Raw genomic sequence first — 288,358 nt, 5'->3', positions numbered from 1 at the left:
ACTGCCACACAACAAAGGGTTAACCCTTTCACTACCACACTACAGAAGGTTAACCCTTTCACTACCGAAGTGTGGGTAGTGAAAGGTTAACCTTCTGTAGTGTGGTAGTGAAAGGGTTAACATGACCACAGGACATTTAACATTGTTATAGCAGCATTTCTACAGACCAATATTCACCCCGTTATCTTCTCATTACATCTATGTGGAAGTGACTTCCGAATGATCTTCCTCTTTCTTTTACTGTCAGTCTAATTAGCGTCCTGAGGTTTTCTAACTGCTTCACAGTCAGTTTCGTTACAGAATTAATTTATTTCGCATTTTTATCATTGAAAAAAATCATATACATTTTTTTATTGAAGCAATATGCTACACTCTCTTTATGGGACCCTTAACTAAGGGAAGAACTAAACCAAAACCAGTGGGGCCAAGGGTCATATAGTTAATTGAATAATTGCGCTAATTAAGCAAATTGGATGAAACAAAACCACACTGGTCTGAATCAGGCCAGAGAGCGCTGCTAGTCAAGAGAGGGTGTTCTCAGCTTAAGCCTGAGCAAGAAAATGGTGCTCCTTACAACTACCCCCCGCCCCCCCCATATACTAATTTTCAGCTTTAATTTGAGAGTTCACATTTGACAGGCAAATTTACCAACACATGTCTCTCTTTCTCTCTCTTTCTAACACACACACACACACACACACACACACACACACACACACACACACACACACACACACACACACACACACACACACACACACACACACACACACACACACACACACACACACACACACACACACACACACACACACACACACACACACACACACACACACACACACACACACACACACACACACACACACACACACACACACACACACACACACACACACACACACACACACACACACACACACACACACACACACACACACACACAAACTTACACATGACCACTATGAATTATGCTGAGAAAGGACTCTACTGATCAACATTATTGGTAAGTATAGGAAATAGGTTCCAAAATTCATGACCTTTCCTGCTCTATAAGTTAAAGTACGGATAGCTAAGTACAATTTCAGTGACCCTTTCATGCCCAATTCTACTATGGAATACAATGGAGGAATCAGACAAGGAAAAATCACAGAAATTGCATCTATCTGTACTTTCACGTATAGAGACGGGAGGGTGATGATTTCTATTTTCTATAAACTCCCAGGTCAAAATAACACTTGGAAGTCAACTGCATATCTCATACTATGCTTGAGTATTCTGATGTAGTCCGCTGTACACCTGAAAGACCATTAGGTCCCATTCAAATGTATTGAGGAGCATATGCCTAAATAATTAAATAATTTCTTCAGGCTTCAACCTTTTTTCACCCTTTCCACAGGATCTGCAACCAAATATTAAATGTGATGGCTTTATTCAAGTGTATACTCATTTGTACAATTTGGTCCCCTAAAATGGGTAGACTATGTATGAAAATGTTTACAATTCCTACCCCCCCCCCATATGGATGTAAACACCCTCAAATTAAAGCTGAACGTCTGCACTTTAACCTCATAGTGTTTCATTTTAAATCCAATGTGCTGGAGTACAGAGCCAAAACAACAAAACCCTTTTACTGTACTCAAGACTTGTGGACTGCACTGTATATATAGTAGAATATCTTCCTAAATTCCTGTTAAATTACGGAAGAACGTTTGCCTGTTGGGTGGGGTGGGATTGGGTTCATTTGGAGGGCGTACAGTACGATAAAGAATGTAGAATTAGGTTTGGGGTCATCACCACACTGAATCAGTGATGGCTATTCAGTGTGGTTTATGATGGACAATGTAGCTTAGACCTGCAGTTTGAGTACACTAGTATACAATGTTGCTATAATTGCTGAAGCAACATTGCATTGTAATCCTCTAATTGATCAACAGGCCTGGTTACAATTCATTCGAATTGTACTTACAACTCTCACGACATAACCAAATCCACTTGCGTGACACTATTATGTAACTCCAAAGCTATTATGTAATAAGGCAGCTTTACCTCACATACGGTATCTACAGAATTGTCATCAACTAAGCTTTACCTCAAGTTATAACAAGTTGTACCAGAGAAACGACAACAAATGGAGAGAAGTGGGTTTGAAATGACTCAAAAGCACTTTGAAATAATAAAACAAAACAATGCGAGTGTGTATACATGTGTTTCTGTTTGTGTGTGTGTGTGTGTGTGTGTGTGTGTGTGTGTGGTTGGGTGGGTGTGAGGATGGCAGCTGGGAGGCAGAGGCGGTCCAGAAGAGCTGTCCCCTAGCAACTGACCTTTCCGGCAGATGGCAGCTCTGCAGTAGCAGCCACCCAGCATCACAATGGCCATGGCCTCCTAACATCTCCATCACTTCATCATCCACCACCCTGCCTAGCCATGTCACCCAGGAGAGGGAGAGAGGGAGAGAGAGAGAGAGAGAGAGAGAGAGAGAGAGAGAGAGGGGAGGGAGAGGAAGGTTACATCCATCATACCCCAATACACACACATTCATACACACATGAACACCAACACATACACGCATGAACACAAGCATGCACACACACAAATATGAACATGAGCACATAAATACATGACAACAAACATGAGCGTGCACACTCACACACAAGTACACACACGTTCGTTCGTTCTCTCTCTCTCTCTCACAAACACAAAGACACACACACACATTCCACACATTAGGTGGGACAACGTAAGTTCAAAATAAGTCAAAATTGGACCGTTTCCATGTTAGGAGAGACTGGGGTATGTGAATGGATGAGTGGAGGACACCAGACCCTGTCTCAACAAACAGACATTCTACAAGTACAAACCACTGCTTCCCGTATGGGGCGCCAAATAATTTCCCACCACATTTAGCTGCTAAATGCATCTTTAAATCTTTTTTGCAACTTTTACATATCACCTTTTCTCACATTCAGGGTAAATGTATGTTTGTTATATCATAATATGATGGCTAAATGTTAATGTTGTTAATGAAACATTTAGATTGTAAAGCTAAATATTTAGCTAAATGTTAAATGTTTAGTTTACCAAACTAAATATTTTATTAAATGTAAATCTAGACATTGCCAAACTAAATATTTAGTTAAATGTTAAATGTGAAGTTTGCAAACTAAATACAGTATTTAGCTAACATGCAAATAAGTGGGTGGCCCTAATAAAATGTTGAGCTGAGGCCGGCTTTAGCTATGGGCAGGGGTGGGCTCAGACCAACCAAACGTGCATCTTGCCCACCTAATCAAAAGTTAAGATTTTTTTTTGTTCAGCCAATGGAAAAATAGCACAGAAAATACCGGGAGCCTGGTGGTACTAAATCCAGATTTAACTCTGCCATTGGAAAGAGGAGATTCGGGCCGATCCATAGATGTATGACTTGGCCACAAGAAGGTCATTTATAGGCCTGATATTCTATATTCATATTTCATATTGAATGTGTCCGGATGGCAAAATTCAGTACTGTATCTACAAAAAACCCTGTAAAAATCATCATGCCCTTTGTTCATTTGATAACATTTTTAGTACACTTGACCTCAAGAAGGTGCTGAATGAGCAATTTCTTTCACTTTTGGTCAACGTTAACATGGTGTTATTCACCGTCAAGATGGAAAAAATTTACTAATAATAATAATTTATATTCTCCTTTGGTTCATTACAATTTACTCAAGCATAGTAACAGACACAATATCTCTGACACTGGGAATTATATTCCCTGAGGTCCATAGATGTCCCTAGATACCAAGAACATGCAAATGGACCTTGTAGAAGTGGAGCAATCTTCCATTTACTTGGGTATGTACTTTTAGGCGGATTTTCTGAAAATATGGCTAGGGCTTAACAGTTTAAATGCTGCTCTACTGTTAGCACTAAGTTAGCCTCCATTTCCACCAAGAAGGACCTTTCATTGGATTTAATCTTATGACCATGATATCGACCTTTATCCAACAAGAAAGGTACTTAAAGATTCTTTGTCTTGCCAGGCTAATGGAAGCTAATGGCTCTTTGCTTGCCATGTGATGTTGTTGCAGATAAGACTAAGTTGGTCATATTCAGTGGACTGGCTGAATGTCTTCTGTGTGTACAGTATGTGTGTGTAGTCCCAGCAGACTGGTTGGGATGTGCTGTTGAAACCTGTAATGTTAGAATCTTGTCATTTGTTCCCGTTTGGGAATAACGTTATGTTTATGAGTAGTCAACCTAGAGGAAACACACCCAAAAAATTCAACAGCCTGGCTGGATGTGTGTGTGTGTGTCATTTGTTCTCGTTTGGGGATAACGTTATGTTTATTATGAGCAGTAAACAACACACCCAAAACGATGAGCAGACTGGTTGAAATGTGCTGTAATGTTAGAATCTTGTCATTTATTCTCATTTGGGGATAACCTTGTGTTTATGTCAACCTGGGGCGGCCCTGTGTTGAGCTAAGATGCAAATATGTGGGTGGTGGGCTCCAGAGACCTTATCTTCCTATTGAAAAACACAGATACACCCCATAAATAAAAGTTTTGGTCATGACCATTATCTAATTCAGGGGTTCTCGAACCTTTTCATACTGTGACCCCATTTCATTTTACATTTTCTTTTTACTTTCTAATGCGCGACCCCACTGTCACCTACCCGCGACCCCAATTTGGGTCGCGACCCGTAGTTTGAAAACCACTGATCTAATTCATTCTATATAACCCTTTTGCTACCTTGTGGACAATTGGTACTCCCACAGAAGTTGCCTGGAGCACATAGACCTAACAATATCGCTATCTCACAATAAGATGGGCTCCTAACCTTAGATAGCTAAAAGCGGGAAGGGTACGTGAATTACGTTTTTTTTTTTTTTTTAAACAAACACATAAACATAAACATAACAACATAAAATTAGATATACAAGCATTAATTAACAGTGCACATCCAATGAAATGACCATTTATATAAATGTAATATACAAGGTATACACCTAATACCCTATACACATAATATGTGTATAGGGTATTAGGTGTATACCTTGTATATTACATCTATTATGCTCTCGCTCGCTTTTTTTGTGTATTTCCTCATAACTACAAAAACCCTGTTTGTTGAAAACATCTCCTAATGTGTGTATGCCCTGCTTTTCCCATCTAGGGAATCTTATAGGTCGTTTTCCAATCAGGAGTGCATTGTTATTGAATAAGGGAGTATGATTATGCCATTTTTGTGGGTTAGAATATTTTTTTTATGTTTCACGCCATATCCGGATCGCATGAGTAATAATGGGGCCAAATTCCAGTTCGCATTGCTTAATTGATAATTTGGTGTATACTATGTCCTGCAGTCTATGTGGTGCTACTATATTTACTTCTAAATTTCTCCAGGATACTGAAGCTTGGGGATCAAACCAGGTTGTCAGTGGTCTTAAAGTGTACGCCTTATAATAGTGGAAAAAATCTGGAAATGCCATACCTCCGTCGGCTTTGTTTCTCTGTGCGGTGGATCTTTTTATACGTGGTGGTTTGTTATTCCAAATAAATTTGTATGCGGAAGAGTGTAATTCTTTCCAGTAACCATCTGGAGGGGGTAACGGTAGCATTGAGCTGATGAAGTTGATTCTAGGTAAGACAGCCATCTTAACTATTGAAACCCGTGCCTGTACTGAGTTTTTAAGTTTTGACCACCTGTCAAAGTCGTATTTTATTTTATTTTGGATTTCTATGTAATTGTGCTTCACCGTTTGACTTATGGTAGGGAATACTTCAACTCCCAAACATCTAAAGTGTTTAACCATTGGTATTTCTACTGGAAGGAGTATATTTTTTGCAGGGGCGTTAAGTAGAAGGAAAGCCGAATTACGTTTTTTTAAGATATTTCTTTTGCGTTTTTCCAGCTTTATTGGTCAGACATGACCGACAGAGGAGAGGGAGAACGGGAGAAGATGTGGGGGAGGACATGCGGCAAGGTCCGCCCGGGAGGCGAACCCGGGTCGGCCGCGTAGGTCTGCTAGGCAGTATGCGGTGCGCCACTCGGGCGCCCCTCGTGAATTAAGTTAATAGAGCGTCTCTGTTTAGATGTTCAAATTGCCAACCTTCTCTGCTAAGACTACCACTGTGGTAGCTAACTAGCTAACTTAGCTAACATTACATTACACATGCCCCACATACCATTAAAGAGATGGTATCATATGAAACTACATTTTGAGATTGAATGTTGTGCTATCACCATGCCATGTTATCTTTATGAATGAATGAATGATTGAATGAATGGTCATTGCATTTATATATAGCTTTTCTAGACACAAAGCATTGGGTGGAAATTGCCTCCTTCATCACCACTGTGTAACACCCAACCTTGGGCTACATAGGCTCAATGGCTGCCATACACTGGCACCAGGCACACATCACACTACACAATGGCTGAAAGGCTCAGGAGGCAGGGATTGATATCAGTCAATTAAGGGGGAGGGATGATTATAATATAATATATAACCACTCCACAGAAACGGCCCTCATTGCGGTCACAGAGGCACTTCACTTAGCAAAAGCGAAAAGGCCTCTGTCCGGATTCTCCTAGACCTATCTGCAACCTTTGCAACAGTCAACCATCAGATCCTCCTCGTGTCCCTCGCAGGAATGGGAGTGGCTGGCTCTGCACTAACATCATACCTCAATCACCGCTCCTACCAAGTGTCATGGAGGGCTCGGTCCTTGGACCCCTTCTCTTCTCCCTCTACACTAAATCTCTGGGTAACATTATCACGTTGCATGCCTTCTCGTATCATTGCTATGCTGATGATACTCAACTCTTCCTCTCTTTCCCTCCCTCAGATATCCACGTCTCTGAGCGGACCTCGGCCTGTCTGTCTGACATCTCCGCCTGGATGACGACCAACAACCTCAAACTGAACCCAAGCAAAACAGAATTGCATGCCGGCCAAATCCTCCCCCCTGACCGACCTTTACATCACAGAATACAGCTGTGACCACGTCCCCGACCGCCAAGAACCTTGGTATTGTCCTCGACGACCAGTTGAACTTCTTCGCTCACATCGCAGCGACAACCAGAACCTGCAGATTCCTCCTGAGCAACGTCAGAAGGATCCACCCCTTCCTGACAAAAGAAGCCACCCAACTCCTCGTCCAATCAACAGTCATCTCCCGCCTCGACTACTGCAACGCACTGCTTGCTGGCCTTCCGGCCACTGCCACCAAGCCTCTTTAGCTCATTCAGAACGCAGCGGTCCGCCTGATCTCAAACCTACCAAAGTCAGCCCATGTCACCTCACTTCTTAGGGACCTGCACTGGCTCCCCATTGCCGCACGAAACCGCTTCAAGGCCCTCGACCTGGCATACTGTGCGGCAAAGGGAAACGCTCCCGCCTACCTCGGGTCAATGGTCTCTAACTACACACCCTCAAGACCCCTACCCTCTGCATCTTCTAGCCGCCTCAGACCCACTCCTATCCGAGCTCCGGGAGGGTCATCAAGGAGAAGCCACCTATTCTCAGTCCTTGCCCCACAATGGTGGAACGAACTGCCCACCACAGTTAGGACAGCCGAAACACGTCCAATCTTTCGCCGTCGACTAAAGATGCACTTCTTCAACCATTATCTGAAATGAGAGAAGAAAATAAATAAATAAATCAAAAATCAAACCCTAACTAACCTTACTGTCATGCAATTGTCCTAATATACTAACCTACACTGTAGCACTCAACACTTTGATGAACATTGTTACTCAGCTGATAGAGTTGTGCCCTTCCTGATGACTTGCCATACAGAACTTGTAAGTCGCTTTAGATAAAAGCGTCAGCTAAATGACTAAATGTCAAATATAAATGTAATGATTAGGTGGCTTTGATGTCCGACAGAATTTGTCCAGGAACGTTGGAGAACCCCCTACTCTTTTTTTTTAAATCTTTTTCCTCCGATTTTCTCCCATCCCAATGTTAGTTGTTATGCCAATTCCCAATCCCCTTCCTGGTCGCTGCGCACTTACCCCCCACAGTCGGTCTGGGAGAGTGGAGGCTATCACGTGCTTCCTCCGACACACGTCTAGCCAATCAACCGCTTTTTTTCACCTGGCAGCGCGGACTCTCACTGAGAGGGTGTAACGTGTGGAAGGATCACACTACCCCCCTTAGATCCTATCCGCGCTGAGCAGGCGCCCCAACCGAACTGTAGGAGTCGCTGTTTACAATGACCCGGACCCACCCCACCAGCTTTCCCACCCTCTAATACAGCCAATTGTATTAGTGTGAACGGCCAGCCAAGCTGGTGACAACGCCGGAGCTGTGAGCTGGATTCGAACAGGCGAATCAAACGTCTCTGGTGTTGGTGACGAACGCAATCTCAGCTACGCCACCCCCTACTCTTTGTAATAGGCGCCCCCTGGGTTATTTAACGATTTAATTCAGTCGAGACCCCAGTTTAACCTCTCATCCGAGGGACAGCAGCACTCACAACTGTAGTGTCACTATCACCGTAACTGTGAGGATAGGGGTTCTTGTGGAGCCCAATAGCGAACACAGAAGTAGAGAGAATGGAGCGGTTTAGGGTGTTTTAATTGTTTCCCCCAAGCAGACAAGAATCACATGCAGGAATGTACAACAGATGGGGATGAATGTTCTTGGGGGGGTAGCACAGGGGTACTCCTTGTGCAGTACGAGAGAATGGTCCTTGAGCAGGTGCACACTCCTCGTGCAGTATGAAAGAATGTTCCTTGGGCAGGTGCACTCCTAGTGCAGTGCGGGAGGAAGGTAGACACCGGCTGTGTCGGGGTTGAGAACACGAACTCCGTAGTCCAGCACCAGGGGTCCAGAAGGGCACGCTGGAATGGAGGTCCTTGGGCACAAGAGAGGGAGGTTAGAACAGGGAATAACAACAAGAGCGGGTAGCAGGGCTTCAGGTCGAGACGTCGTACCTGGGAAGGCAGTTTAACACTGCGACACCATCTGCCAGTTGATATAGGAGCCTCTTGATTAGGTAATCCCTTGCAGCCGCGCTGATTGCTCCTCATCTGGCAGGCTCGAGCCCTGATCGTGACAGGACCCCCCCCTCGACGGGCGCCTCCTGGCGGCCCTCCAGGCTTGTCCGGGTGACGTCGATAGAAGTCCCGGATGAGATCGGGGTCCAGGATCATCCCGCGGGAGACCCAGCTGCGCTCCTCCGGGCCGTAGCCCTCCCAGTCCACAAGATATTGGTGTCCACGGCCACGAGGACGCACGTCCAGCAGCTGCCGGACAATGTAGGCCGGGTGGTCATCGATGACCAGCGGAGGGGGAGGCTCTGGAGCAGGAGGAGACAGGGGACTGGAGAGTACCGGCTTCAGCTGTGAGACATGGAAGGAGGGGTGAATGCGCATGATGGCGGGGAGCTGGAGTTTAATGACCGAGGGGTTAATAATGGACAAGATCTTATACGGACCAACAAAACGGGGGGTGAGTTTGCGGGACAAAGACTTGAGTGGCAGGTCTCGGGACAAGAGCCAAACCATCTGACCTGGTTGGTAGTCGGGAGCCGGAGTCCGGTGGCGGTCGGTGAAGCGACGGTTCTGCTCAGCGGTGCGAAGCGCGGCCCTCGTGTCCTCCCATATCCTCCTGCAGCGGCGAAGGTGGTCCTGCACCGAAAGAACGGCGATCTCCTCTTCCTGTGCAGGGAACAGCGGGGGTTGGTAGCCCAGAGAGGACTCAAAGGGAGACTGACCTGTGGCCGCGGAGGACAGCGAGTTGTGGGCGTACTCAATCCACGGCAGGAACGTACTCCAGCCAGAGGGGTCCCGGGTCGTCACGCAGCGGAGGGCGGATCCCAGGTCCTGGTTGGCCCACCGTTGGTCTGCGGGTGGAACCCGGAGGAGAGACTGACGTGGCCCCCAGGGCCCGACAGAAGGCCTTCCAGACCTGCGAGATGAATTGCGGACCCCTGTCGGAGACGATGTCCACCGGGATCCCGTGGAGGCGGAAGACGTGGAGCACCATCAGGTCCGCGGTTTCTGAAGCAGAGGGGAGTTTGGGGAGAGCAACAAAGTGCACGGCTTTCGAGAAACGGTCCACGATAGTGAGAATGACTGTTACCGTGTGAGGGAGGCAGACCGGTGACGAAGTCCAGGGCGACGTGCGACCAGGGCCGACCGGGAACAGGGAGCGGCCGGAGGAGCCCGGCAGGTGGTTGGTGGCAATGTGGTAGTGGGACACTACCCCAGCGTCAATGAGGTTTTCGTCTGCGCCCGAGTCGACCAGCGCGGACAGAGGGAGTGATTGACCGTTGTGGTAAAGCGTGGCACTGAATTGCATATTTGGACCGGAGCTGGGAACAAATTTAAGGCTCGTGCATGCGCCCAGCGTCACTGTCGAGCCCCGTCGTTTGGGCGAACCGAACATGAAGCTATGGAGTGGCCTAGTTGCCCGCAGTACAGACATACCCCTGACCGAGTCTGTGACGGCGTTCGCGGAGAGGGAGGCGAGAGCGGTCGAGTTCCATAGGCTCCGAGTCGTCGGCTCTGCGGCGGCACACTGTTGACGGCGCTGGCTTTTTCACGGCGGCGCTCCCGAAGACGCGCGTCCAAATCTCTGGCCAAGTTAATCAAATTGTCAAGGGAAGTGGGCTTCTCTTTAGACGCCAATTCGTCTTTTAGGACGTCGCTGAGGCCCTGGCGGAAAGCCCCTAGTAATGGCTTGTCGTTCCACTGGGAACCAGCTGCCAGGATACGGAATTCAATAGCATACTCGCTCACTCTGCGGTGTCCTTGGCGGATGGTGAATAAAGTGGCCGTTCTATCTGAACCACCGGGGGGATGGTCAAAAACGTTTTGCATGTCGCCGATGTAATTGGAGTACGAATCGCAGAGGGAGGAATTACTGAAGTGGAGGGCGGTTGCCCACTCTAACGCAGGACCCGTGAGCAAACCAGACAGGTAGGAGATCTTGGATTTGTCGCTCTGGTAGGTTAGTGGTTGTTGCTCAAATACTAAAGAGCATTGGAAGAGAAAGGCACGACACTTGGCAACGTTTCCGTCGTAACGCTCTGGCGCGGGTACGTGGGGCTCCCTGTACTGGGATGCAACAGGTGGAGACACCACGGGTGGAGAGACAATGGGGGAAACGACTAGCTGGGATGCTACATATGCAGTGAATCGTTCAAATTGTTTGTCTCGCTCCGCGGAGCTGAGCGTGAGGGTGCCGAGCTGGGACATGGCTTCTTCCAGTAGTTGTGTGTGTTTATTTACCAGAATGGCGTGTCCGGTGACGGCGGCCTGGATGTTCCTGCTCCATTCCCCGGCGTCCTGTGGCGCTGGGTTCGACGTCATGGTCGCAGTGTTCTGCGAGGATAGGGGTTATTCTTTTTTTAAACTTACATTTTTATTTAACACTTATAGACATACAACACAACATTTACAATGACATCAATAACACAACAGTACAATAATATGGGCCCCTTGAATTCAGCTGTGTTCAGCCTCCCAGACCCCCGTAAGAGGAACCCCCCCCTCTCACCCTTCCCCCCTAGAAACCGGGCTCCCCCGCATCCCAGGTCCGTCCCACGCGGGGCCCAGCACTCAGGGACACGGGCATCTTGAATCTGATTGGGCCCGACCCAGTAGAGGGGCGAGGGGCAATACTCCCCCCCACCGAGCCAAGCCCGCTACCCCCCATGCCGCCAAGCCCCCCACCCCACGCACAACCAACCCACAACCCACAAGATCCCACTCTCCCGGATCAAACCGCGGAAACGCTGACCCCCCACCCCCGACACCCCCCCCCCCCTGAGTTGAGCCCATTGGCGCCCCCCATATCCCAGGCCGCTGCGCCCGTAGCTGGGCCCCCAGCGACACGGGTCCCTTGAATCGATTGGGCCAGGCCCAGTAGAGGAAAAGGATAGGGGACTCCCCCCCACCGAGCCAAGCCCGCTATTCCCCATGCCCCCGAGAGCCCCACCCCACGCCCCCAACACACAGGGCCCCGCCGGGCTAAGCCCAGCCTCTCTGATCCCCCTGAGAGAGACCCCTCCCTCCCGCCCTCCTCCCCGAGAGATAGAACACCCCCATATCCTGGTCCACCATGCACGGAGCCGAGCCCCCAGAGCCCCCACCCGCCCCCGCCCGACTGCCAGGCCCCCGGCCCACTAGAGCCCCAAGCCCAGGTCCGCAGAAGGTCTAAGCACCACGCCTCAATGGCCCACCGACCCCCCGCGACGCCAACCCCGGCCCAGATACCCGACCGCCCAGTCACGACGGCCGAGGACCCCAGGAAACCCCGCCCCCCCCACACCAATCCCACAACACGCAAGGTCCCCCCTCCCCCGGGTCGAACCGCCGGAACGATGGCCCCTCCCCCCGACCCCACTGAACCTTCCATGTCACCGACATCACCGCACTACAACACAATAAGCGCACTCTTTCCCCGGTTGGCGGTTTGGAGGGGGATCAGCCCTCCCACTGGAGAAGCCCCCCCCCCAGAGACGAAGATACCCCCCGCAGCAGGCTCTCCAAGCCTCTCTTCATGTCCAACATTTTGAATTTTTGTCCTTCATATTTGTCCATGTGCACATTTAAAACATATACACTTTACATAAAGCGCTCCCAAGGTGTAAGGGGGATCCATAAGTCCCCCCCTCTCCCCTGCTGGTAGGTGAAGAGTATTGGCTCTCTTGTTGAGAGGGCTCTCCCTAGTGGCGAGGGTGCCTGATGTCTTGGCCCCCTTCATCTCACTATAATCGTCCAGCATTCGTGTTACCCATTGCGCTAGAGCTCCTGGTCAAAGTTCTCGGTCTGCTTTTCCTCCTGTTCAGAGACCTCCACCTTCCAGTCCTCTTGTAATGCGAGTCACATGTTCCATTGTCTCTCTTTCATCCCAGTCCAATGTGTGTAAACCTCTGTGTGTTTATAGTTATCCATTCTCTGTGTGTAGCATGTTTACTCCTCCAATTATTCCCATTCATAGTGTCTGTAGCACCCCCACGTTTGTGTGAACTTTCTGGGACACTACCCGTAGGCCTTAGCTGGAGTGTCAGCTCCCTCTACTGGCCTCTATTGGTATGTCCGTGTTATTATCTCCCATCTCCCCCATGTATTCCCGCTCCCTTCCTCTCACTCCCCAGTGCATTGTCCTCTGTGCGCTTACATTTACATTTGCTCACTTTCTATGTGTTGTATATTTACATACAGGGCCATAGACTCCCTTTCCACTCCGTCCTCCAATCCCCATAACCGGGTATTATTTCTCCGCAATCTCCCTTTCATGTCCGACAGCTTTTCCTTAATTTTTTCTTGTTGCAGAATTGCGATTGTCAGTACTTCGTGTATCCCCGTTTTCCATTCCTCCGCCTCTGCCGTTCTCCTTCCAACGCCGCCACGCTCTCACTCTGTTCCATCTTTTCACTGACCGCTTCGAGTCCCGCATCCATTTCTCCCCCGATATCCTCCTGCTCCTTCTTCAATTCCTCCCCCAGCCTCCCGACATCGGTCCTTATCGTGTCAGTAATTGTCTGCATATTCGCCAATATTGCATCCGCAATTGTTTTCATATTCACCAATATCCCGGCCTGCATGCAGACCGCCCATCCTGGCATTTCCCTGTCGAGCGCGGCCGGCCCACCTCCTCCTTCCACCTGGTCCCTCTCTCCCTTGCGTCGGGGATTTTGTATCTTCAAATTCCCTTCCCAGAGACCTTTCATTTTCTCTCTTCTTCTCATTCCTTGTTTCCTCCTTGTTCCTTGATTGCATCTCCATTTTTTATTTCTTTTCGGGTCTTTATTCATCCGTTTTTTTACTTATTCGACCAGGAGCTCCAGTGCACGCGTGCTACCCGTTTCCTCTCGTACCGGAAACGAGGATAGGGGTTCTTGTGGAGCCCAATAGCGAACACAGGAGTAGAGAGAATGGAGTGGTTTAGGGTGTTTTAATTGTTTCCCCCAAGCAGACAAGAATCACATGCAGGAATGTACAACAGATGGAGATGAATGTTCTTGGGGGGGTAGCACAGGGGTACTCCTTGTGCAGTACGAGAGAATGGTCCTTGAGCAGGTGCACTCCTCGTGCAGTATGAGAGAATGTTCCTTGTGCAGGTGCACTCCTAGTGCAGTGCGGGAGGAAGGTAGACACCGGCTGTGTCAGGGTTGAGAACAGGAACTCCGTAGTCCAGCACCAGGGGTCCAGACGGGCACGCTGGAACGGAGGTCCTTGGGCACAAGAGAGGGAGGTTAGAACAGGGAATAACAACAAGAGCGGGTAGCAGGGCTTCAGGTCAAGACGTCGTACCTGGGAAGGCAGTTTAACACTGCGACACCGGATGACAGGATCTGCCAGTTGATATAGGAGCCTCTTGATTAGGTAATCCCTTGCAGCCGCGCTGATTGCTCCTCATCTGGCAGGCTCGAGCCCTGATCGTGACAGTAACAGGGGTACCGCTGATCTTTCGACCATGTGTTCGGAGCTCTACCCATGTAGCCACGCTGCCAGACAAGGACTACACCGGACGGTGAAAGGAGCTCGATTTTGTTCATAGTGATAGGAGAATACATTTGTTATATAACCAAACCATTATTATGAGATGTCACATTGGCACTCATAATAATTTGGGGGCTGTGGTCTTATCTGAATTAAAACAGCCTACTGAGTAAGAAACAATAGGCAATATAGATTCGTTTATGAGAGTTGTATCTTATTTATCAAACTATAGACTATAAAGATTTAGTTTATCAGTTGGTCCCACAACCTCATTCTCCACTGTTGTTTTGCAGGTCAATCACTCAAGCTTGGTGAGCCATTATCACATCCCTGGATAACTACAGGAGGATGGTACGTTACATTTGAATGACACCTTCCCTGTCAGTGTTGTACTGAAGCAGCAGGCTGAAGATGAGCCAACCATCACTGCTGGTTTAAAGTGCCATAGTCTTTGATGATCTTAGTGTAACACAGCATGAGGTACGAATGGGCCAAGCTGGTATGCCCAACCCTCTCGAAAACGAGATACTGTATCTCAATGTGGTTTTCCCAATAAAAGAATTTCAATATAACCTAGACTAATCCTCGACTGCAATAGGATGAGGTTTGGAGAAAATAACATGGACCAGGAATCTAATGATTCCTGGTCTAGTGAATACTGGCACAACTCAACATAGCGCCTTGAAAATTACTTTGTTTCTACCATACATTGGTAGGTGTGACACTGAAATATTCACTTGATCAGTCATAAAGGGCAAGGTTTGCAAGTGGCTTTATGACTGCATTTGTAGGTGACCTGTGTTTCCCTAAAATTGGCCATTTTAGTTTTAGTTTTTGAGGACTGCATACTTTTTTTGCAAACCAAAATACTATACTTTATACTTATACCACATGCGCTGTACTGTACCCATTCTGCAATCTGTTAATAACATTTTCAATCAATGCATGAGCCTGGTCTCTTTTGAAAGATGACATTCTGAAGTTTCAGATACAATAAGGAAAACTCACCTTTAGTGCTAATGAAATAGAGTAACATAGGTCTGAACTTGATTTGTAGAAAAACGTGTACGTTTTTCTGTAGTAGTTAGTAGTGAGTGAGTGATTAGGAGTGATTTTGGTAAACTGTGTACAAAAGAAAAGCTCAGTTTTCTCATAGACTTCAATTCATTCTGCGGTTTTTCTCTTCCTGTTTTCGCTCGTGACTTTTCACCTAGATCCCTGATTCATCCCTAGGTTGGGTATAATTGGAAAGCCACACTCATTGGCTACAACCCTGTCTAATCATTTTCGAGATCGGCAATTGATTGACGGAACTAGAGCCCCAAGAGTCGTGAGTAGTATTTGCGCAATACTGTGTACTTCGTGTGTACTTCCGTGTACTTGAGAACCGCTGAACGGATTTTGTCACCTGAAAGGGATATCGACAGGCAACAAATGGGGCTTTAATTCGATATATATATTGTATAAAGAAATATGCACACCCGAGCCACTAGAGGTCGCCAAAGTGTCGGTGGGCAAATTGTCCTCAAGAGGGCCCACATGCTAAGAGGTCATTACACTATATTTTATTATTCTTTTTTTTTTATCAAATTTTTTATTATTAATTACATGAAACAAGACAACACAATAACCACAGTAACAAAAAACATAACTTCACAGGAGAATAACAAACAATAATAATACAGAATAATAAATTATAAAGACAAAAAGAAAAAGAAACAGCGTCCAACCTATCAAATATAGATGGCTACTTCAATAACAAAAGGGTCTTCAAACATGGCAACCTTTCCCCACCTTTACAAAGTGGAGTGACTTAAAAGATTGTTTACGAGTGTTGCCGCAGATTAACTGTAGATAGCCTAGGTCCCTTACACATGTTCAAGACTGCCAAACTCGCAGAAGGTAAAGTGTAAGAAGAAAGAAAATCTTCCTCCAAGTTGGTTGACAGGTCAATCAGTCTGCCAATATTAGTCCCTTGGGGAGATGGCATGTGAATTGACATATAGCGCAGAATAGCTAAATATCAACCCCCCCTAAAATCCCCCCAGTCAAAGTTAAGAAGGACAAGACAAAAACCAAGACAGACAAGACATTTCCTCCTCCCCCTCCCCAGAGACCGCCGGACCCCCCCGATCAAGCGCCCCAACCCCGCTCAGCCGCACACGGCGGTCTTTACCTTCTCAGCTGCTGCGAACCACAGGTCAATTCCAGCCTGCCCTACCCCAATCACCCGAGCCGTGGATATCTCAAGATAAATCACATCCAATAGAGTTAGGGACCAGTTAATCACTGTAAGCTTCTCAGGCTCCTTCCATCTCATTGCTATTAGCTTCTTCGCTGCTGTGACGCCCGCTAGGACAACCCTTTTCAGTTGTACGGACGCGGGTAGTGTCGTTATATCGTTCAGGAGTAGCGTAACAGCTGTGAATGGGATAGTTAAGCCACACAGATCTGAAAGTTTGTCCGTTATTGACCTCCAGAAGCGGGCCACTGGTGGGCAATCCCAATACATATGCATATAAGTGCCAGTGGCCTTTTGAGAGCACAAAGTGCACCGAGAGTCGGTTATCAGTCCCATAGCAAATAGCTTCCTAGGTGTAAGATAGGTCCTATGAATATAATTAAAATTAATTTGCTGGTGATTGGGGTTGCGGGAAGATAATGCCACATTTGCCCAAACATCATCCCAGTCAAACTCGGGGTCCAACTCCGGGATATCCACACGCCAGATTGTATCCAATGATAAATTTTTATACGTGGAGGCCGTTCTTATCATAAATATCCTCCAGAGTATGCACTCCCCTCCTTTGCCATTGAGGAATATTAACCGGCTTGTGCCCAACAAGTAATTGCTGGTTATTAAAAATTGGAGAGTCCAGGTGCCATGGGCATTTAACCCCACACGACCTCTGTACATTACGCCACGTTTGGATCACGTGAGTTATGATCGGTCCATACCTCAGCCGGCATTTCGAAATAGAGACAGTGGAGTACACTACATCCTGCAATCTTAGTGGAGATACCGCCGCCGCTTCTAAGGAGCGCCACGATACAGCCTCTACAGGGTCTCTACAGGGTCTAGCCAGCACATCAGAGGTCTCAGTGAAAAGGACCAGAAATAAAGTTTAAAATCAGGGATTGCGAGGCCCCCATCTTGTTTTCTACGTTGAGTAGTAGCCCTTTTGATTCTCGGGCGTTTGTTATTCCAGATAAACTTAGATACCATCGATTGTACCTTGCGCCAGTGGTCTATTGGAGGGGACAGGGGGAGCATTGAGCTAATAAAATGTATCCTAGGCAGGATGTTCATTTTGATTATGGAAGCCCGGGCTTGTAAGGAGTTAGGAAGGGACGACCACCTGTCTAGATCCTGGCGTATTTGATCATAAGTACCCGTGAAGTTGTACTTAGTAGTTTGGTTCAGCGTGGGGAATATCTCTATGCCCAAGTATTTAAAATGTTCTACTATGGGGATATCAGCTGGTAGTCGTACCGCCTTGGCCAGCTCATTAAGAGGTAGGCAGGCTGATTTGTTCCAGTTAATCTTAAAGCCTGACAATTTACCAAAGTCGTCGATTATCCTCAATAATTTTGTGGCCGACCGGGAGGGGTCGTCCATGAAAATCAGCAGGTCATCCGCATAGAGAGCAATTTTGTGTGGAGTATTATTGACCATTATGGGGACGATGTCCTCCGATTGCCTAATAAATTGGGCCAAAGGTTCGAGGGAAAGCGCGAACAGTCCTGGGCTCAGAGGACAACCCTGTCTAGAAGATCTGGAGACTGGAAAGAGTGTGGAACAGTTTTTGCCTGTCAGTATCATCGCAGACGGCGAGGCATACAGGACTTTAATCATATGAATAAAACTCTTCCCAAGACCCATGACCTCAAGTACCTTCCACAGGTATGACCACTCAAGTCTGTCAAACGCCTTCATGGCATCCAAAGACAGAACTGTGGATGGAGTTGTATTGTCTTTACTGTTATCGATTACATGCAACAGCCTCCTAAGATTATCTGCAGCCAGACGCCCCGGGATAAAACCAGTTTGATCGCAGTGTACCAATACAGACATAAATCTCTGCAGGCGACGGGCCAGCACCTTGGCAAACACTTTTAAATCGGCCCCGAGAAGACTCAAGGGTCTATAGCTACCACAATCATTGGGATCTTTGTCCTTCTTGAGAAGTAAAGAAATCAACGCCATATTGACATCTCTTGAGAACTCCCCTTGTTCGATAGCGTAATTGATCATATCGAGCATCAATGGACCCAGTTGGTCCCAGAAAGCTAAATACACTTCGGGTGGAATACCATCCCAGCCTGGAGCCTTACCCCTCTGCATTTCAACAATCGTCTCCCTCAATTCCACGAGAGTAATCGGTCTCCCCAGTTCCTTGGCCTCTTCCTCAGAAATGTGGGGTATCTCAAGCCCGCCAATGAACGATTCAAATTTAGAGTCATCAAGATTACCCTCTGAGCTATATAACTGTGAGTAAAACTCTTTAAAAGTGTCATTGATCTTTTTCGAATCAGTAGTGACTGCACCCTGGCTCGTCCTGATCGAGGGGATATCCGAGAAATGATCATTTGAGCGTATTTTCATTGCCAATAGATGGCTAGGTCTGGAGCCGTGAAAGTAGTAATTTTGTCTTGTCCTATGTATCAAAAACTCAGACTGTTGTTTAAGTATGGAGTTTATTTCTTTTTTGACTATCTTACGTTGTGTGTTTAGTCGTTCACTATAGTTAGTTTGCAAGGATATAATGATTCCAGTCCTTCTAGCTTTTTTGACCGGGATTTTCGCAGATTGGAGGCAAATAGTGTGACATGACCCCTGATAAATCCTTTCAATGCGTTCCACAGGACCCTAGGGTCTTCTACTGTGCCAACGTTGATCTGCAAAAATTCAGCTAGTTTACTCCTGAACTCAGAACAGAAGTCATCGTTCTTTAGCAAGGTCGAATTAAAACGCCATCTGGGAGCTCTTGCGGAGAGCCTGCCAAAGGTTGCCGTAAGGAAACCTTTATAGTTTTAAGAGTTTTGTCTGTACCAACAGTAGGTGCATTTAATGTGTATGACCGTCAGTCACTTATAGACATTGGATTACGGGAAACTTACCGACTGGATTACTCTCTGGATCAGCTCTCTGAACCGCAACAATGGCCCGTTGAGATCTTGAGGACATCAGGACCGGATCTCGCCCCCAGGGACAAAGGACCCAGACGGCGAGGAAAGAGAGCTGGAGTCCGTAACAGGCTAAGAACCAGGCGGCACAGGACACCACTACCCAGTATATTGCTAGCCAATGTACAATCAATAGACAATAAACTAGACGACATCCGAGCAAGGATTCAATTCCAGAGAGACGTTAGGGACTGTAACGTTCTCTGCTTCATCGAGACGTGGCTGGCGCCAGAAGTCCCAGACCACGCCATCCAACCGGCCGATCATTTCTTCATTCACCGCAAGGATAGAACAGCAGAATCCGGTAAACAACGTGGAGGAGGTATTGCCTTCATGTTGAACAAAAATTGGAGTGACCCAACTAACGTGAAGGAATTATCCAACCACTGCTCCCCAGAACTGGAATATATAACCATCAAGTGTCGTCCTTTCTTCCTCCCGAGGGAGTTAACGGCGATCGTCCTGGTCGGAGTGTATATTCCACCACAAGCCAGCAACAAGGTTGCGCTCTCCAGACTACACGACGAGGTAAATAGAATCCAAGAGGCGAATGTTAACGCCGCCATTTTAGTTCTGGGAGATTTCAATAGCGCCAATCTGAGAAAGGTATTGCCCGACTTCTATCAGCATGTGACTTGCAACACCAGAGGCGGTAACATCCTAGATCACTGTTACACGCAATTTAAAGGTGGCTACAAGGCTCATTCTGATAGTGGCTTCGGTAAGTCAGATCACGCATCAATTTTTCTTACACCGAAGTACAGACAGAGAATTAAAAGTACTCCCGTAGTCTCGCGAGAGGTGCAGAAATGGGATGTGACGTCAGAGGATACGATCCGGTCAGTGTTTCACAACACAGACTGGAATGTGTTCCGCGACACAGATAACATTAATGCCTACACGGAGACAGTGCTGGACTATGTTTGTACTAGGGTGAAAGAAACAATCCCCACTACCAAAATGAAAGTTTACCCAAATCAAAAACCCTGGGTAGACAAATCCGTCCGTGAAGCTCTGAGAGAGCGCACCAAAGCATACAACGACGGCCTAGAGGCAGGCAACATGAATGACCACAAGGTGGCGCGATACAACGTAAGGAGGACTGTGTCAGAGGCCAAACGACGCTACAGGGATAAAATTGAACTCCAGTTTGAACAAGCTGACTCTAGAGCTATGTGGCAGGGGCTCAAAACGATGACAGACTACAAAGGCGCCTCCCTCAAACTGAACAGTGACATCTCCTTAGCAAATGACCTCAATACCTTCTATGCGAGGTTTGATGCTGGTAATAACAACACCAGCTCACAAGCCTCGGCAATGGGGGGGGGGGGGTCGGCTGCTGATGGAGGCGCAGTGTTCAGGGTAACAGAGCATGAGGTGAGGCGGACCTTTAAAAAAGTGAATATCAGGAAGGCAGCAGGTCCAGACGGCATCCCCGGCCGCGTCCTAAAAGTCTGTGCCGACCAACTGGCCCCAGTATTCACTGACATATTTAACCTGTCCTTAGAACAGGCTGTCATCCCCACCTGCCTGAAGAAGTCCACTATTATCCCTGTACCCAAAAAATCCAAGCCTGCTTGCCTCAACGACTACCGCCCTGTAGCTCTCACCTCCATAGCCATGAAGTGCTTCGAGAAGCTAGTAAAGGGCTACATCTGCTCCTCCCTCCCCATCAACATGGACCCCCTGCAATTTGCATACCGCCCCAACAGGTCCACGGAGGACGCCATATCCCATGTGCTGCACACAGCAGCATCACACCTGGACAAGAGGCAGGGGAACTATGTGAGAATGCTATTCATCGACTACAGCTCGGCATTCAATACCATAGTCCCCTCCATACTCATAGCCAAGCTCAGGGACCTGGGCTTGGGCTATGACCTCTGCCAGTGGGTCTTGGACTTCCTGACTGGCAGACCCCAGGTGGTGAGAGCAGGCAACTGCACCTCCTCATCCATCACCCTCAACATAGGGGCCCCCCAGGGCTGTGTTCTGAGTCCCCTCCTCTACTCCCTGTACACACACGACTGTGTGGCTCAGCGGAGTAGCAATACAATCGTCAAATTTGCTGACGACACAGTGGTGGTGGGCCTGATCTCTGCCAACGACGAGAGGGCCTACCTGGAAGAGGTCAAGGTCCTGGCGGGATGGTGCCAGGAAAACAGCCTCTCCCTGAACGTCAGCAAAACAAAGGAGATGATTGTGGACTTCAGGAGGTCGGGGGTCAAGGACTACAGCCCCCTCAGCATCGACGGGGCACCGGTTGAGAGAGTCAAAAGCTTTAAGTACCTCGGAGCCTACATATCCGAGGACTTGACATGGACCACACACATTAACAGTGTTGTGAAGAAGGCACGACAACGCCTCTACTTCCTCAGGCGCCTAAGGAAGTTCCAAGTCAGCCAGAAGATCCTTAAGAACTTCTACTCATGTACAATAGAGAGCATCTTGACCGGCAACATCACCTCCTGGTTTGGGAATAGCACTGCACAAGACCAAAGCAGACTACAAAGAGTGACACGTTCAGCCGAACGCACAATTGGAGGGGGGCTCCCCACCCTCCAGAACATTTACTACAAGCGTTGCAAGGGCAAGGCTAAGAGAATCATTAAAGACTCCAGTCACCCGAACAACTGCCTCTTTGAACTGCTGCGGTCAGGCAAGCGATACAGGAGTCTCAAGGCGAGCACAGAAAGACTCAGAAGAAGCTTCTATCCCCAGGCCATCAGGCTGCTAAACGAACAATGAATGAACACTACACAACAACAACCACCAAACGCACATAGCACACACATCCACACGCACACACTCACTTTAAACAAACACACTGTAGCACCCACTCCACACACTTATAGCACACACCCACTTTAAACAAACACACTGTAGCACCCACTCCCCACACTTTATATTTATGGATGAAGGATTGCACTACAACTCGTACACCTTACTGTAAATTGTACCTAAAATTGTACCTCATCCCATTTCTGCTTTGCACTAGATAGTACTGTACATTAGTACACTGCATAGTATTGTGTATTGTATATTATATGGTAACTCAGAACATTGTACATATGTCTATACCGAACACTGTGACCTCATTTTCTTCTTTCTTCTTCTAAATTCATGCTATATTATGTTATTATGTTATTTGATACTATCTTGTCTAGCACAGTCTCTGGAGCGTAACAGTAAGAAGCATTTTGTATGAAAGTATTCTGTACTTCTGTATGACAACTATTAAAGAACTTGAACTTGAACTTGAGGTCTGAGAGAGCCAAGGGAACCAATGAGACATCGAAACTATCAAACATATTAGGGGACGCGAATGCATAGTCAATTCAAGAGAAGCTTTTGTGTCTGGCTGACAGGTGAGAGTAATCTTTGAGGGTGGGGTTGGATAAGCGCCAAAGGTCTGTGAGCCCCGTGTCCTGGGCCCACATCCTGAGGGCCTTAGAGGCCCGTTTTTGGTCGCTCGTTTCAGAGGGCCCGGACCTATCCATCTCCGCATCCCAGCACGCATTAAAATCGCCACCCACAATGAGAGCGTATCCATTAAGTTCCAACATATTCTTCGTGATTGTATTATAGAACGCTGAATCAAATGTGTTAGGAGCATACAATGCTATTATTGCCATCTTCCTATGAGAGAACTCAACTTTTGCTATAGTAATCCTTCCCTCCGTGTCCGACCACACATCCAGGACTTTGATATCAAGGTTACGTCTTGTAACTATGACGACTCCTTTCGTCTTATCATCGGCTGAGGATGAGGAGATAACGTGATATTGTCGATTTGCTAGCCTTGACACATCACCCACCAATAAATGCGTCTCACTAAGGAGAGCAATGTCAATATTTCTTCTCTTCAATAACCAAAGGACACTGGCATGCTTGTGTGGGGCATTAAGACCTCCTGCGTTCCAAATTAAAATATTCAATTTAGCCATGGTCGAGTTTGTCTAAATGCGTAGAGAACATACAGCCAGGCTGAGTACAGAGGCGCTGATCCAGGCGGGCCCAGACGGTCAATCTCAGGAGTTCAGAGGAGGAACAATCACACACATATAAGACAACAGTACATAAAACACAGAACAATACCACCCCAGTTACAACCCCCCCTCCTTCTACTCTAAACACTAACCCACCCGTCCTATTATTAATACCCCTATACCCACTCTCCAATCCCCTCCCTATGCCCCATCCATTAAGGATGGTCATCTTCCTCTCATTACCCACTGGAGTCATGGATCCAATAAGACGTTCTCCACTCCGATCCCCCTCTAGATAAACCCCTAATTAAACCCCCACTAGTCCAATAAACACAAATTAAAATTAAATTCAATAAAGATATAGATATCGGTCGAAAACCACCTTGGTGAGCCTTGGCCCTAACATGAGGCAACTATAATGGAAGAAATAGCCACTATTATATAACAACTCAACATCAACCCTGTAACCATCCTCTTCCGAGTCTGTATCAATGTCGCAACGTTATAGCATAAAAATGGATAAAGGAAAATTCAAAACAAAATCAAAGCATATCAGCAGTTAGTCTAAGGTAGGATCGAATCACAGTTAAATTGCTCATTCAAATGCCATTAAAACAGCGACAATAATAGGAAAAGGAAAAAGAGGGTTATGGCTAAAGTGCAAGCAAAGCTAAACCTGACCCAGCCTGTTATCACATATTTTATGTATATTCGGTCGAGAGCCAACGTGAGCCTTGGCCCTAACATGACAGCTATAATGGAAAAATTAGCCATTATTATATAATTACTCAACATCAACCCTGTAACCATCTACCTCGTAGTCTGCATATTAATGTCGCAACGTTATAGCATAAATGGATCACGGAAAATTCAAAACAAAATTAAGGCATATCAGCAGTTAGTCCAAGGTAGAATCGGATCACATTTAAATCGCGCATACAGATGACATAAAAACAGCGACAATAAGAAAAAAAAGGAAAAGAGGTTCATGGCTAAAGTGCAAGCCATATAACCATATAGCCATAAAGTGCAAGCCATACCCGACCCAACCTGTTATCATATATTGTATATGCATATTCAACCGACCTTGGCTTCTACTATTGTATCCCAAAGCTCAAAACAACCTGGATATAAAAATAAAAGCATACAAGAAGTTAGTTAAGGACCCGATCACCCTTGAATTGTGCAAACCAATGTCACTTTGAACAGCAACAGCAACCAAAATACGTAACCATTAACGGGTCTCGAATGTCACGGCGCAGACGATAGACGCAGCCCGCTAGCCAGCCCGAGGCCAGCACGCAAGCTAGTGACGAATCCGGCTAGCACGCTAGAATCTGTCATGTACAATGTTCAGTTAGCTCGTTAGCCTCCATAGAGCTCGGATGGGCAGCTGGTAGTTAGCCTGTCTGGGCCTGATAACAAGCAATTGTGTGTAGTCCGCCCTAACAATGTATTTAGGTCCACAACGCTAAATTACTCACCCGACAGAGCTATCAGGTCACCGTCTCGGCCAACCCCCCGAGATATTCCTGCGCTTTGGCCAACGACCAAAATGAGCGACGGTCATCGCCCTTACAAAGCACAGACAATCTTGCGGGGGCGAATAGCGTAGGCCTCAAGCCCAGTTTCCAAAGCTTGGTCATGACCAGTTTGTATTCGCCCCTCTGTGCCTGAACCTCCGGCGTGAAGTCCTCGAAAATGGCCACTTTGTGATTGTCGAAACCCAGATCCCCCCTTCTGGCCCGGGCCGACCGCATGATGAGTTCTCTCTGTTGTAGCCTGTTTAGCTTGACAATGATGGGCCTCGGCTCCTTGCCCACACCAGGACTGGTCTTGCCCGCTCTGTAGGCCGACTCACACAAGGGCGGATCGGGAAGGACATCCTTCCCCAGTATCCTCTGCAGCAGCTCCGGCATGTTCTCCGAGAGACGTCCTCCCTCACCGCCCTCCGGTACACCGACAATCCTGATGTTGTATCGTCTCTCCCTGGACTGCAACTCCACAATTACCGACTGCAGTTTGGCGACGTCAGCTTGCGCAGCCAGCAGGGAGCTCTCCATACCCGCTACCCTCTCGCCTTGTTGAGAGGCCTCAGCCGTTAGCGAGGCTACTTCGTTAGCGTTAGCTGTGGTGGCAGCGTGCAGTGACTCCATCTTTTCTTTCAACAGGCCCACCGCCAGCCCGATCTCCTCCGACATTGCCCGACGAAAGGCATCAAAAAGCTCCACCTGCGCCTTCAACTGCGCCTCGGCGAAGCGTACCTCAAAGTCCGCATGGAGTTTGGTCACGACCGAGAGAATTTCGCTTGTCTCAGGCGAAAGCGAGGACGGGCCCGGTGCCATTTTGTCGGCTGAAGCGTTGTTGGCTCTGGTTCCCGGCTTCGACATCGCAAAAAGTCGAAAAAGGTCGATGAAAGTGGTAGATGTTCCACCACTCAACAAAAAGATCAATAAGAAATAAAAATAAAATAAAGACTAGTGGGGTGACAGTGTTTTTCGCACAATAATAGGGAGCTCCCGTGAAACACGTCTCACCCCATGAACGCCTGGCTCCGCCCTCTATATTTTATTATTCTATTCTATATTTTAATATTATTATTTATTCTTACACATTTGCACTACCTCTTCTACCTCTTTTTTGCATTTTGAAACTTGAAACAGAGTGTTTGAGGAAAAGCCAACACAGTGCTGGGATTATAAACATTGCCCTTCGCAAATGAGCATGACAATATTTAAACGTTGCACATGGTATTGTAGAGATAAAGATAAGAAAGTAATTTTCAACGCTCTACATTGAGTCGTGCCAGTTTGGCAATCATTCGATTATTTTCACCCAAACTCACGTATATTTTTTTATTCTATTTATTTTTCGGCTTTTTTCTGTATTATTTTTACCCATCCCAATGATTATTATCCCGTTATGCCAATTCCCTTCCTGGTCGTTGCGCGCATTGCCCTACTGTCGGCCTGGGGAGGGTGTAGAACTACCACATGCCTCCTCCGATACATGTGGAGTCGCCAGCCGCTTCTTTTCACCTGACAGCGAGGAGTTTCACTGGGGGAACGTAACGCGTGCAAAGGTTCACACTATCTCTCCAAAAGGCTTTCGACACTGTCAATCACTCCATTCTGATTGACAAGCTAAAAGCAATTGGTTTTGATAGTTCATCAGTGAGCTGGATGCAATCCTACCTGGAGGGGAGAGAACAGATGGTGGAGGTAAACGGTACACTATCCCCCCCTCCCAGTGAGCTGTGGTGTTCCACAAGAAAGCATACTAGGACTGTTACTGTTCCTAATTTATGCAAATTACATGTCATCAGCTTGTGACTGCAAATTGTTCCTGTTCACGGACGACTCAGCCCTGCTGGTCTCTGACAGGGACAAGTTGCAGGTTGAAAAAGCCCTCAGCTCTGAACTCGGCAGAATTTGCACCTGGCTCGCTGATAACAAACTATCATTAGACACCTGGGTAAAACAGAGTCCATTCTCTTTGGATCAAATAACAAACGCAGCAAGGCCAACGGCTTCTCTGTTACAGTGGGTGACAATATTGTCACACGGAAAGATGAAATTACATACCTGGGTGGGTTCCATCCTAGAGGCAAATCTTTCCTGTGACAAAATGGCAACCAATGTAATAAAAAAAGTCAGCCAACGAACAAGATTCTTGTACCGGATCTCCTCTCTGGTAAACAAGAATTCCATTGCATAGTACCTACTCGACTCTACCCTACTCTACTCTACTCGCTTTAGGTACCTGGTACTTCGTTCGTTTTCCACTGCAGGTAGTATTCCGTTTCATCTCCGTATAGGGAGGCGGGGCCGCTGGCGTACAGCATGAGAGCTCTGTGAGCATAGCTATGTCCGTGGGGGCTTGGAGCAAGCCAGAGTAAACACAGTTTCAATCAATCAATCAATAACAACATTAACCAGACTCTCGTTGCGTCTATTCTGCTAACGTTAACGTTACCTCTCGTGTCTATTCTACTAGCGTTAACGTTACCTCTCGTGTCTATTCTGCTAATGTTAACATTACCTCTCGTTGTGTCTATTCTACTAGCGTTAACATTACTGTTACGGATTGTGTTGGCAATGGACCCAAGCGCAAACAGAGACGAGGGAGAGGTAGATGTGAATTGTCAAAAGTGAGTACTGCTCCTTTAATTTGAACACTTCGAGCCAGGGGTGAAGTGTAACAAAAGTACTTCAAAGGCAGGAGTAAAATAAAACAAGGAATAGCTCAGCTTAAGACTGGCAGAGGGCAAAATACAAAACAAAGAATAATCTCATAAAGAGAGAGCAAGTCCAAAAATGTACAAAACAAAAAGACACATCACAAGACGGTGCAAAAACATTACCAGGTGAGAGAGCCAGGATACACAGGGAGACAAGACTAATCCGAAAACGACAGGAACAGACCAAGGGGAACAAGGCAGGAAACGCAATGACGCCACCGGGAGACAAGGGGTACACAGGCATAAATACACAGGCTGATTAACACAAGGGGGTAATTGGTAACAAGACACACCTGAGAGGGAAGGTAGAACTAACACACAGGGGTATAGGAAAACACAAAACCAAACACACTGGGGAATTAAACAGGAAAGCATACAAAACTAACCACACAAGAAAAGACTGAACACTAGACAGAGTAAACAACCACCATACAAGGAACTAATAAATAACAATTAACAAGGGAACAAGACTAAAGATAACACACAGCTAAAACACATTGGAGACAACACTAAAGCCAAGAATAAAAGTCTGTGCAAAGGTGGGGGCTGTTGAGGAGTAGAGGAAAGTCTGTGCAAGGGTGGGGGCTGTTGAGGAGGATGGAAAGGGGAGAAAGGTCCAGGGACAGGTGGACCCTCACAGTTACCTCTCATGTCTATTCTGCTAACGTTAACGTTACCTCTCGTGTCTATTCTACTAACGTTAGCATTAGGTAATAACCGGTTTAAAATGGATGATGATTACCTCACGTTGTGTCTATTCTACTAGCATTAACGTTACTAGTACAAACAATCAATAGCGAGTTATATTGATCACGCTATGTACCCTAGTAGCCACAAGGCTAACTCTTATTTTTTTTTTTTATTGATCTTTTTCCCCCTCCTTTTTCCTCTGATTTTCTCCCATCCCAATGTTAGTCGTTATGCCAATTCCCAATCCCCTTCCTGGTCGCTGCGCACTTACCCCCCACAGTCTGGGAGAGTGGAGGCTATCACGTGCTTCCTCCGACACACGTCTAGCCAATCAACCGCTTCTTTTCACCTGGCAGCGCGGACTCTCACTGAGAGGGTGTAACGTGTGGAAGGATCACACTACCCCCCTTAGATCCTATCCGCGCTGAGCAGGCGCCCCGACCGAACTGTAGGAGTCGCTGTTTACAACGACCCAGACCCACCCCGCCAGCTTTCCCACCCTCTAATACAGCCAATTGTATTAGTGTGAACGGCCAGCCAAGCTGGTGACAACGCCGGAGCTGTGAGCTGGATTCGAACAGGCGAATCCAGCGTCTCCGGTGTTGGTGACGAACGCAATCAAGGCTAACTCTTATAATGGTAAAACACAATCACATTAGCATGTAAGCTAACAACAAGCTTAACAAATCAGCTATCTTTTTGTGAGACTAAACTCTCCGCTCTTGGTGGTAAATTGTGTTGATGTTGGTTTTGTTTCATCAATAAATGAGGCAGAATACACAGTGAATGTATCCTTTTTTGGCCCATGGGGACATTAACGTGTGTTGTCGGGCCTTACAAATACATTTTATTTTATTTTTGTTTATTGCACTTGTTCCTGCTGCACACAAATAATGAAATCCTAGGCAAGACTAAATAAAGATGGCGGCGTTGTGTTTTGTACAGGACGCTCCAACATGTGACGCTTCTCTATTCTGACCAATCAGTGTCTGCAGTGTTTCACGTCACTTTTCTGGTATCGCTTCTACTCGCTTGGAACCTCGACAAAGCAGTACTAAAAAAGTACCCAAAACGTACCCGGTACCAGGTACTTTTGGCAATGGAAAACTGAAAAGGCAGAGTAGAGTAGGTACCATGCAGTGGTACTAAAAACAAGATTACAAACATCACAAAACAAACTGGTCAGACTACTGCTTGACCTTACTCCTGAAACCCACCTCACCCCTGCCCATTTTGACAACCTACGAATGGCTTAGAGTAGACGACAGAGTACAGCAACTTGCAATGGGCCTGGTCTACAAGATACACTACACCACTAAGATACCCATGTACTGATGTACATGTCGAAATACTTCCCAAAGGTCAGTGAATTCCACGACCACAACACCAGAGGGAGTTCCACAAATCATGTTCAACCCAGATTCGGCTCAAACAAGGGACTAAACACGTTTCGCAATTATACCACAACAATGTGGAACGCCCTACCCACAGCCGTAAAATAATGTGAATCCCTACCCACCTTCAAAACCGCTCTCAAAGAGCGAAACTGGCCGCGGTAAATGTCCAAACCACCCCCCTCCAATGTACAATTTCTTCCCCCTTGAATGTATATATTTTCTTTTAGGATCTCTGTCTCAGTACTGTATATTTGTATATCTTGTATGTCATAAATGTCTGGATTTAACAGTACTGTATATCTGTATGTCATAAATGTCATGATGAATTGAAAATGGGGGACCCTGATGTAAACAAGACGAAAGTCTTTCTCTGGTCTGCATCCCCTTAACAATTGTGTGTATTGAGCCGTACTGTATTGTACCATTCTGCAATCTGTAATAAAGTTTTCAATCAATCAATCAATCAATCCCCTCCCTGCTGAACAGGCGCCCCGACCGACCAGTAGGAGTCGCAGTTTACAATGACCAGAACACATAGCAGGTGGGAAGCCGGTGGGCTAACACTGCCAATTGTGTTCGTAGGGACGACTGACCAAGCCAGATGTACCGCTGACAGCTGGATTCTGCGGTGGTAGGCGAGTACTTAGTCCACTGCGCTACCCAGCCGCGCCCACCCAAACTCATCTTAATGCAGTCGAGCATTAGTACAGGTTGGGCATACCAGCTGGGATGTGCCTTGGAGACAGAGATACGATCAAGCTTTAGAAGGTATCCCAGTCAGTCAGGAAGGCGGTCAGAGTAGACAAACATTATTGGTCAAAGGAATTTGCTATCCTCTCAGGTATCATTTGCACTCTGGTTAGATACCAAACTTATTTTCGTTGTACTGTAATTGTGGTTCGTCGATGGACCGCACGGGTGGAAGAGGTAATCAACCAAGTTTTAATTCTGGTTCAGACCTTTTAGCATTGGTACAATAGGAAACCTCATTTTGGTCTAAGATATTACAAATACTGACTGAACTGTCCTGGGGCAATGGGTGGCATTCCCCCTTTACACACATTTAGGTAGCTGTCTCTTGCAGAATTGCTTATTCTATGTACAGGATAAATTGTAATTGAATGTAAATCAAGTTTTCAATACATTGCCAAAAAGCGGAAATAATACACTGCTACAAAAAATAAAGGGAACACTTAAACAACACATCCTAGATCTCGATGAATGAAATATTCCAGTTGAAAATCTTTATTCATTACATAGTGGAATGCGTTGAGAACAAAATAACATAAGAATGATCAATGGAAATCAAAATCATGGAGGTCTGGATCCAGAATCATACTCCAAAATAAAAGTGGAAAAATCTGATCACAGGCTGATCCAACTTCTGTGGAAATTCTTCAAGACAATTCAAAATGACGCTCAGTAGTGTGTGTGGGGCCTCCATGTGTCTGTATGCACTCCCTACAACATCTGGGCATGCTCCTGATGAGACAACGGATGTTCTCCTGAGGGATCTCCTCTCAGACATGGATCAGGGCAACTCTGGACAGTCTGTGGTGCGACGTGGCGTCAGTGGATGGAACGAGACATGATGTCCCAGAGGTGCTCGATTGGATTCAGGTCTGGGGAACGGGCAGGCCAGTCCATAGCATCAATGCTTTCGTCATGCAGAAACTGCTGACACACTCCAGCCACATGAGGCCGAGCATTGTCATGCATGAGAAGGAACCCAGGGCCCACTGCACCAGCATATGGTCTGACAATGGGTCTGAGGATCTCATCCCGGTACCTAATGGCAGTCATGGTACCTCTGGCCCTTCAAGGAGATGCCTCCCCAGACCATCACTGACCCGCCGCCAAACCGGTCATGCTGGAGGATGTTGCAGGCAGCAGAACGTTCTCCACGGCGTCTCCAGACTCTGTCACATGTGCTCAGTGTGAACCTGCTCTCATCCGTGAAGAGCACAGGGTGCCAAAGGCGAATCTGCCAATCCTGGTGTTCTCTGGCAAATGCCAATCGGGCTGCACGGTGTTGGGCTGTGAGCACAGGCCCCACTTGTGGACGTTGGGCCCTCATACCACCCTCATTGAGTCTGCTTCTCACAGTTTGAGCAGAAACATGCACATTAGTGGCCTGCTGGAGGTTGTTTTGTAGGGCTCTGGCAGTGCTCCTCCTGTTCCTCCTTGCACAAAGGACCAGATAGCGGTCCTGCTGCTGGGTTGTTGTCCTCCTACGGCCCCCTCCACATCTCCTGGTGTACTGGCCTGTCTCCTGGTATCTCCTCCAAGCTCTTGACACTGTGCTGGGAGACACAGCAAACCTTCTTGCCACAGCGCACATTGATGTGCCATCCTGGATGAGCTGCACTACCTGAGCAACTTATGTGGGTTGCAGACACCGCCTCATGCTACCTCTAGTGGTGAGGGCACTGGCAAAAGTAACCAAATATCTGCCAGAAAGGATGAGGACAGGGAAATGGTCTGTGGCCACCACCTACAGCACCATTTCTTTATAGGGGTTGTCTTGCAAATTGCCTCTCATTTCCACCTGTTATCTGTTCCATTTGCACAACAGCAGGTGAACTTGATTCACAATCAGTGTTGCTTCCTAACTGGACAGGTTGATATCCCAGAAGTGTGATTGACTTGGAGTTACATTGTAATAATTATGTGTTCCCTTTATTTTTTTGAGCAGTGTACATTATTTAAAATCATATAGCCATGGTACACAGGGCTGGTGTAGGTACCAGATATGTTCGGTCAGTTTGGGGTGCATTTTTCAGTTGAGTCGCATAGCAAACGTCGGACATTTATCACGCTGTATCAAAGATCATTGGCTGTACGTGGCCTCACAACGATAGCGTCAAATCTGTCATCGAGTGACTGAACTAGCTGACATTTCTACAACAAGATATGAGAAATAAACACTGTTTGTCTTTATCACTTGAGTTTGTGTTAAAATAGCACAAGTCCACAAGCACAAAGAAACCCCTAGATTTTGAGTCAATGGCCCCACTGTTGTGCTTTTCTGCTAGCTTGCTAACGTGAACTAATTGGCTAGCTTGCCCATGACAGCAAGCTATGTTTTGTGTCTGTGTATTATACGTAGCTTGTATAGTGGTGTTGCCTAATCTATTTCTGACTGACACTTTTGCTGTGAAGCCACGTACACTCAAAAACGGACCCAAAATGATCAGCCAGGCTGAACATATTCAGTACCTACACCGGCTATAGCTATGGGCAGGGGTGGGCTTTAGCCCAACCAAATGTGTGTCTTGCCCACCCAATCAAAAGTTAAGAAAAATAATTGTTCAGCCAATGGAATAATAGCACAGAAAAATAAAACTTACCATTTCTAACTTCTGATTGGGTGGGCAGCAGCCTACAGCCCGCCTCCAAAGTCTCTCCTCTGTTCTCTGTCTGTGTACAGTAGAGCTGCTGCAGGAGGGCACAACTTCCCCAAGCCTGCCACACAGATGCAATCATATAGTATTTTTATGATGGGATGTTTCTACTATAGGCTGTTTTTATTTCAGATAAGACCACAGCCCACATATTTTTGTTATGAGTGCCAATACGACATCTCAAAATAATGGTCTCACAGCTCACATCTTTGAACAAAATGTAGCATGACATGGTAATAGCATAACATTCATTGTGATCTCAAAGGTTAGTTTCATACGATACCATTAATATAATGAGACGGAATGGTGGAATACATGTTAATGTTAGCTAGGTAGCTACCAGTGGTAACCTTAGCAGAGAAGGCTGGCAATTCTAACATCCAACCACTACAACATTATCTTATTATAGGGTGGCTACGTGGCGTAGTGGGCAAGGCGCTCGCCACGAATGCGGAGACGCTGGGCTCGCTCCACATTGCTTTCAGTTTAGCTGGTCGTTCATACTAATACACATTGGCCGTATTAGGGGGTGGGAAACTGATGGGTGGGGATTGGGCGTTGTGGACAGCGACTCCTACAGGTCGGTTGGTGCGCCTGCGCAGTAGAATCAGGAAGTGTCGGGGGCAGCGTGAGCCTCCCACGCGTTACTCCTCGCCACTGAGAGATCAAGCTGCGCAGGTGAAAAGATGCGACTGCTGTTACCTCAAGTACCGGAGGGGACTTGTGCTATGTATGACTTAGTCCACATTGCAGCCGGCTTGTGGGAGGCAAGAAACAGCGTTCGTGACAGGGGAGGGTTGAATTGGATGAAAAAAACATTATCTTATTATAATTAGCTAGCTAACATCAGCAACATATTTTTCATCTCGTTAACCCATCTTACCGTGAGATAGGTCTCTGTGCTCCAGGCAACTTCAAGGAAGCAAAAGGGTGGAGCGGCTAGGTGGCGCAGTGGGCAAGGCGCTCGCCACCAACGCAGGACATGCTGGGTTCGGGCCCAGCTCTCGGCGTTGCTACCAGCTTGGCTGGTCGTTCATACTAATACAATTGGGGGGTGGGAAGCTGGTGGGTGGGGATTGGACGTTGTGGACAGCGACTCCTACAGGTCGGTTGGTGCGCCTGCGCAGTAGAATCAGGAAGCGACGGGGGCGGCGTGTCCCTCCCACGCAGACCCTCGCCGCTGAGAGATCGCGCTGTGCAGGTGAAAAGATGCGATGGCTGCCTCCTCGAGTACCGGAGGGGACACGTGATGCAAGGCTTCGTCCACATTGCAGCCGGCTTGTGGGAAGCATGGCCTAACAACGTTCGAGACAGGGGAGGGTAGAATTGGACGATACGAAATTGGGGAAGGGAGAAAAATAGAAAATGGGGAGAAAAAGTAGATAAAAAAAATAAAAAGGAAGCAAAAGGGTTACATAGCATGAATTAGATAGATAATGGTCAGGACCAAAACTGCATTGATTTATCTATAGAAAGATGATGGCATTTGCTATTGGTTCCTTTCCTATGAGGTCTCTGGAGCCCACCACCCACATATTTGCATGTTAGCTCAACGTTTAGTTAGCGCCACCCACTTATTTGCATGTTAGCTAAAAATGTATTCATCTAAATGTTTAGTTTGTTGACAAACTAAAGTTTGTTGACATTTAACTAAAGATTTAGCCTTGCAATCTCAACATTACATTTAGTTCAATATTTAGCTTGGCAATCTCAACATTTAAATTTAGTTTCAATATTTAGTTTGACAGGTTACACATTTAGCTAAATATTTTGTTAGGCATTGTCTAAATTAGGTGTCATTAGGAACATTAACATTTAGCCATCATATTATGATATAATAAATATATATAAAGTGTAAATTGTTATAACATAAATGTCACATTTACCGTAAATGTGAGGGAAAAGTTAAGTGGTGAAACTGCGCTGTTATTTTCGACACGTTACAATTTGTAAAATTTTACATCCGGCGCCCATTATTCCCATTTGATGGGTTGGCTGCGTGTCGTGAATCAGGGGTGGGGATGTGGACAGACCGCTGGACCACTCTGAGCAATCAGTGTGAAGTCTGTGGTGAGCCTCGGTGCCCCTGTGGAGTGAGACGAGGACCCAGCACGGCAGTTAAGGTGGGAGGGATAAGGCTCTTGTGGTGTATAGTGTGTGTGTGTGTGTGCGTGTGTACGTGTATGTGATTTAATGGGAGTATTTTTCATAATTGCAAATAGCAGTGTGTTGCTTGTGTGTGTATATGTGTGTGATAAAATGTTTATGTTCCTTTGCCTGTTTGTAATGTGTGTGGATATAGATAAATCATTCATGCATGCAGTGCATGTGTCTGTCTGCGTGTACGTGGTGAATGTTGCAATAATTTATGCTGCGTACCGACCCCCACACACATACACATTACAAACCATGACCCCTCGATTATGTCTAGCTTGACGGCCTGTTGGCCCAGTTTTCATTTGTGCTAAACGGTCTGTCTGCTCCACCGCACGTCTGTCGAGAATGAAGTCCTCAATGACGACGGCAACCCGTCCGCACGCCTCTCTCTCTCGCACGCCGGCCTCTCTCTCGCACCGCAGCCGGTAAAGTGGTGGAGTGGAGTCCACTGGGAACACGGCAGGTGGTCGACTTCCAAGGAAGTGTCGTTTAAGAGAGGAAGGTGACGTGGTGTAGTTAGTAGACCGTGGTGCAAGGAGGACAACGGCACATCCTGGCCCCTATTGACCTGACCAAGATCCAACAAGATTGAGATGTAAGAGCAGAGAAAGAAATGACGGTTTAATGCAGGTTCTCTCTTTTCTTCTTTTTTCAATCTTTACATGGCTTATGGATATCCATTATCCATCAAAAAGGGAGTATATTACCTTGATAAAATATTACAGAATCTATGTAATATTGAATCCGAGTCTGAGGCTGAGCCTATGTCTGTATGACAACATCTACATTCACAACATTCATTTGCACATTATAAGACAAGATAAGATATTCCTTTATTCATCCCCTTGGGGGAAATTCAGCGTCATAGCAGCATGGGGGGAGGGGCGGTACAGGTATGGGCATGGTAATATATACTATATTATACGAGTTGACTATATCCTTACTATTGATTTTAGATTGTACATTTTTATCCACTGTGAATTGTTACTGAGTTTTACTACAAATGTTATTATTAAGGAGTTTTACCGCTTTTATTGTTATTCTTCACCATGTCCTTTTTTTTCAACACAGTCTAGGGCGGTTGCACAGGGGAAGCGCTTCGCTGCACTGTACAAATGTACGTGTCGAATAAACCTTGGAACACACCAAACGTGACTCACTACTCATCTGCAGGAGTGATCCGTCTCATGGACCTACGAGGATCAACTGACCGTCGAGTGTAGCCTATATTTCGCCTAGCGAAACTTGGGCAAAACAATAACATTCCACTTCATATAAAAATGGGAATCGCTGGAATAAGACGCGTAGGTGGGGAAGTGTGCGTCAGTCTGTGACTGTAGACAACGCTGTGTATATAGACAAATGATTCGATGGCAAACATGGTCAGTGCTCCTGTAAACAGAATGGTAATGACAAGGCAAGACTTGGGGTTGGGGGGGGGGGGGGGGGGGGTCGCAACAGAACATGTTTACAGACATCTGACATGGTACGTGAACGGGTACGACTTGGCGACGGTTCGACCCCGAGTTCTTCGTGAAATACGAACGCCCGCTGTGGTGACACAACATAAGCATCCGCGTCATTTCACTTGTCGGCGGGGGCGAAGGGCCCCACTTGACCCTTTCACTACCACACTACCAAATGGTTAACCCTTTCACTGCGACAATACAGAAGGTTAACCCTTTCACTGCCACACGACAAAGGGGTAACCCTTTCACTACCACACCACAGAAGGTTAACCCTTTCACTACCACACCACAGAAGGTTAACCCTTTCACTACCACACTACAGACGGTTAACCGTCTGTAGTGTGGTAGTGAAAGGTTAACCTTCTGTAGTGTGGTAGTGAAAGGGTTAAGTAATCATCGAGAACGAAGAAGCAGACGAGTCAAGTAGAAATTATGGACGTGTTTGACGAACTGCAATGCATTTCAGCACATCTGTGACTCTGTATGCTAATCCAAATATGTCTATGTATGCAAATCTACCTACTGTTGAATATCTGTGTATAATTTTGTCTTTTATTTTGATTTAATAATAATAAACTTTATTTGTATAGCACCTTTCATACAAAAATGTCAGCTCAATGTGCTTCACAGCAGTAAAAGAAAAAAGACAGGCATAAAATGAGCACAGAATTGGCATAAAATTTTAAAAGAATTTACAATAAATGCAGACATAAAATAAGTATAAAATAGATAGCAGCAGCGGGCGGCTGGGTGGCGCAGCAGAGATTGCGCTCGTCACCAATGCAAGAGACTCCGGTCTCGAATCCGGGTGTCAGCATTGCCTCCGGCTTGGGCCGGCCGTCATACTGGCTCAATTGGCAGAGCCAGCGGGTGGAAGTCGATGGGTGGTAATCTGGACGTTGTGGACAGCGACTCCTACAGGTCGGTTGGGGGACGCCTGCACAGCAGAGACAGGAAATAGCGGGGATAGTGTGAGCCTCCCACACGTTACACCTCGCCAATGAGAGTCCGCGCTGGCAGGTGAAAAGATGTGACAGGCTGCCTCCTCGTGTACCGGAGGGGACGCCTGTTATTTTTCTACAACGGAGTTCGGCGATTTGCGAATCTGATTGGCCAGTGTCATTTCTGGTCATGTGACGCGTACGCCCAATCGTGGGACCGCAAGTTTCTACACTGGTTAGGCTTAGGCGCTCGTTCGAAGTCGGTTAAGGTTAGAGTTTGTCTTAGAGCATGGCGATAGAACGCCTGCCCTGATTCCGACGGTTAAGCTTAGGCACTCTTTCGAAGTTGGTTAAGGTTAGAGTTTGTGGCGATAGAACGCCAGGTGCTTTGCAGGCTGTTCGCCGCGGAAATGGGCAAAGACACAGCTCGTCACGCTATTGGGTGCACATGTCACATGACCAGAAACGTCAGTGGCCAATCAGATTCGCAAATCGCCGAACTCCGTTGTAGAAAAATAGGACGCGGAGGGGACACGTGATGCAAGGCTTCTATCCTCCCTACAACCGACCAGTGGGGGGCATAGTCGAGCAACGTTCAAGACAGGGGAGGGGAGAATTGGAAACACGAAATTGGGATGGGAGAAAAATAAGGAGAAAAAGTGGATTAAAAAAAATAGATAGCAGCAAAATAGACAGAGTCGAGGTAAGGCATAGAACATTAAATCACATCGTTTTTCATATTAGGATCTAACATCTTAACACTTTCTGCGCCAATAACATATATACTCGTTATTGCCCGCCAGCGGTTAAGTGCCAATAACAAATACACTCTCACGGCCCTCTGTGTTATCATTGGAACTCATTCTGAGACCCTGAGAGTGCAATGCCGGCCGAATCCTGCTAGGTGGCAGTATCGCCTACCCTTTGAAACCTTATTTCACACTGTGTGTTACACTTTATATGGTCCGGGCGGAGAATTTGGACCCAGGCAAGTGAAACACTTCATCCGAGCACCTTGGAATGCCTTCAGCACACTTGATGCATATTTTGTGCCATTTCATGTCAGGGACCCGATGGACATCAATACTGGAAATCGCGATCAGACAATTGGAATATTCTTTTTGCAATACCTCCTATCAATGGTAAGGACTGTATGACATCAATCCTACTTTGATCCAACAATGATTTCACATCGATCGCAACGATCAACGTATGTAGTATTCAAAACGTATGCCGCTGCTGACGATCAGAGCATCACAAAACGACCCCCCCCTTTGATGCCTTCATGATGAAACATAATACCTATTATATACCTTTGATTTTGAAATAATATCGTGTCCAGGCGAGAAACGCAAACGACTTTCGCAAAATGCACACAGCGCTCCATAACTCAGCTTCCAGGAATTAGCCCGGATCACTCTGAAACTATACAATATTCACCACGGGATAACATGCGAACGTATACATGAAAGAATTTACTCTTTTTTACATGTTGGACGAGAGATAGTGACTGTCAAATGACCCATAGTATTGTCTCCATAGCTATAATATAGAATATAGATATAGCTTTGCAAACATCGTGACGCACGGTTAAAATGCCTATCTTTTAGCGTGGCCCATTGCCTACAGGGATGAGGGTAATCGCTGGCGCTGAATGAGTTAATAGGCCTCTTTGTTTACGTTTGATTATGATACTAGGATAAATCTGACAATACATAATGACAAAAGGGTCAAATAGAATAGACAAGAGTAAAATAATGCAATAGTGCAATACACTTTTTATAAAAAAAGCCCTCATTTACAATACAATAATCACAGTGCTGATGTAATGAGTCTAGGCGGCACAGTGCATAAGAGGTTGTTGTAAGATAAAATTAGCATAGAACTGACACATGAATTTGACAGGAAGTGCATAACAATAGGCAGAATGAAATAGTGCAGCTGATTGTCTTCTATATTATCTTATAATGTTGCACGTATCAACGTATCAATTAATTCAGAAACATTCAAATTATCAAAAATATTAACTGCATTAAAATTATCCAAAATATTAACATTTAAAGAGTTGACCTCCCCAATATCTCATTTAAACGCCTGAGCAGGGGCACCAGGGTGGCGCACCACGTAACGCACTGTGGTGCAACGCGGCCGTCCCGAGTTCGACTCCCGGACCCGGCAACCTTTGCCGCATGTCTTCCCCCATATCTCCTCCCGTTCTTCCTCTCTACCGGACTTGTCCAATAAAGCCAATAAAAATCTACCAAAAACATAATCTTAAAGGAACACTCCAACATTTTGGGAAATTAGCTTATTTGCCATCTACCCTTGAGTTAGACAAGAAGATACATACCCTTTTCTTCTCTGTGCAATGTGCATGCATTAGGAGTAGGAAGACGTTGGGAACTAGGCTAATGGAGGAACCTACTGACTGACGCTAAGCTATGCTAACGGTGCACGTCTTCCTACTCCTATGCATGCACAGAGAAGAAAAAGGTATGTATCTTAACACTCCAACATTTTGGGAATCCGGAGTTAGACAAGAATATACATACCTTTTTCTTCTCTGTGCATGCAGTAGGAGTAGGAAGACATTGGGAACTAGGCTAATGGAGGAACCTACTTCCAGTGACTGACGCTAAGCTAGGCTAACGGTCCGCGTCTTCCTACTCCTACTGCATGCACAGAGAAGAAAAAGGTATGTATCTTCTTGTCTAACTCCAGGGTAGATGGCAAATAAGCTAATTTCCCAAAATGTTGGAGTGTTCCTTTAAATGCCTGAGCAAAGATATAAGAGATTTAAGCTGTCTTTTGAAGATATTTTAACGAGTTGGCTTCCCTGATGTTTTTGGGCAGTTTGTTCATTTACTAGGTCTGTATTACCGTGTTTTACTTGGCTTATATGGTATGTGTTTACATGTCCTGTGCTATATACAGTACTGTATGTAATGTATAATTTTGTGACTTGTTGACATGTGTCTCGGCACGAACCACAAGTCAAATCCCTTGTACACGCAATGAACGCAGGGAATTAATTACAATCTGATAGTACAGTATATCTGCCGACCCTCGACAGACTCACAATACATCACCCTTTAGTGAACACGCTGCGCTAGGAAAATCCCATATCAGTGGGACCATTGTCTATATAATTCAGTCAATTCTGGGTTTTTTTAGACAAAGGGGGAAAAGTTCTTGGTTTTTTGGTTTTAATTACAAGCTGTATTTTTACAGCGACAGTGGGCAAGGGCTCAACACTGACACAGCAGCACAGGAATGTTTATTTGCTGCAGTTTAGGAGCCGAGTGGCTTGCAGGAACTATGACACATTCCTGTGTCACTCTCACAGACACACTCGGCTACCCATGTTCACACAGACACACACGCACACCTTTTCCTCCTCACACATCCTACACACACACTTTAAATATGGCACCTAGGGAATTTGTAAGTGTCTCCAAACCTGATATTATCGACATTGTGAGGAGGAGTGTGATATGACTGTAGAGATTGCTACTTCCCTACAGTATATTTCATTTGGCCCTTTTCCACCGTCAGAACTTGCCATGTCAACCCACGCTGTCAAACCGAGCTCACTGGTTCCAAAATTGTTTCCATGGTAAACGGGGAGGTTCTATGTGAGGTTCTCAGAACTACATTTCAGGGACGCTCAGGAGGTGCTACTGAACCTGAGTTCCCGTCGGGGGCGGAGCTAGCAGTGCTCTCCGTTGTGAGAAACGTGTCGCCACATCCGTAAACAGGCAGCTAGCTGGGGGTTGAAAGTTCATCATTTAAATCCCAGCGCGAACAAAATATAATTTTTTTTTGCTTACTACGTTGTATGCCACATGACACAGGTGGTGCAACTGTTGCTTTATGTTGTTCATGGGTCTTGAAGTTTGGAAAAGGAACCAAGAACCCATCTCTGAACATTCATATAGTTTCCTCAAGTTCCTTTGACAATGAAAAGTGTCAATAGATGCTCATACAGCAGTGACTCTTATTCACTGCATAGGGGATCCCTGCCCACGAAGAATGTATGTGCATGCACATGTGCGTGTATAAGTGTGTCATGTGTGTATCTGTAAGCATGTGTGTGTCTGCATATGTATGTATCTGTGTGCGTACATGTGTGTGTGTGTGTGCATGTGATTGCATACAGTACCTCTCCATTACAGAGTCCTTCATCAGTCCTATCCATACATCAGACCGAGAATATGTCAATCGCACTGAATATTGATGGACACGCCTCTAATTTGGTCACACCACGCCCATTTTGGGGGAAAACACCTATGGGAATAAACAGGGATTAGATGTTGTTTGTTCATAGACTACAATTGTATGACAAAACACACTTTAGACAATAGTTGTCCATTAATAATCATTACCGCTTAGTTTTGGTCACTTGGAAATTCATAAGCAATTAATATGAAATGACCAGGTAGGGAACTGAGGAAATATCCTGCAGCTGACTGGGGAAATAGGCCTGAAAACAGATGAAACCTAACTCTTCATCTGTGTTTACCCTGCGATGACACGTCAAAATGGCCACTGTGAAATGGGTCTATTACCCTTGGCATCTGGCAGCCGAAGCCGGTAAAGAAGACATTTCCCTTGGCAACTGTGTTTTAAAGCAGTGACAGAGGGGACAGCAAACCACAGGAGCCACACATCTTCCAATCTGCATGCATACTCACCGCTTGCATAACAGAACCGCCCCAATCCTTCTCCCTTGACACACATGCTCACTCTCTCCCTAGACACACATGCCCTCTCTCTCCCTAGACGCACATGCTCTCTCTCAGCTCTCTCACACTCACACACACACACACACACACACACACAGTCCTGGCTTGTGCTCCCACCCACATCTCTTCTCTTCTGCAATACTCACCCAGTTTACTCTGTAGGCTAATCACTTCCAGAACCAGAGCTATCGTGGCATCTGTGCCAGCAGCCTTTCAATACCTTTTGCACGGTTGCACCCCAAACATCTTCTCCAGCCTTTGGCCCCTTGCAGGATATTATTGTGTGAGTGATACATCATGAGCCGCATGGAAGGAGTTGGCTATAGAGGAGAGTTAGCAAGGAACATTACGAACAAATCTGTCTAATGTATTAACATTAAACGCTGCATATTGTTGGCACGGGAAGCCAGTCCAAAGTGCCAAACTGAATTCATCAGGGTTAATGTTAATGCATATCGCATTGCATGTGATGCTGGCTGCACACTTACCAAGGGGCACACGGAGAACGCTGACATCATAGACGAGAAAATGTTGACATCTAGTGGACCGTTGGGCAAATTACAAACGTGACGTGGTATATATAGTAATTAACTAATTCGCTTTACTCTTATGGATACAATCTGTACAACATATAATCCAGTATATTGCACAAAATGGACAGATACAGAGATCTACCAGTGCCAACAACTGGACGTGTGACGCTCCTGCTCGCTCTTTTCAACCCTTCTATCCACGATGGTGAGTGTGAGTAGTTGAAAGAAAGTAGTTGAGCGAAAGTATCCTATACGTCCCATGTACGCAACTACCGGTGTCTGCTCATCACACTACAATACTTGAACATTTTCATTATCATTTATGTCATTGGGGGGCGTGGCTAACGTACCTAACACAAGCTTAAACTGGGTAAAGATGTGACTGAACAATGTCAAAGGCAGATTGCAAGAACTCCATCGTTTGCACAACACTGGGAGATGAGCAATAAATTACCGTGTCATCAGCATAGAAATGGTAAGCAGCATTAGACAGGTTGATACAAAGATCATTAACATATAGAGAACAGTAGAGGTCCCAGTACGGAACCTTGTGGTACACCCTTAACTTAAGTACAGGGAGGAAAGAGGATGAAAAACCAGCAGACTGTACACACTGTGATCTACCTGTCAGGTCATTTGAAAACCACTCTACAGCCTGTCTAGATAAACCAGTTTTATGTAGACAGTACACTTTGATAACATGGCATGGGTAGGTAGACAACATCGATTGATTGATTGATTGATTGATTGAAAACTTTATGAACAGATTGCAGAATGGGTACAATACAAATACAGTATGGATCAATAGACACAATTGTTAAGGGGATGCAGACCAGAGAAAGACTTTCGTCTTGTTTCGCAATTAATATCGGCAACGTTAGCACTTAACAGTTATGTTGTGTGATAAAAGTGACTTTAGTGCCCAGTAGGTGTGGTGGCCACAAAGAACACTAGGGACATTTGTCAGGTTAATGTGCAGTTAAATTACGGATTATTACAGAATACTAGGATAAGGTCTTCCCTATAGGTAATTGGTGTGACAGATTCAGATTCCTTTATTTTCACATATTTCAGTACCTACCTTACAGAAAGAGTGCAATTATATTGGTTGTGGTCCCTCGACTATAGCAGCTTCCAATAATATAAATATAATAAAAGATGACAGTTCTAAAAAGTGTGCAGTGCAGATAACAGGATGTAGATACTATACAAATGAAACAATATGGCTATGTACAGTTAAAACAAAAAAGTATGTTGTGTGATGTGCAATGAACAATGTGCAAATTTTTAGCAGTGTGTAATGTGCAATGTGCACATTGTAAATGCAATGTGCAATAAGTGTCCTCGCCCAATTTAGCTACATTGCGTTAACTGAGCCCTTCAAAAGTCCCATTAAATTTGTTTTGCAGCCCATGTATTTCATGTTTTAAAATCAATCCAAATAGCTTGGAGTGTGAATGTGGTACATCACCAGAAAGTACTCCTCTACTGTCTTCAACTATGAATAGACAATACCCTTATTAACTTACAATCTTTAGATAATAAAGTACGCCTCTGTCTTTAACTATGAATGGCCAACACTCTTCACCATCTTTAGATGATAAAGTTTGAAAACGTCAAACAGAACTTATATTGTTCTTCATCTGAGGTACAACATTTGTATCCATTGCCAACAGACTAAGAAGAGGAGGAATAACGGCCGTGCCAAGAAGGGACGTGGGCATGTCCAGCCTATCCGTTGCACACATGTGCGCGGTGTGTGCCCAAGGACAAGGCTATCAAGAAGTTTGTCATCAGGAACATCGTGGAGGCCGCAGCTGTGAGGGACATCACAGAGGCCAGTGTTTTTTATTGTGAGTTGCTGTAAGATATATTAGAAGCAATGTGATAAGAGTTGCGTGTGTGGTTTTAACAGGACTGTGTTTCCTCCTCCCCAGCATATGTGCTGCCCAAGATATATGTGAAGCTACACTACTGTGTGAACTGTGCCATCCACAGCAAGGTGGTGAGGAATCGCCCCACAGAGGCCAGGAAGGACCGCACACCACCACCCCGCTTCAGGCCCATTGTAAGTTGTTGTTCTAGTGGGGGCCTAGTGATGTTGCCGTCTTTTTACCTTGCTTCACAAGTCCCACCGAAACCCCCGCTCTACGCGCTTGCATTATAAATCGGTTTTGGACCAGCCACTTCAGAGGCAAATCAAATCAAATCAAATCAAATTTATTTATAAGGCCCGACAACACACGTTAATGTCCCCATGGGCCGTACAGGTCTTCTTTAAACAAGTCAAGAAGAAAACATAACAATAAGTCAAGAACAGAACAAGAACACCATAAGGTCCAAAAATGTTTAGATGAATGCAAATAAATTAAAGAATGCAAGCACTCCCAGACATACCCCACGCGAAGGTAAGGAAAAACTCACTAAAACCTAACTCATTCAAGGGGGGATCTCCCTTCTTAGATGTTGGTGATAGTAGTGTTGCAGACGGACAGTTGGTAAGCATGCACTCATGTGTGTAGTGAAACACAGATGAGTGCATGCAATAGCAACTGAACATTTTGAAAAATTAAAGATAGAGCTAATAGCGATAGCAACTGAACATTTTGAAAGATTAAAGATAGAGCTGATAGCGGATCTATTTGAGGCACAGGGGCGGCGCAAAGAGGGTCACGTCCTCCCCGTCTTAGTCACGGGACATGGCAACGTGGCATCTTCTGCAAGCGGTTAGGTTGTGGAGAATGGGGGTTACACTCGTGATGCACATTGTCACAAACAGGTCAATTGTGACAAAAAGGGAGTCCACACGTGAAAGCCAATTAATATAATTGTTTATTTTAACCTATATACGAGTAAATCAACAACAGAATAAACAATGCATATGTATATGTTAGAATCAGTGTATGGATGAGTGAATGGTGAAGTGTGGTGCAAGTAGGATAAAGTGAAATCAACGGGTGGTGGATAATCTGGTGCGAGGTGAGAGGAAATGGAGAAGAGACCAGGGCCCCGTTCCCCGTACCTGGATAACTGAGTTAGCCGGATAATTTCCAGTCAAGCCTGACTTAAGCCGGACCTTCTCATTCCCCGACGCTCGATTGTCTAAATCACCATGACAACAGATCAAAAAGTTTGAGCCTGGTCGGGAGCAGGGTTAACTTCAGTTAGCCGGATGAACCATGGCCACGCCCCCGCAAAGAAATGACAGCTCGCTTCCTGAAATGATTCTCACAGTCTAGGATCTGCATTATACCATTCTGAATTACGTTTCTGTGCTTCGTTTTCCTAGAGGGGGCTTTTGAAATGTATAATAATAGAACTAAATGCTGATAATAAATCATATTGAGCCTATAGATTTACTTTGTCCTAAATAAAATAATGCACGTCATATACGGCGCTCGGAGTCGCGATACACGCTGCATGTGGTTATTTTAATAACGGCGCATTGCAAATGTGAATCCCGCGGGGATATTTTTAATGAATGAAACCTATCGGCCGTTTGGCTCTGATTAGTTTCATATATTCTCCGCTGTAGATTTGCTTAACGGAGCGCCCGGATTGTGTTTCATTCAAGCATAAAATTGAAGTGTCTATGCGGGGATTGTGGTTTTTGTGTGATATTGTAACTGGGATTAAAATGTCTGATGAGATGCGCTGTTTGACGGATTTGAGAAATTGAATGAGCCGTTGACGTCACATTAATGCATTTGAGAATAAAGAGATAAAACTTCATTCAAAAGTAAAATATTCTAAACACGGGTCTCTCGTCCATTAATGGATAAACAATGAATTTATCCCGTCTGGCACAGTGGCGCAGCGGCTAGTGCTGAATCCTGGCAACCGGGCGACCGGTGTTCGAAACCGCGCGTTTCCAATATAATTTTTTTGGAATATAATATTAATGATTATACGCAAAAGTAGCCTAGTTTTAAGTTAAAATATTATAAATCTACATGCATTGAGGATGTCATTCTTTATATAGCTCTCAACGTGCACCAAATTGAATTATTCCTACATTGCAAAAAGAAGGAAAAGACTAGGATTCGAACCTGGGCCGTCTGCGTGAAAGTCAAAACCACAAACCGTTACACCACAGTGCAGATAAGTAAAAGATCCACCATACATCAATCAATGGGTAAGAGAGCCGTATCCTTATTCTGTATAACAGTTAAACTAATTATTTTCGCTAGCAAGATCTCATTTGATTATTCAATCCATAAACCTACTGCCAGCAGGCAAGTTTAAAGAAATATAATCTGATTGATTGGGGTAATGAGGGACTTAAAATTAGCCTATAGATCATGCATTTAACTTGTCGGCGAGGCTATTGAGCCGTACTGCAATCTGTTAATAAAGTTTTAAATCAATTAATCAATCAATGCTGTTAGAAAATCAGGATCTCTGCTATCGATACGTGCTGGCTTTTCAACTGAAGCGGCCGCGCGCACTTATCCTGGGTCTCAAGTCTGGTTCGAGTTAACAAGACTGAATCCACCTTCGAGGAACAGGAAAATCCCGGCTTCAAACATCGGGTTAACTGAATCTGGATAATGGGACTCTTGATCGACTTAGTTGAACCAGGTACGGGGAATAGGGCCCAGAATGTAGTTTGAGCCATGTTTATACTCAGGCAGCTCCCAATGCCCAGGTGAGTTGAGTTGGGCTGACGAGCCACACACTCTGCCACACTCCCAAGAGAGGCAGCAGACTAACCAATAAGTAGGCAGAGTGGGAGCTGTCACAACGTTAACTCAATCAGCGGCAGACCTGAGGATAGTCGGGTTATCTCGCCGACCGTTCAGAGCTAGACCCATGTATAGTCGGTGTAGCTAAGGGGCTACACAACCCGGATTGTATTAAAGATTGTTTAGATTAAACCACTACTAAAGAATATTAATAGCCAGACAGTATAGTTAGACAAAATGGCGGACACTCAATTGACTGCGCAGGGACAGGGATACCTGGTTAATAAGCATTTTAATAGTCATAGCAATATACATATCAGTTATCACGGTTCTCCTTTAATAATAGAATGTCAGTGGATCAAAGTCAGCGGTAATGAATAGTTCCTAGGTTACAGAGTGAGACGAAACGAGGCGATACTGGGAAAAGCAAATGGTAGCTGGAGACGATGGTTTCCCTCTGGAGCTCCAAGCTCCGGAGGAACTGTAGACCGGTCGGATAATCCTGTCGCCGCTGGAAGAAAGGGGTCTCGTACGGAACCGGTCCTTGTAATCCTAGCGCCCGATGGCAGGGTTAATAGCTATTAATCCAAAAGCCCGTTGGCATAGATGGTAGCTAGCTAGCTTCGTTTGTACTGGAAGCTAACCCGCAGACGGTCTCCAATGAGTAGTTATATCCAAACGGCGCTGGGTTTAACTATAAGTCTCTCCACTTTACTTCGCTTACACGAGTCACTATACTGTGCCAATAATGGCTCTACAATATTATAGTCGTATCTAAGTAGCCATTAGCTCTCTGTAACGATACACTGCTTGTAGGTCTGTGTACAACTGTACCGGACGTATCACACTCTCGCTCTACTACTTCTCCTGTTATGTTACTGCCGCACGCTGCTTGCACCGTCTACAATATATATTCAAACTGATCCCTATGGGGCTCAGCCGATTCACCTGTACAGAATCAATGCGCTTGCTCTGGGCTTGTCTGAACGTGTCTGAACATGTCTAGAAACCATGTCTAGGGGGCGCGTCTCTGGCGCCTACAACGTCAAGGATGGGACCCAATAAGGCGAGCGAAGAATACTATTATGCAAACAGATGGCTTAAAGATATATATCTTATATATATAAACAATATACAAGTTATACAAAATAATAAACGCAGACTTTCAGTGTTAATCTGGACCTTCAGAACAGCCGCCCCCTAATTAGTCCGCACCTAATTAGTAAATAAAATGTGGGGCACAGATTAATATTAAGGGTCAAGTCAACTTCTCCATAATGGGCTGTGGAGGGGTTGAAAGTGATCTACAAAGTCGGTGGGTTATCGTCGTCGTCAGGGGGGTCAGGGAACGCAGGAAGCTCTATCAACTTGGCTACTGGTCTGGTGTAAGTCCACCCTTGGACGATGACTTCTGCCGCTCTGACCTTCCCATCTGAACCAGTAATCACTCTGCTCACACGGCCGGCTGGCCACGTAGCTCGGGGTAGTGACTGGTCTATTATCATCACGACGGTACCCACGGTCAGGTTGTCGCTGTCTTTAACCCACTTCTGACGGGCTGGAAGGGAGGGTAGGTAGCGTAGGAGGAAGCGGGCCCAAGACTGGTCGGTCAGTACTTGGCTGTGTCTCCACATTCTCCGTCCGTTCATCCCGTCCTGTCCGCACACCGTCTGAGAAAGGGCAGGGTCTGGCCGCCCCATCAAGAGGTAGTTTGGGGTGATGGGTTCTATGTCAGCTACATCGCTTGGAGCGTAGCTGAGGGGCTTGGAGTTCAGAACTCCCTCTTCTTGAGCCCTCAGGTAGGCCACTGATCCGTACGCCACTTCTGAGGCGTCGCTGAAGACGTGCAGGTCTGTCTGACACTTCTCCAGTCGCACGGTAGGGGGGAAGTAACTCCGCGGGATGGCCACCTCGCGGAGTAAGACAAGTTCATCCTCCCATTCTCTCCATGTGGTAGCCAGGTGCTCGGGTATGGGGTCGTCCCAGCCCTGCTCCTTGTCCCACAGTTCTCTCACCAGCATCTTCGCCCGGGTGGTGTAGGGGAGGATACATCCCATTGGGTCGTACTGGCTGGCGAGTGTTCGGTACACACTCCGCCGAGTGGTCAGTCTAGTCGTGGACGTCTCTTGATCCGTCCTCAGAGGTGTATGTCAGTAGTGAAGCGAGTCTGTCTTGAAGCGCCAGACGAGGCCCAGGGTCATCTCTTGCGCTTCGCCTGGGGTGTGCGCCATCCAGGTCTCGCTGCTCGCGGCCTTGGTCTCTGGAGGGAGGTGCCGGAGAACTTGAGGGTCGCTATTGGCCCACTGTCGGAGGTCGAATCCACCGTTGGCTAACGAAGCCCGTAGCTTCATTAGGATGCTCTCTGCTTCTTCTGGCGTGGATACGCTCTGTAGGCAGTGGCGCGTCGCTCCCTTAGACACATGCCGAGTGGGCATCCCGTCCCGCCTCAAGAGTGGGGTTACGTATCTGAACACTCCGTCGACCTCGACTCTCGTAGTCTTTTGATCTAGTAGAGCGATGGCATACTTGTCCTCTTTGGACCGAACCATCTTGCGTTCGGTCTTGAATGGCAGCGCGTCTAGTGTCCATGGCCTCTCAACGTGCTGTAGGAGAGTGTTGTCTGTGTCGCTCACCTTGGTGTAAAGGCAGCGTGTGGACGTTGGTTGGCTGGCAGGTCCGTAGAGGGGGCCCTGGAGCGTCCACCCCAGTTGGGTCTTAACCGCGGCTGGGCATCCTTTGGGTCCGATGTGGGCCGCCTTGGTTGGGACAATGAGGTCCGCGTGGTCGGAGCCAATGAGTAGAGTCGGTGTAGCTCCGCTGATGAGCGGTATGGGCAGTTGGCGTAGGTGGTCGTACTTCTCCATCAGCTGTGGGATGGGGTAATCGTAGCATGACAAACCTATGTCGTAGCTCATGAGCGCCTTGCTGATGCTGTACCGCTTCTCAGGCTGGTCGATCGCTGCAATGGTGAACGAGACGTTTTCACCTTTGATTGTCTGTAAATCTTGACGAATGGTACGGAGGGTCATGGTCTCCTCTGGTCCCCGCAGATCCAACTGGGTCGTGGCGGAGGCGAGGAGGAGTGTCTTCTCCGACCCGTCGTCGAGGACGGCGTAGGTGTCGAGTACCTTGTCCCCGTGGCTGAGGAGTACTCGTACTACCTTGAGGAGCACTCTGGGGCTCCCACGATTCGCTGGGTCGATGTGGAGCACTTCTGTTCCCGGGTTGCTTTGTAGAGCTAATCTTCGCTTGTGGGCCTCGCGCAGTGATTCGCAGTAAGCGGCGTGGTCCTGCTTGTTAGCCTCACCCCACTGATTCCTTTCGGCGGGGGTCAGTTTCTTGTATGCGCTGCACCACGACAGCCAGTGTCCGCTGTGGCAGTAACTACATGTGATCTTGAATTCTGGAACCTCCATTTTCCATTCCTCTTTGGCGGGGGGGTTGTGACTCTTCTGTTGTGACACCGACTCGGCCTGGTACATCACTGTGATGGGCCTACTTTGGTCTTCTGGTGGGCGCTTGTTGCTCTCGTGCAGTGCTTCGAGGTGAGCGCCGTCACACTTGCCACACTTCTTCTTAAGGCGGCATTCTGCTGCCATGTGGCCACGCGCGCAGCGGAAGCAGCAGCGGTTATCTTTAATCCACTGACTTACTTCGGCGGTGGTCAGTTTCTTGAATGCGTCGCACTGTGACAGCCAGTGTTCACTGTCGCAGTATTGACAGGCAATTTTCCATTTCTCCTTGGGGTTGTGACTCGTCTGCCGTGACACCGCCTCGGCCTGGTGCATCACGGTGATGGGCCTGCTTTGGTCTTTAAACCTCCTCGGTCCCTCTTTAATGTTCGAGCCACCCCATGCGAAGGTGTCAATTATTAGGCTGCTAACCTCCCTGGCTAGGAAGTCAGCAAGGTCCAGGAGTGACTGTTCTGGGCCATTCGGGTCACGGTAGTTTCGTTGCCGCCGAAAGCATTCTTGGCGGAATGGGGGGAGCTTCTCCAATATGCGCTCCACGTTGGAGTTGGCGTACAACTCGTACATCTCCTGGTCTCGTTGGGACCCGAGCATCCCTACTAGGGACTGTACCTTGACGGATAGGTCGTCCAGGGCTCGGTTGTCTCTAGCCGGGGGGAGACGTTCAATCTCACGTATCTCCTGAATGACATAGTCCCATGTACGTCCGTAACGTGCGTCGAGGGAAACCAGGGCGTCAGAATAGGGAGTTTGTGAATTGGAGTATGCCAGCGCTATGTTGTGTGCTCTAGTTACCTTGAGGTGCTTAAGGAGAATGGCATACTTGTATGACTCGTCCTGTACTCCGGACATAATTGTCTCTAGGCACATACTGTTATGTACCAGGAGCCTGATCACTCCTGTGTCACTGTGCATGCAGGCCTGATCACTCCTGTGTCACGGGGCATGCATGTGAGGGCTGCCAATTAGCTAATTGGTGCTGTTGTGAAGGGCCAGATTAAACCGAATATATATATTTAATTATATATATATATTTAATTGTATTTGTATATTCTCTAATATTCCCTGATATCCCTTGTATATTCCTTGTACAATATGCATTGAATATCCATTCTAGCCTACTGAACATCCCATAATAGTCTCCATTCTACTATTGGTCGAGACCTTGGTGCCAGGCTGCCATACCCCTCAGACCCAGTTCAAACGTACCGCTCGACATGTACGAACAAGTCCTAGTTACGCGTAGGAATTTGGCTACCGCACCACTAATGGGACTATTTGTTCATAGTGCGTATATATACTGCGCTACTAAAGTAGGACTTTCTTTTCAGTCCAGTTTCTTACCCTCCAATAGAGTCACAGACGTAAAGCCTCCCCGCGACGCCACGTGTGGGAGTAAGGCCAAGTTCGCCTACCATCGGTATTGAGACATCGTGTATATTAATATTTGAATAGTCATATTTGGCACTATATCGTCGAGTTGGACGTAGTCTATTAAGCTAATAATAGTCTGTTAATATATAGTGCTTCGTGCGGTGAGAATACTACCGTAGTCAGTACCCCATCGTTTCGGGCAGAGAACTGGCTGCTTACCCAGGGTGGTTGACCCTATGTGAAGCTGCACCCGAGGAGCCCCAGAGCCGACGAGCGAGTGGACCTGTATACCGGATTATTCTACCGACGACAGCCCGCCTTCCCAGGCACGGATTATGCTTTGGATACTTTGATTATTCCATGGATAAAGACCCCCGACACTGCCGTGTGTTGGAACCCCCCCCCCTGGAGAGGACGCAAGGTGAGGAGACGCTCTGCAAGACGAGGTCTCTTCACGTCTCTCCCCCGTGGACCGGAGAGAGCCGGCCCACAAAGAGTCCACCTGCTTTCATCTGTGGTCCAAGGATCGCCGGCGCATTGAACGGCACTACAGTGGGTTCACCTGGGATACCCTTGGCCGGACGAGGCAGCTGGATTCTACCCCCCCCCCCCTCCTACTCCTGTCGGCTTACAAGCGACCGGATTACCCCCCTCTAGTGTATCCAGCCTATAATCATTAAAGTATCATTGCTGTTATTCCTTAACTATTCCAGGTCGTATATTTACCACCTGCGCCTTCAGAGATTGGACATTCTCTATTGATATACCGACGAATACTCCTTGCCATAAAAGTGCATACTATTTCAATTCATAAATGTAATTAAGTGATTAAGTGCTTATTCTACACACCATCGCTGTGTAGGAAATAAAGACCTGTTTCTAATTCGTACATTTGTGTTGGATCCGTTTCATCTACGTGAGAGTGTTCATGATAATATATTTATGCCGTGTACTGGGTGGCCGAATATTAAGTACAAAGGTAGTGGTAGTAAGTATCATATCTAGTAATACAGTCAGGGAATTGTACCCCTCAGTTACAATTGGTCCTTCGAGCCGGATGGTAATTAGTGTAATATTAATATAGTGTTATTAATATTGAAATGGCCTATGATGAACACTCCACGAAACGATCCTCCTAACCAACGCCCGCAGCGCGAACGACGGCTCCCTCAGTACTTAGAGGCTTACGCTGTCAGTCAACAACCTAGTCTTCTACTAACAGTAAACGCGGTAAAACTAGAAAGTAAAAGTATGTCTAACCCCAACGCCCAGACTACCCCGACCATAGAGGCCCCTACGGGCTCTAATGTAACTGACCAAGTTCACGGTGGGGACCAGTGGGAACCAGACATGACTTCACACCCCGCCAGTACTGAAGAAGTAGTCCCCGATGAGTCCCGGGAGGAATACAACGCTACCGAGAGAGAACTCGGCACGGAAGAAGACGGGGAGAGCACCGTGGAGATAGAGCTCCAAGGCTCCGCAAGGAGTACCCCGAGGGAAGGCTCCCCTATACAACCGCCTTCTCCCAGCGAGGCAGAGAGGACCCTACAGCAGGCATTCCTCGTCAGCCTGAAAGCCTCTACTGAACGCGATAGACTCCAGGGTGAACGCGATCGATTGCAGATACAGCAACGGAGCGAAGAAGAGCACATACGCCTGGAAATAAGACGCATTCAGATGGAAGAGAATGTGGCCCGAGACCGAGCAGACAGCCAGCGAGCAGCTGCTGGTGCTCTACGGGACGCAGAGCGCGACAGACAGCAGTCGCAACTAATAGAACAGCTGATCAGACGGACAACACCCTCTCCCTCCGCCAGAGGCTCCAGGAACTCGTCTAGACACACCTCCAGGGCGGCATCCCCTAGCCGAGTAAACAACCCTGAACTTGACCAACAGACGAGGTCTATACCCCCCACAGACCACCTCCCCCCACCGGTCCAAGCGAGACCTAGCAACCGGGAAGGAGCAGCATATCCTGTGGAGAGGCTAAACCAGAGACTACAAGCACTGGATGACCTAACTGAAGACGAAGAGGAAGAGGAGGAGAACCACGCCCGAAGACAGCACAGTACTCTACCGGACCAGGAGGTCCGGTACAGCCCAGGCTATACTCCCGCGGAGCTGCGCTACAGACCCCCGACTCTATACACGGGTGAGCACGACGCACGACCCGCACCGAGGAACAGCACCTGGACAAGCGGGCCATGGTACACTGCCGGTACCAGCCCATACCAAGGAGCGGGAGGAGACTCGCCTAGGAGGCCTCTCCCCCAACGCTCGCCGATGTATCCACAGTCAGCGTCATACATTGGCACGCCTATGGTACCCGACTTCACCCAAGAGAACCGGGCCCAGTATACAGAACTCCGCATGTGTCTGGAGACCATGTTGGTGGATGTATTGGATGAACGCCACAAATACGCCATCCTACTGCAGCACTTAAAGGTGCCCCGCGCACATAATATAGCGCTCGCCTACGCGACTTCCACCACCCCATACACAGCAGCGCTGGTAGCATTGGACCAGAGGTATGGGCGCATATGGGATTACGTGATCCAGGAGATCCGACACATCGACCGCTTACCCCCAGCAATAGACAATCGAGCACTGGACGACCTGTCCATCAGAGTGCAGTCCCTGGTAGGGATGTTGGGAGCGCAAAGAGAGAAGGGGAAGTATGAACTTTACGCCAACTCAAATGTGGAAAGGATTCTGGAGAAGCTGCCGCCCGCTCGTCAGGAGCGCTTTAGGCGGCAGAGGGACCACAGAAACCCGAATGGCCCCGAACCGAACCTCCTCGATCTAGCAGACTTCCTGGCGAGAGAAGTCAGCAGCCTACGGCTAGATACATTCGGACGGAGCACCCCTGGCTCCAGAGAAGGAACCAGACGACTAAATGATGGAAGAAGATCGGTGACTGTGATGCACCAATCGGAGTCAGTACCGAGCAGCAGGAGCCACAGTACCCCCTCCAGAACGGAGAAGTGGAAGATAGTGTGCCCCTACTGTGAGAAAGAACACTGGCTAGCGCAATGTGACTCCTTCCCCAAGCTGAACGCGGAGGAAGCAGGTCAATGGATAAAGTCCAACAAGCGTTGTTTTCGCTGTGCGCGCTCACACATGGCAGCCGAATGCCGCTTAAAGAAAAGGTGCACCAAGTGCGATGGAGCCCATCTGGACATACTTCACGACAGTAACAGACGGCGCCCTTCACCTGCACCATCCAGCCGCAAAGCGAGCGTCATGTACATCGATCCCGCCAGCAGCAGTGGAGCCCGAGTACTCCTAAAAGTAGTGCGTGTGACACTAAGCTACCAGAATAAAGTCCTGGACACTTACGCCGTCCTCGATGACGGGTCAGAGAAGACCCTGCTGCTCGCCTCCGCTGCGGCCCAGCTAGGGCTGCGGGGAAGCGAAACCCAAATGACAATTCGGACAATAAGACGAGATTTGAAGACGATAAAGGGCGAGAATGTCTCATTCTCTATCGCAGCAAGCGGCCAGCCTGAGCGACGGTACCAGATTGCAGACGCTTTCACCAGCCAAGAAATAGGACTGTCGCGGTACACATACCCCGTCGCCAAGCTGATGGAGAAATATGCACATCTGCGCAAGTTACCGATCCCGCTCATAGACAATGCTATGCCGACCCTGTTGATAGGCTCCGACCATGCAGACCTCATTGTCCCGATAGACCGGGTTCATACCGGACCCCGAGGCTGTCCTGCAGCAGTCGAGACCCGTTTGGGATGGACTCTCCAAGGCCCGCTCGCCAAATCTCTCAACCGAAGTACAGCCACTAGATGTCTCCACTCCCGAGTCACAGAGGGAGAAACCGCACTCCTGCAACACGTAGAGCGGCTATGGACCCTAGAACAAATGCCCTTTAAGAACGGAAAGAAAGACATTCGCTCTAAAGATGACATTTACGCAATTCACCTCCTCGAGACAGGGACCAAGAGAGTCCCGGTCAACGGCGTGTTGAGATACGCCACGCCACTCCTGCGGCGAGAAGGAATGCCTACTTTCCACGCCAAGACAGACGCCACAGAACGGTACCTGCTGAACACGGAGCGGCGCTTAGCCAAGAACCCCGCCCAAGAGAGTGTATACCGCGCTGAGATTGAGAAGCTCATCACAGCGGGACACGTCACAAAGATGGACATTAAAGAGGCTGACCAGACCACTGAATCGTGGTACGTGCCCCACCACAAGGTCCATCACAACGGTAAAGACCGCATAGTATTTAACTGCAGCTACCAGATCGGATCCCAAAATCTGAATAAAGAGTTACTGCCCGGTCCCACACTCGGCCCCTCCCTACTCGGCGTTCTACTCCGCTTCCGCCAGGAAAAGGTGGCCATCAGCGGGGACATTAAAGGAATGTTCCTGCAGGTGAGATTAGTAGAGGCGGACAAGCCCCTGTTACGGTTCCTATGGAGAGAGAAGCCAGGAGATGAGCACCCAGCCATCTACCAATGGGAAGTCCTCCCCTTCGGAACGACGTGCAGCCCCTGCTGTGCGACATTTGCACTACAGAAACATGTAGCAGAGGACCCAGCAGCGGACGAAGAGGTCCGACACAGCGTAAAGAACAGCTTCTACGTAGACAACTGTCTACAAAGCCTTTCAACCCAGGAAGAAGCCGAGGCTCTCCTGATTAAACTCCGCGCCTCATTGATCAAAGGCGGCTTTGATCTCAGGCAGTGGGCCAGCAGCGATCCGCAAGTACTGCGCAGCCTCTCCTCCGAGGATAAGGCAGCCAGCAGCGAGACCTGGATGGCTACAATCCCGGGAGAAGCCCAGGAGATGACCCTGGGATTGGTGTGGCGATTCAAAACAGATTCGCTTCACTACAGACACAAGCCCCTGACTACGGAGCAGGGAAGGCCGGCGGCGCGCCGACCACCAGACGGAGTGTGTACACAACACTCGCCCGACAATATGACCCGCTAGGATGTATTCTGCCGTACACCACCAGGGCAAAAATGATTGTACGAGCATTGTGGGACAAGGACCAGGGCTGGGACGACCCCATTCCCGCACACCTAGCATCCACCTGGAGAGAGTGGGAGATGGAGCTCCACTCACTCCCAGGCGTTAATATGCGCCGAAGCTACTTCCCACCCACGGTGAGGCCAGAGACATGTAAAATGGACTTACACGTCTTCAGTGACGCCTCAGAGGTCGCATACGGATCAGTAGCCTACTTGCGGGCCCAAGACCAGGGGGGAGAGATCTACACAGCATTTGTCCTCGCCCGCTCGAGAATAGCCCCACGCAAGCAACAATCTATCCCACGTCTAGAGCTCTGCGCAGCCCTAGCCGGAGCGCACCTAGCCACGCTCATCCAACGTGAGCTCACCATACCGGTGTCTAGAACAATCCTGTGGTCAGATTCCACGACGGTACTCGCCTGGATCAAATCGGACTCATGCAAGTACAAAGTCTTCGTGGGAGTCAGAGTCACCGAGATTCAAGACTTAACCGAAGAGTTAACCGGAGAAACAGAGTGGCGCTACGTTGATACAAAACAGAACCCAGCTGACGTCATCACCCGGGGGATGCCCCTGGATGACCTCACCCGTCGCAATGTCTACAGTGACGGCCCCGCATTCCTAAGACTCCCGGAAGGACAGTGGCCCATGCCTATCCCGAGGGAAGCAAGTCCAGAGGAGGTGGAAATTAAGAAGTCTGTGTTCTGTGGATTGAGCACCGTAGCCTCCACCGACCCTAACATAAACGATTGCACGTCCATAGAGAGTGCACAACAAAGAACATTCCTGCGGTACCACCCGGAGTGCAAGTCCCCCGCTGATATGTCAGCAGCTAACTACGAGGAAGCAGAATTGCTTCTACTGCAGCGAGCCCAGAGAGACTCGTTCCCCGATGAATTGGCCTGTCTACAGGGAGGAAAGCCCGTCCCATCCGACAGCAGATTAATTCATCTGGCCCCCGAGAGCGACGCTCATACCCTCATCAGAGTGGGTGGTCGCCTACGCAGAGCCCCCAATCTACCGGATGACATTAAATACCCGATCGTATTGAACAGCCGACACAAGGTCACAGAGCTGATTATAAAGAAATACGATGAGGATGTACATCACGCAGGAGCAGAAAGAGTCCTCACGGAGATTGAGGGAGTACTTAACTCGAAGCCCCTCGGATATGTCTCCAGTGATGTGGCGGATATCGACCCAGTTACCCCCAACACACTCCTGATGGGGCGGCTAGATCCCACATTACCCCAGACCATGTACCGGCCTGAAGAAGCGAACGGCCGACGAATGTGGAGGTACAGCCAAGTATTAGCCGACAAGTTTTGGAACAGTTTCCTACTGCACTACCTACCGTCTCTACAGACCCGCCAGAAGTGGGTAAAGGAGAGAGACAATTTGACAGAAGGAACAGTCGTCATGATTATTGATCAATCACTGCCCAGAGCTATGTGGCCGGCCGGCCGCGTAAGCAAAGTGATCACCGGTGCCGACGGCAAGGTCCGAGCAGCTGAAGTGCTCGTCCAGGGTCGCACTTACACCCGTCCCGTGGCGAGGCTCATAGAACTGCCTCGACTCCCAGACACAATCGATGATGACCATGACCCTACAACCCTATGACTTTGTGAAGTTGACTGACCCCTACAGCAAACCCTTATGTGTAAATAGACAACGCGATTAATCTGTCTCCGTTTAACTGATTAGGTCTGGGACCTATTCAGGGGGTGGCTGTTGTGAAGGGCCAGATTAAACCGAATATATATATTTAATTATATATATATATTTAATTGTATTTGTATATTCTCTAATATTCCCTGATATCCCTTGTATATTCCTTGTACAATATGCATTGAATATCCATTCTAGCCTACTGAACATCCCATAATAGTCTCCATTCTACTATTGGTCGAGACCTTGGTGCCAGGCTGCCATACCCCTCAGACCCAGTTCAAACGTACCGCTCGACATGTACGAACAAGTCCTAGTTACGCGTAGGAATTTGGCTACCGCACCACTAATGGGACTATTTGTTCATAGTGCGTATATATACTGCGCTACTAAAGTAGGACTTTCTTTTCAGTCCAGTTTCTTACCCTCCAATAGAGTCACAGACGTAAAGCCTCCCCGCGACGCCACGTGTGGGAGTAAGGCCAAGTTCGCCTACCATCGGTATTGAGACATCGTGTATATTAATATTTGAATAGTCATATTTGGCACTATATCGTCGAGTTGGACGTAGTCTATTAAGCTAATAATAGTCTGTTAATATATAGTGCTTCGTGCGGTGAGAATACTACCGTAGTCAGTACCCCATCGTTTCGGGCAGAGAACTGGCTGCTTACCCAGGGTGGTTGACCCTATGTGAAGCTGCACCCGAGGAGCCCCAGAGCCGACGAGCGAGTGGACCTGTATACCGGATTATTCTACCGACGACAGCCCGCCTTCCCAGGCACGGATTATGCTTTGGATACTTTGATTATTCCATGGATAAAGACCCCCGACACTGCCGTGTGTTGGAACCCCCCCCCCTGGAGAGGACGCAAGGTGAGGAGACGCTCTGCAAGACGAGGTCTCTTCACGTCTCTCCCCCGTGGACCGGAGAGAGCCGGCCCACAAAGAGTCCACCTGCTTTCATCTGTGGTCCAAGGATCGCCGGCGCATTGAACGGCACTACAGTGGGTTCACCTGGGATACCCTTGGCCGGACGAGGCAGCTGGATTCTACCCCCCCCCCCCTCCTACTCCTGTCGGCTTACAAGCGACCGGATTACCCCCCTCTAGTGTATCCAGCCTATAATCATTAAAGTATCATTGCTGTTATTCCTTAACTATTCCAGGTCGTATATTTACCACCTGCGCCTTCAGAGATTGGACATTCTCTATTGATATACCGACGAATACTCCTTGCCATAAAAGTGTATACTATTTCAATTCATAAATGTAATTAAGTGATTAAGTGCTTATTCTACACACCATCGCTGTGTAGGAAATAAAGACCTGTTTCTAATTCGTACATTTGTGTTGGATCCGTTTCATCTACGTGAGAGTGTTCATGATAATATATTTATGCCGTGTACTGGGTGGCCGAATATTAAGTACAAAGGTAGTGGTAGTAAGTATCATATCTAGTAATACAGTCAGGGAATTGTACCCCTCAGTTACAGGTGCTGATTGGTTACCTGCTGGCATGGTTAAAACCAGGCCTTCAGACACACATGCAGGGCTGTCTGTGGTTAGGGGGAGAGTTGTCACATTCTTCCAATCCTTGTACTTTAGTTATACCAGTAATTCCTTGTAGAGTAGCATTTTTGAGGTTAAGCACGGGTTTTGGTGTTGGTTTGCACATAGGTTGCGTGCCTTTGAGCCAGGGTCGTAACAGTTGGGCGCTCGTCCGGGATATTTACCCCTAGCAATTTGTTTGGTGTTTTTTTTTTGTGTTACACGGGGTGTCATGGTGTTATGGTTTGGGTGGTGTTCGTTACATATTATGTAACGTGGGGGCTTGAGCCGTTTCATCAAACAGGTGAGTATGCCTTATTTGTTTGTAATTTGATGCGACTACTTATGCTGTTAAAATATATAGTTTAGTGGACACCACATGTAGATAGGGACATTATTTTCTGGTTGTTGGTTAGCTTCCTGTGCACCACATACTCCTGGGGCAGTCAGGGAAGGGATTAGCACCATCTACTTGTCTGGTACCATACCATGTACTGGACGGGTGGATGGTCAAATATGATCTTTGGCTGGTAGCAGGTGTGGTTGAAGATGGTTAGGTCTACAGGGCATTAGCTTAAGGGTAGGTAGATTAGGGGGCCAGAAAACACAGGTAGTGTGGTAGGGCCTGATTTAGTGTTTCTTAGGGTAGACATGTGGTGGGCCGGTTGTGACTGCAGTTTAGATGTAGAAGCATAAGTAGTCATATCAGGTTAGAAGGGCCACCTGTTTGAATTTGTTTGTTGTATTTGTTTTGTTTGGTTTGAGTGTTTGGTTAGCATACCTGTTAGCACCTAACACCCTGCGTGTATGACACGTCTATTTATTTCAGGGTGGTTTTTTTTTTTTTTTTTTTTTGCAAATTAGAAAGGTGCGCTCAGTAGAGCACACATTTCCGCCGCGTCCCTTTATGGTTGTTATTATTGGCATTAGCATTCTTCAGTGGTTCTTCAGTGGTTCTTCAGTGGTTCTTCATGGTTCTTCAGTGGTTCTTTGTGGTTCTTCAGTGGTTCTTTAGTGGTTTTTCAGTGGTTCTTTAGTGGTTCTTCGCGGTTCGTTAGTGGTTCTTCGTGAAAGTGAGTAGCTTGTGGTGACTGGTACGGTAACGATGGCTTCCATCAAGGACTTTGTTGATCACCCGTCTCATGATATGTTGGGGAAGTTTTCCAAAGAACAACTTCTAGAACTTGCTGTGCACTACAGGGTAGAGCTTACTGCAAGTGAGAAACGTTTGAAGCCAACTGCCTTGAGTGCTTTAAGGGTGTTACTCATTAGAGAGCAGGTGCTTGAGGAGAGGGTGGAGGAGCCTTTGTCTGACGCGTCTCCGCTATTACCTGGTGCAGAGGGTGAGTGGAGGATTAGGGAGTTGGAGTTTAAGGAAAGGCAGCTAGAGCACGAGCGTGAGGAGAGGAGAGAGGAGCGTGAGCTTAAGGAGAGAGAGAGGAGAGAGGAGCGTGAGCTTAAAGAGAGGAAAGAGGAGCGGGAGCTTAAGGAGAGACAAATGTTGCTGGAGGAGAGACAAATGTTGCTGGTGCACGAGCGTGCGCAGAAGGAGCTTGAGTTTAAGCATGCTGCCTTACAGGCGGGTGCTCTGCATTCAGAGTCACGTTCCGGTTTTGATGTAGGCAGGAATATTAGGATGGTGCCTCCATTTTTTGAGAAAGACGTGGAAAGATATTTTCCCCTTTTTGAACGGGTGGCAACCACATTGAAGTGGCCTGATACCGCCTGGACACTGCTGCTGCAATGTGTTTTAGTTGGTAGGGCACAAGAAGCCTATACTGCTCTGTCCCTTGAACAAAGCGCTGATTATGAGCTTGTTAAAGCTTCCATATTGAGGGCTTATGAGTTGGTCCCCGAGGCCTACCGTCAGCGTTTTAGAGGTTATCGCAGGTCGGAAGGACAGTCTTATGTTGAATTTGGAAGAGAGAAGGAGAACCTGTTTGACAGGTGGTGCACTTCTCAGAAAGCAGAGTCAAGAGAGCAGCTTAGACAGTTGATTCACCTAGAGGAATTTAAAAGATGTGTTCCTGATACCGTTTCCACTCATCTAAACGAGCGTAAGGTATCGAAGATAGGCAACGCTGCTGTCTTCGCTGATGAGTTTGTGTTGACACACAAGTCCGTGTTTTTGGAGGACTACCGTGTTGAGTCCAGGGATAGGCGTCCTGTTCAGGGGGGCCGTTTCCCAAAACCTGTGTCTGCTGGTCAGTTAACTTCACCTCCTAGGCGGGGTGGTTCTGCTGGTGCATTCCCAGAAGGGGTTATCTGTTTCTACTGTAAAGAACCTGGTCATATCGTTGCTGGGTGCCCGGTGCTTGAGCAGAAAAATGTCAGAACCGTGGCTCTGGTAGAAGCCATATGCAGAACGCCTATGCCAACGTTAGATGGTGATGGGGGAAGTATCAAATGTGTGGACAAAGAGCTCGAGGGTTCCTCAAGGTTTATGATGGATGGATTTGTTTCCCTGACTAATGCACTAGAGTCCAAACAGGCTATAACAATTTGGAGAGATACCGGTGCTTTTCAGTCCCTCATTCTGGAGGGGGTTTTGCCGTTTTCAGAAAACTCTTCTTTGCATTCCGGTGTCGTTGTTCGGGGCTTTGGGGGTGGATTTGTGGATGCACCTTTGCATGAGGTCACGCTCAATTCTCCCTTAGTATCAGGCAATGTTGTTGTGGGGGTATGTTCTCACATTCCCATAAGGGGGGTGTCCTTCATTCTAGGGAATGATTTGGCTGGTGACAAAGTGTTGGCTACTCCAGTTGTAACTCCCATTCCTGTGGTTTCTGAGGTCCCTAATGAGCTGGCACAGAAACATCCAGGAGTGTTCCCTGTGTGTGCTGTGACACGGGAAATGTCAAAGGACAAAAGTGATGTTGTTGATACTTCGACTTGGGACATTACACTTAGTGACACATTCTTTGTTGAATTGAAAAGTGTACCTGTTGAGAATTTTGGAAAGCATGCTGTGGATGTACCTCTGCATAATGATTCTCTTTATTGTGCCTTTGTGTTAGGCCCGGTGGTGAAACCAGAGTTGACATGCGTGCCGGAGAAGCATGTGGCAGGAGATGATATGGCAGCGCAGTGTCTCAAGGTCTTCCCAGCCTGTACGGTGGCTGAGGCCACGAACGAATTGGAGGATGAGTGTGGGAAGGATGCTATGAGAGGTGCTGTTGATTCATGTGACACCGTTCTAGTTGGAGAGGCTACTAAGCCTGACTTAGGCTGCCAGCCTTCCCACAGTAGCTCTATTGTCCCTAATGTTTCACTTGTGGGCAGGGATGGTCCCAGTATGTCAGTTGATGATTCTGACATTGATCCACATGTCCACACTGATTCTCTGCCATGCACTAGGTGTGATGGTCAACCTAGTTACCTGTGTCCTGTGGAGCAGGAGCCGCCTTTGCGACCTGGTCTGTTGAGTGGCAGCCATTTTGATTTTGATCAGGACAATGTTATTTTGGGTGACGCCATTTTAGATGGTGTTCCAGACGTTTTTGGGACTGACGTACAGCCATGTTCCAGGGACGGTGGGGCTGTACCTGAGGCGGTACATCCTACTCTGGATGTTCACGGTTTGCAGTATCCTGAACTGCCAGTGCCAGGTGGGATGGATATGGGCGCGGTGGTGGTATCAGTGATCTATGGTTTTTGTTTTTCTGTGTTCTGTTCTGTTGAGCGCAGTGAGATTAGTTCTCAGATTGATTTTGGTTCGCAGTCTATTTTTGGCAGGTCGGTATCGGTGGAGGGGCCTGTTGAAAGGGAGCATACAACACGGTTGGTGGTCGTGTTCGACAGGGGCCGACCCGTTATCGCTGTTGTGGTAGTGGCCCTGACAACTAATGGGTCACAGTTGTTTTTTTGTTTTTGTTTATGGGTTGTTGTGTAGTGGTTGCCTCTGGGGCAACCAGTTTGGTGGGGGAGGTGTTATGTACCAGGAGCCTGATCACTCCTGTGTCACTGTGCATGCAGGCCTGATCACTCCTGTGTCACGGGGCATGCAGGTGAGGGCTGCCAATTAGCTAATTGGTGCTGATTGGTTACCTGCTGGCATGGTTAAAACCAGGCCTTCAGACACACATGCAGGGCTGTCTGTGGTTAGGGGGAGAGTTGTCACATTCTTCCAATCCTTGTACTTTAGTTATACCAGTAATTCCTTGTAGAGTAGCATTTTTGAGGTTAAGCACGGTTTTGGTGTTGGTTTGCACATAGGTTGCGTGCCTTTGAGCCAGGGTCGTAACACATACGCAGCTCGGTATACTGCGCTCGGTCTTCTCTTGTGAAGTCTGGGAATGTGGGTGTCCCAATGTATTGTGCCATGGAGGGCTGCGACACTGACGCACGTGGGGGAGAGGCATCCGTGGCGAGTCTCCCTGTACGTTGGGTCGTTGGTTCGTGCTGGGCGGGAACCAGGGGCTGGGTTTCCAGGCACTATTGCTTGGTGCCGTCGGGTGCTCGAACTCCCCACTGGGACATGTTGGGGGTTCATAACGCAGCGTGTCGGGACTGAGACCGGGGCTGCGCTGAGCCTCCTGGTCTGAGATGGGGTAGTGCGGGTGGGCTTTCTGTCCTCCCTCGTCCTCCGTCAGGCTTTGTAGTCGCTCGGCTAGCTGCTCTGCGACGTAAGCAGGTTCTTCCCGTAGGCGGGGTCCCGTGTAGCTTTGTCGGGGAGGGGAAGGTGCCCTCGACCCGTGTCGTGATGATCTCCGGGAGCTCCGGGTGGAAGAGTGGGGAGTCACCCTCTGGAGCGCTTGCTCCATCATTTGTGCTTGTAGACGGTCTCGCTCCGTCTCGCGCTGCGCATTGGCGCGGTCTCGCTCCATGGTTTCTTGAGCCTGGAGGCGCCTCTCTTCCAGTCTGAGATGTATCGCGGCGTCAGCCTGGAGGCGACTCTCTTCCAGTCTGAGATGTTCGCGCTCACTCTCTCGTTGGACCTGGAGGCGGTCACGCTCACCCTGGAGGCGGTCACGCTCACTCTGGTGGCGATCTCTTTCCGCTGAAGCGGTTAGCATGGCGATCAGGACTTGCGCTAGCCTCTGGTCGGCCTCGCTTGGGGATGACGCTGATGATGGTGATTTGGAGTTGGCAGGGCTTGGCGGTGACCTGGTCTCCTTACGCACTCCGAGGTCCATTTCGGGGGCGCTGTACTTTGTCTTCTCCCGCGCTCCGAGGTCCATCTCGGGGGCGCAGTGCTCTTTACTCTGGTGCGCTCCGAGGTCCATCTCGGGGGCGCATTCTTTACCTTCTTGCGCCCCGAGGTCCGCCTCGGGGGCGCGGTGTTCTATGGGTTCATGCGCTCCGAGGGCCACCTCGGGGGCGTGGTGTTCTATGGGCATAGTCAAGTCATGTCCCGCTTGTCCCCCCCGTGAGCTAAGTCAGTTTCACTTAAACTAGCTTGGGTCTCTACCCCTGGGGTTGACAGGTCGATAAGGTTGGGCATACTTGAGCTACTAATGTTATCCTTGCTTAACGTCCTCGTAGATAAGCTAGGAGGTAGATCTACAGCGTAGTTCTCCAAGTTGGGAGGGGGCTTACGCTGGCGCCTAAGGCGCTCTAATGGGGGAGAGCCGATTGGAGAGTGTCCGCCGCTGGCCATATTATTACTAATATGATTATTATTACTGATACCATCCGGCTCGAAGGACCAATTGTAGCTAAGGGGCTACACAACCCGGACTGTATTAAAGATTGTTTAGATTAAACCACTACTAAAGAATATTAATAGCCAGACAGTATAGTTAGACAAAATGGCGGACACTCAATTGACTGCGCGGGGACAGGGATACCTGGTTAATAAGCATTTTAATAGTCATAGCAATATACATATCAGTTATCACGGTTCTCCTTTAATAATAGAATGTCAGTGGATCAAAGTCAGCGGTAATGAATAGTTCCTAGGTTACGGATATTCGACCGGAGCTCTGCAGGGAGTGAGACGAAACGAGGCGATACTGGGAAAAGCAAATGGTAGGTGGAGACGATGGTTTCCCTCTGGAGCTCCAAGCTCCGGAGGAACTGTAGACCGGTCGGATAATCCTGTCGCCGCTGGAAGAAAGGGGTCTCGTACGGAACCGGTCCTTGTAATCCTAGCGCCCGATGGCAGGGTTAATAGCTATTAATCCAAAAGCCTGTTGGCATAGATGGTAGCTAGCTAGCTTCGTTTGTACTGGAAGCTAACCCGCAGACGGTCTCCAATGAGTAGTTATATCCAAAGGGCGCTGGGTTTAACTATAAGTCTCTCCACTTTACTTCGCTTACACGAGTCACTATACTGTGCCAATAATGGCTCTACAATATTATAGTCGTATCTAAGTAGCCATTAGCTCTCTGTAACGATACACTGCTTGTAGGTCTGTGTACAACTGTACCGGACGTATCACACTCTCGCTCTACTACTTCTCCTGTTATGTTACTGCCGCGCGCTGCTTGCACCGTCTACAATATATATTCAAACTGATCCCTATGGGGCTCAGCCGATTCACTTGTACAGAATCAATGCGCTTGCTCTGGGCTTGTCTGAACGTGTCTGAACATGTCTAGAAACCATGTCTAGGGGGCGCGTCTCTGGCGCCTACAACGTCAAGGATGGGACCCAATAAGGCGAGCGAAGAATACTATTATGCAAACAGATGGCGTAAAGATATATATCTTATATATATAAACAATATACAAGTTATACAAAATAATAAACGCAGACTTTCAGTGTTAATCTGGACCTTCAGAATAGTCTGGTTTTCATCGTTATTTCTTTTATTCAATATTTCTATTCATTACACATTACAAGCGTTGGTGTGGTAGGAACAATAGATGGTCAAGTCCGTGGCGTCCAAAGAGTTAAGATGGTAACATCACCAGTCCATGGGGCTAGGTCCTGCCCCGTTTAGGGTGCTTACACTCAAGTGCCCTGGAACAATTGTTTTGGCTATTTCTTTCCCCTTTTACTCTAGTCAACTTTAGTGTTGAATATACTGTTGTCACTCACTGACATGTAGACCGTTCAGTCCTCAAGTTATTTTTTGTGATGGGTGGGGATTTATAGTCCAACAAACAAAGGAAAAGGGCAATTTTGAGCAATTTGTCCATCTCAAACTTTATCCATTACGCAACCAGTAAACACCTGCACATAATTCATTTTTGCACAGGTGTCTCCATGGTTTGAACATGGATGAAGACATTTTGCAAAATACACGTGGTATCTAGGAGGGAGATGCAAAAATGTGTAAATCTACAAGGTAAATATTCTAAAAGAATAATCTCTTAACATTAAAAGTGTGACCCTGGGTGTTTCGATTGGTCATGAGAAAGAACATGGTCGAAAGTGGGCAAAATCCTGCAGAGGAAGTGTCTTGTTATTATTATTTTGTATCTGTGCCTGCTAGTGGTGATATTTATTTTTATTTTTATATCTACTTTTTCTCCCATCCCAATTTTAGTCGTTATGCTAATTCCCTTCCCTCCCTTCCTGGTTGTTGCGCGCATTTTCCCCCCACTTGTCGGTCTAGGGAGGGTTGAAGACTATCACATGTCTCCTCCGATACATGCAGAGTCAGCCAGCCGCTTCTTTTCACCTGACAGCGAGGACTCTCATTGGGTGAGTGTAACGCGTGGGAGGATCACACTACCTCACCCAGATCCCTTCCTCGCTGAGCAGGCGCCCCGACCGACCTGTAGGAGTCGCTGTTTACAATGACCAGGACCCAACCCCACCGGCTTGCCACCAGCTGACACTGTCAATTGTGTCAGTATGGACGACCGACCAAGCCGGAAGTCCCGCGCCAGCTGGATTCGATCCCACTATCTCTGCTGTGGTTGGCAGACGCTTAGTCCGCTGCGCTACCCGGCCGCCTTGCTAGTGGTGATCTTAAAAGTAATGCACTTCTAACAAATTACTCTTTCTATTTTGTAGGGTGGAACCCCAAGAGCCCCTCCCAAGCCTATGTAATCTATTTATTTATTTATAATTTATTGTGAAAATGTGAAATAAAAGTGGCGGAAAAAGTAATGTCTGGTTTGAATCTTGTATTATGACCAGGAGAGGGGACTGCTGTAGATCATGGTGGACCATGTGTAATGTCTGGTTTGAATCTTGTATTATGACCAGGAGAGGGGACTGCTGTAGATCATGGTGGACCATGATGGAAACCTTTCTAGAAGTAGACATGCACAGTATTTCCCACTGGTTCAACTATATACTGTATCTGGTATCCTTGGGGCATTTAATGCAAGAGGGAATGAATATCCAGTTGAGGGCCAACATATGGTTGGAGTGCAGGGCTGTGGGCCAAGAACGTGACTGGGAATTGATAATTTTATAAATGTAACGAGTTAATGAAAATGTCAGGTCTTATATTATATCAGTCCTGATAATTGCACTGCACATTAATACTCAATTCTTTTTTTTTCTTATCTTTTTCCTCCTTTTTTCCGTTTTTCTCCCATCCCAATGTTAGTCGTTATGCCAATTCCCAATCCCCTTCCTGGTCGTTGCGCACTCTACCCCCTACCGTCGGTCCGGGAGGGCGGAGACTATCACATGCTTCCTCCGACACATGTGTACCCAGCCCACCGCTTCTTTTCACCTGGCAGCGCGGACTCTCACTGGGAGAGTGTAACGTGTGGAAGGTCACACTACCTCCCAGATCCTTCCCTTGCTGTGCAGGCGCCCCGACCGAACTGTAGGAGTCGCTGTTTACAATGACCAGGACCCACCCTCGCCGGGTTTCCCATCCTCTAACACTGCCAATTGTGTTAGTATGGATGGTCGGCCAACCCAGAAGCACCACAGCTGGATTCGATCCCACTGTCTCTGTGATGGTAGACAGACGCTTAGTCCGCTGCACTACCCGGCCGCCCGACTCAATTATTTTTCACTATGGAATCATCATGGAGGGCAGAATTCGTGCCACAGACACTACTTCGGGTGGGCCTGACCTAGTGCCTCTAGTGTGCTTTTCTTAAACCATGAAGATGATTCTTTTGGAAGCGCATGAGCAGGGGACACAAGAAATATAAACTTGGATGTCAAATGTCAGATGAAAGAATAATTTTTACAATAAACTTGACTTTATTGACAGTAAAAAGTTTCTAGAATAATATCGGGTTGCAAGCTTTTGTAATTGCAGTTATGTCTTTGATGTCTGGAAACAATGAGGCAGTTGTACATCTTTAACTTTTGAGGTAAAGTGTTTTTGTCATGTTAGATTATTTCACAAACTATTGTAAAACACTTGACAGTCCACACGAGGAAAACAAAAACCCATGCCTCATCTTCACATCTCAAAATTACTTCACATTCATAAAAATGCACTATTTCGATAAAAGCTGAAAACGATAAGCACACATGCTATATTCCATTCACACGCATTTCTCTACTTACCAAACCATCAAGTGCATTTTTTTTAAACATTTTTTTCTTCTTAAAACAAAAAAAAAGGTTTCAAGTACATTATTTCTCGTCAGCAAGTAAAGGAAATAAATAGGGGTGTAACAATACAAATCTTCAGATTTGATAACGAATTTAGATTTTTGAGGTCATGATTCGATTTCATGCTGTGAGGGCCGGCGATCTTATATTAAAATATATTCATACTACAGAGCTGTAATTATAGATATTGTGTATATGTGTATATATATATATATACACTACAGAGCTTGGTTTGGCTCAGAAAAATACACATTTTATTTGAAAGTTGTAAACAATGAAAATGGCCCTTAAACATTATGCTAATAGCAGCCATACCAGTTAAACTGAGAGGAGAATCTTCAATCCATCTTAAAGTTTTTATCCACTGTACTGAATGTATGTTTATTTCTCGATTCTGTATTACGATTGTTACACCCTTAGAAATAAAGTGAATCTATGAAGCTGCAAACCCACAATAACATAATTTAGACACAGAATACTGAATTTGGTCTCATTTGTCTTCTCAACATTCACATTATCAGCAAACCCACCACATTGTAGCAATAAGGTTTTCAGGTGCTAGAAAGAAGCAGGAAGTACCATTTCATGGACTTGAGGAGTAAGCTGGACAAGATTTGGGATAATAGCTGACTAAATACACCAAGGCTGTAACAAACAACACTAAATAGATAATCACAAGTGATCTTAAATAATTAAAAATACTTCAAATTTTTTAGTTTTTTTTGGTCAATTATTCACTTAATTTACCATTATGCAAATTAATTCTTTAAAATCTCTGCCTGGACCACTAAGTGTAAAAAAACACAATAACTCTGGACTTAATAACAAATTATCTTTGAGCCACCTGTAGGTAATGGTGAGATTCCGTCAAAGGCCAGTTCCTTTACTTGGTTACCATTAGAAAACGCAGGTGTGCAAAAAAGATATTCTGTTATTCAGCAATTTATCAGTGCAGTAGAGCAATCAGAGGAGAAAAAAAAGCAAAAAATGTAAAGCCATCAAGTGTTTCAGCGAGGATACTCGTATATAAACGGAGAACCTAAAAAGTGCAATCTTCTACAGAGGTAGCACCCTGGCCCACCTCAGCCCAGCTCCTTCCTGTACACCACACGGGTCATGGTCTGATCTGCACCAGTCTGAGGCTGACATTAAAATCCAGCCATCTAACTCTACATCTCAACCTTAAAAACTGATTTCCACTTAAGGCAAATATTTTCCAAGTTCATCTTCTCCAAGATGTCACTATATGTACACAGGGGGTTTTTCCCCTGTGTTGTAACATGCAGTCTACTGAAGCGAGGGAACTTGTAGTCTTCTCACCAATCGCACGCACAGCAGCAAAGATTCTCACCTTTGAGAAGACTTCATGCACTTTAAAACCATGCTGTAAACAATATGTATTCCTGCAACAGGGTTACTGCTGTAGAAGTTAAGGCAATCCGTTTCTGTGCTTCATCTGTGACAAAAGCCCCTCCCCAAACAAGTGCAAAAACCTGCCTAAATCACAAAGTGCAAAGCTCTCTTTAGTACATACGCTTACCTAAAATAATGCTTTAAAATGCATGTGCCAAGCCGTTAAATCTGATTTCACAACCTCCTATTGACTTAAAATTTGGGAAATTCTCTTTCACCGGTGCACTTGACCTATCTCCAGCCATCAGTTAAGCAAAGATGGTTAGTGAAGATTTTTGAGCACCAAGTCCCCTCCACCCAGTTTGTCAGTGAGAGGAAATCCCCCAAGAAGGCACTTTTGTTGCAAAACCGCCGTTTTGCTCGATGATTTGAGAGTGCAATCAATCATAGAATGTAATTGGCCTCCCCTCGTGTTTGAATGACGCAGTGAAAACTCTGTTCACTCGGCCTGACTGTACTTCAGGCTCCCAATAATAAAACCTCCAGTCCACTCACTATAACACTAAAAAGACCCAAGCAACATATCTGGTGCAGAACAAACCTGAGCCCACAAACTCGCGAAAGTAGCGATCATCCCCACCTCATCCTACACTAGACCCTTTCATCCCCCCCCCCCCCCCCCCCCCCCCCCCAGACCCCGCATTCTCCCCCCCCACAACCTCAGCCCACCTGGTGTTCCCCGCGGCTGATGTGAGAAGAGAACTCGTAGTGGTCCTGGCTCTGGTGGCCACAGATGTTACACTCAAAGGGCTGGCGGAAGCCGTGACAACCCATGTGGATGGTGAACATGACGTGGTCCAGAAAGAAGATGCGACAGTGTGGGCAGTAGTAGGAGCGCACAGCCCGCCCCTCCCTGTTCACCAACTGCAGCCTCTCCCTGGAAGAAGGGGGCGACCCAGGGCTCCTTTTCACTGCGGCAGGGGGCACAGGACATGCCCTCTCCCACTCTGGATCCAAGTCTTTGGCCTGGCTGGGGCTGGAAGCGGGACGGCTGCGGGGCAGGGCTGGCATTGGGTAGTGGAGGCGGTGGTGGTTGGAGGTACTGGTGGGGGCAATAGCCCCGGAGCTCTGCTCCTCTGCTGTGCTCTCTGTGTCTGTGGAGTCGAGGCAGCCATTGGGAGAGGTGGTGTGGCTATAGGCTGAAGGGGGGTCATCCCGGCCCTCGCCTGCCTCCCGCCCAGCCAGGCCCACGGGCACAGCTGCCAGCCCACCTCTAACTAGAGCCCGGGGGCCCTGTGGGGCCACGTGGCTGTAAACAGAGCTCATGACTGGGGGGAGCTCAGACAGGAAGGCAGGGTGAGGCTGGGACTGTTTTGGAGGCTCATGATTCTCACCTTCACCGCTGCCCTCCAGGTGGTACCTGGCCCCCAACCCCACCAACCCAGCGGAATCCCCAGCAGGTTGAGAGCCGAGGAGGTCCCCCTCCTTCTCAGAACCAGAGGACAGTTCATAAGGTGCTTCAGGTAAGTTGAGACGCATGTGCTTTTCACCTGTGAAGAAGAAGTTAGTCAGTAAAGGATCAGGTGCATAAAGATGGCAGCCTCATTGAATTGGATGTATGTGGTCCTCTTGTGCCCACAGTGGAATTTATGTCATGCAGTGGTTGGACGAATATGACAATTCCTTTACATTTACATTTAGTCATTTAGCTGTCGCTTTTATCCAAAGCTCTGTACAAGTTCTGTACAACAGGTCAGCAGGAAGGGTACAACTCTGGCAGCTAAGCAACAATGTTCATCAAACAGTGCATAGTAGTAAAGACATATTAGCATAGTAGGTAGTAATAACCTTTACTTAAGGTCTACTTAATTGACCGTTACTTAATTAACCTTTACTTAATTGAAAGTAAGAAATACCCTGATATGATCATTTAAAAAGTAACAGCCCTCCAATCCACCCCTGATGCCTTCATTTTTAAACTGGCAAGAGTAATGTTGATGTTGTACGCGTTTCACTATGGGGCGGGCAATAATGAAGAGGCTCTTATGTCCCATCTTATCTTATCTTATGACCTATTATCAAGCTTTGGAGAGCTTGTCACAATCTAATGCCATATAGCTACATCCTATCTACATGAATCAACTATTTGTAATTACATATTACTACTAGGGCTGTCTATCCTCAACTAAAGAAATTCTTAGTCAAATAATAGTCATAAGGCTTCGTCGACTAATATTTTAGTTGATTTTCATCAACAAATCTGTAAAATTGTGTTTCCCGCATGCAATCATGCAGAAAGACCTTTTCAGGACATAGCTCATTCTTAATAAAAAAACAATGAATTGGTCGACTAACAAAACCGACCAATTAATAGGGGGCAGCCCGAATTACTATCTAGAATAGATGAATGTATTTTGCTTAATATGTAAAAAATTTATTAAAAAAAAAACTCACCCAAAAATTTCTGGGGGGTCGACCTCTTGCGCTTGGTGATGCTATTCACCAGCCTGTCGACAAATGTGAGTTTCTGGGCGGACGGCTGCAGCGTGGGCTGAGTCGTTGCCTCCAGGCTCGGAGACTCCTCTCCTGGAGACAGGAAAAACAAATATCTCAGCCAAGTAGCACCATCGATACACTGAACTCGCTCCATTCCCCCTATGGTCCATCCGTCACCTTGCACAAAGGTAGTCTAAGTATCTCTGTGTCCATCCCTACCCGGTGCAGTCTGCGTGCTGAGGGAAGTGTGGTGCTCCAGGGTCTGCAGGTAGCTGTGGCAGCGCTCCAGGTGCTCCTCAAGTGTGCTCTGTTGCTTGTAGCTTCGGCCACAGAAGCTGCACTTGAAAGGCTTCCCTACTGTCGGGGACGAGACTGCAGCACAGACACCAGGCTTTCAATAGGTGTCGAACAAATGGATGATTTTCACCACAGAATTTTGCCAATGTAAACGCGATGATCAGGGCACCTAGATCCAACGTCATGAAGATCATTTTCAGTGAATATATAGCATGAAAAGTATTATACGATGCAGGTGTTGCTTGTTTATGCATTGGAGGGACGGGATTTTTTTTTTTACTGTGTAACCACTTGATCGGTTAGAAAACGTATTTCTCAAGGCATGGCTGGGTAGCACAGCGGACTAAGCACTCGCCTACCACCGCAGAGACTCTGGGATCGAATCCAGCTGTCAGCGGTACCTCCAGCTTGGTCAGTCGTCCCTACTAACACAATTGGCAGTGTTAGCGGGTGGGAAGCCGGTGGGGTATGTGTCCTGGTCGTTGTAAACTGCGACTCCTACTGGTCGGTTGGGGCACCTGTTCAGCAGGGAGGGGATCTGGGTGAACCTCCGCACACGTTACGTTCCCCCAGTGAAACTCCTCGCTGTCAGGTGAAAAGAAGCGGCTGGCGACTCCACATGTATCGGAGGAGGCATGTGGTAGTTCTACACCCTCCCCAGGCCGACAGTGGGGTAATGCGCGCAATGACCAGGAAGGGAATTATGCATAACGACTAAATTGGGATGGGTGAAAAATACAGAAAGCCCAAAAATAACATATATAAATAAAATGTATTTCCCCATTCTCCACCAATTCCCGAAATTGGCCCTTCACCGCAATCTTTCACCTCGGCAAACTCCGAAGTATGAAAGATTCTTTTCATAGAAAATGAATATTTGAGAACGAGCGCAGACCCACACGCCTGTCTGTGTCCCTCAACACCTGTCAGAATTGAAAACACCAACAGGATTTCCTGTTTTTCAGAATCCTTTAAATGTCATATTTTGTCATGCTATGGTACATTCTGGTAAAGAATAGATATTTCCTTGAATTTTGCCGGTAGAGTGGAACCGGCCTGTATAGTATTGTAGAGGATTTTACCATGAGTAAGAATGAGTAGAACACAGGTTTATTTAGCTCAAACAGATTATAAAGTACAAATAGGTCGAGAGTTATTGCTGGATGACTCCAGGAGTGACAAGGCCTAGTATCCCTCCAAATAGCTCTAGAATCCAGTAAAACCTAGGTCTTTATAGTAGAGAGAACGTGATTCTGGGTAGGATGGCCCAGGTATTGGATTGGAGGGGGGCCAAGAGGGGGGAGGGGGGAGTTAGAATTGGTATTATCAGGTGAGACTGGGAGATTGTGGAGGGGATCATTATTCCACCGTATCAACTTCTAAGGAGAACGTTATTATGCTCATGTGCCTACTGAAGTCATCGTTCTAACAAGCTCAACATGTGCTGGTATGCAAAGCGAGCTTTATGAAACGTGTTATGCGCTGAACCCAGAGCGGAACCCAGAGCTGACGGCGTTACCTGTGTGCGTGCGCAGGTGTCCGGCGAGGGCGTCTCTCCGCCGGCACGCGTAGTTGCAGACGGGGCACTTGAAAGGCTTCTCTCCCGAGTGCAGCTTGATGTGGCGCAGCAGGTTGCCCTTCTGGGTGAAGGAGGCTCCACACTGGTTACACTGGAAGGGCCTCTCACCTGGCAACACAGGGGTTAACACTGAATCCCCATGACAACCCCTGTTCAATTCCATCCAGTGACCTTGCATGGGAAATGTGTACCGTAGTATGAACTGTTTTTGTCTTGTCGGGGAGTAACACTGAAATGAGCGCTGTATGTGTTTGCGGGATTGGAAAGTACCGTAAACAAAGTATTTTAATGCTGTACTTAGTGCTGTACTTAAATGGCATTGTGAGGTAATTGTACTGTACTTAAGTATTTCCATTTTGGGAAACTTATCCTAGTTTTTACTCCACAACATGTATCTGAACCCTCCAGTTATTTTTCGTATAGCTTTGCGCTCTGCTCTATTGGAACTGTCCCTTTAATCATATGCTATCATGAAAACTTTCAACCACATGCACGCTCCTCACCTGCCTGGCCACGCCCACATCCGCTCACACATAAGTGGGGCCATGGCCATACTACCAGCTCCTTCCCTACTTTCACCACGTGAAGTCCGTGTATAGCACCTCTTCAAGTTCACTGCTTTAAAGTAGTTAGTTTAGTTATAGGAGCTGTGTTGGCATCGTCTTTTGTTTCTCCCTCTCTCACTAATTTAAGGGAGAAAGAAAGGATAATGTCGTCACCACCGGAGAGTCTAGAAGATTATTCTGACCTCAACCGGCGCTTCACGTTTGGGCTTCCTCGGGGCGTAGTGGGGCTTGCCTGCTCCCGCAAGCGTTGCTCTCCGGCTGTGCAGCTGGATACTATTGCCGCGAGAGGCAGTCGGCTGGCCGATGGTCTCTCTAGGTGGGTGGTGTCTTGCGACGCTAGCTCTCCGCCTCTGTTCAATCACGTCAATTGGCGGTGAGCGGCGGGGGCGGACGGTCTAAACAGATGTGTCAGTTGTGCGGGGTCGGCTGCTCAAGCATACGGCCCCGCAGAACAGCCGGCTCCAAGCGAGAATTCCTCCGTTACCTCTCCATCACGTCCGAGATACAGGCCTGGCCATTAGCTTGTAGCTAGCCGTTAGCCGGTAACGTCCTATGGACAATTGGGATTGCGTGGAGGGGACGGGGGGTTCTTGTTTGACGCCCCACGAAGACGGAGGCTTTGTTTTCCTGGGAGCCCCGATTCCGAGTCCCAAGTCTCTGAGGAGGGATGCCCTCTGCCATCCGCACTGGACGTTGGCCCCCGCCTTTCAAAAAGAAAGTGGGTTGTGCTTCCCGGCGCGAGGGGTGCAAGCTTGCGTGTTTTTTAGCCCGAGCTCAAGGCGGCAGCAGCCCGCATAAAATGGGGCTTCGCTACCGACGCCACTGTATCTCTGGCAACACCGTCCTGTGAGGGAGGCGGGTGTTGTCTGCCCTTTTTTTCTTTGGGCTAAAGAAGAGGCAGTCGGCTGTCTGAAGTGATCAGGCCTGCATCGCTATTCTTCACATTACACAGCTTCAGTAGTAGCCGGTAGCTAACAGTGGGCCTGTGAGAGCTAGCCGCTAGCTTGCTGCTGTGTTAGCCGGTAGCTAATGGTGGGCCGGTAAGAGCTAGCCGTTAGCTGGTAGCTGGCCGTTGGTCGGTAGCTAACGGTGGGCCTGTGAAGGCTAGCCGTTAGCTTGGTGCTAACCGTCAGCCTGGAGTTAGCCGTTAGCTTGTTGCTAACCGTTGGCATTAGCCGTGGGGAGGTAGCGGGCCCTGAACACTCTGATTCGGCGTCATCTCTGGCAGAAGATGTCGTCAGCCTGCACCATGGCCGGCCGCAGGATGTGGGCGAAACGCCGGAGCGGGACTCCAGCCGTCGCCACTTCTGGCCCCGCCAGCAGGAGGCCTCGTCAACGAGGTGGACCAGCCATTGTTGCGGCCATTCGTCCTGCGTCCGGGGGTCAGGTAGGACACGTTACCGCTATACCCCCCCCCCCAAAATGTTTTTGGTTAATAACACAAAGGGTCATGGCGGCTGGGTGGCGCAGCGGACATTGCGCTCGTCACCAACGCAAGAGACACCGGTATCGAATCCGGCTGTCAGCGTTGCCTCCGGCTTGGGCCGGCCGTCATACTGACTCAATTGGCAGAGTTAGCGGGAGGGGAGTCGATGGGTGGTAATCTGGATGTTGTAAACAGCGACTCCTACAGGTCGGTCAGGGCGCCTGCACAGCAGAGACAGGAAAATGGCGGGGGCAGTGTGAGCCTCCTACACGTTACTCCTCGCCAATGAGAGTCCGCGCTGGCAGGTGAAAAGATGTGACTGGCTGCCTCCACATGTATCGGAGGGGACATGTGATGGGCTTCTATCCTCCCTACGACCGGACAGTGGGGGGCACATGCGAGCAACGATCAAGACAGGGGAGGGGAGAATTGGCACAGCTAAATTGGGATGGGAGAAAAAATAGAAAAATGGAGGAGAAAAAGTGGATTAAAAAAAATAACACAAAGGGTCCCTCCTAGGGGGGAATGTTTTTGTTTAACAAAACGTGTGTTTACGGCAAGAGTGAACTTGATGGCTTCATTGTATGATGAAGGTTGTGTGTGTTTCATGAAATACGTTTTTAGGTTAAAACGTAGCATTTGAGTCCACAACTGGTGTACTATTGTTAGCTTACAGAGTTATACGTATGCATGTGAACCAAGGACTTTTGGTCCCTCTCTTCAGTCTATTAATTTTTTCTTTGCTTAAGGGTAAAGGTAAAAAATAGCAGGTGGCAAGTTTTTTCGCACATAAGCCAGAGCCGTGGATAAAGCCAGTTTTTTACACAAACGAGGTTATTGGCTGAGGTTGGCGCGCATGATGTAAAGCTTTTACTCTACAGGTAAGTATGTGCTTTCATGTAGCGCGCTATGCAACTGGTGTCACGGCTCTGCTTTTTTATGGCGTCGTATCAGGGGTGAGGTGTTGAGGGGGGTGGACAGAATAAACCTCCCCCCCGGATATAGTTATATCCTTTACGAAACTGATTGGCCGGGAGGTTGTGCCTTTCTACCCATCAGTTTCCCTGACGAGGGTGTTCTCTCTCTCGTCACGGGGAGTGGGGGGGGATTTCCCTGTTTCCCACACCAAATTAGGATAGGTGGGACACGGGATTCCCCCGGCCATTTGAAGACATCACAGGCACGTTTTCTTATTGGCCAAGAGACATGTCCGTGAGTTACAGGGCCTGTGCTGCAGTCGAGACTATTAGTTCTTCTGCTCTGCTCCCTACCAGTAGTGTATATTGGGCCGTTTTGAAAGCCTCCTCCTTAGAGTTTCAGAGCCTCCTCCTCAGGGAGTTTCAGAGCCTCCTCAGAGAGTTTCAGAGCCTCCCTCTCAGTGAGAGAGCCTCCTCAGAGGAGCCTTCTCCTCAGAGAATCTTAGGGCTAGATCCACAAAGAATGGATTTGCACGGTGCTAATTGCACCCTTACTTACAATTCATTATGAATTGAAAATGGGGGACCCTGATGTAAACAAGACGAAAGTCTTTCTCTGGTCTGCATCCTCTTAACAATTGTGTGTATTGAGCCGTACTATATTGTACCCATTCTGCAATCTGTTAATACAATTTTCATTCAATCAATCTCCTGTGCGGTGAAAATGATCCATTTTCAAAGTTGAAGCCTGCCAACTTTTAAGAGAAAGCTGACCTCTTTAGCATAACCATAACCTTAAAGCATCAACAATTGAACATTTACTGAAATACAAGAACATAATGATAATAATAATAATAATAATAATAATAATAATAATAATAATAATAATAATAATAATAATAATAATAATAATAATAGTAATAATAATAATAATAATAATAATAATAATAATAATAATAATAATAATAATAATAATAATAATAATAATAATAATAATAATAATAATAATAATAATAAGTACTTATTCAATATCAAATCCTTTTTTTTCATCTCTGTCGAACAGGAACATATGTATTCTTGCCATATATATCTATCCACATCTGTGTGTACTTACCTGCATATAATCCTTTTACATATCTGTAGATACTATATGTATATCTGTACATATCCCTTACCTACTCTTACTAGTTATGCTGCTGGCGACAATAACACTATGTAACAAACCATCAAATACACTCACAGCACACACATCCACACACTCACTTTAAATAAACAACTCACTGTAGCACCCACTTTACCCACTTTAGACACTTTAACACACTTTATATTTATTGGTAAAGAGATTTGCACTACAACTCATACCTCATTGCACCTTACCCTAAGTTGTACCTCATCCCATTTCTGCATTGTACTGTATATTGTATTGTAACTCAGTTACTTTTTCTCTACTCTGCATTGTATATTGTATATGTATATTGAACACTTTTGTTTTGTTTACACTTGTCTACGTCCTTGACTTTCTATTTTATACTTATTTTATACTTATCAATTTTTATCTAGCACACTCTCAGGAGCAAAACAGAAAGAAGCATTTCATATAAAAGTATTCTGTATTTTTGTATGACAACTAATAAAGAAACTTGGCCAGTATGACTTACTACCATCGTATATTTATACCTGTATCACTGTACATATTAATACTACAACTCTGTACATACATCTGATTAGCACTATTACTCAGTAGTACTAATTCATATGTTTTATACCCAGTTTAATCACCTGTACATTGTATATTACTGTCACACTCTACTGTTACATTTGCACTCTGGTTGGACGCCAAACTTCTTTTCGTTGTGCTGTACTTGTGCTGTATAACGACAATACATTTGAATGTAATCTGATCTAATCTTTAACAGACTTACCAGAGTATTATTATAGTATTATCAGGGTATTTGGATACTACATTTGGAAAGACACCACTGTCTTGTCCGCTCGTTCTCACCTGTGTGGCTACGCTTGTGCACCATCAGAACGTTGGGTCCGATGCAGGTCATCCCACACACGTCACACTGTAGCTTCCCACCGGGCAGCCGGAGAGGGCCTGGAGAAACGGGCGCAGGACTAGCCGGCTTGCTGTCAACGCCCCCCCTCTCCCCTCCAACCTTGACGTGCTCGGGGCCCCTCTCCTCCTCCTCTGTGTCCCCCCTGCCCTCCTCGCTCACTCCTTCCCTCTGTGGAGCCCCCAGGGACTCATCCTCACTGCACAGCTCGACCTTGATGGAGTTTGCTAGGTAGAGAGAGAGAGGAGAAACAGAGGGAAGACACTCAAGTAGATGGTTTATAAGGCAAATGTATAGAGAGTCGTGCTCGTTAGCGCCACACGTTATCGTACCACAGATCAATAATAACTGACCGCTTAGGGAGCGGTGTGGAGAGGACAGCAGACTGTTGGGAGAACTCACTGAAGGACCCCGCAAACCACCGTAAAAGTCCTGCTCTGTTGCTGTCTCTCCTCCGCTGCCTGAAACAGACAATGCACAATTACTCAATACTTAGTTGTACCAGTTCAGGTAAATGTTGACTGGGGCTGATTGTACACAGACACACAAACACCTTGCATGGTTGCCTCCGCCGTCGGTGTGTGAATGTGTGAGTGAATGGGTGAATGTGAGGAACAAAATTGTAAAGCACTTTAGATAAAAGCGCTATATAGATGCACCATTTATCTTTTATTTACCATTTACACACACAAAGGAGCAGTTTTTGACAAGTGATTTGACTTTACCTGGCACATATGAGCGTCCATTACAGTCATCAGCATTCATTCTCTCACCAGATGCCTACAGAAAAGTGAGAACATTTATAAAATGTATATCACAACGATTAAAACCCAATAAAATGTTATTATTATTATAAAATGTTTTACATGAATTGTTGTCTTGGTTGGCCACCTCATTGTGGCATTTGAAATAAAGTAAGTAGCTCACCAGGTGAAACATGTCCATGGAAACAATTATCTTTAGTGGGTTTAAGTATGACTGTAAACCTGACGTTGATTGATTAGCTTTGCACTGCCTCAATGCAGAAGTCTACACTCAACTGTTTCACCCAATTATTTAATTCTCACTGCTTCTTTGATATCTGGTAGTCCCCTCCTCTCTCCTGTAGCCAGCAAATGCACATAAAATATTCCACATTTATAGTCAGCTAATAGCTGAGGGGGTTGAGGGAGGAGTTGAAACTATTCTGCATGCACCCAAGAAAGAAATCATAGCTAACAGGGAGGATTATTATGAGAAAGGACCGTGGAGTGGACCCATGGATGAAAACAATCATGTTGTTATAGTTGTATGACTAATTGAGGATACATTTGATGTAAAATACAGACTGTCAATCTTTACAGTTATATTTTCAATATTTGCAGATACATCTATTAACATTTTTGTACTGTATGCATTTTTTGTATATTGGGAGATAATTCTATTTTATGACGTATAAAGATGAAGATCTATGAACCAGATCTATAACGCTGCACCTTGTGTTGAAATGGATGACAGTGTGGAGTGGACGGAGGAGACAGTGGCGCAAACAGGGGGCGGAGACAGACGATCACAGGGGAGAGCCTTGGCACTAGCTGCGCCGGGAGCAGGCGAGCAACAGGCGCTGGTGCAGCCAGACGCGCGCCAGTCACAACATGGCAGAGCGATTAGGGGACGCGCATAAACACTGACCTTTGCCTGGCAATTTGTTCTACCTGGGCGATAGGGTTGTTGTACATATGTCTTCCATTCCTTTCCATGCGTATGAACGATTGACAGGCTACTTCTTTTGGCTGGCTGCAAAAACGATGATAGTCGTCATGATGACAGATTTCGCTGTCATTTTTCTCGCAGCGCACATCAGCTAATGGACGAACGCGTCAGAGCGCGATAAAGTATAACCGCCACTCTGCATACATACAGCCTGATACAGCTGTCATCCAACATTGAGCCTGTCTGGCCCAGGCTGAATGTTTCTTATGAGCCGTTGCTATGGCACCCGACCACCCGACAAATGGCATTCACCCCCACCAACTACTCAAAAAAACATACGGTACTTCCAAATGAATGCCACTGAATGGTCTTACCAAGTGCCGCGATAAAGTCTACTGCGCTCCTGCTTACCTGGCGACCGACAAATATTTCCCTTTTTTAATTGTCTGGATTGGTGTTTGTTTTCCCAGGCGACGACAGCATCTCCGGGATTTTTTTTTATTTTTTTTTTTACCTGGGAATCCCAAACAACTTCCGGGCCCATGCTGGGATACAGACAGAATAACTGTACAACAGAGCTCTTGATCCAGTGATTGTCGAATGCATCGATGCATGTGAGTTGCACGGATATGAGGCCGTCGTCATCGGAGGCTACAGGCTTTGCACTCATCTGGTTGACAAATAAATGTTGCTTGTAGGCTGCATCAGTTTGATGACAATCAATCAAAGCTGGTATTTCGTTTCCCACTGTACATTCATTATCTTACATGAAGTGGGTGAGCTCATTTGCATTTTCATGTTGGCTACTGTTAATATTATACTTTACCTAAATGTTATTCCTTTATTGGACTTGAATGACAGACAAAGACAAGCGGGTGTTTAATGATGGATTATTGTAAAAGATGCATGATACTGTGATACATACGTAACATACGATAATACAGCGGACGTTTAGTAGTTGAAGAGACACCTGACACGGGGTCTATAATATTCTAGAAAATACTTTGTGATAGTTTCCTATAGTACCACATGATGGCGGTAGACTGCAGCTTTCCCCCCATTCTGTGACAAGAAGTCCATGTTGTATCTGGTGACTAATATAATCCGATTTTCTATGTAGTCCTTGTGCAAACAAGTGGTCAGTCAAACACTACAAAAAGGTCATTTTAAAAAACACAACCATATATTATTGTATAGTACTCATTACCTTATTCTTAAAGCTTAGCATTGTATTGCATTTTATTCTTATTACTTTTAGCATGTCTATTTTATTATCTATTCTATTTTATTATTCTATTTTATTACTCTATTTTTGCACAATCAAGGCAGGCATGGCCACCTTCATTTCACTACATGTATGTATGTGTTATGTGTTATGTATGTGACGACTAAATCTCTTGAATCTTGAACAGATAAGAAAATCTTTCAAGTGTGTCACAACTTTGCAATCATTCAGACTAGCCAGCAGGAGCTGAAGAAAACTTGGGTTTATGTCTCTGCAGCAGGATCTGGTAAGCCTCGTGGATCTGTATGAACATCTCCTCTGCCTCCTTGGTGGGGTTGTGGTCGGGGTGCCACGTCTTGGCCAGTTCCCTGTAGCTGCGACTGATCTCTTCTAAAGACGCCTCCTTGTTCACTGATAATACCTATAGAACCAAAAGTAACACATCTTATAAACATCTCTGCCAGGCCCTGTCCTCCTTGAACATGTAGGCTACAGTCTGAAAGATGCACCGTTAAAGGAACATGGCAACATTATGGGAAATGCATTTACCGTCTTCTCCAGAGTCAGACAAGAAGATGGATACCAATTTCCTCTCTGTGCGTTCAGGAGAAACCTATCCGGCTGCAAACCTAGCTTAGCACAAATTAATGGAAGCAGATACGGACCAGCTAACTTAGCAATTAGACAAAAACACCTCTCCCGGAGTTTTAAGCTAGGCTAGTGGTCCATATCCGTTTCCATTCATTTGTGCTAAATTAGACTAGCTTTCTACTGAACGCACAGAGAGGACATTTATATATATATTTTTTTTTTTTTTTTTTTTTTATTATTGCAAAACAAAAATTATTAAAAGTCAGTACTCAACACACAATGCATAATGAAACTTTCAGTCAAGGTGGTTAAAATACATGCAAGTACAGAAACAAGATAAAACAAAAATAGTCTATAATAACATTTTAACCGTATACAGTGTATATCCCGCGAAATTACTATTATATAACTGTTAGTATAGAATATACCCCTAATACCTATTTTCTAAAACCCTACACACATATGCTCCAGCTCGAACCCCCCCCTCCCGGACCCCCTCTTGGATAGTACCTCCATTATCCCTCACTCCTAACCAGACACTACCACTATAAGCTAGCTTTTATTCTCTCCACCACTTCTACCCACATTGACATTTTGGATTCATTGAGACCCAGAATTCTTGCTGTAGATATTTCTTGATATATCACATCGAGATATGTAAGGAACCAAACTCTCCGGCACATTTTTTCCGGTTGAAACCAGCGTGATGCGATCAGTTTTTTAGCTACTGTGATACCCGATAAAACCAATCTCTTTAGCTGTGGATTCACTGCAAACTCAAAAACATCATTCAATAGTAATACCGAGGGGTGTACAGGTATATTCCAAGATACGAGTATTGATAATTGTTGGGACACATCTTTCCAGAATGCCTTAACTGGTGGGCAGTCCCAATACATGTGCATAAATGTTCCTTCGTCCCCATTTGTACATTGGGAGCATTTGGAGTCTTGTTTAAGCCCCATTTTGCACAGCCTTATAGGAGTCAAGTATGTCCTGTGAATATAGTTCAGATTGATTTGTTGATGATCCGGGTTCCTTGATGTAAGTCGGACATTTGCCCAGGCTCCTTGCCAATCAAAGTCATTTTCCAGGTCTGGTATATCCCTCCTCCAGACAGTGTCTAGTTGAAGGGTTTCATACGAGGACGTTAGTAATTGATAATAAAAACCTGATACAAAACCTCCCAATGTTTCTCTTTCATAGAAAAATTTGTGGTATCTGTGGTGTTCGATTGGTATGAGTAATGGAACACCGTGAGACCTCAGACATAGCTTTAACTGTATGTAAAAAAGCCATGTGGACTCGGTGAGGTTAAACTTTGTGCATATTTCGACATAACTGCAGAAGCCCTGGTTATTAAAAATATCCCCTAGTGAGTGTATGCCTTGCTCTTCCCATATAGGGAATCTTATAGGGCGTTTTCCCATTAAGAGTGCATTGTTATTGAATATGGGAGTGTGATTATGCCATTTTTGAGGGTTAGGATATTTCTTTTGTGTTTCCCGCCATGTTCTGATTGCATGGGTAATTATGGGGCCAAATTCCCGCTCACAATGCTTGATTGAAAGTTTAGTGTGTGCTATGTCTTTCAGTCTCTGTGGGGCTACTATGTTTTCTTCTAATTCTCTCCATGATACCAAAGCCTGGGGATCAAACCATATTTTCAATGGTCTTAATGTGAAAGCCTTAAAATATTGTAAAAAATCTGGAACTGCCATGCCACCGTCTGCTTTATTTCTCTGTGCGGTGGATCTTTTTATGCGAGGTGGTTTGTTATTCCAAATAAATTTGTATGTGGAGGATTGTAATCTTTTCCAATAGCCCTCTGGAGGAGGTAACGGTAGCATTGAGCTGATGAAATTGATTCTTGGTAATACATCCATCTTAACTATTGATACCCTTGCCTGTACTGAGTTTTTAAGTTTTGCCCACCTGTCCAGGTCGTCTTTGATTTTGTTCTGTATTTTTGTGTAATTGTGCTTCACCGTTTGTCTTATGGTGGGAAATATTTCCACACCCAAGCATCTAAAATGTTTAACCATGGGTATCGCACCTGGGAGGGTTGTGTCTTTTTTTGCACGGATGTTAAGAGGAAGAAAAGCCGACTTCGGCCAATTTATTTTAAATCCCGATAAATCACCAAAGTTCTCTATCAACTTGAGTAGATGCGGCAATGTGGTGTTGGGGTTTTGCATGAACAATATTACGTCGTCCGCATATAAACTAATTTTATGTTGTGTGCCCTTGATTACTATTGGTTCTATGTGTTGGGATTGTCTTATAAATTGTGCTAAAGGTTCTAATGATAGATCGAATAGTCCGGGACTAAGAGGGCAACCCTGTCTGGCTGAGCGTGATACCGGAAAGATTTCGGAGATGAATGTGCCTGTTGTAATCACGGCCGATGGGTCCTTGTATAGTACTTTAATCATATCAATGAATCCTTTTCCTAACCCCATCCTTTCTAATACTGCCCATAGAAACGACCATTCCAACCTGTCAAATGCTTTCATAGCATCCAGGGATAGCATCGCCTTAGGTGTGTTGTCCTCTTTGTCTGCATCTAGTACGTGCAGTATTCGCCTTATGTTATCATTGATCAGGCGACCTTTTATGAAGCCTGTTTGGTCCGGATGAACTAAAGACGTCATATGCTTTTGCAATCTGATGGCTAATATCTTAGAGTACAGTTTGACATCGGTTCCGAGGAGGCTTAAAGGTCGGTAACTAACTACCGCACTCAGTGGGGTCTTTGTCTTTTTTGAGAAGAACTGAAATGAGTGCGATATTGTGGTGTTTATGGAAGCTCCCCTCCTTGACTGAGTATAAGATCATATTTAGTAATAAGGGTCCAAATATGTCCCAGCAGGAAAGGTACATTTCTGATGGGATACCGTCCTTTCCCGGAGCCTTACCGTTTTTCATTCCGGATATGGCCTTCTTGAGTTATTCTAATGTGATCGGTGCTTCTAACTGTTTAGCGTCGTCCTCCGAAAGTTTAGGGAGAGTAATTTGATTAAGATATGTGTCTAATTTGTTTTGATCGAAGGTCGTTTCTGAATTATACAAGTCGGAGTAGAATTCTTTGAATGTATCATTTATTATTTTGGGGTCTGTTACAAGAACTTGTTGTTTTCTAATGGCAGTTATGTCTGCAAATTTTGCATTAATTCTTAATCGCATGGCTAATAGGTGACTAGGTTTAGAACCTTGGAAGTACTGCTGTTGTCTTGTGCTGCGTATTTGCATTTCCGATTTTTGTCTGTATATTGCTTTGATCTCTGTCTTTAGAATGTTAACTTGGTTTTCTAGTCTAGTAGAGTTGTTGTATTTTAAAGAATTAAAAAGCGTTGAGTAAAGCGTTTCCATTTCAGACAGTTTTGTGCATTGATTTTTGCGCAATATGGAGGAGAATCTATCCGTGAAATCCTTGATCATACCCTTTACCGACATCCATAATATTCTGGGGTCTTGCTCCGCGTTTGCATTATCCCGTAGGAATACTGTGAGTGCTTCTTTAATTTGTGTAATGAATTCCTTGTTGTTAAGCAGCATAGTATTAAAACGCCATCTTGGGGCCCGGGAAGATAGTGTACCAAATGTTGCTTTCAGGATTAAGTAACAGTGATCTGATAGCGCATTGGGTATCATTTCCACTTCATATTTATCAAATATTCTCGGGGATGCAAAGACGTAATCAATTCTGGATAATGTGTTGTGTCTCGTCGAACGACAGGAGTACTTACGGGTCATGGGATTAAGTGAACGCCATAAATCAATTACCCCTGTAGACTTTGACCAATCTTTTAATGCTTTAGAAGAATTTTTTTGTTCGCTGGAAAAGGCAAGGTAAGATTTGTCCATCCTTGGATTCCAAATGGCATTAAAATCCGCACCTATTATATATGAGTACTCGGGATGGTTTAACATTTCTCCGGTTAGTGAAGTGAAGAAACCCACTTCGTACAAATTTGGGGCATATACCGCTGCCAACGCAATTTTCCTGTTATTATGTACAATCCTAGCTATAGTTATACGCCCCTCAGCATCCGACCATACCCCTTTCAATTCGATATTTAATTTACGTCTGACGACTATGGCTACACCTCTAGTTCTCGTACCAAAAGAAGAGTGACTAATATTATGGTATATGTTATCCGCTAACGTATTTATGTCTGCCTCTAAAATGTGCGTTTCGCTTAAAAGAGCCACGTCCACATGTTCTTTTTTCATCAGTGTGAGCACGCTTTTGCGTTTGTGTTGTTTGTTTATCCCACCGGTGTTCCATACCATTATATTCAAACTAGCCATAATCTATGCATGTTATTGTGTAGTTTTTGGTAATGCTTCTGGAGTGTGAAGCTACAATAGATGTACATCCAATTAATGAGGTCCCGTTGAGAGCCGAGCTTAAAAACATATATATATACAAATAAAAATCCCCTATTTTCCCCTCGCCCAGAGAGTCGTACAGGCCTGTGTTCCAAAAACACATCCTCCGTGAATGACTCTCCCCCTTAGTCCACCGGATTGCCCAAACTGAGCATTGTAATCCTAATCTTCCTATGCTAATTGCCATAGGATCTAACATTTTCATTCTAATGCAATAGAATGTCGCTTTTGGTCTTGCACCTTCCCTTACTGTAAAGAAATATTGTGATAAATGACAAAAAATAAAAAAGAGAATAAACTTTCATCGACATATTCATTTGAACCCTCTACTAACATGTAGGAAAGTCAGGAAAAAGGAAAAGATTGTAGAGAAATATTGACACCTTAATGTGAAGAACAATGGAAAAGAACAATGTAAGTTAAAAGATAAAAATAAAAAATAGAATAATGAGAGAAAAAAGAAAAAAGAAAAAAGAAAAGAAAGATATAGATAAGGAATGAGAGATAGAATAATAATCAACGTGGAGAAGCCACTAGAACCGAATTAACTGATTAGATAAAATAGAAAATAAAATAGAAAAGCAGAGCCTTTTAGAGCTTCAATGAGCCAGTCACTTCAACAGTGGAGTGATTACTTAAATTGTTAGAATAACCTTGTAGTGTTCATGCGTTTAGATGTGGTTGATTTTTAAAGTATTATTAAGGACTGATTGAACTTCATTCAATTGATTATCTGCTATGTATATACACACCGGAAGTTTAATGCTAGAGTTGTAGGCCTTCGTTGTCATGGTGCATTATATTCTAGAAGGATGTGGAATATACTAGTGCCAATAGACTGTTGTTATGTTCCAGAATGATCTAAGAGACCCAGGGCATTCGAGCGATAAACCCAGAATATTCCAGATTGATCTTTTTGCAATGATATATATTTGTCTCCCCGGAGACCAGAGTCTGAAATTATATTGTATTACGGAACGTATTGTACACAGATCGCATTGGTATAGACGGACATTTATATCTATCTTATTGTCTGACTCTGGAGAAGATGGTAAGCACATTTCCCATGAAGTTGGCACGTTCCATTAACAAAATAATTCTGAGTCATCGTTTCACTTCTACTTTTGTGTTGACTCACTTGTAAAGCGTCTCTTTCTTTCTGAGTGTACTCTTTGAGCAGGATCTCCATCACCTTCTTCCAGGCCTCCTCATTGTGCCCGCCTCCAGTCAGGGCACACAAGACTCGGTATGGGATCAGTAGGACATACTCCACCACGCCTCTGAGCCAGGGCAAGAACCAAAAGACATCCAGCAACGCTGCCACACAGTCAGACAGGTAATATATAGTGGCGGTAGTGTTATGGAAAATGCAGTAGGCCAGCGGGGCAGAGAAAGCCAACCAGGCCAGAGCTAGTCGGTAAAGCCGAGGACCTGCACAAGACACAGAGAAACATTTTATGGAGAATGATTTAAAGGAACACGCACACCAACCTTATGGGAAATGTGCTTACCGTCTTCTCCAGAGTCAGACAAGAAGATAAATACGAATTGTATCTGTACATTTGGTAGAAAGCTATCCAGCTGCTAGCCTAGCTTAGCACAAATTAATGTAGCCTAGCTGTTGGCCAAAAACACCTCTCCCTGAGTTTTAAGCTAGGCTAGTGATCCATATCCGCTTCCATTAATTTGTGCTAAGATAGGCTAGCTTGCAGCCGGGTAGCTTTCTACTGAATACTGAAATTGGTATCTATCTTCTTGTCTGACTCCGGAAAAGACGGTAAGCGCATTTCCCATAATGTCGGCCTGTTCCTCTAAACCACATTGTGGCAGAAAAGTAGACATGCTGTAGAGTGCTACAGCTGTGGCATACGTCACACAGAGATTGTACAAAGTGACATCATACCTAGTTGCCGTCTACGCTCGGGGGGTTGCTGGGGTTTGAACCTGCGGTTCTGTGCCGCAGTAACAGTGGCGGCAAGGCTGATGGGTAGAGGTGACAGGGTGCTGCCATAGAATATAGGAGAGGTAATGAGGCAGGCTGTCAGCGTCTTGGGGAGGTTTGACGTCTGCTGGCCGATGCTGGACACCAGATGCACCCCGGCGCCCACACTTAAAGGCAGGACGAGCAGGTAGAAGAAACTGAGAGAGTTCAGTCCTATCAGAGCCACCGTGCCGAAGTATATCCCCACGCAGACCTGCCCTGCGAACCTGACGAGGCCTACGGAGGGACGGGCGGCAGTGGGGGGCTTTCTTCTCCCCCTCTCTTCCTCCCGATTGGCCTCGCCCACATATGCAGGGATGCGGAAGAACTCTCTGGCCCAGCCAAGGCCAAACCCTCCCAGGGTTAGCATCCACAGTAGAGCGTGGCTGTCTCTTCCTAAGTATAAGTGATGGAGGCCCAATGGGCCGCCCATCGCCCATAGAGCGTATGTGACTGTCACTCTCTTCACCATGCTGAGATCTCAGTGGATCGGTGTGTGCAGAATGGGGGAAAGCTCAGCCATCCTTGAGGAGGACCTGCAGTTCAGACCCAAAGAGAAAATATGACTGGAGTGACTCAACCTCACTCGCGGCTCTCATCTCATCTAGTTAGTTAGTTATGAACTATAATAGTTAGTCAAGATAAAATCTTTGAGTGAAGAATCCACAGACAGAAATATAGCTATGACATGGAAGGCTCTTGGCTTGTAGTGAATTATTCAGATGTCTATTTAATTCCTAACCCATTGTACAAACATGACAACATGCTCCAATAATCTTAGAATAGTGTTACTTTTGAACAGGAAATCATTTAGAGATAAACATTTAAAAAAATTCAAGAAAAGTCACACTACTATACAAGAAAATCAAAAGCTATCTCAAACAATCCAAAAAGACAGGGTCATCAATCATATTTTGATGACCTCACCAACCCACTATATTAGACAGGATTCTATGATAAGCACTAAATGAAAATGTGTTGGCAGCTTGTTCTCAAGCTGTGTTAGGTTTTTTTGATTGAACATACATCTTTTCATTGACTAAAACAGTGGTGATAGAATGACTTTTTCAGTGCAACCTATGCTAAGCATGGATAAGTGTAGAATTGTATTTAAAAGCTTACCCCACACACCTTTTCCAGTGACTTGTTCTGTAACTAAGCTAGATCATTATATTGCCTCAGTTGGACTTTGAAATATAATAATGAAATTGAGGCTGCCCTGCATGTTAGCATAAACTTAATCGACCCCTTGGTCATCTTGATAAGAAGAATATAAGCTAGAGTTCACAATAGTATGTGGGGGAAATCATGTTAGCAGAGTATATGTTTTTAAAGGCCTTAACACATAAGACAGAAAACGCCATTTTAAACCCCATAATGAAATTGACAAATTGACAATACAAAGAGTATTCCTATACAAGCGCGTTTTTAATGATTTGTATCTCAATCATTAAATCACTTGACACATTAGATGATTGATTGAATTGATTGATTGAAAACTTTATTAACAGATTGCAGAATGGGTACAGATAACAATTATAATAAATCCATTATAGGCTGTTAAAAGAAACAGTCACAAAGTAACCAAAACTTGATAATATTAGAGCAAAAATATTCTGGGTCGGTTCAATTGCAGTGGGTCACCTGTAGAGTCAAACCGCTGGCTCAATCCCCTATCCCACGCACTTCCCCCAAACACAACGACTAGAACCCACCTCACCCCTGCCCACTTTGACAACCTAGGATGGCTTAGAGTAGACGACAGAGTACAGCAACTTGCAATGGGCCTGGTCTACAAGATACACTACACGACCAAGGTACCCATGTACATGTCAAAATACTTCCCAAAGGTCAGTGAATACCACGATCACAACACCAGAGGGAGCTCCACAAATCATGTTAAACCCAGATTCGGCTCAAATAAGGGACTAAACACGTTTCGCAATTATGCCACATCAATGTGGAACGCCCTACCCAAAGCTGTAAAGGAATGTGGATCACTACCCACTTTCAAAACCTCTCTCAAGGGACACCTACGGGAGACTGCAATTCAACACTGGCCCCTGTAAATATCCTAACCCAACCCCCTCCAATGTACAGTCATTTACCTAGTATGGTTTTGTCAATAGTCCAATGTACAATTTTGTTTGTTTGTACAGTGTCTCCTCCCCCCCCCCCTCAATGTACAGTTTAACTTGTTTATACAGTGTGCCCCCCCCCCCCCCCCCAACCACCTCCAATGTAAATTACCCAGTATGGTTGTCAATATCCCAATGTACCCAACCCCCCCCCACCCAACCTCCTCCAATGTACAGTTTCTACGTCAAATGTATATACTCCCTTTTCTTGACTCCTTCTGTATCACAAACAGTACTGTATTTGCAAATCTGGTATGTCATAAATGTATAGATGTAGCAGTACTGACTATCTGTATGTCATGTATGTCATATATGTCCTGATGAATTGAAAATGGGGGACCCTGATGTAAACAAGACGAAAGTCTTTCTCTGGTCTGCATCCCCTTAACAATTGTGTGTATTGAGCTGTACTGTATTGTACCCATTCTGCAATCTGTTAATAAAGTTTTCAATCAATCAATCAATCAATCAATCAATCAATCAATCAATCAAGCAAGCAACTGCAGAGCCGCAGAGCCGCAGAGCCAGCGGCGTTCTCAGGTCCGGCAGTCTGAGGAGCGTCTCTACATTTCGTAGCTCCAGTTCTGCAGACCCCTCTCTGATTGGTTGAACTCCATTTCTGCAGACCCCTCTCTGATTGGTTGAGCGAAGCCCCTCTCTGATTGGTTTAGCTCGTCACGCGGTAAAAGGCAAAAGAAATGTACTACCAGATTCGCGTATAACGTTATTTCGCGTGACTTCGCGGTTTATTCATAACGTTATGCACATTTCACAACACAGCCAGCTGTCAGAAACTGTACATTGTAACGTTATAGGTTTATTCACATAACGTTATTCACAACACAGCCAGCTGTACTGTACATTGTAACGTTATAGGTTTATTCACATAACGTTATTCACAACACAGCCAGCTGTACTGTACATTGTAACGTTATAGGTTTATTCACATAACGTTATTCACAACACAGCCAGCTGTACTGTACATTGTAACGTTATAGGTTTATTCACATAACGTTATTTCACGTGACGCGTTCAACTTGTTTACACTCCCCACTTACTGTAACTGTACCATGACGCACTCCCCACTTAACCCAGTTAATGCCTTAACTAGACAGTTACAATGTAACATTTAGATTAACCCAGTTAATGCTTTAGACAGTTACAATGTAACATTTAGATTAACACAGTTAATGCCTAACTGTACTGTCTATCTGTATGTCATATATGTTACGATGAATTGAAAATGGGGGACCCTGATGTAAACAAGACGAAAGTCTTTCTCTGGGGTCTGCATCCCCTTAACAATTGTATGTATTGAGCTGTACTGTACTGTACCCATTCTGCAATCTGTTAATAAAGTTTTCAATCAATTCAATCAATCAATAACTAGACAGTTACAATATAACATTTAGATTAACACAGTTAATGCCTAACTAGACAGTTACAATATAACATTTAGATTAATTAACCCAGTTAATGCCTTAAGAGAGAGAGGCTGGTGGTCAAGTCAAGTCAAGAGTTTTATTTGTCACAAGTTGTTTATTTGCATACAAGTTTACAATGAAATGCGGGTGGTCTTGCCCGCAACGATGTGCATAATACAATAGTAATAACATATAATAGAATCCAATAGAACGACATTGTGCAATAAAACAAGTAAGAGTAGGGCATATCGGTATATATACATAAGTTATTTAGGTCCTGTCAATAGAACGACATTGTGCAATAAAACAAGTAAACAGAGTAGGGCATATCGGTATATGTACATAAGTTATTTAGGTCCTGTCAATAGTATTTTTTTAATGATTTGTTATGGCGTAATCAATACTTCCATGCGTATAAATTGCGTTCGCGACCTCCATGTTTTGGGGGTAGTCATCAGAAACCTCTGATCCGGGATTCGGTTCCCATCCGTCGGGCAAGAACTGTGGGTTTTCAGCCTCTCTCTCTGGAGCTTAACGGAGTTTCGATTGGTCTGCATCCCCCCAACAATTGTGTGTATTAAGCCGTACTGCAGATTTTGACAACAAATTAATAGATGCCGCAAGTTCTGTTATATTTCAATTGCCTTACTTATTTACATAAATCCGACGGCTTCTCAGTTACAGTGGGTGACAATATTGTCACAAGGAAAGAAGATATTACCTACCTGGGTTCCATCCTAGAGGCAAATCTTTCCTGTGACAAAATGGCATCCAATGTAATAAAAAATGTAATAAAAAAAGTCAACCAACGAACTCGATTCTTGTACCGGATCTCCTCACTGGTAAACAAGAATACCCTGAAGAATCTGGCAGGAGCACTCATTCATTCAAGGTGTGAGAGAATGAAACTCATCATCTCCTACCACCAACAAGAAGACAAAAGACGCCCCCACCCTCCATTGTATCCAAAGACCCCTCACCCTCACCTCACCTGTCCAACCACCCCTTCACCACCTCAAGCCTGAACCTGCTTTGGTATTAAACCCATGTTTGTTCACCTGACTGTCTACATTTGATTACTCCGGGAACAATTCTCCCACAAAGGGTACTATGATATGCTTGCACCTCATGGTACCAAAGCACCTCAAAGGCGCTAAAAACAAAATTACAAACATCTCAAAACACTGCTTGACCTAGGATGGCTTAGAGTAGACGACAGAGTACAGCAACTTGCAATGGGCCTGGTCTACAAGATACACTACACGACCAAGATACCCATGTACATGTCAAAATACTTCCCAAAGGTCAGTGAATACCACGATCACAACACCAGAGGGAGCTCCACAAATCATGTTAAACCCAGATTCGGGCAAACAAGGGACTAAACACGTTTCGCAATTATGCCATATCAATGTGGAACGCCCTACCCAAAGCTGTGGAATGTGAATCACTACCCACTTTCAAAAACACTCTGAAAAAACACCTACGGGAGACTGCAATTCGAAACTGGCCCCTGTAAATGTCCTAACTCAACCCCCTCCAATGTACAGTAAATTACTTGTCAATATTCCAATATTCCAATGTACAGTTTTGCTTGTAGTTGTACAGTGTCCCCCACTCTGCAGCTCTGCAGTTGCATGCTTCTCAACACAACCGCTGGCGTTATTTTTAAACCTAGCCGCATTTTTCGGAGACGCTCTCTGATTGGCCGACGCCTGTTTCTACACTGGTTAAGCTTAGACACTCTTTCGAAGTTGGTTAAGGTTAGAGTTTGTCTTAGAGCAGGGCGATAGAACACCAGCCCTGATTCCAAACTCTAACCTTAACCAACTTCGAAAGAAGCTTAACCAGTGATAAACTAGGTGTTTATCACCCCCCCCCCAACCACCTCCAATGTAAATTACCCAGTATGGTTGTCAATATCCCAGTGTACCCAACCCCCCCCACCCAACCTCCTCCAATGTACAGTTTCTACGTCAAATGTATATACTCCCTTTTCTTGACTCCTTTTGTATCACAAACAGTACTGTATTTGCAAATCTGGTATGTCATAAATGTATAGATGTAGCAGTACTGACTATCTGTATGTCATGTATGTCATATATGTCCTGATGAATTGAAAATGGGGGACCCTGGTGGAAACAAGACGAAAGTCTTTCTCTGGTCTGCATCCCCTTAACAATTGTGTGTATTGAGCTGTACTGTATTGTACCCATTCTGCAATCTGTTAATAAAGTTTTCAATCAATCAATCAATCAGGTAGTTTGCTGCTGTTAGACCCGGAAATGGGCAAAGACACAGCTCGTCACGCGATTGGGCAAACATGTCAGTGGCCAATCAGAGAGCGTCAGTCAGTGGCCAATCAGAGAGAGTCTCCGAAAAATACGGCTATGTTTAAAAATAACGCCAACCGCTGTCCCCCTCGGACCGCCCCTTCCTCCGCCCTCTTTAGTTTGTGATCAGCGGTTCGCAGCTGAGAGCGGCAGCAGCAGAGCAGAGCAGACCAGACCAGTATCGTATCTGCAGCTGTGGCAAATGTAGCTGGTCGACCCTGCTGACACATCCAGCGAGTGTCAAAAGAGATGCTCTCTCTTTTTACATTTCTTTCGCCCAGTTTTACCCACTGCCTTTAGTTTAGGCAAAGGGATACTGTTATGGTTGCGGAGAATGGAACTAGACGACGTGTCGGTGAGAGAGCAACTTTTCCACAACCGTGTCCGAGAGACGATAGTAAGTCATGTTAACTTTCAGTCTTTTGAAGGAAGTAGCTGCTAGTCTACAACTAAGCTACTTTTTCTTGCACGTGTCATGCTTTTAAATGGTCGTTGTAGCTTTGTGTTGTATGTGGGCAATTCAATGGCAATATATTTCAGTATAGCTAAAGTCATTGGCAGAGACTTACAGACTTAGTCAACGTTGTGCTAAGTAATAGAAAACACCACGACTACCAAGTCGCTGTGTGATGTATCTAGACTCCTTGTCAGAAGCTTATTATTGTGCGGATGCAGCTGGTCATTATGTCCCAATATATTGCTGAACCACAAAGGTCCAACCCACGGAGCACCTCTTATGGCCCCTGTTCAAATGCCTCATTTGTCTGTCATTGTATAACAAGGCCATGATTGCCACTCCACTGTGTATTATATTGCATACCTCTCTTATGTCTCCGCACTCCACGTCCTTATGTGTTTCCCTGATTGATTGATTGATTGATTGATTGAAAACTTTATAGATTGCATAATGGGTACAATACAGTACAGCTCAATACACACAATTGTTAAGGGGATGCAGACCAGAGAAAGACTTTCGTCTGGTTTACATCAGGGTCCCCCATTTTCAATTCATCAGGACATAATATGACATAGACTTAATAACCACTGAGCAGTTCTAACTTAAGACTTGACGATTAGGCTTATATAGGCTAGTCTACACTGATACTTTAACCCGACAAATGACAGTGGTTCTTTATGCACATCACTCCATGTTCTGTGCCAAGAGATCTGTCTGATAATGTACCGGGCAGGCAACAGTGACGCTTGTTGGTCCATATCTTCTTTTCCCTGTTGTGTGGCAGTCTGACATTGGCAGAATGACCCATTAGTAGGCGGCCGGCTACATTTATATAATGTTTATTGACATCAAACATCAGTATCAAAAGTGTTGGCCTACACACTGACTGACACATTTGGACTGAGAGGAGAGATGTCAAGCTAATGGGTGCAGCTTGACTTCGATGTGAGGGCCGTCTCTATGGACTCACTAGGGCCCTATCTTGGGTAAAGATGCTATATAGACCTTTTCTAACTTGACAACATTCAATATAGGCATCTTGTTTCCTGTTGCAATGTTTGCCAACAGGAAATGAACAGGGACTAAAGCTGTTCCCCTTACAATGGAATAGCAACAGAATTCTTCGTTCTGAAAGAAGAATCTACTGCAGCAGTTGGCTTCTCTGTGGGCTGTTTACAAGACCGGAGAGACACAATCAAGTGTTTGCTTGTCAAACATTGGCTTTCAAAGCCTTAAGTAATTGATTGAGTTTGTCTAATTTTTTATACTCTGAACACCACAAAGTGTTCCCTTCAGTCTGGTGTTCATTTTTAAACATTTTATAAGCAAGCACATTTATCCTTCACAAAAACAACCGGTGCTCTGTAGTATCTATATAGTAATAGATAATCTATAGTTTATATATAATTATGTATAGCCATAGGATTTGTAGACTAATTGAGATTAGTTGATTTTCATAGACATGTTTACTTTCCACATGCAGTAGTAATGCAAAAGGACCTCAAAACGTCTTTGGTGTGCTACAGTGGCTCAGAAGGTAGAGCAGTCGTCGGGTAAGTGGAAGGTTCCTGGTTCGATTCTGGCTCCTTCTGCAGTGTGACGACGTGTCCTTGAGCAAGACACTTAACCCCTAACTGCTCCCGATGAGCAGGTTGGCACCTTGTATGGTCGCTTCCGCCGTCAGTGAGTGGGTGAATGTGAGGCATAAGTTGTAAAGTGCTATATAAATGCAGTCCAATTACCAATTTTCAGCATGGAAAAAAATATGGAATAATGGAATTGACAGCCCTGGCCATCTGACTGACCCCTTTGCTAGCCAGATGATGGACAAGAAGCCAGAGGTAGACAGACTATTGTCTTTCTACGTATTTGATACCTCTCTTTACTGCTATAGTTACTAGCTTTCCAGTGATGATCATAAATGCCCTGTTCCTCTAGTGTCTTGTGACCCTTCCACTTAGACCTCATGGTTTTTAGCCCCAGTCCCGCTCCCTGCACTGGTCATCTTGGAAGTTGTCACCGTTGCACCTCTTCTCGGTTCACGGTGGTCACCTGACCCTTGAGTCTCTGGTCACTAAATGGCTTTAGGCCAGGCTTATCACTGACCCCCCCCCCCTCCTTTTGTCAACTTTCATTGTATTGTTAATGAGATGAAGCAGACTTTTGTGTCGTTGCTATTTCATTGAGCTGCTATTCTCTCTACATTCAGGGGCTGAAATACCTCAGGATGAAATGTTTAGCATGGCTGGTATCTCTCATTCCTTCAATGATCAAACATCGGGTGAAATAGACAAGCTGCAATGTTTAGGCCTAATTCCTAATGGCACAGTATACATGGTTTAGTGTGGATTGCGATTTAGGCTGCAATAATGTGCAACACTGACTTTTAGATTAGGTTAGATTCAAATGTATTGTCATTATACAGCACAAGTACAGTACGAGAAGAAGTTTGGCATCCAACCAGAGTGCAAATGTAACAGTAAAGTGCAATAGTAATATACAGGTGATTTAAACTGGGTACAAAATATACAAATTAGTGCTACTGAGTCTGAGTGTAGTGCTAATCAGATGTATATACAGAGTTGTAGTATAATATGTACAGTGAGTGATACAGGTATATCACTGTACACATATTATACTGTTCTCTGTACATGCATCTGATTAGCACTACACTCGGTAGTACTAATTTGTATTTCTTTTTTGGCTAGTATGAATGCATTTGGCTGAATCTATACTCTTAATTAATGACTTATGCACATTTGAATTATACACAGCTGTTTTGTCATGAAATAGTCATGTGCATCCACAAAGAGAGATTAAATTAAATGGATCATATAACAAACATTCACAACCTTTTTATGTTAGGCCACTCCCATTGCCAGGCCCCATTTTAACCAATTGACATGAACACTCACACACACATACTCACTTGACCTCCCTACCAAACTTCAGCCTCCTAGGGCGAAAACTGTGGCCGCTAAAGGGTGGGGATATTTTTGTGGACCAACCGACTGACAGAAGGAGTTATAGAGCTAAAAATACCTTAAAATAAACAGATGTTAGTTTTGGCCAATTTCATAATGAAGTCTGTACAACACCTTATCACATTGGTAATCTAAAATAAGTAATTGTAGGAGCCTATTATCGGTTTTAAAAACATGTCTGTCTTTATTCTGATTGTGAATGAAAAATCCTTTAATTTAAAACATGGATATATATATAGTTATTTTTTTTATCCACTTTTTCTCCATTTTCTATATTTTCTCCCATCCCAATTTCGTATCATCCAATTCAACCCTCCCCTGTCACGAACGCTGTTTCTTGCCTCCCACAAGCCGGCTGCAATGTGGACTAAGTCATACATTGCACGAGTCCCCTCCGGTACTTGAGGTAACAGCAGTCGCATCTTTTCACCTGCGCAGCTCGATCTCTCAGTGGCGAGGAGTAACGCGTGGGAGGCTCACGCTGCCCCCGACACTTCCTGATTCTACTGCGCAGGCGCACCAACCGACCTGTAGGAGTCGCTGTCCACAACGCCCGATCCCCACCCATCAGTTTCCCACCCCCTAATACGGCCAATGTGTATTAGTACGGACGACCAGCTAAACTGAAAGCAATGTGGAGCGCTGGGCTCGAACAGGCGAGCCCAGCGTCTCCAGTATTTGTGGCGAGCGCCTTGCCCACTACGCCACGTAGCCGCCCATATATATATATAGTTATATATATATATAGTTTTCATTCATATATATATATATACACACACAATATCCATGTTAAATGAAAGGATTTTCTCATTCGTTTCACTACCACACTACAGATGGTTAACCCTTTCACTACCACACTACAGGCTGTAAAACTTTTCACTACCACACTACAGACGGTTAAACTTCTAGAGTGTGGTAGTGAAAGGGTTAATTTCATATAAATTACCCTATCCTTGAAGGACGCATTATTAAATGTTTTACTTCAGTCATCACATTGTATTTCTTTGACACCGTGTGCAGCTCTCCCTATATTTTCTTCATTTGAATCTAATCTAATACTGGAAGACGGAGAACTACACAAACATTACTTTTTTTTTTAACTTAATTTTTTAGCGTTTATCGCTTTTCTGGTCAAGCATGACCGACAGAAACAGGTTGAATGGGATGTAGAGTAGGGGAAGACACTCTGAGAAAATACGGCGGGTCCGGGAATCGAACTCGTGTACCCCAGATCCGTGACGAGCACGGTTGTCCCTGACGCCGAAATAGCGCCGAGATACGCGGTGAGCAACGGGAGCTTCCCCACAAACATTACTTACTTGCGAGGCCTCTATTGTACCGAGACCCCTGATACGGCGTCCCTTTTTGTCTCCATGTACCTTTTCTGGAACCAGACATAATGATCTATGACACAAAAACATCATGCACTAAACCTGCGTCACCCACTCCCTTCTCAGTTTATTGTGTTCCTTGTCATTCAAACGGGTCTCCTGAAGTAATGCTACTGAGCAGTTCAGTCTTTTATTCAAACGGCTCTCCTGAAGTAGTTGTCTTTTTTTTTTTTCAATTTTTTTTTATTATTATTCACATGAAACAAAACACATTAAACACAATCACAATACATAGAACTTCACAAGAAAATAACAAACAATAATACAGAATAACAATTTATACAGACAAAGAGAAAAGAAAACAGAGTTCAACCTTCTAATTTCTAAATCCAAGGGGTACTATCTAATAAATGGTCTTTCCCAGTGTTCAGCCCCGATTCCCGGCCGTGTGACCTTATATTAATAAAACGTACATCTCCAATTCACCACAAGGACCACTTTTTGAGAACACGACCCGAAAACAGAGCAATGAACCTTCATGAAAAAACAAAAACCTGTAGAGGTGTTCCATAGACTCACAGAGACCGTGTAAAAGTGACCAAAACAGTGAAGAAATAGTTAAATAGCTGCCCCCCCATTAAATCCCCAGCTAAACTCAAGAGGACAAGACAAAAGACAAGACATTTCCTCCTCCCCCTCCCAAGAGACCGCCGGACCCCCCCGATCAAGCACCCCAACCCCGCTCAGCCGCACACGGCGGTCCTTACCTTCTCAGCTGCTGCGAACCACAGGTCAATGCCAGCCTGTCCTACCCCAATCACCCGTGCCGTGGATATCTCAAGATAAATCACATCCAATAGTGTTAGGGACCAGTTAATCACTGTAAGCTTCTCAGGCTCCTTCCATCTCATTGCTATTAGCTTCTTCGCTGCTGTGACACCTGCTAGGACAACCCTTTTTAGTTGAACGGACGCAGGTAGTGTCGTTATATCGTTCAGGAGTAGCGTAACAGCTGTGAATGGGATAGTTAAGCCACACAGGTCTGAAAGTTTGTCCGTTATTGACCTCCAGAACCGGGCCACTGGTGGGCAATCCCAATACATATGCATATAAGTGCCAGTGGCCTTTTGAGAGCACAAAGTGCACCGAGAGTCGGTTATCAGTCCCATAGCAAATAGCTTCCTAGGTGTAAGATAGGTCCTATGAATATAATTAAAATTAATTTGCTGGTGATTGGGGTTGCGGGAAGATAATGCCACATTTGCCCAAACATCATCCCAGTCAAACTCGGGGTCCAACTCCGGGATATCCACACGCCAGATTGTATCCAATGATACATTTTTATACGTGGATTGAATTAAGAGCGTATAAAAGTCTGAGACAAACCCTCTGGATGTCGTCCTGTCCACTATGAGCCTGAGGAAGGGGTGTGGGTGCAAAGCTTGAGCCCACGGCACGCCATGCGCCCTCAGTGCTGACCTTAGTTGAAGGTAAAGAAAGAAGGACTCGCCGGGTAGATCATAAAATTCTCTTAAGTCCTGAAACGCACGGAGGCCGTTCTTATCATAAATATCCTCCAGAGTATGCACTCCCCTCCTTTGCCATTGAGGAATATTAACCGGCTTGTGCCCAACAAGTAATTGCTGGTTATAAAAAATTGGAGAGTCCAGGTGCCATGGGCATTTAACCCCACACGACCACTGTACATTACGCCACGTTTGGATCACGTGAGTTATGATCGGTCCATACCTCAGCCGGCATTTCGAAATAGAGACAGTGGAGTACACTACATCCTGCAATCTTAGCGGTGAGACCGCCGCCGCTTCTAAGGAGCGCCACGATACAGCCTCTACAGGGTCTAGCCAGCACATCAGAGGTCTCAGTGAAAAGGACCAGAAATAAAGCTTAAAATCAGGGATTACGAGGCCCCCATCTTGTTTTCTACGTTGAGTAGTAGCCCTTTTGATTCTCGGGCGTTTGTTATTCCAGATAAACTTAGATACCATCGATTGTACCTTGCGCCAGTGGTCTATTGGAGGGGGCAGGGGGAGCATTGAGCTAACAAAATGTATCCTAGGCAGGACGTTCATTTTGATTATGGAAGCCCGGGCTTGTAAGGAGTTAGGAAGGGGCGACCACCTGTCTAGATCCTGGCGTATTTTATCATAAGTACCCATGAAGTTGTACTTAGTAGTTTGGTTCAGCGTGGGGAATATCTCTATGCCCAAGTATTTAAAATGTTCTATGGGGATATCAGCTGGTAGTCGTACCGCCTTGGCCAGCTCATTAAGAGGTAGGCAGGCTGATTTGTTCCAGTTAATCTTAAAGCCTGACATTTTACCAAAGTCGTCGATTATTCTCAATAATTTTGTGGCCGACCGGGAGGGGTCGTCCATGAAAATCAGCAGGTCATCCGCATAGAGAGCAATTTTGTGTAGCAATTATCTGTAGCCAGACGCCCCGGGATAAAACCAGTTTGATCGCAGTGTACCAATACCGTCATAAATCTCTGCAGGCGGTGGGCCAGCACCTTGGCAAACACTTTTAAATCGGCCCAGAGAAGACTCAAGGGCCTATAGCTACCACAATCATTGGGATCTTTGTCCTTCTTGAGAAGTAAGGAAATCAACGCCATGTTGACATCTCTTGAGAACTCCCCTTGCTCGATGGCATAATTGATCATATCGAGCATCAATGGACCCAGTTGGTCCCAAAAGGCTAAATACACCTCGGGTGGAATACCATCCCAGCCTGGTGCCTTGCCCCTCTGCATTTCAGCAATCGTCTCCCTCAACTCCATAAGAGTGATCGGTTTCCCCAGTTCCTTGGCCTCTTCCTCAGAAATGTGGGGTATCTCAAGCCCGCCAAAGAACGATTCAAATTTAGAGTCGTCGAGATTAACCTCTGAGCTATATAACTGTGAGTAAAACTCTTTAAAAGTGTCGTTGATCCTTTTCGAATCAGTAGTGATTGTACCCTGTCGCGTCTTGATCGAGGGGATATCCGAGAAATGATCATTCGAGCGTATTTTCATTGCCAATAGATGGCTAGGCCTGGAGCCGTGAAAGTAGTAATTTTGCCTTGTCCTATGTATCAAGAACTCAGACTGTTGTTTAAGTATGGAGTTTATTTCCTTCTTGACTATCTTACGTTGTGTGTTTAGTCGATCACTATAGTTAGTTTGCAAAGATGCGTATAGATCCGCATATAATGTTTCCAGTCCTTCTAGTTTTTTTGACCGGGATTTACGTAAGTTGGAGGCAAAGTGTGACATGACCCCTGATGAATCCTTTCAATGCGTTCCATAGGACCCTGGGGTCATCGACCGTGCCAACATTGATCTGCAAGAATTCAGCTAGTTTACTCCTGAACTCGGAGCAGAAATCATCGTTCTTTAATAAGGTTGAGTTAAAACGCCACCTGGGAGCTCTCGTGGAGAGCCTGCCAAAGGTTGCCACAAGGAAAATCCCCTTGTGGTCCGAGAGAGCCAGGGGAACCAATGAGACGTCGAAACTATCAAACAAATTAGGGGATGCGAATGCATAGTCTATTCGAGAGAAGGTTTTGTGTCTGGCAGACAGGTGAGAGTAATCCTTGAGGGTGGGATTGGATAAGCGCCATAGGTCTGCGAGCCCAGTGTCCTGGGCCCACATCCTGAGGGCCTTAGAGGACCGTTTTTGGTCGCTTGTTTCAGAGGATCCGGACCTATCCATCTCCGCATCCCAGCACGCATTAAAATCGCCACCCACAATGAGAGCGTATCCAGTAAGTTCCAACATATTCTTCGTGATTGTATTATAGAACGCTGAATCAAATGTGTTAGGGGCATACAATGCTATTATTGCCATCTTCCTATGAGAGAACTCAACTTTTGCTATAGTAATCCTTCCCTCCGTGTCCGACCACACATCCAGGACTTTGATATCAAGGTTACGTCTTGTAACTATGACGACTCCTTTCGTCTTATCATCGGCTGAGGATGAGGAGATAACGTGATATTGTCGATTTGCTAGCCTTGACACATCACCCACCAATAAATGCGTCTCACTAAGGAGAGCAATGTCAATATTTCTTTTCAATAACCAAAGGACACTGGCACGCTTGTGTGGGGCGTTAAGACCTCCTGCGTTCCAAATTAAGATATTCAGTTTAGCCATGGTCGAGTTTGTCTAAATGCGTAGAGAACATGCCAGTGCAGCCAGGCTGAGTACGGAGGCGCTGATCCAGGCGGGCCCAGACGGTCAATCCCAGGAGTTCAGAGGAGGAACAATTACACACATATAAGACAACAGCACATAAAACACATAAAAATACCACCCCAGTTACAACCCCCCCTCCTTCTACTCTAAACCCTAACCCACCCGTCCTATTATAAGCCCTCCTATACCCACTCTCCAATCCCCACCCTATGCCCCATCCACTAAGGATGGTCATCTTCCTATCATTTCCCACTAGAGTCATGGATCCAATAAGACGCTCCCCACTCCGACCCCCCTCTAGATAAACCCCTGATTAAACCCCCACTAGTCCAATAAACACAAATAATAATAAAAATAAAATTCAATAAAGATATCGGTCGAAAACCACCTGAGCCTTGGCCCTAACATGAGATAACTATAATGGAAAAAATAGCCATTATTATATAATAACTCAACATCACACCTGCAACCATCTATTTCCGAGTCTGCGCTTCAACGTCGCAATGTTATAGCACAAATGGATAAACGAAAATTCAAAACAAAATTAAATTAAAGCATACCAGCCGATAGTCTAAGGCAGGATCGGGTCACAGGTAAATTGTGCAAAATTGTGCAAACGGATGTCATTTAAACAACGACAATAATAAGAAAGGGAAAAAGGGGGTTATGGTCAAAGTGCACACCTGTAACAGTCCCTCTGATCAGGCACAACGGCTGAAATGACATAACCTATGTAAGAATAGAATTAAACACATTCATTAATCCGGGGATGGTAATAGGCAATACCTGACACAACCTGTTATCATATATTGTTCCAATAAAGATATCGGTCGAAAATCACCGTGAGCCTTGGCCCTAACATGAGATAACTATAATGGAAAAAAAAATAGTCATTATTATATAACAACTCAACATCAACCCTGCAACCATCTATTTCCGAGTCTGCGCATCAACGTCGCAATGTTATAGTACAAATGGATAAAGGAAAATTCAAAACAAAATTAAATTAGAGCATACCAGCATATAGTCTAAGGTAGGATCGGGTTCCAGTTAAATTGTGCAAACAAATGTCATTTAAACAACGATAATAAGAGGAAGGGGAAAAGGGGGTTATGGTCAAAGTGCACACCTGTAAGTTCCCCTCTGATCAGGCACCACGGCTGGAATGACATAACCTATGTAAGAATAGAATTAAACACATTCATTAACCCGGGGATGGTAAAAAGCAATACCTGACACAACCTGTTATCATATCTTGTTTATATATATATTCAACCGATCTTCTCCTACCGGAGCCCAAAGCTCAAAACAGCCTGGATATAAAAATAACAGCATACAAGAAGTTAGTTAAGGACCCGATCACCGTTGAATTGTGCGAGCCGATTACACTTAAACAGCAACAACAACCAAAGTGTGTAAATATTAACGGGTCTCGAATGTCTCAGCGCAGACGATAGACGCAGCCCGCTAGCTAGCCCGAGGCTAGCGCGTAAGCTAGTGATGAATCCGGATAGCACGTTAGTCTATTATGTACATTGTTCAGCTAGCTCGTTAGCTTCCAAAGAGGCGATACACAAGTACGACCATGAGGTCAGCTTTAGCAAGTAACAGAAGTCATTGGGAAGCCCCGCTAGTTGGATGGGCAGTGGGCAGTTAGCATGTCTGGGCATGACAGCAAGTGTTTGTGAATAGCCGGCCCTAACAATGTATTCAGGCCCACATCGCCACGTCACTCACCCGATATAGTTATCAAGCTACATTCTCGGGTATCCCCTCGAGATATTCCTTCGCTTTATCCAACGACCAAAATGAACGCCGACCATCGACCTTATCCAACACAGATAATTTCGCGGGAGCGAATAGCGTGGGCCTCAGGCCTAGTTTCCATAGCCTGGACAAGACGACTTTGTATTCGCCTCTCTGTGCTTGAACCTCCGGTGTAAAGTCTTCGAAAATGGCCACTTTGTGATCGCCAAGCCTCAGATTACCCCTTCTGGCACGAGCCGACCGCATGATGAGTTCCCTCTGCTGAAGCCTGTTAAGCTTGACGATGATGGGCCTCGGCTCTTCGTTCACACCAGGAGTGGACCTGCCCGCTCTGTAGGCCGACTCACAGACAGGAGGGGAGGAGAGGACGTCATTTCCCAGTATTTTTTGCAGCAATTCCGGCATGGTCTCAGAGAGACGGCCTTCCCCGCTGCCCTCCGGTACTCCAACAATCCTGATGTTGTAGCGTCTCTCCCGGGACTGTATTTCCTCAATTACAGACTGTAGTTTGGTAACTTCAGCCTGCCTAGCCAGCAGGGAGGACTCGAGATCCACCATCTTCTCGCCCTGTAATGATACCTCCGTCGTTAGCGCAGCTAGCTCGATAGCATTAGCCGAGGAGACAGCGTGCAGCGACTCCATCTGGTCTATCAGCGGGACGAGCGCCAGCCTTATTTCCTCTGATATCTCTCGATGAAGGTTGACACAAAAATCCGCCAGCACTTTCTTTTGTGCTTCAGCGGAGCGTGTCTCAGACTCTGCATGTAGCTTGGTCATGACCAAGAGCACAGCTTCGCTTATCTCACCGACACCGGGCGATGGTGCGGCCAGGCCCGGTGGTGGTTTGCTGGTTGGGGCGCTCATGGATCTGGTTTCCACCACCGACATTGCTGAAAGTAAAAAAAAAAGTCGACGACAGTATTTGAAACACGACAACTTAGCAAGCAGACAAAAAACAAATAAAAATAAAATAAAGACTAATGGAGTGAAACGTATATTCTGCACGGTAGAAGGGAGCTCATGTGAAACACGTCTACTCCATGATCGCTCAGCTCCGCCTACGTCAAGTAGTTGTCTTTTTAACTGATTAATAATTTTCTTCCTCTTTACGGGATGATTGATTTCCATATATTATAACCAATAACGTTCAATGTATTCATATATATATATATATATATATTTTTTTTAAACTTTGTTTTTATAAATTTTTTTTTTTTAGCGTTTATCGCTTTTCTGGTCAAGCATGACCGACAGATACAGGGTGAAACGGGATATAGAGCAGGGGAAGACATTCTGGCAAATGACGGCGGGTCCGGGTATCGAACTCGGAGTCCACCAGATCCGTGACTCAGCACGGTTTTCCCCGACGCAGAAATAGCGCCGAGATATGCGGTGAGCTACTGGAGCCCCCCCATATATATATTTTTTATCTACTTTTTCTCCCCATTTTCTATTTTTCTCCCATCCCAATTTCGTATTATCCAATTCTACCCTCCCCTGTCTCGAACGTTGTTAGACCATGCCTCCCACTGGTCGGCTGCAATGTGGACCAAGCCTTGCATCACGTGTCTCCTCCGGTACACGAGGAGGCAGCTATCGCATCTTTTCACCTGTACAGCGCGATCTCTCAGCGGCGAGGAGTAACGCGTGGAAGTAGGGCTGGGCGATATAACGATAACGATAAATATCGCAATATATTTTAATAATCGATATCGAATATCGAAATTAAAAAAAAATCGAAAAATCGTTTTTTTTTTTTTTTTTTTACTTGCAACAGGGCAGTTTTAAAACCAGAGACAGTGGACAGACTTGTCTTTCTTGCCTGCAACTTAAAGTAATGGCTTTGCTTGTCCAAATGACAATACTGACCAAATTCAGATTTCTTTTTCTCTTGTCCATTTATTTTGTTTGCTTTCTAATTTAAAATACATTTTGAAACCGTCTGTACACAGTAGGCTATGTGTGCTAGCAGAACTAGACTCCAGTCACGAGTCACAGTGCACATGTGCGGTGGTTTGTCCACCAAAAAAGCGCCAAAAGATCGAAAATAAACTAGCAGAGCCAGAACTGTTCAACTCCTCTGGAGCCACAGCCAGCAGAGAAGCCGGTTTACTTTAGCTTTTAAACCAGCTGCAGCCTGAGAACTGGAGTGTGAGGGGATGTAACACTAAAGATGGCGGCAATGACAAAGAATTGCTGCAAAATAAACATACATATGTTGTTTAAAAAAAAATGTTTTTTTTTTGTTTTTTTTATACTTATAACAATTCGATAATTATCGATATCGAGAAATAAAATAAAATTATCATATCGTTATCGCGATATGATTTTTTTCCATATCGCCCAGCCCTATGTGGAAGGCTCACGCTGCCCCCGTTGCTTCCTGATTCTGCTGTACAGGCGCACCAACCGACCTGTAGGAGTCGCTGTCCACACCGTCCGATCCCCACCCACCCCACGACCAGCCAAGCCGGAAGCAACGCAGAGAGCTGGGCTCGAACCCAGCATCTCCTGCGTTAGTGGCGAGCGCCTTGCCCACTGCGCCACTTAGCCACCCCAATGTATTCATATTTTGATACCATTACATTTAATTAACTATCAATCCTGCAATATTTCTTATGATATGGCTTATACCATACCTTATAGTTTTTCCATGTATACATTTTTTCAAAAGGGTTCACCTTTTTATAAACATATTTTCCGAAGAACGCTGAACATAAAGACCAAACAATTAAAACAATACATTTTATTAGACATTGCAGTAAACAATAGTAGGCAAAGAAATCGACCTTTTCCTTATACAAATTTCAAAAGCATTCCAGCCTTTTTTCAAAAGCATACAGCAGAGAGCTGTAACCCAAACTCACAAAGTGAAATTGCAGCGGTCAACCAGGTTGTCCTAGGTTGGAAATCTCGTCGCCTTGTCTGAAATACTCTCACCAGAGGCAATCGTATGCATCCCCCTCCCCACTAAGACCCCAAAATCAGACCTTCGAAGCTTTTTTGGCAATCGAAGCTTCGGGGCCGACCTTCGATTTTAATTCGAAGCTTCAAAAAATAAAAGATTATTAATTATAATTATAATAATTTTTTTTACTCTTATGTTGTGGGACTTGTACAGCACTTTGGTAAACTTTGTTGTTTTTAAATGTGCTCTATAAATAAAGTCGATTGGATTAATTAAGTAGCCCCTTTCGTCAGTGGTGCAGTGGCAAATTGACAGTAGGTCAAACGCTCCACGCGCGTGCGCGCGCATGCACAGTTTTTTTTGGCTGCTCTCGTCCTGCAGCTGGATACTATTGCCTCACAGCGCGGCCGTCAGCGCGCGGCCCAGGGAGCGCCGCTGGCTCTGCGGCTCTGCAGCTGCATGCTTCTCCGGGAGTCCGGTTGGATAATGCCATGTAAAAAGCGATTGCGCGTACTTCAGCCTCAGTGAGCGAGGTATAACGCCGTTATACAGAGTTATACCAGCACTGCAACACTGCCTTTCGTGACTGTGACGCAGCCAACAAGGTTTCACTCGGCTGCGCTGCCTGGGTGCAGTGGGGCTGCTCTCACAGCCAACGACATGACATTACATAATTATGTTACAACCTTCGTCTATCAAGCAAACAATTATATAAATATTTATATGTAGTTGATAGAGACAAAGGCAGAATTCGACTTAATTAAGCACGTTTTATTAAGACATATTTTTATATGTCATTTTTATATATACATACACTTTAAAAAAGCAGCACAATGAACACATCTGTCCGGCATAGTCTTAAATAACAGACGGCATTGCTTCGCTTCTTCGTCGACATGTCTGCTGCACATTTCCTTGTTGTTTTCACCACAGATAATCTCCACGTGCTTGTTGTAGAGAGGTGGAGTCGAGGCGCCGCTTACTTTCGTTTCATTGGAATGGAGGCTGGAAGGCGCCGCTTACTTTCGTTTCATTGGAATGGAGGCGTAAGATTTTAGATATATATATTTTTTTTTACTTTGATTTTTTTTTTATGTTCGAAGCTCATGCCATCGAACGAAGCTTCGAAGTATTTAAGACAGCCCTAAAGTCCTGCTCACTTGGCCTAACTGTAAGCTATTGCTCTAGTTGTACAAGCAATCGGAGATCAGACACTGTAGCATTGCATTACTGTGACATTTTGAAATGACACATTGTGCCACTGCAGCCTTCATTTGCATACAAGGAAGTGATAAGAACAGTTGGGTAGGATGTGATGAGAACAGTTGGGTAGGATCATGTGATGAGATCAGTTATGTAGGATGTGACGAGAACAGTTAGGTAGGATGTGATGAGAACAGTTAGGTAGGATGAGAACAGTTGGGTAGGATGTGATGAGAACAGTTAGGTAGGATGTGATGAGGTCAGTCAGGTAGGATGTGATGAGAACAGTTAGGTAGGATGTGATGACAACAGTTAGGTAGGATGTGATGAGAACAGTTAGGTAGGATGTGATGAGAACAGTTAGGTAGGATGAGAACAGTTAGGTAGGGTGTGATGAGAACAGTTAGGTAGGATGTGATGAGAACAGTTAGGTAGGATGAGAACAGTTAGGTAGGGTGTGATGAGAACAGTTAGGTAGGGTGTGATCAACAGTTAGGGCTTGTGTCCATAGCGGATGTTTTTTTTCAAGGCGGACCAATTTGAAAAAAAAAAAAAAAAAAGCTCAGAGCGTTTTCCTGGGTCTCGCGACTGCCGCGGCTCCGCCCCTTCCTCGATGTTGATTACCTTGATGAGCGCGCTCCTTTCCAAAAGTTTAACTAGTTTCAACTTTATGCGCTGGGAGCGCTCTGCCCAAAAACGCTGCCGCCGAGAGCTCATAAACGCGAGGCGCGGCGCTGGGAAGAGGAGCGTGCCTGTCGCGCCTGTAGCATAGAAATGAATGACGGGTAGGAGCTCATAAAACGTCCGCTATGGACACACAAGCCCTTAGGTAGGATGTGATGAGAACAGTTAGGTAGGATGTGATGAGAACAGTTAGGTAGGGTGTGATGAGAACAGTTAGGTAGGATGTGATGAACAGTTAGGTAGGGTGTGATGAGAACAGTTAGGTAGGGTGTGACAAACTGCTGTCGATTTAATTTGCACAACGGATGTTTAGGCTATTCGATGCATTTTAAAACACGTTGGCAAACTCATAGCCTTGGACAGCTGTCTTCAACACAAATATGTGACTTTGGATGTTCATAACCCTAAACTCCTTCTCAATGGCCTAATACAGCGGTTCTAACCTTTTTTCATATCAAGGAAATTGATTCACATTGATTAGGGCGTGGACCTGTGATCAGAGTAGAAGTCTTTATTTGTCATGCAGAAAACATGCATGTAAGAAGGGTGACGCACAGGAACACACATGCATTGGGTTGCCGATGAAATGCCTCTCTGCGCTTGACCCATCCCGTCCTCCCCCGCGCCCGGGGACCAATCCAAGCGCTCCTGTCCATCTTTGCGAGGGACGCGACAGTGTTGGCCATCTGTTCTGCGTGTTTTTCCATTGGGTCTATCTTTTTTTCTGGAGGGGAAACTAGGGGTGCACCGATATATCGGTCGGGTATCGGTATCGGCCGATAAGTGCCATGTTGACTGCCATCGGCGTATCGGCCGATAAGCTCAAATTTGCCGATGGCAGTGGCCGATAAATATCCGTCACTTTGTGTTGCGTCAATCTGGTCCACACCACGTTCAAACTTTGAAAAAAGTTTCAGTCAAGCGACCTGCACAACGCCGCCCCCACACACACGCTACTGCATCAAAGTTACTTATGATTAACAAAGGCATTCGTTTTGTGGCATTAACGTTATATAGTTACACGTTCAATAACATCAGCATATTTACCCGAACATAGCAAGCATTACTCATTCATCATATCTCTCACTTCCTTCCTTTGCTCAGAGAGCCCGTACTGAATTGTACCCATTCTGCAATCTGTTAATAAAGTTTTCAATCAGACAAATGTATAGAAAAGCTTTTATTATAACATTTGTTGCAGTAAAATCATTATGCCTCGTTTAGTACTCCTGCGGAGCGCTGGTAGTCTACTCGTGGGCCGCGGGGAGCTAACGTTATTAGCTTTGTTGTTGATCTCTTGTCAAAATCAATGGCAGACTTCCCGGAAGTAAAAAAAACTAAGCGCTTGCCGATTGGTGGTAAGAACAGCAGGAGGTGGATGCTAGCGGTGTGACCGTAATTGGCAGAATCGACTGTCAATCAAAATTGTACCTGACACGACACATGCATTGCAAACTCAGATTATGGAGATATTACTGGAGAACATGGAGCTTTGTTTAGAGAGAGATACAGTGAGTGCTGTCTCTTAACCTGTTAATCTGTAGACTGTTTTCGCCTAAAGGTACATGCCTAAGTAAATGGAAGATTGCTCCACTTCTGCAAGGCCAATTTGCATGTTCTTGGTATCTAGGAACATCTAGGGACCTGGGGGTATGTATTGTGTCTGTTACTAGTAATTATTCAATTGTAATGAATAAATTAATTATGATTAATTATGATTTATGATTTTGATGATTATGATCAAAAATTTATACGGGTAGGAGAAAATGCTCACTGAGCTCATTCACCACCTTATTGAGATCATGTGTACAAAAAATCTAAGCAAATAAACCGCGGGGAGATGACTAAACAGAAGGATTTGTATAAATTCATATTTGACCTTGAACTTGACCTTATTATGGCCAAATCATACATCTATGGATAGGGAAAATGCTCCTCTTTCCAATGGCAGGGTTGAATCAAGATTGTCATTTCTTGCGGTTTTTACGATAATTAGCACTTTCCGATACATTTTTATTTCCGATAAATCGTATAAAACATCGGTAAAATGAAAATATACACTTTGACTACTGTTTTTGATAGGGTATGGTCTTTACTCTTGGCTACAAAAAATAAATATTTACAAACATTGACTTCTTACCATCCAAGGGCCCACATGTGGACAATTCTTTGCCGACCTCTAGTGGCTCGGATGTGCATTTCTTTTAATACAATATATAGATAGAATTAAAGCTCTATTTGTTGCCTGTCGATTGCCCTTTCAGGTGACGAAATCCGTTCAGCCGGTTCTCGAGTTACATGCCGATATGTGAGGCGTGCCCCAAAGTACGCAAAAGTACACATTACCACTCCCGGGGGCTCTAGCTCTGTCAATCATTTGGCGATCTCGAAAATCTTTGCACAGGGTTGTAGCCAATGAGTGTGGCTTTCTTGGGGATCTAAAACGGTCTCTATTGATCGATTTATGATAAAGAAAAGCAGGGTCCCCCTATAGGGGGACCTTAAGGCTTAACTCATAAACTTTTTTGTCTTTTTAGTCAAGTTAGTCTGTTGAAGATGAAAGCCAGTGGGTATTGTATGACTCAGACTTCAGCAATAATCATGAGCATTATAAAATATATAAAAAACACACATGGCATGATGGAATACCATAAACATATTTCTTCCTTTTTTAAGTAAATAAAGAGGCCTATGTTCATATCGGTGAGCACAATTTGTAACACAAAAAGAGAGACGTGTAGCCTATTTATTTATTTAATATTTTATTTATTCATTTTATTATTTTATTTGTTGCCATGCCTAAAATAATAGTCAAGCATAGGGCTAACACATTTTCATAAACAATATCATTTTTTGTTATATGGTTATAATAAAAGCTTTTCTATACATTTGTCTGATTGATTGATTGAAAACTTTATTAACAGATTGCAGAATGGGTACAATACAGTACAGCTCACAGGGCTCTACGCTAACCTTTTTCACTAGGGGCACAGGTGCTCCTAAATGAAAAAATTTAGGAGCACACAAAGAAATTTAGGAGCACCCAAAAATATTTAGGAGCACAGTGAAAATATTTCAAGTAACAGAGTTTTTTTTTTTTTTTTTTAAATAAATGTATATTTGTACTGTGCATGCATGTGTGTAAATTAGCTCTTGCTACAACCCTGCATGTTTACATTTTGTATTTTGTACTTGTTGTTCATTAACATGTGCTGTCCCTATCAAATAAACTATCAAATCAAACTACTGCTACAAAAGGTTCAGTCACTTAACTTTAGCCCCTTTTATGCATACAATGCTTATGTTTTGGCTGTGTTGCTCTTTTAGAAAAATAATCCTTTCAGGGTTGCCTATTGAAATACTGTACACTTTCCTACTGTACACTTTCCTGATTAATTGAAATGGGGGACCCTGATGTAAACGAGACGAAATTCTTTCTCTAGTCTGCATCCCCTTAACAATTGTGTGTATTGAGCTGTACTGTATTGTACCCATTCTGCAATCTGTTAATAAAGTTTTCAATCAATCAATCAATCACACCTCCAGTACAGAAACATTGTTTGAGTTTGCGTGTCAGGTAGACCATTGATTGACAGTCGAGTCTGCCAATTACATCACATCGCTTGCACTCCGGCGCTGCAGCTGGACCCATTGCCCACCTCTGCTGTTGATAACGCTAGCCAAGTTATTATACACACAGATACACAGTGGGCCAGTGACTTTGGTGTAGGGGTGTAACAATGCATCGATCCTAAGGGGGAAATTCAACTGCATCGATTTGAAAATGTTAGAATAGATTATCGCAATTTTAATGTGTACACGTTATGTTATTGTCATGTCCGTTACAGCCAACACACCGACATACGCTACTGCATCAACGTTATGATTAACAAAGCAAGGCATTCGTTTTGTTGCATTAACGTTATATTACTATTGCTATCGATAAATCTAGGTGTTCTAAAATCTATTGCTATTGGTAAGAGAGAGACTATAATAAGTTGGTGTTTCGGAAAACGAGAGCCCTGATCGCGGAGTTTCAGGAAGTAAACAAGCAAAATGAGAGCTTCCGATTGGTCTAGGGCTGGGCGATATGGAAAAAAATCATATCGCGATAACGATATGATAATTTTATTTTATTTCTCGATATCGATAATTATCGAATTGTTATAAGTATAACATTTTTTTTTTTTTTTTTTTTTTTTAACACTTTGGTTGCCTAAGGTTAAATTAATGATATACCATAGATTGCCAGCGCTATTTGTCTATGGAGAAAGTCCCCTTCTTTGCAGGGCTATAACTTTTTTAATTCTATTGCTACATTGCCATTATTAGGGCCCATTCAAAGTCCTATATGTATTGTTCATTGTGTAGCAACGTTAAACTTTTTCATTCACATATTCATAGTAAAGTATGGTCTAATGTATAAGTATGTTTTCATCTCTTTCTGCAGCTTTCTCCAGAACGTGATATATAGCCCCAAATGCATTATATTGATGATGAAATACAGTTTGATGGCAATCAGCGCGATATAAAAAATTCCAACGTACTTCTAGAAGTTACTACACGTCATCTGATGTTGACCGGATGGGCGAGGGGGCGTTTATAATTCCGTGGGCAGCGTTATACCAATCATCTAATGTGGGTCAAATGTTGATAATATCAGTTATTATCGAAGACGGTAACGTTACACGCTGAAACTCACCCCAGTCTCCGCGCGCCGTTGGGCGATCATCGTCGAGTAGAAATTTTATCATTATGGGATATATTTTTACCCGGTCCATCTCCAGCTTGTATAATGGTATATACGTCCAAATCATGTTGTTTATCGAGTTATTGGCAATCGATCACCGTGTAGCGTGACGAGCCAGAGTCACATGAACTATAGCGAGCGCCCGGAAGTACTACGGTCGTCATGACAACCTCTATTCAACATCCTGTTTTGGCGATTGCGCCGATCGGCCACCAGATGGCGCTCCTGAACCGCCAGAGAGCTCAGTGGGTCCTGCTGGTGGATCTCAGGCCAGCGGAGGGACATTATGAATCCGATCGCAGATTTTTGAAATATTGATATAAGGACGCTGTACAGCGTCCCCCGGCAACTTTAGCATGGCCAGCAAAGACGTGAAAAGACGTGTCCCGGCACTCAAAGTGTTAACAACAGATGTATGTTTATTTTGCAGCAATTCTTTGTCATTGCCGCCATCTTTAGTGTTACATCCCCTCACACTCCAGTTCTCAGGCTGCAGCTGGTTTAAAAGCTAAAGTAAACCGGCTTCTCTGCTGGCTGTGGCTCCAGAGGAGTTGAACAGTTCTGGCTCTGCTAGTTTATTTTCGATCTTTTGGCGCTTTTTTGGTGGACAAACCACCGCACATGTGCACTGTGACTCGTGACTGGAGTCTAGTTCTGCTAGCACACATAGCCTACTGTGTACAGACGGTTTCAAAATGTATTTTAAATTAGAAAGCAAACAAAATAAATGGACAAGAGAAAAAGAAATCTGAATTTGGTCAGTATTGTCATTTGGACAAGCAAAGCCATTACTTTAAGTTGCAGGCAAGAAAGACAAGTCTGTCCACTGTCTCTGGTTTTAAAACTGCCCTGTTGCAGGTAAAAAAAAAAGTAAAAAAAAAAAAAAAAAAAACGATTTTTCGATTTTTTTTTAATTTCGATATTCTATATCGATTATTAAAATATATCGCGATATTTATCGTTATATCGCCCAGCCCTAGATTGGTCATTTGCTTTATTTCCCATGAAACCAGTCACTTCACTCTACTGTGATTGGACCGTTGGCTTGAGTGCAATGTGGGACTTGTAGTTTTTTAACGATCTCGCAGCGGAGGAAAAAAAAGACGAGAGGCTATAATCTGTATTCGCACAGCGTGCGCGTAATTGATTTTTACGGTTCGCATACAAATATTTTTAGGGGCATATGCGAGCAATTTGGTCGCACTGTAGAGCCCTGGCTCAATACAACAACAGTGCTAAGACTGAGGATGAAGACCAGAAAAAGACTTTCGGCTTTTTTACATAAGGGTCCTCCATTTTCAATTCATCAAATATCGGTATCGGTATCGGCCGATTGTGTTAGGTGAACAATCGGTATCTGTATCGGCCGCAAATTTTCATATCGGTGCATCCCTAGGGGAAACCCTTGTGAGCATGTGGAGAACATGCAAACTCCAGAAAGGCCTGAACGATACCCCACCTGGGTACCTGACAACCTGGTCCCCAAGCTGGAATCACCTTCCTGCTGTGAGCCGACAGTGTTTTAACCACTGCACCACCGTGCCGCCTATTCAGACCATGGTTACACTGGGGTTTTTGTTTTTGTTGCTGAATGATTACGTTTGCATGTCCAAGTTAAAAAGAAACGCCGTTTTGGCAGGAAAATGCTCAAAAGGTGTTTTCGTTTTGGAAACTCGCCGAAACTCTCCGACAATGGTGCCATGTGATCTGCGCAAACCGGATACGGAGCCGTTCTGCCCAATGCCCATGCGCAGTAGAGACCTGCACGGTTATTTCCAGTGTTTACAGCAGAGCTGTCCCAAGTAGCTGCGGCTACCATGTGTAGAGCCATATGAAATCCGTTTTATTATTTTCCAAATTCCATTTTATTTTTTCCCAAATTCCATTTTTTCCGTTTTAATATTTCAGAATTCTGTATTTTGCCTTTTATGCTCATTTTACCATCAGAAATAGTGTCTAATAAGTGGGAATGAATAAATGTCCACAATTGAATAAGATATAACTCAGTCCATTTAATGTTTTTTAAGTGCTGCAACTCAGAAATACAGTTCAATTTTACACAATATTTTTCAATTAATATTGTGACAAAATAAAAATACATATTTCAAGTGTAAACAATAGATACAGCTAGCTACTACTGACATTATCACAATGACAATGTCAGTAACCTAGCTATATCTATTATATTGTGATGAAATATAGTAATGCATAATTTAGGCACCTTTAGTTTAGTTTATTTCGTTTATAAAGGACTGTGTATAATGGCAATCGTTTGCATTAAACAAATGGATGGGTGCACTAGATTTAGCAAGAAGCTATCATTTCCATCTATAGTCCTATGTACTGTAACGTTTCATAGCTATTTAAGTTTATTTAGATTATAAAGGGCAGTGTATAATGACAATCGTTTGCATTAAACAAATGGATGGGTGCACCAGATTTAGCTAGAACTTCTAGAAGCTATCATTTCCATAGATAGTCCTATAACGTTACATAGCTATTTAAGTGTATTTAGTTTATAAAGGGCAGTGTATAATGACAATCGTTTGCATTAAACAAATGGATGGGTGCACTAGATTTAGCTAGAAGCTAAACGTCCTAACGTTATAGCTATTTAATCACAATAGTGTCGCAAGTGTTTTTGCTGGTCCAGTCCACGGAACGTTGACAGAATTAGCAAAACACCTTATCACCGGAGGCATAAAAGTCATTAGGATACTGTTCTGCTCTGAATTGAGGGCTTATTGTGGAATTGTTTAGCTTCTTGACGATGTTAACACTGAAGCAGCCAGACGCTTGAGCACCGCGGCTGTGTTGTGTGTAACACGCTGTAGAGTCCCCGCCTCCCCGGTCGCGTGTGCACCAAACGTTCCACCCAAAAACGAAATTTCAGTCCAGATTAGGCCAAATTCTGCAATATTCCACGCTTTGCAGTTGATTCCATTTGTATTGGTTAATTCCGCGATTCCGTCCGCGATTCCGTGAACGCGGATTTCATATGGCTCTAACCATGTGTTGTCAAGTTATTGTTATAAGGAGCCCAGTCCAAGCTACAACAGTCTGCATTCCCTTAACAATTGAGCCGTATTGTATTGTACCCATTCTGCAATCTGTTAAATAAAGTTTACATCCATTCATTCTGCTAGCATTAACGTTACCAAGCTGCTAGCCACAATGCTATACTGTTATAATGGCATATCCCAATCACGTTAGCATGTAAGCTAACAAACTTTGCTGCTAGCCACAATGCTATACTGTTATACTGGCATATCACGTTAGCACGTAAGCTAACAAAATCGGCGACGATCTTTTTATGAGACTAAACTCCGCTCTTGGTGGTCAATTGTGTTTATGTTAGTTTTGTTTCATCAACAAATCATAAACAAATGAGGCAGAACACACAGTGAATGTATCCGTTTTTGTTTATTGCACTTTATTTCTTGCTGAAAAATATGTGGCTAAATAGCTCATGCGAGGTATAAAGATGGTGGCTTTTGAGATTTTGAGCAGGATGTGGAGTGTCTCATTCAACCTTTCTGATTGGTTGAAAATGGCCTTCATGTTTGAACTACATCGCCGCCTACTGCTTTGGCATTGTACTACATGTATATAGTAGACAGACAAAACGACGTCTAACTTAACTCTTATTTGCCTGCCAATACGCAGCGTTCTGAAAAGCAAATGAAATGAAACTAAAATGGCCCTAGTGTAACCGTAGCCTGAGTCTACATTCTCTGAGTGAACTCAACCCCAGGTTGAGAAGCACCAGCCTAATGGCCCCTGGCAGGTCTCTGGGCATTGCCAGCCAAACACGTGTTAAGTACACACAACAGTTGGACCTTCTGTGGATGCATAATCCACCTTTTAGGGGTTTATTCTGCTTCCTCTCACCTCCTTTGTTCCTACTTTCTCTTTTGTTGGATTGACCATAGCAGGCTCCTTGCCAAACTCAGACTGCACGATTGAACAGTTTCACAGGCTGATCTGATTAGTTGTTATGCATAGCACAGATAAGCACACTGTTGTTTGCAAGTTGCAACATTTGCTACCATCTCTTGTGTCGCATTAACCAGTCCTTAGCCACACCGCTGTAATCCGTTGCATTACTCAACAGATAAAATCCCATGTTTAGTTTAAAATAAAGTAGCCTAGGCTATGACCCTGCACACGCATGATGCTAAAAGCCTTGTTGAGTCACATGTGGAAGGTTCAGGCTAAATTCAGACGACCGTAGTTGCATACTAAGGTTGTGTGTTGCTGTTAAAAAACACTGGGACTTGTCACTCACTCATCTTGAGACATTCCGTATGTCGTCCCATAAGTGAAGGCAGGTCGGGTTTTTAGGAAACTTCTGAGTGACGGCACAGTAACAAGCCACTTTGTTTTTCAAAAATCTCATTGTTGTCTTTTAAAGTGGGTCAGTCTCTTCAGCCTCTTCCAACCGTGAATGGAAAAGAAGGGGTGGGTCACCCCCTCTCTCTGTACCATATACCCACATGTTTCATTATAGAATGGTCTTTGTCCATGTGTGTCGGACTCGGAACAATAGAAACTGTAAAGGGACAGTGTCATTGTGTCTTATGAAGGCTTCTACTCTCCTGCCGCCTCATTTATTAAAAATATAAATAAAAAGTTTAAATGACAGTATTTGGGTAATGATAGGAATCTACCTAGTTAGATTTTGTATAGCACAAAATTGGATGAAAATCGTATCTGAACTGCTTTGAAATCAGAATATTTGAAAGCTGTGATAATAAAAAAAATTATATCTTTGGCTAGAATTTGGACGTACTCGTAAGCGCAAAATTTGTATGCAAGAAGAACCTTTTCTAAACGAAGCCCCAGTTTCTTCTGTAATTACACCTCTGTGAAGTAGGCTACTCTGTAACCTGATGCCTCACTACACAGATGATATTTCATCATCATCTTGGAATTCTATGGAAATGCAGTGGGTCTAGGTCACAGGCTGGCTGTGCTCGAGCAAAACGTTTCTTATTCAGTGTGTCTGCTGAGGTCACAGGCTCTGCTCTATCATAAGGTGTTTTATTCCTCCCAGAAGTACAGTAAGTGCTCGAGTTTGAGTCCTTTGTTGGGGAACCATATGCATGTTGTCACATCAATGCCATTGAGGTGGCTCTCTGACTTCTATTGTTTTCTGTTGTTATTCTCACTTCCTATTGTTTTCTGTTCTCACCTCGGTGGTGAATTCCTGCATCCTGCCACCCTGGACTCTCTTCCTCTTGAGCTACAGAGAGGATGTGTGAAATGGGGAGGTGTGTGTACTGTAGTACTTTGTTCTGTGTTTTAGGATTTTGATCTTCTAGTTTGCCTAGAATTCTCTCTAACCCCAAATGGTCTGGCAGAGAGTGAGAGTAGTTAAAATGACGTTTTCCTACAGTGTTTCCTGAAGCACGAGTCAAACATGGTGTAGAGATGTGACGTGTTACAAGATCTAATGTTTAAATTACATTTGAGCATGTGAATAAGTCGACCTGATGAGTCTTGTTTTTCCAACAGGTCCACATAATCCAGAGTCCAGACCCCTTTTGAGTAGGTGAACAGACGGGGGAATGTAATATAAAAAGGATATGATTAAAAATTTTAAATTTTTTGTATTAACACGGAGTTAAACAAAAGCCAAAAAATAAAATAAAAAAAAACATCATAACCATATCGTGTAGGAGACGTTTAGAAGCCTAGAGGCTTATATTTACTTACTTACTATCGAGAACTTCCCCTGTTTTGTAAAATCAAACGTACAAAAATATACCGGTACATTATTAAAAAAAATACCAGTAATGCATTCAAAAGATATGTGTTAATACAAACATACATACACACAGTACATGCATGCATACATAATAATACAACCACCTGCCTACAAACCTACCCACCCACATAACCAAATGCATACATGTATGACCTATTTATCTATCTACTACTTTTTAAATATGAGAATTTTTTTCTGTGCTAATTTCAACATGGCCTTCTTTAATGCTGTCAGAAGAACTGAGTTTTCTGTCTGTCTACTTGATAGGGTTTGGTTCCATGGAGTGCAGGGTAACTATAACCCAGGGTTTGATTTAGGGATGCCCCGATCGATTGGCCACCGATCGTTATCGGCCGATACTCAGTATAAATATGCAATCTGTGAATTCCGATAATTAGTCATATTCGCCGATAGCGGAAACCGATCAAGCGAAGCTCTCACTCGCTGTCTGTCTCAGACACACACGACCTGCAAACTGCCGCTGCTCCTCCCTAGCCCCGCCCGCCCCCGTGTAGAGTTTGTAAACAAAGAGGTGCGGCTCCTCTGCTCGAGTCTGTAGTGCACTGCATTCGACCTGCGCTAACGTTAGCTACCTAGCTATCGTTACTGTTTAAACAAAATTACCCAGTCAACTATTCACGTTTAGTAGGCATTGTCTAACGGTATTTAGCCGGCTAGCTACCGATAGCTCCTGATATCAACAAATGATCCAGAAAGTCTAGTAGTTCATGTTCATACCTCAGTTAGCTTGCGTTAGCTGACGTTCGTTTACTGTTCAAAACGAAATGTCCCATTGAACTAAAGTTCTGTCTTAACGTCATCTAGCCGGCTAGCAGTAGCTACAGATAGCTCTTGATATCAATGTCTTATAACATTGATTTAATGCGTATTCGAGCTGAGGGCTTGCTGAATGTGAAACGACCAAAGCATTTAACGTTACCAATGGGGTCCCGCTGCAGCGCCGGAGAATCCTTTTGAGCTGGGCTACTAGAGTACACACACAGTGGAGCTGTTTGCAGATAGTGAGCATTTTGACTTGTTGCGTGGTGGCGATGTCTCGCAGTCGCAGATAATACAAGTACAAGTCTAATTATATAATATATATATTTTATAAAAAAAAAAAAAAAAAAAAACTTTTTATATAAAATTAACTTTAATTTCTTTTTAATCAAAAACAATCGGTATCGGATCGGTATCGGCCGATATGGATCACGACGATCGGTGATCGGTATCGGTGGCAAAAAACGTGATCGGGGCATCCCTAGTTTGATTCCATGGAGGGCAGGGTAACTAACCCAGGGTTTGATTCCATGGAGGGCAGGGTAACTATAACCCAGGGTTTGATTCCATGGAGGGCAGGGTAACTATAACCCAGGGTTTGATTCCATGGAGGGCAGGGTAACTATAACCCAGGGTTTGATTCCATGGAGGGCAGGGTAACTATAACCCAGGGTTTGATTCCATGGAGGGCAGGCAGGGTAACTATAACCCAGGGTTTGATTCCATGGAGGGCAGGGTAACTATAACCCAGGGCCAGGGTTTGATTCCATGGAGGGCAAGCAGGGTAACTATAACCCAGGGTTTGATTCCATGGAGGGCAGGGTAACTATAACCCAGGGTTTGATTCCATGGAGGGCAGGGTAACTATAACCCAGGGTTTGATTCCATGGAGGGCAAGCAGGGTAACTATAACCCAGGGTTTGATTCCATGGAGGGCAGGGTAACTATAACCCAGGGCCAGGGTTTGATTCCATGGAGGGCAAGCAGGGTAACTATAACCCAGGGTTTGATTCCATGGAGGGCAGGCAGGGTAACTATAACCCAGGGCCAGGGTTTGATTCCATGGAGGGCAGGCAGGGTAACTATAACCCAGGGTTTGATTCCATGGAGGGCAGGGTAACTATAACCCAGGGTTTGATTCCATGGAGGGCAGGCAGGGTAACTATAACCCAGGGTTTGATTCCATGGAGGGCAGGGTAACTATAACCCATGGTTTGATTCCATGGAGGGCAGGCAGGGTAACTATAACCCAGGGTTTGATTCCATGGAGGGCAGGGTAACTATAACCCATGGTTTGATTCCATGGAGGGCAGGGTAACTATAACCCAACTTTGAATGGTTTGTCTAATCTGTAAAATATGACCCTTGTTGTTGAAGCTTAACTGTGTCTATTCTTTTCTTTTTCTTTTTTTTTTCTTTTTATCCTATGACCAGGTTTAGGGAAGGCTCAAAAGACATGGCATGTGATCTCACTATTGTTAGTCTGGCTCTACACCAGGCCTGCACAATCACCCTGTTGAGTAGAGCGAGCAACACAACACCAGACAACAGATGCCACGTGAATGAAGGCTTAGCCTAAATGTGTAAGATGGAGAGAGTGAATGTGTCTGGTAAAAGATGATCTCTCTGTGGTCAGTATAGGCCAGGGGTGGCCAACCCGCGGCTCGCGAGCCGCATGCGGCTCTTTGCCCGTCAATGTGCGGCTCTTCCATCCATTTTTTTTTTTTTTTTTACTTTTTTTTTTTTATGTCACTCATTCCATAAGGACGTAGAATAAACATTTACAATTTTTTTTTAAATGGTCCATTTGCATGTTCTTGGTATCTGAATCTAGGGACATATATGGATCAGTGTCAGAAATAGTGTGTCTGTTACTAGGCTTGAGTAAATTGTAATGAACCAAAGGAGAATATCAATTCTATTTAAAAAAAAAAATTATCTTTGACTGTAAATAACACCATGCTAAAATTGACCAGACCTGAAAAATCTAAGCAAATGAATAAAGGGAAGATGATTAAACAGAAGGTTTTGTAGATACAGTACTGAATTCTGCCATCTTTTTTATAATGTAAATTTCTCCACCATTTTTCATCATATTGCAACACCGTTTTTTGCAAGACGTTCACAGAAAGGTAGAGAAACTAACTGCGTTCTGTTTTATGGCAATAACGTTCAGGTTTGTGGGAGATAATCCCAAAAAATAAGAGAAATTAAAAAGTTAATCCAGAAGTCAGATGATTGACAGGGGCTGGTGTGAGCTGGGTAGGGTAGTTTTTCGAAATTTGAAAGCCCTGAGTCTCTTCCTTCAAAAGACTACACTCACTTTTGGCTGTGCCACTTCCTCCTGTCAATATGCGCCGGTTTCCGACTCAATGCCCTGAGATTTCTATAATCTTATATTTCACTAATAACAGTTAAAATAATTGGTAAACAAACATAATGCTGAAAATATACACTTTTACTGTATATCTCGGGCTTAAGAGGTTAACCCTGTGAGGCCCAAATTAAAAAGAAATTAGCAACTTCAGAGGCCAGAGGGTGGGACATATAAACACATTTACTATCAAATAGCATTGTGAGGCTGAACAACAGGACCAATTGACTATACATGTGCTTAAAGGGGAACTATCTTATAAATGGCTTTTTTCAGTGTTTACCATTGTTTCTTAGCTATGTGGACTTATATTAATAGGATATATGTCTCTAATTCTCATATTGGCGAATTCTTCCAATTCTCCTCTCACAATATTCACCCTCACTGAACTGAGTCATCTGAAAATGTGCATATCTGTGATGTCAGAGATTTCTCAGCTGCATAATAATGTGGCAGTTGATGTGGCAGTTGGCACCAGGCCACACAGTGGTTGGAGCCCAGCCTCAAAACGGCTTAAGATCTTGAGGTAGAAAAATGTGGTTTTTAGTACTTGATTAGAAATACAAAACAATGCATTTTTTTTGAAAAAAACCTAGGTGTTCCATAGACTCACAGGAATTGTGTAAAAGTGCCCAAATAGTGAAAGAAATAGTAAAATAGTTCCCCTTTAACATTTTTTAAATAAACATTATTTTTTTTAAATGGCTAAAAGTGATTTTGTAATTTTGCAACCGTGGGTCTCACAGGGTACTTTTAACCCTGTGAGGCCCAAATAAAAAAGACATTAGCAACTTCAGAGGCCAGAGGGTGAGACCTATAAACACATGAAGGGTGCCGTGACTGAAAAAAAAGGTTGAGAAACGCTGGTATATGGTGTGGCTCTTTGTGGTACCACAGTAATTTTTTTGTGGTTCTTAGTCTCTGACTGGTTGGCCACCCCTGGTATAGGCTATCTATCCAACAGTGAGGTTAACCCTCTATTCTTGCTCTCATCCTAATCCAGTTTACTTGATGACTCACCCATTTCCCTCTCTTTGGGATGAAGTGGTAATCTTCAGACTCCCATCTGTCTGTCACTTTGGCCTAGACTTCCCATGGCCATTACCATGCGGTCCGTCTTAAATGTCCCATATTTTAGTACTTTTCAACAAGTTAATTATTATAGGTCTAAACATGTTTTTTTTTGTGTGCAAAAAAACTACACTCAGTTTATGCATTCTAGCAGCCTCTACCCCTCTGTTTCAGTTGTTTTCTCAATGGGCTGTTTCTGTGTCTGTTACGAGCGAGCTGCCTTGATCGTAGAAATACATCTAGCTGTACGTACGGTCGAACAAAAATTAGAACACTAGACATTGCAGATCAAATATGACTCGAGGTGCACCAATAGCATATCAAACTTACCATTGGAAAAGAGAACGAGCATGCCACCATCTTGTATTCACCATTTTGCTGCGTCTATACAAATAGTAGCTCTAGTTCTGCATACCCCTCTCTGATTGGTTGAGCTCCATTTCTGCAGCCCCTCTGCTGGGAGCTGTCGCGCGGAAATAGGCTGTCTATTGCCATTCTGACAAACTCTAACCTTAACCAGCTCCTTAACAGCGCCTAAACTTAACCGTTCTAACCTTAACCAACTCCGAAACAATGCCTAACCTTAACCTTAACCTTAACCATGCCTAACCTTAACCATAGAAAGAATATTGCCATTCTCTAAGACAAACTCTAACCTTAACCAGCTCCTTAACAGTGCCTAAACTTAACCGTTCTAACCTTAACCAACTCCGAAACAATGCCTAACCTTAACCTTAACCATGCCTAACCTTAACCGGCGAAAGAATACACGTTAAAAAAAAATCACGTTAAAAAAAAAGATTTGATGGGATTCGAACTCGTCAACAACGGAGCGCAGGACCGCAGGACCGCTGCTCTGCCAGGTGAGCTGAAGCGCTGAATGAAAATCATGGCGGATTCCGCGATAAGCACCTCAAAGCACCTCGATAACCTTACGCGCGAGGGGCTTCGCTCAACCAATCAGAGAGGGGGCTGCAGAAATGGAGCTCAACCAATCAGAGAGGGGGCTGCAGAAATGGAGCTCAACCAATCAGAGAGGGGTCTGCAGAACTAGAGCTACTATTTGTATAGACGCCATTTTGCTTGTGGCTGCCATTCTGAATGGCTTGTTTCAATAGGAAACTGCACTATGTACTAGTGTTGTCACGATACTGGAATTTCGACTTCGATACGATACCTTGAAAAGTATCGATACTTCGATACCATTTCGATACCAAAAAAAAATATATATATATATATATATATATCTTTTTTTTTTTATTATTTTTTTTTTTTTAACAAATTTAGCTTTTGTTGCTGGTTGATTCTCCTCAGCTTCGAGTCTGGTACTATAAGAGAAGATAAATATAACACTTTTAAAACCCTTTGTTTATCTTTAGATCACACATTTAAAAATAACTGTTCATCTCACTTCAATCATTTTTATTGCAAATGCAGAACATGGTATTTTCTCAAGCAGACAGATGTAAACACTGTAATCTGTGTTGCATGTACCTCACAAACTGAACAGTTAGTAACAGTTTTTATTTAAAGATAACGAGAGCAAGCGAGAGAGAGAGGTATCGGTAGATAGAGAGAGAGAGAGGTAGCGGTAGATAGAGAGAGAGAGAGAGGTAGCGGTAGATGGAGAGAGACAGAGAGAGAGAGAGAGGCTATGCTCGGAGCATTTTATTAATGTTACATTTTCAACAAGATTGCTGCTATTTAAACACTTGGTGGAAACGGGGTAACGTTAACCTTATGTCGACTGTAGTATTGTATGACCTCGACATAACGTTTACACGTTAACGTTACTCCGTTTCCACCATGCAGTATTTATAACGGTGGCCAGCTAAGCTAAGGGGGCTAACTGCTAGCAGTAGCTAACGTTAGGTAGCTGTAACGTTACAACGAAGCAGCTGTTGATATTATGCGCCATCAGTAGACAACGTATCATGTATTAAACTAGAGTTAATGGTTTAATGCTTCAGTCACAGTGACGTTGAAAGAGCAGCTGTCACGAACCTCTTTCATTTCTTTATGGAGATCGGCGCTGGCCCTGCTATAACACCGCTTGCAAATAGCATTGGGGCATTTGTAGCTTGTCCTTCGTTGTTTACTTGAAACCCGAAGTACCTCCAAACAGCACTTCTGCTGCTTTCTTTATCCACAAGCACAAGTTGCGGAGGCTCTGCATTTACCATCTTCAGCTAAAATGTTTGTTTACTAACTGAAGAAGACGGCTCTCTGTGACTCTGTGAGGGGGAGGGCTGGACTCGGAGGAGCCGGGGGGGCAAGCACGCTGAGCGCTCTGAACAGCGCGTCAACAACTTGCGGTAGAACACTCGCCAGCAGTGGTACCGATACTGCAGAAAGTATCGGTACTTCGGGAAATGAGTATCGAAGCCTTTTTAAATATTCAGTATCGATATGTATCGATACTTCGATATTTTTGACAACACTACTATGTACATATTGTCAGTGTTGAATCAAACAACCCCTCGTTGTGTAGAAACAATGCAAAACACAGGAAAAGGCAATTTTTTACTGCCATATGTTATGCCATGTCACCCAGCTATATGGCTAACTTATCCTATTCTCTGTCAGTGTTGAGAGATCACCATTTGTGGGGCGATGTCATTTTGGATTTCCCTGTAAAATATAGCCTAGGTCAGTGGTTCTCAACCTGTGGTACGCGTACCACTAGTGGTACTTGGTGGTACTGCTGGTGGTACTTGAAAGAAAAAGAAAAAAATATATAATTTTTTTTGCATGTCAGGCCACTGAACTTAGAAGCAGGCCAGTGTTTCTAGTTGCGGGGGCGCGATTGTTAGATAACCTAAGTGGGGAACAACCAGGAGATCACTGTGACGGAGATTAATGCAGTCTAAACAGTCATACATCTTTTATTCAACTTCAGCCCTGATCATAACTATTTTTATTTTTTAGATTTTTTTTTGTAATGTCAGATAAAAAATGAAATACTCCCACTTTTCTGAAAAGAGTTGTTGTTAAATCTGACATTACAAAAAATCCATCAATCTGTGTTGTTGCTAATCATTGACCCATGCCTAGAAAATATTTTACTTTTTGTGTTTTTTTAACAATAATTTGTGATGCCATCACACAAACTGGCATTTAAAGGGTTACAATTCGGAAATGTATTGAATGTGTTTTTTTATTTAATTTTTTTACAATAATTTGTGATGCCCATCACAAACACTGGCATTTAAAGGGTAAACATTTAAAAATTCCTGCACCAGAATGCAGGAAATTAAGTCTTTGTAACAAAATAATTCCTGGTGGGGGACCCCCACTTAGAAAGTGGCCTGACTGGGGCTATATTTCACACTATATTTCCCAGCCTGAATTATTGTGTGTGTGCTGATCAGGAAATAAGAGAATAGATTTTTCAGCCCGCTTCTCTAGCGTGCATAAGTACACATATACTATCTAGCGTTTATTTGAAAACGATTCATAAATAGGCCGAAAAGACAACGTTTTTTGTGTATTCCAGTAAAGGGCGATTCCTGCAGAATCACCTTTTTTTTCTGGAAATTTGAATTTCCAAAAACGAACGTTTTTCAAAATGGTATCAAACGGAAATGTACCGTTAAAAAAATAAAATAATAATAATAATTAAAAAAAAATCCGTTTCGACAATGTTGACTGCAAGTCATTGATAAGCGACGGGTGTATTAGACACATAGCCATAATTTAAGATATAGTTTATGCGTTCGCAAATGTGCTCGCCCTCTCATTGAATAGAGCGTTGGCACTCAAGCGCTAAATCGTGCGCCCCCTGCTGGCACTCAAAGTGTTAACTCAGAAATATGATGTAAGCCAATATAAAGCTAGTGAATAATTTTACAAGTACCTTAGGAGCTCAACAGCGCAAATGTTTATAACCTGGGAATTATTATGCTAATTTGACCATGTTGATTCCAACAAAAGTCAGCCTCTTGGTATGTCGGTCATTCTATTTGCTTATTATACAACTCTCAGGGGTTTTCTCATTAGGAACCGTTGGTCCGCTCCGTCCTCGAGAGCGATACCCCCCCCCCCCCCCCTGTGGCCTGCTTTCACACTACAATCTCGTTTCGTTCCCAAGCACAAGAGGAGAGCAACACTCCAATACAGCAGGTGGCGTATGCACCTAGTTGGTTTGCTATAGCTGGCGTTTAAACCCTTCTTGCTCTCGGATAAAGCATTTCGGGATAAAATGAGAGTTTAGCGAGTTAATAATAGATGACGCAACAATAAGCGCGCCCTGATGTCTGTCTCTCTCTCTCTCTCTCTCTCTCTCTCACAGACACACACAGTTCATATTTCATTTTATTTTACTCCACCTCTTTATTGGATTATCTGTCTGATAATGTCTGTCTGTCCGCTCTTTTCTACATTCTTCCTCTAATGTCAGCAGCCTGGCCAATTTGTGTGTGCATATCTCTGTGTTTTCGTGTGTACGTGTGACCCGTGTGTGTGTGCTGACGCATCGTTCTGTGGGACTAATTAATTTCGCTGCAGGGGGCATAATCCCACGGGACAATGCATTGGTAACTTGTTTCGCATGACGAGATATACCCCTGTGAATATTATTGCGCGGATCGGAATACGGGCGCTCGCAATGATATTTTGCAGCAGGTTGATAGCGATATGCGAGTGCTCTCTTGACAGAGATAGAGAGAGACATAAGCGCTCGGCTGAATTGCAACACAGCTTCCCTCGTTGGAGCAGGATTTACACTACAATCCCAAACGGACCTAAATAATATTTTATAATTGAAGTATGAATACAAGTACAACTCTATTCTGGGCAAGCAGGTTAGCACCAACATAACCACTTGTTACAGCAAGCCTCTTCCATGTTTTGGTACAGTTTGTTTGCGCACCACGCTCTGTTCCGTTGTCGGGGACGCTGATTCGCACCCAAAACCACCTTTTCAAGTGAAGGTGAAGGCTCAAGTGAAGGCTCGGGGAGCGTTCTCATCACACTTATTTTGGGGCGATCGTGCTCTGATTCGACCCCGGATGGCTAGTGGGAAAGCCCCCTTACTTGCCCAATGCAAGTCTACTCTAACAGCTAGCCACAACTTCAGCGTATCCTTCCTTATCAATCACATACAAGGAATTGGCTTTGGTAGTTTTCAGTGTGACATTAGCGGACAGACATTAACAGATGAATACAATAAAGAGGTGGAGTAAAATAAACTGAAATATTAACTAAGTTGAGCACAATAGAATCAATAGAATTATGAAATAAAATATAGGCCAGGGCTGTACAACTGTAAAAAAGAGGTTGAATAAAATTATATGGGATATAAATTAAATATAGCACAATAGAATATGGTACAATTATAAGTAAAAAATTGAATAGGCCAGGGCTGTACAACTGGGCAAGATGTGGTAAAATATATACACTAATTAGAAACGGCTTCCAACGATCCTCTTTCTACTAATCACGGGAAATCTGGATCTATATTTGTACATGAAGCAAGCAAGAATATCCACATTGGAACAAATATTTCTCATCAAGCCACAAGCCAAAATATTTATACTCTGACTCAATGTTAGAACCGCTTATGGTAGATATACAGTATGTACTTCATCATAACATTTCTGGCTCTGGAGAACGTCATACATTTAGTTTTATTAGCATTGAGGTTTGATAAAAGCTTCCTGAAGAACATTAAAAGAAAGCTGCAAGTTCTCAGTGGCCAAATGAACAGTGTCAGCAATACAGTACACAATAGTATTGTCCGCACACAGATTGGCGCATGAGCCCATACCAAATGGGCATGAGCATGGGGGAGTCAAGAAGAAACAATATCATTAATATAAATAGTAAAAAGGACAGGTCCCAGCACTGAACCTTGCAGCACACCTTTAGTTATGGATAAGAATTCAGATTGAGCAGGGCCTGATTTCACACACTGACGTCTAGAACAGTGGTTCCCAAAGTCGGGGTCGCGACCCAAAGGTGGGCCGCGAGCAGCCACAGGAGGGTCGCGAGATGATTACAAAAAAAAATAATTGTCAGGCCACTGAACGTAGAAGCAGGCCAGGACAGTGTTTCTAGTTGTATTCTAAAATTCTATTCTATTGTATTCTAAAATGTGACTATATGGTTTTATATTAACTTAATAAATAAACAAAAACGAAAAATCTACATATTTCAACGAACATTTCAAACTAAATAACAGATTATGCACATAAAACGCTGAAAACAACCGAAGCAACAATAGTATTTTAATGAGGCTATTATTATTATTATCATTATTTTGCAACAAGTTAGCCCTCTCATAAATAGCACATATAAATGAATAACTAACTTGAACTAACTTAATAGGATTGAAGTGATATTTGGCTTAAAAAATCGGTCACCTGGCAAAAAAAAAAAAAAAAAAAGCCTGACGATGTGCATTGGGCCGCGGCTCTCTGACACCTTATTTTTTGGGCCCTGGCCTGAAAAGTTTGGGAACCCCTGAGGTAGACCATTGATTGACAGTCGAGTCTGCCAATTACGTCACACCGCTTGCACTCCAGCCGTCCGGCGCTGCAGCTGGACCCTAACCTCGTTCCCAGCTTTATCTCGAGAGATAAAAGCTGGACCCTATTGCCCACCTCTGCTGTTCATAACGCTAGCCAAGTTAGCTGTACACACATACATAGTGGGCCAGTTACTTTGGTTTAGGGGTGTAACAATGCATCGATCCTAAGGGGAAAATTCAACTGCATCGATTTGAAAATGTTGTTATTATGTCCGTTACAGTCAACACAACGGCATACGCTACTGCATCAACGTTATGATTAACAAAGCAAGGCATTCGTTTTGTTGCATTAACGGTATATTACTATTGCTATCGCTAAATCTAGGTGTTCTAAAAATATATTGCTATTGGTAAGACTAGAAGTTACATGTCTCGGGGAAACTCTCGCATATCGCAATGGTGGCGTTTCAGGAAGTAAACAAGCCAAATGAGAGCTTCCGATTGGTCATTTGCTTTCTTTCTCATGAAACCAGTCACGTCACTATACTGTGATTGGACCGTTGGCTTGAGTGCAATGTGGGACTTGTAGTTTTTTAACGATCTCGTAGCGGAGGGAAAAAAAGACAAGAGAGGCTATAATCTGTATTCGCACAGCGTGCGCGTAATTGTTTTTTACGGTTCGCACACAAATATTTTTAGGGGCATATGCGAGCAATTTGGTCGCACTGTAGAGCCCTGACACCACTGTGACAGATTCTCTACCTCTTCCAGGTAGGCCCTCTCGTCGTTGGCAGAGATCAGGCCCACCACTACTGTGTCATCAGCAAATTTGATGATTGTGTTGTTGTTCCGCTGTGCCACGCAGTCATGTGTGTACAGGGAGTAGAGGAGGGGGCTCAGAACTAGGCTTGGGCGGTATCCTTATTTTCAAACCGGCAAACCTTTATGTTATAATACCCCGGTGCACGGTATTTGACGGTATGACTTTCATTTTCATCGGTGGGGGGGGGGTTACGTGTTACCAAGTAAACAAATCATCGTCAGCTCTCAGAATGGTAGTCCCGCACCGGTAGAAGCCCGCACCGTTTTAGCGTTAGCATCTAGCCTATAGCCATGGCAGACTATTTGATTCCTTAAGGGCTAGAAATTGCCTGGGTTTTGGTCATATGCTCCCGAAATGCTCCCGTTGTTTGGCTACTTCTATGTGCAGTGAAAACTACTCGAATGCTTTATAACCTAGTCATTGATTTAGTTCAGGGTAATCTAAGATTAGCCGCAGAGCTAACGCTACTTAACGTGAGCTAACGCTAGTTATTCAAGCTCAGTAGCTCACAGAGAGATAAACAGTTGACAGCGGATAGTACAGGACGGTACAAATACAATAAAAAGGCGGGTGGGGGCTGTTGTGTAAACCTTGTACTCTTTAGTTCACATATAATAAGAGACGGATTGCTCCACAACAACACTGCTCTCGTCACAACGCTTTACGGTATTTTCACAGCACTGTCGCAACATTACCGTAAAACGTGAACACCGTTGTGACCCACTCACTCCACTAGAGCGGTCTCGCCCTCTCCTGGCGCGTGTGTGCACTACACTCAGTGTGTGCACTACACTCAAAACTCCGTTTCACTGTTATAGAAACTGAAGCGCATCTGTGATTTTGACGGTGACGGACGGTATTGAAAATCAATACCGTAGGTATTTCTAAATACCCTGCAGGGGAGGAAATTAGGCCACTTTACTCGCCAAATGCGAGTATTTTTTACGTTTGGCGAGTAATTCATGAAGAGCACTCGCCAGTCTGGCGAGTACTAGTAATTACAAAACAAAACAAAAAAATCATTCTGCAATCTGCTGATTCGCTCACTGGCACAAGCCGAACTCTGACTCCCCCCTTGATTCCTCCCATTTGCGCCTCATAATAATCCAACCATAACCAATGAACATCATCGTTGTACAGATGCGCTCTAAGCTCCTCCAATGAACACTCATTTTCTAGAAGATGCCGCCCATCTAGGGGAAGTGGACAGATCACTGCGCACGGACCTACAGACTCCTGCCACCGGCTTGACAACGTAGACAAACTTAGACAAAACACATCAGTGGATGAAAATAATTGCATGTAGAGTCGTCGCTTTCGGATATCAGTGCGGTCTGACATGGGGGCGAACAACAGCATGCGACGCGTCTCCTACCTAGCATGTAACAAGCTACCATAACGCGCGTTCAACATAGTGGACTATACTGAGCGGCTTTGCTTAAATGCAGCCGAGTGACATTTTATTATTACCGGGTTTCCCCCCATATCACCACTCGCCCATATGCCCTTCACAACGGTGATGTTGTCATACTTGGCATTCAGAATACACCTGCTGAACCCCTAGCGTTGTCGATTCGGTTCCAATGTATTGTCATCTTACAGCACAAGTACAGTACAACCAGAATACATTTGGCATACAACCAGAGTGCAAATGTAACAAGTCAAGTTGTTTTATTTAGCTATACATTTAGAGCTGCCGCGGTATCGGTATTACCGCGGTATCGCTGTTACATCATGCCCACCGCAGCGTTGGGCTGAATACCGGCATCACCGCTGTTTTTTATTATATTATTATTATTATTATTACGCTCTCGTTGGGCTTGCGGCTCTGCAGATATACCCTACTTCTCTGTCGAGATTCCAAGCGACCCTATTGGGTACCAGAAAAGTCACATGAAACACTGCAGACCACTGATTGGTCAGAAGAGATACGCGTCACATGCTTGGAGCATCTTGCAGTGCGTTTACTTCCTGAATCTCAGCCATCACAACACGGCTAATAGTACGTTAGCTCCCACCGGAGACCGGAGTGGATTACCGACGCCGTCGCTCCTCAGGGAACGAGGCATAATGATTTTACTGCAACGAAATGTTATAATAAAAGCCCTTCGTTCTATACACTTGTCTGATTGAAAACTTTATTAACAGACCGCAGAATGGGTACAACTCGGCACGCTCTGAGCAAAGAAAGGAACTTAGATATTAATTGAGTAACGCTTGCCTTGCTATGTGGTCCGGTAAATACGAACGTGTAACTATACTAACGTTAATGCCACAAATCGAATACCTTTGTAATCATAAGTAGTAACGTTATAATAATAAGAAGAAAGGGTCGGGGGGGTAACCGGCGGGCGCGACACCGAGGGGAGACTTCGAATCCGTGTTTCACTTTTAATAACGAATGCGTCCATGCCGAATCCCAAACAATATTCATGCTGCAAAGTCATCCTCTAAAGATAGACATTTAGACTAGAGGCAGGCTATATGCTATATAAAGAGTAGACTACAAAAAAAATTCATTCAAACTTTTTTTTTTTTGTGTGTGTGCGGTAATACCGCGGCGGTAGGAAATATTTTGCAAATGTGTGCGGTAAGGAAAACATCAATACCGCGGCAGCTCTAATTACATTACAGTGAAATGCTTGGTTCTTTCACTGCCCAACTCAGTCCAACCTAGTCCAGCCCAGCCCAGCATCTTTCACTGCCTAGTTCAGCCCAACCCAGTCCAGAATAGTTCCCTCTTTCATGTTAATATGTGATATCCTAATATTTTGAAGAGTAGAGACAGTGTGATTAATACATGTTGTATGCTAATATTGTGAAGAGTAGAGACTGTTATTAATGTTTTATGCTAATGAATATTTTAAAGAGTAGAGACACGGTGTGATTTTTACTATGATTGAAAATCAATTTAGACGAAGACATACAAAGAAGTAATTATCACAATTAGCGTTTTTTTTTGGCTGGTAAAAAATCAGTTTGTCTGGTAAAAAAAAATCAGATACTCGCCAGTTGGCTGGTAAGCCAAAAAGTTAGTTTCCTCCCCTGATACCCTGGTATACCTTAATACCGTCATACCGCCCAAGCCTACTCGGAACACAGCCCTGGGGGGCCCCTATGTTGAGCGTGATGGATGAGGAGGTGCAGTTGCCTGCTCTTACCACCCGTCAGGAAGTCCAAGACCCACTGGCAGAGGTCATAGTTCAAGCCCAGGTCCCTGAGCTTGGCTATGAGTTTGGAGGGGACTATGGTATTGAATGCTGAGCTGTAGTCGATGAACAGCATTCTCACATAGTTCCCCTGCCTCTTGTCCAGACCTGATGCTGCTGTGTGCAGCACATGGGCTATGGCGTCCTCCGTGGACCTGTTAGGGCGGTATGCAAATTGCAGGGGGTCCAGGTTGATGGGGAGGTTGATCGTTGAGGCAAGCGGGCGTAGATTTTTTGGGTACAGGGATGATTGTGGACTTCTTCAGACGGGTGGGGATGCCAGCCTGTTCTAAGGACAGGTTAAAGATGTCAGTGAATACCGGGGCCAGTTGGTCGGCACAGACTTTTAGGACGCGGCCGGGGATGCCGTCCGGTCCTGCTGCCTTCCTGATATTCACTTTTTTAAAGGTCCGCCTCACCTCATGCTCTGTTACCCTGAACACTGAGTCTCCATCAGCAGACCCCCCCCCCCCATTGCCGTGGCTTGTAGGCTGGTGTTGTTATTCACAGCCTCAAACCTCGCATAGAAGGTATTGAGATCATTTGCTAAGGAGATGTCACTGTTCAGTTTGAGGGAGGTGCCTTTGTAATCTGTCATTGTTCTGAGGCCCTGCCACATACCTCTAGAGTCAGCCTGTTCAAACTGAAGTTCAACTTTATCCCTGTAACGCCGTTTTGCCTCTATTACTGCTCTCCTGACGTTGTATCTTGCCGTCTTGTGTTCTTCCATGTTGCCTGTCACAAACCCGGTGTTGTAGGCTGAGGTGCGCACTTTCAGAGCCTCACGGACGGATTTATCTATCCAGGGCTTTTGATTTGGGTAGATTCTAATTGTGGTAGAGGGGATTGTTTCTTCTACCAGAGTACAGACAAAGTCAAGCACTGTTTCAGTGTATTCGTTAATATTGGCTGTGTTATCACGGAATACACTCCAGTCTGTGCATTCAAGTGCAGCCTGGAGTGGCTCCTCTGACGTCACAGTCCAACGCTTAACCTCTCGCGATACTACCAGCGTTCGCTTGAGACTCTGTTTATACTTTGGCAAAAGAAAGATGGCGGCGTGATCGGATTTACCGAATGGACTAAGAGCCTGTGACTTGTACCCATTCTTAAATTGCGAGTATACATGGTCTAATATGTTCTCGCCTCTGGTGGGACAGGTCACATGCTGATAGAAATTCGGCAACACCTTTTTAAGACGCGCGCTGTTGAAATCGCCCAGAACCAAAATGGCAGCGTCAACGTTGGCTATCTGTAGTTTATTTACCTCGTTGTGTAGCTTTGAAAGTGCGGCCCCAGTGTTCGCTTGTGGTGGGATATATACTCCGATCATGATGATGGACGTTAGCTCCCTCGGGAGAAAGAAGGGTCGGCATTTGATGGTGATATACTCCAGGTCTGGGGAGCAGTGGTTAGACAATTCCTTTGCGTTGCCTATGTCGCACCACTCCTTGTTTACCATGAAAGCAATGTCGCCTCCTTTCGTCTTTAGTGATTCTTCTGCCGTTCGGTCCTTGTGGAGAACGAATAAGTGATAATAAGAGACTTGGCACAGTCTTTCAAAATTTGGCCTAGAAGGTTCTGTAATTGTGCTAAATTGAGGCAACCACTAACCTCCTTAAAGGAACACGCCAACATTTTGGGAAATTAGCTTACCATCTTCTCCAGAGAGAGACGAGAAGATATACCAGTTTCCTCTCGCTATCTGGCTGCATGTTAGCCTAGCTTGGCACAATGAATGGAAGCGGACAGTGCCGGTTAGCCTTCGGGAGAGGTGTTAGTTGGACAATGCCTAGGCTAACCGGCACTGTCCGCTTCCATTCATTGTGCTAGGCTAACGTGCAGCCAGATAGCTTTCTACTGAATGCACAGAGAGGAAACTGGTATCTATCTTATTTTTTTTTAAACTTAAATTTTTATTTGCAGTTTTAGTTTTAGTTTACAAACATACATCAGACAATACATTCAAATAACAGAAATAATAAAGAAATATCCCCCCCCTCCCGCCATCCACCCCGAGAGATAGGGCTCCCCTATATCCCAGGACCTCTATACACGGAGCCGGGCCCCAGCGACACGGGTCCCTTGAATTGATTGGGCCTGGCCCAGTAGAGGCGAGTGCAGGGGGCTCCTCCCCACCAAGCCAAGTCCGTTACCTCCCATGTCCCAAAGAACCCCACCCCCGCACATCGACCCCACAACACACAAGACCCCACTCTCCGGGCCAGAACGATGGTCCCCCCCCCCCCCCCCCTGAGCTAAGCCCGCTGGGACTCTCCTATATCCCAGGTCCGCTACGCGCGGAGCCGAGCCCCCAGCGACACGGGTTCCTTGAATTGTTTGGGCCAGGCTCAATAGAAGAGAGGATAGGGGACTCCCCCCCCCACCGAGCCCAGCCCGTTACCTCCCATGTCCCCAAGAACCCCACCCCACGCACACCGATCCCACAACACACAAGGCCCCCCTGGGCAAAGTTCATCCGCTCTGACCCTCCCCAATAGGCCTCCCCAAGAATCAGAGCACCCCCATATCCCAGGCCCACTAGTAGGACTCTCCCATATCCCAGGACCTCTATACACGGAGCCGGGCACCTGCAACACGGGTCCCTTGAATTTGTTGGTCCAGGCCCAGTAGAGGAGAGTGCAGGGGGCTCCCCCCCACCGAGCCCAGCCTGTTACCTCCCATGTCACAGATAACCCCCCCCCCCCGCACATCGACTCCACAACACACAAGACCCCACCACTGAACACGCAAGGCCCCCCTCTCCCGGTTCGATCCGCCGATACTATGCCCCCCCCTCCCCCAAAAAATGAAATGAAGATAAAATAAGTCATATGATTAGCACTCTTTCCCCCGTTGGCGGTTTGGTGGGGAATCGGCTCTCCTATTGGAGAAGCCCCCCCCCCCCCCCTAGTGACGGAGATACCCCCCCCAAAGGAGATTCTCCAAGCCTCTCTTCATGTCCAACATTTTGAATTCTTGTCCTTCACAATGGACCTATCTCAAACCCTGCCCTCTTTTCTTGATCCTCCAATCACAGCTGTCGCTTACCTCGGACTTCCTTGTACAAACAAAGTTTGTCCGAGGTAAGCGACAGCTGTGATTGGAGGATCAAGAAAAGGGGCAGGGTTTGAGATAAGTCTATTGTCCATGTGCACATTTAAAGCAACTGCTATTCTAACATAACTAAAAAAAATTAAAAAAAAAAGACTAAAGACAATTGGCACTTCCCAGGTTTTTACCCCCGTTGGCGGGCTGGAGGGATAAGGCTCCTGGAGAGGGCCCTCCTATAACGACGGAGATATCCCCAATGGGGATTCTCTAATGACCCTATTATTGTCCAACATTTTATTTGAATTTTTTTCTTTCATATGATAGTACAGTTCCAGAGCTCCCGGTCAGGTCTCCGAATGTGTTTCCCCATGTTCCCCGTCCTCTTAGCTGTGTGTCATGTGTGTTAGTGTCTACAGTTTAGTCTAGTACATGTTATTTATATTATATGTCCCGAATCAAGACCCAATTTCCCCAACTAATGTGTTTACCATGTCTGTATTCCCAGTGGTCTGTGTGTTATCTGCAGCAGGGTTCGAAATTAACGGGGGCTTGGGGCAAAATGCCCTCGAAAATTGACCAAATGCCCTTGATAATTAGTTAAGCGGGGCAAAAAAAGCCCCCGACAGTTTACTAATTATATATATAATTATATATATGCTCTACAGTGCGTATTTGCCCCTAATAATATGTGTGTGTGCACACCGGAAAAATCATTTACTTGCAGTGCGAGACAGACGAGTGATTGTGAAGATTACAAAACAGCTCCGCTGTTAATAGTTCAGATTGAAACTGGACTGAAATTCAGTTTTTGGGTGGAATGTTTGTTCCAAGGAGGAGGGAGGCGGGGCCCGCTGCGTGTTACAGGGAGATGCTTCCAGGCACTTGAGAGGTGCGAACACAGAGAGAGCGCTCTGCTCTCATCAAGCATTACACTGCTATCTTAACGTTAGCAAGCTAAGCATCTGCATAGCGCGACCCGTGTAACGTTAAGTAACTTGTGTTCGGCGGGGAAAGACCGTTCCATTTGTAACACAACTACAAAGAATAACATCCAAATCCGATCCCGATGCGCATTTCCTTCATTCCACAGCGCTGAGCGCGCAACGTATTTCATTGATCGATCTGGCCAGAGCCTATACTCAGAAACGTTGCGTGTGTGGGGTTTTTCATCAATTTGAAACAAGCCTCTTGACTGTTGGAATTAGGGATGTTAAAAATAAAATATCTAATAATATTATTCAATATTAGACATTCATTGATCCAGAGGCAACCCGTTATTCGTCTGCTATTTGTAGATGTATCAAGAAAACAACACAACTTGCCCTCAGGGACAATAATATTTAATCTATTTAGATAGAGTATGTATGTATTATTTACAGATAATTGAAGGTACGTACCTCAAAACATGAAACCAAGCCATGATGTCACACATCGTGTGTGTGTGTTACTTGAACAATTGTCACTGTGCTCCTAAATTTCTGTGTGCTCCTAAATTTGTATTTAGATTTTATTTATTAACATTTTATTTAGGAGCACATGTGCTCCTTGGGAAAAAGGTTAGCGTAGAGCCCTATATATGGAGACATTAACATTACGTTATCAAACATAGGGATGAAGACTGTAAAAAAAAGTGTCAACAATGTTTTATAATCTTTATGTTAATTTTCATTATAAAAATATTGTGCCCCCGAAATACAAAAAAAAGCCCCCGAAAAGCAATTAAGGGGGGCAAAAAAAGCCCTTGAAAAAAAATGTTAATTTCTAAACCTGATCTGCAGTGTGTCTCGAATCATAACATCCATTCACTATCAAATAATATGCATATGTGGTATTGAATCTTGGTCGGTGTGTGTGTCCTCAGTGCTCGAGTCCTGTTTGGTGTGTAAGATCTCGTTATTTGAATCCTGGCTGGTCTGGTTGATCTCGGCGCTCGGCTCCCGGTTGGTGTGTGTGGCCTCAATGCTCGCATCCCGGACGGTCCGGGCCACCCCGGCGCCCGAGTCCTGGTTGGTCCGGTTGTATCCAGCGTCTCTTTGTCCCTCTTTTGGGGGTCGTCCGTTCCACTTCTCCCGAACTAGCCTCCATGCTCCTCTGAATATTCTGTATTGCATCGAGTCCAGTCTGCATGTTGGTTTGCACGTTAGCATCGTTAGCATTCTGTATGGCTTCTGGCCTGATCCGGATGCTAGCTTGCATATTCATCGTGTTAGCTTCCATGTTAGCTTGTAGCCTCGTCTCCAGCCTCGCTGTTGTGTTGTCTAACGTTTTTATTTCTTTTGAATTAGCCTCCATGTTCCTCTGAATATTCTGTATTGCATTGAGTCCAGCCTGCGTGTTGATTTGCATGTTAGCATCATTAGCATTCTGTATTGCTTCTAGCCTGATCCGAATGCTAGCTTGCATATTCATCGTGTTAGCTTCCATGTTAGCTTGTAGCTCCGTCTCCAGCCAGACCTCGCTGTGGTCTCACGTTATACTTGTTGCATCATCTCCTCGTGTTGTACCTCTCCCTTTGTCGTATTTTCTTTGTCGGGGTGGGGGTCACTCTTCTCTCACTTCTCCTCGAGTTTTGTGCACTGGATCTTGTCGTCTTTTTTTTTATCTTCGAGTTGTTACTTTTTATCGTGTTTTATAACTTTGTATTACCTTTCTTGAATTTTGGACCGGGAGCTCTGTTCTGCAGCTGCTCACCCGCTCTGTTCTGCAGCTGCTCACCCGACCTTAGAGGTCAGCGGTTCAAGGTTTACTTTTCCACCACTGCAATTGCTCCCGTTGAGCAGGTTGGCACCTTGCATGGTTGCCTCCGCCATTGGTGTGTGAATGTGTGAGTGTATGGGTGAATGTGAGGGAACATTAACACATTGAGTGCCAGCCACGAGAAATCTCGTGATTTCATGCCATGCGTTGAGTGCCAGGGATGAGAAATCTTATTTAATCGTTATTGAATCTAGCCTCACGTTATCATTGGGACTGTCTATGAGCTCGAATAGGGAAAATACCGCCCCCTATCGTCTCCCGGATGGTAATGCACCCATTGGATTGGACTCAATGGAAATTCATGGGGGAAAAACCCCCGGAATCCACATTTTACTTCTCAGGCATGTAACCGGAGACGATTGGATTCATTGTGGACCCTCAGAGCAGCATGGAATATGTGTTTCGAGTACCTAACGTTGGATCAATAAACGCGATCGATATTTGGAATGGCGATCAGGAATAGACCTATCTCAAACCCTGCCCTCTTTTCTTGATCCTCCAATCACAACTGTCGCTTACCTCGGACAAACTGTTTGTCCGAGGTAAGCGACAGTTGTGATTGGAGGATCAAGAAAAGAGGGCAGGGTTTGAGATAGGTCCATTGGAATAATCTTTTTGCAGAACATCTGATGTGAGGTAAGGAATCTAATACCAGTCTTGGGGTAATCGGATGTATTTTTCACATATCTCAACGTGTCTGTGTGTGTATGTGCGTGTATGACGTTAGCGCTGACCAGGTCATAAATAATAGATTTTTCAGCCCGCTTCTCTAGCGTGCATAAGTACACATATACTATCGTTAATCAAGCGTTTATTTGAAAACTATTCATAAATCAGCCGGAAAATGACAACGTGTTGTGTGTATTCCAGTAAAGAGCTATTATCACGGAATCTTTTTTTTTTCCTAGACATTTTCCAAAACTTCAGTTTTTCAAAACGGTATAAAACGGAAATGTACCAATGAAAAAAAACAATCCGTTTTGTACATGTTGACTGCAAGCAAGTCATTGATAAGCGACGGGCGTATTAGACACATAGCCATAATATAGAAATAGCTCCGTGAAAATCATGAAATATCGGAAAATCAGTCCAAAAAGGCTGGCATTCAAGCGATAAATCGTGTGCCCCCTGCTGGCACTCAAAGTGTTAAACGCACCACTAGTGTTAGCCTTTTCACACCGCCAGGGCTCTGGTTGACCTGTCGTACAGAACTTGTAAGTCGCTTTGGATAAAAGCATCAGCTAAATGACTAACTGTAAATTTAAATGGTTCAAGCTCTAGCTCCGTTCTGGACCCTCTGAACCTTGGTGCTCTCTGGCAAACCAGCCTGCGTTTACACCTATTTAAGCAGAACCAACATTCCACCGTCTCCGTCATCAACGGGGGGCGTTACTCAGGCGGAGATAACATAATGCGTGGAGAAAGGCTTAGCGAGCCTCAACGCGCATGCACGCACTGACACTGTATACGTTTGAAATTAATCGTTCCAGCAAAGTAGGCTTCTATTATTCGAATTACTTGTTTTAATGGGTATCATAGTAGTAAGTCCTACTGTAGAACATGACATATTAGCATGACATCTGATTTATTAATGCCAATACTGGACGACAAGCGCAATTGGCACTTGACAAGTGTAAATGATGGATTAGTCACTCACAGTTAACGTCGGACCGTTTAGCTCAAATGATTAGTGCGCTGCCTGTGGATCCTATGGTCCGAGGTTCAAACCTCTCGGTTACAAATTATTATTTCTTTTTTAACGTTAATTCATTTATCCACTCTGGTTGGATGGTGTATTGTACTTGTGCTGTATAATGACAATACATTTTAATCGAATCTCATTTTGAAATCGCTATCTGTTGAGTGGATCAGCATGGTGCAATGCCACACCTCCGAAGCTGTTTTGCACATTCTGCCACTGTCGTGTCCATAGGCAGCGTAGCCTACATTATACATGTATAATGTATTGTCATTATACAGCACAAGTACAATACACCATCCAACCATCCATCTGTCTTCTTGAGAAAATACCATGTTCTGCAATAAAAATTATTGAAGTGAGATGAACAGACTGAACTTTATTTTATTAGATAAAACATGTTGACAAAGTTTTACTTTGCAGTTGAAAAAGGGTAATAAATGGCAATATTAAATATCGCAATACTCAGCATATCGCAATATATTTAGTATCGCAATACTATTGTATCGTGACTAGGGATGGGTACCGAATTCGGTACTTTTGAGGTACCGAACCGAAACACGTCGGTACTACCGAGTATCGAATCAAGTGAGAAACCGAATTTTTTTTTTTTTTTTTTTTTTTTTCATGTCAACGTTCACACGCACAATATATGCTTACCTAGGATTTGACTTGATTCAACAACAAAGCAGTCGGAGCAATGACAAGCCGAAAACTGTCGAAATTGTAGTTATTTGAAGTTTGGATTTTTTTTTTACGACTGATGTAGGTAAATAAAATTTCTTGAGACTAAAGTACCGAAAAAAGGTACCGTTGGGTACCGGTATCGATTCACAGGTACCGGTATCGGTTCAAATGTGAAAGGTACCCATCCCTAATCGTGACTCAAGTATCGTGATAGTATCGTGAGGCCTCTGGTGATTCCCACCCCTATACAGTGTGCGTGTGTGCTTTTGTGTGTGCGCTCGTGCGTTGAGGCTCGCTAAGCCTTTCTCCACGCATTTCTGGAGCATTTCTTCATCCACTCTGGTTGAATGGTGTATTGTACTTGTGCTGTATCATAACAATACATTTGAATCTAATCTTGTTTTGAGATCAGTCGCAAATTGCTTCCTGTTGAATGGATCGGTTGAGTGCAATGCTGACTCTACTTTCCCCCGTTTACTCGTCTTCACAGCCTAGAATATGACACGCCCACTGATGATGTCACGGTTTGCGAGGAAAAAACAACAATTTTTCGGTGCCAGCTGAGCACTGATTTGTCACGTTCTGAACCAATTAATCCCGGTGTGAATGCGCCGGCCGGTGCGAGATTACGTTCGGGAACCGGCTCCAGCACGGAGCCAGGCCGGTGTGAAAGGCCTATGTGTGACAGGCTTAGGTTACTAGGATCTAGGTTGGATATCTCATCCAGTTGCATGCACAGATGGGGCTGAAGGGGAGCTTGACTGAGCCCCTGCCCCTTTTCCCCAAGTGCCCATCCCATTTAGTCAAATATGAACACTGGGTATTGGTGGGTTAAGTGCCCTTTTTGTAGCTTGAGCCCCTGCCCCCCAATCTGTCTGTGCACGCCCTTGATCGCATCTATCATAATTCTGAAACCGAGGGTATCGTTTCTGATGCTATGGGTGGCGTAGAACATCATGTACCCCAGCACAATCTACTCCCCTCCCTCCCTCTATCAGGGCCATATATCTACCTCCTTTTCTCAGATATAGTACACTTAAAGTCAAGAGATATGGAAGTACTTATGTAGTTGCTGATTATCAACTGTGTCAGACAGAACAGGACTTTGGTTATTATGAGTTTGTAGTTTCTTTGCTTTAAGAACAAGTCTTGTCCCAAATCAATGCATGTCCTGGAACATGGAATGCGCTGCAACTGCAAAAAGAAACAAACTAAAGTCTGTTGTTGTTGTTTTTTCTTTTCTACAGATCTGCGTCTTCCTGTTCACATGCCTCTACATTGTGTCTTACCTCATACTCACCCACTTCAAGAAGAATGCAGAGTTTGTCACTGGTGAGTATGAATGTTGAGGTGCACCTTAAAGCACACGGATGACATTCGCTTTTTGGAATTTTCGTAGGCCACACCTACATTGCAAGCACATCACAGTCATCGCTGTTTTTTTTTTATCCACTTTTTCTCCCATTTTCTATTTTTCTCCCATCCCCAATTTCGTATCATCCAATTCAACCCTCCCCTGTCTCGAACGCTGTTTCTTGCCTCCCACAAGCCGGCTGCAATGTGGACTAAGTCATACATAGCACGAGTCCCCTCCGATACTCGAGGTAACGGCAGTCGCATCTTTTCACCTGCGCGGCTCGATCTTTCAGCGTCAGGGGTCTGTGCTTTGGAGGGGCGCCGCCCCCATCGCTTCCTGATTCTACTGCACAGGCGCACCAACCGACCTGTAGGAGTTGCTGTCCACAACGCCCGATCCCCACCCATCAGTTTCCCACCCCCTAATACTGCCAATGTGTATTAGTACGGACGACCAGCTAAACTGAAAGCAATGTGGAGCGCTGGGCTCGAACAGGCGAACCCAGCGTCTCCAGTATTCGTGGTGAGCGCCTTGCCCACTGCACCACGTAGCCGCCCACCCTACTCTGTTTTTAGAGTAAACTAAGGCGGCGGTTACACCTTTCGTTTCATTTTCGTTTCATTGTAGATGAGTTTCGCCGCAACGTGGCAGCCTTGAGTCACACTTTTGTTTTTGTCACCTGGGAACAGTGATGTAGTACACTGCCAAAGCAGTAGGTGGCAGTAGGTGGCGAACATGAAGGCAATTTCAACCAATCAGAACTTGAATGTGCTGCCAATACACTTCCTGCAAAGAACATGTCAACAAAGCCGGGCTCCTATGGGCGCCACCATCTTTGTCTATTTTACCCAATGCAGCAATTCTTTTTCAGCAAAGTCTAATAAAAGTGCAATAAACAAAACGGATACATTCACTGTGTGTTCTGCCTGTCATTTGTTGATGAAACAAAACTAACATCAACACAAGTGACCACCAAGAGCGGATAGTTTAGTCTAAAAAAAGATCGGTAGCTACAGTTAGCTGCATGCTAACGTCAATGGAATATGCCATTATAACAATATAGCATTGTGGCTAGAAGCTAACGTTAGCTCACGCTAGTTAGCCAGCACCAAACTGATGATATCGGGAACTATCAGTAGTTAGATAACATTAGAGACAACGCTGTGTGTATTAAACAAAGGTGAATAGATGACTGGGCCATTTTGTTTAATGCTTGTTAAGTTGAAAGAGGAGCTTGAGCTAACAGGGTATGATAGCTAACGCTAGCTCATGTTAGCCAGCTGCAGTGCTCATGCAATCGGTAAGGCTAGCAGAATGAATGGATGTAAACTTTATTTAACATATTGCATAATGGGTACAATACAATACGGCTCAATACAAACAATTGTTAAGGGAATGCAGACTGTTGTAGCTTGGACTGGGGTCCTTATAACAATAACTTGACAACACATGGTAGCTGCAGCTATTTGGGACACGGAGACGGAGCTATGTCCCAAACACACACACACACACACACTGTTGTCACCGGAAGGGCACGCAGATGGTATCTACTGCGCATGGGCGTTTTCGCAACAACGGCTCCGTGCAGACTACACGGCTGTTGTTGGCTGGCGCGTTTTTTAGGGGTTCTCCAAAACGCAAACACAATTTAGCGTTTCAGCCGTATCCACCAAAAAACGCCAAAAAACGCATTTCTGTGTAAAAGGGACATGAAACGTTTTCAAAAACGTATAAAAACGAGCACAAAAACACTCTGTGTAACCCCTGCATAAGTGTTCATGGTGGAGGAAATTATAGGCTTTTGTTTTGGCTTTGATTGCAGGTTCAGTACATTAGCTACCCCCCGTAGGAAGCACTCGGAAGTAGGCAGTACACTGAACACGGGTTATAAACCTCACGTACTTGTTAGCAGACCATTCTGATTGCCATCTTATAACTTGCATTTGTTGCATAGATAATCTACACAGTATCAGTTTAAGTTGAACTCCTGGGTGCCTGTGTCTGCATGTAATGGGGGGGGGTTGTTCGTGTTTACCTTAACATACTGTACATGTATGTGCGCCTATCTCCTGGCTGTGGACTCTGGACTCTTAACCAGAACATAACCCGCCAAATAGTAAGAAGAGGCAGTTATGTAACGTGTAGCCATGACCTCAGACCGGCCGCTGTGGGTCAGGATGGCGGAGGAGGGGCAGTGGAGGAATGTTCCTGCAAAGATAAATACGCTCAAAGTCATACCTGGCCCAGGGCCCCTCTGCTCAGACAAAACCCTCTCAAAGATGTCTCCGTTTGCCTTTAATTCGCGGCTGAATGTCTGCTCAGAGCTCGTTTTTAGGGATGTTGTTGTTGACACTGGATGGCAGCGTAGTAGAACATCATGTAACCAACATCTTGTTTTTCTTTTGTGCTCCAGTTCATTTGAGGGTCTGCATCTCGTTAGCACTTCAAAGTCACACATGTGACTACTCTCTCACCGTATCCTATGTGTCTCTAGCAAACAAGTAAACCTAGTGTAGTTGCGAATATTCACTTATTTAAAATATGTGAACGCGTTCCTGCGCGATTTGGTTTTGAAAGTTATGTAATGAGTCATTATTGGAAGCAGCTGTAGCTCCTCCAACAAGCCGGTCTCTATGAGGACCTGGCTGTCTGGGGGAGAGCCAGTTGGTTTATTAGGCTCTCAAACAGGCGTTCGTTAGAAACCTGCTTTACATTAACGTTAGTCCTCTGGCGTTGATGTCCTCAGTTTATCACCCAAGAGCAGTGCCTCAGGGGTAAATAGAAATTGTGCAATACGACAACACTACTCTAGCTGTAGCTGATTGGTCATAAATCAACACTCTGTAACAGTGACATCAGTAACTGGTTCCTCTTCATTTGGAGCCTTTCTCAAGCAGTGTACCAACACGTTTATATACGTGTATAAAGCATACGCTCTGGGAAAACATCTCAAGACCCAAATGAGAACATACTGAATGTTCTTAAAAAAACATTTGGACATTTTGTTGACTGAAGAGGCCTCCCAGGGTGGTGCAGTGTGGGCACTGTTGCCTCACAGAAAGAAGGCTCTGGGTTCAAACCCCAGCAGGGGGGGGGAGTTTGCCTGTTTGCTCCGGGTACTCTAGTTTCCCCCACACTATTTGATATATAAAATAAATAAATAAAAAGACATGCATGCTAGGTACTCCTGCCATCGCCCTTGACCAAGGTACTGGCATTAGAACTGGAGTTGGTCCCCGGGTGCCGCACTGTGTGGCTGCCCACTGCTCCTAAATATAGTTAGGATGGGTCCGATGCAGAGGACGAATTTCCCCCAAGGGGATTAATAAAATTACTTCTTCTTTAGTTTTTCCCCAAATCCCGTTTTTTTAATACATTTCCTCTCCACAGTTTAAACCAGACACTAGCTGATTACATTGCTAGTCTTGGTTAGTTTCAGCTGGACACTGGAAGTGCAGTATGTGAACATTGTGTTCTGAACATACCTCCCCTCCCATCTCCCCCTTTCTGATATCAGCAATGCTTTTTCTGTTCCACCTCGTGTCGGGCTGCATTTTTTTCACTGCATTTCCCACATTTCTCAAGAACGGCGTATCCATCCACACGTTTCTTGTCTCTCCCTCTGACCTGAGGCGAAAACTGACACAGAAACCTGTCCTGTTCAGAGTCAGGGTCAGAGTGATCCACTCTTAATGGTTGGGTGGGTCAGAGTGATCCATTTTTTCAAAGGTCTTTACTCAATTCTTCAGATTCCCATGGCTGCTTTGTGGCAACACATACTAGCAAGATGCCTTTCTCTATAAACATAAGATGGTTTACAAAAGTGAACACCGCTGAATGATATGCTTGTGTAAACGGAAATGCTTGTAATCTCACCTTGTTTTCTCTGCTCTCTTTTCAGATGACATTGAAGATGCAACTGTCAATAAAATTGCGTAAGTTAAATTTACTCTAATGATTAACTAAAATCAGCTGACCCCCAGCCAGCACCCACGGCGATCAGAATGTCTGCCTGAGTGCTGGTACCTGAGATAACATGACAACATGAGGGGAGGTGGCTTGTGGCCATTTGGCTGGTGTTTTATTTGTCCTGTTCTGTGGGTGGGTGTGTTTGTATGCTACACCCTGACCTTTGTCCTTACACGCTGGCATTCTGTTGACGCCCCCCCCCCCCCCCCCCCTACTACGTCCCTAGCATGCTTCCCAGGCTGTATTGGTCAACTAAATGTTTAACAGTCAAACCCATACTAACGAATACAGTTACAGTACTAATACTCATAGGATTTGATCAACTAAATTGACAAATTAATTTAATTGACGTCTAAAACGGCTTCAAAGTCTTTATTTGTCACGCACACATCATACAAGTACGATGTCGGTGAACTGTTTCTTTTTTTTAAACTTTGACCAGTCAGCTGGTTCTTTTAGCGTTTATCGCTTTTTTCTGGTCAAGCATGACCGACAGAAACAGGTTGAATGGGGTATAGATCGGGGGAAAGACACTCTGAGAAAATACGGCGAGTCCGGGAGTCGAACTCGTGTACCCCAGATCCGTGATGCGCACGGTTGTCCCAGACGCCGAAATAGCGTCCGAGGTACGCGGTGAGCTACTGGAGCTCCCCCTCTGTGAACTGTTTCTTCTGTAACCCCCACCCCCCAGATAAAAGATGGAAATAAAGGGATAAAATCTAATGGAAACTCTTCAATAAAAGACTCAATAAGCCTCAATAGCAATAGAGAACTCAATAGACTCTGTAAACTTAAGAGAACGCAATAAAACTTAAAAGAAATCTTTGAAAACCCTCACCATAACTCTAAATTAAACAGCTTTGAGTAATGGTATGAGCAGCATGGAATTGACAATACGCAACGTGTCTCACATTGCCATTAAGGAATGCAGTCATTCTGAAGTCTGCCTTTTTAAAATCCAGTACTTTATTAAAAACCATATTACCGTGATGCTAGTGTGTGGCATGTGTTTCATTCTCCCCTCATCCACCTTTCCCTACGCTCTCACACCTGAGGGCCACCCTAGCACCTGCTAATCCACCTTTCCCTACGCTCTCACACCTGAGGGCCACCCTAGCACCTGCTAATCCACCTTTCCCTACGCTCTCACACCTGAGGGCCACCCTAGCACCTGCTAATCCACCTTTCCCTACGCTCTCACACCTGAGGGCACCCACGTCAAACTGCCAGTTTGTCCCATATCTTCTCTGCTCTCTTTCGCGATCTCGCTTCAATAAATATTGTAGACTTAATGATGTGTCTTGTGTTGTCGTTGGTGTAAGCCTGAACTTGTGAAACAACTATTTCAGCATGAAAAAAAACAAGACAAACCGTAACTAACAAATATCAACCCTGATGACCGATTAATTAACTAAGCAGCCCCACTCAGTCTCTCTCTCTCTCTCTCTCTCTCTCTCTCCAGGCTGTGGTTATGCACGTTCACCCTCTCCGTGGCCGTGTGCGCCGTGCTCCTGCTCCCCATGTCGATCCTGTCCAACGAGGTGCTGCTCACGTTCCCACAGAGCTACTACATGCAGTGGCTCAACGGATCACTCCTCCACGGTACTTGTTCCGCCAAATCCTGCACAGACCCAGGCCCTATATACCCCGTGTTCCCATAGGCCCTATATACCCCGTGTTCCCACAGGCCCTATATACCCCGTGTTCCCACAGGCCCTATATACCCCGTGTTTCCACAGGCCCTATATACCTTGTGTTCCCACAGGCCCTATATACCCCGTGTTCCCACAGGCCCTATATACCCCGTGTTCCCACAGGCCCTATATACCCTGTGTTCCAACAGGCCCTATATACCCTGTGTTCCCACATGCCCTATATACCCTGTGTTCCCACAGGCCCTATATACCCTGTGTTCCCACAGGCCCTATATACCCCGTGTTCCCACAGGCCCTATATACCCCGTGTTCCCACAGGCCCTATATACCCCGTGTTCCCACAGGCCCTATATACCCTGTGTTCCCACAGGCCCTATATACCCTGTGTTCCCACAGGCCCTATATACCCCGTGTTCCCACAGGCCCTATATACCCCGTGTTCCCACAGGCCCTATATATACCGTGTTCCCACAGGCCCTATATACCCCGTGTTCCCACAGGCCCTATATACCCTGTGTTCCAACAGGCCCTATATACCCTGTGTTCCCACAGGCCCTATATACCCCGTGTTCCCACAGGCCCTATATACCCTGTGTTCCCACAGACGCACTGCGTCCCAGAATGCACAGCAGTGTGGATTTACTCATCTACTGGAGTTGCAGGCAGTCGTATAATAATCTCCCAAGTCAATGCTACCCTTGTATGTAGTAGGGAGAGATGATTATTATGGATAGAGTACCCTGTGATGATGTTAACTGTGTGTGGTGTTGTGTGTTCGGAAAAAAGTGAGTCTCTTGTGCCGTTTACCCTCACGTAGGCCTTTTAGTGAAGGTCAAAAGGAAATGAATTCCACCAGGGAAACATCCTGAAAGCACACAGGCGGGTTTCCCCCGTCTCTTCCAGTGTGTTGACGTCTGCCCAGGTGTTACAGTGTAGCCGGATATCTGCTGTCGAGCTATATTGCACAGCAATGCTACGCCTCACTGTGGCCGAACAGTGGAACTGCTCTTAATAGTTCACCCCACATGCAAGGTTTGGACTGGAATGAACCCTTGGACTGAAATGTGATGTTTTTCTCCCCGTCAGGCTTGTGGAACCTAGTGTTTCTCTTCTCCAACTTATCCCTGGTCTTCCTCATGCCTTTCGCCTACTTCTTCACGGAGTCTGAGGGATTTGCAGGCTCCAAAAAGGTACTGTTTTTTATTTTATAATTTCTTTACTTTGCATACAACAAGTAAATATTTGTACCGTACCCTAGTATCTGCATATATGTGTTGGGAATATTTTCAAAAGAATGTGAACCCATCACAAGTTCCTTCCCTCAACATATCGCACACATCTGCTAATCTTGTGTGTTTGATCTTTATTTTGTGATATACTTGTTAATTTGTTGTATCCAAGGAAAGTAATCATGTCAGTGATTACTCCTCTTCTGTGGAGAAGGTCCATTTATGTGGCGTTACTGTATGTTGGAATGTCATTGCGAACATGAAGAGAGTAGTGGCAGTAGGGCGTAGCTTAGTACCAGTAAAGTACAGCCTCCACTGTAACCCACTGCATCTTGTAAATCATATTGAAAGTCCCACCTAAATGAACTACACTGCACAACGCAACTGGACTGCACACAATGCAAACGCACAGTGGGCACAAAGGTGCTTCATTTACACCTACGTGCTGTTGAAAATCCACTCTATCATAATCACCTTCAAACCCATTGGAATGTCATTATTCATCAGAGCATATATTTAGCATTTTTTGATTATATTTTAGATTATTAGATTATATATTGCATATATTTAGATTTTTATTTGGATTATATATTAGATTTAGATTATATATTGTAGGGCAATATAACTGAGAGGGCATACATATCCTCATCTCGCACCTTGTTGCCCATATGCGCATGTCCAGAGTTAATTATATTGACTACACTGCCTTTTTATTCTATTTTTATTTTTACTTCTCCACTGTACTATAATTCTGTGACCTGTACCTGTATATCTTCTACTACCTGTACCTCTCCTCCCCCATGCTGCTATGATGCCTGAATTTCCCCAAGGGGATCAATAAAGGAATATCTTATCTTATCTTATTCCTCATCCGCCGTGTCTTTCCACCATGCCCCGTCGGGACGATTGGACGCCGGTGCTTGTGTGTTCAGGGGGTGATGGCGCGGGTGTATGAGGCGGTGGTGCTGCTGGTGCTGCTGGCTCTGCTGGTGCTGGGCATGGTGTGGGTGGCTACAGCCGCCCTCCACCATAACATGGCCAGAGAGAGCCTCTATGGTGAGTTGACCGTGATGCCAGAGGGCACTTTTCATTCAGGATTAGTAGACTGAAGGGTTGAATTGTTTTGACACTCATCACGCTCTTTCTCTATCTCTCCATCTCTCTCCTCTCATTGGCAGATCTGTGGGAGTACTACCTGCCTTACCTGTACTCTGGCATCTCTCTGTTTGGAGTGCTGATGCTCTTGCGTAAGTACATCTCAACCCCTTGATGGCCGCAGAGAGAAGAGGTTCCCATCGTGGCCCACCTCTTCTTTTTGATTTGAAAAATAAGACTTGCCGTCTGTGTCGTCATGTTTTTCTCATGATGTGCTGTCCTCTCGCTTGTTTCCAGTATGCACCCCCTTCGGGTTGTCCCGCATGTTCAGTGTCACCGGCAGTCTATTGGTCAGACCACGGGTGAGTGACTCATCTGCCTTTTCGTTATTGTAGGAATTGACCCCATCTCCAACCCCGCCCTGTTATCCTCTGCTTACAAAATGACGACGGCGGGGTTTGAGATGGTGTCAATTGTCATCTCAAACAGCCTTCCCACATTAGGTTATTTCCATCAGCGTTGTTTCATGTGGTTCTAAAATGTATTCGTTAATGACTGTCCCTCATCCCTCACCTCCTCAGCTGTGGGAGAACGTGGAGGAGACTCTGAGCTGCACATCGTTCGAGGAGGCCTCACTGTCCAGGAAACTCAGACGTGAGTGGTTCCACTGAGGATTGATTGATTGAATTTATTTGATCATTCATAAAAGATGCATGTAAAACTGCCCAGCAGGAATACATACATAAATTTAAATGGTGGGCAGTTGGCTGGCAGAAACGGTATGGCTACTCTGAAGCCCAAATACAAAAACAAACTATACAATTTCACTACATTAAACGAGTAAAAGCCAAATACACAATCAAATTAAATTAATCTACAGCATTGCCTTTAGTCCGTCTAATTAATAATAAAATCAAAGATCCATCTGTAACCACACATTACACATCAGTTTAAACACTCATCCTATCCTTCCTCGCTTCTATGAGAATCCCATAGAGGCAGACGCCAACCACTTTTTAAAAGCGCTCTTAAGGACACACTTGACTTGTTGTTCTCTCATGCATTCGAGTAATTTTTAGCAGGGTTTTGTGTCTGCTGTTGTTAACCCCACGTTGCCTGCGCAGGTGGCGGTTCGTCATGCTGGGTCAATCTGAACATGGAGGTGATGAGTAAGGAGTTTGTAACGGTCCAGAACAACCGCATCGCCCTGGGTAAGACTGACTCGGTGCCACGGTCGCTTCCTCTCATTACAAATATCTAGTAGACCGACACAATCTCATCTCTCTCGATTATTTTGTTGTCGTTCCCCCCCCCCCCCCCCCATAGAGATGCGTAGGAAAGCGTCTCCATTGCAACGAAACCTGGGCTACCCACTGGCCATGCTGCTGCTCCTCGCTCTCACGGTACAGTTGGGCTTCTCCTTCCACATTGATGGAATCAGCATGTCTAGTTTGTGTTGTGACGGTGTAATGAGGCCATTTCACGTGTCCTTCAGGTGGTGTGTGTGCTGATGGTGTGTTTCAACGTGCTGGAGCTGCTGTTTGATGAGACCGCCATGCCTAGAGGAATGGAGGTGAGTGATGCACCAAGGTCTAGAAGATTAACCCTTCAGACCTATATAGATTAAAGGCCCGCCTGGTTCTGGACACATTTTGCCTAATGGTCTTTTACCATAGGGTTTTATCAAGTTCACATGGTTCCACTTATTCAATTGGTCTGACTGACGGGAGCAGAGTTGAGCGTAATTAAATGAGATCGGAGTTTTTACATTTGAGGAAAAACAAGGAAAAAAGTTATGGGTATAAAACTGTGCCTAATGCAAAACTACATATTTCCAGGAAAGGGTTAATTGCATTTCAAGCCCAGCATCTGGAGTGACGAAATCAAAACAACAGACTAGGGATGCCCCGATCGATCAGCGATCGGTATCGGCCGATATTCAGTATAAATATGAGATCGGTGAATTCCGATAATGCTTTATTTCCGCCGATCATGAAAACCGATCGAAAAACATGATCCAATTCTTAGCGGAGTTCTCACTCGCTGACTTCTCTCTCAGACACACAGCTGCTGCAGCGCACTCCCCCTCCTCCTCCCCCTCCCAGACCTGTGTCAACAGAGGCTCCAGCAATAGTCTGCTCTAGTGCATGCAACCTCTGTGAGCTAACGTTAGCTACCTAGCTAACGTTACTGTTTAAACAAAATGACCCAGTCAACTATTCACTTTTAGTTTAATACATGAGGCATTGTCTAACGTTATCTAGCTGGCTAGCTACTGATGGCTCCTGATATCAACAAATGCTCCAGCAATAGTCGAGTGCATGATACCTCCGTTAGCTAGGTAGCTAACGTTAGCTCACTGTTTAAATGAAATGTCCCAGTAAACTAAATAGTTCACTGAGGTGTTGTCTTAACGTTATCTAGCTGGCTAGCTACTGATATCAACAAATGCTCCAGCAATAGTCGAGTGCATGATACCTCCGTTAGCTAGGTAGCTCACGTTAGCTCACTGTTTAAATGAAATGTCCCAGTAAACTAAATAGTTCACTGAGGCGTTGTCTTAACGTTATCTAGCCGGCTAGCAGTAGCTACAGATAGCTCCTGATATCAATGTCTTGTTATAACATTGATTCAATGCGTATTCGAGCCCCTGGCTTGCATCGCAGTCACGAAAGGGGCTAGCTGAGGGCATGCTGAATGTGATTTGACCTAAGCAGAGTATACACACACAGACAGTGGAGCTGTTTGCAGATAGCGAGCAAAGTGTATATATATATATTTGTTTTTTATATAAAACCAAAATCTGTATTTGCCGATATGGCTCATAGACGATCGGTGATCGGTATCGGTGGCAAAAAACGTGATCGGGGCATCCCTACAACAGACATAATATACTATATTGGAATGATCTACTCATTACCTCACTTGTTTGTTTTAAACACCATAGTTGTGCTCTTGTGATTCGTCGAAGATTGGCGAGGCTTATCTTCACTCATGGGTAGACTAGTTACCATGGAAATTAGTAAAGATTACGATATAAAACATTTACCTTTTTTTATTGGTTGTAACGGTATAAGAGATCTATACCTCTGTCAAATATTATGAACCAACCTACACAATAAGGCAGGGTTTCCGTTAGCCGGTAATTACCGGTATTTGACCGGCAAAATCTGTTGAAGTCCGACATATTTAATCTCTCCGGTCTTAATGTCCGGTGAAAATAATTCCCTCTAAGCACAATTTGATTATTTGAATTGTATTAAAATAGGCTAAAATTAGAAGATGCAGCACATACCTGCTTGCAGGTAGATCGGTCTACATATAACGTATGTGCATCAGGGATATATATGCACAATGTATAGTAATTTTTTTTTTTTTTGTAAGTGCTTTTTTAATTTCCATGTCAGTTGTTAATGTGTTTGTATGAGTCTCTTACATGTTTTGTATGTTGTTACAAAAAAGAAAAAGACGAATCTTGGATGTTGCATATTATGCTGTGGAAAGATGTATTTTGAATATTGGAAAGATTTGTGCAAAAATATCAATAATATTTAAAAAATATTTATATTTATAAAAGAAATAGGCTAAAATGAAATAGCCTATGCGATGAACGAAACAATCATTACATTTGTTTCATCGTTGCTTCACCAAGCAGGTCTAATAATGACAACGATGTTGTCAGCGGGAGCTTGCTGCTAGATTTGCGACTGCATGCAGCTGCAGAGCCACAGAATCCACCATGATCCACCATCCGTGCCGGCACAGTGCAATACTCCAATTCAGCCATTGGCAATTCAGCTGTTGGGTGGGGGGCGCTGTTGAGCGGTCCCCAGATAGAGCCTGAAAACAGCTGAATCTGCTGCTCTGCAGCGCCATACTCTCGCAAATAAGTCGTTGGGAGGTGGAGAGAGTCATCACGCAAACCCACGATAATGTTGCCGTCTCTCTCTGCCAAATTTCTCAGTTCTTCGCTTGATATAATTAATACAAATGTCCAATATAACGGAATTCGTTAGCTCATAAAAATGTGATTATAATAGACTGCTGTTTATTAATGTCGGGCGACTGCCCACAGACACCTATTTGATTTAAAGTCGGCAGCAGCACGGAGTCTCAGGACTTATTTTATTTGGAATATAATGACTATACGCAAAAGTAGCCTAGTTTTAAGTTAAAATATTATAAATATACATGCCTTGAGGATGTCATTCTTTATATAGCCTGCCTATCAATTGTTTTTAAGCTCAATAAACTCTGACCGGAATTTCTCTCATTTGACCGGTAGATTTAAATCTACCGGACCCTGAGACCGGCAACAATTTTTTCTAACGGAAACCCTGCAATAAGGTAATACTTTATAAGTTTTGATCTTCAATGGGTGGCTACAGTGGAGGAACCTCATTCCCAGGTCTACATGGTTCTTCATCTGAAGAATTTAAATAACGAGCTAGAGTCACAATTGGTCCAGTAAACCAACGATGGGCCAACGGAACAGAACCAGAACCCACGTCCCCATGCAAGTCCCCTAGTCACCTTCCATGCTGTTGTAAAGGACACTTGGGCTACGTTTCATTAAGCATTTGCCAGGCCCTTCCTGACCAGCACTTGGTAATACGGAGCACTGCACACCACGCAAGTAGCCATTTGCCATTTGCTATCGAAATAGAATGCCCTTATGCAGACAACTAGGACATTTAAACCTTTAGGATGGAACAGTGAAGTAATGAGTCTGAAAATATCACTGATGGGTTGATCTTTGTCTAGGATTATTATAATTATCCTGATATTGTTTATTTACTTACACTTGTATATAGTTTGTTAAGTCATTGGTTCTCACACAGGAAAACGCAGAAGAACCGCAATGCATTCTGGTTTAAAAATGCCCCTCTCGAGTGTACGTCCATGTTGACTTGCTCCCTCTGTCCATGAAGGGTAAATCTTCACATGAGCTTTTCATAGTAATGTAGCGGTACTTAACACTATGGTTGCCAAAAACGCCTTACCACGTCATTCCCCGCCATGCTCATTCTGCCAAAGACGCCGTACCACGTCTTTGATATCAATATTTAAAAAATCTGTGATCGCAATCATATTTCTCCCCCGGAGACTTGAGATCTACTGTTGATCCCCTCTCAACTCTCCAACGGTTCAAGAGCGCCATCTGGTGGCCGATCGGCGGATCGCTCAAACCGGAAACAGGAAACGGAAGCTGGTGCTCATTCCAATTCGGTCCCATCACTCGCTAATAGTCCCAGGACTCGAGCTAGACACAATGGATAGCAATCCGTTACCAATAACTCGATAAACAACATGATTTGGACGTATATACTATTATACAACCTGGAGATGGATCGCATATTTCTACATCCCATAATAGGAATATTTCTGCTCCACGCTCATCGCCCAACGTTACGAGGAAGCTACGGTAAGATTCAGCGTTATTTTTTAACGTGTTCGATATAAACTGCTCTGATGATCATATCACCCACACTAGATGAATCATCTAACGTTGGCCACGGAATTATAAACGACCCCCCCCCCCCCCATCCGGTCAACATCAGATGATAAGTAGTAACTTCTAGAAGCACGTCCATTTGAATTTTTTTATCTTGCGCCGATTGCTATCAAACTGTATACAATCATCAATATAATGCATTTAGGGCTATAAATCACGTTCTGGAGAAAGCTGCAGAAAACGATAAAAACATACTTATACTTTAGACCGTATTTTAGTATGAATATGTGAATGAAAAAGTATAACGTTGCTACGCCCTGAACAATAGATACTTGATGTTGAATGGGCCATAGTAATGTCAATTTAGCAATACAATTTAAAAGGTTATAGCCCTGCAAAGAAGGGGAACTTCTCCATAGACAAATAGAGCTGGCGTGGGATGGTTTATTCTGAATATAAGCCTGGCGACCAAAGTGTTAAGATGGCAGCGGGGATTCCCCCCTGCAAACCACAGGTTCTACTAGGAAGTACGTTAGTCCAGTATGTCGAGTCACCGGTGGTCAGTCCTTGCTGAAGCTCGGCTGTTCTGTTCTCTGTTTCAGGACCCTCGTCTGGGGGCAGCGTCTTTCTCCATGTTTGGCTCACTGGGAGCAGCAGTACAGGTGGTCCTCATCTTGTATCCTTTTACCCCAATCATGCACACACAAGGTCGTTTTCTAACCGATTTGCATACATCGTGTAATTATGACTCATCCACTCACATTTCTTAAGTTCCTAAGTTGCTGCTGGTTTGCTTTGTTGAGTGTTCGCCTCTGCAGCCTCGCATTATCCTTAACTGCGATGTCAGCTACCTGATGGTGTCTTCATTAGTAGGTTTCTACAGCTCTCCCCTCTTCACCAGCCTGTTGCCTCGTGTTCAGGACACCAACCTCACACAGGTATATATATATACTGTGTGTATATATGTGTATCGCCGCTAGCCTCTCTGTATCTCTTTGTCATGTTAAGCCTTTCACTACCACACTACCAAAGGGTTAACCCTTTCACTGCGACAATACAGAATGTTAACCCTTTCACTACCACACTACAGAAGGGTAACCCTTTCACTACCACGGTTAACCGGCTGTAGTTGGTAGTGAAAGGGTTAAGCCTCAGTCTGAGCTGGTCGGACAGCAGCTGAATGAAGCAACATTGATCTATGTCCAGTCCTAAAGGTGAACTCCTCCTCCTCTCCTCAGATCATTGGGAACTGTGTCTCTCTGCTGGTCCTCAGCTCAGCATTGCCAGTCTTCTCACGCACCCTCGGTAAGCGCACGGTCACAGTGTAAAATTACTAATGTGTTGTTCAAACACAAAGTTAATTGTTGCTGAATGTGCATTGCTGATTGTAGTTTTAACAGTGGCCATGAGAGGGCGCGTGCGTGCACTTAAAAAGAGAACATCCATCCTAAAACAGAACCTACCTTGTGCTACTTCAGTGATCTTGAGAAGTTATAAGTCAATATCTATTATTAACATTGGGGGAAAATATGGTGCATTTATATAGCGCTTTTATGCAAAGCACTTTACAATTTCTACCCATTCTACCATGTAAGGTGCCAACCTGCTCATCGGGACAAATTAGGGGTAAAGTGTCTTGCTAAAGGACACTTCTACACGGGAGCGGGAATTGAACCGGTAACCTCCGGATTACCAGGCGACTGCTCTACCTCCTGAGCCACTGTCGCCCCCATTAAGACATTAACATTAAGACATTAACAATAAGACGACTGGCTCCCTAAGATGAAATCGGCAAAATATTTGATGTTACACTTTTTAGAGTTTGTCTATTACCAAAGGGATGTGATTTCTCCGTTTTTAACCGGATTTCCGTTTTTTTCGGACCTAAAATCATGACAAAAAAATATTTAAAAATTGTAAATATAAAAATGAATTTCTTTATAATATTGAGCTTTATGTATGTTTTGATTATTTTTCCACCTGGTCTAAGCGAAATGTCACCACCTTCATTCTCAAAATCGACCTGAGATCAAAAGAAAAGCAAGTCCATTAGTCCAACTGCAGCCCTTCGCAGTAGGAAATACTTCCAGAAGTGGCGGTTACAGGTGTTGCACAATCTGGTTGCAAAGAAGAAAAGATAAGGTCCTAACGTTAGTGTTTGAGCCAGGATGACTTGGGAGGGGTCAAGATGACTCCCTTAAAAATGTTTAGGGGGACACTGAGATATTTGATTCATTTTCTTTGTCCCTTTCCTCTCCCACCTTCCTCTTCCCTGTGAACAGTTCAATCTATACAAATAAAATGTGTTCATTCATTCAAATGGAGTGTTTATAAAAAAAAATTAAAAAGATCGTTTAGAAAATGTCCAGGTTTTTTTCTTAACACTATGGCGTCCGTCCACGTGTATATATACGTGTTTCGAAAAAGAGCGTTGTGGACCAGAGCCACGTATATACTCGTGGCAAGTTGTTATTGTTTTATTCCATATTTATAACGCTTCTTAGGTACCCGATCCACTAGCAGGATCTTTTCACATATTTGATTTTCGAAACATGCAGTACCGGCCAGACCCGCTTAGGGGCGCCATCGCTCCACTGCAGTATCATTATGTGGATTTAAAAAAAAAAATGCTTTTACAGTTCTGTGGGCGGATCATAGATCCTTGATTCCAAAAGAAGACCCTCCATCTTGGATCAGCTTGCCGAGCGTTTTTTTTCAGCGTGGAATAATGGGATTTATGATTAGCCAATGTGCATATCGATCTACCAGAATCCGATGACTGATGAGGAAATGCTGCCGGCGATCACATGGCCTGACGGTAGGATAATATTACCCCAAATTACAGCTGGATTTGACATTGTTTTATAACGTAACGTGATCGATCAATGAAAATGCTATATTGAACGCACAATGTATTGCTAATCAATAATAGTAATCGGCGTTCCCCGCCGCCCCCATTTCATCCATAGATGCTCTGTAATAGTCCGGATGCTACGCAGTTTGTTTTATTTCATTCGTATATATACAGCAGAAATGGCGTTTGATATAACGGTGCCAACGTTTAGCCTTTTTTGCAGCCTCCTGCAGAAAAGCCTAGACGAAAAGTTATGAAGGTACGGTTTATGCACTCAAGTGACAATGAGAATGGACAGATAGCAATACTATAAATGATATATAAAGCTCTTAGAAAGTACATCGGTTTGTTTACAAGCCTCTGTCCTCTGAGGCCTAAATCGCAGCGCCCCTCCGGTCGCCATAGTGTTAAGGCGCAATCACATCCCAATGTATTCGTAATGTGAATTTTATTTTAGATTTAGATTTTACTTTTTTAATGGCAGCTGATGTTGCGCCTGACTCGCATTGGAGCAGGTTGATTGCTAATTGTACTTTTTTGCAAAACTGATCTTGAATCTGTGTTTGTTTGTCTTCAGGGATCACTCGCTTTGATTTACTGGGAGATTTTGGCCGCTACAACTGGCTTGGGAACTTCTACATAGTTTTCCTGTACAACATGCTGTTCGCCGGCCTGACCTCCGCCTCGCTCATCACCACGGTCACCTGGGCCGTACAGAGAGAGCTCATCCGTGCCTTCGGTCAGTCTGCTCTGTTTGTTTTTAATACGAGTGGTGTGTGTGTGGGGGGGGGGTGTCTAGGGACTGTACTCCACTCTGCGTGCCACTGACTTTGAGCAAAGCGTTCCCACCTCCAGCCCATGTTCCCCTATGGGCTGGTCTCTCTTCCTCAGATAGAAATTCTCTCAGGAAAGACTGAGGGGGGACATGAGGCGAGTCGGGTCCCCTTGGAGACCTTCGGGCCTCCACCGCCCCAGCCCCCGTCCACAGGACACGCACCCTCCGCCCCAACACACACACACACACTCTCCTTCCTCGCTACACAGATAGCATCTCTGCTCCATAGCAGTTCTCCTGCTCATTTTTCCCTACTAGCTTTTGTTCTGTGATTGATCCTGGAACTTTCTTTTCACCCAAATCTACTTTTTTTGCCCCCTCTGCTTATGAAGCACTGTGCTCCATGTTGTGATCATGAGGAATGTTGTTCTGTTTTTATAACAACTACAGCATATGACGTGCAGTATATCATGCCAGTTGGGTACCTTGTGTATACTGCACCTGTGCATACTGTTTACTTTACTCATAGTATTCAGATTCTAATTCTTTATTGCCCATGTTTCTTGTAATGTTTCTTTATTAGTTGTCATACAGAAATACAGAATACTTTGCATGAAATGCTTCTTTCTGTTTTGCTCCTGAGTGTGCTAGATAATAACAAGATAGTGTAAAATAGGGGGCGGCTAGGTGGTGTAGTGGACAAGGCACTCGCTACCAGTGTGGAGACGCTAGGATTCGCGTGTTCGAATCCAGCTCTCCACATTGTTTTTCAGTTTGGCTGGTCGTCCGCAGTAATACACATTGGCCGTATTACGGGGAGGGAAAACTGAAGGGTGGGGATCGAACGTTGTGAACAAGCGACTCCTACAAGTCGGTTGGTGCGCCTGCGCAGTAGAATCAGGAAGTGTCTGGGGCAGCGTGAGCCTCCCACGCGTTACTCCTCGACACTGAGAGATCGAGCTGCGCAGGTGAAAAGATGCGACTGCTGTTACCTCAAGTACCGGAGGGGACTTGTGCTATGTATGACTTAGTCCACATTGCAGCCGGCTTGTGGGAGGCAAGAAACAGCGTTCGTGACAGGGGAGGGTTGAATTGGATGATACGAAATTGGGATGGGAGAAAATATGGAAAAATGGGAGAAAAAGTGGATAAAAAAAAAAAAAAAAAGATAGTGTAAAATAATTATAATATAAGTATAAAATAGAAAGTCAAGTATGTAAACAAGTTTAAACAACTAAATGTTTCAATATACCTATATACAGTATATACAGTGCAGGTACAGTACAGTGTAGAAATGGTGAGGTATAGCTTAGCTTGTGGTGCCACCTTGTGGTGCCACCTTGTGGTGGTGAGGTGCAATAAGGAATGAGATTGATGTGCAAATTTCCTTACCAATAAATATAAATATAAAGTGTGTTGGTGTCTAAAGTGGTAAAGTGGGTGCTACAGTGTGTTGTTTATTTAAAGTGAGTGTGCGTATGTGTGCTGTGGGTGTATTGATGGTTTGTTATTGTTCATCGAGCATCCGGATGGCCTGGGGATAGAAGCTCCTTCTGAGTCTCTGTGCTTGCCATGAGACTCCGATATCACTTGCCTGACCGCAGCAGTTCAAAGAGGCAGTTGTTTGGGTGGCTGGGGTCTTGGATTATTCTCTTAGCCTTACCCATGCAGCGCTTGTTGTAAATGTCTTGGAGTGGGAAGCCCACCTCTAATTGTGCGTTCGGCTGAACGTGTAGCATGTAGCTTTTCTCCAACGCGTCCGTGTTTCCGGGTTCCCGTTTTGCGCTCTGATTGGCCAGGTCATGTGACATGTGCGCCAATCGTGGGACGGCAAGTTCTGCGCCTATTTCCGGGTCGAACAGCCTGCAAACTACCTAACGCCTAGTTTATCACTGGTTAAGCTTAGGCGACTCTTTCGAAGTTGGTTAAGGTTAGAGTTTGGAATCAGGGCAGGCGTTCTATCGCCATGCTCTAAGACAAACTCTAACCTTAACCAACTTCGAAAGAGCGCCTAAGCTTAACCAGTGTAAAAACTTGCGGTCCCACGATTGGGCGTACATGTCACATGACCTGGCCAATCGGAGACGCGGAAACACGAACGCGTTGGAGAAAGGCTTCAAGCGAACGGGCCACTCTCTGTAGTCTGCTACGGTCTTGTGCAGTGCTATTCCAAAACCAGGAGGTGATATTTCCAGTCAGGATGCTCTCTATTGTGCATGAGTAGAAGTAATGTTACGTGGTTACGCTGCTGGCCAGTATGAGTAAAGTTTTCTTTTGTTTTCTCTCCGCAGGCCTCCACAAGCTGCCGCTGACTGTGTCCCGCTCGGCCGTGCCCTTCAGACTCCTCCTGGCCAGCGGACTGTCTAAGATCCAGTGACTCTCCCGTCTCCCCTCACTCGGGTCGCCTCACCTGAAGCGCCCGGACCTCCTGGAATATGTAGTGCCTGGATCAAAGGCATTCTGAACTTGGTCCTCTCCGGGCCAAATCGATCACCTGTGCGAATGGCTGGGAATGGAGGGATCTGTTTTGCAGTTTGTCCAGTGGGAGCCTACCACTCCCATGTCAAATACAAGTTGACACGGGGGAACCGTTGTTGTCTGATTATTTGACTACAAGTGTTGCCACTGCTATGCGCAGTGGTCCGGAGTCATAATGATGACTGAACAAAAAGGAAAAAGGGATCATGGTCATATTTTGGGTCTCGTCATAGTCTTCACCAAGCACCCCACACAAAAACATGCTAACTTTATGGGGGGAAAAACACGGCGATGGATGCAGCAGTTGGCTGTTACTCATTGAGGACCTATAATGAAAGTCATCAGGGTTATTTTGGAACATTACGCTGTGGCCGTGACGACATTTCCTCTTCCTGCTCTGGGCTGAGCAAGCGCTCCTTTCTCTGCTGCCTCCCCACGCTTTCCCCTCTCTTATGTTGTACCACTATTTCTGGCTTCACCCTGTGAATCTCACTTCCATGCGTTTTGTCGGTCTAGTCTGCACTGGTGTTGTGTTTAGTTAATGAGAGGATGTTTCTAATGGGATAATCTACTCTCCATTCTTTTGACACAGGTTGCGCAGGGCAGTACAATACTCTATTCGCATCTTGTTATAACAAGCCCAGGTTGACCCCACTCATAGATGTTATACAGGCCCAGATTGACCCCACTCATAGATGTTATACAGGCCCAGATTGACCCCACTCATAGATGTTATACAGGCCCAGATTGACTCCACTCATAGATGTTATACAGATTAACCCTACTCATAGATGTTATGCAGGCCCAGACTGACCCTACTCATAGATGTTATACAGGCCCAGACTGACCCTACTCATAGATGTTATACAGGCCCAGACTGACCCCACTCATAGATGTTATAGATTAGAATAGAAATACTTTATTCATCCCGAGGGAAATTTGGCAAGATTATAACAGGCCCAGATTAACCTCACTCATAGATGTTATACAGGCCCAGATTTACTCCACTCATAGATGTTATACAGATTAACCCTACTCATAGATGTTATACAGGCCCAGATTAACCTCACTCATAGATGTTATACAGGCCCAGATTTACTCCACTCATAGATGTTATACAGATTAACCCTACTCATAGATGTTATACAGGCCCAGATTAACCTCACTCAGATGTTATACAGGCCCAGATTGACTCCACTCATAGATGTTATACAGGCCCAGATTAACCTCACTCATAGATGTTATACAGGCCCAGATTGACTCCACTCATAGATGTTATACAGGCCCAGATTGACTCCACTCATAGATGTTATACAGGCCCAGATTGACTCCACTCAGATGTTATACAGGCCCAGATTAACCCCACTCATGGATGTTATACAGGCCCAGATTAACCCTACTCATAGATGTTATACAGACCCAGATTAACCCCACTCATAGATGTTATACAGGCCCAGATTAACCCTACTCATAGATGTTATACAGGCCCAGATTAACTCCACTCATAGATGTTATACAGGCCCACATTGACTCCACTCATAGATGTTATACAGATTAACCCCACTCATAGATGTTATACAGGCCCAGATTGACTCCACTCATAGATGTTATACAGGCCCAAATTGACCCCACTCATAAATTAAATGGCATTTTTTATTGAGAGTGCTCACCAAGCATGAGTTGATTATCGCTGACGTTGGGGCAAAAACCTTGTATCTCCAATTCTGGTCATTTTCATGTTTTTACTACTTGAATTGAACATTTACATGGTTCTCTATGTTTTGACCCCTGAACCCCATTAAAAACCCAATGTAGAACTAAATAGAGTAGATTTCCTTAAATATACATTGACCATATAGAGCTATTTTGCTCTTATGTCATGCTCAGGTTGGGATTCCGCCCTGGGAACAAAATAGCTGCTGTGTGAATATGGTCAATGGGTGTCAAAATAAAATAAAATCTGTTTCTATTAATTCAGGGAAAGTTGCACCTTTCAGAGATGCAAGGTTTCTCCCAGACAATAGCATTATGCAGATGATGCTATCCTGTCTGGGGAACCTCCATGATTTAGAGTGTTGGAATGCAGCCTATAACAAATTAAGATAAACTCTACAACTTGTCTCATGTCCTGTCCTCCCATCATTTTTCACAGACGGGGCTTCCTAATGCCATCTGACATTTATTAGGAGGGATTACAGCCTTAGACCAATCAAACTGTGAATTGTTTTTTGTCCTATGAATTTATGGGGGGGGAGTGCAATACCTTTTTTATTATACAGAATTCTACTTAAACGCACACTTTTACTTCAATTAAAGTAATTATTTTTTCTAAATTCATATCATGCATACAGGAAAAGGTAGTTGTGTTTAGTGGTTTTTGTTTTTCTGTTTTAGGTGAAGTTTGTTTGAAGTTTGTTGTGTGAACATTAGGTGAATGTTATAATTTCATATTTATTTCTCAAAGAGTGAATGTGACTATTCTTCTCTACAATCCATTCCAATGTGCATTTTTGATATATATATAATATGTAGCCTAGTCTCAAATCTACGACTGTATTTTTAAGTTTTTGTTTGTTGTGTCAATGATTCTCCTAGTTTACTAGTGATTCTGTGTCACTGTTGGCCTTTGCTGCATCAGCATTATATATTAGCTGGTATCTTGAACACCAGCAGGGGGCAGTATTTCCTAAAATCCAACATATTGGGTCTGCCAGCCTGAAGCTTCCTCTCATGTTCCTTTTTTTGGTTCGGAGCACAAAGTGTTTAAAAGAAAAAAGTTGAATGAATGATGGAAAGTTAAATTGGTACTGTGTTATTATTTTAAAGACATTTTTCGGGATGTAGGAGCCTTTATTCTCTCGTGTTGGTGTATTAGTCGCACAATTTGTTAAGTGTGACGACAGGGTTAAAATCTAAGGAGAGATCTTTAGAGTTGTTTTCAACGATGACAATCGTGTTTTTATGGTTTACTTTTTAAATGCTCTGATATTTCAGATTTTCTTAAAACTGGATTATCTGTTTTTATGAAAAAAGGCAATAAATGTATTGTTTTTCTTTGTAATTTCTCTGTCTCTAGATGGATGAGGGTGATTTCTACACTTAAAAAGTCCACTTCACTGCCATTTTCACGGTTATATAGATGTAACTGGACATTGGTCAGCCCGTCTTGGTTTCTGGTACGGATGTATTGATACTGGTATCAGGTTGATACCATGCTGTTAATCTGTATAGTGAGGATTACCCCCCAATACTAATGTGTAAGAACCATGTGTAACATGAAATCAAAGTAATGTGACTTCATCTTCTGCCTTTTACACAGACCTAAGAACCATGTGTAACATGACATCAAAGTAATGTGACTTCATCTTCTGCAACCATGTGTAACATGAAATCAAAGTAATTTGACTTTTCATCTTCAGCCTTTTACAAAGACGATCATCCTTCTGTGTGTGAAGAAAAGTCACATTGCTTTGATTTCATTGGGGTCACAGTGGCTCAGAAGGTAGAGCGGTAATCGGAAAGGTTTGATTCCTGCTCCTTGAGCAAGACACTTGACCCCTAACTGCTCCAGATGAACGGGTTGGCAGCTTGCATGGTTGCCTCCGCCGTCGGTGTGTGCATGTGAGGCATAAATTGTAAAGCGCTTTGGATAAATGCAGTCTATTCATGTTAACAGAAATTATTGCGATATATTACAAATATAGATTAAATTCCAATCATCCTTCTGTGTGTGATGAAAAGGCAGAAGCTGAAGTCACATTACTTTGATTTCAGGTTACAGAAATTATTGCGATGTAAATCTAGTTTCTCAATTACAAAAAGACCCATCATCCTTCCGTGTGTGTGAAGAAATTGAGAAAATGGATTATATCGCAATCCTTTCTGTCCAACTGTAATATTAAAGTTCAGTAGGTCTGCTCGGAATCTGGATCAACCTTGGGAGGAAAGTGTCCAGTTCATCTCTAGTCTAGTGGGTCAAATAGATGTAACAAGATGTGTGTGTGGGGGTGTGTGTGTGACTGGTGAGTGTGCATGTCTGTCCTCTCTGTCCCTCCACCCTTGTGTTGCGTTGCTTTAATCAGTAGCAGAAGAAAGCTCTGTTTTGTCCCGTCTGTCAGCAGCATACAGCCAGGACGCCGCTACAACTGCTGCCCACGCTTCCCCCACCTTGGATGCCACCATTAGATAACACCCCCCCCCCCCCCCTTCTCTCTCTCTCTCTCTCTCCCCCAAATCCGGAGAGGCGACGTTCTCTCGCTTTCTCCTCCTTTACCTCCCCTCCGCCCCCCACCTCCCTTTCTTCCATCCGTCTTCCTCGCCTATTGTTCATTTCCTCCCTGTTTTTCTGAAGTCAGAAACAAGAAAGAAAATCCCGGACTCTGATTAATTTCTCCCTCTTGATTTTTTGTTTGCATTTCTCGTTCTTGTTTTCTTTTGCTGGATGTTTTAATTGGGTCTCATTTGGAATTCTGGCTTTGTTTTGTGTTTTGCTTCCCCCCCCCCCCCCCCGCTGAAAGGGAGTGATCCTAAATGTTCCCGGAACACCACTTACACCATAAGACCGGGTTGCTCTCTGGATGATGTGACAGTCTTCAGCTATGGGTTGTTAATGATAGACTGTGTGTGTGTGTGTGCCTTGAAAGAAAGCGAGGGAGCCAAGTGCATCCCCTTGTCTGTTTATAGCTACTGATAAATGCTATCTCTGACGATGCGTGTGTGTCATTGGAGATGGTGCCTATCATTAGAATAAATAGTTTTATGATGGCATTTGCATAATCATGTATTTACCTACTTTTCTAACATTGCTGACGTGATGTGTGGAGATGACCAAGAGGGAAGTTAAAGGGTTAAGTTCAGAATTGTGGACACTGAGCCCCTGAAACTGGCATTTGCTATTATGCCTATAGCTGAAGTCTCTGGCGTGAGAGTCATATCCATAATAATGCTCACAGCATTGTTGACTGATGTCCAGTGAACAGACGCACTTATTTTATAAAGGGAACTCCAGTGGACAGACACAATCCTTTTATCAAGGGAAATAGAGGAGTGTTTCCTCTCCTATGAGTTACCTTTGTGTTTCCAGTGCACTGAACCCTGTGCCCTGCGCAGTGGCTTTCCCTGAACTTAAAAACTCTCCTTTTAATGTAAATAAACACCGCCAGAACCGTGCTCTCTGGAGGTCTATATCTGGACGACCCTATTTCTTTTGTTGAAATACTATCTGGTGTTTATTATGCTACGTCTTTTTTTTTATGTTTTGGATTGTGAGTGAACAAATGCAGCCTACAGGAGGTGCATGTGCATTATGCTGTCACTCAAAAAAGCTTATTGCACATGCACTACCAAACAAGTGAGTGTATTTCTGTCTTGGGTTTTTGAACATGAGACATTTAGTAATTTTTTATATATATATATATATATATATATATATATATATATATATATATATATATATATATATATATATATATGTGTAAATAAAACAAGGGTTATAGCCGTGAGTAATCAAAATGTCACAGGAGTCCCGTTGGGTAACGTGCTCTAACTGGTTGTTCAGCATATCAGGGACAAGGCGGGAGAGAGGCAGCCTGTAATGGGATGAGATAGGCTATCTTTATTGTCAAAACATGAGAATGAAGGGGGGAAAAAGACACAGATTAGCTTTCCTGACAGTCGGCCGTTTGAAGTGCACGCCAAAGTGCATTAGAGGCTATTATTCCCGCTTTTGAACGCCTGCAAATACAGAGTCGCTCACAGGAAAAGGCGAGACTTTCTTGCTAATCAACTGATAATGGGTCCCACTGGCTGTTCGGCGTGGCAGCCCCCCACCCTGCATGCACACTCACGGCACACTTGCTTCACACACTCGACTGGGACCTGCCTGCACCCTGCTTCCAATGCCAATAGACGGTATTAAATGTTTACCATAATGTGAGTGATATTGAGTTATCTTTGGGTGAACACCAGCCATCTTTTACGTTCACTTCTATTATCGCAGTAATATGAGGGAGGGTGGAGAACAGTGTTCTCTCAGACTATATGCGACGTAGGCCTATACAATGTCATTTATTTTTATTGTATCAGGTACATTAGAGTAGGTTTAACGTTATATCTGACCTCTGACCTGCTTGTCTGGGGCCAGGAAGTTCCACCCTTGGTCAGTCTATTGTCCACCCCAGTGCTGCATCGCGTCAGCCCCAGCTCACCGCTGTTCTTTGACAAAGGCCCATATCTTGGCCCCAAGCACGGCGACTGTAACTGAAACCTGGCTTCACAGGATTTACATGTACACGCGGTGGGTTCCGGTGTTTGGGAAACACGTCTGAACACACCGCATTACACCCGTCGCTTAATAGTGTGTTCTTTTGAGGTGATGGATGGGCGAATAACTGTACCGGCAGCAGAGCTACACACGAGCCAGAAATCATCCAGTATGCGTAGCCTCATCAGAGCGAGCGTACCACCCTGCCTCTTCCTGCACTGATAACGGGGTGAGAGACGGTGGAGCAGGGTGGTGCGGCCGCTGCTTGGGCAGGGAGGGAGAGAGAGGACGGGGGTGTCAGCTCCTTGACTTCTCTTCCCCCCCCAGCCCTTCGAATGGCCTCTATCTGAGGAAGTTGATCCAGCAGTGTCTATTCAGCTCCACAAGACAAGACAAACACTTGAGATGTCAAAGCCACCATTGTTTCAGACTGTAGCTGCTACCAGTTTATTCTAATAATGATAAACTTTATATAACACTTTTTCTTTCTTTACTTTATATAGCACTTTTTAAAGCAGTTGTTACAAAGCTATTTACAAAACGAATCAAATCCAAAAGGCCAATGAAAAGCAGGAATAGAAATTACGAACAGAAGCACCTCGAACCCAAAATGAGCCATGTCACTTCAATGAGGTGGGATGGCTCCCTGTGGAGCAGAGGGTCTCCTTTCTGAAACTGGGACATATGTATAAAATGTTAAATGGATCTGCCCCCAGATATTTATGCTCTCGTATTGTCCTGCGTGGCCAGGTCCACGGACGACAGTTACGGTCTGGACAGCTCTCAGTTTATGAGCCTAGAAAGGGTTCCTATTCACAGTCTGAATGGCTTTCTGACTCTCTGCCCAGGGCCATCCAAAACTCCCCCACTATTGCTGTCTTCAAGAGGGGTGTGAAGCGACATCTGCAACAATAGGTTGCAGAGGGTGCTTGGCCACCACTCTTGAAGAACAGGAACATGACATGCTGTAATGAGGCTCTTAGAAAATTGTGTTGTCTATTTTATCTACTTGTTGTATCTATTTTATCTTAACTCTTTCTTTGTGATTTATTGTATTTTTCTTGGGACCATGTTGGAAACAAGTCGACAGACTTTCACATGTTATCCTTGTACCCCTTGTTTTTATACTATTGTATAAATTGTATGTACTAAATAAAAATCAAATCAAATCAAAGCACATATTCGTAATAATCAAACGGGAGAAATAAAACAAGACCTTATAAAAACGTTTTATTAGTCTGTGTTCCTCAGGCAGCGGTTCACAAACCCCAGGGGCCCTGGCCACGAGGGGGGGCCACGTCACCTGTAGTTATTTCATTGCATTCCTCTGATATCCCCATATTATGAGATGTCCTGTATACCTGCCCAATATGCACTGCTTGTTCCCCCGTGAGTTCTCACCATAGAATTACATTACTGACAGTTCCCTCAGAGAGAGAGAGGGAGACTAGAGGGAGGCAGACTAGCGAGCCAGGTCTTTGACCATGAGCCCAGGTGCAGGCGCAGGCCTCCAGCAGCCAGGGAGGGAATAAAGCACGAGTAGGCTAACCCCGGCAGAAAATATCTCGTTCTGTGCTGTGGCTCTGCAGGAAACTCGGCCATTCACCAAGCCATATACTCCCATCCTGAGGTGGGGGAGTGAGAGCTGTTGAGAGCCAGAAGGGGCAGGGGGAGGTGGGGGTACCAAAAAATAAACTAATAATAATGACTTTATTTCCATCTCCAACCCGCAGATGTTTGCTTCCTTCCTTTCTCTTTTATGTCTGATGGAAATCTCTTTTTTTCCCTCTGTTTCTGCTTGTATTGATGTGAAAAAGAGTGTGTTGCTCTCTTCTTCTTCTTTTTTCTTTTTGATTGAACCGTTCCCTGCATTTGTCATGACGGGCTGATATCTCTCATCTGCGCACTGCCTGGACCCGGCCCTGAGCGCTCTTCCATGTTTATCATAAGGACAGGAAGATGCTGCCTCGCCTCCTCGCCACCCCTCCCTTCAACATCCTGGGATCTTCTGGAACCTTCCCTCACACGGCATGCCTATAGGGTCGATGGCCACGGACTGCGGGGCTCGGTGACCTATGCCCCCCCCCCCCCGTCGCTGTGCGCGAGGAAATCAAATGGGATGTAAAATGGGATGTTTTTGATTTTGGGGGACGGCACGAGCTATGGAAGCATTTAAGTATTCAGGTGTCTTGTAGATGAATGTTTCAGTAACGCACAACTCACTCCAGGCTGCCCTGAGAGGAGAGCACTAACACAAAACCAAACAAATTCAGAATGTACCCATGACGCATGGGACAGTATTTGGTATCTTATGCCCTTACAACAATGCATGGTGCTCGCAAGAATTCCAGGAAGGCAAATACAGGATAGTTATACACTTTGACCTTTAACCTCTATTAATTTGCGCTTCCGTAAGTGATTAGAGACGTCAGACTCTTGGATAAAGCGCATTTCTTCGTTATTCCTTCCTCCTCTGTGACATTATCAACTATTTTTTTTTCTCATGACTCTCTTATTCCTCGCTATTGTTCTGAGGTGGATAAAAATAATATGTTGATGTGGCCGGCCGGCGGTTTCAGCTAAGAGGTCCTGGGTTCAGGCGTCAGCCGGTGTCTCCAGGTTGAGCAGCAAACAAAGGAAAGCAGCATTGTAAGTCACAGACAGTCTGCCAGGGTGTCAGGGTTGGACACTTGGAGACCCCCTTGTTCAGCAGGAAGGCTGGGTTTTCTGTCACGGACCATCACCTTCACTCTGGGATATCAACAATGACACACATTTATAGAGTCATAGTGAGAGTCACTCAACTCTATGGACGATCAAAATAGTGGGTTGATTGATTGATTGAAAACTTTATTAACAGATTGCAGAATACAGTACAGCAGGTTGAGGTGGATATCTTGAGGGGCGGTCCACGGGTGTATGGCTATTCTTAGAGTAGGCCTAATATAAAACAAGTAAAATAATGAGTTATGACCGAATACATTATCTCTCCTATATTGGATGTAACAGTACTGTATATCTGTATGTCATAAATGTCATGATGAATTGAAAATGGGGGACCCACCCTGATGTAAACAAGACGAAAGTCTTTCTCTGGTCTGCATTCCCTTAACAATTGTGTGTATTGAGTCGTACTGTATTCCATTCTGCAATCTGTTAATAACGTTTTCAATCAATCAATCAATCAATAGATGCCAATTACATGTAAACGTTGCCAGTTGTTTTGTGCATACACAAGTGGCCTTCCTTTACGTTTTTAATTATGCGCATAAAAGTTTCCTAGCCCCGTATCTAATCGTTAACTGTATTATCCTTAGAACCAGAGTTATTTCAAAAAACAAACCTCGTGGTATTAACGTAAGTAGGCTAATCATGTGTCATTTGTAAAGTTGAATTGGAGGCGTGTGCTGTCGCGGTGGGAGCGCGCAGAGGAAGGGAGGGCAATCTTGTCCAGGCGCTAATAAGACCAAATGGCTGGCGCACGGTGGCCAGGAGCGTTGAAACGCGACAGAAGACGGTGGATGGATCGGACATCTCAAGAGAGCTATTATTGGACGGACGAATAGAACGAGAATGTCACTGGAACGTATTCACAAGATAGACATTTCAGGGAGACGCTATCGGGCAAGGTGCGCGTCAGGTCTGCCTATTGCCAAGGAACTGCCTGTGGAGCGGTAGGTAACTGGAAGACCCTTCAGAACACCTGCGTCAATAGAGGTACCTCCAAACGCACGAGGATGACTTGCAATTTATAACTCAATGAAGCATATAAAACAACTTACTTTATTTGGCGAAACCTTGGGACAGAAATCTTAACCAACCATGTCTTCTTCTTAGGATAATAGATGATGAACAACTTCTGAGACTGCTTTAAAGTACACTCTAGGGTGTTAAACCACTTTTAGGCAGTTAAGCCGCCAATAGATGGACAATAAACATAAAGGACAAGTGACAAACCTTTTTGCACATTGAACGTTTTTTATTATTATTATTATTATTATTATTATTATTATTATTATTATTATTATTATTATTATTATTATTATTATTATTATTATTATTATTATTATTATTATTATTATTATTATTTCGTAGTAGTAGTATTATTATTTCAAGGGTCAAATGTGAATAGAATAAAGAAGATGTCCACAATGAAGGTCACGATATATTATAATGAACTTGCACCACAGAAATATCACTAATTCACATCCCATGATCTGGAATGGACCAAGATTTGATGCTCCCTCAAACGCCGCTGCGTGCTTGGAACTGGGCTGTCACTGTGGGCTCTGTGGGCCACTGATTCCTGGGACCCAGAACTTTCCCCAATGAAGCCGTCCTGGTGGGCCCGCCTGACACGGCTTGGCCTGCTCGCTGTATGGACGTGCACGTGGCTGGTCCAGGGATGCGGGCCAGGCCCTGGGTACGGCGTCCGCTCCAGGCCCAGGAAGCTCACGGCCATGCACTACAAGCAGTTTGTCCCCAACTTCTCGGAGAACAACCTCGGGGCCAGTGGGAGAGCGGAGGGCAAGATTACACGCAGCTCTGAGCGCTTCAATGACCTGGTGTGTAACTACAACCCAGATATAGTGTTCAAAGATGAGGAGAACACCAACGCAGACCGCTTCATGACCAAAGTAAGTCTGGAGTATAATTTATGTATACAGTATATATTTTATATATAATTTTTTCTTCTGGGCAATCCACTCTCTTTTGTAAGCTTTTTGTTTGTTATTGAGACAGTAGGAAGGCTGATAGGGAGACAAGAGTAGGGGAGACACAGGAGAGAAGGTTCTGGCGGGCTTTAGCTCCGAGGCCAGCAGGGTACTTGTGTTTCAGAGGCACACCGTAGTATAATGGTTAATCAAGTTCATTTCTCTTAGATTTCATGGATCTTGTTCCATGGAATGGTTAACTGGGTCACTTGTTTTCATTAACCTTGGTTACACCGGGTAACTATTGTACAGCATGGAGTCTCACCGTTGGCAGACACAGGGCAGAGGGTACAGGAGACACTCTAGGATGCTCACGCCTGTCTCCCTTGATCTCACATAAAGCAACCCCTCTGCTGGATGACAGATTAACTACATTTTCCTACCTTCTGGTGTGGCACCTTCGACTCACAACCATGTCAACCTCATTTATTGTTTGCTTTACTGTAAACTACATGCACACGCCAGGCTCTGTCGGAGCACCTAAAAAGATATTCAACACAGGGTGTCTTAGGTTTTAACCACACTTCCTTCCCTCCCTCTTTGTGAGATAAGGGGATCAGGATGTAATTCAATATTAGGCTACCTTCTAGGAGACCGAGTTCCCCCTCAGGAACACTTCCTTTTAATCTTTAACCAAAGTCTTTGTTACCGGTAATAAAAACGATTCTTCTGACTGGGTTCTGTGTGTGTGCTTACCAGGAGGGATCTATAGGTGAGGTATATAACCTTGAATGCATAGCGCATACCGGGCTCAGGTATAGCCTAAACACATTCAGATACCATGCAATGTGGCTCAACAGGCCCCCGAAATGAGTTAAGATCCGAGCGTGAGGTCAGGTAGCATTTCAGACAAAACATTTTGAATAAACTTCCCTCTTTGAGACTGATAACAAACAGGGATTCATGGGAGACAGAGAGCGCCACTGTCCTTCGAATGCTGTGGGTTCCAATGATTGTTTATGATGTGAATCTGGCCGCGTATGTGTGCCCTTCCTGATGCCCAGTGTGAGGATGTTGAGTGTTGTGTATGTGTGTTGCATGTGCCCCTCTCATGCCCAGATGTGAAAGACGGTCTTTGTACGTCCCTTGGAGAATCAAGAGGGGTCGCCTCTACAAAATTCTCGCCTGCTGAAGTAATGGCACCGTTGGAAAGGCGCGCTATTGTAATTCTCCTGACAATGAAACGCCTTTCTCTCTCCAATGTCATGGCGAGAAAAATGCAACCCGGTTTTGCTTTCTGCCACTCTGTCTTTCTCACTCTTGCTGTCACATTCCCGTGCATTCCTCCCCTCTGCCCTCTCCCTCAGCCCAGACCTCGGGCTCTGCACTGCCCTAGCCTGCCTCCTTTCTCACCCTTTCTCTCTTTCACACCCACTCTCTCTCTCTCTCTCTCTCTCTCTCTCTCTCTCTCTCTCTCTCTCGGTCTTCCACCAGCCCCTCCGCCACCCCTCCTTTCTCTGTCATATGGCTAATCCAGTTGAAGGATAAGATTTCTATTCATCAACCATGGACATCGGGCTACAAGACCTGCCATGACACCAGTCACGAGTGCATATGGTGTAAAGAAAAAAGAAAAAGGAAGAAAAAGTTATGGTAATAAACGAATGTATGTAGCACCTCGGATGCCAACGTCATCGCTTTGCGGCCTGCTATTTTGTGACAATGCTGACACAGTCTGTAACATCATGGGCACACGGGGGTGTGTTGGAGTCACATTTCTGATCAAAGAGAGAGACACACTCATTCCTGGAACAATGTGGAAGAGAATGGCCTTGATTATTCTGGAGAAAAGGCCAAGGAATGCATAAAAAGCTACTGTAGCGTTGTTCTGGTGCTCTGATTGTTTGAGCAGGGAGCAGTGGCCGTGACCTTTAACAGCACACTGAATAAAGGAGGAATTATGCTGTGATGTCAATAGACAAACATAACCTGGCAGAATCCAGAGTGCAACACACTCCACAGATGTGAGCTACGATTCGCTATTGATTTACAACAGGTTTCACGTGGAGCTGTGGTGAATTTAGCCCTAGTGCACTGAGGTGTATACTGTAGTAGTAGGGCCTAGATTCATATCTGCATTCTGTCTCAGACCATGCCGTTCTCCTTGTTAATGAGTAATTACAATTGTTACCTTACCTCCACCTGAAAGGGTTTCAGCACTGTCTGTCACACTGTGCCTGCTGCAGACCATGAGCGGCTAGCATCAGAAACTATAGTATAGTATAGCATTGTATAGTAGTGTACATAAGACCCAGTGCCTCATCCTTAGCTAACAGTGTATTGCACTATCACAGGACCTAGCATGTCTTACCATGCTTTTGTAAAACTCATGTACATATACCTGATATGTCATTACTCTTATTACTTGTATTATTGCACAAATGTCGCATTCTCATCCTATTGGATTCTTATTATTGTATTATTGTATTATGTACAATCGTTGCGGGCAAGACCCCCCGCATTTCACTGTATACTTGTATGCCGTGACAAATAAAACTCTTGACTTGACTTGACTTGACTACAATTATGTTCATGAACAGAATTTATTTTTAGATTTTCTTTTTGCTAATTGGTAGCAGTGTCAACGTCAGAATGAAATTGCAGTTACAACTGACATCTTACAACACCTCTCCGCTCTGTCCTTCTCTGTCTCCAGCGCTGTAAAGACTGTCTGAACAGGCTGGCAATTGCAGTGATGAACCAGTGGCCAGGGGTGCACCTGCGGGTGACGGAGGCCTGGGATGAGGATGGCCACCACCCGGCTGAATCCCTGCACTATGAGGGCAGGGCTGTGGACATAACCACAGACGACAGAAGAACAGACAAGTACGGTCTTCTGGCTCAGCTGGCCGTGGAGGCCGGGTTTGACTGGGTGCACTATGAGTCCAAGTACCACATCCACTGCTCCGTTAAAGCTGGTGAGTCTGCGAGACAAGAGTATTGTGTCAGTGACATCACACCACAGCATATTTGATAATAAGAACACGTGAGTATGTTTCTTTCTGACATCTTAACATTCTCCATTGATTCTGTCCCAGATCACTCTGTGACGGTGGAGAAGGGCGGCTGTTTCCCCGGCCGGGCCCGGGTGAGTGTTGCCGGAGCGGGGCTGAGGACCTTGTCGTCGCTGGCTCCTGGAGACAGAATCATGGCCTTGTCCGGATCGGGTCAAGTAGTGTTCAGCCAAGTCCTTCTGTTTCTGCACCGGGACCAGAACAGCAAGTCCGGTTTCCTGGTTCTGGAGACCGAGTATGGCCACAGGCTGGCCCTCACGCCCCACCACTTGCTTTTTCTAGCCCCGTGTTACAAACGTCACCACGGTGAATACCAGGCTCAGTTCGCTAGCAGGGCCAAGAGGGGGGACTATGTTCTCGTCAGCGGACCAGAGGGTCGAGTGCGGCCATCTCGAATCGTCTCGGTGTCGGCGGAGGAGGGGGTGGGGGTCTACGCACCCTTGACAGAAGACGGGACTTTGTTTGTTGACGGGGTGCTGGCATCCAGCTACGCGTTGGTAGAGGACCACAGGCTCGCACACTGGGCATTCGGACCTCTCCGGTTCCTCTTCACACTCGGCCACCTGCTTTGGGCAGAGAGCTCGGAGGAAAAGCAGACTACAGAAGGCAAGGCGGGTGGCGCTAAGACGCCGTCTCGATGTAGCACTTGGATCCGTGACAAACTAGGGGCATACGTGAATAATGACACTCCAAACAGTCAAGGCAACTCGTCTGATGCTGAGGAGAAGCTCTCTTTGCAAAGAGAAGTATCGGGTGTGCACTGGTATGGCAGGCTGCTGTACAGCCTCGGACACGTCTTTCTAGACTCCAAGTCGTTTCATCCTTAAAGGTTCAGCACTGGTACACATGTCCTACTGATCATTTCTTACCGCTTAGACACATTTACACTAATGCCTCTGTATTTACTGTTACACTCCACCTTGCAAGCTATTGATCGTTACGTTCCATGGAGTAAAAAGGGATTGTTTGCATCTTTCTCACCAACATTTGCATTACGATGTATTGTAATGAATTCATACATTAGTCGTGGTTTTAGAGATTAGATTTGGATGAGATCGACTTTCCAAACCGGCCAGTGTAAGACATGGTTGCCATTTGTACATGATGTAACTTGTTTAAACTATTTCAAATCGACATATATGGGCAAATGATATGCTACATTATTCTAATGCAATAAGAATAATGTGTTTTTTTTGCCATAAACAATAAAAGCTTTATTTTTGTACCTTCTGAATTGTAATATATAAATGTTGCAATTTATTGTAATTATTCAATTAACTCCATGTATTGTATGTCCTTACTCATTGTTTGTATTATGTTATTAAACAGATTAAAATGCCTTTTTCTTAGGAACACACCTCAATGTGTTATTTTCCAGACGTTTTTAAGCTAATTTATCATCTGCTTGGTTTACAAAAATATGAGATGCTGAATATGAAAGCCCTGAGAGATACACACACACAACCATTTGTAGAGCGCTTCGTCCTTTGAGCATTATATGTGCAACAGAAAGTTAAGGCGTTCCGTGGAAATCTAGTCTAGCAGGCAGACAAGTTAATGAAAAGCCCAGACATACTTAATATGCTTACACTCTGCCCTAGACCTCAGTGTCTTTATCTCAATCACAACCTTTGTTGCGGCTTCAGGGGAATATAACAGTACACACTTCTCAGAACGGTATACACAAGTTTTATTCATGGTTGAAGACAAAATGTGGGTTAAAACAATTAGTTGGGGATGCATTGTTTTCACCACTCTTTATTTATCTACATTTTTCTCCAAACTATTCAGACCATATAGTACAGTATGCATTTTGACATGTTCCAGGTGCGGCTCAGAAAGCCTGTTTATCGGTTAGCCTATGTTTTATTTTTTTATGTTTTATTAACTCCAGTTAATTCGGAATCTACTCTAAAATGGTGTAAATATGGTCACTGCCCCCTGTGCGGGTCATGTTCAGGGCATGTAATACAAGGTTATACACCCCCTTGTGGAGGATTTTAGGAGGTTATTCAATGAATTGTACTGTGATTTCCTAAGATATTCAAAGAAAATGTGCCATTCAGCAATCCAAAGAGCAATCTGTGTGTAAAAAAAAATAAAAATAAAGACTGTTGTCCCAAGTGGGATCTCCTGATATTAAAATGGTTCCCTTGAAAATAAACATTTCATCTAATTAATATGACTAAAAATAGCTTTTGATCTCACATAAAATAAGATATTCCTTTATTGGGGAAATTCAGGCGTCATGATAGCAGCATGTGGGGGTGGGGGGTACAGGTATGGGCATGGAATTACAAGACTGAACATTCTAATGATTATTTCACAATAGTTACTGACCACTGAAAGCTATGGTGTTCTAGAATTCTGAGAAAACCTTCCAAAATACTTACTTTGCACAACAAGCACAGGCGTTTAATTCTATTGTTCCGGTTTGTGTTCTGTCATACAGTAAACAGCTGTGTGAAGGTACTCTTGAGGATTATCCTTGAGATACAGGAGGCAGATGGGAGAGCGCTTGCTTCCCAAACTGGCCAATAGGAGAAGTCCAGTGTCCTAATACCACCCTCTATTTACATCCACTGACCAATCACTGAACAGAGAGTCACAGTTTTCCAACCAGTCTCAGACCCAAAAAGTCTAATCCAATTTTGCTAAAGCTGAATGGGGAATTAACTAATCCTGTCAGGGGCACTAGTAATAACCTATTTTCAATATGAAAACCTGCACAGCCAGCAGTACGTCCTTGGCTATTAGACTATTTTTTACAAAATGCAGGATAAATTCATCAAGCTTGAACAATAATCACAATTACTTCACAGTAGATACACACTAAGAAGGAAAGGTGCATAACAGTACCAAACAGTTGTTCTTTGACATGTAATCATAGGTGACCTGCTTTTGGTGTTATAGAACCTCTTTTTTGTCCTATTACAACATGGTAATAACCAAAAGTTTCATTCTTCCTTTTTATTTGAGATAAACATTTGACTACCATTTAATTGTTATGGTAGAGACTCAACCATGTGAATTTGAATTCAAATTGGATTTGAACCTATGTTTTCAGTTTTAATCCCAGGGGAAGATTTGTCCTGATACAACCTCACCCCCAACTATTGAAGAGCCATTAATGAATCATAGCATATACATATAGAACATATATAACCAATAATACATTGTACAAAAAAACGTATAAAAAAAACTGAAAATAATTTATACTACACATTGTTGCAAATTTGGCTCATGACCTTTATCATATATCAGGCCCTCTCCCGCCTATGTTTGCTGTCACTATCCACTGCATCATATTATCCAATAAAGCACTAATGCCATAAAAACATATTTAAGTCATTCAGCGCCGGGGAAGTCTAATAACTGAGTCATCTTGTTTGTAGAGCTATAATAACTATATTCTATATTATAGCTATGGATACACTACTATGACCCATTTCACATCACCTATCTTCCGTTCAAGGTGCAAAAAAGAGATATTTTTTCCATCCATACGTTCCCGTTTTATACCGTGGTGAATATAAGTATGGTTTTAGAGCGGTCTAGGCCCGGGTAATTCATGAAATCCTGAGTTAAAGCCCTATACGTCGATTCCACTATACACGTTGCCATGTCTTGCCTGTATACGCTATTATCCCGAAAACAAATCTAGATCGTAGCTATTATGTTCCATCATGAATGCATGAAAGGGGGGGGGGCGTCGTTTCTGATTATTTGATTGTCAGTAACGGCATTCGCATTGAACACTAAAAACGGTTATCAGCCCGATCGGTATGAAAGCATTGCAGGATCAAGCTACAATTTACATCAAATCGCCCTTACCTGTGGCCGGGAGTAATCCAAAAAGAATATTCCAATTGTTTGATCGCCATCTGGTATATCCAATGTCCATTTCGTCTACGGCATAATTCACCACAACATATGGATCGGAGATATTTGACGCGCTTCGATGGAACCGGGACAACCGTTCACCTTGCCCAACAAGGAAAAATTAAACCCGAGACCTGGGGCCATCCCACAGAGAAAGTTACAAGGGTAGAAAGGGTGCTCGATACCGCGGTCTAGCGTGATGCGGAGGGTATTGCACTTTTACATTCTCATGAGGATTCCCCATGTTAACCCAGAGTCTGTGCGCCTGTAACGAATAGAAATATTGAATAAAAGAAATAACGATCAAATAACGAGTATACTTGTTGTTGGCGTTCAACGATTGGCGCCCAATAACGAGTATACTCGTCGATGGCGGGGAATGAGTTGAGAACAATTTAGTTCTAAATATAGTGACTTGTAAAGCACCAACGATTCTTTGTTGGCAGTGGATAACAGGTTCAAGTGGTTCTTCAAATAGTGATGGTTCTGTAAAGCATGATATTGCCCACGAAGAACTTCTAAACAGACATAATTTTTTGCTGCGACCAAGCAGCTAGTATAGGGCTCGGGAAGGGTTGGTTACTTGCAAAAGAAAAATAAGGTTCAAGGTTTCTCCCATAATGGTCATGAGATTTTCTGTGGCAGCTTTTCACACAGGACTTCCAAACAAAAAATATTTTTACTTACAAATCCGCCCGTCAACACACACACACACACACACACACACACACACACACACACACACTCCTCTACAAACAGTGGCTTGTCCCCGAAATGTGACGTCAGCTTCCCAAGCCCTTTAAGTTGGTCAGTCCGTACCGCCAAAAATGTCAAAATATGTTGTTTGCCATGACATAGTACATGATAGAAACATGAAATTAGCCACAATGATATTGGTGTGCCAATACCTTACAATAATATTGTGCCAATTTGCCAAGTGGTGCAATTCTGATTGTGTTGAGTTTTCAGGTACAACTTTGAAAAGCTACAGTATGAGACTTCATCCACATATCCCGATACCGTTAGTCGACAATTTTGCCAGTAGAACCACACATGTCCACCATTTTCAATTTTCGTCAAATCCTATACTCCTCCAAACATATTCACCCAATTCTCACAAAACTTGTTGTGTGGCAGCAAGGGAACAGTGAAAGTTGCTAGGCCAAACCGTACGACTCAAGGATAATCGAATTTGGTAGAACAAATACCATGAACACTTTGGGTTTAGGAAGAGGGCAGTGAAGGGAAATCAACACCATCATGTCATGAGTGCAGCACCAACAGTTGCTGTAGAATAGTAATGAACTGTTTAAACATCAGGATTGTCAATTTAATGTCAACACTAGCCAAATGGCGAGGCTAGCTTACCCTCGTTGTTTGCACATTGTCAAAATAGATGAGTTACATCATCAATATGCACCCAAAATATAACATGCATTCCTTTTACAAAGGATCTGCTGAATGACATTCCAAGTTTAAAATGTCAATAGTTTTAAAGCATTTTTTAAACATTGCAAAAAATTGTTGCTCAATCAAATAAGCATCACATACTTTTACGGGTATACACAATTGTACCTCCCACAGTACTCCATTAATTTCAGAGCTCCTAGGTCTGCATATCTTTCCAGAACTGATGAGAGACGTACCAGGGAGAGCAAGATTATACGTTTCTTGGAGTGTTTGGATGGGCACTGGGGACTGCATTAAGTATGGCTTCCCCATGTTATGATGTTATCAGTCCTTCTAATCTACCCCACAACACATCCTCTTTTGCTGTTAGCTAGCATTAGCGTTATCATTATCTACCAAAGATTAAAGTAGAGCTAATGTCAGCTACCAAATGTTACAGCTAATGCTAGTTACTGTTAATCAATGACCACCTTATTAACAATAGGGCCAGTCGGTGTCATGTCACAATTTACATAACTCAAAGCCATGCCCCTTGTTTGGGGTACAAGCACAGTTTCTTCCCATAGAGTTAAATGCAATTCGTAAATGTTTTTATTTAGCCGTTCATAAGTCAATATCTAGTTGTTGCTCTTCTAATTAGAGAGAAAATCCAGATATCAGGTTCTTATGAGTACTGTGGCTCCAAGCCATGAGACGGGTGGGGATGCTTCAGGAAAAGTATTTTCTGCAGTCTATGGTGTGTGACAAATAAAGTCTACACTGCCTGGTTTGGTCCTAATTCTGCATGTGACTATAGCATATTAGCCTGACTGTAAAGAGGAGTCTTGTGTGGCTCTATTGAGCCCATTTTCATTCAAATATCTTGAGGCGAGAAGTCAAAGAGCCCCTTTGAAAATGACCATGCCCAGGAAATACAATTCACATAAGTACATTCAATATCAAATACTTTTCTACTTTCACTTAATTATAATTTTAAAATTAGGACTTTTACTTTCACCAGAGAACTCATTTATTTGGGTAAAGGAACTGTGTACTTCATCCACCACTGGCTAAAAGCATAATATGCAAAACAGTTTTTGACGTCATGTTAACATGGTGTGATTTGTAGTCTTGTGTTCCAAAACACAAGACTACAAATCCCACCATGTTAACATGACGTCAAAACTGTTTTGCATTGTGCTGATGACCTCATAACATGTGGGCAGCCATACTCATGCTGCCTTCAAGTCCTTCTGGGAAGCTCCTACTTCCCAGTTTGGAGGTTGTAAATATGACATATCACATAATATATTTGGTTGGAAACAGGGTTCTTATTGGAAATAATAATATATGAATGCAGTAATTATTTTGGTGCTTATTTGATCTCAGAAGTCATGCAATATACAACATAATAGCCTATTGCCTACTATAACCTAAGACACAAAAATAATGTAGTTGATGTTTTAATAAGTTATTTTGAGCCAATAATGAGGATTTCTATGACTTTTGCATTTGTGTGCATGTATATTGCCATGCTCCCAACTCAGCAACTCTAGTATAATAGAAAAACCCTCCCTCTTGCAATTCCCACTTTGTTGGATCATTCATGTGCTCTCAAGTCATATTCACAATATTTCCGACATGACTTGAAGGTGCCATTAATACAGTCCCCTTGTTCTGGAGATCAATCCAGTGACATCCCAGCCTCAAACCATTCACCTACTGTAAAGTGGTGACCATGAATGTATGACGTGTAGAATTTATGTGTAAAATTCTGAATAATAGAGCTTAAGTAGATTTGCTAAGCTATGGTGTAATTTTTGGGAGTGGGGGTTGGGGCACCTTTTAAATACATAATGGTTTGTGATAATTAAGGACCCCCCCCCCCCCACACACACAAATAATAACAAGTTCTAATTTGCACTATTCTGTTTTTGCCATACACAAAACTCAGCATGACACTGCTTTAAGATAAGATATTCCGTTATTGATCCCCTTGGGGAAATTCAGGCATCATAGCAGCATGGGGGAGGGGGGAGAGGAGGTACAGGTACATGTGATAGTAAAATAGAATAAAAATAGGCAGTGTAAACAATATAATTAACTCTGAGTATGCGCATGGGCAAGTAGGCAGTGTAAAAAGGTCAAGGTGCAGATGAGTGTATGTATGCCCTCTCAGTTATATTTGCCTTATACAATAAATATAGTTACAATATATATAATATAATATCTTATATATAATCTAAAAATGCTAAATATATGCTCTGATTGAGTATATATACAGTATATATACACATAAGGTGCAGTATGCATAAGGTATGTATGCCGTGATATACTTCATACTTTATTCATTGTCTGTTTAGGTAGTCCGTTTAAATGTGCCATTTAAAATTAAATAATTAAGTGGTCCTCGGAATGGTCACTTGCTTGACACCTGTTCTTCTTGGGTTGCCCTTCATATATTGGGAAGCCATTTTGAACCATTTCTCAATTATAAAGGGGTATTTTTTGTATCCAAAGCATAAAGGGGAAGCCATGGCCACATTGGCCACCCCTCCCCTCCCAACTGCTACACTGACCCACCGTTGACCTTATAAAAGCTCTTTGACCTCCACCTACAGAGAAATCCGCTAGAGTTGAAAGCCACTGTACACGCCAGATTTGAACCTGTGTCTTGCACGCACAAAACCAATAATCTATTGGCCTAATTCAGCCAATAGCAAAGCCTCCTGGTGAAGGGGGATTTTTTAATCTTTCATGAAGGGAGGCAGGGCTCTGTTAAAAAGCTTGGTAGTCAAATTCGATTTTAGATGGACTGGACTATATTTTAGATCCAATTTCACAGGAAGAATAGTTGCTGTGTGGGTGATTTGAGGGGATGAACAGGGTTGGTTGATTGATTGATTGAAAAGTTTATTAACAGATTGCAGAATGGGTACAGTACAGTACAGCTCAATACATACAATTGTTAAGAGGATGCAGACCTGAGAAAGACTTTCGTCTTGTTTCCATCAGGGTCCCCCATTAATAGACATTTTAGCTAGGAATTTTGGGACTAGGAAAAGGCATAGTCAGAAGTACAGTAGACAAACAATATAAATATGACAGATACTATATGGGTAGCAAAAAGAGAGTAGACATTAAATATGTTTGTTTCCTTTGCTCATTTTCAGTAAAACTACTCCAGTTTAGGGCAAATTCTGGGCACTATTACATTCTCAACCACTTGGCCTGTGAATAGGATGACTGCATGCCAATAAAAAGGGACAGTGGTAGAAAATGACCAGCCTAGGTAAAAGAACATTATAGTTTGATAATCATAACAAATGTATTGCAATGTTACTTGAGAGATAAGTGACTGTTCTCACAAGTTAGAACATTTCACTGCTCATCAAATTGGACGCAATGCATTCATCAATATACATGTTGGTGTACAGCTCGCTTTAGTCCGACTATCATTACAATCTAATGAAAAATGGCTTCCACTGGTTCTTAAAATCTTATGACAACTGTCCCCACCATATTTCAATGGCTCCTACTCCCCTCAATTAAATCTTGCTGTCTGCCAAACAATCAACGTTATTATAGCTAGCTATATTGTGTCCCATATACCCTTTCTGTAACGTCAGCTAAAACAGAATCTTGTTTCGCAGCTGCCGAGTTGTAAAAACAATATCTTTGTAGCGTATGTTTACATGGATAGATATTTGACGTGGTTGTTATTAGCTAGCTATAGCAGCTACTGCTGTTAGCCACTTGGCGGAACACACTCGTGTGTAGAGAGAGAGACGCAACGCAGTTTAGTGAAGTGAAGTGATGATGGTGACCCATACAAGGGTACCCTGCAAGGCAAAGTTGAGCTGCAAAATTTAGCTAGATACACGTCAGGAAAACGCCTGAAACTTCGTATTAAATATTTATTGGGGATATCAATTAAGTTTTCGGATGGACTGTTGGATGTACGATTTTGTGCAAACTTGCTGCAGCTTGAATGACGACCTCGCGTCAGTCAGATTCCAGGACAGAAGAGAAGCTAGCTTGCTATTAAGCCTTGAAGCTAATTTCGCAAGCAAGGAGTTAAAGCAAAAAAAAAAAGCGAGCTAACCTAGCCAGTGTAACTGAGCAGCTCGTTGCATCGACTTGATCGAGACCTTTGAATTCGGGACGTCGCTGGTTCGAGACTAATCGGACTCACATTTCTGCAACGGGTAAATCTGCGATACGCACGGATTGCTGGCTAACGCATTAAAGCTATCAGATCAGATCCCGTGGAGCAGCTATAGCCTCACTGTACAGCAGCACTTCCCCCACTCTCTCTCTCTCCCTGCAGCCGGCTAGCCACTGCGTTAGTCCGGTCAATAACATGAGACAACCATCACCGTGTTGGGGAGCTGTGCGGCTGACCGAGCTGTGCTGATGTACGAGGACTCGACGTTTTAATTGCAAGGTGAGTGGCTTTTCCGATCGGTGCTTTCTTTCAACTTCTTCAGACCAAACCAACCTGACCTTAAACCGGGTATAACGTTAGCTCCCGGCTAACAGCTAGCCCCACTGTGATGCTGATGGCTCTGTCTACGTGCTGGGCTACAACGTAACGTTATTGTGTTGCTAACTCGGCTAACGATTATTTATTAACATTAACTTCTTGTTTCACCGAATCATCAGTTGACCGTTTATTGAGATCAGCGGTTCTTTCTACTTTCCCTTGATGTCGTTTCGCTTATTTTGTACTTGTTGTTGTTGCACCAGTGGTGTGTTTAATGGCTAGGTTTTCTCCTAAACTGGGTAACATTAGCAGCTTGTCAGCAGGGCGCAGGCTAGTCCCCAGAACGGAACCGACCCTTTGAAGTCTGTGTTTACACTGTGCGAGAGCTAGCTGGGGCTAACATTAGCTTCCCAATGTTGCAATGAGATCAGCGACATGATCCTAGTTTTTGTTTTGTAGTATGGACGAATATGAATACATTACATTATACGCATGGTAATGTTATTGACTAACAACAGTCAATAGAATTAAAACGGGGCAGGACTACATTTGTACCACTTTGCGGGTAACGTTAGCTATCGTTTTAGCCTGCACTGGCCTTGGAAATTGGCGAACCTGCCAACTTCATTTTGACACAAAGTATGGGCAGAGCCCATTTTGATGTATGGCATTTTGATTTGCTAAGTTGTGGCTGGTACTCTTGAGTAGGTATGCATTTGCAGCTGTGCATTTTCGGTGTTGGAACCGCCCTGCAGTTGATCAAGATGTATTCAGCCAGTGTCCCATCTTTTACATTTCACTGTTAACATTAGGCAAGAACATAATTTTCAAGAGTGTTTGTCCTTTTAGTAGCTTGCTTGCTTAGATGTGTAATGTGTATTGTGTTGGTTGAAGGATCTTTTGGCTATTTCTGTCTTGGACAGTCCAGTCTTAGATTGGTGAACATTCACTAGTACTGTTTTTCTTTATTGTGTCTGGTTTCCCTGACCAGAAACGCGAGCGAGAGAGAAGTGATCTACCCTCTAATGATAATGCCACACAGATGTACAGTTCATTTGAGAATGAATTGGGATAAGACTGAAGAGGTGGCTGTGATTTACTATGTAAAATTGTACAATTTATAGTGTCTGATACCAATTGTATCACTCTAGTATATAAACCTGAGTTGGATCTTTAAGTGCAGTGTCTTTTCAGGCAGCAGTACATTGGTATTGCATTAAATATTAGAATCTTTAATGAGAACCCAATCACTTTGAGATATTAGTCATTTGTGTTAACAGATGGTAATAAAGTAATGTGAAAAACAAACAAACAAACTGGAATTATTAAATGGAGTAGTATCCCTCTTTATGAGGTGTACATTTTACTTTAGATATAGGCCCACAGAAGGAAACATAACTTGTCCTGGTTAGCAAACGTTAAGTGGTCCCTGCCATGTATAACCAGCAGCTTTCTTCCCCTCTTGAGTTATTTAATTATTGACACTCTTGCAGTAATGTTGGGCATAGGCTAAGCAGTGTCTTTGTCAGCTGTTACTTCACTATTAGTTGCATTTATTTTATATTTCTCATTAATCTGTTAATTCCCGCTGTTGAATGTTAAAGAGACATTTAAGAACAGTTTTATCATTATGTATTTGCGTAGCATAAACTTAATGAGTGAGTAATTTGGCCACTAATTGGCTACACACACTACTTTTATAGTTTTTATACGTTCTCATAGCATGACTACTAGTGGAACTACATGGTTTCAGGACAAAAAGATAACTGCTGCAACAGGAAGTTCTTTATATGGACATTTTCTTTTCTTTGTGTATCTTATTTTATTTATAAAAAACAACACCATTTGCATTTCACACAGTAGTTGTACCAGTTTGGATTATGCATTATGGGACGAACAAATATTTGTAGGGTTAATTAAATGATTTCTGAACGATTTCTGCGTTGTTTGTTACTATCGTGCTATTTTCATGAGTTTGAGATGAAGCCCGTTTTGCATTAGTGCTAGCTGGTGCTATTTTCACGAGTTTGAGACAAAGCTGGTTTTGCATTAGTGCTAGCCAGAATATGTGGTGTAGCGGAATCAACTAAATTGAGGACACATCAGCCTTATTTCATAGTTGGCTATATTGAGCAGAGAACAGATGGTGACTTGTTTAAAGTACACTAGGAAAGCTAACAACGTCATTGCATAATATTGTATGGCTAAGGTAGGGTTTTCCTTGCACTATTTAAGCTATGCTTTGCATAAACAAGCAATTAAGTTAATGGTTTATGGCAGTGGCTAGATTGTTATTTTGGCATACACATCGCAAAATAACTATCAGCTGGCCAACTGTAGTGGAAATCTGGACTGGCTGGATTTGATACTTTTAGGCTTTCAAGCTCTTTAAGACCAATCATCTTCTATTAACCCAAAAGTGTATTTAAGACTTGATATGGGAAAAAAACTAAACACATTTGGATATTGCCATATCGATGTGACACGCAATAACAAATGTTAGAACAATTCAAGTGTACTATTTCTTAGGACCTATGTGTAAGTGTACTGATAATGTAAATCACGTTTTTAAAATGACCAGGGAGATGATTTGCCCAATTTCACTATGATGTTTCTACTGTATTTTATAACAACTCACAGAGGGAGGTTAGCTCAGTATGAATTTACCTATCTCAAGCGCCGCCCTCTTTTCTTGATCCTCCAATCACAACTGTAGCTTCCCTTTTTCAAATCCCATTAATTCTACAACTCAATTCAAGTGATTTCAGGATTTTATGTACAAACTCAGACAAAAGGCACGGTAGGCACCAGGCGTAGGTAGTCAAAGTGAGTGGCTATTGCAACATCTGTAGAAAATGAAAAGATTGACATTCATTACAGTTGATATAACATATGCTATTATATGTTATCATACAAAGGTGATCAATACAGCTCTTGTTTTTTGTGTGTGAGTGGCATTTACCCCCCTCTCTCGCACACAGCGATGTGAATTTTGTTTCATTAGTGACATCATCTCACCGATGGCAACTTCAAGATGCATGCACCATGTTGGTGCTCCTTTGCGCAAATTCCAGCTGGATTGACTTATTTTAGATGGATCAATCCAAGCACCAGTGTTATCCCTGCTGTGTGTTCCGGGAACGTAGTGCTGTTTGTAAACACTGGCTTTTCATTTCATTGTTTGTTATTTTCTCGTTTTTTATTTTTACAAGCATCTTCTTTGTTTGTCTGTTCCAACTTCAGGCCTAGATCCCCCCCCCCCCTCATCTCATATTCACACATGACAGCTCTTTGTGTTGTGTAATTGCACAAGTTGATAGCGCAATGATGATTTGAAAAATGGTCACTTTTATGATTTAGATAGATCAGAAATCCAATTGATATTGCTGTTTTCTTGCTAGAAATATATATATATTTTTTAAATAAAAGTGAAGCACCTCTAGGACCGGCAATGTCACTAACTCATTCATTCATGCACTCACACTTAGCTGCCCTGCACCCTAGTGTCCTGCAAGCATTAGGTTGACACACCAACGTTAGTTTGCACTGTGAAGAATGGCTTATCACAATAACGTTACTACAACTGCGTGACAACAAACACTGAGTCCTGCTTACTTTTAGTAGCTCAAAAGTCATGGGAACAATGGCTCATCGCAGTAACGTTATAGCAAAGCTAATGATAACCGTTTCACAACTCATGGAAACTGGAAAGATGATACTAAACGTGTTGGCTATTTGATGATTTGGAGGAGAGAGAGAAAAAGGGAGAATACCTGGCATGTATGACACTTGTGTGTCCTGCTTTGTCTGTAAATGAACATTCACCATGTTCACTCTTCTGTCATGTTGCAGATCTCTCTCAAGGAGGTCAGAATCGGTAGAGGGGATGGACGAGCAGAAATCAAACTGCGAAGAAAATGACTCTGAACCAACAGGTACTGTTTCTCTAGTATACTCTGGGTCAAGGTGCATAAGCAGTGTGTTTAATAATAACAATGGAGAAGAGCTTTTTTAAACGATGGATCATAACTTCATAAAATGGATTGTGCTCTTGAGGTACATTCCCTCAAATGCTGATATGAATTAAATAAGTAAAATACATGTAGCTGAGAAATGAAAGGATGATTTGTGTTTTTTCCCCCCACGATAGATTTGATCTCTTGTAGGGTTAAAATTGCAAGAGGGAAGTATGATAACAGATTGTGGAGAATAGAGGAAAGAGGGCTGACCACTAATGTAAGCCAACTTGGATAGACACTCTTGGCACTTTCACAGTTTTAAAATTGCATTGAAAAAAGGTTTAAATGGGGATGTAAGGAAGGGACAGCATGAATAAATATTTTAGCGAAAAGCAATGATATCCCATTTTGTGAGGTATGCCCAATGTTTTGTTCTAAGCCGTTTTTATTTTTATATTTGTGTATATCTCTCTAGCTGATGACAAGGCCTCTGCCAAGCAGCCTCCTCTCCCCTCTGAGGCCCCACCTGCTGCAGAGGATGTGTCTGACCCTGCTGCCACTTCCAGCACATCAGTGTAAGTCCCTGATCAAGATAATATGAGAGCTTTACCACCAAAGAAGAAAGTTATTCTTGTTGGGGTTCCTTCCTACCGTCATGGCAAACCCATGGCAGTTGAAAATTGGGTTTTTGAAGGCTGTACATTTTGTGGGTAATGATTTGTATCTAAATATTTTTGGCAATGTTATGGAAAATTGTTTAACCAGTTAAAGGACCGTTAAACCCCTGTCTTAAACGAATGTAGTGTTTTAGCTGATCTTAGCTTACCTTCAAACTGCCATTGATGTTGAAAAAGGGTGTAAAATACTTCACGAGACTTGAAAGTTGCTAAGCGTATGTAACTCAGCATTCTGAAAACCAGTGTCATTTTTTCTCTCACGACACTCTACAAAGAAGCGCCGCATGGCAAACTTCTGCATTCTGTTTGGTGCACTTGTTATTAACTCCTGGGTGCTCGCGTTTACTGCATGAATTTTAATAGCTTGTAGTAGAGTAATTTAGTAACATTAGTGAAAATAAATTACACAAGGGAGAATGACATATTCCTAGCAAAAATAAATAAAGGAATTGAATTCGTTCTTGCATTTATCCTCTTTTCTCTGTGGTTCTCCAGGGATAGCGCGAGGGCTTGTGCTCTCTGTAACTGCGTGGAGCGCAGCCTGCACGGACAGCGGGAACTCCGACACTTTGGGCCATCTTCCGAGCGGCCGGCCCTGGAACCCTCAGCTTCCTCACTGCCAGGGCCTGGGAACGATGACCTGTCTTCCATCGGATTCTCCGACTCCTGTCTGGCAGCGCTCTTCGACGACACAGGTAGGACTCTGAAGTTTTGTCATATCTACAGTAGATATTGTATGTTATAAATGACCAAGGTTTGTATGCAAATGCATTGCTAAATGTATTGAAATTGGAAACAAAGTTAACTGATCCAACTGTAATGATGTGATCGAATTCAAAATTGATATTAATGAATTCATATTCAGGCGATGGAATAACAACAGTAGGATTCGTATTATTGTTGTTGAATGTTCAGTCAGTGAAAACGAGTAACATAAACAATGTTGGACGGTTTGCTGGTTAGCTGGCCAGCTAATATTAGCCTTGCACTTGGCAAGTTCACATTTAGCCCACCAGTTCACAGTAAATACAAAACGAAACGCAAATAATCATGCAGGGTAATTAGTTGGTTACAACCAGTCAACCACAGTGACCTATGGAAAGCTAACGCCCCCTCCCTCTCCTCTCCCTTCTGAACAAACTACCAAAATTGATCGCGGGTCCCTCTGTACCTGCGCGCCCATTGCACATTGAATGCTAACGTGATGCTGAAACGGCTAAAATACATGATAAAACGCAAGTATGAAGAAGACGAGTAGGTTACAGGTTCAAAGATGAGTTGAATTTGTCTGCTTTGTGAAAACACCCAACATCTAGTAACAAGGCCTATAGACGTTCCTCAAGGAGACGGAATAACTGAAAATACTGAATGGAGTATGTCCCATGTTTATCTCCTGCTAACAGTTTACTGACTAATATACAGTAAACCTGAGGTTCTCTCTGTATCTCTCCCACCCTTTCTCTCTCTTTGTGTGTGTGTGTGTGTCTCCCCCTCCTCTCTCTGTCACTCTTGTGTTCTCCCACCTGGATAATTGTGTGTGTGTGTCTCTCTCTATCTACCCCCTCTATCTTGCGCACTGTGTGTGTGTGTGTTGCCTCCCCCCTGTCTCCTACCTGGGGGAGAGAATTTAAAGCTGTGGACTTGGTGGTGATCAGTCTGTAGCCTGTTACATTATTATATTTGTTTATAGACTACAGTTGTTTTGTATTTTACAACATACATGGACTTTGTGCTGATAGGCCGTCTGTAGCCTAGGCTACTACAGGGACACTTGATGCATTTGAATTGCCGGGGGAAACCATTAATGACAATAATTATAAACTGCTTATGACATTGCCATATTTAGTTAAAGGTTGCCATGGTAATAGTAATACATTTCAGTAGCCTACCGGTACAGCATCCAGTACATGATCATGCTTTTTCATAGCTTGTAAATTACTTATTGGTAGCCTGATGTTGGGTTGGTTGAGTAATGGTGTGTTTTGTAACGTGGCTCTTTTTCTTTTGTAAAGTTGTTTTAGTCAATGTGGCTCCTGAGTTGGCCAAGTCAGAACCACTGGTCTGGTGTATTTAAACTTGACGGCTGCATTAGAGAACAGCAGCAATGGTTGTGTGGAGTGGTGCTGAAGTCGTATAATTTTACTGTGACGGGTCACAGAGAGGCGGAGGCAAAGAAGACGAGACCAAACGGTCCTTTTTATTGAGCATAAAGATACTCTCATACAAAACACCGGTCTTGCTCCAACCAGCTCAATTCACCAACTGAAACAAAACCCTAAAACCTAAATGAATCCCGAGCCAATAGAGCACACCCGGGACACACCTCCTCTTTGATGAGACACCCCAGGTGTGGTCAATGCCTCGTTAACGCACTTGGCATGTGGAGACAGTTGTCTCACCGACTAGCTGACTGCCAGCTGGCTTGTCCACATTTACATATTGAGTTATTTGTTCAGCAGGCGTCAAGTAATGTAACTTGTAACACGTTTTACAAAGTGCAGACGGGGAGAATGACTTGGCTGCAGCTTTGAAAAAAACGTCAGTCAAAAGATGAAACGTCTCGCCTGCTTCCCTGTCTCTCCTCGCTGCTCAGCACAGCAGACCGGAAACAAGTTCATCCAAACTTATCAAATCATCATTTTGGCCACAAACCTTGCTACAGGAGCTATGTCATCTTATCAATCATGACGTTCATTTTGGAAGACATTAGTGCGTTCCATAGACTAAAATAAAAATACATTAATCCTACTCACTCACTCACACTCGGTTAAACCTTTCGTTTCATTTTCGTTTCATTGTCATACGCGTTTTGCCGCGACGTCCTGCGCCTCGAGTCACACTTTCGTTTTTTTTTGTTTTTGTCACCTGAGCACACTGATGTAGTACACTGCCAAAGCAGTAGGTGGCAGTAGGTGGCGAACATGAAGGCAATTTCAACCAATCAGAACTTGAATGTGCCAATACACTTCCTGGTAGCTCCAGCAAAGAAAATGTCAACAAGGCAGACGCCTATGGGCGCCACCATCTTGCCTATTTACTCAATGCAGCAATTCTTTTTCAGCAAAGCCTAATAAAAGTGCAATAAACAAAACGGATACATTCACTGTGTGTTCTGCCTGTCATTTGTTGATGAAACAAAACTAACATCAACACAAGTGACCACCAAGAGCGGATAGTTTAGTCTAAAAAAAGATCGGTAGCATTGTTAGCTGCATGCTAACGTCAATGGAGTATGCCATTATAACAGTATAGCATTGTGGCTAGAAGCTAACGTTAGCTCACGCTATTTAGCCAGCACCAAACTGATGATATCGAGAGCTATCAGTAGTTAGATAACATTAGAGACAACGCTGTGTGTATTAAACAAAGGTGAATAGATGACTGGGCCATTTTGTTTAATGCTTGTTAAGTTGAAAGAGGAGCTTTGAGCTAACAGGATCTGATAGCTCACGTTAGCCAGCTGCTCATGCAATCGGTAATGCTAGCAGAATGAATGGATGTAAACTTTATTTAACATATTGCATATGGGTACAATACAATACGGCTCAATACAAACAATTGTTAAGGGAATGCAGACTGTTGTAGCTTGGACTGGGATCCTTATAACAATAACTTGACAACACATGGTAGCTGCAGCTATTTGGGACAGCTCTGCCTCTGTCCCAAACACACACACACACACACTCTGTTGTCACCGGAAGGGCACGCAGATGGTATCTACTGCGCATGGGCGTTTTCGCAACAACGGCTCATGCAGACTACACGCTGTTGTCGGCGCGTTTTTTAGCGGTTCTCCAAAACGCAAACACAATTTAGCGTTTCAGCCGTATCCACAAAAAAACGCCAAAAAACGCATTTCTGTGTAATAGGGACATGAAACGTATTCAAAAACGTATAAAAAAACGCCACAAAAACACCAGTCTAACCATGGCCTCACACTCACACACACTCACACACACGCGCGCACACACACACACACACACAAAACCTCTGCCCCTCCCATCTCTCTGTGCCAGTCCAGAGGCAATACGTAATTACAACTATCCAAACCGATGACAATAATTGTTTTGGGATTGCTTTCGATTATGAAAAGGCATGGATGGGGCTTGGGGGCTGGTGGTTATAATAGAGGATTCTAATTACATAAACGTTCAAATTACTTAGAACAAATTCTCTTTTATATTTGTGATGTTTATTGTCGTGAATAATCTGTAACTATAATGTTAGTGACATGGTCTAATTCACAGTCGTACTAGCCATCTACTATCAGGGGTGTAACGGTACACAAAAACCATGGTTCGGTACGTACTTCGGCTTTGAAGTCACGGTTCGGTACAGGTTTTCGGTACAGTGGGGGAACGTTTGGCTTTCCATGTTCCACTCAGGGGTGATGTAGTGTGCACTGCAGTAACTAATTGTACTTGTATGGCTGTCAACAAATATTCTATATTGAAATTAATTATCGACTTGTTAAAAAAAAAAGAGTGTGTGTTCGCCACACTATGAGGCTATGCTAAATTACAGGTAATCTCAGTGTTGTGTGTGGGTTGAACGAACACCCGGCCCTTTGCGCAAATTATATTTTGGGAAGGGGTGAACTTGGAGTTTTTTTTTTTTTTTGCGTTTATCGCTTTTCTGGTCAAGCATGACCGACAGATACAGGGTGAAACGGGATATAGAGCAGGGGAAGACATTCTGGCAAATGACGGCGGGTCCGGGAATCGAACTCTGAGTCCACCAGATCCGTGACGCAGCACAGTTTTCCCCGACGCAGAAATAGCGCCGAGATATGCGGTGAGCTACTGGAGCTCCCCGAACTTGGAGTTTTGAATAAAATTCTCCACGCCAAAAAAAAAAAGCTTCAAGTTTGTTTAATAGTTGTCATAGTAAAATACAGAATACTTTTCCATAAACAGTATTTCCCTAAACAATTACTCAAGCACTAGCACTACTTGAGTAATTCATGGGAGTACTCGATCTGGGAAAACATTACTCGTGCCCATCCCTACTAACCATCTACTATCAGCAGACGGTATACCAGCCACCTACAGTGACTAACAAGAAATTAAGCTTTGGGGGAAAACATAACGGAACAGAACATGTAGGAAACCTGGATTACACACAGCCCAACTTCCTTCCACTCTGTTTATAAGCAAAGTGATTAGATCTTGAGTTGATAAATGATTCATTGCAGTGAGAGATGATCCAGATGCTTTGGTTTCCGTTGGAACAGGGGGCTGTCGGGTCCATCACTGGTGTGCGGTTTGGTCGGAGGGAGTGAAGCAGGCGGAGGACGATGAGCTGGAGAACGTGGATAAGGCCGTTATCTCAGGGACACAGCGGGTAAGTACGGTCAGTCCTCGGAGAGAGAACGGGACACGCCGGAGCGGCCGGATTACAAGGCCGGGGGGGGAATTACTACAGACCTTCCATAAAATCTCACCAGGAAACACCGGTTTGTTTTCAGCTTTGTGAATACTGCAAAAGGCTGGGTGCAACCATCCGATGCCACGCCGAGGGCTGCTCGCGGTTCTACCACTTCCCCTGCTCAGCGGCCAGCGGGTCCTTCCAGTCCATGAAGCGGCTGGCCCTCCTCTGTCCGGAGCACATAGACAAGGCGGAGGAGCTGGGTAAGAGACCTTAGAGCGAAGCTATAATAATGTTCTGTGACTTTAATCAGTCGGGGCACTATTGCTGATACTTTGTTTTTACGCGCTACAGCTGGCGAGGAGGCTCGGTGTGCGGTGTGCGACTCCGCCGGGGAGCTCCGGGACCTGCTGTTCTGTACGGGCTGCGGCCAGCACTACCACGCAGCATGTCTGGAGATCGGCGCCACGCCCATCCAGCGGGCGGGCTGGCAGTGCCCGGAGTGTAAAGTGTGCCAGACGTGCAGGCGAGTCTGCCTGCCATGTGTTCCCAGACATAACTCTGTTCAAGCCATTTATAGGTTTAGATTTTGCATGATATTTACATTGCTGTTTTTTAAAGGCACAATGAAGTAGCATTTTCCTAAATAATAATGTATAGACTTATATATCCTTCTCAATCATCATGATTCATGACCCACTATACGTGTGTGGAGACCCTTCCCTCGCCTGTATTCTCATATTTTTCTGTGTTTGTGAAGTCTGTGGGTGTCACCTTTGTGTGTCAGGTGTGTAATAACCGTGCGTGTACAAAATGGCGGCTTGCTCGTAAAACTAAATGTTTCACTAAAATATATTTCTGACGATTGCGTCTGGGTGGCGCAGCGGACTAAGCGCTTGTCACCAACGCAAGAGACACTGGTACCGAATCCGGCTGTCAGCGTTGCCTCCGGCTTGGCCGGCCGTCATACTGGCTCGATTGGCAGTGTCAGCGGGAGGGAAGCCGGTGGGTGGGTCCGGGTCGTTGTAAACAGCGACTCCTACAGTTCGGTCGGGGCGCCTGCACAGCGAGGGAAGGATCTGGAGGGAGGTAGTGTGACCTTCCACACGTTACACTCTCCCAGGGAGAGTCCGCGCTGCCAGGTGAAAAGAAGTGGTGGGCTGGGTACACATGTGTCGGAGGAAGCATGTGATAGTCTCTGCCCTCCCAGACCGACGGTAGGGGGTAGAGTGCGCAACGACCAGGAAGGGGATTGGGAATTGGCATAATGACTAACATTGGGAGGGGAGAAAAACGGAAAAAGATGGGGGGGAAAAGATAATTAAAAAATATACATATATATATATATATATTTCTGACAACATTTAATGCGTGAAGTAGGCTCTGTGACCTGCAGCATCTAGTTTGACAGTTTGATCTGAATTTTGTGAGCCAGGTGTGCCGCAATGCCACCTTTTCAATGTTGTGTTTACTACAACAACAAATGCTACTCGTTGTGCCTTTTTAAAGTGAGTTTTGCTTCTTTTCTAGAGATTTTCAAAAGCTGTTTAAATTGGATTAGATAATTAGTAATTGTTGTGTCTATACTTTTCCAGGCAACCAGGGGAGGACTCCAAGATGTTGGTGTGTGACGCCTGTGACAAGGGCTACCACACCTTCTGTCTACAGCCAGCCATGGACTCTCTACCCTCTGACCCTTGGAAGTGCAGAGTAAGTATATGATAACCCCCCATGACCAAGGAACGGTAGTACGCCAGCCTCTAGCTATACATTTTCAGTCAAAACAAATGTTAGCGATATTTTTTTATGTTTTCTGAAAAACTCTTGTTTTGAAACAAGAGGAAACAAGGTTCATGTGGATGACCTCCTTTTCCGTATCGTCTGTTCCATCCCAGAGGTGTCGTGTGTGTTCAGAGTGTGACGCCCGTGGACCAGCGCTGCCAGGCTCGGCCCAGTGGTTCGACAACTACACAGTGTGTGAGGGCTGCCAACGTCACCGCAGCTCTGTGTGTGGCATCTGCACCAAAACTGCCGACCCATCTGTCACCTTGCAGCGTTGCAGCATGTGCCACAGGTCAGCCCAAGACACAGTACACTAGCTGTCCTCAGTTTGAGTTGAGGTGTTTTTTAATATTTTTTGCTCAATGCCTAATGAACACAAACCTTGCATGCTGGTTGCTGGTCATTTGTCACAGAAAGAAATAACTTATGTCTTAGTTAGGGTTGCAAATTGTAAGCACGTTCCTTACTCGATCATTGATAACGTTAGCGATCAATTAATCTAGTAATTGTAACAAAAAATACCAAATTTACCAAACGATAACAAATGTAGGCAGGACAGTAGCCTTACAGTGCCTTACAGTGGATTGCAAGGTCTGACATTGACCAAACTTGATATGCATGACCCTGGTGGGCTCTAGGTCAACTCCTGAAAAGGGGGTCAATGTCAGACTTTGCAATCAAAAGTTAGGGGGCTAATAACCCTTGCCATAATTTCAGTGCGCCCCCTAACTTTTGATTGCAAGGTCTGACATTGACCCCCTTTTCAGGAGTTGACCTAGAGCCCACCAAGGTCATGCATATCAAATTTGGTCAATGTCAGACCTTGCAATCCACTGTAAGGCACTGTAAGGCTACTGTCCTGCCTCACTTCCAGTGATGAAGCTAAGCTATGCTAACGGAGCGTCTATTCCCAAAGCTAAAATGCACGCACAGAGACAAAAAAGGTATGTATCTTCTTGTCTAACTCCAGGGAAGATGTTAAATAAGCTAATTTCCCAAAATGTTGGAGTTCCCCTTTAACTGTGCATCTTGGGTAGAAGGAAGAAGAAAAAAAACACGGCTTATTATTACCATGGCGCGCGGCATTACAAGCACACTGTGTAAACATGTCTCGTGGACAGACTTGGGTGATCCGCTGATCTGGAGTCGGACATGGCTCGCAGTCCACACACACAGACACACACACACGCACGCGCGCGCCCGCGCACACACACGGGCTCGCAGCCACACACACACTTTTCCACTCTATCAATGCCACGCCTCTGCTACTATCACTACTACGCAGTTTGTGTATTTCCGCATTTCACTTCCTGAAGGGGAGGGATTTCCACTCTCCATTGTGTACAATAGACGAGCGCCCTTTTCGACCGTGTGACATTGTTCATAAAGTTTGGTGCGCCTGACAAATTTACTGTGTGAATGCAGACGAACCAAATGATGAATGCAACAATGTTGCAACTTCACTACCAGAACCGCACCGAGTCCACCAAAACTATATGTGAAAGCACCCTCAGTTACATCAATATTGTGCATTTGTTTGTGTTTAAGTATTTAACTTCCACTATTGCCCATTTGGCCACTGTCTTTGTTATCAACCAGGAAATTATCACGTGAAATTCGTATTCAGAAAATCTGTTAGTTACAAGATTCTGTTGGCTAAGTGGTGTTGTACAATTTGATGGTGCAACGTTGGGGTTTGTAAATGGCCCCAGTGGTTAACACATTCATGGCCAACCACGTATATATACGTGTTTGGGCGCCATGCTTAACACATTGGGCGCCGGGGGTTGTGCCCATCATTGTACCCAGTCTGCCACCGTTGAAAGCCTATGGAGATGTTTACCTTCTTTGCAGGGCTATAACTTTTTAAATTTTATTGCTATATTGACATTACTATGGCCCATTCAACATTGATTATCCATCGTTCAGCATGTGGGAACGTTATATTTTTTCATTCATACATTGTTGTGTTAATACCGTCTAGAATATAAGTGTTTTTAAGCTTTCCTGCTGTAATTCCAAAAACTAGAGTTATAGGCCCTGACGCATATGATAGATTATCGATTGGCGTTTCTTTCCTATACACGCTATATTAAAAAATTCAAATGTATATGATCGGTATACATTATGCTTCATCATGTGTGAAGGAAAGGGGGGGGGGGGGGTCGTTTATAATTCCTTGATCGTCAGTAACTGCTTTATTTAGTATGGGTTGATATGTTGAGCAGATGGTTTGCAGTGAAATGAATAAACAATCGGGCTGAAAATAACGTTATATTCCTCTTACCGTTCGCCGATGAGACTGGAGGAAAAAGATCCCAATTATTTGACGTCGATTGCCTACATCCATTTCCGGTTTGTATGGCGCAATAAACGCCGAAATCATATCGATTATTGCGTTTAGAAAGCGATCTAAATGCACTAGAGTGTTTGTCTGGATCCACGTAACAAGATATGACTGCTTGAGGGATTTCCTCGACGCACCGATCGCCACTTCCGGTTTTGGCGAGAGTGTAACTCGCCCGACCATCCATCAGGTGGCGGTATTGAGGCGTTGCAATCTCATACAGGGTGCCGCTGCAGTCCGGAGGGAGGCTGGATGAATTATGAATGCCATGGTGAAAAAAATTTAATATTGATCCCAAAAACGATTTACGCCGTTGTTGGCGTTCAACGCATGGCGGGCAATAAAGCCTTACGCCGTTTTTGGCGACCAATGTGTTAAAGGGCCAACCACGTATATATACGTGGTAAACTCGTTTTTGCTTTTATTGCATTTTAATAACCTACTCGATGTCACGGAGCGGCACTGCAGATATTCCCTACTCTTGGGATTCGGAAAAGTGCATTACCGGCCAGATCCTGGTAGTGGCCCTGTCTCGAGAATGGAGTACTCCTTGTTTTCAGACCGGATGTAATTTTTTTCCCATTCTGGCCTACTTTTTCTGTTAGCCTGAACCTATGCCTTCATCGCATGGAATGCTTTTTGCGACTCCGAATTCAGTATGCAGTAAAGGAATATAGCATCAGCCAATGGACATATCAATCTACCAGATGGCGATCAATAACTGGGAAATCCTTTTTGGGATCCAACCGGCCACAGGTAAGCGCTATTTGACATAAATTACAGCCCGATCGGGCCTTGTTCTCATATCCAACCCTCATCAGCGTATGAGGCTTCAATAACGAATGCCGTTATTGGTAATCAATCATCAGAAACGACTCCCCCCCCCCCCCCTTTCATGCATTCATGGTGGAACATGATATCGATCATATGCATTTAGATTTTTATCTCTAGCTTGTGTATGGCCGAAACGCCCGATTTAACGTTATTAGCTATTAGCCCTGTAACTAGCTTTACAGGAATTAGCCTAGACCAATTCGATATAACGTTCATATTCACGACGCTATAAAATGGGAACGTATTGATGAAAAAGAAATTTCTTTATGGCATATTGAAGGGAAGGTTTATAGTGTCAATTGACAATGACAATAGACACATAGCAATCATTTAAAATATAGATTTAGCTCTACAAACAACCTCACGAATAGTTAAACCTTGTTATGAGAAGCTGGCCTTATAGAGTGGGGCCCGACTAATCCCAGTGGCCGCCAATGTGTTAAAGGAACACGCCAACATTATAGGAATATTCGTTTACCAGTAGAAAGCTATCCTGCGTGTTAGCCTAGCTTAGCACAATGAATGGAAGTATCGGTTAGCCCAAGCGCTGGCCAACTAACACCTCTCCTGGAGTTTAAGCTAGGCTACCAATACTGTCCGCTTCCCTTCATTGTGCTAAGCTAGGCTAATGTGCAGTTGGATAGCTTTCTCCTGAAGGCACAGAGAGGAAACTGGTATCTATCTTCTTGTCTCAATCTGGAGAAAACAGCGAATTACCCATAATGTTGGCGTGTTCCTTTTTTAATCGAGTGCGCACCGAAAAGTGGAAGGACATGCAGAAGTTAATCCTGGTCTTGCTCCGTTGATGACCGTAGGTAAACAACACATTCTCTTTTTATTTTTTTAAATGTGTTTTTGTAGATTTTTATTGGTTTGTAATAGGGCTGTCCCCCACTAAGGATTTGGATGGTCGACTAGGATTGGCCAAAATGTGCCGTTGCCGTTAGTCGACTATTGGTCGACTTAAAAAAATATGTATATATATATATTTTTTTTTTTTTTTTTTTTATTATAAATTTTTTATCATTCCATTTGGGCTGTGGGGGGTGCTTAATGTCTGAAGGAGTCGACTGAAGGCTTCTTGTCCTCTGCAAAAGCATGCAATTGGTCCACTGATGGATACATCTTGATATTTGTCTTGTCTAGTGTGTTCATTAGATGGGTGAAATCCTCTTTCAGTGCCTCTGTGCCTGTTTTCGTAGGCAGTTAGCCTCTGGTATGCGTGCCATTAGCGTTACCCACGCTTCTAGGCCTCTTTTCTTTTGGAAAGAATGATTAAAAAAAAATATATATATATTTTAATTTCTTTTTATTATATTCGACTAAGAGGTTGGCCAGTCGACTACGGCTCGACTAATCGATTAATAGGGGTCAGCCCTAGTTTCTACTACCGGGCAGTCCGGTAGAGAGAGAGGGAGAGGAGGAAATTCAAGACAGAGCAGGGGAAGACATTCGGCAAAGGACGCCGGGTCCGGGAGTCGAACCCGGGTCAGCGGTTTCGCGACGCAGCGTGTTACATGGTGTGCTACTAGAGAGCCCCAAACAACACATTTTCATAGTAGGTGTACATCACCCGTCTAGTGTGGAACAGAATGAAATGGAGAATACAGAAGACAAAGATGATGCATAATGTGAACATGTAAAAATACATCTTCTATTTCTCGCAGATATATTTTAGTGTACCGTTTAGGTGGAAAAAGAACATTTACGAGCAGCCACCATGTTTTTCCTGCTCCCCACACTTGACAACAGCTTGTTAGTCCCGCTCGTGGCTCTAATTGGCTAATTGTTAGCCCCCCCGCAGGCTCTCATTGGATAATCTCTTTTTTAACCGAGAAACCGCTGTTACATGTCATGCTGCCAGACCTGCAGGATCAGTTGACTCTAGAGTGGGCGGATTCAAAGGTCTGGATCCAGGCAACGGCACCAGTTATTTTAAAGCACCTTCTTCTTTTCTTCATCCATCTGTCATTTTCACATGCACGATTCTTCTTTCCAATAATGAGGAATGACATTCCTTTTCATAATCGTCGTAATCCGTTGAGGGTGGACAATAAAGTGTTATTTAGCCTCGTCAGCCTCCCCTCAGACTGATTCCATCTTTTGCTTTGATATTACGGTTGAGTCGTATGATCAGAGGCTGTGCTGCTCGGCCCACGCTCAAGAATCATAGAGGTTCAATTCTCTATGGCTGGCGAGCAAGTTCTTCCTCCATTCAGTGCACTGACGTGAAGAGACAATACCTTGATTTCAGTTGTTTTCTGGTGTACTCACTCGCATGGGACATCATTGAATGCATTTCAATCCAAATAGGCTATGCTGTTCAATTGAAAAGGGCCAATACAGAAACATCTGTTGTTAGTTTGTTGCTGTACTGTAGCTGGTCAGTAATGGGCTACTGGCATAGCTGGTGAGAGCAGTACTTGCAGGCTTTGCCCGCTCGCACGAATGTAGGCATCTCTGTGAGTGAGTACCATTCTAGTTGTTGATATAGAGCCAGTATTATTTAAGCTCTGTTTAGTCTTCCCAAGGTGTCATCGGCCTAACTTGACGAAACACCGCTAGGGATGCACCGATCCAATATTGATATCGGATATCGGCTCCGATATGACTAAAATAGCTGACGGAAATAATTCTTTTTATAATATAATAAATTAAATTAGAAATAACAATTCAGTACATTTATATCAATGTGTTAATTTGTTACATTTGTTTAACTAATGTTTTAAGTCAAGCCTGATGTTGCCTTGCACAAAAGAATGATTCTCTTCCACACAGTGAGGCATACAGTTTATTAATTGAACAATGGGTATCGGATCGGTACTCTGTATCGGCCGATACCCAAAGCCCAGGTATTGGTATCGGTACTGAAAAGGTCGGATCGGTGCATCCCTAAACACAGCAAAGGGAGGTGCCCACTTGATAACCCTGGTGATATGCTGGCTCTCACTGCCTGTCTATATACATGTTGGGTTGTGGTGGCTATTAGAGACCATGGGCTAGATCCACAAAGAATGCACGGAGCAAGTTGCACCCTTACTTAAAATTAATTATGAATTGAAAATGGGGGACCCTGATGTAAACAAGACGAAAGTCTTTCTCTGGTCTGCATCCCCTTAACAATTGTGTGTATTGAGCCGTACTGTATTGTACCCATTCTGCAATCTGTTAATAAAATTTCAAGGGGCTGTCTTAAATGCTTCGAAGCTTCGAACGTTCGATTCGATGGCACAAGCTTCGAACATAAAAAAAAAAAAACGATTTTTTTTTTTTTTTTTTTACTTCGATTTGTGGGTGTGTGTGTGTGTGTGTGAACTACCCATCCCAGTTAGGACAGCCGAATCCCGTCCAATCTTTCGCCGTCGACTAAAGACTCACTTCTTCAACCATTATCTGAAATGATAAAAAAAAAAAAAAAAAATCTAACCGTGACTAACCTTACTGTCATGCACTTGTCCTAATAAACTAACCTACACTGTAACACGCAACACTTTGATGAACATTGTTACTCAGCTGATAGAGTTGTACCCTTCTTGCTGTCTTGTCGTACAGAACTTGTAAGTCGCTTTGGATAAAAGCGTCAGCTAAATGACTAAATGTAAGTGTGTGTGTGTGTAGGTGTGTGTGTGTGTGCGCGCACCTTGTAGAATTCCACACATAAGAAAGAAAGATACTGGGATGAATAAACAAAATAGGAAATAAAATGTAGAAATGCATGCAATACATAAATAAATATGAATCTCCATATATGAAATATAACATTTAGATAAGGTGCTACTGAGATGTTTTGGTGAGTTCTTTGTTTTTTTGTGGAAGTTGCCCTTCTTAAAAATGCATGAACATTCACTGATAATTGGTCTGTAGTGGAGTCTACAAGGTCTACATTGCCGGACCATGTAGAATCCGGACCTTGTAGACTGACATAATTCTGTGCATAGTTTAGTCTACACAGGCCATATTTCAAATAATCTAAATCTTACTTCATTCATCTTAAACATTCTTGATTTGGGGGATTGGTAGTTCCCATGAAATCTGAAGTTGTTCAAACGACAACAGCGATCCACCTTGAATTAAATCACACAGCCGAGTGAAACCTTGTTGGATGCGTCAGTCACGAAAGGGGCTACTTAATTAATTAATCCAACCCACTTTATTTATAGAGCACATTTAAAAACAACAACGTTTACGAAAGTGCTGTACAAGTCCCACAACATAAGATTAAAAAATAAAATAATTTTTTTTTTCTTTTTTTCTTTTTTTTTTCTCGAAGCTTCGAATTCAAATCGAAGCTCGGCCCCGAAGCTTCGATTGCCAAAAAAAGCTTCGAAGGTCAGCCCTCATTCAATCAATCACCGTGCAGATTGATTGATTGAATGCTGAATTGGGGGCCATTTGGGCCATGTAATACATTCATAGTGTGTAATTCCATAGTATTTATAGGCATGTTAAGACTTTCTTTTGGCAATGGGAGTGGGTTTCTTCACTATTAGTGCACAAGTATCTTGTCTTTTATTATAAATTACTGCATCACCCTTCATGTACATTTTATATATATGGAGACGGAGTTCTGTCTAATTTAATTTGTTGCAACTACCCCACAATAATCTAGTGAAAACCCTTTGTATACGTAGCAAACGATAGCCTACAATAGGTTATATAACAGTAGGGCTGCAACTAACGATTATTTTGTTATCGATTAATCTGTCGATTATTTGATCGATTAGTTGATTAATCACAACAATTGATTCTATTTGCAATTGAATATTTCTAAACGTTTTACTAGTATGCTCAGGTCACATGGGTAGTTGCTTCTTTGACACCACCTACTGAATACCCAGAGTAGGAGATGAGCCATGGAGTTTATTTATGTCTATAAATGCTGTGTAGTATGGATGCCTATTGTACATGAGTAGTGAGTAGCCTACTTGCCATTACTGCTTTTTATCTATTGACTCATTATAGCTACTTTATTATCTTGAAATAATATAACACCTGCCCATTACTATGACGTAAAACAATACAAAATTTAATAAACTACCAGCCAGAGAGTTTCTTTACCGGCCAAAAATTATAAATAGCTTGTGAGCGAAACGCGAGTTGAGTCCTGGCTCTAGGTAGAATCACGAATAGTGGTTTAACACATTCAGGGCCATTGGGGCCCGTCTAATCCCACTCTATGAGGCCAGCTTTTCATTACAAGTTTTCACTGTGCTTGAGGTTGTTTGTAGAGCTAAATCTATATTTTATATTATTTCTATGTGTCCATTGTCATTGTCAATTGACAGTATAAATCTTCCCTTCAATATGCCATAAAGAAATAATTTTTTCATCAACACGTTCCCATTTTATAGCGTTGTGAATATGAACGTTATATCGGAATGGTCTAGGGTAATTCCTGCAAAGCTAGTTATAGGGTGCTAAAATAATAACGTTAAATCGATTAGCATTTTGGCCCTACACAAGCTAGAGTTAAAAATCAAAATGCATATGATCGGTATCATGGTCCACCATGAATGCATGAAAGGGGGGGGGGGGAGTCGTTTCTGATTATTGATTACCAATAACGGCATTAGTTATTGCAACATCATACGTTGACCGGGTGGAACAAGGCCCGATCAGATTGAAATTGACGTCAAATCGCTCTTACCTGTGGCCGGTTGGATTCCAAAAAGAATTTCCCAGTTATTGATCGCCATCTGGTAGATCGATATGTCCATTGGCTGATGCTATATTCCTTTACTGCATACTGAATTCGGCGTCGCAAAAAGCCCTCGCTTCAGGCTAACAGAAAAGCTAACCCGGAGTGAAAAAAAAGTGACACCCGCGCCAATACCAGGATCTGGCCGGTACTTCACTTTCGGAGTCCCGATATGCCGTTTCCAGCCAACATACAGCTCCGTGACATTGAGTAGGATATTAAAATGGAATAAAAGCAAAACCGAGTGGTAACACGTATACCGGTATATATACATGGTTGGCCGTTTAAGGATGGTGCCCAATAATGTTTATATACGTGGTTGGCCACGAAACGGTTAAGAGAAGTTATTTATATTTTGAATGTGATTCATTGCCCACTAGTTAGATTACACGTTGTGCATGTTATGACTTTGAACGTGTGCAGCAAAAGGCACATACAAGTAACAATACGTCGATCATGAATATGCAAATCGACACCATTTCATGGTCGATGACGTCAACCACGTCGACTTTCTTCACTGAACGCTTATCTTTATCATTAGGACACAAGTATCTTGTGTTTTATTATAAATAAATAGGACTTAGAAATGTAGCAAAGGAGTGTTATTTATTGCTTATGTTTTAGCTTTTAGTAAACATTAGCAAACACACAACAAACAACAAACACAACAACAAACAAAAGTTTACAGTATTGTAGTAGCTGTTGCTTAGCAACGCACCACACATTTCCCCTAAAACTGTGGGTCTGTGGGCCTTTTAGATGCCATGTTCATAATGAGCTGTCGGAGCCTGACGCGCCGCTCTCCTCTCCGCTCCTCAGGTGGGTGCATAGTGAATGTGCTGCGCCGGTGGAGCCTCCAGACGACAAATGCGTCTGCCTCCCCTGCAAGGACGCTCAGCGGCCGCCCGTCACTCAGACGGATGCAGCGGAGGTGCCGACCAGAGAGGCGTGCGCGGAGACCGAGGGACGCGCGGAGACGGCGGAGTTGACGGCGGCGGCGGGACATAAAGACATATTGGAGGGGGCGTCAGCGGCTCGGGCCGCGGCTGAAGAGGAGATGCCCATGGAGTTGGGTATGTTGGAGTCGGCGAAGCCTACAACCCAATTTCCATTTCCCCTTTTTTATAACTTATCGCATATTTAAATGAAGCGAGAGGATATTTGTTTGATCCATATGTAGTTATGTAACTGGTCTGTCTCGGCTTAAGGGATGGAAGCAGAGGTTGTTGACATGTTAGAGGGGGAGGACGGCACCATGGAGGAGGGGCCACAGCTGGAAACAGAGGAAGCTACTTCAGAGCTGCCCACTGCTCTGCCCGCGGCTGCAGGTAAACACTGAACCCATTATGGAGATTACACATCAAACTACTTGATTATTTGATGATAGAGTTTATAATGACGGATTTATGAACGAAAACACTAATAAACCTGCATTCTCTTAGCCCCAAAAGAAGAATGCGGACAGACGGAACAGACGGCCTCTTGTCCACCGGCTTCTGAAGAGGGAACGGAAGAGGCTGCCAGCCAGCCAGCCCAGACCAGCCCCGCCCAGGACCCTACGGCAGAGCCCCACTCTGACGCTCAGAAAGCAGAACCAACCCCAGTGTCTGAGCAGGGCCCTGGAGAGAAGGAGGAGGACGAGCAGGCTAAGCCTTCTGTAGAGCAGAAGACCTCACAGGAATCTCACGCAAACAGTACCGAGGTTGTGTCGGCTCCCGAGCCATCCAAACAGGCTGCACCAAAGTCACCAGCGCCGGCTGCGTCCACGCCAGAGGAGCAGCCTGTTCCCATGGAGATGGACAAGGCCGACCAGGCGGAGGAAGCTCCGATCCCCGGGTCTCCTCCCCCTCCTCCCGCTACCGCCTCGCTGTCTGTCGACAGGCAGGAGGCCTCCTCCTCTTCGGACATGGAGGGCAGGCTACTGCCTCTCTCCGAGGAGGAGGACGAGGAAGAGGACGAGGAGCAGGGGAAGGGCGAGGGAGACTGCGAGGAGGTGAAGATCAAGCAGGAGCCACCGGACGAGCAGGAGGTGAAGTCGGAGCTGCTGCTGGACGACGCGTCCAACATGAGCCACGGGGACGAGAGCAGCAGCGGCTTCATGGGCTCCCCGGCCGAGCCCGACGCCCAGCTCTCCATGGAGCTGAGCCTGGTGCCGGCCGGCCGCTCGCGCTCCGACTCCCTGCTCACGGAGACGGACGACTCGCTGCCCTTTGATCCCCTCAAGTGCGACGGGGAGAAGGTGAAGCGGAGGGGCTCCCCGGGCCGCTCGCGGGTCAAACAGGTAAAAGTCACCGTCACCGTCAGACCAGCTTGCTTCACCACCTGCCGTGGCTTTGGGGCTTCTGTCTCCCTATAGGATATGTATGTTCTGTACTGGTGGTGCTATCTGAAGGTTGTCTGTAACATAAACTGACAGGGATTTCTTCATATACTTTCTTTTGGCTTTCAGGGACGGAGCAGCAGTTTCCCTGGGAAACGGCGGCCTCGCGGGGGTGGCGGTGGTGGAGGGAGGGGTCGAGGCGGAAGGTCGCGTCTGAAAGCCATGGCATCCTGCATCGACGCCTTCTTGGTACGCTGAGATCCACATGCCCGTTGTTAGACAACATTTTCTCAGAATTGTAACTTTTGGCACATCCATGTTAAGATGTTGGAAACTCATATTCCTTCCTCCCCCACAGCTAAGCATGACCTCGGACACTGGAGTCAGTAAGGAGGAGGACGAGGAGGAGGACGACGCCATGCAGAACACGGTGGTGCTCTTCTCCAACACTGATAAATTTGTCTTGCTCCAGGTACGTCTGTCCTTTTCATACCGATTGACATTTCCAAGTCCTCTTTGGCATTTACAGCGCCGATGACCCATATATGTCACGTTTCTCCTCTGTAACGTCAACTGACTCTCTATCGTGTTCTCTCTCTCTCTCCTCTTTCATTGCTTTTCTGCCTACGTTCTCTTCCGTCTCAGGACATGTGCGTGGTGTGTGGCAGTTTTGGAAAGGGTGTGGAAGGGCAGCTGTTGGCGTGCGCTCAGTGCGCCCAGTGTTACCATCCGTATTGTGTTAACAGCAAAGTAAGCATAATTGTTTACCTCTCTGTTTTTTCTTTGCCATTCAGGCAGCTTGTTTATTTGCAGATACGTTAAAACCTGCGCTCCTCCTCTGTAGATCACTAAGATGATGCTTCGTAAGGGCTGGCGCTGTTTGGAATGTATTGTGTGCGAGGTGTGCGGGAAGGCCTCGGACCCCTCCCGCCTGCTGCTCTGTGACGACTGTGACGTCAGCTACCACACCTACTGCCTGGACCCACCTCTGCACACTGTGCCCAAGGGCGGCTGGAAGTGCAAATGGTAATAAAGGAAGATAAAAACAACTCCTGGACCATGGCGCCTCTTTCAGCCTTGTGGTTTTGAATGGGGTCAAATGGAAATTAATCCATGTCGATTTGCATATTATGTAAAGTGTTTGTGCCTCTGCTCTGAGTTTGTGCTTCAAAGGCCCAGTTCTCTGCCTCTTGTTTCTGTAGCAAAAAAAAGAAAAAAAAAAAAAAAAACCTGCTGAATCACTCGCATAGGTTTTCTAAAAGGCTGGTTCCACCCGGCATTGAGATCCGATCAGGGTGATCTCGATCACAAGCGGACAGCTCCAAGTACAGGTGTAAACACACTTGAGACGCACTGAGGACACACTGAGATCCGGTCGCTCGGACCACATTCAGAGGTTGTCTAGGCAGCATATGGCCACATTCTGTTAGCAGTGTGTACGCAAATGTGTCCTGGGTCACATTGAAGGATCACCTAGTCAATTGCATTATGTCTTCTGGAGTATTAACCTCTTTCTATATAATTCTATGAACATAAGAGAAGATGAAGGTATCTGCTTTTCTCATTTCCAGTTGGTTCTCGGATTGCGTAAAGCTGGCTTTAGCCACCGTGTCTAAATGTTTCGAAACGCCCACATATAGGCTATACTTTTTCAAAAAAGTAATGAACAAATGTTAAGCAAGAGTGTTTAAGTAATCAGAATAGTTTGACTTGTCGTACAAAACTTGTAAGTCGCTTTAGATAAAAGCGTCAGCTAAATGACTAAATGTAAACGTAGTCTATTATAATGTGGGTTTGCCACGCCCCTTTGGCAGCCCCATGCTCATAATCCACAAAACAATTATTGATTCAAAGCCATTTAACACATTCAGTGCCACGCCCCTTCCGGGAAGTGACCCCTTCCTTGCCGTCCATTAACCCCATGTAAACGTAGTTGTAGTTTGTAGAGCTAAACCTATATTTCATAGTATAGCTATGGGTCTAATAACGCTGTCGAGTCTCAGTGACTTGCTTCTGGTCAACGTGCAAAAAAAAGATAATTTTTTCATCCGTACATTTCCGTTTTATACTGTTTTGAATATGAATATAGTTTGGTTGCTTCTGAGTCATTCCAGGGAAAAGACGCGAAAACTGCGTTTTTGTGTAATTCAATAAACACGTTGTCATTTTTCGCCTGATTATCGGATCTTCCTGAAATCAACGTTGGATCATAATTATTATCCTTCCTCGTGCAAGCATGCAATGTGGTTTAGACCGGCGCGCCGCCGCCCCCCCTCTCCTGCAACCCAACGGCAAACAGCCATACACATAAAACAACACAGATAGCTTCAATCGCCGTAGAAATAAATATCAGATCAACGCAAGCTTTCATATATAGTTTTCTCTTACCTGGTCTCTGATGTAATGCAAAAAAAATAATCCAAATATCTGATCGCCATTCCAGTTATCCACAGCGATCCTGTCTCCGACGTTGTTGGGCATTGCACTTCAACGGGCGAGGGGGGTCAGTAGTCCAAACCATCCCTACAAGGGTGTGTTTTGCCGGAGTGTTTAGGACATGCCCCCCCCCCCCCCCCCCCCCCCCCCCCACCGCAGCTCAGTAGAGAAAAGAAACTAACCCGTTTCTAACGGGGTGCAATAATGGCTGAAGGCGTTAGAGGGCGGTATGAGACCGTCTGCCAGCTCAGACACATTCAGTACAACATGCACAAGGTGCCCCGCTGAATTATGAAGGGCCATAGCGAATAAAAGAAATACCGTGAGAAAAACGTAGATCTACGTTTCCGGCACTCGACGATCGGGCGACAGAAACGTAGTTCTACGTTTTCGGCAACCAAATGGTTAACACCATTGACGAATTTAGTCTTTCAAAAAGGGTCCGATCTGCTCAATGCACCACTCTACAAATTCCCGGAGTGTAGATACATTCATTCATACGGTCACTTTACTCACTTCTGGAAAAAAGCTATGAGGACGCCGCAAAGGAGTTAATGTTGAGTGTAAATCTGGAGTCTGGAATGAATAGCCTCAGCAAGGGAAGTGTTATGTGATTTTAAGAGATGGGCTTAATCTGCTTTTGCAGATGGCTGTCATCGCTGGAGACACTCGCTGGTCATACGTGTCTATTGCTTGGAAATACAGTTTCTGACGCTCTGTCTGTCGCCTGGAGAGTGGTTTATTATTGGCGTCGCGCTTCCCTATATATTCACAGCTTTCGGGTCGTTTGAATCTAACAGAAAAGTTTAATTCATGCAGAATGAGCAGGCGAGGTCTGCTAATATCCACAATGAGAATATGGAAGGAGGATAATGAGTAGATGCTCATATATGCGGGCGTACATTTTTTATTTCATTTTAATTTCTTATTGGTTCCGTTTATGGTAATGTAAAAGTAAACGGCACCGTTATGAGCAGATAATCTCTCCTATTTATTCATTTCAAATGTGACGGTAGTTGATAAGAGAGAGAGAGGGGGAATCGAGACGAGCAGTGTATGTTTAATGAAAATCATAACTGGTCAGCAGGTTATTTAGTGTGATGCCCCTCCACTCTCACTGTCGAGGCATTTGAAAAGGTGCAGTCTCTCTAAAGCAGGGGTGCCCAACCTTTTTTGAACCAAGATCTACTTTTTAATTTACCACCTAGCCGAGAGCTACCAGCCAAAATTGTATATTGTAAGCCATCATTTGAGGCTTTATAAAAGCAGCATAATGAAACACAAATCTGTCAGTGCCGAGTCCGACCTAATCTTAAATAACAAACAGCATTGCTTGTTGTAGTTAACAAGGAGAGGCAGAGTTGATTTTGCAATTTTTTTTTTTTTTTTTAAATAAATATATATAAATATAATCTAATTTTATTAATCGAGATCTACTTGAAATCAGCCCGCGATCTACCTGTCGATTGCGATCGACTGGTTGGGCACCACTGCTCTAAAGGATCTCTTAATCTCTTAGAGGGATTTCACAGTGTAAACTGTAATGGAGACACTACATGCGCTCTTTTATATTTCATTCGCATGTGTCTTTTAGTAGGCGTAGGCCTAAGTGTTTTATTCGCATATTGAGCGGGGGAAGGGGAGATCCGATCACAAGTGGTCACTCGAGATGCTTGCACAGAGACACATTCTCTTAAAGGGGACATGCGTTGCTATTCCTAGCACTATTTGGGCAACTTCCTGTGAGTCTATTTAAGACATCTGTAAGGTTTAAAAAAAAAAATGCATTGTTTTATATTTCTAATCAAGTACTCAAAACCATAATTTTTCAGCTTCAAGATTTCAGGCTGTTATGGCCTGGCTCCGCCCATAAGCACTCCCCCCCCCCCCCCCCTCTCTCTCTCTCTCCCTCCAGAGTGCATGCAGAGTATGAGGAAGTGGTTTCCACTCGCTGTGTACAGTCAGTCTAGGTAGATTGTGGGCGGGCATTAGCTACAACCACAGAGCCAATCACATCACTGTCTGCTACCCAGAGCCTGAGTAACGTCACTCAGGCCTTCAAATCAGGATGGCCTAATTTACTGGAGCAGGAAATTATCTGAGCTGAATCAGAGCAATCCGCCAATATGGTATTTAGACACTAAAACACATTGATACTAACTCCTATTACTATAATACAATGCTAGAGACTGAAAAATGACATTTATAATGCATGTCACCTTTAACACCAGGTGTGAACTGACATACTTAAATAAGAGCCGTCCGCTAGATGGGATCTCAATGCCAGGTGGAAACGGCCTAGAACATGTGAAATCCGGTACGATCCACGCTGCGTAGATTCTCACATGGTGGTGCTCCTCCTCCTCCACCTGTGCAGGTGTGTGTGTTGTATGCAGTGCGGGTCCAACTCGCCGGGCTTCCACTGCGAGTGGCAGAACAACTACACCCACTGTGGCCCCTGCGCCAGCCTGGTCACCTGCCCCGTCTGCAGAGAGAACTTCATGGAGGAGGAGCTGCTGCTGCAATGCCAGCACTGCGATCGGTGGGTAGCGCTCATTAGGTTTCAGCTAATGAAGACTAGTGGGGAATGGATTATTTATGTAGAACCAGATCATGAATTATTCTCTAGCATCTTTGGATATCTGATGTGATTTTTTTGTCATCTGATAAGAAGTGTGTGTGTGTGTATCATGGCTCATTTCTGTGTAGATGGGTGCATGCTGTGTGTGAGAGTCTGTACACTGAGGACGAGGTGGAGCAAGCCTCTGACGAAGGCTTCGCCTGCACCTCCTGCACACCGTATGTCCCCAAACCCGTCGGTGAGTCGCAGACCATCCCCCCCTTCAGGAGCAAAGACAAAACGCACACCACTGTTGCACTCTTAATCAATTATGTATTGATTTTCAAAAGAAATTACTCGCGCATACTGATGATTCCCCTCCCGTCTCTTTCCCTGCTTTTCTCTTTTAATAAACAGTGGTGGAGTCTGCTATTATGGCATCGATAAAGATCAAAGAGCCAGGTTGGGGGATTTTGCCTCGTCATATTTTATATGGTTGCCCCCATTTCTTTCTTTTGGGATGTTGTTGTCGTTAGATCACTGCAGCATCTGCGCGTGTTTCTCCCCTTTTCCCAGAGCCCCAGTTCTACCGGTTGGAAGGCGTGTGGCTGACTGAGTCGGGCATGTCCCTGCTGCGCACCATCTCCATGTCCCCCCTGCACAAGAGACGACAGCGGCGCTCCCGCCTGGGCACCCTGTGTGGCGATGTGGGTTCTGACGGCATGGAGCTGAAGGACGGCGAGCTGGACGGGGACGATGGCAAAGGTCAGTGTTCTCTCACTCACTCACTCACTCACTCACTCACTCACTCACTCACTCACTCACTCACTCACTCACTCACTCACTCACTCACTCACTCACTCACACACACACAACAGGCGCCCCCCCAAAAGTGGAAATTTTTCTTGAACTTGAGGACTGCATACTTATTTTTTTGCAAACCAAAATACTATACTTTATACTTATACCACATGCATGATCCTGGTCTCTTTTGAAAGATGACATTCTTATGTGTCTGATACAATAAAGATAATTCACTTTTAGTGCTAATGAAATAGAGTACCTGTAACATAGGTCTGAACTTGAGTTGTAGAAAAACTTGTTACGCACGCTTTTCTGTAGTAGTTGCAATATCAAGAAGTAGTATATCCAAAATTGGTATGGCTGAAAAAACACCTTGCGTCCATAGCCTGAAGTCTTGTATAGTACATGTCCAAATGTCATATAAATCCGTTCATAAATTAGTGATTAGGAGCGATTTTGGTAAAAAGAGAAAAAGAAATAGGTCTGCAGAAAACCATTTCCTCATTGACTCCAATGCATTCGGCGGAAATTTCTCTTTCTGTTTGCGCTTGTGACTTTTCACCTAGATCTCATTTTCGAGATCGCCAAATGATTGACGGAGGTAGAGGCTTGGGAGTCGGGAGTGGTATTTGAATGAAAAAAAAACTCTGCTTCATCAAACCTCTCTGCTTCATCAAACTTCTCAGCTTCATCAAACCTCTTCTCCATCAAACCTCTGCTTCATCAAACTTCTCTGCTTCATCAAACCTCTCTGCTAGGGTTGGGCATCGTTTGGATTTGAACGATTCCGGTTCCGATTCCGATTCTCCATATCGATTCCTGTTCTAAACGATTCTCGCTTCCGATTCTTTGAGGTGCAGGTCAAAACAGGTCACAGTTTATTTAGCAGGAGAATTGTTATTTTTTTGAACATTTTAAATTTGTTTCATACTATTCACATTTTCAGTTGACTTGACACAGTTTAATTTGGTTGCTGTACTGTAACTAGGGTATTAATTAACAAAGTAAAAAAAAATAAAAAAAATTAAGAATTAAGAAATTAAGAATCGAAATGCAAATATGTTACTTCCGGTTCCAGAACCGGAAGTTAGGAACCGGTTCCTATTAGAACCGGTTTTCGGTGCCCAACCCTACTCTCTGCTTCATCAAACCTCTCTGCTTCATCAAACCTCTCTGCTTCATCAAAACCCGCTTCTTTGTCAAACTTCTCTGCTTCATCAAATTAGAAATGTGTTCAGATAACCCTTGGCAAAGCCTGGGCAATAACTTGGTTTTATAGTTTTTCAGTGAATTAATGTGCTGATAACACAATTCTGTTGAAGCAAATATGAACACAAATTTTACACAAAACAGCATCTGAAATATATATGTGGAAATGTTATTTGTAAATTACATTTACAAATATATATTTACAATCAGTTTGCATTTCCATGCAGTTTAATGAGGAGAACATATATTTGATTATTTAAGCTGTGATTTTCCATACATAAGCAGATATTGTGACTATACTGTCGGAAAAAGAAAATCCTCCTTGGCACCTTGTTCAATGTCACAGTGACTGATCTGGGTGTTGTCCTCTCTCTCTCTCTCTCCTCACTCTCTCGCTATCTCTCTAGACCGCGAGGAGCCCATGGAATGCGTGCCCAAGAAGGAGTATACTGGGAGCCCAGATAGAGAGGGTGCTGAGAGGGATCTGGGCGCAGAGGGAGGTGCTGACGGCATGGCAGACTGTGACGGCCTTAAGGGAGGGTCAGAGGAGACGGAGGACAGCAAGAAAAGAAAGAGGAAACCCTACAGACCAGGTGGGTGGTCAACGGCAACACATACCCATATAGTCCTTAAAACTTGAGATTCTACCATCTGTTGCTGAGTTTAAAACCTTGATCTCCAACCACTGTCAATCAAGTTGTACATTGGTTGTTATCCTTATTTGTCTTATTGTTATGATTTGATGTGCTTTTTTTTTGGCTTAACTCTGTATGTACAGTCGACTGTAAATGAGGGAAACCTCAGTTGCCTTTCAAGTTTAAATATAGGTTTGAAAATAAATGTAAATGAAATATGCTATTTAACACGTAGGATCTAGTGGTCGCTTTTATCCAAAGCCCCTTAAAGTACCACGAGTGCATATGTTGTTTGCATGGGTGGCCCCAGTGGGAGTCGAACCCCTAACCGTTGTTGGCAGTGTTGGTGCCTTGCTCTTCCCCATGAACTATAGGACCAGATATAGCATGACCCTATGGGGTTTTGACACTGTATAGTGTTGACATGCAACCGAATCTTGTGACTTGATCTGTTTCAGGGATTGGAGGCTTCATGGTGCGGCAGAGGAAGTGTCACACTCGCATGAAGAAAGGGTTTTTCGCCCAGCTGGCCGGAGAAACCACGCTGGATGGACAGCCAATAGAGAGGACCATTGAGGATGGTGTGTGACGACAGCAGGCTGTTGTTTTATTGGATGACCTGTAAACTGAGAAGCCTTTTGTGGCTTTCTTTCATGTGAATCACTTAGAGAAATACCCCGATATTAGGGGTATAACGATGCATCGATCCTAATGTGACGATTCAACTGCATCGATTTGAAAATGTTAGAATCGAGTAGAATCGATAATAATCGAAAAAGGTTGTATTGTTTTTATTGACCTATAGTCCATTCATGCTGAGTGAATCAGTTCCCCCAGCCACATTTGTGTATTCAAATTTTTTGGGGGAATTAACTGATAGAAAATGAATCGAATTGAATCGTGGTCAAATGAAGAGATTTCATGATGCATTGAATTGTTGCCTGAAGAATCGTAATCGAATCTAATCGTTGTGAGGTCGCATCGTTACACCCCTACCCGATATACACTTATTTTCAGTTTTTTTGTTTGCTATTTAATGTCATCAATCATGTGCTCAATCACCAATGTATGATGGCGCCTGTGTTGATAAACTCCTCTATATAAACCTGTGTTGATGAACTCGGAGCAACTTCACTAACGCTGACGAAAACCAGCTTGGTCCAAACAGTTGGTGTAAATATATATATATATATTTTTTTATACTTTTTCTCCTTTTTTCTGTGATTATTCTCCCCATCCCAATTTACCTCTTGTGCCAATTCTCCCTCCCCTGTCTTGAACGTTGCTCGCATATGCCCCCCACTGGTCGGTTGTAGGGAGGATGGAAGCCTTGCATCACGTGTCCCCTCCGATACACATGGAGGCAGCCTGTCGCATCTTTTCACCTGCCAGCGCGGACTCTCATTGGCGAGGTGTAACGTGTGGGAGGCTCACACTACACCCGCCATTTCCTGTCTCTGCTGTGCAGGCGTCCTCCAACCGACCTGTAGGAGTCGCTGTCCACAACGTCCAGATTACCACCCATCGACTTCCACCCGCTAACTCTGCCAATGAGTTAGTATGATGGCCGGCCCAAGCCGGAGGCAACGCCGACAGCTGGAGTCGATCCCGGTGTCTCTTGCGTTGGTGACGAGCGCAATGTCCGCTGTGCCACCCAGCCGCCTACATGTTGGTGTTTTTATTAACTATGTAGCCATGACACAATTAAAGGCTTTTTAATGTAATATTTTTTTTATAGTCTTCTCCCAAAGACCCAAGAGCACCTAAGATTATTTGCTAAACACTCTATTCACCATAGAGCACTGGCCTAGTTGAACTCTGCTACTTCGATGTTGAGTCCAAATGACGTGTGTTTGTGCTTAGGGCCCCACGCTGACACGGACAGTTTAATGGACCCCAAACAAGCAGAAGGAGAGGAACTGGCTAAGAAACGGAGGGGCAGGAAGAAGAGCAAACTGGAGGACATGTTCCCAGCTTATCTCCAGGTGTGTGATGTCTTTATGTTCTAGACCAGGGGTTCTCAAATATTTTTATACCACAACCCCATTTTATTTAGATTTTTTTTTGGCGACCCCACACTTAATGTATCGTGTAATTTCAACGTGGAATCAGGGGCGAAAATCTAGTAGTGGCTACTACTGTGCCCAGCAGTGAGTGTCGTGAGCAACCCCCCCCCCCCCCCCACAGTAAACTAGCCCAGTTCAAAAGGTAGGCGATACTGCCACCTATCGGGATTCGATCGTCATTTCAATTCGAATTCACTCAGAGCTACCAGGATCACACAACAAGGTCCGGCTGACTGTTTAGTATAATAATAATAATTAAAAAAACTAGTAATACTCGTTTTTGGCGTTCAATGGGTTAAAAACTATGCTACCTATGGGAACAAGTCTGGCTAACATAGAAAATATCTTCCTGCCAATACAGGAGGCTTTCTTTGGCAAGACGCTGATGGACTTGAGTAAGAAGGCCGTCCTGCCCGCCCAGAGGGCAGGGATGGGCCTCGTCCGACCCCCACTGCAAGCACTACCGGGGGCCAAGCCTCCTGCCCCGGAGGGTAAGACCTTTCACTTGACCTGTATCACATGAAGCTTCGCCCAAATGATTTGTCACACCGCGTGTCATAGAGTCTGCTGTCATAGAGTCTGACCCTTGACGTGTGTGTCTCCAGCAGAGCCCAAGGATCGTGTGGTGGTTGGAGGAGCTACTCTGCTTCTCAAGCAGGAGGTGGGTGAAGCACCCCAGGCTCAGGGAGAGGAAGCAGGTGAGTGTCTTATTGGGAGGTTATTGGGCAAGGGTTGTGCTAGGGTTGCCGCAGTGATGTGGAAATTCCCATGACTAACAAACTCATGATAATACTGGTATTACCGGTGACACCGGACATTATACAAAATGACACTCTTATCTGTAGAGCGCTTACTTTGATCTGTAACGTTATGTGGTTCCATTGATCCGCTGTTTCTGTCCATCTACATTTGTTTTTAATGCATTTTCAATGATAAGTATCCATTTGTTGGACAGACAGAGTTGACGTTAGGTTCTAATTTAAAAATAAACCAACGGACAGTAATACCTTCCATCACTTTTCTATTTGTTCATTGATGGATGGATCAATGTAGCGCATTGGTCACATACTGAGCAAACATACTTTTGCTGGTATGCACTGGTCCTCTGAGCTCCTCTCCAGCCGAGCTTTCACTGCTGCAGGGTTTAATCCAAACTATTTTTTAATCCTCCGCTATTGTTGTATAACGTGTTGCATTGCCTCTAGAGCCTTCTTTCTCTCCTTCATGTGAAGTTAAAACTACTCTTAAGTGAAAGTGAAACCTAAATATAGCTGCGGTGCCCACAGACACATTCAGTTTATAATGTTAGAAAAAGCCTACACTGGACAAGTAATGTACTTGACTTGACTTGACTTAAACCCTTTTGCTCTTTGGGGAGCATAGGTCATTCATGAAATCTCTCCAGCTGGTTCGGTGTTGGGCGATTTTCTCTGCTTCCTTCCATGATGTTCTTTCTTCCTTGAGATCCGCCTCGACAGACCTTCTCCAGCTGTTTCTGGGTCTTCCTGGCTTTCTCTTCCCCTGTGGGTTCCAGGTTAAGGCCTGCCTGGTTGTGTTGGAGGATGGTTTTCTCAGAGTGTGTCCAATCCAGCCCCATTTCCTGCGTTTGATTAGGGTTTCAAGTGGTTCTTGTTGAGTGGTTTGCCAGAGCTGTTCGTTTGTGATGGTGTTTGGCCAGTAGATTCCCAGGATCTGTCGTAAACATCTGTTTATGAAGGTTTGCAGTTTGTTTGAGGTTGCTTTTGTTGTTCTCCATGTTTCTGCTCCGTATAATAGAACTGATTTGACATTGGTGTTGAAGATGCAGAGTTTGGTCTTTGTGGAGATGTGGTTTGAATTCCATGTTTGCTTCAGTATTAAAAATGCTGTTCTTGCCTTCCCTATTCTTGCTTTGATGTCTTTGTCGCTACCTCCGTCCTTCCCCACGATGCTTCACAGGTATGTGAAGGTGTCCACCTCGTCCAGTGCTTCTCCGTCCAGTTGTACGGCCTCTTCTAAATTGTGGTTCATCTTCATCTCCTTTGTTTTTGCTTTATTGATGTGTAGTCCTGTGGTAGCTGCAATTGTGGCAAGTTTTGTGAGTTTGGTCTGCATTTGTGTTTGTGTGTGTGAGAGGAGGACTATGTCGTCGGCAAAGTCTAAATCCTCTAATTGAGACCACATTGTCCACTGAATGCCCAGATTTTGTTCGGCTGTGGTTTGTTTCATGATCCAGTCGACTGCCAGAAGAAAGAGGAAAGGGGACAGTAGGCAGCCCTGTCTGACTCCTGTCTCTACTGTAAAGCTGTCTGTGAGCTGGCCGTTGTGTATTACTCTGCAGGATGATTGTAGGTACAGGTGTTGGATGATGGTTATGAACTTCGTTGGGATACCGTAATGTGCCATGAGTTTCCATATAGTGTCTCTGTCTAGACTGTCGAATGCTTTGTGGAAGTCGATTAATGTGAGGTGGAGAGATGTGTTCCATTCCAGGGTCTGTTCTATGATAATGCGGAGGGTGGCAATGTGATCTGTACATGATCTGTCCTGTCGGAAACCTGCTTGTTCTTCTCGGAATTCTTTGTCCACTTCTTTGGACAGTCTTTCCAGGATGATCCTGCTCAAAATCTTCCCTGGCACAGATGTGAACATGATGCCCCTGTAGTTGTTACAGTCCTTCAGGTTGCCTTTTTTGGGGAGCTTCACCAGGTATTAGTGATGCACGATATATCGGCCGCCGATATAATATCGGCCGATATGGCCGTTTTTTTACACATCGGTATCGGTCCGATATCAAGATGGGGCCGATATCCGATATTAAAAAAAAAAAAAAAAAAAAAATGATTTTTTTTTTTTTTTTTTTTAATCTTTTTTTTTCTTTTTACATGTTTTGGCCTTAAATAGTTTCAAAAATCAGTCATTTCTGAAAATAAGTTACAAAAGTAAAAAAATTATGCGTTTTGGAAAATAGCTCTTTATTTGATTATCATAAAAAAGTGTTTTCTATACAGAGATATCGACATCGGTAATTATCGGTATCGGCCAGAACAGCAATATTAATATCGGTTATTGGTATCGGCCACAATTTTCACATCGGTGCATCACTACCAGGTATCCCTCTGCCCAGTCGCTTGGCACCTTTTCTTCATCCCAGATCTGTCCAAAGAGTTTGTGGAGTAGTGTTGTTGCCATTTCTGGGTCTGCTTTTATGGCCTCTGGGGGTATTCCGTCAGGTCCTGGTGCTTTATTGTTTTTCAGTTTTTGAATGGCCTTTTTTATTTCTTGTTTATTGGGCTTGTTGCCTGTTGGTGTTGACCGGTAGGGAGTGTACCGCTGGATGGATGTTGGCTAGCGCTGTCGGTTTGGGTCTGTTCAGTATGTCTCTGAAATGTTCTGCCCATCTCTTCAGCTGAGCCTCTTGCTTTGTGAGTGTTTTTCCTTCTTTGTCTAATATTGGTCTGTCCGGAGTTTTACGTTTATTAGCCAGTTTCCTTGTGATGTCGTAGAGTTCCTTCATGTTGTGTTGAGCTGCTGCTTCTTCTGCTTGAGTTGCCAGGTTGTTGATGAATTGTTTTTTGTCGTTCTTGATGCTCCTTTTTACCCGCTTGTCTGCCGTGGTGTAGTCTTGTTGGGAGTGTCTTTGGCTTGTTTGCGAGTCTGAATTTTCTGTAGTGTTTCTCCTGTCATCCACTCCTTGTGGTGCCTTGTCTTCCTCCCACATGTGTCCTCGCATGTCTCCGTCCATGCCCTCTTCATGTTCTGCCAACGTTCATCGATGGATTGATGTTCTTCCAGTTGGCTCAGGGGGTGGAACCGGTTTGAGAGACTGATTTTAAATTTCTCTCTGGTGTTCTGATCTTGGAGGAGGATGACATTGTACCTTGTACTGACTTTTTTTGCAGTGTTGGTGAATTTCTTGAGTTTTAACCGGAGAGTTCTTATCAGGAGGTGGTGATCTGTAGCTGTATGTACTTGGTGGAGCCTAAACACAGAGTAACACCAGTATCACTGACTTAAGTCATGGCCTCTTTGGTCATTTACCTTGAAGTCCCCATGAAACGGCTAGCAGAAGGCTATTTGATTCCACATATTTATGCGTTTCCTGTAGAAACAGGAAGCTAGGGAGGGACTTGTCGTGGATATTTATTGGCATTTACAGTCGCCAATAGTGCTGAATAAGCAAGCTAATGTTAGCAACATTACGCAACATTAGTTCAATTTAGTTAAAGAGGCAGAGTGCTAGCTTAGTTACAATGTGCTGTAAATGTTATTCTAGAAAGCATTTTAATTAGACGCAAAATTTGTATACGCCCCTGTGTGCAGGATGACCAAAAAAATCGTTTTCCAGGAAATTACAAACTCTAAAATACCGTTAGAAATACCTACAAAACAACTTTTTTGTTATTGTTGGGACAAATACTGGCGTATAAGTGACAATCGGTACAAGACATATGTGATAAAAGAACATCTCTTTTGATTTCATGGGGCCTTTAAGCGATGATGTTTTATAAAATAAATACAAAAATAATCTTTATTTAATGGTCATATTGATTGTGTTTGTAGGAGTTTCTGCATCATCCTCATCTGTGAAGGATGAGACTTCATCCGCTCCTCAAGGCTCCGATGTGGAGAAAAGTGAAGGCGAAGGTAAAGTGGGGCTTTTGTAAAGATATATTACATTACCGGTAATACAGCAAATTTCCACAAGGGGATCAATAAAGGAATATCCTATCGTATCTTAATGTCCTATCGGATGTTTCCAATCCTCACTGACTAATGTGTGTAATGTCCCAGGTCTTCCACAAGGGGTGGAGAGTCAAGACTCTGAGCAGTTCTTCCGGAAGGTTCTTGGGGTGTCGGAGGGCTCTGCTCTGGGTGGCATGAGGCCCATTCTGGAGGGCAGCAAGGGAGAGACCAGCCGCAGTGCGCTGCCGCAGAGACCTCTCCTCTCAGGTACACACATGTGTGTGGATGTGTGTGTGTGTTTCTTTTTTTGACCACACAGTTTGTTTGGGTAACGTTACTAACGTGTGACAGACGCAGCACAGGATTGTGGGCTAATATTGTTTCAGTTTAGCATGTACGAAATGTTATATCATAGAAATAGTTGAAATGTTTTATTTATACAGAGATCATATCAACATCAGTAACTTCGGTTATTGACCATAACAGAAATGTTAATATCGGTTATTGTCTGTATATATGTTCATGTCGGTGCATCCCATGTCTCATAACCATTGATTAGACTCAAGATAAGTTTGACCTTTTTCACTCACAAGGGGAATCTGTCGCAGGGTCCCTGCCCTCAGCTGGAATGATGGATGGCTTCCCTGGACTTTCTCAGTCTCCATTCTTTGATATGCGGTAAAACCACTACTTCAGTGCATTCAAAATATTTTCCAATATCTGATCATGCCGTTGCAGTGTTTGTCTCATCATTGACCACCTCCTATCCTATGTGTGTGTAGGGACCGGGCAGGGCTCTTCAGTCCAGATGGGGGAGAGGATAGCCCCTGGGCCGACCCCTCCACCCCAGCCACCCCCTCCACCCCACCCACCCCCACGGAGGGAGACGGAGACGGGCTGTCCTACAACCAGCGCAGTCTCCAGCGCTGGGAGAAGGACGAGGAGCTGGGAGAGCTCTCCACCATTTCCCCCGTGCTTTATGCCAACACCAACTTCCCCACTCTCAGGCAGGACTACCCAGGTAACAAGATGCCTTTTCTACTCACCACGAATTGTGCTTCCTTCAGGAAAATGTGTAATTTCTTCCATTGTTTTCCAAGGCTGTGATGTTTTATAGTTCTTTTTGAATAGAACTAATTGTAGACAACTGTCCCCCCCCCACTTGTTCCAGATTGGGCCAGTCGTTGCAAGCAGATCATGAAGATATGGAGGAAGGTGTCAGCTGCTGACAAGGTTCCTTATCTGGTAAGTTGATTCTCTCAATTTATCTCCTGAGAAAAGTCTTGGAAGTCATTGGAAAGTCATTCTTTATTCATTTATTTTCAGGGCCACTTAACGTTTTGCTGAATCACTAGAAAGTAATAATGTGCTTTGTGATATTTTCCCCCTAGCAAATGAATAAGTTATAGACCTGGCTTTATTTTCATACTATATTCATGAACCGCAGTCAAACACAGACACACAATGCGTGTGGTAAAACTCGTGGACAGATACTCAAATGATGGAAACGTTATATTATGGGGTTGAATTTAAGCAGCTGAAGCAGTTAAGTTGTATCGATCCAGCTCTGGTTGATTCTTACAAACACCAGTAATTGGTTTCAAGACAATCTGGGATTCATATTATTAGGGATGCACCGAATATTCATCCACCGAAAATTATCGGCCGAAAATGGTTAAAAAGGCATTTTCGGCTTTCGGCCGAAAGGGTTTTTAACACCGAAAATATATCACTGAATGTCAAAGAACAGGGTTACTTAACGTTCGTAACCTAAAGTGTTGTTGTGATGATTGATGACGTAACCACAACGCGCCTAAGCTGCACGATTAATCGATTTTAAATCGAAATCGCGATTTGGAATGATGCAATTATCAAATCGCAATTTTCTTTTTTTTACATTTATTTAACCAGGAAGTCCCATTGAGATACAAGATCAGTTTGGGAGAGGGAGGTAAGGGGGTTTAGATTGTGTGTTGTGAAGTTTAGACTTCAGAGAGGGAGAGTAAAGTACAGAAAAAAAGGTACCGTTGGGTACCGGTATCGATTCCCAGGTAAAAAGAAACATTTTCAGGCTCTGTGTCCTAAAAAGACCCACCGTGTAGGCCAGATGCAAGCCGCATTTTACAATAAACCTCTGTGGGGCTGCTTTAAAAAAAGTATTATTATAATCGCAAATGTACTCGCAATCGCAATATGTGTCAGAAAAATCGCAATTAGATTATTTTCCAAAATCGTGCAGCCCTAGCGCCTATAGACTTTGCGCAACGTATAACGTGAGCAGCTTGGCAGCTCTTCCTGCGTTCTGCAGCCTGTGATAACTAACTCCTCTTGGGAGTCGCGCTGTTTCTATGTAAACTCTGCGAGCAACGCATCCAATAAATGCATCTTTAACATGCTTTATATTCTTGCCATTACTACCGGTATATGCCCGTCGCGGTTAAAACCTTTTAAACTAACGTTAGCGTTAAGCTAGCTAACAGCGCTTCCGGTCCTCTTTCACTCGTCTCTCGTAAGCTACATCATCCCCCGCTAACAGTCACAGGAGATGTAGTAAATACAACAGTCCTTCCATAATTCCATGAATTATGACAGTAGCCACTACAGTAACATCATTAAGTCTATAAGCTATTATCCCTCTCGTGTGTGTGTGTCTTTATGCAGATCTTTATGCAGTTTTAAATCACCTTGGCTTTGTTCTGAATGCACTTTGTTGTAGTTATCCTACAGAGAAAAGAAAATGCAATTTACTTTAATGCACATTTTGTTGTAAAAAGAAAATGTTTAAATTGTACAATCTTTCAGCAGTCAGTCTGGAATTAATGTATGCATTCAAAAGTGCTGAATAAATGTTTTATGGGCCCATAATAGTGATTATTAATATTATTTAAGTTAAGTTTAGCCATAATCATGTCTTTTGCCATAATCAGGTAGTTGAAAAAAATAAAATAAAATACATTATATATATATTTATATTAATCATTTTCGGCCTTTCGGCATTCGGTTTTCGGCCAACTGTTTCCTATTTTCGGTTTCGGCCAAGAATTTCCCATTCGGTGCATCCCTAAATATTATTCAAACTGGCCAATGGCGACAGTGGCTGAGGAGGTAGAGCGATCGTCTGGTAATCTGAAGGTTCCCGGTTAGATTCCTGCTCCTCACGGCAGTGTGTCAAAGTGTCCTTGAGCAATACACTTAACCCCTAACTGCTCCTGATGAGCAGGTTGACACCTTGCATGGTTGCCTCCACCGTCGGTGAGTGAATGTGCGGCATACGTTGTAAAGCGCTTTATAAATACAGTCTATTTACCACTTGGCCTCCACAAAATATAATGTGACCAGCGATGAGCAAAGCAGAAAACACTACTTTGATAAAACAAACAAACAAGTGATATTTAATTTACAACTTCTTTTAACCTCTTAACAGGCAGGCAGAAAAGTGGCCATTTTCTTTTACTTGAACTTGAGGACTGCATACTTTTTTTGCAAAGCTTAGCATTATACTTTATACTTATAGCACATGCTTGAGCCTGGTCTCTTTTGAAAGATAACATTGTGAAGTTACTAATGCAAAAAAGGATAAGCACTTGTAGTGCTAATGAAATAGAGTAACAGAGGTTTGAACTTGAGTTGAACTTCTTTAGTGGTTGCCAGATTCCATTATTCCAGCATAGAGGTATGAGCTGGAAAACACAGCGATCTTATGTAGTACATGTCCAAATTTGATAGAAATCCGTTCAGAAATTAGTGTTTGAGAGAGGTTTTAGTAAACCATGTTTAGTAAAAGTTCCAAAATCCATTTCTGCCATCCACCTCCGTGCGTTCTGAAGTCTGAGTCCCAACTCATTTTCGCTCGTCAACTTTCACCTACTTCCTATATTCGCACCTCCCCCCCTCCCCATGTGGGGTATCGTTGGATGCGGACACACGTTGGAAGCGGACACTCGTTGGCTACAACGCTGACCATTCATCTTCGCCATCAACAGTGATTGGTCAGTTCTAGAGTGTATACTGTCCGACGTGGTCATTTGACGCGCGGCCTGTAAAAAGACGCTCGTCTGACATATCGCCATGTAACTGGAGATTCGAGGCACGGAATTGGTAGAGTGAGGTGGCGTTCGAATGGCGGCAAATAGATGTTTAGAATGGTATATTATATGTTCTGTGAAAAATGCAGCCCGAGCCGGTAGATGCTCGCAAAGTGCTGTGACGTGTGCACAAGTGCAAAACGGGACGTATACGTGCCAGTGCACATTATGAGGTTAAAGGGAACAATTTCAAAGTCTCTAAATCTTTGTTTTTGTGTCTCGTCTCCCCACCAGCAAAAGGCCAAAGATAACCGAGCAGCTCAGAGGGTCAACAAGGCACAGAAGGTAAGTCTGAGAGACCGGGATATAATTCTGAGGGTTGCGATGAAGTAGCAGTCTGCAGCTCCCAGTTCTGCAGCTCCCAGGTCTGCTGCTCCTTCTCCTGCCATGGTCGCTTACCCGTTCTGTTCCTCCCACAGCAGGCGGAGAGTCAGGTGTGCCGGCCCATCAAGACGGAGCCGGGACGGGTGAAAGGAGAACGGCCCAGTCTGCACCTCAAGATCCCCCCTCCATCAGGTTCCGTCTCCACCCCTTCCCAGCCCAGCTCCGCTGAGAGCCCCTTCCCGTTTGCTCCAGACTCGGGGTCCTCTTCCGCCTTTTTCCCAGACGGGCCCGTCAAGACCCCGGGGTCTGCGGAAATCCGGACAGATCCGTTCGCCAAGCTGCCTCCTCAGTCGCCCCACGCTCACTCGCACCCCTCCACCCCATACTCCGGGGCCAGCCCCCTGCAGGCCTCCTCCTCAGGTTACCCCCATCCTGGCCCACAGGGTCCTCCTCAGGGACGGCCGGCCAGTCTCGGCCCTTTCGACATGCAACCAGGGACCCCTGGAACCCCTCGGCGGGCCCAGCAGGTCGACCCCTACTTCAGATCACAGCTGCAGCAGCAGCAACAGGGTCACTTATCACAGCAAGGCTCTCAGGAGTCCATCGGGCCTCCAGAAAGCCCCCGGTCAAGAGGTTGCGGTCCTGGGGAGTCCCCCCTTTTCTCCCCACCCCACACTACACACTATGGCGACCCGTTCAGAAGCCAGCAGGGGATGGCGCGGCCAGAATATGGTTCGTCTCCATCCCCCTCTGCGGTGGCATCCTCACCTGTGGGTATGGGGCAGTATAGGGTGGACATGAGTGCTCCCTCTTCCCGTTCCTCACGGCCTGATCTAGCCACCGGCTCCCCTGCTGGGATGCTGGAGTCGGGGGACATCTTGTTCAAGGCACCTATGACGCCACGGATGCACCAAGGGGAAAGTGGGGCACTTCACCCTGGAGCTTCCCCTGGCCACCCTTCTGAGGGCTACAGACAGTCTCCCTCCACTCCGTTCTCTGACCCATACGCCCAACCACCCCTCACCCCCAGGCCACAGTCCGGAGACAGCTGCTCCCCCTTGCCTCAGAGGCACCCTGTAGGCCAACAGGAGCCCTGCTCCAGAATTCCCTCCAGCCCCCAGTCCCAGGGCAGCTGTCAGTCTCCCCTCACTCCAGGAAACCTCTCCAATGATGCTTTTGCTGTCCAGTCTCCAGCTACACCACGTTTCCAGTCCCCTGACCCTTATTCCCGGCCCCCCTCGCGCCCACAGTCTAGAGACCCCTACGCTGCTCTCCATAAACCCCCTCGGCCCACCTCTGCTGCCCCAGAGGGCACTCCCACTTACAGAGGCTCACCTCACCCTAACCAGCAACCTCTACCCCCTCCCGCCTCCAACCCCATGGATCCTCTCTCTGGGAAGCCCTCGGCGCCTCCAGCTTTCTGCCGCAGCTCCAGCATGGGCAGTTATCAGTTGACCCAGCAGCAACAGGCTCAAATGGCCCAAGCACAGCTCCAGCAGTCTCAGCCGCCACCTCAGCAGAACATGGTGGTGGACAACTTCAACTCCAGGGTGCCCCCTCCTTCTGGGCCTCAGGACCCTACAGCTGTTCGGCCTCCAGAGGCGCCTCATCCGGCAGCCATGCCAGGCACTCAAGAAATGCCTGACATGTCGGGGGTTCAGGACCCTGCATTAGTGGGCCTGAGCCCCTCAGAGCTGGAGAAGCACAGACAGGTATTTATACACCGTATCGTGTAAAATGATCATATTTTACTCCACGTTCAGGGCTTGTGTTACTGATTGTTTTGCTTCTTTCTACTAAAGATGCTGCAGCGTCAGAGACTAAGGGAGTTCTTAATCCGACAACAAATGCAAAGAAACTCAATGAGGCAAGAGAAGGAGGCGGCCGCTGCTAACACTGCTGCCCCCTGCTGGGCTGGAGGAGAGATGGCAGCGTTTCAGCAGGACAAAACCCACAGGGCCCCACCACCTTATCCACAGGTAACGTTACCCAACATGCCATACACCTTAATTCAAAATTCAGTGAATTTGGCTGATTGTTTCTGCTTTTTGTTTGTGGTTTACCAACTATGTTGTTCTTTACTGCTCTGGTAGGATCGCGTTGCTACTGCTGGAGGCCAGACGGTTATTCGCCCACCACCCACAGGCACCCCTGCAATTATGGATCCCAATGCACTAAGGTAAACAATTCCTTTCAATTCAATGAGTCGTGTGAAATACCATCAAAAGTTATTAAATGTAGAGTTCCAATTCAATGAGTCTCTTTTAGTGGCTGGCTATGGCTACACGTTTTGACAAAGAAAGGCCAGTCTCTATTAGAAACTCAGTCTAAATTAATTGTTTATGCAGTTATCAAGGCTGCAATCAATGCTGAGCAAAACTTGGGAAACGCACAGCCACCAGACATTTCACTGTTCTCTATCTCTTTCTCACACAATACAAAACAAATAGCCTACAGACACCATCTTCCAGACACTTGCACAACATACACACAGCTATCGTCCAGGATTTAACACTGCACTTTAGAGTTGGGCTTCATATTCTCCCTGTGAGATTGCCAATAGCTGATGCTATCGCCCACATTTGTCCTCTGCCCCCCCCCCCCCCCCCCCCCCGCCCTCTCTCCATCTCCCTCGCAGCGCACTGCAGTGAGAATGGACTGCTGTCTCTCTCAGAGCAAACAACTATTGCCTCGAAGTATAACACATAGTCTATTATTAGTTTTCTTTCTGTATTTTTCACCCATCCCAATTTAGTCGTTATGCCAATTCCCTTCCTGGTTGTTGTGCGCATAGCCCCACTGTCGGTTTGGGGAGGGTGTAGAACTACCACATGCCTCCTCCGATACATGTGGAGTCGCCAGCCGCTTCTTTTCACCTGACAGTGAGGAGTTTCACTGGGGGAACGTAACGCGTGCAGAGGTTCACGCTATTTACCACAGATCCCCTCCCTGCTGAATAGGCGCCCCGACCGACCAGTAGGAGTCGCAGTTTACGACCAGGACACATACCCCACCGGCTTCCCACCCGCTAACACTGCCAATTGTGTTAGTAGGGACGACTGACCAAGCCGGAGGTACTGCTGATGGCTGGATTCGATCCCAGAGTCTCTGCGGTGGTAGGCGAGTGCTTAGTCCACTGCGCTACCCAGCCAGGTTCCATGCAGGTAGAAGTGATACCAAAAAAGTGACATGAAACACTGCAGACCACTGATTGGTCAGAAGAGAGAATCGTCACTACGTTATCATTGCGCTACACGGGGGAACATCCTGCACAAATGAAAACACAAAACCGCCATCTTTAATAGATAGATAATAGATATTAAATAGACTGCGACTACTAAACATTAGCATTCATTATTTGTTTGCAGCAAGAACAAAGTGCAATAAACAAAAAAAATTGATACATTCACTGTGTATTCTGCCTCATTTATTGATGAAACAAAACCAAAAACCAACACAATTTACCACCAAGAACAAAGAATTTAGTCTCTCAAAAAGATCGCAAATTTTGTTAGCTTACATGCTAATGTGACTGGGATTTACCATTATAATAGTTAGCATTGCGGCTAGCGTGCAAAAGATCGCAAATTTTGTTAGCTTACGTGTAGTTCGCTAATAAGGCACTGGTATCGTAGAATAGAAATGCTTTAATCATCCCGAGGGAAATTTGACACTACCAATCGGGATGATTAAAGTATTTCTATTCAATTATTTTTTTTATCAACTTTTTTCTCCCATTTTCAATTTTTCTCCCATCTCAATTTCGTATCGTCCAATTCTACCCTCCCCTGTCTCGAACGTTGTTAGGCCATGCCTCCCACAAGCCGGCTGCAATGTGGACTAAGCCTTACATCACGTGTCCCCTCCGGTACTCGAGAAAGCAGCAGTCGCATCTTTTCACCTGCACAGCACGATCTCTCAGCGTCGGGGGTCTGCGTTTGGAGGGCACGCCGCCCCCGTCGCTTCCTGATTCTGCTGCGCAGGCGCACCAACCGACCTGTAGGAGTCGCTGTCCACAACGTCCGATCCCCACCCATCAGCTTCCCACCCCCTAATACTGCCAATTGTATTAGTATGAACGACCAGCCAAGCTGATGGCAATGCGGAGAGCTGGGCTCGAACCCAGCGTCTCCTGCATTGGTGGTGAGCGCCTTCTATTCTATTCTTTGATGTTGGTTTTGTTTAATCAATAAATGATGCAGAGTACACCGTGAAGGTATCTTCATAGCTTTATAGCTAGCTACGATACGTGTGTGTGTGTGTCGCGTTGAAGTTGACATCACGGCGCCCTCGCTATGACGACCAGCTACACTGACGGCGGGTCAACATATTAGGTTATTTTATGTTGACATTGTTAAACTATTGCAAAGATGAATGCAATGTTGTCTGTGGCATTTTCTTCTGTGGCACAAACAGAGTGATTATATTTTGTAGGTGAAAGCTGGCAAGTCTTTCAAGCACATGTGAAAGAGTGAATAGAAATGAATATGTGAATCACGTTTATATGAATATAGCAGATGCTTGGCTATATTTAGGCTATTAAGCGTTTGTTTTGCAGTTGACACCTAGTGCCTAGAAACATTCGTGTCCGACAGTATGCAGCACATTTTAAAGCTCAGACTTGAACAGATTTTATTTATTTTTATTTTCTGCCAATTACATTAGGCCTGTATTTCCCAACAACATTTAAAACAAAGGCAATGTAATGACACAGGTTGGTGCTTAAGTGCCAGTTGGTTGGGCTCAAACTACCCCCAAATCATCTTGACATTGTGCAATTGGGGATGGCTCTGAACGTTGTCGATCCACAAAGTCATTGTTCTTCGGCACAACCCCTACTGCATCTCATCACAACAAGTGCAAGTTGGTTAACTACAAAAAGACACAGCGGCAACTGTGATTTGACTCCCCATTAGCAGCCTAGATCTGAAGGCGACACTTGTAAACGGAGTTAAACTTTCTGTTAACATCGTACCATATCTCCTGGCACGTTTTAGTCCTTTCTTTCATGGAGCTCACTGCCCCTTGCTTGTGTTCCGAGAGCACATTTTTGAGAGTTGAAATAAGGGATTTTCGCAAATTTGAATACCAAGGCCAAATGCCACTCCATCTCTCTCACTTGGAGTGCACGAGGTTGGTGCTAAAATGAGAATGCAGTCTCTTGGAACAGGATCATAAAGAATGATTTGTAATTGATATGTGACTGATTCAATAGACAAATCTTTATATGGGTAATATTTATACTGGTTTAAATAGTCAATTTCATAGTATCTCTTAATTTTTCTGGAGCAACAGTTTTGTGAGAAAGGAATAATAAAAAACGTTGTTGCTGCACTCGGTGTGTTAGGCTTTTCTCTCAGTAATATATATATTTTTTTAAACAATATTTTTATTGCATTTTTTTTTCACACAAAAATACAGGACAAAAAAATACAGTTCAACCCCCCTCCCTTCCCTAATTATAATTTAAATTGACATTCACATAAACATTCAACGAAAAATACAGTCAAATGAATTATAAGAAATCATAAAAATAAAAAACCCTCTTCGGCCTCTCTACCTTCATCTGTTTTTCTTTCCTATCCCTAACCTCTCATTTCTCCTATCTCTTTCCTTTAAACTCTCACACCTTTCAAGAAACTTAGAAATGTCGCCCACGTCTTTTCAAATTGTTCCGTTTTTCCCTTTTGGTTAGCTTTTCCATTGCCAAATTCTCTGACACTTCCTTTAACCATTGTTTCGATCCTGGTCTCTGTATCTCCTTCCAGTTTAGAGCAACCACTCTTGGCTTGTAACAGACACAAATTTATCAATTTCCTCTTTCTAGTGTTAGCTGTAAAGTTCTCTGGGGGTACATATGTAGTATACCGTACTTTTCGCACTATAAGCCGCACCTGACTATAAGCCGCAGCAGCTAAATTGAATGATGTGTACATATATAAGCCGCACTGGACTATAAGCCGCAGGTGTTTTAATGTTTAATTACCATATGTAATTAGCATTGGGACACAATACTGTCGGACAAATAACAAGCATTAACTCATTTACAAGTTGTATTAAGTTTAGCAAATAAGGGAACAGATAAATAACATTTCAATGCAGTCAAAAAAGCAATATTTAGATGTTTACATTTTCGAGTTTGGTCACGTCGAGTCACATATAAGCCGCACCGTTATATAAGCCGCAGGGTCGAAAAATGGGGAAAAAAGCCGCGGCTTATAGTCCGAAAAGTACGGTACATAACTTAGGATCGATCGGGACTTCTATCTCCGTCAGCTCGGAGATGAGCTCCAGAATCTCTCTCAGTAATATTTAGGGTTTCAAGCACGAAGTGCTGAAACCCCATTGTTTTTGTCTGAATCTCTTTTGTTTTGTTATTTTTCTTCAGAAATGGTTTTGCAAATTCCTGTGAGATGGGAAATGGTAGCAACATGAAATTTTACCCATATATTGGAAGTTCTAAATGCTTTATCACAATTGGCCTGATGGGGGCGCTATGATTGAAGATTATATCATATTTTACTTTGAAAGGTCAGAGGCGGTCAGAACTCCGCTACAAGTCTGATTTACACAAAACTTGGTACAGACATCCACCTGTGCCCTCTACAAATTTTACTCAAGGGCCCATAAAGTCTGCCATATTGGATTTTCTGCTGTCTTGCATTTTATGTAAAACACATTTTGACATCTCCTACACTGTAAGTCCAAATACTACCATATTTGCTGTGGATCATTACTGGATCAAGCTTATCAAAAGTTATATATGGTTTTAGTTTTGAAGATATTAACCAATGAACGTCAAAAAGAGTGGCTCTGCACATAAATAGATGCAAGTCAACAACCAATCTGATAAATCATCACCAACTTTGCAGGGTATGTCCAGATGACTACCTGAAACATTACATACCCTGAAAATCCCATACAAATCGACCGCTAGGGGGCACTACAAATGTACAAAATGTGCATGGAATAATTAAGCATTACATCACGCACAGGAGTGTGTTATGAGAATTAGATATGCATGACTACAAGTGGTGTAATGTCTTTTATACAATTGCCGAATTCATCCAACCTTATTGCTATACAATAAAGACACATTAATTGAAGATGTATTCACAAAACCATCCGCAAAAAAGTGGGTCCAAAAAAAAAGAAGAGAGTTGCATCCGTGTGTAGAAGCAGCTTGGATGTGCGCTGTTTCAAAGCATGCCATCTAAGAATGAAGTGAGCGGTTGTTATTGGATTGATTGATTGATTGATTGAACATTTTATTACAGATAGACCGTGCTACATCTTTATACAATTGCCGAATTCATCCAACCTTATTGCTATACAATAAACACACATTAATTGAAGCATAATGGAGATTTATTCACAACCATCCGCAGAAAAAGTAGGTTAAAAAAAAAAGAGAAGTTGCCTCCCTATAGGTTTCAAAGCATGCCATCTAAGAATGAAGTGAGCGGTTGTTATTGGATTGATTGATTGAACATTTAATTAATGTCCGCCTTGTGCTTCGAAGTGGTTATGCTTTGGCCCTCTTTCGAAGTGGGTTATGCTTAGAGTTTGGAATCAGGGCTGGTGGTCTATCGCCCTGCTCTAAAGAAACTCTAAGCATAACCCACTTCGAAAGAGGGCCAAAGCATAACCACTTCGAAGCAATAGGTTGCTTCAAAGCATGCCGTCTAACAGTGAAGTGAGCGGTTGTTATTGGATTGATTGATTGAAAAATGTATTAACAGTGAAATGAGTGTCCTTTTGAAGGAGAGGGAGGTTCTATAACGAATGACATCTAACAACACACTTTGTGCGATTTATATTTTGTTTCATAATGAGTCATGAGTCTTATCAAAATAAATGGTTTGGTTCCGGTTGCCGACCGACCCTGCCGATTTAGGTGCGACCCAATTTATTTTATGAGTAAAAAAATAAAAAATAAATGTTAATTCTTTTTTAATAAAGTTTAATACAAATCTTAGTCAAACCTTTAGTATTATGGATATTAAACATGCTGGCAGAGTACATGCATCCATGTTGTCGTGAACATTTTAATTAAATAAAGAAATTCCCTATCCATAGTCGCTGTGGGAAAAAATTAAATAAAATAAATTCCCTACCTACCCATGGCCTTAACTGACAACCAACAGGAACCAAACAATTAATTTGGTTAGGCCTGACCAACCAATTACATAATCCAACATTGTGTAAGCAACTAACACATTCCACGTGACAGAATAGTTTTTGAATGAGTCGTTATGACGCTATCAATACATTCATTCATAAAGATTATTGTCCGCCATCTTGGTTTCATTCCTAAAACCACGAACGGCGGAGTGATTGTAATTCGGTTGTGGGATCACATGGAGTGTGTTATGAGAAATAACAACGTCTATCAGAATCAAGAAATTTGCATGCCATTGTATAATACAAATCTGATTATGTTTTTTTTTTATCCAAACATTACAAAACTTGCAGGACAAGCTGAACCCTGTGTGAGAACTTATTTTGCAATCCTATTCCAATCAATATTGTCTTGAAACCCATTGATTGCCGCTTGCGGCTATATTTCTATATTTATTTTCTACAGACAACCAGCGCCCACCAATCCCCAGGGCATGTATGCTCGTCCTCCCTTCCCTCCTCAGTGGCAGGGCCAAGCCCCAGGTCCACGGAGGTTCCCCCAACCTGGCATGGAGGCCATGGGCCCCAGGCACCATGTCAACCCAGCTGTCCACATGCAGGCAATGCAGGGCATGGCTAACCCTCGCACCATGATGCCTGGAGGAGAGGCCATGCAGCCCATGGGGCAGGGACCTCCACCACAGTTCATTGAGTTGAGGCACAACTCCCAAAGACTGCCCCTGGGGCCCCAGTTCATGCCTCGAGGGCCCCAGCCCAGACCACGTCTCTACATCCCCCAGCAGGAAATGACTGCACCTTTTGTTCAGCAGCATCCCATAGCTCAAGCTGTCGACCCTCAAGCAGAGGGGGTCAGTGACTCTCAGCTGGCAGGGCTGTCCATGTTACTGCCTCAGCAGACTCCTGGCTCCTCAACACAACAACCACAACTCCAGCCCCAGACAGCCGCCAACTCAAACACTCAACATCATCAGCATCCACAGCCCGGCACAGAGCCCCAGTCCATTCCCTTGGACCCTAGCGTGGACCTGCCAGAGCCTGACCTGGAGGGGCTAGGCGATGCCCCAGGAGATGGAGGAGTGGAGGATGAGGATGATTTGGCTCTGGATCTGGACCCTGACAAAGGAGATGACGACCTGGGCAACCTGGACAATCTGGAAACCACAGATCCACATCTAGATGACTTGCTCAACAGTGATGAGTTTGACCTGCTGGCTTACACAGATCCTGAACTAGACCAAGGAGACCCCAAGGACGTCTTCTCAGACCAGCTGCGTCTGATGGAGGCAGAGGGTGAAGCACGGTCATCTTCCACAGGAGCTGCAGACATCAAATTGGAAAAGAAACCAAAGGTGGAGGCAGGACTGATCTCACTCGCAACAGCTCCTACCGCCTCAGGGGCCTCCGCCGCTCAACACCCACCATCTATGGAGACGGTGATCTCCAGAATCAAGCTAGAGGACAGAGGCATGACCCCTCAGCTGCAGCCAGGACAGACTGTGGTGAAAGATGAGATGGGAGAGGCCGTGTCCATGCTGCTCAGCGTGACCACGTCATCGGCCAAGTCCACGCAAGAGAACCAGTCTGCTTCACTCAGCTCTGTCCGGTTAGGAGGTATTCCCTACCCGCTGGCGGGCCACGCTGATGCTCTCTCCTTTCCATCAGGTCCTCCACATCCAGACCTAGGAGATGACCCTTTAGGACTGCCTGATGTAGGGGGCCAGCACTCCCCTGCCGTTGATCTGGCCAAAGTGGAGAGCTCCTTAGACGGGGAGCTGCCGCTCTTGATCCAGGATCTGTTGGAGCATGAGAAAAAAGAACTGCAGAAGCAACAGCAACAGCAGCAGCAGCTCAGTTCGCTCCATCAGGGGGGCATGCTGGCTCATATGCATGGTGTCCCAGGTCAGCAGCCCAACCCACAGGCGCCCGGTCAGATCATGCTGCCGCAGCACCACCGCCCACCACCCCAGGGAATGGTGGGTCAGCCAGGCATGGTACCACGTCCACCACACATCCTGTCGCAACAGCAAAGGCTCATGGGAGCTGGAATGGCACCTCAGTCTCACATGGCCATGGCTCAGCAGCAAGCCATGATGAGGATGGGGCAGCCGGGAGTCATCCATCCAGGTCTCAATCCTCAGCAGCAGCAACAACAACAACAACAACAACAACAGCAACAACAGCAACAACAACAGCAACAACAACAGATGGTCAAACAGCCACCTCTGGCTAACAACTTCTTTCCAGATAAAGGTACCGGTAATTAGTATGATCCATCACCATCATTGTTTGTATGTATGATGACATGTTGTTCACAGTTGTCTAACCATATTATGTTTTATTTGTGACAGACCTTGACAAATTTGTTACTGATGACATCATGGATCCCATTGCCAAGGCAAAGATGGTGGCACTGAAGGGCATCAAGAGAGTGTTGGCACAAGAGCCAATTGGTGTCCCCCCTGGCATCAACAGGTACACACCATGGACAGTCGTACGGTTATGCCCCTCTGTCTTGTCAGTGTTATTGATAAAGGACAGTCGTACGGTTAAGCCCCTCTGTCTTGTCAGTGTTATTGATACATTGCAAACAGCTGGTGGTAACATTGTATACTACTGTGATATGTTGTAAACCTCTCACTGCATTAGGGAGAACTGCTTACTGTGACAGTCCTGCATTCAATACAGATCACCACTGACATTTGTTCAGATTCAAATTGAGATATTTAGATGCACAGGAAAGAAGTTTGTGACATTTTGGCCCAGCTGTGAGAATAATTGAAAGTGCCCACAGTTTGAGTTTCAAGATTTACTCGTGCTCCTTTTTAGGATTTCATAAACTCACTCCCTCACACACACCCACAGTTAGCCCCTAGTGGTGGTAGACATGCATGGCACTTCGTGTGACCCGTCACTAGGAATGCTTCGCATATATGACACTTTTTGTCAATTTTTTATTTTTCAAGGTGGTCATTTATATAAATGGTATTATTTGCTTTCTCATCAGACAACAAGTTTCTCTGCTTGCTCAGAGGCTGGCCTCTGCCCCAGGAACGGATCCACAGGGTCAACTAGCATCTGGGCCATCAAAGGTATGTTTTCTCCCAGATTTCAGTGAAAATCATCAGTTGATTTTGATTTGGTTAAGTCTCTTGTCAATGTCTTAACACTTTCTGTCTGTGAACAGGAGGGAGAAAGCAGTGGTCCAGTCCAGACGAGACCTAATCCTCCCCAGTTTGTACAAGGAATCATCAGTATGTTATTCTGAAGCCTTGCTTTTTGTTTTTGAATACATTCCACAAATGTTAGCATAGAATGTCCTGGATTGTTTTCATACTGTTCTCTTCCTTTCCCAGATGACGCGGAACAGCACCAGTATGAGGAATGGCTTCTCCACACACAGCAGTTGCTTCAGATGCAGCTAAAATTTTTAGAGGAACAGATCGGAGCTCACCGCAAGTCCCGTAAGGCGCTCTGTGCCAAGCAGCGCACTGCGAAGAAAGCTGGCAGGGAGCTTGCAGAGGCTGATGCTGAGAAACTCAAGCTCGTCACCGAGGAGCAGAGCAAGATCCAGAAACAGCTTGACCAGGTATGGAGATTAACTTCAACAAAAACGCACCTTCTCATTCACCCACTTATACTTGATAGATGGCTGCTAGGTCCTTGAAACCTAAATTCATTCATCTATGATTCCAGGTTCGTAAGCAGCAGAAAGAGCACACCAACCTGATAGCGGAGTACAGAAGCAAGCAGCAGCAGCACCAGCAGAGCTCGGGTCTTCTGACCCCGGGGCCTTCCAACCAGGGCCCTCCTCACATGCTCTCCAAGATGCCTGGCCAGATGATGATGGGTCAACAGGGGGCTCCAGTGATGGGCCAACCCCCTGGCACGATGCCTCAAGGTGGCATGCCCGTCAGGATGCCCCAGGGGCAGTCCTTCATGGCAGGAGCTCAACCCCAGCATCCTGGAGCTGTAGTGGCTAGGGTCCCAGGGCCTCCTGGTGCATCTGCGGGGTTCTTCCCTCAGGGGGCTGGAATGCAAGGAGCAGACCCCAGGCTCCTTCAAGAAAGGCAACTTCAGCACCGGATGCAGATGGCCAAGCTCCAGCAGCAGCAGCAGCAGGTGATAATGGGTCAGCAGCCAATGCCACACCCAGGACAACAACCTGGTATGATGGCCCAGTCACAGCCCGGCATGATGGGGAACCCAATCATGGCCCAACAACAACAACAACAACCACACATTCAACAGGGAATGATGGCTAACCAGCCCAATCAGCAGGGCGTGACACAGGTGTCTCAGGGTATGGTTGGAGGCCAGCCTGTGTCTCAGCCACCACAGAACCTTATGGGAGGCCAGGTCATTAATCAGCCTCAGGGCATGATGGCAGCTCAGCCTGGCATGATGGGGAGCCAGCCCATTGGACCAACCCAGCAGCAGCAGCATAGGCCTCAAATGATAATGGGCCAGCAGGGAATGGTTGGACCTCCAGGTCACCCTGTCCTCAGGAGTCCCCAGGCCCAGCTCACTCCGCAGCAGCAGTCCATCCTGGCCCAGCGTATGCTTGTATCTCAGCAGCAGCAGAATGCTGCCAAGAGTCTGGCCCAAATACAACAGCAACAGCAGATGGCACAGCATAGACAACCATCACAAGAACAAGCAGGGATTTCTCAACCCTCCACCCCACAGATGGGTTCATCTCCTTCAGCAGGAAGCAACAGTGTCACACCACAACCGCAGGGGGCTACTGAGGGCTTGCAGCAGGGGGTTCCCCAAGACACTCAGAGCTCAGGCCCCAAAGAGGGGGGAATCCTCAGTCCTAATTCAAGAACCCCAACACAACAGAGTGGACCGTCCACTCCCATTCAGATGGCCCAACCAGGCTCTACCGGAGATCAGCAGGTTGATATGGGACAACAACAACAGCAGCAACAACAACAACAGCAGCAGCAGAACCAGATTTATATGAGTCAGCAACAGAATGCTCCGTCTGCACCTCAGCAGCAGTCAGGTTTGGTTGGAAACCAGCAAACCGGTATCCATCCTCAAATACAGCAGCAGCAGCAACTTCAGCTCTCTCTCAAGAGACAAGCCTCCCTCACTGGTGAGAAGTCTGGTTTGGTCACTGTAAAGGAGGAAGGCCAGCAGATGGATTTCTTGACGCAGCAGCAGCAACAACAACAACAACAACAACAACAACAACAACAAATTAGTCAGAATATCATGCAGCAGTCACAAGATCCTAGCATCCAGCAGCATGTGGGCCAGAGCCACCCTGGACAACCTGGTATGCCAGGCCACCCAAGTCCACAGCAGCAAGCCCTTATGGCCCAGCAGCAGAAGCAACAGGCAATGATGGGCATGATGAGAGCCCAGCAGCAGCAAGGAATGATGGCCCAAAGGCCCGGGGTCCCACCTGGACAGATCCGCACCCCGATCAACATTCAGGCTATCATCGCTCAGAACCCCCAGCTCCGTAACCTGCCTCCAAACCAGCAGATCCAACACATCCAGGCAATGATCGCCCAGAGGCAGGGCATGCTGAGGATGTCTATGGCCCAAGGTCAGCCGGGTCAGGTGAGGCCACCACAGGGGCCACCAGGTCATGTGCAGCAGGTGGGGCAGCGGATGCCAGGGATAGAAGGCCAGCAGGTGCCATATGGAGCCCTGGGAAAGCCGGGAGCTGTGGGCATGATCGGGCTTAACAATCCTCAACAGTCGGGTGTGATGGGCCAACAACCAGGGGTAGCTCCTCCGATGCAGCAGATGATAGTCCCTGGACAACAACAACCACAACAACAGATGCACCTTGGCCAGATGATGCAGCAACAACAACAACAACAACAACAACAACAGCAACAACAGCAACAACAGCAACAACAACAACAGCAGCAGATGATGAGAGCCCAGTTACCAATGGCCCGTTCCCCCATGGGTCAAATCCGCGGGCCACCTCAGGGTCGTATGGTCAGGCCTATGTCACCTCGACAGCCCATGGCCAGTTCTCCTGGAGATCCACAGCGTCAGGCCATGGCCCAGGTTATAGGGATGCGTCCACCCACTCCAAACCAACAACAAGCCCAAATGGCAGCTGCAGCAGGCCGCTTGCAGGGCTCTCCGTCCCATGCAGGCTCTCCAGGGGGTCCCTCGTTCCAGAGACTAGAGTCAGGGATGAGCCCAGCCACACCAGGCACGCCTCATTCTACCAACCTTTCTTCTCCGTCTGTTGCTGACGGTGGAGCTGGAAGGGGGAGCCCGTATGGCCACGTCAAGGCATCTCCACTCAGGTCTCCTGGGGCCAAGAGTCCACTTGACCACCCAGGGCTCAAGGCAGAATCTCAGACATCTCAAACAGCCCTGTTCCCTCCCAATGGGCCACAGCAAGGTGAGAATGCCCAGCATCAGCCACAACAACACGGTATGGAGGGCCATGTTCCTCAGTTACATCCTAGCTCTAGAGAAGGGGACTTGTGCAAGATTACCCTTCAGAACATCAAGCAGGAGCCGAGGGAGGTGCAATGTGACAGTGAGCGAGGAGGGGAGGCGCACTCTGGGGCGATAAAGAGAGAGGCCACCGGCGAGCCAGTCAACAACAGTGCTGGCTTTGGGGGAAACATGGGAGGAGACCCTGGGGCTCAAGGCTCCAGGTCTGAGACTGGACAGCAACTACTCCAGAAACTCCTTAGAACCAAGAACCTGCAGCTAGCTGCTCAGAGGCCCTCTGACGGCATCCACAATGAGATCAATGGACACATCAACAGTAAACTGGCCATGCTGGAGCAGAAGCTTCAAGGAACCCCACGCAATATGGAGGCGAGTTTTTCTTTCATGCATTCTTCCCGCTTAGTTTTCATAATGTTGATGTTGGTGGAAGAGTTGGGGAACCCATTTCATTAGTCTTTGTCTTGTCTATTACAGGATCTACAGTCGATCACGAAAAGGTCGCCTGTAGCAAAGGCCAAACGCACCAATAAGACCGGGGAACGAGGGCCTAACTCACGAAAGAAGAACAAAAAAGATGATGTTGGAAAGAGCGCAGAAGCCCTGATGAAACAGCTGAAACAGGTCAGAGGAGAATACAGAATAACAACAGGTCACACAGAAAGGAGGAAGTTGGTAGTGGAGCAAGTACAGCGACAAGAGGAAGTAGTGAGCTGTACAAAGGCTGTGGCCCAGGCTGCCTGTACGTTAATGCCAAGCAAGCAGTGCAAAAATGCTTCCGCATTCGTCACCGCACGCTAGTGCGGTAAAGCGCCCTTCTTTTCAGACAAATGCTACCGTGCGTGCACCGGCGGCGGCGTGCTCGCTCAGGTGCGTGCGTGCGTGCGCCGGCGTGCTCGCGCGAGGTGCCCGCGCATGCGCATGAGATCCGACACGAGCGGAGCTCAATATATATAAGTCACCGCCCCTTATTCAGTATCTAGCAATAGCTCAATTGGCAAGGACACATGGCTGTGGATCCTATGGCTTGTTTGCTGGCGAGTTCGAATCCCATCAAAAATATTTTTTAACGTGATTTTTTTTTAACGTGTATTCTTTCGCCGGCGTGTATTCTTTCGCCGGTTAAGGTTAGGCATGGTTAAGGTTAAGGTTAAGGTTAGGCATTGTTTCGGAGTTGGTTAAGGTTAGAACGGTTAAGTTTAGGCACTGTTAAGGAGCTGGTTAAGGTTAGAGTTTGTCAAAGAGAATGGCAATATAATTTCTATGGTTAAGGTTAGGCATGGTTAAGGTTAAGGTTAAGGTTAGGCATTGTTTCGGAGTTGGTTAAGGTTAGAACGGTTAAGTTTAGGCGTTGTTAAGGAGCTGGTTAAGGTTAGAGTTTGTCAAAGAGAATGGCAATAGACAGCCTATTTCCGCGCGACCTGGGCGCTGGGCGGCGGAAAATGAAAGGCGCATTACTGCATGCCACTACGGTAAATTTTTGCACTGCTTGCTTGGCATAAAGCTACACGCGCCCAGGCTAAGTAGGGACAGTGGATGAACTGGGAAAGTGTAGAGAAGAGGAAGATTAGCTAGAAGGTCCTGTGGAGTATGGAGGAAAGCTGTATACAATTCACATACATACACACCCCCTCTGTCTCTCAGTGTGTGAGGAGGAATTGGTGCTACAGTGTTTCCCACATGATTTTCAGATTTTTTTGTTGTTGTACATTTTAAAGTTAAATGCATCAATCTGGTGCACTTTGAGAGCAAAATAAAGAGGCTAGATCAGGGGTGGCCAACCAGTCAGAGACTAAGAGCCACAAAAAAATGACTGTGGTACCACAAAGAGCCACACCATATACCAGCGTTTCTCAACCTTTTTTTTCAGTCACGGCACCCTTCATGTGTTTATAGGTCTCACCCTCTGGCCTCTGAAGTTGCTAATGTCTTTTTTATTTGGGCCTCACAGGGTTAAAAGTACCCTGTGAGACCCACGGTTGCAAAATTACAAAATCACTTTTAGCCATTTAAAAAAATAATGTTTATTTAAAAAATGTTAAAGGGGAACTATTTTACTATTTCTTTCACTATTTGGGCACTTTTACACAATTCCTGTGAGTCTATGGAACACCTAGGTTTTTTTTTTTTTTAATGCATTGTTTTGTATTTCTAATCAAGTACTAAAAACCGCATTTTTCTACCTCAAGCCGTTTTGAGGCTGGGCTCCAACCACTGTGTGGCCTGGTGCCAACTGCCACATCAACTGCCACATTATTATGCAGCTGAGAAATCTCTGACATCACAGATATGCACATTTTCAGATGACTCAGTTCAGTGAGGGTGAATATTGTGAGAGGAGAATTGGAAGAATTCGCCAATATGAGAATTAGAGACATATATCCTATTAATATAAGTCCACATAGCTAAGAAACAATGGTAAACACTGAAAAAAGCCATTTATAAGATAGTTCCCCTTTAAGCACATGTATAGTCAATTGGTCCTGTTGTTCAGCCTCACAATGCTATTTGATAGTAAATGTGTTTATATGTCCCACCCTCTGGCCTCTGAAGTTGCTAATTTCTTTTTAATTTGGGCCTCACAGGGTTAACCTCTAAAGCCCGAGATATACAGTAAAAGTGTATATTTTCAGCATTATGTTTGTTTACCAATTATTTTAACTGTTATTAGTGAAATATAAGATTATAGAAATCTCAGGGCATTGAGTCGGAAACCGGCGCATATTGACAGGAGGAAGTGGCACAGCCAAAAGTGAGTGTAGTCTTTTGAAGGAAGAGACTCAGGGCTTTCAAATTTCGAAAAACTACCCTACCCAGCTCACACCAGCCCCTGTCAATCATCTGACTTCTGGATTTACTTTTTAATTTCTCTTATTTTTTGGGATTATCTCCCACAAACCTGAACGTTATTGCCATAAAACAGAACGCAGTTAGTTTCTCTACCTTTCTGTGAACGTCTTGCAAAAAACGGTGTTGCAATATGATGAAGAATGGTGGAGAAATTTACATTATAAAAAAGATGGCAGAATTCAGTACTGTATCTACAAAACCTTCTGTTTAATCATCTTCCCTTTATTCATTTGCTTAGATTTTTCAGGTCTGGTCAATTTTAGCATGGTGTTATTTACAGTCAAAGATATATATTTTTTTTAAATAGAATTGATATTCTCCTTTGGTTCATTACAATTTACTCAAGCCTAGTAACAGACACACTATTTCTGACACTGATCCATATATGTCCCTAGATTCAGATACCAAGAACATGCAAATGGACAATTTAAAAAAAAATTGTAAATGTTTATTCTACGTCCTTATGGAATGAGTGACATAAAAAAGAAAAAAAGTAAAAAAAAAAAAAAAAATTATGGATGGAAGAGCCGCACATTGACGGGCAAAGAGCCGCATGCGGCTCGCGAGCCGCGGGTTGGCCACCCCTGGGCTAGATGATGAACTTTGCTCAAAACACAAAATCTACTAGACTAGTGCTTCCCAATCCTCTCCTCGAAGCACCCCAGCCGTTCAATGTATTTGTTAAATTCCACCACCAGCACACCTGATTCAACTTAACAAGCCCTTTATTAGTTGAATCAAGGTGTGCTGGTGGTGGAATTTAACAAATACATGGAACGGCTGGGGTGTCTCGAGGAGAGGTTTGGGAACCACTGGACTAGAGCATACATTTGAGCCATCAAAGAAATTAAGCAAAAGTGGTTACCTGTGTTGAACTGGTTTATTTTTTAGAAAATAAAAAAATATAGTGGATTATTATTACCACTACTACCACTGCCAATACTACTGATACATCCCTATTGGCAAACTTTATATATATAAAAAAAAAAAAAAGACATTTATTATTATTATTTTTTTTAATATTTTTTATTTTTTTTGTTCATTATACAACTGTGGTGGGAATAATTAGACCGCGGGCCGCCACAGTCTAGGTCATTAATGGGAACCCCTGTGCTAGATTGAGAAGAGGCTGTCTCTCTGAGCGAGATCAAATTAATGAAAGTTTACGGTATATAGAACGGACATTCATACACAGCAACGTGCCTCCGAACAAGGTGTGATAAATATAAATCTTTTCCTTGGCATGAAACTGGGAAATAGTAATCAAACCATTAGGGACCTTGCATAAAACTTTGTCTTGAGGTTCCACAAATGTATGTATGTTTTATTTTTTGTTGATTATTAATCTGAATATATAATATTCTGTGACAGCCCTACTTAACAGTAACTGCACACTACGTCACCCCCGAGTGGAACATGGAAAGCCATGTGCGGTTTCATGTGTAATATTGTTGCCATAGGATAACATAGGGAGGTTCGGCATGTGAATATCATGGAGAAGTGGGAGCTAGCATGGAGGGAGGTGGTTCTGGGATGCTGGAACTAACCGTTGAGCCTTCCCGAGGTGTGGTGGGCTTAACTTGAAGAAACACATTTACATTTACATTTACATTTAGTCATTTAGCTGACGCTTTTATCCAAAGCGACTTACAAGTTCTGTACGACAAGCCATCAGGAAGAGCACAACTCTATCAGCTGAGTAACAATGTTCATCAAAGTGTTGAGTGCTACAGTGTAGGTTAGTTTATTAGGACAAGTGCATGACAGTATGGTTAGTTAGGGTTAGATTTTTTTTTTTTTTTTTTTTATTCAGATAATGGTTGAAGAAGTGCGTCTTTAGTCGACGGCGAAAGATTGGACGTGATTCGGCTGTCCTAACTGGGGTGGGTAGTTCATTCCACCATTGTGGGGCAAGGACTGAGAATAGGCGACTTCTCTTTGATGACCCTCCCGGAGCTTGGATAGGAGTAGGTCTGAGGCGGCCAGAAGATGCAGAGCGTAGGGGTCTTGAGGGTGTGTAGTTAGAGACCATTGACCGGAGGTAGGCGGGAGCAGTTCCCTTTGCCGCACGGTATGCTAGGTCAAGGGCCTTGAAGCGGATTCGTGCAGCAATGGGGAGCCAGTGCAGGTCCCTAAGAAGTGGGGTGACATGGGCCGACTTCGGTAGGTTTGAGATCAGGCGGGCCGCTGCGTTCTGAATGAGTTGAAGAGGCTTAGTGGCAGTGGCCGGGAGGCCAGCGAGCAGTGCGTTGCAGTAGTCGAGGCGGGAGATGACTGTTGATTGGACGAGGAGTTGGGTGGCTTCTTTTGTCAGGAAGGGGCGTATCCTTCTGACGTTGCTCAGGAGGAATCGGCAGGTTCTGGTTGTCGCTGCGATGTGAGCAGAGAAGTTCAACTGGTCGTCGAGGACAACACCAAGGTTCTTGGCGGTCGGGGACGCGGTCACAGCTGCATTCTCGACTGTGATGGAAAGGTCGGTCAGGGGGGAGGATTTGGCCGGCAGGTGGAGCAATTCTGTTTTGCTTAGGTTCAGTTTGAGGTGGTTGGTCGTCATCCAGGCGGAGATGTCGGACAGACAGGCCGAGATCCGCTCAGAGACGTGGATATCTGAGGGAGGGAAGGAGAGGAAGAGTTGAGTATCGTCGGCATAACAGTGGTAGGAGAAGCCATGAGACGTGATAATGTTACCCAGTGATTTAGTGTAGAGGGAGAAGAGAAGGGGTCCTAAAACCGAGCCCTGGGGGACACCCGTCCGCAGGGGGCGGGTGGCCGACAGGGTCCCTCTCCATGACACTTGGTAGGAGCGGTCATTGAGGTATGATGACAACCATGTCAACACCAGTGAAGGGAGGTGCCCACTTGATAACTCTAGTGCAGGGGTTCTCAAACTTTTTTATACCACGACCCCATTTGACGTAGGAATTTTTTAATGTATCGCGTAATTTCAATGTGGAAATAAGGAATATCAAAATAAAAGCACACGTTGTTGAACTTGATCATGCATATTTATTAGAAAATGAAATTACAGCACTATATCAATGAAATTAATTCATATTATCAACAAAAGCAACGAAATTGTTTCTGTATACACATTTATAAAACGAGGCATATTTAGCCAAAATATGTTGCCAGAACATGAAAAGAAAATGCGCTCATGTGCGCTTTGGCGGAGATCTGCTGCTACTCTGAAAATCCGGCCTTACAGAGGTATGTTGATGAGAAGGGGACAAGCTTTCTCAGCGCAGCATTACACAACACTGGGTACTCATTCCGGACTGATATCCAGAACTTTGTGAGGGCCTGTCCAGTGAACTTGACTTTCAGTAGCTCGTCACACGAAAGACGAATTACCCCAAAATCTCCGCTGTCACTAACGGAGTTTCGTAATCCAGCTCATTATCAGCACATTTCTCTGCCAATCGGTTGTTTTTGTCTGCAAGGAAAATCTGCGCTTCTTCTCTGAGTTAAAAAAGGCGATTTAATACTCTGCCTTGAGATAGCCACCTCACTTCAGTGTTATGTGCAGTGCAGAGCCCATTTCATCGCGACCAACCGGCACCGCTTCTGACAACAAACCTATCCATTGCGAGTACAGGTTACACACAAAAGCCCACACCCCCGGCCCCCTCCCACGATTATACATGTGCAGCCTGTAGTGAGATGTGTATTGGAATACTGTGTGTCAGCCTCCGTTGATGAAGGGGCGAGACATGGCAAATACACACAGCTGCCGGGTGGAAAACTCGATCGGAGTTATTATTTTTTTGCCAATGCACGACCCCACTGTCACCTACCTGCAACCCCACTTTGGGTCGTGACCCGTAGTTTGAGAACCACTGCTCTAGTGATATGCTGGCTCTTGCTGTTTTTGTTGCTTTTGTTGAAGCCTTCCCAAGGTGTCGTAGGCCTAACTTGAAGAAACACCAATGAAGGGGGGTACCCACTTGACAAACCTGGTGATATGCTTTTGGGCTTGCTCTTGCTGCCAGATCTATCTGCATGCTAGGTTGTATGTGACGGCCATTGGGTGTCTTCATTGAGCGTTTATCCTTATTATTTTATTATAGTATAATTAGTACTGTAAATAACTGTTTTTATTTGGTGAATTTTGACTGTCTGATTAATGGTAATTTCCCCCCCAGGGCCTTTCTCTGCTGCCCTTGATGGAGCCCTCCATTACTGCCAGTCTGGACCTTTTCGCCCCCTTTGGCAGCAGCCCAGCCAATGGCAAGGCTCAGCTCAAAGGCTCCTTTGGAAATGCAGTGCTGGACAACATCCCAGACTATTACTCCCAGCTTCTCACCAAGGTAGCGCTCCACTACAAAATGCACCAATAATTGGCGTTTTGCTGTCCGCTCATCGATCATCCTTGAATAGGAATCGGTCTGCTGCCTTTTCTAACGATGATGCCCCGTGTCTTTACAGAGTAACCTCAGCAACCCACCGACACCTCCATCCTCCCTGCCCCCTACACCACCACCCTCGGTGCAGCACAAACTGCTCAATGGCGTGACCGCTGTGGAGGAGCTGTCGGAGGGTCAGAAGGAGACGGAGACCACTGAGGACGCTATAGGTAAGCCCTGAGTCATGTAGCCTCTTCTCCCAAAACCCACGTGCCACTTGATTAGGATGTTAAACGCTTTACACTTTTGTCCATAGATTCTGTTACAGAGGAGGTGAAGAGCGTGGACATTCTCGCAGCTCTGCCCACCCCACCGCATAACCAGAACGAGGACATCAGGTACAACATGGAGCCTGTCATGATTGTTGATCTGCACTGTGCCGGAACCCCTCTGTTAAAGCTGAGCGTGCTCTAACTTCTGAAACGTGTTGCCCCTCCCAGGATGGAGAGCGACGACGAGGACGCTCCGGAAAGCATCATCCCGGCGTCGTCCCCAGAGAGCAACGTAGGCGACGAGACGCCACGCTTCCCTCTGCTCCGGGAGCCCAAGGAGGAGGAGACTGAGAGGGCGATATCCCCCATCATCCCCCTCATCCCTCGCTCTGCCATCCCAAGTGAGAGCACAAAGACAACATGCAGCAACACGTTGATGAAGCCACACAGAATTGTTTGCGTAGTTGTCTCTTCCAAAGTGGCGGCCTGTAACCATTGGTAACCACTTATGAAGGAAAGTGTAGTTGTTGACTAGAGCAGGTAAAACATTGTAAAAGCACATTACTGCCGCACTGCAACTTGCCTACAAGATCCAGTAAATTATAGATTTTCTGTTTATATATTTGTCACATATCAACACTTGATAACAGCTGCTGTTATTTTGCACATAGCAACTGTTGTTTCTTCCAACATGGAGGAAAAGTGCGTATTCTAAACATTCCGGTCAAGGCCTCTTTAATCGACACATTTCCAAGACCTGTGATATGAGTATTCTGTTGTGCTGCTAACGGACAAATCTTTAACAAGGATACTACCATGGATGAAAAGCTTGGTCGCATGGATTGAACTGGTCTTGCACAAGTGCCTATGAGCCGCCTCTAGGGGCAGGGTGGCTAACCATGAATCGCTCAGTGAGGTATTGAAAGGAGGTGCTCTGCATCTCATTTCCTTGAGTTTATATTATATTGGGATGTTAAATGAGATGTGGTTTTTAATAGAAAACCGGTGTTGCCTCCAGCTGTTGCATTCCACCCGTACCTTTCTTAAATGAGATGTATGCTTTTAGTTGCGTGTAGCCGTCAGACATGTTAACGCATGAATACGCTCTGTATGTTTTCCTTTGTCTAGCATTCCCAGACAACAAGCCATTCGAGGCGGCCGACGGCAAGGTAGTTTCCACCTCCGCCCCCTGGGACAAGGCCAAGAGCAACGAGGTGTCAGTCACCTTCACGCTGTCCTCTGCGGCAGCCAAGGTACTGCCTGATGTGATCACCACGTACGCTTCTGCCTCCATTTCCTATCCGCTCTATGCAACGTTTACACTTAACCTCTCGTCTCTTGTCCCAGAACCTCAACCACGTGATGGTGGCCATGGCCCAACTGCTGCACATCAGGATGCCAGGCTCCTACGAGGTGACCTTCCCCCCCAGCCCAGGCAGGCCCGGCACCGCTGGACCCGGGAAGAGCCCTGAGCAACCAGGTAGTTGCATCTTATAGATATACATCTATAACGTAATATAATGATGTCCCTATAGACATCATTATATATATATTATTCAAGTTTTCACTGATTCATTTAATTTCAAACCTTCATTTAGGTTTGGCAACTGAGGTTTCCCTCATTTACAGTCACGTCGAGTGTACATACTGAATTAAGCAAAAAAAAATAGAAATCATATAAAATCACATAGCATATAAAATCTTAACAATAAGACAAGTAAGGATAACAATCAATTAAAACATGTACAACTTGATTAACAATGGTTGGAGATCAATGTTTTAAACTGCAACAGAGGGGAGAATCTCAAGCTTTAACTCTTTGGACGCCACTGACTTGAGCATCGTTTGTTCCTACCACGCCGACGCTTGTCTAAAAGATAGGAATAAGTGGCAGTGTTTGCAGGGCTATATATATATTCTATATTATAGCTATGGATACAATACTATGGCCTATTTGACATCAACTATCTATCGTTCAATATGTGAAAAAGAATAAAAATTTTCATCAATACGTTCGCATGTTATACCGTGGTGAATATAAGTATAGTTTTAGAGTGATCCTTTCTAATCCCAGAAAACGACGATATACAGCAAAACGTGAATTTCACTAAAAGCGTTGCCCTTTCTCGCCTGCCGTTTCTCGCTTTGATCGTCACCAACGGCATACGTTGTGGAGTAACGTTACACACACACATTGCGATCGAGGTGAAATCATGGTTGGATCAAAGCAGGATTGATATAATTTAGTCCTTACCTTCACTAGGAGGTACCCCAAAAAGAATATTCCAATTGTCTGATCGCGAGTCCAAGTACTGGTGTCCATCGTGTCGCCAACATAATCCACCACAACAGATGCATCGGGGGCATTTGACGCTTCTCAATGGGATCGGGATACCCGCTCGCCTCGCCTGACAAAGAAAAGTGCGCCCGGAGACATTTGATCGTTGCACAGGCCAAGATATAAGGTTTCAAACGGTGCTCGATGCTGCCACCTGGGAGGATGCGGCCGGTATTGCACTTTGGCATTCTCAGGATGATGTTAACCCTGAGTCCGTGTGCCTGTAATGAATGGAAATATCGAATAAAATAAATAACGATGAAAACCCGACTACTCGGGTCTGGCGCTGAACGGTCGGCGAGATAACCCGACTATCCTCGGGTCTGGCGCTGATTGAGTTAAGGACTGTTGGAGTTCATTCCATGAGCTAGGGGGCATCATAGCAAAATGCAGATTTACCCTGTTCTGCGAAAACTCGAGGGACCTTAACACATTCCCTGCCATGCAATTTGAGCATCTTATACCATTCTCTGCCAGCACTGTAAGTCTATGGAGATGTTCACCTTCTTTGCAGGGCTATAACTTTTTTAATTGTATTGCTAAATTGACATTACTATGGCCCATTCAACATCTATTATCCATCGTTCAGGATGTAGGAACGTTTTACTTTTTCATTCATACGAAAATACCGTCTAGAATATAAATATGTTTTTATCGTTTTCTGCAGTAATTCCTAGAACGTGAGATATAGGCATAAACGCATATATAGATTATCAAATGCCGTTTGTTGCCGATCCACGCTATATAAAAAATTTCAACTGTACATGATCCTAAACGTTATGACGACTGATCATGCACGGATGAACGGAGGGGGGGGGGGGGGGGGGGGTCGTTTATAATTCTGTGATCGTCGTTAAATGCTTTATGTAGTATGGGTGATATATTGATCAGAGCAGTTTGCATGGATAATAATAAACAAACGGGCTGAAAGTAACGTCAGCGTCCTCTTACCGTTCGACGATGAGACTGAAGGAAAAAGATCCCACTTATTTGACGGCGATCGCCTAAATCCATTTCCGGTTTGTATAATCATAATACACGGCCAAATTGTATCGATTATTGCGTTATGGCAGCGATCGCTACACACGGACGTGTGTCTACAGTCCCGCAACAATATGCGAGTGGCCGGACGCATTTCGGAGACGCACAGAGATCGACTCGTCCATTTCCGGTTTGGCAACTCGCCGATCATCCACCAGGGGGCAGTATTGAAGCGTTGCAGAGTTGTGCCGGCTCACACTGCATCAGACCAGGCTCCGTGAGTGAAATATGAATAACATGGGCGAAAAAATTTAATATGATCTCAATAACGTCGTACGCCGTGGATTGGCAGAATTAGCATGAACTTGAAACACGTTGTACAACGTTTTTGGCGCAGGATGTGTTAAGGACCTGCCAGTCACTAGAACGGGTTACATAGGTACCAAAATTCCATTCCAATAATGATGTAGTATAGCTAACTAACTTTTGTCTCAAGTTTGGCACTTGAGACTAAACACATTATAATATATCCTATATATTTTTATATGCATTCCTCTTGTTTCTTTGTTTACATACATTGTTTACAGCTTGTTATATTATGTTTTATTTTGTTTTCTTTTTTTGTGGCCATCTTGGTCTATATACTTATTGTCAAGTATATTATATACTTACTTATTGTTTGTGTCTTGTAAGCCCATATGGGCTGGGCATACATCTGTATGTAAGACACAAAAATAAAAAACATCAATCAAAGGAGGTAGCTTACCAACAAGGCCCTTAAAAATGAACGAATACCAGTGTTTGTTGCACCTGTCCACCAGCGAGGACCAACCAACCTTCTCATAAAGGACACAGTGATGAGTGTCGTATCTATCATTAGTGATGAATCTGAGGGCAGAGTGATGGACAGAGTCCAGGGCCCTCATTTATCAATGCTGCGTACGCACAGATGTGCGTAAACCGTGCGTATGATAATTTCTAAGCAAAGTGTGGGATTTATCAAAATGTACGTGTGCTTGAGATTGTGCATATATCTACGCACAGCTCAGACCGCACGTACATGTCACCAAGCAGTACAATATGAATACTGCAACAGACACGAAAATAAACTTTCATGCATTAGTTTCAACACTGACTTGTTTGGACCCGTAATTCATTATAATTAAAATAGAGACATGACTGTAATTATTGCCAAACCCTATAAATAGCATTTAGAATAGGTCTTTCCGAATGAATGCAGCATGGATAATCTTGCGTTATCGGAAGACTTGTCACGGATATGGCAAAGTTTGCAGAGTTTGATTTGATTTGAGAGAGTAGAGTCCGCTACCCGGGACACAAATTGGAGCAACGCGCACGAATGCCATCACGTGCACATTCAAGTCCTTTCCACGCTGGGATTCTTCTCCGCGTGAGATTGGATATCGCTCTGGCATTTCCCATCGGAGCAATAGAATGTGTACCCATGTATAGCTGTCAAAGTTCCATCAATCAACAAATTCAGTTATGTGAATAGAAAGAGATTCTACTCGGTCAATGTACAGATAATCTGCTGATAGTGCAGAACAGTTCTGTGGGCCTTTGTGTCCATGGAGACGCTGTTGAAGACTGGTGGCTTATTGGTGAGCGTTACCCATTCAGGCCTAATTTTATTTAATTCAATTGTAATGTTATTACTTGGGTATCTGTAATTAAAATATCACTTAAATGCAGGTGATCGGGGTTATCCACTGAAGCCATAGTTAATGACTCTGAACGACCCAACAGGAGCGCAATTATAACGGGCTCACGTGCCGCACAAGAGCCATTTAGAGCGCAGTTGGTCTGCTTGTTTTGGCACGGGGGGGGGGGGGGGGGCAGATGCAGAACACCCACCTCCAAACGCGATTAAATATTGTTTCAAATATTCTGTGTCACTGTCATGTTTCCAAATAAGATTGTTCACGGAAAATGCTGTATACGTTCAATTTGTTGGTTAGACCTCTGTGATCAATCTCGCTCTGTGAAGCTTCTCATAGTTCGCTTAGTCCATTATTTCACATTTCATGGACATGGTTCATTACCATATATGGTTAATTAGGGGCGGTTCTGTATGCAAATGCTTACAATCATGCACAGGCATAGACGGTAAGAACATTGGTATTTATCAACACAGAGTGTGCGTACGGTTGATAAATCCTGATTTTTCTGTGCGTAGAGACAATCTAAATTCCGTGCTTAGGAACGAAAATGGAACACTTTCTACGCATTGTTGATAAATGAGGGCCCAGGGATTTAAGGGTTGAGGCCGCAGCATGCCTATAAATTACATCACCATAGTCCAGGACTGATAATAAATCTGCTTCGACAACTCTCTTCCTACTAATCAAAGGAAAGCTGCTTCTGAATGATGAGAATGAGGACCTAATGATGTTCTGGTCGTCTTCAGGGGCTGTGAATACTAAGGACGAGGCTTCACCCAGCCAGGACGACTGGCTGCGTCAGTTTGACGTGTCCCTACCGGGCTGCACACTGAAGAAACAGGTGGACATCCTCTCGCTCATCAAACAGGTCAGATTCCATGTCTAATTGTGTTTTGTTCATACTAGAGATGTGTTTGATATAATCTTGAGCCGTGTGTCACATTTCTAATGTGGTCTTTTGATCTCACACATTCGCTTGTCTCTCTCCGTCAGGAATTTCCCGAGCAAGAGGACAAACCGGCCCAGCACTATTACACCACCAACGTGAGCGACTTGGATGTGCGCCACCTTCCCGTCATACAAGTGGAGGAATCGCCGCCGCCGTCGCCCTCCCCTCCTCCCCCACCCGATCAGGCCCTCGCCAGTGAGGCCGAACCTCCTGCAAAGCCGGCCTCCGCCTCGCCCTCTCCCTTCAGTCCTGCTGCCGTCCAGATCAAGACTGAGCCTGAGCCAGAGACGTCTGTTACTCCTACTGAAGTCGCTGAAGGCACAGAGCCTGCCAAGGCTGCTCCAGGATCAGCCACTGATCCAGATCCAGCCGACGCCTCCGCGGTCCCTGCTCCTACTACTCCTACTGAACTTACCCCCGCTCCTGCTGCTGCTGCTACGGAGGAGGAGGAGGAGGAGGAGGAGGACGACGACGACGACGACGACGACGACTCTGCTGCCCTGCCGGAAAGGCCCCCCAAGGACTCCCCCTGCGCCATGGAGGTGTCCCTCAAGCCCATCAAGCAGCGCAGGCCCCTCTCCCCCGATGAGGTGGTACAGCCTAAGTTGAAGAAGTGGAAGGGAATCCGCTGGAAGCGTCTCCAGATCGTCATCACCATTCGCAAGGGCGGCTCCAAGAAGGAGAACAGCCGTGAGGTCTCGGAGCTCATGGAGCGCCTGCGCATCACCCTGCGGCCGGACAAGCTGCCCCGGGACAAGCGCAAGTGCTGCTTCTGCCACGAGGAGGGGGACGGGTCCACGGACGGGCCGGCCCGCCTCCTCAACATCGACGTGGACCTGTGGGTGCACCTGAACTGTGCCCTGTGGTCCACAGAGGTGTACGAGACGCAGGGTGGAGCTCTCATCAACGTGGAGGTCGCCCTGCGCCGCGGCCTGCGCACCCGCTGTGCCTACTGCCAAAAGACGGGCGCCACCAACAGTTGCAACAGACTCCGCTGCCCTAACGTCTACCACTTCGCTTGTGCAATCCGGGCACGCTGTATGTTCTTCAAGGACAAGACCATGCTGTGTACCCAGCACAAGCTGAAGGGCCCCAGTGAGGAGGAGCTAAGCACTTTCGCCGTCTTCCGCAGAGTCTACATCGAGCGCGACGAGGTCAAGCAGATCGCCAGCATCCTGCAGCGAGGCGACCGCATCCACCTCTTCCGTGTGGGGGGCCTCATCTTCCACGCCGTGGGCCAGCTGTTGCCCTCCCAGATGGCCAACTTCCACTCCTCCACCGCCATCTTCCCTGTGGGCTACGAGGCCACACGTATCTACTGGAGCACCCGCGTGCCCAACAAGCGTTGCCGCTACCGCTGCCGCATCGGTGAGCATGACGGTCGGCCACTGTTTGAGGTGCGGGTGCTGGAGCACGGCCAGGAGGACCTGCACTACCGCGACGCCACCCCAGAGGGTATGACCTCAACGACTGTCCTCACTCTATACTCTCATGACCCTGTTTCTCACTGTTGTTATGTACAGAACTATAATTACACTGAACTGGCTTTTCTCTTCAGGCATTTGGGAGCGGGTGGTGCAGCAGGTGGCTAAGCTGCGGGACGACTCGGCCATGTTGAAGCTGTTCACCGACCACGTCAAGGGAGAGGAGATGTATGGGCTCACTGTCCACGCTGTGATGCGCATCACTGAGTCGGTAAGAACTCTTGAGAAGAAGAACCTGTTACTTTGGATTTACGTTTACTTGGTTAGGGTAGGCATTCAGTTTTAAGCCCACTAAAATCTAGATGCACACTTCTTTATATATACTGTCCCAATTCATGACGGTATGAACAACTGTAGAAGTATTGGGAAAATGTGATCTGAGGTGTGCCACTGTAGGAAAGGTGTTTGCTGTAATACCTGTCTGGGATTGCTAGCACATAACTGTATAATCTATTAGCTGTTATTTTAACTTGTGCTGATTTAAAATAATCACTGAAAGGAAACTGAAACAACACTAGCTTTTCTTTACTTTTCGTTACTTCTAAGGGGAGTTGTGAGGGACCTCACAGGCAGGGACGTTGGAACTTTAAATCGGCAGGGGGTGTGGCCTTTCTGAGATAAAAATATATATATATTTATAGACCGCCTGAGCGTGATTTCTAATGTCCTTTTAAATGAAAATGGCGTGAGAGGGAGTGAGACGTACATTGTTCAGAACGGCTTTGAAATAGCCTACTATACATGAATTGTAATGTCTTTTTTTAAATCAAAATGACAACGTGGCAGGGAGGCGAGTGAGAGGAATGTTCGTTGCCTCTGAAAGCAATAAATGGTAAATGGCTATTTTTTTATATAGTGCTTTTATCCAAACTCACATTTTAACAGATTTTATAACAGATAATGGTTTAAATTCGTTGTTTCACCTGTCACTCGAAAATCTACTCTGCTGCAATCTTGTCAGTTTTACACATATGATTGTGTACAGTGTAATGGTGAAGTGCTTTGAGCAGGAGAAACTTATAATGTTACAGTATATAAAAATACCATTTTGAGCAGTAACTGAAGCTGCCACTAGGGGGTGCTACCGCACCCCCCCTTCCAACGTCTCTGCTCACAGGTAGGGTTGGGTACTGTTCACATTTTAACCGATACCAGTACCACTTCCTGTAATCCGGTACCTTTTTTCGGTACTTAACTCTCTCTAATAACAAATGTATTTCAGTTGTAAAAAGAAAAGTTGCGAAATCCATAGTCTCATTTTTGAAGCATAAGGTAAAATGGTGCCTCAAAGTTACCTTGCTTGAAGAAATGTTTTTTTTTTTTTTTTTTTTTACTTTGACCAGTCAGCTGGTTCTTTTTAGCGTTTATCGCTTTTTCTGGTCAAGCATGACCGACAGAAACAGGTTGAATAGGATATAGATCAGGGGAAAGACACTCTGAGAAAATACGGCGAGTCCGGGAGTCGAACTCGTGTACCCCAGATCCGTGACGCGCACGGTTGTCCCCGACGCCGAAATAGCGCCGAGATACGCGGTGAGCTACTGGAGCTCCCCTGAAGAAATGTCTTTTGTTGCCGTTTTCTCTTTAATGCAGCTGTAAATGGACTGCATTTATATAGCGCTTTACAATTTATTCCTCACATTCACCCAGTCACTCACACATTCACACACAGACGGTGGAGGCGACCATGCAAGGTGCCAACCTACTTATCGGGAGCAATTAGAGGTTAAGGGTCTTGCTCAAGGACACTTTGACACACTGCCGGGAGGAGCGAGAATCGAACCGGCAACCTTCAGATTACCAGACGACAGAGCTTTAAGTGTGACACCTATGTGATGTTGTGTCTAACTCTTAATGTTCTGTTTAGCTGCCTGGAGTAGAGAACTGCCAGAACTATCAGTTCCGCTATGGCCGCCACCCCCTGATGGAGCTGCCCCTCATGATCAACCCCACCGGCTCCGCTCGCTCCGAACCCAAGGTCCTCACCCACTGCAAGAGGTAAGACCTCATTAAATGCTCCGCAGTTAACGCTCCCCCCCCTTACGAACACACTCTCGTGTGGTATTTTCAAACAAGGTAACTTTACTTCCATTCCACGCTCTCGTCCGTGTTGTCTCTCAAGGCCGCACACGCTAAACAGCACCAGCATGTCGAAGGCCTACCAGAGCACCTTCACCGGGGAGATCAACACCCCGTACAGCAAGCAGTTCGTCCACTCCAAGTCGTCCCAGTACCGGCGGCTGAAGACTGAGTGGAAGAACAACGTGTACCTGGCGCGCTCCCGCATCCAGGGCCTGGGGCTGTACGCCGCCAAGGACCTGGAGAAGCACACCATGGTCATCGAGTACATTGGCACAGTCATCCGCAACGAGGTGGCGAACCGCCGCGAGAAGATCTACGAGGAAGCGGTACGTCTGATGGTCAACTCTGTAGTCTGAGGGACTGTGTCTGGGTTTCATCTCGTCGCCGACGGCCAATAAACTGTGCTCACGTGGCCCAATACCAAATATCTTAGCAGTCCCCCGTGTCAATTGATTCCTATATATATATATATATATTTTTTTTTTGTATTCAATACGTTTATTGTATTTGATATATTTGTTGATTAGTAGAGTGCAGATCTACTAAAGAGAAAAATATATTTCATATTTTTTACCTCATTTGTTATTATTATTATTATTGTTATTATTATTATTATTATTTTTTTTTATCTTTCTTCCCCTCCTTTTTCCCGATTTTTCTCCCATCCCACCCTTCCTGGTTTGTTGCGTACTTTCCCCTACTGTTGGTCCGGGAGACCGGAGACTGTCGCATGCTTTCCTCCGACGCATGTGCAGCCTGGGGCAGGCCAACCTGGTTCTCACCGGGGAGAGTGTAGCGTGTGGGAGGCCACACGATCTCTCCTTAGTTCCAACCCTTGCTGAGCAGGCGCCCCGACCGAACTGTAGGGGTCGCTGTCCACAACGCCCAGGACCCACCCTTCAGCTTTCTCACCCCCTGATACAGCCAATTGTATCAGTGTGAGAGGCCAGCCAAGCTGATAGCAACGCCGGGAGCTGGATTCGAACAGGCGAATCCAGTGTCTCCCGGTGTTGGTGACGAACGTAATCTCCGTGCGCCACCTGCCCCCCCGATTATTTATTTGTTATTAAATTGTTGTGATTTAATCAGATTCAAAAAGTAAAGCATTATATCGACCTCTAAATATCGGCCATTAATTTTCTTTTAAAAACACATGGATCGACCGTAATCTGAGAGTCACTAATCTGATCTAACGTTTTGTTTTCTGTTTGCTGCTGCCACCATAGAACCGTGGGATCTACATGTTCCGCATCAACAACGAGCAAGTGATCGACGCCACTTTGACAGGCGGACCAGCTCGGTGAGTGTCTTTTATTTATATTTATATATTTCATTTTGGCTTTGAATGTTAAATGTATTTTCAGATGTTTGGTCCCTGGTCCACGTCTACAACTGACCTGCTGTTTCTCCCACTCAGCTACGTCAACCACTCCTGTGCCCCCAACTGTGTCGCGGAGGTCGTGACCTTCGACAAAGAAGACAAGATCATCATCATCTCCAGTCGCAGGATCCCCAAGGGAGAAGAGGTGATGCTTTGTACACTTATCACCTTTTATTGTTGGTCTGTGTGAGGGCCGCAACGCATTAGTAACCATACTAATCACCAGGCTAAAAACAGGAGATCATTATTGGCAGATGTACAGTATAAGTAGATGCTAATCGGATGTATGTACAGAGTTTTAGTATAGTATAATAGAGTAGGATGTGTACAGTTATAGTATATACAGATATGTCAAAGGACTATGTGCAGGTAAGTACACACAGGTGTGGATAGATATATATATGCGGTGAGAATAAATATATATATATATACAGCATTATTTTACATGCCATCATACTATGGGTTATATGCAGGTGTATAAGTAGTATATATAAGGGTTATATGCAGGTATACAGACAAATGTGTGTACAGTAAATATAAAAATATTAATTTAAATATATGGTATATACAGTGCTGTTGTACATGTTATCATACAGAAAGTATGGGTAGTTAACCCTCTGACCTGCCCGCCGGCGGAACAGACTAAAGTCAGTGCACTTTGCGAGCGTCTAGCGCAGGGGTCTGCAATTAAGTTTGGCCTCGGGCCAAATTCTTTCCAAGTCATTATATGGTGGGCCAGAACCAAAAACAATGGCTAATTTAATATATTGATAAATGTTTTACTCTGTGACTGACCACCTTATAACTGAGACATACATTTGTGGCAGAGGCAGAAAATGGATGAAAATAATCAAGCTGCATAGGTGGCATAATAAACTGTAAACGACATGTTTGCAGACATGTAATTCCATAAATTCCCCCAAGGTGTTAAATGTCTTCAAACCATCCTCAACATTTTCCTTATTTTCATCATCACGGACATTATCCATTAATGCTTTAATTTCATTATCTTCCTTGTTAGCACACATAGTTTGCCACGGCGAGAGCCAATCAGTCTGAAAAGCTCTCTTTCAGTTTCAGCTGCGTGTTCATCCTGGATTGGATCAGTCGCATCCTCTGGTTTCTCTGACATTTCGAGTTATTTGATAACGTGCCTTGCGACTTATGATTCACATTGCTAGCGTTTGAGTACACACAACTTCTCTGTGAGCTTAAAACGCATGGAGTAGTCTACTCACCGCTGGCTGCGTTGGCAGTGGGCTCGTGCGTAATCCTCGCGTCCAGTTCATTCATAAATCAATTGCGACGTGCGCCAGTAAGTCCATCAAAGTTTTTAACTTTATGTATCGCTTTTGATCTCCCAAACGCCATGAACCGAGATCAGATCGAGCGTTCAGATCGGGCGTGCTCCGGTTGGTATGGCCGTAAGCACTGAACAGTATACCTTTTGTGTTTTTGCCATTTTTTATTATAAAACCAGAGACAAACTTGAAAACTTTAAATTTTGTCTGCCGACTCTCTCTAGCGGTCTATCCTACACTACACGCAACCAATGAGTATCCGACAGCCCGTTCTATGGAGCGCACTGGACTATTGAGAAACCGTACGATAGGAATTTTGTCTGCCGACTTTTTTCATGTTGAACGAGCATTGCACCTCGCTGCCTACCTCACAACATGGATAAAACAAAGTATAATAAGCATTCTTTAGGACGGTGGTGGTAGTTTCTCTGTTTGGACAATATAGCTTAACTCTTTCGGCGCCATACCTGAGTATAGTCAGGTTATCTCGCCAACCATTGAGCGCCATACTCAGGTTTATTACATGCTAAACATCGTCCATTTCCAAGATAATCCAGTCTTTTTCCATAGATCGTGAGATAAAACGCGTTATATGCAATAAGCCCAAACCGTTCTGGTTGATCCCCTGAAACCCCAAATACTGCCAAATCAATAAAAACGTATTTTATTACGTGTTTGGCGCTCAAGTGTTTGGCCCCGAATGAGTTAAGCCCTAGCCATAATTTCAGAAAATTCACCTAAAAGTACATACCCAAGTAAATGGAAGATTGCTCCACTTCTACAAGGTCCATTCGCATGTTCTTGGTATCTAGGGACATATATGGACCTCAGGGAATGTATTCCCAGTGGCAGAAATATTGTCTGTTACTATGCTTGAGTAAATTGTAATGAACCAATGGAGAATATAAATTATTATTATTCTGGTTTCTTTTATTATTATTTTTGACAATGAATAACACCATGCTAACATTGACCAATTGAGCCACTGAACTCATTCAGCACCTTCTTGAGATCAAGTGTACAAATAAGTGTACATATTTCTACGAGAAAAATGGTTGGACTTCCATTGTCGGCGGCTGGTGTGCGCTGGGTAGTGTAGTTTTATGAAATTTAGGCGTCCATTGAAAGCCCTGGGTCTCCTCTTTCTTAGGACTACAACGATTTTATGAGTGCTGCTTCTCACGTGCAATGTGCAGAGATTTTTCCGGTGCAATGTGCAGAGATTTTTCCGGTGCAATGTGCAGAGATTTTTCCGGTGCAATGTGCAGAGATTTTTACAAGCTAATATTTTGCTAATAACACTTTCAAATCATTGGTAAACAAATGTAGTGCTGAAAATATACACTTTGAAGGGTTAAACTTCTGTAATGTGGTAGTGAAAGGGTTAACCTTCTGTAGTGTGGTAGTGAAAGGGTTAACCTGTAGTGTGGTAGTGAAAGGGTTAACCTTCTGTAGTGGTAGTGAAAGGGTTAACAGCCTGTCGTGTGGTAGTGAAAGGATTTAAAAGCACAACATAATCTCTGAAGTCATCAGCTGACTCTTGTCTCTTGAACTCTCTTCTTTTCTCCCAGCTGACCTACGACTATCAGTTCGACTTCGAAGACGATCAGCATAAGATCCCATGTCATTGTGGAGCCTGGAATTGCCGAAAGTGGATGAATTAGACTAGGGGGAGGAGGAGGAGGGAATCCCTCCTCACTGGTGCCAGAAGAACACTCCTGCTGCGCCAAAGCCTTTTTGAATCCTACTTAACCCAGTGCATAAGCTGTTCTGAAGAGACTTGGGGAGGATGGACGAGCCTCCCGATCGATCGTATGAAAAGACTATAGCGTTCACACCTGTTAGCCAAAGGTTTGAAGAGCATTAATAGATGACGATAAAAACAAAACAAAAAACAAAGCAACCGACCACCTCCTCTAACAGTAGCCTGACGGTGGGGACAATCTGTTTGGACTGGTGGATCAATCCTCTCCTCTGCCAAGAGCAATGCTTCCCCCATCCCCCCCTCTACTGCTCCCTGGAAACAATCCTCAACTCTTTAACCAAATGATTCTGATTCCTGGTCCTCCTGTGTGATATCAATACTCAATAGAGCAGAGCTCGCCCTCGAGCTTCCAACAAAGCCATTTTAAAGTACTAGGAATGAACTAATGCATTTTTATGTTTGAAGTCGGACCTACTTCCTTTCCTATACTCTACCCCCCCCCCCTTCATCTCCTGGGAAAGAGAAAAAAGACACTTTCCCCCGTCAAGTCATCAATGAATACAACATGGATTATTGATATTGGCTAGCTAGACAATCCTGATGTGGCTCTCTATAGAACTACGTATGATCGATGGATAAGATGTAAGATAATATAAAAAGAAAAAAGTTGACATGCTATTACCTGTGGCTCCAGAGGCACCAGATGATTTTGACTGTCTGGAGTCTAATAGGTGGGTTAGTTGGACCCAGTCTACCTCATTGATTTAGTGGAAAGTGACTGCTTTGTATAAAAACTGTTAACTGCTACTGTGGAAATGGGGCGGGGGGGGGAATGTTTTTACGGGCTTAGCCTTCTCGGACAAGCAGGGAAACTTTAGCAGCAGGTTTGCTCTTATCTACTCTATGCTGATGATGATTTACAATAATGAGCCAACATAATTATTATTCATGAATTATTTATACAGAGGAAATATATGACCGTTTTTTGATAAGATATTGCATTAAGATCACAATCAAGAAGCTTAGCAGGTGTCCTTTTATGCCACCAGATCATCCTGGACTTTCATGTAGCTTTTTTTTTTCTCTTTTTCTCTCGCTCTCTCTGAATATTTATGCATTTTGAAACCATGCTTTGTGTGTGTGTGTGTGTGTGTGTGTGTGTGTGTGTGTATGTATGAAAGCACAACAACATCCACCTTTTTAAGTTGCTTACGACAGTGTGAGTGAGTAATGCCTGGCTTCCAGCAGCGTTAGGATAACAGGAGCATATTTAAAGTCTATTAGCAAAAAAAAAGTCCAACTAACGTAGTGAAGGAAACGTGAGCTTGTTGCCTCATGTGTTCCAAGTCACACTTGACGAAAGCTAGCCAGTGGATTTATGACTACTGTCCCGTTTCTTTTAAATGCGTTTTTAGTCCTACACGTTTATTTCTCCTTTTTTTCTCAACAGTTAAACATTAATCCTCGATTCACACCTCTTCCTCTCCCTCTGTACCATGTAGTGTACTGTCGAAACAAACTATACTGTAGTGAGTCTTCCTCTGCCTGGACACAGCCTACAGTCTGCTTCCCTTGTAGTATGGTTGGTTTTTCTAGCGGTGGTACCGTCTTCTCAAGGCTGAAGCAAACGGCAGGGGACGATATGCGTGTGTGTGTGTGTGCGTGTGTAAAGAAGAAAAAAAGGGCATTTTGTTTTCATTTCTGTGCGAGATGAACAACAAAGTAAATCTTTTACGCAGGGAGCGTAACTAAGGACTCCTTCTTCCCATATGACTTTGTCTCCTCCCCTGACCTATGACCTCACTAAATAAAAATGCAAAAGTGTACAAACTGTATATATTTACACATTAGGGGACAGCAGACTCTTTATCCATCCCCTTTTTAATCAAAAAGTTGAAAAATGTAGAGAAATAAAATTGATGAGAAAATTCAACCACTGGATATCATTTTATCATAAAGATAAATCTGTATATATATAAATATATGTAAAATGGCAAACTAAGTAATATCTTGATATGTATATGAACCAGAGTGTGTTCTTTATTATTATTATTTTTTTGCATTTACCTTTTTTTCTATTAGTGTTTTTTGCTATAAGCTTTCAAAGACAGTTTGTTAAAAATAGGGTTTTGTGAAAACGTCAGGTCTTCTCCAAATAAACCGCGGATGAGAAGCTGAATCGTTTGAAGAAGAGAAGAGAGAAAAAAAGGATCCATGTGGAAAGTCATGATTATTAGACATGAAAAATCACTTATTGCGTAAAGCAGTACAATGGTGCATAGCATTTGTGTATTTATGTATTATTGTTCATGTGTTCTTTTTTTTTTTCTTTTTTAATTTATGCTACTGCTTGTCGATTACCAAAACCTATCCCTTGGAACGGTCACAATTGGATTTGTATACTCATTGAATGGAAAATCTTGAACTCCCTAGGATAGTACTGTTAAATGATTAGTGTTTTTTTTTTGGTAGTTTATTTTTTATTTTTTCCTATAGAAGTGAATGTGTGGTGGTATACCTTGTGAAACGGTTACTTGGCCTAATGTATGTTATGATGTAATACTCAAAACGTTAATCCCATACTTACCTGATAATGGATTGCACTCTCATAGTATAATGGAGTACTTCTCAAGTGGTAGATATTGATCAAGTATACCAGGCAGTGATATATATATATATATATCTTATTTTTTTTGGTATGTTTATATTTCAAGGGAAGACCATGACAAGACATTATGCCGCTCACTGGATTTAGCCTGAATAATTCTTTACCTTTCTCTCTCGCTCTGTTTGAATCTTAATTTAAGTTCTCTGCATATCTTATAATTTAATAAAGAGTTTGCTCAAGTTGAAGGTTTTTTTTAACCTAACCTACTTTTTAAAAAGATGTTGCATCTGTACAGCAGAGATACTTTTAGGGAATATGAATAAATATAATGATAATTTTTATTGTATGTGGCATGTTTTGTATGGATATTATTTTGAATTGTATATATTTTTGACGACGCCAGAGGTTGCATCTCTCTTTATATACAGCTTTCCCCTCCCTCCCTCCCCCCACCATCTGATCTCTTCGTCTCTGCTTTTATTTCTTGTAAAGGAAAATAAAATGCATTTTAAATATAACAATGTCTTTATTTTAACTACACACTTTTATCAAACTTAACTGGAAATGGCAATGGGGAATTTGGAAGTAGTATCCTGCATGCACATGGTGACATTGAAATTAATTCAGAAGGTGATGGAATTATGAATACCTTGTGCCCAATTGACCCAAGGAAAGCAACAGTTGTGGTTGGAGGATCAAGAAAAGGGGGCAGGGCTTGATATGAGAGAATTATGAATACAACATGTGAGTGTTGTTTTCATGGTCAACTTGATTTCAGGGTTAGAGTTGGAGACCTGTTTTCCCACCTGCTCTGGAAAACAAAACATTCTCATGAGTTCACCATCCTATTTCACCATATAACCTGCTGTAAAAACAAAACAGCCTAAACTCTTTGAATGTTATAGGTTAGTCGAGGCTGAAATCCAGCTATGGGAATGCACTGATATTTAGCATTACCTGGGCTGTTTGGTCGATATACACCCATTATCAGATTCAGATTACCCGTATTTTATTGTCACAGCTTAAATGTGAGATGTTTTTCCCAGCTCCTCAACCGTAGATTTGTACATAATACACAACGTATATTCTATCTATACAAACTATCACTATAAACTAAATAAGCTATAAATAAAATATTCCATAAAACTATAAATCTAAACTAATTATACAACTAAATAAGCTATAACTAAACTCTAAACTAGACATAATACACAACGTATGTTCTATCTATACAAACTACAATACAATGTATGTTAGCAGTATGTACGTGTAGTAAGTGTGCTAGTGTGGTGTGTAAGTCACGGTGCTTTTGTGTGTATGCTCATGTGATAATTCAGTCTATCCGCCACCAGTCTGTTTGCCCGGAGGAAGTAGCTGTTCAGTGTTCTTTTGGATGTGGACCTGAGACTGCGGTACCGTCTGCCAGACGGCATGAGCTCAAACAGTTTGTGGTTTGGGTAGCTGGGGTCCTTCAGGATCCTGTGTGCCTTGCTGGCACACCGCTCTGAATATATATTATAACTTACAAATGATTACAACCATCTTGGAAATAAATCAAAAAGCATGTGTGATTGTTTTTAAACACTATCCTCAAGTGCTGCAGAAAATGGGAAAACATTTCATGAAGCACTATAAAAATAGTTTGATTCCGTCATTGATTGTGACTATGGCCTGTTATCAGGATGAAATGGACAACATTTAGTTTTTCTCCACATGGGTAATTGGACAAAGTCAGAAACTCATACGCTGTACTTAAGCATTACATCACGCGACAGAGTGTGTTATAGAAATTAGATCACGCCTATGGGTGGTCGTTAGGCCCGAGGCGCAGCCTCCGTGTCTAGAAGCAGCTGGGAGGTGCAGTGTTTCAAAGCATGCCATCTAACAAAACCAATTACATAATCCAACATTGTGTAAACAACTAACATATTCCAGTTAACGGTATCTTTTTTTAATTATTCGTTACGAATATATCCATACTTCCATTGTGTCCGGGACATCCAGTGAAATCGCTTCGTGCGACAGTGTCCTTTGCAGAGGCAGGTTGCTACTTCTTCTTCTTTCGTGCATCATCAGATGGCCAACTCCGTGTCCTGCAGCCACGCCCTCGTCTCTGGTCCTACGTCGAAAAGACCAGCTTCTGAGGGCGGGCTGTAGAGGGGGCAGCCAGTGATTATATGCTCGGCAGTCTGTTCAGGCTTGCCACACTCGCATGCCGCACTGTCTGTGAGGCCCCACTTCTTCATGGAAGACTTGAAGCGCCCGACTCCAGTGCGTAGACGGTTCAGCGAGGTCCATAGATGGCGTGGCAAATCGTCTCCTTTTACACCACCTCCTGGGTCCTGGATGTATCGCTGGATACGGGAGGGCCCATCCGACTCCCATGATCGTTTCCAGGATGCTGCCAGCCAGGCGTCTCTGGACAAGTCCTCAGAAATAGACTGTAGCATTTCTTGTGCTGCCTTGTTGTAGGGATGGCAAGAGTTTAGCCTGCCTGGTGGTGCCGGTGTTGTTGTGGCTTTGTGCAGGATGTGCCAGTCGTACTTCTGGGCTTTTCTTGCCAGGGTGAGGGTAGCCGCATCACGTCGTTGACTGGCTGGGGCGATTCCAGCTAGGACTGGCAGGTAGGACACAGGCATGGGTTTCAGGCAACCAGTTACTGTCCGGAGGGTGCTGTTGATGACAATATCTATCTTGTTGACGTGGGGACTTCTGCTCCAGACAGGGGCGCAGTATTCTGCTACGGGCAGGACCAGGGCTTGCGTGGATATGTGCAGGGGGGAAGCTCCCCAAGTAAAACCCGCTAGGTGGCGGATGAGTGAGACCCTTGCTGTTGTTTTGGCCTTCACTTCATCTAGGTGTTGCTTGTAGGAGAGTGTCCGATCCAAGTGTACGCCGAGGTACTTGGGGGCTTGCTGGAACTCCAGGCGGTGGTTGCCCACATGCACATCCAGTTGCCTCCTTGCTTCCCGATTAAAGAGGTGGTAAGCTGCAGACACTGTTTTGCCCATGCTGAGCTGAAGATGCCACTTCTGGAGGTAGTTTGCCAGAATGTCCATATCTTGGTTGAGGCCATCTTCCATCGCCTTCCATGTTGGGCGTCGAAGCATGATGGCCAAGTCGTCCGCATAGCCATACTTAGTAGATGTTGTTAATGGCAGGTCATGAATGTAGATGTTAAACAACATTGGAGAAAGGACGGAGCGTTGCGGGACACCGTTCTTCAGCCTTCTGAGCCTGCTGGTCTGGCCATCACTGGTCTGTAGGATGAAGCTCTGGTTGGATATCATCTCCATGATAAACCTCACCATGTGCCGGTCCGGGATTGTCCTCAAGAGTTTCAGGTGTAGTCCACGGTGCCACACGGTGTCATAGGCGGCTGTGAGGTCCAGGAATACTGCTCCAGCTTTCTCATTGTCCTGAAAGCTGTCCTCAATGTCCTAAGTGAGTAGCGTAACCTGGTCCACTGTTGACCTGCCTTGGCGGAAGCCAGCTTGTTCCGGGGGGAGTTGTGGGTCCACCACTGGCACCAGGTTGCTACAAAGCATGGCATCTAACAGTGAAGTTAGCGTTATTGGATTGATTGATTGAAAATGTTATTACCAGATTGCAGAATGGGCACAATACAGTACAGCTCAATACACACAATTGTTAAGGGGATGCAGACCAGAGAAAGACTTTCATCTTGTTTACATCAGGGTCCCCCATTTTCAATGCATAATAACATATGACATACAGATACAGTGCTACATCTATACATAGGTTGCTTCAAAGCATGCCATCTAACAGTGAAGTTAGCGGTTGTTATTTGATTGATTGATTGATTGAACATTTTATTACAGATAGACAGTGCTACATCTTTATACAATTGCCAAATTCATCCAACCTTATTGCTATACAATAAACACACATTAATTGAAGCATAATGGAGATTTATTCACAAAACCATCCGCAGAAAAAGTAGATAAAAAAAAAGAAAAAAAGAAAGTTGCCTCCGTGTCTAGAAGCAGCTGGAAGGTGCGGTTCTTCAAAGTATGCCAATAAGTTAGCGGTTGTTATTGGATTGATTGATTGATTGATTGATTGAAAATTGTATTACAGATAGACCAGTGGTTCTGAAACTTTTTACACCAAGTACCATCTGAGAATGTAGCTGGCTCTCCAAGTACCACCATATGACCGGCGTTAAAATACAGTCTATTCAGCTATGCACAGTTCACGCAGGAGGCAAATGTATTCCTGATACCATTATTTATTGTTAACTTTTGTCAGACACAGCCACAATGTACAAAGAGATAGCACTAGAACTACGCTTCCACACAACTCATCCAATGCAAGGGGCATTGAGAACATAATAACTAACATTCTCACATAGCAAGTGAGAAAATTAAGAACAACTGTATTTCAGCAAATGTACTTAATTATCTCTCTATCTCTCTCTCTCTCTCTCTCTCTCTCTCTCTCTCTCTCACACAGCAAGCAATTGTCCGTCATTCTCTCTCTCTCTCACTCACACACACACACACACACACACACACACACACACACACACACACACACACACACACACACACACACACACACACACACACACACACACACACACACACACACACAATTATTTTGTTACAAAAACTTAATTTCCTGCATTCTGGTGCAGGCATTTTTAAATTTTTACCCTTTAAATGCCAGTGTTTGTGATGGGCATCACAAATTATTGTAAAAAAGAAGAAAACACATATTCAATACATTTTTGAATGTTTACCCTTTAAATGCCAGTTTGTGTGATGGCATCACAAATTATTGTTAAAAAAAACACACAAAAAGTAAAATATTTTCAATATATCAAATGCAAAGTACATTTTTCTGGGGGGGATTATTACAGGCTAGGCATGTGTCAATGATTAGCAGCAACACATATTTTGATGGATTTTTTGTAATGTCAGATTTAACACCAACTCTTTTCAGAAAAGTGGGAGTATTTCATTTTTTATCTGACATTACAAGAAATCTAAAAATAAATGGTTATGATCAGGGCTGAAGTTGAATTAAAGATGTATGACTGTTTAGACTGCATTACTCTCTGTCACAGTGATCTCCTGGTTGTTCCCCACTTAGATTATCTAACTATCGCGCCGCCGCAACCAGAAACACTGGCCTGGCCTGCTTCTAAGTTCAGTGGCCTGACTGCAAAAAATAAAATAAAATAAAAAAAAATCCAAAAAAGCAAAACAATTTTTTTTTTTTTTAGCTTTTTTGGAACCACTTTGAGAACCACTGAGATAGACAATGCTACATCTATACATATTGCTTCAAAGCATGCCATCTAACAGTGAAGTTAGCGGTTGTTATTGGATTGATTGATTGATTGAAACTTTTATTACAGATAGACAGTGCTACATCTATACATAGGTTGCTTCAAAGCATGCCATCTAACAGTGAAGTTAGCGGTTGTTATTGGATTGATTGATTGATTGAACATTTTATTACAGATAGACAGTGCTACATCTATACATAGGTTGCTTCAAAGCATGCCATCTAACAGTGAAGTTAGCGGTTGTTATTGGATTGATTGATTGAACATTTTATTACAGATAGACAGTACTACATCTATACATAGGTTGCTTCAAAGCATGCCATCTAACAGTGAAGTTAGCAGTTGTTATTTGATTGATTGATTGCAAATTTTATTAAAAGTGAAATGACAATGGGTCTCATTCCCGAAATTTTTTCAAATATATATTCTGGAAGACTTATCTTGGAACCACTGAGACATAATCTATGACAAGTACACTCTGAGTCCTGAACGTGCTGGTAATATGTCTTAAGTGGCTGAAAAGGTTGCACAAATTATATTATCTGATATCTGCTTGGAGAATGGCATTCTGTCTCTAAAGCGCGTTCCCGTTCAGCTCATTTGCATACAAAACAACGCCTCCATAGCTCCTTATAAGGCAACTGGTGACGCAGCTGTGTGAAATGGAATGGCGGAAGTGCTTAGCGAGTATTGCGAGCCGCGTGATTACGAAACCTAGCGTCAGTCAGTGCCAATCAGAGAGCGTCTCCGAGAAATGCGGCTAGGTTTCGTAATCACGCTTGCGCCCATCAAAACTAGATTAGATTAATGTATTGGCATCATAATACAGCTCGCGGTACACACCTGCCGCAGCGCGCACGCACACGCGTGCGCGCAGTACTGTATATGAATGAATGAATGACATATAATATATATAGCCTACGGCGGGCGTAATGAATGAACGCAGTATGGCTTATTATTCCATAATTAAGCCTATAGGGTACTGTTCATTCGTAGGCGCACACAAGACTTGTTATGGAATATTAATGCAGTCTATTTCCACCGATTAGCTTTAGTTCTTATTTATTTATCCACTGTCATTTCAGTGTTGGTGTATAGGCTATATAGTGTGTCGTATATTTATCTAAATAAAACCTGTAAATTAAACAATAGAAATTATGCACATATATGAAATAGCAAAGAACTAGGTTATTTTCTCTTAGAAAAATAGAGACTCACAGCCATGCCAAATCACCTGTTAGGTTAACCATACATTTGAGTCAACAAGAAGGCTGTTAACTGGCCTCAGTCGAAATTGATCAAAATGACCCGTATAAGCATTACAGGAGGGATTAAAATCATCTAGCGGTTTCTGGAAAAGGCCACAGGAGAATTCAGTCAAAAGCTAATAGTGCAACCCTTCACCCTTCACCTAGCAGCTATAGGAAAAAGCCCAGAGTGCCATAAAAATAAGAACAGATCAAATGGCAAACAGATGACACATCTTCCTCCACAACGAACAGGGATGGTGCGCCAAATAACTAAACTTTTAAGTCAAGAAGTGACGGCCTGAAGGCCAACATCCGAGTTCTGTTTACTTTAGCTAAGCAGACCAAACAGGCCATTCTGTGATACCCACTGTTAGGTTGAATGGGTACTATATTTCCATCTGTATGAGGGTCGCATTCAGGGACACTTGGGTAAATCATTCTAAAAGGAAACTAGTTCATATCCCCTCTGTAAGGTCACCTTGTAACGCTGTTTCGCAAGACCCAAATCACTGAGAGGGGAGACCTTCTAGCCAATAGGAAAGCAGGCTCTCTGGGGTGACGGCACTGGATGGCGCAAGGGCTGGGGGGGGTTCTCTCTTCTCTATAAAACCTACAGGTTGAATGATGGAGGTGAGACAGAGACACGGAGACACCGAGACGCAGAGAGACACGCAGGGAGAACGGAAAAGCAGAGACGGAGAATCCACCCCACCAGTTCGAGAATAAGAGACGCCACTAAGAAGCCCTCCGGGAAAAGCTGATTAGAGATAGAAAATAATTGATGCTGTGAACCAGATAATTTAAGCTGTTGGATATTCCAATAAAACAACGGTCAGAACCGTTTTCACCCGCAGCGCTGTCTCCGCCTCCACGTGATTTCCAAAGGACCACATTTGAATGAACTGTTACTTTAACGGGAAACACAACGAGCAGAGTAAGCTATTCCACTATACATTAGAGAAAGATCATATAGCTATAACATAGAATCATTGAGAAGATACATTAATCTGGCGCCGTGACTACCGGTCTGTACATCCGAACGGGACCCAGGACAAGGACAACAGAACTTCAAAAACTCTCAGAGCAGAGCAGCGACGCCTGACTACACCATCCTCGAGCAACAACAACCAGCAGAGGCCAAACGGTGAGTTGAAGATGTGTCTGTATTGTCGGGGTTTGTTTGGGCAGATTTCGAACAGGGGTAGAGAATGGTTGCATTGGCGCGATCGAATTAAAACGATTGAGCGCACAGCCGTATCGGCACTAATGAAATGAAGGGGATTGGCGCGATCGGGTTGGACAATAAAATAGTTCAGGTCGCGCACTGCTGAGGGACTAGAGGATTGCGCCAGGTTAGGCGACAGATACTCTTGTTTAGAATCGTAGGTTCAAATGCAATGACAATAACTGGAGACGTCTGGTTTGTACGTTGCTAAAGACAAATCGACGTCGTACGAATCCGTTTAGTTCTTACGGAACAAGAGCTCTGGAGCGCGTAAGGTAGTCCTCTTAAACCTCGGAAAAATTAGCACTTGTGCACTGGGGGGTTATAAAGAACTGCGCTTATGTTCGAACTAAAAAACTGCACTTAGAAGCGATGAGGCATTATATAAGGACTTTGGTATGTAACAATGTATATATGTTGTTTAGATGAAATAGGATGACACATGCATGGTATCATGGCTATAATCAAACGTACGTCATCATAACGCTAAACGTCGCGGATTACTATATTACAACCAATACGGAATAAAGCCGTTTTATACCCGGGAAATTACTGCTATACGAAGCAGGGCTAATACATTCTAAGCTACGTTGCAAGCTAACGGGGAATGCTTGGGGCTAATAATGTTTAGTACGACTGTTGTGTTGGGATGACGGAACTTATAGCTTCATCCATGGTGGCTGAAAGAGGCTACCAAATGATGCTACATGATGTGCAAGGTTGACCAGGGCTAAGAATGATTATGTTGCTGAATGGAAGTATGAGTGTAACTGTGTGGATGAGAGAGGATGTGTGTGAATGAGTCTGCTAGAGGTTATGGAGTGGATGCCGGTATTTTTTGTATTATTATGAACCAGCTGGTGGCCAAGGCTGCAACGGAGAAACCACACCCCTGTCCTTCCAGCATTAGCTGGCGCGACGGGACTAGCGTGTGGACGCTGTGTTGCGTTTTCGAGTGAATTGAATGAATGACATGTGAGATGGAACCTAGGAGATGTGTAATGTGCGTTGAAATTTTTCAAATCGGGGCTGTAGAAGTTTAAAAGTAATGTAGTAAAGATCAAAGAAAACGGGGATTTTAGAGCTGGTGACGTCATAGGGAGCGTCGGAGCTTGGGGTGCGTTAGATTTGTAATACGGGGCTAGATCGGGAGCGTTATATTTAAAATACGGAGCCGGCCGGGGCCGGACGGGCGTACAAACGAGAAAATGATACTGTAAGGTTTATGAACGAATGCTTAATAAATTTAAAATTATGTTATAAAGTATGACTGGGTTGTGCAAAACGTCGCGATGTGTTGTGCTGCTCAAATCAACAGGATGGTGGGCCGTATAGGAAACGCTATTGTAAGGGGCTAGGCTAAGCTAACTAGCCGTGCTAGGCTGATCAAGCGATAGCAACATTGAGCTAAGCTAAACGGTATTAAGCTAATGGTGTTGGCAGTGGACAGCTAACTATGCTAAAAATGCTAAGCTAACTATGCTAAAAATGCTAAGCTAACTATGCTAACATGCTAAGCTAACTATGCTAAGCTAACTATGCTAACATGCTAAAGCTACCTGTGCTAACAATGTTGCATGCTGGGAGTCTCGGGGAATATCGCGTGATGCTATTTTGGCTGACAGCGGGACCTTGTGTGTGTAAACGTGACGTAAGCCTGTGGCGACGTCTCGCGGGAAGCCATCCTTAATGCCGGACTACGATTCGGTACAGGGAATTCTGGGAATTGGGGTTCATGTTGTGTGAGCACGTCGGCTGACGTCATGGGAGGAGTGGCTGCGTGATGACGCACTTGTCGAATAGAGACAGCAGGGGGCGGTGTTGTCTTTGAAATGGATACACCTCTGCTGTTGCTTCGCCCTCTCTCCCTAGGTTGCCCCCCTCCCTCCCTCCCTCCCTCCCTCCCTCTCTCTCTCTCTCTCTCTCCCTCCCTCCTTCTCCTCTCCTCTCCTCTCTCTCTCTCCCTCCCTCACCTCCTTTTCTTCCTCCATCCCTCCCTCCCATTTCCACTCCCTCCCTCCTTTTTCCCCCTTTTATGGCTAAAATGGTACAGTATATGAGAGGATACTAGGAGTTTCATCAGGGCCCCCCCTCCCCACTGTAGCCTTCCCTATAGGGTGTGCCCCCTCCTGCACTATTATAATGGGTGCCATCCTGCACTATTATAATGGGTGCCATCCTGCACTATTATAATGGGCCATCCTGCACTATTATAATGGGTGCCATCCTGCATTATCATAGTGTGTGCCCCCCCATGCAGATATAGTACTCTTTTCCCTCCCTCCCTCCCTCCCTCCCTCCCTCCCTCCCTCCTTCCCTCTCCTCTCTCTCCCTCCCTCCCTCCCTCTCCTCTCTTTCCCTCCCTCCCTCCCTCCGTCCCTTTCTCCCTGCCACCCTCTCTCCCTCCCTTTCTCCCTCCCTCCCTCTCTCCCGTTCCTGTGTGCGTATGAGTCACGTGTCCGTTCTAATGTTTGCAAACAATGCACCTTTAGATGTAGTTATGATGCGCTCTGCTCACGAGGACAAGTTTGTAACATGAGACGCACAGGAGGTCTTGTTTCGCATTTAATTTAACCAGATGTGTGGAGGCTTATTTCCTGATACGGGTTCGAAGATGACTTCACAGTTATTGGCAGTTTGTTTCCTTATATCGCTTCCTCCAGGGTTCCATCTTGTGTTGACAGACGGCAACCCTGCTCAAATACGGAGCGTCAGCGCTCTCGCTGGACTAGAAGGGTGCACTCAGTAGAGCACAGATGTCCGCCAGGACGGCAGCCACACGTGTGATAGTGATAATAATGGATTGGATTTGTGATGCGCTTTTTGTTCGATGGGATCCCAGAGTGCTACGCTACAGGTTTAAAACAGTTATAGGGGAGGAATAGAACTTGGTTAATTAGAAACATAGAATAAACAAAGGATTTAAAAAACGAGGGCGATAAAGTTAAAATAGGGGGATGACAGTCGAAGGCCTTTTTGGACAGGTGGGGTTTCGGCCTGCCTTCTCCCTCCCCCGTCCCCCCCTCCTCCCTTCGTCTCGCCGTCTCTCTTTTTCTTTCCCTCTCTCCCCCTCTCCCTCCCTCCCTCCCTCTCTCCCTGCATCCCTCCCTCCCCCATTCCCTTCTCCCTCCCTCCGTCCCTTGGGGTATAGTGGTGGCTTTTGGGACTCCATGCAAAGACCATTAGTTGTATTAAGCTGTGGGTTAACTGGACCAGGCTGTACGGTGAAGTCTGCTGGTTGATTCTGGAAATAGAAAGAAAATAAATAAATCTCCCTTCATAGCATCCCCCCCTCCTTCCCTCTCTGTGCCCCCCCTCCTGTCATAGCTCCCCCCCTCCCTTCATCTGTCTGTGCCCCCCCTCCCTTCATCTGTCCTCCCTCTCTCCCTCCCTGTCTTCCTCCCGCTCTCCCTCCCTCCCTCCCTCCCGGTATCTCCCCTTCCCTCTGTCTATCCCTCTCTCCCAGATGGACTCTGTTGATTGATTGGTTGATTGAAAACTTTATCAGAATGGGTGCAATACAGTACGGCTCAATGCACACGATTGTTAAGGGGATGCAGACCAGAGAAAGACTTTCGTCTTGTTTACATCAGGGTCCCCCATTTTCGGTTCATCAGGACATACATGGCATGCAGTTAGTTAGAGTATTCGAGTTAGGTTGCCCTTATGATGGGCTTGAGGCAGTGGTTGTATTTAAAATAGTGTTTACTTTACGGAAGGATAGGGTAATATTCATGGTCGTTTGGGAACTCCTCTTCCGTATGTATGTCTCTCCTTCTCTCCCTCCCTTCATTTCTCCACGTGCGCCCCCCCTCGATGCCTTGCCTTCAAATGGATTGTGGGTACGTTACGGACCGTTTCTAGTTGGGGTCCCTCCAACCCCCAGACTGGCCCTCTTGAGAGTGGCGTGTGTGTTTGGGCTGGGGGCAAGGAGTTGGAGCATTTGTTATAAGGGAGATGGGTTTTACATTAGATTGGTTTTGGTTAGAGACGGTTGTGGCGTGTTTTTTGTTTTTCATTTTAGGGAAGGTGCCAGTCCCCTGGTTTCCCCCTTCGGTTGGGGTCCTTGGAGGCAGGGTTGGCTTTGCGTCTTGTTGTGTGTTATTGGTTGGGTGGTTGTTTTAAACTATGTAGCTGTTATGTATGTGAAATAGGTGCCGGTACAGGTGGTGGTTGGACGAGTTGTGATATTCCTTGGAAGGGGGCTTGGGGTGTTTTCATTCAGGTTCGAAACTGAGGGAAGATGCTTTGGGCTGTGAGAAGACGGGTCTCGGTGGATTCAGGGATCATGGGAAATGTTGCGGTGGGTATAGTACTGGGGTTCATGAATTTAATAACGTGGACAACTGGGCTATGTAACGGTCAGGGGTTTAGTGACCTAAGTTGCTAAAGATAAATTTTTTCCCGTGATAGTGGTTGGAAGCAGTGACGCCACCAAAAGGTTTTTTTGGTGGTGTGAGGGGGTATGTGTGGAAATATAATGTAGAATGATGTTGTATGAAGAATGTGATGAAGGCGTGAGATGTAAATGTGGTGAGAAATGTAGGAAGAAGTATAGTTTTTGATTTTCATAGTAGAAAGCAAGTAGGGAAGTTAATATTACATTTATACATAGTTAATACGCGGAGCAGTCATTTAAAGTATAAATTATGACAATTTCAACAAGGCAAAAAGAAATTGGAACAGATGGCTAACCAAGTTTACCATTTGTTAGAATTGATAGGTTGTGTGGAACTTAATGATTATGTTCCCCAGAGAACCAAAGGTGAAGGGAACACACAAAGGATTGGAACCTCCAGTTTCCGGTTGGACAAATGGACAAAAACAAGTAAAGCCGTATCGTTATATTCAAGTAGATCACACCGAATCTCTCTAGAAGAATTAGTATAGGAATGCCCGACATTTCCAATGCATAAATATTGAGGAAATGACAAGGGAAATGCCACTGTATTAAGTGTTATGTTTTTGCTTTCTTTTTGCACAGGCTCGGCGAGGACTAGGGCTCTGGCGATTTCAATACCAATTGGGGAAATGGCTATATGAGCCTTGGTATAGTATGAATGATAAGAAAATTGTCAATCCCTGTCTGCACCGGTATAAATCTGATAGTGTGGGTGAATTTTAACTCAAGTAGCGAAAAATAGGTTTGGACACAGAGAAACTTGTTCTTCCAAACGGTGATTAAGTGGTGAGAATGTCGGGTACACAGGAAGTTCACCTTAGTGGAACATTGATAGAGACAACTGAAGGTTTAGAAGCAATAACGATAGCAAAAGTAGACAATCTGTCTATGTCAATGACTGGAAATATTACAATAGAAGTGAAGAAGCCATGGCCAAAGAGATTCAGGCCTTTACAAGACCTTGTATTTAAGTATAAAAAAGGAGGCTGTTATAGATTGAGAAACAAAAATAAAAAAACAGAAAAGGAGAGCACGAAAAGCGATGAAAAGAAGTAATGCCGACAATAGCAATAGGCTGACAACCTTTGCAGACACTCCCGTAGAAAGATTGATATCTGAAGTTAATCTGATTGAGTGGGATGTGATGGAATTTCCTCAGGTGACCAGTATAACAGAGGGACTGGAAATAATGACTTTGATTCCAATACAGGAGGTCTTACAGGAGAGAGAACCAGAGACAACGGTTTTACTCCAACCAGAACCGAGCCACACTGGGGTGTCCATTGCAGGCGACTGCAGTTTAACCAAGGGACAGAGAAAGAGACTGAGAAGAGCGGCGTTGTTACAGCCGTCCCACGAAGTCCACTCTGGCCGTACGGCTGAAACAGAGACCGATAGCAGGTATGGAAATGTACACAAACAGTTTCCACAGCCCAGTCCAGTCGTCCCTCGAGACCAAAGCCAGGATGAGAGGCGTGGGCCAGTGACGAGGAGCCAGACAGCGGGGGCCAGGGTGGAGGTAGAGAGGATGACGTGCCTCTCTCCAGAAAGACAAAGAGCATTCACGGAAGCGTCCGAAAGACATGAGACAGTCCGTAGAAAACTGGTGGAGAAGCAGCTGGCGGTTGACCAAGTCACACGCGAGAGGGAGGTGCTAGAACAAGAGCTGGCGAAACAGACTGTGATCATGAGTGATGTAATTTTGGAAATCATGTTTCGTACTGCAGAACAAGGACTCAGTGAACAAGAGAAGTCACTTGCCCTGTTACCTGAACAGGGAGCGGAGCAGCGAGGGAATGATGACAGCCGCAGGGGGGGTGAGTTTCCAGGCCCCTCCCAACAACAAAAGGCCCAAGGTGCGGCGGCTGGGAAGAACAGGTATGTCCCTCTCTCATCCAGACAACAGAACTGGCAGCCCCAAGGAGGAAATGGACGACAAAGAGGGGGACCGCTTGGATGGCCGGCATCAACTGAGTGCTGGAAATGTGGAGAAATCGGCCATCTCGCTCGATCATGTGGCAAAGGGTGGCGGGCTCAGCCAGAGTCCAATAGAAAGCAAGCGTCCATCAGAAAACAGAGTTGCTGGACATGTGGAAAGTTGGGACATTTTCAGAAGGGGTGTAAAGAGGGTGTGTCTGCAAAGGCCATAGGTTGAATAAGAACGAGGCAGGAATGCACAAGCGAAGCTCATAGTGCTCGGGAAAATAGAGGTATTAATAGGTTAAAATGGGAAAAAGGACTGATTGGAATAAAAATAGAATAAAAAAAAATATATATATATGTATATATAGAAGCGTTGGTACATTAGGTTATGAGTGGAAGCGACTAAGATGGATGTGCAACTAACAGGGAGAGATGAAATGACTGACAGATGCATGAGCCAATCGTACTAACAGTTAATTAATAGACCAATCATGGGTTTTCCTTTTTGCTACAGTGTGTCTGATCAACTCTTGCTGTGGCAGTGAGGAAAACGTAAGGGAGAAGGGTATGGTGGACGATTTTTGGTATCTCCCACCTGTACAGCCTGGCCCGGCTGCACAGATTGGAGAGAGAGAGAAAAATGGTCACCGCAATGGCTCTTGTGGTCATGTGAACTCTGAACCAGACGGTGTCAGAGAAGGGTTAAACAGTTGATATTTAGACATAATATTAAACAGAGTTAATAACAAAGGACTATTTTAGTAGTGATTATACATACTTGATCCAAGGGTGGTCAAGGAGACTTTAAAAAAAAAAAAAAAAAAAGAATAATAAAAATTAATTTCTTTACTTAATTTCTTTTTAATTTTTAAATTTTTATTTCTTAGTGGTTATGCGGGGGTATTTATGCCTCTAGCTGATAGTTTAGTTCTGTTGATGGGTGTGTTGCATGAAGGCACTCACGAATTTTTGTTTATGTTTGTTTGCGATTTTTTTTTTTTTTTTTTTTTTTTTTTTTTTTTTTTTTTGACACTCTATTTTTTTAGGAACTGACTGGCTGGGAGGGATCTCTCGCCGGTCAGGGATGGCAGGTGGTGGTGACACAGCGGGACTGGTAGGAATGTCTAAAATAATGGGCTGGAAACTAAGGGTGGACGGGAGCTGGTTCATGATTTAGTTTTCCGCTCATTGAGAGTCCAGGAGTAGTATCTGGGGAGTTGTGTCACGTTTTTGGGTTTGGTAAGTGTTGGGCGAACGTGTTTCTCTGTTTATAGGTAAGCTCTGTAGATTTTGGTCACCATTGGCCAAATAGTTTACAAGTAGGGTGCAGACGTGTGAAATTGATAATTGGCTTATGGGAGAATCTGCACCGGCTTGTTGAAGGCTGGCAGAGTGTGTGGGATGTGTGTTTAAAGGGACTGTGGTTTGTTACCATGCACATAGGTTCTGTTGGTGGTTGGCCTCGTCTAGAGCTGGCTGTCCGGACCGAGGAGGCTGTCTGGAAACAAGGTATTGATAGTGTAATAAATGGTTATTCCACTTTCAAGGGTGGAAGTGGTGATTGTGTTGAACTTGAGATAATTGATCTAGTAAGATAGTACAGCACAAAAATGAATGAGACAAAGGTGATTTGATTGAATATTAACAATTGAAGCTGTGGAATATATAGATAACGAATTTGGAAAAAGAGTGTTGTCAAATACAGAACAGTAAAGATGTATCTGTGCGGAAAAGAGAACTTCCAATCCATTGTGTGTTTGTAAATAACAATCCAAAATGCAAAAAAGGACAGAGGGAAAATCGTTTCCTTCTGTGGAAAATCGGAGCAGTACCAAAAACTGCATACAACAAAGAAGAGGCTGTGGTTAGCACAAAATACAACAAGAAGAAAACAGTCAAAACGAGGTAGCCGTAAAGACCTCAGGAGGTTTAAACAGGGATAACTGACAGGGATGAAAGCGAAGAATAATTGAGGCCTCAGTGGTATTTTCAAGGAGAAGAGATGATTTATGTTTGCTTGTTTGAATCTCCCTCGATGTTTAGAGTGTTAATCTTTTGGGTAGGATGTATTAATCTTTTCTTGCAGAGTCAATTACACAAAACAGACACATTGAAGATAAGTAAACATGGATAAAATAGTCTAAACAAAAAAGCTGTTATTGAAAGAGTGTTTCCTTGTAAAAACAGGAACAGCTTTCTTAGTCTAGAGTCATAGTAATAACTGATATTGTGTGTGACTGGGGAAGAAGCCAACGGAAAGAGTGAATGATGATTTTGTAACTGTACAGACGGAAATGGGTTTGGTAGTTCGATTTGTGTAAATTTTGGATTTTTTGAATTTTTTGAAAATATTAGCAAAAATGATAATTATGGTTTAACATATTTAATTTAGAACATATTGGTGCTATATAGTGGGTTATGAAACCCACTAAGGGTGGATTGTCGTATATTTATCTAAATAAAACCTGTAAATTAAACAATAGAAATTATGCACATATATGAAATAGCAAAGAACTAGGTTATTTTCTCTTAGAAAAATAGAGACTCACAGCCATGCCAAATCACCTGTTAGGTTAACCATACATTTGAGTCAACAAGAAGGCTGTTAACTGGCCTCAGTCGAAATTGATCAAAATGACCCGTATAAGCATTACAGGAGGGATTAAAATCATCTAGCGGTTTCTGGAAAAGGCCACAGGAGAATTCAGTCAAAAGCTAATAGTGCAACCCTTCACCCTTCACCTAGCAGCTATAGGAAAAAGCCCAGAGTGCCATAAAAATAAGAACAGATCAAATGGCAAACAGATGACACATCTTCCTCCACAACGAACAGGGATGGTGCGCCAAATAACTAAACTTTTAAGTCAAGAAGTGACGGCCTGAAGGCCAACATCCGAGTTCTGTTTACTTTAGCTAAGCAGACCAAACAGGCCATTCTGTGATACCCACTGTTAGGTTGAATGGGTACTATATTTCCATCTGTATGAGGGTCGCATTCAGGGACACTTGGGTAAATCATTCTAAAAGGAAACTAGTTCATATCCCCTCTGTAAGGTCACCTTGTAACGCTGTTTCGCAAGACCCAAATCACTGAGAGGGGAGACCTTCTAGCCAATAGGAAAGCAGGCTCTCTGGGGTGACGGCACTGGATGGCGCAAGGGCTGGGGGGGGTTCTCTCTTCTCTATAAAACCTACAGGTTGAATGATGGAGGTGAGACAGAGACACGGAGACACCGAGACGCAGAGAGACACGCAGGGAGAACGGAAAAGCAGAGACGGAGAATCCACCCCACCAGTTCGAGAATAAGAGACGCCACTAAGAAGCCCTCCGGGAAAAGCTGATTAGAGATAGAAAATAATTGATGCTGTGAACCAGATAATTTAAGCTGTTGGATATTCCAATAAAACAACGGTCAGAACCGTTTTCACCCGCAGCGCTGTCTCCGCCTCCACGTGATTTCCAAAGGAC

The 288,358-nt window shown here is 44.6% G+C and overlaps 7 protein-coding genes across 7 annotated transcripts in view; 4 read left to right on the top strand and 3 right to left on the bottom strand.

Annotated features, from left to right (window-relative positions):
* Positions 1 to 2,404, bottom strand: part of wnt10b (wingless-type MMTV integration site family, member 10b) — a 17,831-nt gene extending 15,427 nt beyond the window's left edge. The window contains exon 1 of the mRNA XM_084332902.1: positions 2,325 to 2,404. Within this exon, the coding sequence (XP_084189028.1) occupies positions 2,325 to 2,398 (74 nt within the window). The 5' untranslated portion in view covers positions 2,399 to 2,404. The remainder of the gene's footprint in view (positions 1 to 2,324) is intronic.
* A 29,424-nt stretch (positions 2,405 to 31,828) lies between these two features.
* Positions 31,829 to 68,902, top strand: rps26 (ribosomal protein S26; the record flags this gene model as incomplete). The annotated part of the gene is given in 5 exon segments (XM_084333492.1): positions 31,829 to 32,104; positions 44,887 to 44,953; positions 44,956 to 45,063; positions 45,148 to 45,278; positions 68,867 to 68,902. Coding segments are annotated over 5 exon segments (618 nt in total).
* Positions 68,903 to 72,457: 3,555 nt separating this feature from the next.
* Positions 72,458 to 83,237, bottom strand: ikzf4 (IKAROS family zinc finger 4; the record flags this gene model as incomplete). Its single annotated transcript, XM_084334041.1, has 8 exons — positions 83,182 to 83,237; positions 81,804 to 81,858; positions 81,432 to 81,539; positions 81,021 to 81,305; positions 76,050 to 76,217; positions 74,453 to 74,605; positions 74,192 to 74,323; positions 72,458 to 73,287 (listed from the first exon to the last, which is right to left on the bottom strand). Exons 2-8 carry the CDS (start codon positions 81,841 to 81,843, stop codon positions 72,458 to 72,460), a joined length of 1,716 nt encoding a protein of 571 aa, XP_084190167.1. The 5' UTR covers positions 81,844 to 81,858; positions 83,182 to 83,237.
* Positions 83,238 to 84,227: 990 nt separating this feature from the next.
* Positions 84,228 to 91,434, bottom strand: dnajc22 (DnaJ (Hsp40) homolog, subfamily C, member 22; the record flags this gene model as incomplete). The annotated part of the gene is made up of 3 exons (XM_084333491.1): positions 84,228 to 84,416; positions 90,120 to 90,412; positions 90,885 to 91,434. 3 exons carry the CDS (start codon positions 91,432 to 91,434, stop codon positions 84,228 to 84,230), a joined length of 1,032 nt encoding a protein of 343 aa, XP_084189617.1.
* A 5,633-nt stretch (positions 91,435 to 97,067) lies between these two features.
* lmbr1l (limb development membrane protein 1-like) lies at positions 97,068 to 169,804 on the top strand. The gene is made up of 17 exons (XM_084333191.1): positions 97,068 to 97,254; positions 147,081 to 147,165; positions 151,092 to 151,125; positions 152,622 to 152,761; positions 153,901 to 154,004; positions 154,976 to 155,099; positions 155,222 to 155,290; positions 155,436 to 155,500; positions 155,720 to 155,792; positions 156,263 to 156,349; positions 156,465 to 156,541; positions 156,634 to 156,711; positions 161,196 to 161,269; positions 161,441 to 161,531; positions 161,832 to 161,898; positions 164,025 to 164,186; positions 166,514 to 169,804. Exons 1-17 carry the CDS (start codon positions 97,192 to 97,194, stop codon positions 166,597 to 166,599), a joined length of 1,479 nt encoding a protein of 492 aa, XP_084189317.1. The 5' UTR covers positions 97,068 to 97,191; the 3' UTR covers positions 166,600 to 169,804.
* Positions 169,805 to 176,463: 6,659 nt separating this feature from the next.
* On the top strand, positions 176,464 to 182,044 carry dhh (desert hedgehog signaling molecule). The gene is made up of 4 exons (XM_084333190.1): positions 176,464 to 176,679; positions 177,195 to 177,599; positions 180,334 to 180,595; positions 180,716 to 182,044. The coding sequence occupies exons 2-4, from the start codon at positions 177,291 to 177,293 to the stop codon at positions 181,516 to 181,518; spliced, it is 1,374 nt and encodes a 457-aa protein (XP_084189316.1). The 5' UTR covers positions 176,464 to 176,679; positions 177,195 to 177,290; the 3' UTR covers positions 181,519 to 182,044.
* An 8,122-nt stretch (positions 182,045 to 190,166) lies between these two features.
* On the top strand, positions 190,167 to 271,238 carry kmt2d (lysine (K)-specific methyltransferase 2D). The gene is made up of 55 exons (XM_084333490.1): positions 190,167 to 190,409; positions 194,301 to 194,383; positions 194,883 to 194,982; positions 195,580 to 195,779; positions 200,318 to 200,427; positions 200,552 to 200,714; positions 200,806 to 200,977; positions 202,047 to 202,161; positions 202,347 to 202,525; positions 211,932 to 212,185; positions 212,321 to 212,440; positions 212,555 to 213,393; positions 213,562 to 213,681; positions 213,791 to 213,904; positions 214,078 to 214,182; positions 214,277 to 214,458; positions 218,246 to 218,410; positions 218,578 to 218,687; positions 218,846 to 218,890; positions 219,005 to 219,193; positions 220,849 to 221,034; positions 221,535 to 221,657; positions 222,940 to 223,061; positions 223,504 to 223,633; positions 223,748 to 223,840; positions 227,685 to 227,768; positions 227,916 to 228,074; positions 228,401 to 228,485; positions 228,590 to 228,828; positions 228,979 to 229,052; positions 232,127 to 232,177; positions 232,312 to 233,928; positions 234,019 to 234,195; positions 234,310 to 234,395; positions 240,804 to 242,608; positions 242,707 to 242,830; positions 243,363 to 243,447; positions 243,543 to 243,609; positions 243,712 to 243,944; positions 244,052 to 247,168; positions 247,274 to 247,420; positions 253,789 to 253,953; positions 254,072 to 254,219; positions 254,306 to 254,387; positions 254,490 to 254,662; positions 255,390 to 255,514; positions 255,609 to 255,741; positions 260,009 to 260,130; positions 260,256 to 261,666; positions 261,770 to 261,906; positions 263,563 to 263,693; positions 263,818 to 264,103; positions 265,004 to 265,077; positions 265,195 to 265,303; positions 268,031 to 271,238. The coding sequence occupies exons 2-55, from the start codon at positions 194,335 to 194,337 to the stop codon at positions 268,121 to 268,123; spliced, it is 15,324 nt and encodes a 5,107-aa protein (XP_084189616.1). The 5' UTR covers positions 190,167 to 190,409; positions 194,301 to 194,334; the 3' UTR covers positions 268,124 to 271,238.
* The last annotated feature ends 17,120 nt before the right edge of the window (positions 271,239 to 288,358 follow it).

The sequence above is a fragment of the Notolepis coatsorum genome (genome assembly GCF_963971535.1).
Source record: "Notolepis coatsorum genome assembly, chromosome: 17".
Lineage (NCBI taxonomy): Eukaryota > Metazoa > Chordata > Actinopteri > Aulopiformes > Paralepididae > Notolepis > Notolepis coatsorum.
This window is presented reverse-complemented; position numbering and strand designations above follow the sequence as displayed.

Coding starts and splice junctions, on each gene's coding strand:
- dhh (XM_084333190.1), top strand. CDS start 177,291: ATGAAGCCGTCCTGGTGGGCCCGCCTGACACGGCTTGGCCTGCTCGCT. Junction 177,600..180,333: donor CAGACCGCTTCATGACCAAA/GTAAGTCTGGAG, acceptor CTCTGTCTCCAG/CGCTGTAAAGACTGTCTGAA. Junction 180,596..180,715: donor CCACTGCTCCGTTAAAGCTG/GTGAGTCTGCGA, acceptor ATTCTGTCCCAG/ATCACTCTGTGACGGTGGAG.
- lmbr1l (XM_084333191.1), top strand. CDS start 97,192: ATGGAACTAGACGACGTGTCGGTGAGAGAGCAACTTTTCCACAACCGT. Junction 97,255..147,080: donor ACCGTGTCCGAGAGACGATA/GTAAGTCATGTT, acceptor TCTTTTCTACAG/ATCTGCGTCTTCCTGTTCAC. Junction 155,793..156,262: donor ACTGTCCAGGAAACTCAGAC/GTGAGTGGTTCC, acceptor TTGCCTGCGCAG/GTGGCGGTTCGTCATGCTGG.
- kmt2d (XM_084333490.1), top strand. CDS start 194,335: ATGGACGAGCAGAAATCAAACTGCGAAGAAAATGACTCTGAACCAACA. Junction 212,186..212,320: donor GGAGATGCCCATGGAGTTGG/GTATGTTGGAGT, acceptor TCTCGGCTTAAG/GGATGGAAGCAGAGGTTGTT. Junction 223,634..223,747: donor CAAGCCTCCTGCCCCGGAGG/GTAAGACCTTTC, acceptor GTGTGTCTCCAG/CAGAGCCCAAGGATCGTGTG.